Raw genomic sequence first — 288,358 nt, 5'->3', positions numbered from 1 at the left:
GTAAAAAATCTTGGTGTTATTTTTGATCAGGACCTGTCATTTAAATCCCAGATCAAAGAGGTTTCTAGAATTTCCTTCTTTCATCTGAGGAACATTGCAAAAATGAGCAATCTCCTGTCCAGGGGTGATGCTGAGAAACTAGTCCATGCATTTGTTACTTCAAGGCTGGACTATTGTAATTCTTTACTATCAGGAAGTCCACAAACTGTAGTTAAAAGCCTTCAGCTGATCCAAAATGCTGCAGCCAGAGTTCTAATGGAAATTAAAAAGAGAGATCACATCTCTCCTATCCTGGTTTCTCTTCATCGGCTTCCTGTTAAATCCAGAATAGAATTTAAAATCCTCCTTCTCACATATAAAGCCTTAAATGGCCAAGCTCCATCTGATATCAGAGATCTGATTGTTCCTTATGTTCCTAACAGAGCACTTCGCTCTCAATCTGCAGGTTTACTAGTGGTTCCTAGAATTTCTAAAAGTAGAATGGGAGGCAGATCTTTTAGTTCTCAGGCTCCTCTCCTGTGGAACCAACTACCAGTTTTAGTCCGTGAGGCAGACACCCTGTCTACTTTTAAGGCTAGGCTTAAAACTTTCCTTTTTGATAAAGCTTCTAGTTAGAGTGGCTCAGGTTATCCTGAGCTATCTCTATAGTTCTGCTGCTATAGGCTTAGACTGCTGGAGGACATAGGGACCCCTTTTTCATCATTCTATCTCTATTCTCCCACTCTGCAGAATCTGTTAGTTCAATCTCTAACGTTCTGCTCTCTCTGCTCTTTCTCATAGTAGCTTCATCTGGTGATTTCTTGCAAGAAAAGGTTCAAATTTATTTTCCTTCTTTAGATGGAGAGATGAAGCTCTGACTGAGGCAAGTCCAGCACACACATTTATACTGTACAAATCCCAGAACACTCTCCCTTGAGACCATCCCACCACTGCATAAAGAGCTGTCTCACACACAAACACTTGGAGGAAAACAACTTCAGTTCATCAAGGACCTTCCCTGTTAGGTTAATAAATATTTTACTGGCCAGATAAACATTTTATAACTGTTTTCTGTTCACGACCCGAGGGAGCCTTAAGCACCTTAGAGGGCATGTTTGCTATATTTCACCATTGTCCAGAGCGAGGAGCCAACTGCTCTCTGTCATCTCTACTTTAAACATTCCAGCAGAAAACCAAACATCAACATCAAGCTTGAATACATGGGAAGTACATAACAAGACCCAAACGTCTGCCACCATACGCACCTGAGAATAAAGACTGTAGGTGGCCATCAGGGACAAAGGAATATAGATGTAGATGACAATCATTGTTAGGAAATCTCCCTCTTCATGTTGAAGCCAGCAGATCAAGTTTTTATTAACATCCATTAAACTGTCGTTATAACTCATATTACTGCTATCCATCTTCAAAGTGGAACCTGTTTGAGAGATTAAGGGAAGAGCAAACAGATTTTTATTATAGAGAAATGCAGCAGAACGTGCAGCTTTTCTATGCAAATACAATTTGTGGATTTAAAGAAAACACGTAGTAAAAATAGAACTGCAGGTTTTTCTCATTTTCCTAACAGGACAATGCTGATCCACTGATAATCAGCCTGCTTTTGTAAACTCTCACAAAAAATCCAAATTCTTTAATTCTACAATATTTTAATTTACATGCTCATGAGAAAAAAGTAGATGACTGCAATAAATGTTTACATGTATGGATTGTAAAACCATTATATTTGGGCTCCTTTTAACTGTTAAAGTTGGCAAAAATGTCTGATTAATAATTTAGTGTAGTTTTATTTTGTTCATCAGACCAAACTTAAAAAGCTGCATTAGTCTCAATACATTACACTGGATGCCATTTTTAATTATGGACACTGACCAAAAGGGTTGAAGTCGGGCGTACACTGTACGATTTTTTCCCCCAATCACTGGAACATCCCACACAGACTGGATTCAATAAAGGACAACTTTTTCTGGAAACTTCCGCTTCAGCAGTGTTTCAGAGCAGCACTGGACTAATCTCATTATACTAAATAAACCTGTTTAACTTTTCCCTGGTCTCTCTGTTTGGTCTTCTGCATTTGGGTCTGATCTTTAATTAAATCAGGACTCAAGGTTTCTTAAATAAATCCCTCCAAATGTGTCAGATAACAAGATAACATTTTATCTGACCCAAGCAATTTGAAACAAGTCAAACTAAAAGTATTTATACCACTTTAAAGTCGTACAGACTATCAGTTCTGAAGCAGCATCACATTATGTTCCTGTATTTTCTATTATTCTGTGATGAGACCCAAAATCAGCTCCTCCAGCCACGAGACACAGGCAGTGGTTCTACCACACTGATATAAAATGTTTGCTTTAACTTGTTAGCTTCTAAAGTCGGCTAATGCTGATTGTCTCTATGATTGGAAATGAATTCACATTTCTAACTATTACTCTTTATTATTTTACAGAAACTCCATTCAAAATGTTTGAACTTGCTCTTTGAATGTCCATGCATGTACGGATATTTTACGTAAGCCAGGTCATTGTCTTTAGTGTGTTTGGAAATGCAAATATTTGAACAAAAACCTCAGTTTAACAACAACAGAAACCACAAAGAACACAAAAGTCTACATGTTTAATCAATTAACTGAGACATTTATAAAGCAGGTTTTTAAATAAAAATTCTTCGCCCAAATAATCAATGTTCTCTTACATCTACAGAAAGTAATGGAATATTTACCTTTGAAAGCTGTGAGGCCAAATATCTCAGTGTTTCCATCAGCTGTGTGAAAATGTTGGTGCATCAGGTGATAACAGCCTGCAGTTGGACACACCTGCCTCAGGTGAGCCTGTGATGAACCCAATAAGCTCATTTTGGGAGCTATGTAAAACTAAGAAGAAAATAATATTTTTCCTGTGGTAGCACCATTAGAACTGTACTGTTGAGTTACTGGTGATTAAATAGTGAAAAAGAAGCGAAACACCATGGAAATGATTTTGTCAACCAAGGAGAAAAGTAGACAGCTGGAGATAGACACCAGCACCCCTCGCTACCCCGCTCACGATACGCCTGTCAGAGGATGGATGGATGGATACGACAGAGATTCTAGTCATAATAGTTATTCATATTACTATTTACCCCCCCCCCCAAAAAAAAATAAATAAAATACATGTAATAAATATGTATAATATAATATATATTTAAATAAGCCCCCTCCAGTTCAGTCAGTCAGGCCAGCATTCTTTAGAGAATTCCCACCTTTTCACCGCTGACATGCGGCTATAACTTGTGAGAGGTCGGTGTGTGCAAATTTGGACAGCCAGAGGAGCTCATTGCTTGCGTTGGTCAGTCTACTCATCTTGCAACAATACACCGTGCACAAACTAACACTGCTGCAGAACCCAGGTACTGGACAAGTTGCTTACTTTTTCTGGAATCAGGAGTCGTAGTGGCTGTCTGAAGCAGCGCTTAGCTATTAGCTGCAGGGCTCCTCAGTGCAGTGAAGCACAGTGAGGGGGCACGTTGTGTTGATCATGTGACCAGCCACGGTTACCATGGCATCTAAATTATTATTATTTTGTGCATGCACACACACAGGCAAGGATATAGATACAAGCACACAAAAAAAGAAAGGGCAAAAGGACACTTTGGGCACCAAGGGGCAGGTGCTCAAGCACCATCAGCCCCCCCCCCCTCTGCATGTCCCAGGTGAGCATTATGTGTTTGAGCAACGTAATAAACTTTAAAGAAGCTGCATTGGTGGCCAAACGTTTAATTTGGAATGGAAGGAAAGGGCAATTCCCCAATAATGCAATAGCAAGTTAGAAGAAAATAATAATAGCTAAAGATTTCTGTGTAACTTAATTATCAAGCTTATGTGCAATATTACCGTATGTTTTTCTTTAAAAGAATGTTCTTGCTGGATTCAAATTTTAAGACTTAAGATATTACGTAAATATTGAGATTAAATACCTAAGATATGGATATAAATATAACATTTTTATACAGATGTCCTGCAACTTTTAGATGTGTTCCGGTTCCCTGCTCCTCTAAATCAAATGGCTAAAGCGCCTATTTAGCAGCAGTCAGGCTCTGTTAATGAGCTCATAGGGGAGTCAGGTGTGTTGAAACGAGATGCAGCTAAAAGTTCCAGGGCAGCAGCACCTGAGCGCTGAACAGCAATGCTAAAGTGTTGTGTAATGCCCTGGAGCCTTATGAAAGACTGCTCTCTGACACTGAAAAGAAAAAGCAGAAGATCTTTGCATGTTATTTGATAAAAAATGTAAATACTAGGAAAGATGTAGTTCTAATCAGCAGAACCTGTGAGTAAATCTGCATGTTGATGAGATGAACAAACCAGCGGATGCACTGGGAAAAACCCCTAAACATCTTTAGAGACAAACCAGACTGATGATTCAGATCTTGCATGTAGAAGCTCTAAATTCTGCTTTGATATGCAAACAATATATGAAAATCAATGTATATATCTATATATATATATATATATACTAATGTATAGACTGGGATGGCAGGTAATAACATGCTTTAAATAAGATAAGTGTTTGTCGTTTCTCTGAGAAACTTTTCTGCTCCTTTCTGCTCTTCCTGTCTCTGCGGAGAAAGAAATATGTGAGGAGTTTTTTTCTGAATCAAAATTTGCTTAATTATATAAAACTACACCGTGCTGATATAACACACAACATGTAACTACAGTAAAAAACCCAACAAGTGGCTACTTCCTGGACCATCCTTCATGATGATCAACACAAACGAAATATAATCAAATGTCTCAAGTTGAATTTTTCTTGGTATAAGTTTGTTGAAGTGTCTCTTGTAATGTAAATAACATTTATCACAGACATATTCTAAATGTTTGCAATTATGCACTAAAGTCGTCTCTCAACAGACACATAACCCTATTGATTAAACCTTGCAAAGAAGGAGAGAACCCAAAATATTCAGCTACATGACTCAGCAGAAATGGCGTGTCCAAAGTCATAACTTTAACCTGGAGTCGATTTAAGTTGCTTCCTTTCTTCTGTTTTTCCTGTAGAGTATCTTTGTTCTGAGGTGGTTGCATTTCTTGCACTGCAATTGTTGGGGTGTGGTTTAACCCTTCATGAAACAGCGTTTTTGTCCAACATGCCCTTTATCTTTTAAACAATTGCAATTATTTAATCATCATTCAGTACTGGGGCGGCAGTGGATGCAGGAGTTTACCCTGCAACTGAAGGGTTGTGGGTTCAAGCTCAGGCTTTCAGTGTCGTTGTGTCTTTGGGCAAGACACTTCACCTGCATTGTCTACTGATGGTGGTCAGAGGGCCCGGCGGCGCCAGTGTACGGCAGCCCCGCCTCTGTCAGTGAGCCCCAGGGCAGCTGTGGCTACTATGTAGCTCGCCACCATCAGTGTGTGAATGAATGGGTGAATGACTGAATGTAGTGTAAAGTGCTTTGGTCAAGTCTCCTAACCTGAAAAAGCACTATATAAGTACAGGACATTTACCATTTAAAGTTCATTTTTGATTCCATCTCGCAGAGCAACAGGGTTTAACAAGGAAAGTTCCTTCACCCTGGAATACTCATCTAGTTAGTATACTCTAAGATTTGGGGTCCATTTTCTTTATTCACAGCATCACAATCATCACTTTAAGTTAAAGCAAACATTCCTTGCTAAAACAGGTGGACTACTGGTATCAATGACAGTCCAGCATCAGTGTGTTGCTTTAATATTTACACATGCGCCTAGATTTCCCTTTGATGTTGAAGGAATGTCCTCCATAAATGGTAATCATATACTTACATAGTGCCTTGGTCAAGTCAGGAGACTTGACCAAAGCGCTTTACACTACATTCATTCACACACACACTCACACACTGATGGTGGCAAGCTACATGGTAGCCACAGCTGCCCTGGGGCTCACTGACAGAAGCGGGGCTGCCGTACACTGGCGCCACCTGGCCGTCTGACCACCATCAGTAGACAATGCAGGTGAAGTGTCTTGCCCAAAGACACAACGACACTGAAAGTCGGAGCCGGGGCTTGAACCGACAACCCTTCGATTTCAGGGTAAACTCCTACATCCAACGCCGCTGTCGCCCCATAGCCTCTATGAAGGCGTCACATCTGGAATAGGTTTTAGAAGATGCCAACTGGTGTCCTTAGCTAGTGTTGCGCCGATGCCATTTTTTGGCCCCGATACCGATACCTGGCTGTGCAGTATCGGCCGATACCGATACCATAATAATGTAAAATAATTGCCATCATGGCTTCATGTCAAGCTGCTGCCTTCCTTTGTGAAGCAGGAAGAAATCTAATACAAAGTGAATCCAGTAGAACTTTTTATTGCCTACCAGGAGTGGGTGACAATAGTTGAAGAAACTTATGGCTCTCAAAATGGTATCTGTGCCCTATTGGTTGGTACTCGCTGATACCGATACCACCATTTTAGGGCAGTATCGGGGCCCCGTCCGATACTGGTATCGGTGCAACACTATCCTTAGCTACCTGTGGTGGAAACGATTGAGGAGGGAATCAGTCCAGGTCATAAACACCTGAAACCACAGAAAAACAAAACAGGATTTTCAGAGTTTTTCTTACTGCCTGTTAGTTTCTCGAACATATGTAGAAAATATATTAAACTTTTAAAGTAAGTCTGAACATTTCTTCTATTTTTATCACTCCGCCTTTCTCTTATGGTCCAAATAGAGAGATGGAGTATGGGGCAGGTTGTCTCGGCCTCCTGCTCAAATAACACTGCAGAGAGATGCCAGATGGATGCTGAGGAGTTATTCTAGAGGAGAGAAACTTCCACCAAGTAAAAGAACAGGGATCTGACATCAAACAGGGATTTGTTTCAGCAAAGATTTAAGGTTTAAACCCAAAATTTCCATCCCAAACATCTGTGAGATGCATTTCTGAATAGAATTACAAGCAGATCTTTAGTCCTTTGGAGAAAAATCACAAGCTCAGTCTTTTATTCAAGGTTAAATATGAGCTTAAGTACTTATACACAACAAGAAGCAATTGGTGGACTACTTGGAATTGACAGCAGCTCCAAAGTTTTGATTTTGGAAACTAAAAGGGTCCAATGTTCAGTTCAATAAAACTGTGTTTGAAGAATGTTCTTTTAAAATTGGGTTACCAGGTCTGAATCCAGGGAGGATTGTTTCTCAGATAGTTTACACAAAGAAGGAAACATGTTTTAGCATTATCAGTATTTATACCAGTCATGGTTTATAAAATCACTGATCTAAGCAGACATTTCAAAGGAAGATCTCATCTTCTATCTCAGGCCCTTAAACATCTTGACCATTCAGCGGAGGAACCTTCTGCTATAGGCTTAGACTGCTGGAGGACATAGGGACCCCTTTTTCATCATTCTGCTTCATTCTATCTCTATTCTCCCACTCTGCAGAATCTGTTAGTTCAATCTCTAACGTTCTGCTCTCTCTGCTTTTTCTCATAGTAGCTTCATCTGGTCTGTTCCTGTTTGGCTGTGACTCCATCCTGGAGAGAAATATCAGCTGTGCTGCTGCCATCAACACCTTAGATTATAGATGCAACCACCCGTGGTTCTGGGTAGAGAAGGAAATGTCTGACTACTGTTTAATTAATTGTTTAGGTAATTTATTAAAAATCTGATTAACTGTTGAGAAAGAATTAAACAATAAAATAAGTCCATTCAGAAAAGAAGTTTAAAACCTTTTATTAATTGATTAGTTGTGTTGAAAGGATGTAATCACAGCTCCAGGAACCACATGGTTCTGCTTCCCTTCAGGCATCAAAGACATTTCTATCTCCTGCTCTCTACTGGTTGGACAGCAGGGGGAGCCACACGCCACTTTTTTCAAGTACACTAATTATAAAAGGCATAAAAAACTTCAACAAAATAGGAAGAGGTAGAAATGCCAATATAGCAAAGATGTTCTCTCCATCGTTCTTCATTCCATGGTTCTTCCCTCAATAGTTCTTCAGTCCTTCATTGTCTCCTGCAAAAAAGAACCAGGTGTGAGTTTGATCTATCAGGGAGGCCATGACAGAGGAACTGTTCTTCAAACTATTATCTACAGGACTCTGATCAGAACCAGCCTATCAGGACTCTGATCAGAACCAGCCTATCAGGACTCTGATCAGAACCAGCCTATCAGGACTCTGATCAGAACCAGCCTAGAACTCACCTGGTGGAAGAACATCCAGTTGAATGGAGCAGATGGCGGTTGGACCAGAACCTTATATGTTCCATTGTCATCGAATATCACGTTCTTCAGGACCACAGACAGGTCTCCATCCTTCACCTCTATGTTCTGCACCTCCACCCAGTCCTTGTAGGACGGATGCTGACCAACTGGATCAACTTTGTAGTTTTTATAGAGGAGGACATGCTCTTCCTTCAGATCCTCTCTGGTCCACTCCACAGCTGTCACTGATTGGTGATCAGTGACTTTACACGGCAGAATAACGTTCTGTCCAGGTTGTTCTCTGATTGGTCCCTGACCTGCAGCAGAGGAAACACAGCAGAGCACAGAGGTTAAAGGTCAAGCAGCACCAGAGCGATGAGACAGAGACCAAAATACTGAGAATGAGTTACTGGTTAGATTAGATTTTAAAACAAGTAGTTTCAAGGTTTCTGTTCTGGTCGGATCCAGAGTTGATGAACGTTGCTCTACTGCTGGTTTGAGGAGGAAACAGGAAGATGCTGGGTTATAAACAGAGAGATGCAGTCATAATAAACCGGTTCATAGACATCTGTCCTCAGATACATGGAGACGCATCCCTCTGGTGTCCCACAGCATTGGACAGGGTGCATGCACCAGTGATGCAATCACTGGTGCATGCACCCCTGGTGGCGTACCTCTGAATTTTTGTAACTTGGTGCACGCCAGCCCCGTTCTAAATGGGAGGACATAACGTTTCTCTCAATGAACATGTTTGCCTTTACTGACATCAAATGGTGCAGAAGGTTAAAGTGGAACAGTTTGGTTGAATGTCGTTACTGTTTATTCAGTGACTGAACAGCAGCAAGTTTATTGGACAAGCCAAGGACTTTAGTTTCTGTTTCCATCACAGATGATAAAAGTAATGCTTGAAACAGCTACCCATAGTATTCAGTGCACTCAGTTTTCATTTCGTGAAATTTTTTTTTTTTTTATGTTATTTAAAATAAAGAAAGGCCCCTATTGGCTTCATAGGAGAGGGGCTGGTTTCCCCATCGTCACACCTCTCTGTGTGCAGCAGCTAAACACGCCATTTTCTTCCACTGTATATATATTTTTTTATATAGTACAGAGCAACGAAATTCCCTCTCTGCATTTAACTCATCCTCTTGGGGAAGCAGTGGGCTGCTGTTGTGCGGCCACCGGGGAGCAGTGTGGGGTTAAGGGTCTTGCTCAGGGACAGTCGTTCTACCCATGCAGGCCCCTTATGCACCGAGGTAACGGGTCCAGGGTTTGACTTGGACTGGAGGATGTGGAGGTTGGGTTGGTACCCCATGTCTCTTCATCATCTTCATATCTTATGGGGGTCTATCTGCATACCGTTCTCTACACGGCACTATCTTCACACTTCCAGGCGGCAAATTAACCGTCATCTCCTCTCACTTCTAATGCACCCATCTAAAGGTTAAAGGTCATCTCAACCCAGATTTATTTTCATTAATATGTCTACTTTACTGTCGCATGACAAAAAGAGTTAGTAAAGATCGAGATCAGTCATTAAAACCTTAAAAACAATAAAGAATACTTCTTAACATTTTCATCAAATGTTGTTTTTTAGGTGCTGAATGTTATGAGCTGAGTCATGCTGCTAAGCTAGCTTCAGTGTGAGCCACAGATCAGGTTCAGACGAGTCAATCTGAGTCCGTCCAGAACAGAGAATCCAGTCCCAGTGTCAGTACAGCTGCTCTATGCATCACGTTAAAATCATTCCTGCTTGTTTGTTTCCAGTAAATCATCAAGAATAACAAGTTAGATTATAATAGCTCTTTGCAGGGTTTTCCCTGCTTGGGACTAACCAAAAACTCACCTGGAGTGTCGGCCATTTTGACAGAAAGCAACAATAAAAACAAGATCATTACACCGCGGCCCATTTGTTTCATCCTGAAGATCATAAAAATATTATTTTTCTGATGCAGAAAATCCTACAGAAAAATATGTTGGAATAAATTCTGAAAAAGCAGCGGAGAAGTTTTTGGTCAGCCCGCCGTCTTGCCCTAAATCAAAATGGCTGAGTGTAACTTCTGTGGTCTAAGAAACTTCCAGAAAAAGAAAACCCAAAACAGACACCTTCTGGTCCACGTTGCTGTAAATCTGTCCATTAGCTGACTGTTCTCCATCCTGACTGACTGATTAATTCCCAGTTTTTTAATACATAGCAACAGTTCTAGTCAGACTGGTTTTCTTATTTACTGGGAACAAAGGGATGGGCTGAACACTAAACCAACTGAAACTGAAGGTTTGGAAATTCTCCTTAAATAGATTATCCTGAAGTGTCTGCATGCTGCTATTCTATTCCAAATCTGATCATTTTAAGCTGCTGGTTTGATTGAGCAGATTTTATCTGTCAAAGATCAGAGAAAAGATTGAAATCTTTTCTTTCCACTGATATAAAGCAGCAGGTCCGGCTGACTTGTGTTCTGCTGTTTGAGTCAATTCTCCAAATGATCCAGAATGATCAGCAGGAGCTAATGGCTGCATTAGCAGCAGCCTCACCATCTGCTAAGCTAATGCTTTCTAAAGCTCTTAGCTGATTGGTTCCTTCCAGTGTCATGGTAACAGTTCAAACCCGTTCGTCTGGCTGTGGACCAATCACCAACCAGAACACCTTCAGACAGGTGCTGTCCTGCTCAGACGGTTTGGGTAGGAGTCCCATTATTTCCTGATCAGAACATAAGATGATGATGTGTTTGAGCCCAGATGGAAAATTATCCAGAACTTTCTCTCTGGTTTGGTCATGTTCTCTAATCGTCTTCTTCTTCTATTTTCTATTTTACACCATTAAACCAAACAAAGGAAAAGCCAAACATGCAGATAAAGAACAGAAACCCCAAAGCTAAGTGTTGATCTAACAACAAGGAAAGTTTATTTCTACATCCCATTTTAGAAGCTATTGAAATTCAAACTCTACCTACTGAAAAAAACTTGTACATGAAAAACAGAAAATATAAGAGCAAAGGGACGATGGAGAGACAACAACATTTTCTGATTTAAAACAACTGAAGGATTCAGCAGTTTAACAGTTTTCTGGGATCTACCTTCTATAGTTCTAGTGAGGACGCAGGCAGCAGCGTCTGGATCAGCTGTCTGATCTACTTTCTATAGTTCTAGTGAGGACGCAGGCAGCAGCGTCTGGATCAGCTGTCTGATCTACTTTCTATAGTTCTAGTGAGGACCCAGGCAGCAGCGTCTGGATCAGCTGTCTGATCTACTTTCTGTAGTTCTAGTGAGGACGCAGGCAGCAGCGTCTGGATCAGCTGTCTGATCTACTTTCTATAGTTCTAGTGAGGACGCAGGCAGCAGCGTCTGGATCAGCTGTCTGATCTACTTTCTATAGTTCTAGTGAGGACGCAGGCAGCAGCGTCTGGATCAGCTGTCTGATCTACTTTCTATAGTTCTAGTGAGGACGCAGGCAGCAGCGTCTGGATCAGCTGTCTGATCTACTTTCTATAGTTCTAGTGAGGACGCAGGCAGCAGCGTCTGGATCAGCTGTCTGATCTACTTTCTATAGTTCTAGTGAGGACGCAGGCAGCAGCATCTGGATCAGCTGTCTGATCTACTTTCTATAGTTCTAGTGAGGACGCAGGCAGCAGCGTCTGGATCAGCTGTCTGATCTACTTTCTATAGTTCTAGTGAGGACGCAGGCAGTAGCGTCTGGATCAGCTGTCTGATCTACTTTCTATAGTTCTAGTGAGGACGCAGGCAGCAGCGTCCGGATCAGCTGTCTGATCTACTTTCTATAGTTCTAGTGAGGACGCAGGCAGCAGCGTCTGGATCAGCTGTCTGATCTACTTTCTATAGTTCTAGTGAGGACGCAGGCAGCAGCGTCTGGATCAGCCGTCTGATCTACTTTCTATAGTTCTAGTGAGGACGCAGGCAGCAGCGTCTGGATCAGCTGTCTGATCTACTTTCTATAGTTCTAGTCAGGACGCAGGCAGCAGCGTCTGGATCAGCTGTCTGATCTACTTTCTATAGTTCTAGTGAGGACGCAGGCAGCAGCGTCTGGATCAGCTGTCTGATCTACTTTCTATAGTTCTAGTGAGGACGCAGGCAGCAGCGTCTGGATCAGCTGTCTGATCTACTTTCTATAGTTCTAGTGAGGACGCAGGCAGCAGCGTCTGGATCAGCTGTCTGATCTACTTTCTATAGTTCTAGTGAGGACGCAGGCAGCAGCGTCTGGATCAGCTGTCTGATCTACTTTCTATAGTTCTAGTGAGGACGCAGGCAGCAGCGTCTGGATCAGCTGTCTGATCTACTTTCTATAGTTCTAGTGAGGACGCAGGCAACAGCGTCTGGATCAGCTGTCTGATCTACTTTCTATAGTTCTAGTGAGGACGCAGGCAGCGGCGTCTGGATCAGCTGTCTGATCTACTTTCTATAGTTCTAGTCAGGACGCAGGCAGCAGCGTCTGGATCAGCTGTCTGATCTACTTTCTATAGCTCTAGTGAGGACGCAGGCAGCGGCGTCTGGATCAGCTGTCTGATCTACTTTCTATAGTTCTAGTGAGGACGCAGGCAGCGGCGTCTGGATCAGCTGTCTGATCTACTTTCTATAGTTCTAGTCAGGACGCAGGCAGCAGCGTCTGGATCAGCTGTCTGATCTACTTTCTATAGTTCTAGTGAGGACGCAGGCAGCAGCGTCTGGATCAGCTGTCTGATCTACTTTCTATAGTTCTAGTGAGGACGCAGGCAGTAGCGTCTGGATCAGCTGTCTGATCTACTTTCTATAGTTCTAGTGAGGACGCAGGCAGCAGCGTCCGGATCAGCTGTCTGATCTACTTTCTATAGTTCTAGTGAGGACGCAGGCAGCAGCGTCTGGATCAGCTGTCTGATCTACTTTCTATAGTTCTAGTGAGGACGCAGGCAGCAGCGTCTGGATCAGCCGTCTGATCTACTTTCTATAGTTCTAGTGAGGACGCAGGCAGCAGCGTCTGGATCAGCTGTCTGATCTACTTTCTATAGTTCTAGTCAGGACGCAGGCAGCAGCGTCTGGATCAGCTGTCTGATCTACTTTCTATAGTTCTAGTGAGGACGCAGGCAGCAGCGTCTGGATCAGCTGTCTGATCTACTTTCTATAGTTCTAGTGAGGACGCAGGCAGCAGCGTCTGGATCAGCTGTCTGATCTACTTTCTATAGTTCTAGTGAGGACGCAGGCAGCAGCGTCTGGATCAGCTGTCTGATCTACTTTCTATAGTTCTAGTGAGGACGCAGGCAGCAGCGTCTGGATCAGCTGTCTGATCTACTTTCTATAGTTCTAGTGAGGACGCAGGCAGCAGCGTCTGGATCAGCTGTCTGATCTACTTTCTATAGTTCTAGTGAGGACGCAGGCAGCAGCGTCTGGATCAGCTGTCTGATCTACTTTCTATAGTTCTAGTGAGGACGCAGGCAGCAGCGTCTGGATCAGCTGTCTGATCTACTTTCTATAGTTCTAGTGAGGACGCAGGCAAGCAGCGTCTGGATCAGCTGTCTGATCTACTTTCTATAGTTCTAGTGAGGACGCAGGCAGCAGGCGTCTGGATCAGCTGTCTGATCTACTTTCTATAGTTCTAGTGAGGACGCAGGCAGCAGCGTCTGGATCAGCTGTCTGATCTACTTTCTATAGTTCTAGTGAGGACGCAGGCAGCAGCGTCTGGATCAGCTGTCTGATCTACTTTCTATAGTTCTAGTGAGGACGCAGGCAGCAGCGTCTGGATCAGCTGTCTGATCTACTTTCTATAGTTCTAGTGAGGACGCAGGCAGCAGCGTCTGGATCAGCTGTCTGATCTACTTTCTATAGTTCTAGTGAGGACGCAGGCAGCAGCGTCTGGATCAGCTGTCTGATCTACTTTCTATAGTTCTAGTGAGGACGCAGGCAGCAGCGTCTGGATCAGCTGTCTGATCTACTTTCTATAGTTCTAGTGAGGACGCAGGCAGCAGCGTCTGGATCAGCTGTCTGATCTACTTTCTATAGTTCTAGTGAGGACGCAGGCAGCAGCGTCTGGATCAGCTGTCTGATCTACTTTCTATAGTTCTAGTGAGGACGCAGGCAGCGCGTCTGGATCAGCTGTCTGATCTACTTTCTATAGTTCTAGTGAGGACGCAGGCAGCAGCGTCTGGATCAGCTGTCTGATCTACTTTCTATAGTTTCTAGTGAGGACGCAGGCAGCAGCGTCTGGATCAGCTGTCTGATCTACTTTCTATAGTTCTAGTGAGGACGCAGGCAGCAGCTCTGGATCAGCTGTCTGATCTACTTTCTATAGTTCTAGTGAGGACGCAGGCAGCGCGTCTGGATCAGCTGTCTGATCTACTTTCTATAGTTCTAGTGAGGACGCAGGCAGCGCGTCTGGATCAGCTGTCTGATCTGCTTTCTTAGTATCAGGATGTCATCTGCAGTAAGGCTGAGTATTTTTTTTTCATGCTCCCTTCATCTACTCCCAAATCACCATCTGACTAGAACTTTCTTTGTATTAACAAACTGGGAGAAGTCATTCATCAGTGAGAACACCAGCTAATTGGCAAGTTACAGGACGACTGAAGTTCAGTCAGCTCGAATCTAAAAAGGTGAGAATTATTTCTCCTGTTTTCAGTAGAGAAGCTCTATTCTTTACATGTGGCAAAATATGATGATCAAATGTAATATTATTGCTTCTTCGTCCGTGGAAACCAATAGAGTTCACTAATTTTCCTGGTCATCTTCCTTTCACTTCTAAGAGATCCTTCTACAAACCGATGGGTCCCAAGCAAACTGGACTGGTCAACAGACCAAACTAGATACTTTTAATAGTTGTGTATGACGCAGGCAGCCACTGATTAGTTGGATTATTTCCTGATTAGTTTAAATTCTATGTCGAGGACAGTCAAGAGAGGAGCTCTTTGCTGGAAAGAAGGACTGAACCGAAATTACTCTTTATATCTACGTCAGCTTCAACTTCAGCATATTGAGTCACTATCAAGAATTGACCGATAAACTTCGTTTTTGTTTTTTTATTAGTAATACCAGCAATAACGTTGGATTCAGCTGTCTGATCTAACTTTCTATACGTTCTAGTGAAGGACGCATGGCAGCAGCATCTGATCACTGTCTGATCTACTTTCTATAGTTTCTAGTGAGGACGCAGGCAGCGGCGTCTGGATCAGCTGATCTACTTTCTATAGTTCTAGTGAGGACGCAGGCAGCGGCGTCTGGATCAGCTGTCTGATCTACTTTCTATAGTTCTAGTGAGGACGCAGGCAGCGGCGTCTGGATCAGCTGTCTGATCTACTTTCTATAGTTCTAGTGAGGAAGCAGGCAGCAGCGTCTGGATCAGCTGTCTGATCTACTTTCTATAGTTCTAGTGAGGACGCAGGCAACAGCGTCTGGATCAGCTGTCTGATCTACTTTCTATAGTTCTAGTGAGGACGCAGGCAGCGGCGTCTGGATCAGCTGTCTGATCTACTTTCTATAGTTCTAGTCAGGACGCAGGCAGCAGCATCTGGATCAGCTGTCTGATCTACTTTCTATAGTTCTAGTGAGGACGCAGGCAGCAGCGTCTGGATCAGCTGTCTGATCTACTTTCTATAGTTCTAGTGAGGACGCAGGCAGCAGCGTCTGGATCAGCTGTCTGATCTACTTTCTATAGTTCTAGTGAGGACGCAGGCAGCAGCATCTGGATCAGCTGTCTGATCTACTTTCTATAGTTCTAGTGAGGACGCAGGCAGCAGGCGTCTGGATCAGCTGATCTACTTTCTATAGTTCTAGTGAGGACGCAGGCAGCGGCGTCTGGATCAGCTGTCTGATCTACTTTCTATAGTTCTAGTGAGGACGCAGGCAGCGGCGTCTGGATCAGCTGTCTGATCTGCTTTCTTAGTATGCAGGATGTCATCTGCGTAGTTATAGCTGATGTAGTTGTTTTTTTCATGCGTCCCTTCATCTACTCCCAAACCAACCAGTCTGACTAGAACTGTTGCTTTGTATTAACAAACTGGGAGGAAGTCAGTCAGTCAGGATGGAGAACAGCCAGCTAATGGACAGAGTTACAGGACGACTGAAGTTCATCAGCTTCAAATCTAAAAAGGTGAGAATTATTCTCCTGTTTTCAGTAGAGAAGCTCTTTATTCTTTACATGTGCAAAATATGATGATCAAATGTAAATATTATTGCGTTCTTCGTCCGTGGAAACCATATAGAGTTTAATATATTTTCCTGGTGTCATCTCCTTTCCTCTAAAGACGGATCCTTTCTACAAACCGATGGGTCCTCAAGCAAACTGGACTTGGTCCAACAGACCAAACTAGAACATTAAATGTTGTGTATGAAGCAGCAGTCTACATGTATTTAGGTTGGATTATTATCCCTGATTTAGGTTTAAATTCTGTGTTCGACAGTCAGAGAGGAGGAGCTCTTTGCTGGGAAAGAAGGACGTGAACCGGAAATTACGTCTTTATATCTACGTCAGCTTCAACTTTCAGCCATATTGAGTCACTATCAAGAATTAGACCGATAAACTTCGTTTTTCGCTTTTTTAATTAATAATACCAACATATTTAACTGTTGGATTCTCTGAATCAGACCAAGAATCTTTTTATGATCTTCAGGGTGAAACCAATGGACCACAGAGTGATTATTAAGAACTTGATTTTTTTGTGCCTTTGTCTCCACATGGCCGACGCTCCACGTGAGTTTTATTTAACTTGATCAACTGGATGCTTAGCGAAACAAAAAAACAGGAAATATATTTAATGATGCTTAGAGCAGCTGTACTGACACTTGGACCGGATTCTCTGTTCTGGATTCACTCGTTAGGGTCTGAACCTGATCTAACACTGAAGCTAGCTTAGCAGCATGATGCCAAAAAAAAAAACAACTTGGAGAATTAATCTTTACTAAAGCAGGTTGTCATGTGGCATTTTAGTAGACATATTAATAGAAATGAAACTGGGTTCGATTTCAGGGCAAACTCCTACATCCAACGCCACTGTCCCCCCCATAAGGTAGACTCATGTCTGACATGGAGGCATCAAGTGGGAGCAGCAGCCCCCACGTCATAGAGGCCCAGGGAGAGACATGGGGTACCAGCCCAACCTCCAACTCCCCCAGACCAGGTCAAACCCTGGACCTGTTACCTTGGTGGACAGGTGCCTGCATGAGTAGAAGCTCCCAGTACCTGGGACTAAGAACCTCCCCATCATATCTGTGAAGTTTCTCAGTCATCCAGGTCAGGGTCAAGCTGGAAATGTTCAGTTTAGGCTACTGAACGTTAAGTTTTCTAGAAGACGTTTCTCCTCTCATCCAAGGTTTCTTGAGTTCTAACTAGTGGTCGGGAGAACTGAGATGAACACACTGGAGGTGGAACAAATAATTAGGGGGAATAAAGTAGATCTGATCCCTCCTACTGGGTTGGCCATGTAGGTCACCTAAAGGTTTGATGGTCGTCAGGCGTTCTTTCTGATGGGTCGCTACCTCAGTTTTCAGAGTGGTTTCGGTCACATGCCTTATTGCAGTAAAGAGTGCAGAGACAGCTGCAACAGAGCAACTGGTTATTATGGATCCATCTCTGTGTTTATAACCCAGGGTCTTCCTGTTTCCTCCTCAAACCAGCAGTAGAGCAACGTACATCTGGATCCATCCAGAACAGAAACCTTGAAACTACTTGCTTTAAAATCTATTCCACAGAGTACCTGTCTTAGTATTTTGGTCTCTGTCTCATCACTCTGGTGCTGCTTGACCTTTAACCTCTGTGTTCTGCTGTGTTTTCCTTTCCTACAGGTCAGAGAACAATCAAAGCAAAACCTGGACAAGACGTCATTCTGCTGTGTAAAGTCACTGATCACCAACCAGTGACAGGTGTGGAGTGGACCAGAGAGGATCTGAAGGAAGAACATGTCCTCCTCTATAAAAACAACAAAGTTGATCCAGATGGCCAGCATCCGTCCTACAAGGACCGGACGGATCTGCTGGACAGAGAGATGAAGGATGGAGACGTGTCTGTAGTCCTGAAGAACGTGACACGCGATGACAATGGAATATATGAGTGTCGGCTGGAGAGAGAGATATTTAATCCTACCCCCATCTGCTCCATTCAGCTGGTTGTTCTTCCTCCAGGTGAGTTCTAGGCTGGTTCTGAGATAATAGTTTCTCAGTCATGGCCTCCCTGATCGATCAAACTCACACCTGGTTCTGCTCTGCAGGAGACAAGGATGAACGGAAGAACCGTGGAGGGAAGAATGAAGGAAGGAACATCTTTGCTCTTATAGTATTACTAGTTGTTGTAGTTTTTTATGCCTTTTATATTTAGTGTGTTTGAGGGCAGATGGTCTGTGGCTCCCCCTGCTGTCCATCCAGCAGAGCAGCAGGAGATAGAAATGTCTTTATTAACTGAAGAGAAGCAGAACAATGCTTTTCCTGAAAATGTGATTACATCCTTTCAACACAACTAATCAATAATTAAAAGGTTTTAAACTTATTTTCCGAATGGACTTATTTTATTGTTTAATGATTTTCTCAAGAGTTAAATAGATTGTTAATAAATGACCTAATTAGCATTAGTTATCCTACCCAGTAATTTTGGAGAACTAAATGAATTTACCAACTTCTGAGGAATGTAACATTACATCTGTTACCAAATTAGAGTTATAATTATCAACTTAAGAGGCTGTTCATCCTTTCAGTTTTAACAATTATACATCGATCTTGGTTTTACCAGCAGTGTCCAAAATCCATAAAGAACTTGTTACACAAGATTGATTCAAGGTTAAGATTTTAATATTTCATAGGTATTGATATTAGGTAATAACACTCTATTCACAGAGAGGCACTTGTTCATTTTCAACTGAAAATACATAAAAGAAAATATTATAGATATTTTTCTGGATGCTTCTAAAGCTTTTGATATCGATAACCATATCATTCAGTTAAAATAAATAAAACTTTGCCATTATGGCAAGCCAACTGTGGCCCTCTGGACGATAGTTTGTGGCTTTGCCTTGATATATTCCATATCAAATGGCTTTCAAATGTTTGACCCACATGTAGATCACAACTAGGAGGCAGAAAATGTTTTATGATGTTTATTTAGGAATGAATGGAGAACAGGCTGACAGAGACGCAGGAACGGGACCGAGAAGAGCTGATTAGAGGAAGATCAGTTAGATCTGAGAACGATCCGAGGGCAGGATTCTGCAGAGCTCACTTCTATGATGGAACCAGTGACTGAGCGACAGGTGAGCGACAGGTGTGCGACAGGTGAGCGACAGGTGTGCAACAGGTGTGAAACAGGTGAGCGACAGGTGACAGACAGGTGAGCAACAGGTATGCAACAGGTGTACAACAGGTGAGCGACAGGTGTGCGACAGGTGAGCGACAGGTGTGCAACAGGTGTGAAACAGGTGAGCGACAGGTGACAGACAGGTGAGCAACAGGTATGCAACAGGTGTGCAACAGGTGAGCGACAGGTGAGCGGGCAGATGGAGCGAGGCAGTCCGAGCAGCACCATAGCCGAGAGCCGTGAGCTCACTGACCACCTGCTACTGATGTATAACACAACGGTTTAACACTCTGTCGTCTTCCAGCTGACAGAGCCTTGCCTTTATTAATGCCTCAGCACAGAGCCTCCTAACGAGCCACAGGTGCGCCCCACCTGTCAAACTGCAATTACCTGTGAGAGAGGGAGAGAAGAGAGCAGGTACTACTGGCAGAAAACTGCACAGCACTGCCAGCACAATCCTGACACCATGTAGTATTTCTCAGGAATTGTGGGTTGTGCCCGTGGGATACAATAGATGACAACCATCCCTTCTCTGATGTCATCTGTAGTGGTTTACCATTTCTGGCGAACCTGAAGCCCAGGTAGATATAGATATATGGACAAAAATGTTATCAAGCACTTGGGCATGCTTCCACCGCAGACGTCTCAGAAGTTCCTCTTTGGGGTGGACCACCTGCGGCAGCGAACCATCCCGCCGCCCCATAAGTAAGCAGTTGGGTGTCACGGGATCTGGATCTCTTACATCGGATGAGACGTATCCCAGCGGCTTTGATTGAGTATCCCCTCTACTTCTACAAGTACTGTACGGAGAACCTCTTCGGTGATGGGCTGTGTTCCAACTGTAGCATACAACGCTGTCTTCACAGAGCGAATTTCTTGCTCCAACACACCTCCAAAGTGAGGGGCTGCAGGAGGACTGAATTGAGACTGGATCTTGTGTGGAACTAGGAAGTGCTGGAGTTCCAATGTCTTTGCTGCAAACGCTTCCCTCAACTCACCCCCTCTAAAATTTGTGCCCTGGTCCAAATAAAGCTCCGCCGGTTTCCCTCTCCATGAGATAAACCGACGCAAAGACATCAGAAATGATTCTGTGTCGATGGAGGTCAGTCGTTGTGAAATGCATCAACCAAATCAGATCCAGGAGCTTAAAGCATAGAAGGTTCCTTGCTTTTTTAGAGGAAATGGAGTCAGAATATGGGGATGTTCTCTGCTTCACCGAGGTACGTTGGCTCAGCAGAGGAAACATACTGAAGAGATTTTTTTGTGTTGAGAGTAGAAGTGAAAGCCTTCATGGAGAAAGATGGGTTTGCTGTTCCTGAGCTAAGTTATCCTAAATGGTTCATGGAATTAGTTTTTCTTGTTTACATTACACATGAGCTAAATGTACTGAATAAGAAGTTAAAAAGCCAGGGCCAACTTGTCAGTGCCGCCTATGACAACGTGAGAGCATTCACTGCAAAACTTATTTTATGGAAAGCCCTGCATTCTCAGACAAACCTTTGCTTTTTCCCAGCATGCAATGCACTCATGGATGCAGGCACACCATTCAGTGGTGAGAAGTATGTGGTGGAAAAGTAAAGGTGAGTGGAAAAGTAGACAAGCTTGGGCAATTTGTGAGAGAATTGTTCAAGCACATCATATGTCTCTTTGGGAGCACATACTTGTGCGAAAAGCTCTTCTCTACCTTGACCTTCCACAAGTCACAGTACAGGTCCAGACTTACTGATGAGCATCTTCAAGCCCTACTTAGGGTCTCAACTGCCTCCTCCCTTAAGCCAAATGTGGCTCGGCTATGCCGGAGGAAGCGCTGCCAGACCTCTAGCAGTAAGAAGCAGGCAGAGGAATCCATGTTCATAACAGTTAGGGTTCAATGTTCCATCCATGTTCAGAAAGGTAAAGGTTAAAGAACTGTTAACACAGCCATTTGAATCTGAATCATACATTTTACTTTTCTCTAGTCTGCTGTTATTGTTATTATTTTATTACTGATTTTTTTTCTTAATAATTGTTCATTTATTTATTTTTTTAATCTTATTTTGTGTTAAAAAATAATAAAGACATTTGCTAACATTGGAATGTTTTTGTAAGAGCTTTTCTTGTGGGAAACTTGATGCTCACCCAGACTCTACCTCCAGCGGCCCCCGGGTAAATTGAGTTTGAGACCCCTGCATTATGGTATATAAAACAAAACAAACTACTCTGGTTATCTTTCAAGCTGGTATCAAATGGTAAACTATAATGGGATAGAATCTTCTGTCCTTCCTTTTTATCACTGCATACCACAGGGTTCCAACTTGGGTCCCTTTTTATTTCTAATATATGGGCCATTTCTATCAAAATTTGTGCAAACTGCAAAAAACAACAACAAATAGTTTAAAAAACATTTCGGTATGCAAATTTTTAATATTTACTAAGATCCAAAAATGCCTAAAGAAAATCCTGAGGATTAATTAATATATATTTAGTTAATCACAAATCTGTAATCATGGCTGCTGGAATAATTATAAGATACTTAATGTTTGTTCTTATGATGTATAATGTGTGTTAATGTTCCAGAGAGGTGTTGCACAAGCAGTATACTGTAGGTCAACTATCAGGAAGTGTTGCTCAAGCTTAACGAAACCAGGAGGTTCTCAGACCATTGGATTGCAAGACATTGACCTGTTCACTGAGGCTGCAAATTGAATTGTATTTTTTGTTTCCTATTCCTTTAGTGCAACCTCAGCTTGTGTAACTAGGGACCCCCCCTCTGACTTTAATAAAAAGCGTGGAGAAAGCTGAAGACCGGCAGAGTGGGGTGGAGATGTACCTGCACGTCTCTTCCTACTCTCCTCGCGAGTAAAAAGAATTCTGACTCTGTGTCTTTCTTTCCTTGTTTTACAGTGTTTTAGGTGTTAGACCTGACAATGGCTGTATCAATAAATTTTATAAAGTTTTCAAATTTACCACTGTTTGAACAACTATGAACATGTGAACTTTAAGACTACATCGCATACCACTGTAAGGGATATCTTTAGCCTTGATAGTAACTTTGAATACTGTAGGGTACTTGTGGTGATAAAGGAAGGTTGTGATCCAGAGGGAGTATCCCTCCATTTAAATCAGTAAATGGGCCATATATTTAAGCTTACCAGTAAAATCTTCTCGACTCAAATGATCCTAAAACATACTTTTTTAGAACAATGGCAGCAGACAATTGTGTACTGTGAGCCGTTGCTCCCCTGGAAGCTGCTGAAGTGCATGCTGGGAAAGAAAATCTTAGTTTGGACAATGATCAGGGAAGTTTTTGTGGGTTGTAAATGGAATTATTTATTTTTTTGTTTAATTTGAAAACTTTAATACAATGACCTATTACTAGTTATCATTTTTACAGTGTACGATGCGTCTGACCCCTGCCGGTCTACTGGGATGAGGAATCTGAGCTTGACTGTCAGAGTGTGGGTTTCTGTGATTCACAGATGATAAAAAGAACTTGTCCCTTTTAACCGCTCCAGAAAATAAGGAACTCCTCTTCTTGACCAATGGGACCCTTACAGAAAGGAAATAACTATTTGAACACCCTGCTATATAGCAAGTTCTCCCCATTAGAATCGATGGAAGGATTGGAAATTGTCATCGTAGGTGCATGTCCGCTGAGAGACATTATCTAAAAAATAAAAAAATACAGAAATCAAAATGTATGATTTTTAACTATTTATTTGTATGATATAGCTGAAAATATATTAATTCGTTTCCTGTAGTTTTTTACAGACAGACCTGTAGGCAAGAGACCACAGCTGGTTTAATCTGCCTTTTGCCTGAGAGCCAGGCCTCTATATCCACAGTGGTGCTACTGCGCCCTCTGCTGATATGGATGAGAACAGCACCTAACACTAATAGAATACACATTAGTTTTATAATATAAGAAAAATAAATTGGTATTGTTTGTGATAAATTCTTATGATATATCGTTTAAGCTCTTCTTAAAAACCCATTACATATGCATGATTTCAAACCATGACATCTTAGTCTGTTACCAACAGTAACCATGGAAACAGTGGTCCCAGCTGGTCTCAGGTCATTGACCAGCTCCTTCCATGTAGTCCTGTGATGATTTCTCCCCTTTGTAAGGATCATTAAGACCCCACAAAGTGAGACCTTGCATGGAGCCCCAGTCCGAGGGCGACTGGAAGTCATGTCATGGGAGTGTTGGTCTGGTGGGTTAGAGCAGTGCGCATGTGCTCTGAGAAGGTTGCAAGTATCAGGTTCAATCCCCTTTTTCTCAGCCCCTAAGAAAGACCCTTAACCCCCATACAGCTCCCGAACGCCGCACAATGGCAGCCCACACAGGTGCCCAGACAGGTGTCTTTAAGCAGCTAATGACCTCAAACAGGTGCATCAGTGCAGGATAATAAATGGAGTGGAGGTGGACATTTTGAAGGCAGACTAACAGGTCTTTGAGGGTCAGAATTCCAGCTGATAGACAGATGTTCAAATACTTATTTGCAGCTGTATCATATAAATAAATAGTTAAAAAAATCATATACTTAGATGTTTGGATTTTTTTTTTTTAGATTATGTCTCTCATGGTGGGGATGCACCTGAGAATTTTAGACCCTCCATGATTTCTATGTGGGAGAAATTTCAAATTAGCAGGGTGTCCAAATACTTATTTTCCTCACTGTATATTGCCATGTAGGGACTTTGAAGGCCGGGGCTCATTATCCAGGCCTGACAGACCTTATTTGCTCTGCCGGACATTATTTCAGTCAAAACATCAACCCGTTCCTACTTCTTCTCTTCACATATGAAATATCTACACATTTAAAAAACAACAATTTAACAATTATTATAATTTATTAGTTATTATGGTTGTCTCTTGAAAAAAAAAAACCCAGCTCCAATTTAAACCTTAGTTTGCCTCCATCCTGCATAAACCTTAATCAATTGTTCATTCTTAATAAAAAAACACCATGGGTGTGTCTCAAATAGGTTGGTCTGCAGTACGGGGGTCCCACAGGGAACAGTGCTGGCATCATTCCTCTTCAACCTCTACACTGCAGGCTTCTCCATCAGCCCCCCATACTGCCACCTCCAGAAGTTCTCTGACCATTCTGCCGTAGTTGGCCTCATCACAGGTGGGGACGACTCAGAGGACAGACAGTGGACCCAGAACTTGGTGGTCTGGGTCCAGCAGAACCACCTTCTGATTAAGGCAGGGAAAACCAAGGAGCTAATGGTGGACTTTCACAGGAGCAGAACCACCCCACTGACACTGGTGAACATCCAGCGAATGGACAGTGAGACAGTGGACTCTGATAAGTACTGAGAAGTATCCAGATGTTCACCTGAAGAACAAACTGTACTGAACTCCCAGCACTGAGGCTCTGGATCAGAAAGGTCAGAGAAGACTTTTCCTGCTGAGGATACTGAGGGGTGGGGGGGGGGGGGGGGGGGGGATTGGGGGTCCTAAAGACCTTCCCTGTCTCTGCTGTGGCATCAGCCATCTTCTATGGAGCTGTCTGTTGGAGCAGTGGCTGATCTGTAGCTGAGAGGAAGCGGCTGGATCAGCTGATCAGGAAGGCTAGCTGTGATTATGTTATTCTTAGACATTTTTCTAAGGTCCACATTTGTGTGACTATTTTTTCTATAATTTTTTTGCTGCCGTAAACAGCAGAATTTACCCATTGTTGGAAAATAAAGAGATTTTCTATTTCATTCTCTTCTATCCGAAATGCTGCTGATAAAGAAAATCTAAAGTAAATTATTAAAGAAAGCCCTGCATAGCTTAAATATTGTTTGATAATTTGTTTGATCAATGTTTCTCAGATAGTGTACAAAAAAGAAGGAAACATACTTAAGCATTAACAGAATTTATTCTAGTCATTTTTAACAAAATCATTGATATAAGCTGATTTTACAGAAGTACCTCTTCCAAAGTCTCAAGCAGCAGCACCCTGCGTTCTACCTGAGACTACAGCATTACCAAATAAGGAGATGGTCGAGCCTCTCAGGTCATCATAGGTCAAACATTGGAATGGTCCTTTCAATGGTTACATGAGTAGTAACAGAAAATAATAAAGTAAAAAGACATGAATTCAATTAACACCTGAATATGAAAGCTGTGTATCAGTGGTCAGACAACAAAAACCATATTTTTATATTTTTGAGACCTCAAGATTTTTTCAGTTATACATTCACCATAATTGCAAATTGGCATAAGTTACTTTCTGAACAATAGCAGATAACAGGACCTGCAATGCATCCTATTCATTTAAAATTTTAGGAAAGAGTATGCTCACCAGCTTCCTTAAATGTTAAATATACAATGATTAAAGTAAAAAGAATCCAAACTATGAAAAAGCCCATCTAGTTTACCTTGTCAGCAACATGAATTGTTGTGAATTCAAAACTTCCTGATTTTACATTTTGCCAGGAGCCAGCAGATACGTTTGGCTCAATACAGTAAAGTTTGGGATTGATGACATGAATGATGTCAACCAGAAGCGGAAGGCTGAAGCAAAATAAAAATGGCAGCTTTGGCTTCTTTTTTTTTTGAAAAACAATTAAAAGGACTTAATTTTCGCCTTTGTGGGTTGGAAGACGGTTGTGCTTACCAACCAGACTTGGTAAGAGCTTCGTTTATCAGTTAGCTCCTTTAGTTGTGGAACAAATCTGCTGCTCCTACGAATGGCTAAAAACTCCACATGGGAGGCGGCTACCCAATCAGCTCAAAGAATTGTATTTTCTGTCCCGCCCTTTTGTGAACACTTTCAACAGGAGCCTTCACAGATCGATACATGAAGTTCAATTTCATTTGTAATTCTATCAATATTAATCTGTCTTACGCCAGGTTACCATCTATTGACAGCATCTGAAAGTAAACACAAATAATTACTTAGCTGTTTTGAAACTATTGTCTGATGAAATGTTGATATTTACCTGTTAGCAATAAATGACAACTACTTTTAAGGCTAGCCATTATTACATGTATTAAAGAATAATCTGAAGCTTTAAAGAAAACTTGGTCAGTTATAGATTTACTAATGCTAATTTAAACCTATAGAAAGTTTCAGCTCACCTTCAGGTTAGGGTTATACCACACACTGCACTATTCTATTAGTTCTAGTTTCTAGTATTTCTATTAGTAAAATTTACAAAAGTTGAAAGAAGGGTCTTAATGTCTCCCTCTAAGTTTCATGGGTTTTCATTGGCTTTGCCTTTTGAAGTTGAGCTTTCTGTTTCTGTGACCTTCTGCTGGGCTTCATCATTGTTCTTTATGCAACAACACAAAAAAGTTAGAAGTTTGTCTAAGAACCATTTCTTCAAGAAAATGTAAAGAAGTATGTCTGTCAGAGGACTTATCTGAATTAACATGCAAGAAAAGGTAACAGCGTTCCAGGAGAGCAAATAGGTATGAAGGTCAGCTGAAAAAACAAACAGCAATGGACCTAAAACAAAAGGCAAAAATATCACTGAGTAAATTAAAACCACCACAACCAAAACCCCAACAATCCGTCTCTTCTCAGCAGCTGGTACGGCCTGAGCTGTGGACAGAGCTCTCAAGGTCCCAACAAGAGAGAATATCATGAAAGGGAAGGGAAGGAACAGACTGCTTCCAGCTAAATCAAAACTTATAAAGCCTATTATTATAGAAAGTATCCAGGTGATGATAGAAACCGAGACTGAAATCTTTATTGTTTTGCTGAATCTGTACCACAGCGGGTGGGCGATCATCAGATACCTGTCACACACAAAAAATTAAATGTTAACAGAGCAAAGACAACAGTTTTAGTAAAAATTATCTATTTTATTAGATATTGTCCTTTAAAAAAATGAATTACCTTTCCAGGGCAATGAGGGTCATGAAGTAAACACTGGCTACAACAAAACCATAGTAGGTGATGAAGAGGTAAAATGTGTATCTATAGTTCATGGCAGATATCATGTCTCTATAGTTCATGGCAGATATGTGAACAGCCATGCAGGCAATCTGAAGGACGTCTGAGATTAGGAGGTTGATAATGAAGACTGGAACAACTCGTTCACTTCGTATCTAAAAAATAAACAATGTTGTGTAGAAGCAGTTTTATTGTCTTATATATATCCTTAAACGTGGCCCTATACTTACTTAGCAACAAAACAGTACATGTTCAAGTATGAGTCTTAGCAATAATAAAGTCCCTAATGCCTTATTCCTACGCAATTAGATGATGTATGAGGAGGTTTGGCAAAACAGAGAACATCTGTATAAACATTCTTTGAGGGTCGGAGTGACTTTGACGCAGACCAGCCTGCATGAATTCCAGTAAGATGTCGACATGATATTCCTGTGCATGTGCAGTTGCGTAATGCGATGTGGAAAATATAAATGCAGCCTGAAATGGACTGAAGGTGGGGGATAACAGAATTTTGACGATGAAGTGCTGAATGTATGAAGGGTTTTAAGACAGATGTACGAATTCGGTTTTGTAATTAAATGTGTCCCCCCTCTGGATGATAAAATGTTGTGAACCGTGGCCTTCTTTCTGTCATGAGGGAATTCTACCAATGAGCTTCCATAGTTGATTAAAAAGAAATGATCTTAGCATATTCTTAGCAGGGTAAGATTTTAGAAAACTGGGGACAATTTGAGCACAAAGATAAATTAAATCAAAATATATGAAGCTGTAATGAAGAAACAGGAATGATAGTGGTTTTTATTTATTGTTAGAGTTTTTATGCCCATGTCAGAACAGGGGGTGGGGGCGCATTCATTCGTTCATGGTTTCGATCTTCAACATCTTCTTCACTCCGTTTTTTCAGCACTCTTCTAAGCTATTGTGGCTTTACTGTTCAGTCTTCTATAGGTCTTTATACTCTTATTCTTCACTCTCTTTGTCACTCACTTTGATTTTGTTTTCTCACTTAAACTATTTTAACACTCATACATTTCCTTTGCATTTCAAATACCAAAAATGCTATGCTTCAAAAATAACAAAGAACAATCATTATTATTGTTGAAAGAAATGTACATTTAACTGGTTCATTATCTCTTCCTCCTCATATTTCTTAGTTTCTGTAATAATTTTCTTTCTCAGAATTTTGACTCCTTTTTTCTGGAGCAACTTTAATACATCTGTGAAAACAAACACACACACCTAAGTCTGATGGTTTATGTTCACAAATCCCTATAATAAACATTAAAATTGCTCACAGGCAACTCTGAAGATACAAACTACAAATTGTCAGAAACGGGGACTCTCTCAGGTGTTCTGTCAGATGAGCATACCCGGTCAAACCAGCATACCCACAGTCAACACCCGTTTATCCTTTTAGTTTATCCTTTTAGTTTTCTACAAAAAAACTCTTTAATTACTTCTTTAATTTACTTCTTTATTTACTACTTCTTTTTGGGGTTTTTTTTTAAGCGTATGGCCATCTGACCTTAAATAGTTGTTTTTTTTTGTACATGACTAAAGGGATACATGTCTGTTGAGGTAATTTAAAATCTTTCGTACAAAACTAAAGGATATAATATTGACTATTGGTATGCTGGCCTTACAGGGTGTGCTGATCTGACAAAAAAGGAAGAGAATTCCCTCATTGCAAGAACACATGTACAATCACCGGCCACTTTATTAGGTACTGTTAAGGAAGAAAATATTCTAAAATAGTTAACTTTGGAAAAAGGTTGGCTTCTCTCTTCCTTTCCCAGGTTCATCTCGGCGAGCTGCGTGTGGCCCCAAGGAAAACCAGTATTGCGTGTTGACATCACAGAATTACAGCGTTTAATTCAATATAAGACAATGCACAAACTTAGAAATAAGACAATGCATAAACTTACACCAGAAACTGCAGAACAACGGAGACATACATTCAATTACCTGACATAAATGGAGAGAAGGAAAGAAAGCAAAGACGTACAAAGACATCTTTGGAGAGTTGCAAGAGCAAATCTGATTTGTTACTTCTATGTAGAAAGCTTTATCCTCTTGTATTTAATTTATTCAAATAAGGCTGGCTTTTGCTCCTCCAACCAGGAGCTATCTCTGACACTCAGAAAAACGTAGAGCTTCCCCTAATTTACGGCAAACATCTGGCTGAAGAAAACATGAGATAAGACCTCACAGAATAGCTGTTGGAATGCGGGGGCCTCTTTCCTGCCATAAATTCTCAGGAACAAACTTAAATTCAGTCCTTTGGTTCAAGGAAAGGTTATCTTCACAAACTTGTTCAAAATTAAGAAATATGTTCAAAATGAGAGTGCTCAACATACCTTTTACACATGCCATAAGATTAACTGTATTAAAAACTAAAAATAATTTTTCTTCAACAGTCCCTCTTATGAGGTCTGAGACACACAGACCTCACAAATAAATTAAGCCTTCTAATAGAGGAACCAAAAAACTATTTAGCATACTAAAAACTAAAACATTAGCCCAATTATATAACAGTCCCCTTTTTTAAACAGAACCTCCTAGCTCCACTGCCAGGTCATGTGTCTGAAGCTGAACTCCATTATCTGAACTTATCAAATGTATTTTGCGCTCTCCAACAATTTAATACTCACCTGATGAACCACAAAATTTTAACCAGTAAAAACCAAAACTGAAAATACATTTCACTTATCAAATATGAAAAATCATACAACTCAGTTATGTCAATATAAGGAAAAACACAATAGAAATATCAGCCCAATTATAAAATTAGAAAACCAGAGTAAGATATCTCGAAATTACTAAAAAATGCTCAGGAAACTTAAAAGACAATACTCGCCACAAAAATTACAATTTGTCAATACAAAACAATAACATCAAAAAAAGAAAATACATCATAAACACATAAAAATTACAAAAAACCCTTTTTTTTCACAATTCAATAGTAAGAACTTAGAGTTCGTCTCTATGCTCCTTCAATAGTCCTCCAAAAATGAAGATGAATTCGTCAGGAAACGATCCAAAAATACGCGCAAAAAGAAACGAATGTTCTTTAAGAGGTCGCAAAAAACGAAAACACGCAATAAAGAGAAGATAAGTTTATGATGATCTTGTAGCCTGATCCTTCACGTGTTCCTCCTCGGTTGTAAACCTCAGGTTTCCACCTGAGTGTCCGTTGCTCACTGAAAATTGGAGTATTATGCCAATATAACAGTGAGTTTAAGGAGAGGTTGCAATCTCCTTTTCTCAATGGAAGGACACCGGAACAGGATTATTGTGCCTGTCCGGGCCTTTTAAGCCTTGTAATTCAGGAAAATGAAGTGCTCTTGGCAGGAATCCCTGCTACACTTCTGCTGGAACTGCAGATCCTCCTCCGCGTTGGGATGTGCCTGCAGATGGGCCTGCAGGTTGAGACTGTAGATTCTCCTGTACGCCTTGTAGCGTGCGTTGTGGCTCCCCTGCTGCTGTGCACTGACTCCAATGGAACCCGGTGTCTCCTTTTCCTTTGCAGACGGACAGCATGAGATGTCCTCTCCACGACTCGGTATGGTCCGGTGAAGCGAGGTTCAGACCACTTTCTTTTGATGACCTTCAGGCGCACCCAGTCGATTCCCGGAACTGGTCCCAAGCCTGGACGTTCCTGTGTCGTCTGGTATTTTGTAAATTCCGCTGCCAGGACCTGTAAATCATTGAAGAAATCTTTATGAGATAAATGTGCAAGCTTACCTTTCCATCCTGGAATGCGGGTAGCAGGTCCTGGAAACATCCATCCTGTCTGGAGCTCATATGGAGAGAACCCTGTTGATTGGTTAATGATTGATCCAACACTTTATGACAGTTTTGCTGTCTTCCTTTTGTATTATAAATCTGCTTCTTTCGAGCTGTATTTTATCAATCCTTTGACCCTCTTTTTATATAAGGCCTACATGAGAAATAAATGTTTCCTATCATGTTGAACCCAAAACTTAACTGTATTTTAGAAGCAGTTCCATAATTGTTAATTTATAAATCTCCAATTTAGACCAATTTAATTTCAATCATCATATTTTCTATTTTTTTAAAACCTTAAAGAATGATCAGCCTGTTTTACATGAGTAAAGTTAACCTTGTCACTAAATATCAAAAATGACCTACTTTATTCCAATCATAGTTTTAAATCCCAAAAATTTCAACCATTTTTACCTTTGATCCATTTATTCTTTTGAAAACCTATTTATAAAATATTTAATTGAATAATGTATTACCCTTTTTATATTGTTTATCAATTATCAATGCCTTTTCAGTTTTGGAGAGAGATTCGATACAGCTAAATTTATTAAATGATGTAAATCTTTAGTTTAGACCTTCCTGGATGTCTTAGTTAAACAACTTATTTTAAATCATATGAATAGAGATGCAACAATCCAACAATTACCTTCCTTAGTTTAAGAAACACTGTTTTATGTAAAGTTTTGGTAGGCAATATTTAGTTTAGTATATTCAATTTATAAATTTTACTTATTTCATATCCAAATAGTTAGCTCATATTTAATGCTGCTAATACACCGTAAAACATTTAATGTATTTTGATTTAACTTCAATAACCTCTTTTTCCGAAAAGTAAAGAGAGATCCAAACTAAAAATTTGCCTATTAGATCAATTCCATTCATGTCCCCCTGTTTCTATAACAGAACAAATGTTCTGTCATAGAATACAATAAAAATCCTACACAACTCATTGAGATGAAATCCGCTATCACCACTAACTTTAGCCTCATGTACCACAGTTGGATTAAATTCAAACATGGTGTCCCAGATGCTGTTACAATCTGCACACCTCAATCAAAGAATTTAATGTTTGATTAAATTTATGAAATCAACACAGAACTTGGTGTCTTTAGCTCAGTAAACTTTATAGACACCCATCAATCCACTTTAACACCTTAATTTTAAATTCCATTTAAATGTAAATTTAGTTTTACTGAATAGTAGCCACTGTACTATGTAAATAAAATTTAGATCATCTTCCTTAGTAGATGAAGCGTAACACACAATGCAATTCAGCTATGGTTAAGGAAAAAATATGTAATTGCAATAGTTAGTCCCTGCCCAGCCATTAAGGCAGGAAGGGAAAAAGACACATTAGCAGTTTGTGAGACAAACAGAGTGAATCATGGAGGAACTTAATGCATTTCCGAGGAATGCAGTGTCGTAACAATTGGTGCACACCAACCCTCAAACTGCATTGTAAAACCTCTGACCCCAGGAGATGGGGTGTCCTCAACACTTAGCATTACACTGCAGGGGTTCAGGACGTGAAGGACAACAGGGCGCATCAGTGCTATAACTAAAGTAAGAAGAGAACAATGGCATCACGCACTACAAAAATTTAAAAAGAACTTATTCACCACTACCAAGTTTAGTTGGCACCCATTTCGTCTCCAACCTGCAGACTGAAGGGAACCCCAGGAGTGGGCTTTGGCACCCAGGTCACATGATCAGAGGTGAGAATCCAGGATCAAACATGAGAACACACAACAGGACCACCGCTGAGCGACTTGCCATGCCCCATTCTTTATCTGCTGAATCAGAAGGTGTCCAGAGTAGCAGTCATTCCCGCCGTGCAGAAGCATCTGGATACAGTCCCGCTTTGATGAACCTTGGCCAGCCTTTCATGGTTGACAGAGCAGGACGTAGAAACCAGCAGATCAGTCATCCACTGAAACCCCCGTCCGGGTTTGGACAAAAGGCTATGATCTTTGTGGTTCCGACTCACTGCTGATTCCCAGCCATAGAAGACTCCCACAGATAACGCTTGAGTTCCTTTTGTTTTCAGTCAGGCATGAAAAACAATACTCAAAGGAGACATCTGTTGCCAGGTCCTGTGAGCAGCACTTTGCCCTCACGTGACAGCAGGAGAACAATTCGTCTTCGCTGACCTTCGTAATCGTTCAACAGCTTTTGGCTTTCATACAGCAGTCCAGCAGAAGATGGGCACAGTTCAGCATCTTTGTTCAGCAACAACAGCGGCCTGATGCGGTAATCAAGAAGATCCCTTCAAATACATCGTCCCATGATCTCAGAGCTTAAAAGACCCTTTCCCCAAGATTGCCATCAAGTCAGAAGGAAGGAGAACTGCCAGAGAAAAAATAATACAAAGTAATTAAAAAATCAAAACTTATATATGCCACATTTTGTTACTTTCCCTATTATAAATAAAATTTATCTTGTGATGCATCCTCCCGTGTGGCTCTAGATTCGTTGTTGTTATAGCACTAACGGCCAACCGCCACAAATCCTGAACTGCAAAAAGAATAAACATAGAAATGTGTTAAAATAGTCCACGATCAGATGTGCCAGAATTAAGAAAATAATGACACTTACTGTTCAAAATCAATAAACGTCAATACCTCGATGACATTCACTCTGCTTGTGCCAAATATCACTACAAATTTTAAAATCACAACCTCACAAACTCATTAAAGAATTAGAACAAACTCTAGAACGTCCTAGTACTGACACTAATAAAAGTTGTGATGGAATTGCACTTTGTCAAATAATTATAAATCTCATATTATTCTACTAAATACCAAACATCCTTATCATTGTCCCACGCTTCAAGACAAAGTCCTATTTTAAAATTTCAGAAGTTATTTACGTTTATTTGAATTTCAAAGCAGTTTTAACCAAAATTTTCCTCAAAATTAACAATTTACACCCAACTGTATATAATCAAAGTCAGCAGTGATTCAGAAATCTATCAACAATTTTAAATGTAAATAAACATGGCATAGATGTTATTTGAAACCATTCAATTTTAGATGATCAAATCTAATTTAGTAGAAGCTTCTATATCACATATACCATATTTTAGTCAAGCATGAAGGCCATATGACTCTACATTAAAGAAATCCATAATTCACTATTGTTGAATCGAAAAAATCAAAATTATTTATTAACTAATTTACCATTAACCATATCCAAAAATTTACCAGGAATTAGGGTCTACTTCTCCTTCTCCCCCTGTTGATATAATAAAATTATCATTTTGAAAACAATTTGGAATCTATGTCATTGTTATATAATAATTTGCTGAAAAACCAAAATATTATAAGATGTTCCACCATTTCTCCAATCTTCCATCTAGTATTCAAACTAGACTGAGATGATGTAAATTTCAAAGTTCCATCTGTAATATCTCATCTTTATAACATCCCCCTGTGTTTTCTTATTTCCAAAAGAAAAACAATTTAGATGTGGATAACAAAAATAGAAGAACTTTCCCTAATTATGCTAAAATTTCAGCATGTCCAATCAGTTACCCATATAAAATATAAACCAAGTTAATTTAGTTAGAATTTAGGTTAGTTTGTTAGTGTTGTTAGTCAAAGTGGATAACACAGTTTCCTAATAACGACATTTATCTGCTTTAAGCCAAGGCTGAATTCTCGTTTCATATTAATTCCACTGCACAAGCAGATGATTCAGCTTCAACCAGATTGTGACACCAAAAGATGTAATCGTCTTTACCTTAAAATTGTCCGTAAAGCAGTAATAAAAACATATTTATGAAACAAAACCTTTACTGTCCCTAAATAGTTCAAAATAAGAAAAATATCACACAGCTATTCACTAAAGTGACGTCATATTTACATAGCGCTTCCTAAAACCCATCAAAGGCCATCTGCCTACACATTCACTCTCATTCACACTCATCAACACCCCATTGTAAGAAAGATGCAGGATGTTACCCCAGATTTCAAACCAAAATTCGTCCTGTGAAAGTCTGAAACACTATTATTATAACACCATGGTTGAAAAAAAAAATAATTATCCAATAGTTCTAATAATGTTCAGTTTTGAGTGAACCTGTTTTAAAAACTCCATATTATACACACAACCGTATTTCATGATAGCCCACTGTTATTAAATGACTACCTAGACCCCCTGTAGGAAAACCCAAAAACCGTTCATGTGGTCAAGTAATATGCAAAATGGGCTGCACACGAAGATCGTCCTACAAGAAACAAAGTCATTCATTAGTGTTTCAACATGTCCCACATTAACAGTGTAGAAAACACTGTTAAGCAGAAAAACATCCATATGTTCTCGCTTTTGTTCTCTTGTTCCACACAGTGAGGGTGTTCCCTCCTGTGTCAGGAAACCTAGAAATTGAAGTGATTGTCAATGTTACAATATTATAAAAAACAATTGGATCATTCCAGTGCTCTAGCCTGGAACTGATGCCACACATTTCTCCCGCTGAGAAAGTAAAAACTTCTGTAAATCTGTTATTTTGTACTTTTCATTTCAACACAAAACACAGTTCTAAAAGCAATTCACATCAAAATCCAAGAATCCTGAAAGAGTGAGCTGGAAATATCAGCGCTAACAGAACTGAAGCACTCCCAAAATGCAAATGGGGGGGTCAATCAGTCCCCTGCTGTGAAACAAAACTTTTAACCAAAATGGAGAAACCTCTGTCCCACAGAAGCACATTTTAACAGAAAGTTAGTAATACAACATCCAGCAAAAACATTTGAAAATATTTCATACCACAATCTTGAAACACAAATCACTTCTGCACAATCTCAGCACAATTCAGACACAGACAGACAAATAGACAGCAGCGCGTGGTGGAACATATAACGGGGGAAGACAGACACACAGCCATAGATCAACCCGCAGCCAAGCACGCACACAAACACAAAGAAACGTACAAAACACAGAAACACAGACAACGTCGTACTTCAGTCAAGAAAAGACAGAAAAGAAAAGAAAATGTCAGGCGCCGGCTAAAAGAATGTATATATGATGCATCAATCTCGGTCCCTCACTTCAGAGCCGGGTCAAGCTCGAGGCGAAAATAAGCCTCAATTTAGTTTATTCGATCAATCAATCCGCCCAGTGACAAAAGTTTTTTTTTTTTTTAGCAGAGAGAGCGATTGAACCCGTATCAAATTAAATAATTTATCTTAGTCCTTTATACTACTAGCAACTCGATTAAGGGTGCCAAAGAAAGGTGATCCAACCTGCTAGTAATCCTTTATTTTCCACGAGTGATACAACTCGGTCCAATTAACCCAAATAAATAAGTCCACTGGAGATGAGTCGAAATCTCCGGCTGATACAAGCCAAAGCTACCCAATACACAAATTTCCAAAATACTTTTTAGAGGCCCAGGCATTGATCCTCAGGGTAAAGAATATAATAAAAAACCCAGCTTAAAATCAGAGTTAACGTAAAGGCTCTGTTTGAACTAGCCAAAGTTCCCTGTAATGTGTATTCATTCAAATCCTTAAACAACCGACTCTTTTAGGAGGGATTCCATCCACCTCTGCAGCTTCTGAATTCTGTGAGGCCGCACACAGCAAATCAGCCCCGATCCGACCCCACGGCGCTGCAGACAACTAAAAAATAAAAAATAATCAAATACTGTCTTACCACACCGAAGCGTCGGGCTGAAACGGATCAATCAGGACCAAACAGCCGCCCACCGAGATTCCAGAACCGGCACGAGCCCCCAATTGTTAAGGAAGAAAATATTCTAAAATAGTTAACTTTGGAAAAAGGTTGGCTTCTCTCTTCCTTTCCCAGGTTCATCTCGGCGAGCTGCGTGTGGCCACAAGGAAAACCAGTATTGCGTGTTGACATCACAGAATTACAGCGTTTAATTCAATATATGACAATGCACAAACTTAGAAATAAGACAATGCATAAACTTACACCAGAAACTGCAGAACAACGGAGACATACATTCAATTACCTGACATAAATGGAGAGAAGGAAAGAAAGCAAAGACGTACAAAGACATCTTTGGAGAGTTGCAAGAGCAAATCTGATTTGTTACTTCTATGTAGAAAGCTTTATCCTCTTGTATTTAATTTATTCAAGTAAGGCTGGCTTTTGCTCCTCCAACCAGGAGCTATCTCTGACACTCAGAAAAACTTAGAGCTTCCCCTAATTTACGGCAAACATCTGGCTGAAGAAAACATGAGATAAGACCTCACAGAATAGCTGTTGGAATGCGGGGGCCTCTTTCCTACCATAAATTCTCAGGAACAAACTTAAATTCAGTCCTTTGGTTCAAGGAAAGGTTATCTTCACAAACTTGTTCAGAATTAAGAAATATGTTCAAAATGAGAGTGCTCAACATACCTTTTACACATGCCATAAGATTAACTGTATTAAAAACTAAAAATAATTTTTCTTCAACAGTACCCCATGCTAGTAACGGGTTGGACCCCCTTTTGCCTTCAGAACTGCCTCAATTCTTGGTGGCATAGATTCAACAAGGTGCTGGAAGCATTCCTCAGGGAGTTTGGTCTATATTGACATGATGGCATCACACAGTTGCCGCAGATTTGTCGGCTGCACATCCATGATGCGAATCTCCCGTTCCACCACATCCCAAAGATGCTCTATTGGATTGAGATCTGGTGACTGTGGAGGCCATTTGAGTACAGTGAACTCATTGTCATGTTCAAGAAACCAGTCTGAGATGATTCCAGCTTTATGACATGGCGCATTATCCTGCTGAAAGTAGTCATCAGAAGTTGGGTACATTGTGGTCATAAAGGGATGGACATGGTCAGCAACAATACTCAGGTAGGCTGTGGCGTTGCAACGATGCTCAATTGGTACCAAGGGGCCCAAAGAGTGCCAAGAAAATATTCCCCACACCATGACACCACCACCACCAGCCTGAACCGTTGATACAAGGCAGGATGGATCCATGCTTTCATGTTGTAGACGCCAAATTCTGACCCTACCATCCGAATGTCGCAGCAGAAATCCAGACTCATCAGACCAGGCAACGTTTTTCCAATCTTCTATTGTCCAATTTCCATGAGCTTGTGCAAATTGTAGCCTCAGTTTCCTGTTCTTAGCTGAAAGGAGGGGCACCCGGTGTGGTCTTCTGCTGCTGTAGCCCATCTGCCTCAAAGTTCCACGTACTGTGAGTTCAGAGATGCTCTTCTGCCCACCTTGGTTGTAACGGGTGGTTATTTGAGTCACTGTTGCCCTTCTATCAGCTCCAACCAGTCTGGCCATTCTCCTCTGACCTCTGGCATCAACAAGGCATTTCCGCCCACAGAACTGCCGCTCACTGGATGTTTTTTCTTTTTCGGACCATTCTCTGTAAACCCTAGAGATGGTTGTGTGTGAAAATCCCAGTAGATCAGCAGTTTCTGAAATACTCAGACCAGCCCTTCTGGCACCAACAATCATGCCACGTTCAAAGTCACTCAAATCACCTTTCTTCCCCATACTGATGCTCGCTTTGAACTGCAGGAGATTGTCTTGACCATGTCTACATGCCTAAATGCACTGAGTTGCCGCCATGTGATTGGCTGCTTAGAAATTAAGTGTTAACGAGCAGTTGGACAGGTGTACCTAATAAAGTGGCCGGTGAGTGTATGTGAACCAAGACCAGGTAGCTTAGAGACGCTAAAGTGATCATCTAAGAAGCATCTTCTCAGGTAATAATCCAGCCTCAGTTTTTAGGAGACACTAAAACATCAACATCTTCTTTAAATCCAGAACATGTCCAGACCCCAAACCTCCACCATCATACACACCTGGGAGTAAAGACTGTAGATGGTCAACAGGAACAAGGGAATATAGACGTAGATGACGATCTTTGATAATAAATCTCCTTTTTCATCTTGATGCCAGCAGATCAAGTTTTCATTTTGGCCCTGTAGGAAATCCTGAGGGTAATCATAGGTTTCATTGCTATTGTAGCTGTAATTATAGCTTGTCTCCATGGTGGGGCTGTTCTTGTCCATCCTCAAAGTGGAACCTGTGTGAGAGATAAATTTATGGGGGAACATAAATATTAAAACCATTCAGACCTGCAGCAGAATCTGCAGCTTTTATTATGTAAAGAGACATTTGGCAAAGTCAAAGAAAAATCACATAAAACCAAAGCAGGAGATTTTTTTTTCTTGTCTCTCTTGCAATAAGTTTATTTACCTTTAATTGAGCTGGAATTAAGATGACCTTGAATTTGTAGTTTGAGAACTAATCTTACATCAACAGAAAAATAAAATTTTACCTTAGAACGCTGTGAGATGAAATATGTCAGTGTTTCCTCCTCTGGTGTGAAAGCAGCTGTCCTCTGCAATCATCCAGTCATCAGCATATATAGAGACAGACAACAGCCTGCAGGTGGACACACCTACTCAGGTGAGCCTGAAACAGGGATCTGTTAACATGCAGAGAGTTTAAGAGGCTGTTTCTGCCTGAAAATGACTAAAGTAAGTCATGCATAGTGTCCCTGTATTCCGGTCTGAATGCAAACTTCTATGTAAAGTTGAGAGATAAAAGGTTAATATAGTGGAACCACTGGAAACTATTCTGGTCAAATAGAAGAGCTGATTTTCATTATGAGATTCATTTTGGATATGAAATAATTTTTTGTAATAAAATTTATTATCATATGTCCAAAGACACCCTAGATACAAATTTTAAAACTTCAAATAGACACAAAAGCAGCATCAACAGACGTAGAAGATGTCAGAATGTTGCTGGAGAGATGAGACTGTGACCTGCAGTGTTTTCCTGTTTTATGGACATCTAAATGGCATCTTGTGTGTTTAAAGTTCTCTAAAACTGAGACTGTCTTAGAAACATTCAAACCCATTGATGACTTTGTTTCTCCAACTTTTACAGAGGCTGAAAAATGAGCGCTGATGGCAGCTGCTGTCCAAAGAAGAAGATACTTCACCTTAGTCAGACACAGCTTTATAGCTTTGAAAGACTCTGTGACATCGCATACATGTCGTCAACGTGTCTTTTCTGAAATAAAGTCCTTCAAGATCATGCTAAGATAAAATCTATTAAACTTTTTACATTTTTTCAACCAACTGTGAAGCAGGGAAAAAGTGGAGCCATGGTACAAAGTCAATGTTTCATTGTGAGTCTGTGCTCCAACCAATCGGTGCAGTTCCTCGCCTTCATATAAGCCAGTCATGGTTAATGACATCCTCCTAAATAACCTCCTTCCTGTGTTCCTTCATGCATTTCTAGACTAGCCACAGCTCCCCTCATCCTCCATTCTACCATCAGTCTCAGTCTCCACGGTTAAAAACATCTCTAACCTAGATCTGCTTACACAGAGCTGCATTCAGCATAATCTTTTGCTGAGCACAGAAGAAGTATTCATTTCCAAATGTCAATAAAACTTGATAATGGCTGTCTTTTGTCCGTATGAGTCTCTCCAGATTGAAAAATAAATCAGTTGAGATAAATGGAGCCCTTCCTTGGCTGGAATAATTGCAATAACACCTGAGAACAGCTAAATATTTCATTAAACAGAAACACATAACAGCATTGTTAGTGATTGGGTGTCACATGGTGCAACCTGAAATAGTTTCTTGTCCTTTACTGATCAATACAGAGACCCTTAGATCCTAAAACAATGATTTACCTAACAATTAAAGTAACTAGTTTACTTAACAATCCAGTATTTTAACGGTAGGAGGAAGTCAGAGTACCTGGAGAAAACCGAAGCATGGTGAAGACATAAAACCTACGTACATCACGCCGCGCTTCAGACCCAGGAAATGATTGATGCAAATCACCCATTTAGCTCCAATTTCCTTCCAAAGTCATTAATGTCATTTCTACATATCATAGAAAACAATAAAGGATTTACTGCACTGCTCAACTGCTACTTTCTTCTGCCCTCTTTTTATTTAGAGCAGCTGCTGTTATATAAATCATTTAAATATATGCTGGTCATAACATTGGTGACAGGGAGGGTCACTCTGCGGGGGTCTGGACATTCTCGAGCAAAGTGGCCCTCCTTATCACAGTTGTAGCACTTGTTGTGTTTTCTACGTGACCCCTTGTTTTTCCCCTGTGACCACCGGCCCCTCCCTTGAGCCCAATTATGGTCCAAACTTTGCTTCATAGCTGTTTCTATGTTTTAGCTCTCACAATCCACTTATTTAATCCCTCTAATTTTTTTATTCCCTGTAGGTAGCTTTCATGACTAAAATAATTTTCTGGTGGGTTATTAATTTTTACATTTTTTGGTTCAGAACCTAATAGTTTTGGAGACCCTGCAGACGTATTAGGAAGGCTGTGTGCTGGATCAACGCTGCAGTCATTGATCCGCAGACATACTCTCCCGCTACTGCAAATTCAAGCTGTCTCCCTCTAAACTGTGTTTCATTATCTTTTGGACACACAAACAACTTAAAAAACCCACAAACATAACTTTAAAGACAGAAACACATATCATTAAAAGACGAACAAACACAACATTAGATCTATTTATTTATTTTTTAATTATAACATATTTACTTTGCGCATGTATTATATCAACAACTTGCCATTTGGAGCTCATTTATTTATTTATATATTTATTTATCTATGTATTTATTTTTTCCACTAGTGCTTGATTTTAGCCGGCACATAACATTTCTCCATTGATCTACTTCCACACACCATCTATTTCATACTTTTACTTCCACTTCTACAAGTATTTTAAGTTACTTGGATCAATCTGACACAAACTTTTCATCCCTTTTAATTATTTAATCTCCCTTACACTCTTTAGTTATTTTATTCTTAAGGTCTATTATTTATTATTTTGGAATAGAGGCGTCCCTCAAACCCATATTTTTTTTTAAACCATATATTCAAGTGTTTATTTTTTGTTGGATCCTGCACTTCTACAAACTTCTAATCGTAGATTCTAAATTATCTCTAATTTTACTTTAACCTTTACCCATTTTAAAGACTTTAGTCCAGTACAAACACTTAGGGTATTCTACGCACTGGATGTTTATTCAGCAGGACAGTACCCATAAACTGTTGTGGTAATTTCTGCTTCTACCTTTTCAGGTGAGAAGTTCTTGCCTCTGCATCCACAAGAGCTGTACTGTATTAATTCCTGCTGTTTTAATATGAAACAACAGAACCCAACGGTTTGATTGTTTCCTCACACACTCACATACAGTCACATACAGTCACACCTATTTCAAGGCCTATTATATTATTTTTATTTTAACCGACATAGACAAAAAACCCTGTCGTGTACACTTTGGAGTCTCCAACTCCAGGCCCTCGCACGCACCGGATACCCAGATGCCGTATCTGCTACCCCTGCTGCGGCAGCTGCAAACCTTACTATCTCGAGAACAACACCGAGTCTCACACTCTAACGCACAGAATACCCAGTTGCCACATCCGTAAACAAGACTTGGTCACGTCAAATATTCTTGCGACTACAACCAGTTATAGCTTTCACATGGTCCCAGACCAACTTTTGATCAAAAGCTTTAGGCCTACCCTTTGCTGTGTAGAGCAATTCTTCTGGAGTCGTCACTAAGATGCCCAGAGCAGGGCTGGACCAACATATGGGCCCCGTCCAGCGAAGGGAGGACGGCTGTCGACAGTTTCTTGGCCTTGGTCCCGCACGGTCGTGGACAATTGGATCTTGACTCCCGGGTTTCGGCACCAAAAATGTTGGGTTAAATCCAGAGAAATGTGAGCTTATAGAGGAGGAAATGATCAAGCACAGACAGGGATTTGCAACATCAGCCTCTGCAAAGGGGAGAAGAACTGCTGACTCAAAACCAGCACCTTTTCTCACTGCTCCCTTCACAGAAGAGCCTTTTATTAACAGATTACAACATAATAGAGCGGGTCTTAAACAGAAGACCCTGTAACGATTATCTGGCAGGATGCAGGTCATAAAACAGTGTGACTCTGTTTTATGACCTACTGGAGGTAGGTCATAAAGGAAATGACCCTGTAATGACCATCTGGCTGGATGCAGGTCACAAAACAGTGTGACTCTGTTTTATGACCTACTGGCTGGAGGTCATAAAAGTTTATGACCCTGTAAATGCCTTCTGTCACAGGACAGAATGTAGCATATTATTTCTTCAATGTTTCATATGCACACACATTAATTTTATAATTGTAATTCAATAACCCTAACAGTTAAGCTAGTAACGGTGCATCTTATACGGCGCTACTGTCCATTACTGGGCAGACATGGCTGTTGGTGGAATACGTGGGAGGATGGGGTGTGTTTGGTAAAAGGCTAATTAAAAAAAGTTAATGATTATCTCTTAATAGACCTTTTAAGAGAACATAAAACCCTTTAGGAATGTTAGGATATATTACCAACCAAAACGGGATATATTCCCGCCAAAACAAGAACAAAGAAGACCCGGCCCACTCTGGGAGGCGGCCACCTCTAACGGACCAATCAGCCGAATACTCCAACAGGAAGTTCCCCCACATCACTCATGGCACAGACCAATCAGCCGATACTTCCACAGAAGTGCTCCCGTGTCACACATGGTTTAAAAGCCAGCAGCAGACATTTTTCTCTCTCTTTTTCCATTGGTTTGGAGCCCGCCAGGAGAGACTCGTTTCACGTGAAATACCAGAAGAAAGCTGACTGGAAGTAGCTTTCGTTTTCCTGCGTCAAAAGTCACGGATCGCAATGTTCCATCGAGCATAGCGGCTGCACCGACTGGGGAGACAGAAGCCTTTGAAGCTGACCGCGGAGTTTCGTTTTCCCCTTCCTTGGACGAATCGGCTGAGAGGACACTCTCTTGCCGATCACCTCCTAAAATCCCTCCTTTCCAACTCGTGAGCATATCAAGCCCTCTGCTGTAGCACAGAACTGACTGAACTTTCCCGAGGGGCGGACCGGTGGCAGAGAACCCTCTACGCGGCAGAAACCAAGCTGCGGTTGTCGTGGAAACGCCAGCCTCCCTCGGACGAAGACACATCTCACAGTAAAATCAATTTACTTTCCTTTTGATGCATTAGAAGTGATGCGCTCAGGCGAGAGAAAGGCAGATTCAGGGTTTTGAATTAATGCTGATGTTTTTTCTAATCTGTGCTGATTAAGAGTTTGTTCATTTGGTTGAAATAAGTGTGTGTTTCTTCATCCTCTTTCTGGCCTTTCCTGTCCTCTTTGTTGTTTCTGCCTTGAGATAGTCATAAAGTTATCACATTCAGCCACGTGGGGTCCCCGTGGTTGCCGCCATCTTGATTACAGGTTGCCCCCCGTTTCTCTTTGTTCCCCTCACTGCGTGGAGAACAAAGGGGGGTGGTCCCTCATTTAGCTACACCCATTCACACACATCGCTACATTGTCAGGCAAAAAGGGGTTTTGCTAAACGATTTCTGCTGCTATTGTTAATACATGTTTAATAATTTACCAATACTAAGCTGGATGTGTTAATGTTACATGATCAATTGCACTGTTATCATCATACCTGCTGCTTTTGTTAATGCATTAAATCATTTGCTGATTTTAAGTTGGATGTATTAGTTTACATGAGCAATTGCACTATTATCATACCTGCTGCTAGCGGACATTAGTGAATGTATTAATATCTGGCATATTTTGGACAATCTCAGACGCCAGTAAACGGACTCTTATGGTTTTATTTCTTTTTTTCTATCTCGTTTAATTCTTTATTTTCGATTTTCTTTTAAACTAGTCATTTAATCTACCTCGTGTTTATTTTTCTAGTAGCGTGTAGTGTTTGCATAGATGTTATATTTCTGTAATCCTGAATTATTAGAATAAAGACATCATTGGTTAATCTGTAGTGGTTTTGGTCAATCATACAACGGAGGGTTTATCACTCAGGGTGAAACCACCCCCCTTTGGTAATAGTGCGAATAAACAGAGATAGAAGGTTCTTTATTTATAATTTAATAGCTTTGCTGATACTTAACCTGGGCCACTAGACTGGTGGATACCTGGATTTTAACAGCCAGTCCCGGAACCCTCCAGTTGTGAATCAGCAACCGGTAAGTAGATAATTCAAGGCTACAATTATCCACCTAAGAAAGCTAAATTGATTTTGCCTTCGATGTTGAATAGGATAAATAATTAACTATAACTCCAGTTCTAGTTAACTATCTATTCATTATCTGCAGGACATTATTTTTGCACAACAGGAATAATCTAAACCTGAAGAGATCAGCTTGCTCATTTAACCACAGGCAGATTGGGCTGGACTTTTTCAAACAACCTCCACAATAAAGACCAACAACACAGAAGTTTTCCATGTGATTAATAAATGGTTTATAATACAGGCCTACCTTATTAGATGAAAATAAATCCCATCCACCGCTCATTCTTTGTGAAGCGGGTGATGGCAGCATCATACAGTTTGTCCTTTGAAGAAGCCCTTTCTCTATGGACATTGGTGCCAGGCGATCCTGTCCATTACTGTTCCTGACATCTCGATGCACTTCAGGGTAACTTAAAATCAGAGGTGGAAAGAGTACTAAAAAATTGTAATTGAGTAAAAGTATCTTTACTTTGCCTAAATTTTACTCAGAGTAAAACTATAATTACCCATCTCAAAATTGACTCAAGTAAAAGTACAAAATTACTTCAATTAAAATGTAATTTGAGTAAAAGTTACTTAGTTACTTTGAGTTATTTAATGCAAAAAAGGATGAGTCATGAATCGAATTGAGCACAAGGTGTTTTAATCGATTTTAAGGCGTATTTCAGTGGACATCCACACTTGCAAAAGATCAGGATAGGAATAAAGAAATTTAAACTACATTTTAAAGTTTTCAAAATGCACACAAAATTAAATGCCCAAAAGATACCAGAAATCAAACTAAAATGCAACAGGATGCCACTGTTATTAACAAGCTCCTCATTTAATGATTTTAACTGACACTTGTTTTACTTTAATAGTGATTTTTAACTGACACTTGTTTTTACATCAATTGTTTATATGCTTGAATTGTGTAAATAAAGTGCTGTTAAAAGTCAAAAGTCTTCTTCTATTTTTTAATGCCGATTAAGTGTCGGTTCCGTGACACAGCGGTTTAAAGTTCCGGCCGCATTTAATTTTTTCACCATCAGCATTTTTTTTTTTTTACTCAGTAACGTGAGGGGGTTTTAAATGTAGCGAAATAAAACTACTTAGGTTAAAATTTACTCGAGTAAAAGTAAAAATTAAATATTTAAAAAAATTACAAATTACTCATAAAAAGTACTCAATTACAGTAACGTGAGTAAATGTAATTCGTTACTTTCCACCCCTGCTTAAAATACATCTCCACTTTTTTTTTTTTTTTACTTTTTTCAAATCTAATTCTGGAATTGGTAATCCAATTTTATGATAAGTTGAAAGGGCGCCTTGAAAACGATGTTTTTTAGAAAGCTAGCCACAACTTTATTCTTAGCTTTGAACTCGTTTGCTCTCAATTTCTGTTCTTATTGCTCTGCTCAACAATACGATGGCGTTGTTCTGACCTTAGGAAGGTCCCACCAACACAAAATCAAACCGTGATGGTTTAAACACTTGCCTAGATCACAAATTAATGAAATCCTGATGGGTCATTATGGTCATAGAGATTTAGAGGGGCATGGCATGTAACGACATGTAATGACACTTAATGACGTATAGATTATCTATGCAAGCTGCTGCAGTTGGCCCTGACTCTACCCATTGGATCTGCCACTTCCAAGAGGAGTTTCTCTGCATTGAGAAGGATTTGCAACTGGTTGCCCTTAACAACAGGAGCTTCATGGTTTTCATCCCTTGCTGTGCTTCACATCGAGCGCGACATCAGTGCCAGAACTATATGCTGAAAAATATAAATCTCTTTATTGTCCCACAATGGTGAAATTACCTCTCTGCATTTAGCCCCTCCCTTTGGGGAGCAGTGGGCCGCCATTGTGCGGCGCCCCGGGGAGCAGCGTGGGGTTAAGGGTCTTGCTCAGGGACCCAGAGTTGCAGTCTGTGGGGATGGAACCAGTTACTTGCAATCTTCTCTTAGCATAAGCGCACTGCTCTAAGCACTAGGCCAACACACAGCCACACGCTGCGATGTTCTCACCTCCACACCTCACTGTTGGTATGGGGGTTTTTGGGGTGATGTGGAGCGCCCTTTGACCTCCAATGATGAGCATTAAGTGTTTAAATTTGGTCTCATCTGACCAGACTATATTTTTCCAGTATTTTACTGGCTGATCTAAATATTGTGCAGCAAATATTAAACAAGCTTCAACATGCGTTTTTCTTCAGCAGTGGAGTCTTGCGTGGGGAACGTGCATACAGGTGGCTGAGTGCATCACTTATTGCTTTCTTTGAAACATTCCAGGTCTTTCTGATGCTCTCCACTAGCGGTCTTTGGCTCTTGGACAACTGTTCTCATGATTATGAGGAGCACCTGGTCATGGGCCATTTGTGATGAAATTATCTTCTTTCCACTTCCTGATTATGGCCCCAGCAGTGCGAACCAATGGCATCATTAAGGTTGCCAAGGTCTTGAGAAACTATTTCCTTTCACCCATCGTGAGATGTTTCCTTTGTAAAACCTTTTATAGTCCATCATTTCAAACCAGCTGGTACTCATTTGCACTAACGGACACCAGCTGAGACATTTCAGCTGGTGTCTTGGCTTTCCAGGCCTCCTCTCATTCTTCACATCTTCAATACTTTTCCCCTGTTCAATTCCACTTTATTACACATAACTTCATTTCTACACATCTATAGTTCAGTTTCTTTTTATATGTGGGTTGCATGAATTGTTTCCAACATCTGCTGAAAATGTGCTGCAGTCCCATCCGAGTGTAATGGAGATCTCTGCCTTCACTCATCTGTTAGCTCTGCTCTATCTATATAAAGGTGAAACCTACTCCCACGTAATATTAAACAGCAATTTCTGAGGAAACACAAACATATAAATTCAGACTTTCAGTAATAAATAAATATAATACTGTATATATGTATGATATATCCAATTTCAAGTAATTATTACAGCTTTAAAAAATATCTTGACTGTCTTTACTGCAGGTACATCTCTGTGCTGTCTCTTGATAAATATATATGACAGACACACATAACAAAAGCATGTTTCTGTATGTGGTAAGGTCTGCATTAGAGACCCAGGTGGGATTCAATCAGTAGTCCTTTAAGTCAAAGTGGCCGACCGGTCAACCAAAGGAATATTCCCTTGGACAAGTAGTAAGGGTGCATGATCAGTTGAAGGCATAGTCGTGACAGGACCACATTGCCACATGTATTTAGACTATAGATTATTAAAATGTCATGGTGGGGAAAGGAAATGGCCTCCAATCCTGGAATGATGTAAGTACTGTTGGGTCAGGACCAGATAATCAAATCATGTTGTGAGAACACAGTCGGGTATAATATTAACATCTCATTTCGTTTTTTATTTGGTGCCCAACAAATAGTATCTGAGTTTGCTGAACAGGAAAATTAAACACCTGCTTATTGATGGGATGCAAACTCTACAGCTAGAGACAGACAGAGCACAGAGGAGAGCTTTGTCAAAATAACTGACATCCCACTCTATGTATTTGTTTATATGTAAATATGTATATTTATTTTTATATCATTCTTTGCATCTCTAAGCAGCAGTAGCACAACATCTATGTGGGAAATTTCAAAAAACAATGTTTTTTATTTTTATTTTCTTAGTTGCAACTTAGTTTCTACTTTAATAGTTTTCCTCTTAGGAAATTATCCAGATAAAATGCAATAGATTTTTATTTGTACATTTCAGTTTTCCTTAAAGCTACAGTGTGTAATAATTACAGGGATATACAGTCAGAAATGTAATATATTATACATAACTATGTTATTTATCATCATCTACGAGCTCAGCCTCTTAACCTTAATATTTGCGTTGCCTTAGAATTCGTTATTTATAATTACATAGGAGCGGGTCTCGCAGCCATGGAGGCAGACATCTTTGCGCTACGGCAGCGCAGAGCCAACAAACTAGCGATTGCGAGATCGCCAAAACGTCACAACGATGTAGAAAAAATAACGGGTATATTTATTATCTTAAGTCTACATGAAATCTATACCCTACACAGACCAATGAAATACTATCTGTAAAATTATCTATGTAAACAGACCTCATCACTTGAGAAGGTAGGTGATGCGGACGTCGTGGAAGACATTTTGTCCCGTAACGCTCGCCGTACTGTTGGGGGGGAGATGATCATGTTGCTGCAGTCTGCAGTCTGACCGCTAGATGTCGCTAAAAGTTACACACTGCAGCTTTAAGGCTCTGTGGTATTATTCAACACTTTAGCATTAGCACTGTAGGCAAGGCAAGGTACGTTTATTTTCTATAGCACAAAACAGTACAAGGACAATAAAAAGTGCTTTACATCATTTCATTTTCCATTATTTACATTTATTTTACACTGCAATGGATTTCTATTTCTATGTTTCAGCTTCCCATGCCAGTCTTGGCATTACATAACACTCTAGCGTTGGTGCTTTAGCATTAGTCAGGTAAAACTTTAAAGAAATTGTCTCAAATTTCAACCCAACGCTGTTTTTTTATATTGGGCCCTTGATTTTACGGTATTCCATCATGTTCTACTCACCCATATGAGTTTTGTGTCTTACCAGCAGGTGGAGCCATTGCGCGCCGCTCCAAGCTTACACCAAAAGTTCAAAGCCCCACAGCTCTGGAACTGTTATAGCTAGAGGTCTGGCATTTTCTGCATGTGTGGTTGACATGATGTGGAACAAATATAATACAATAAAACCTGCCTTTTTTCAAGAATGTCCTATAATTTCTGAGAATAAAACCCCCCCAACTTTGAGTCATGTTAAAATCATTTTTTAATGTTTACACATGTTGCAGGAGTTTGCATTCAGACTGGATTAGTGGGAAGCTATTTTTGATTTATTTTGGTTCTTTATTTAGGCACAAACAGCCTCTTAAACTGTCTGGATTTAACATGTTAACAGATCCCTGGTTTGAGGCTCAGCTGAGGCTGTCGTCTGTCTCTATATATGCTGATGACTGGATGATTGCAGAGGACAGATACTTTCACACCAGAGGAGGAAACACTGACATATTTGATCTCATATCGTTCTAAGGTAAAGATTTCAACTATTTTCTATTAATACAAGAGAAAACAAGAGAGTTGAATATTTAAACTTTTTATTTGTCATATGGATTATTTACATATCTAAAAACAATTTTGTTGCATATTCAGTGTTATTTTCTGTTAATGATATAAATAAAGTAGATTTTACTGCACCTGTTGACTTCTGTCAAATTATCTAAATCCTCTGCAAACCTCCAGCCTATAGCTGCAGCTATCCTCATAGCTTTTCAATCTAACCATGACAAGGGTTGCCTGTCCAAACTATTTCAAAATCTCACTTCAAGGACTGGTGAAAAGTTGGCAGCCCTGGGACTCAGGTCCACCAGTCCGAAGCCGAAGCAGGCTCAGTGGTTGAGAGGCAGAACAGGTCAGGATCAGGAAATCTTAAAACAGTCTCAGCACTGACTAGAGAGAACAATAATAATCTGGCTCTGATAGCTGGATGCAAGCACCTTAAATAGAGGCAGGAGCAGGTGGATCAGATGAACAGTGATGGGGAACCGGGCAGAGTGAATGGGATGAGTAATTAAGCAAGTCATCAGTTTACTAGGCTAAAGCAACAGATGAAGATATATGTATGAAACAGGAACGTAAAATCGCAGATGATGCCAACCCCCTACTTGAAAATCAATGTGTTTGCAACCATTAAGACAGATATCGGATCCAATTTTTTGCAAATTATTCACAACCTCAGCTATCCCTCGATTCAAGAATAACATCCAGGCTGGATGAATTAGTGGGTGAACCATTCTTCACCTGCCTTAGGCCGGTCCAAACAGCTTGACCTGGTGTTGTTTCGCTTCATCTTTGCATCCATGACAGGGATGTGAGCAGGGAGAGTAATGCTGCTTCATTTTGCACCTCACAAAAATCTGCTGTTTTCACCCAGTGATTAAACTTTGTGGGCCATCCATCCATTTTCCATCACGCTTATCCCTTCTGGGGTCGCGATCATCCAGATCATCCAGTCAGATTGGTCCAAAGTTTTCTATCGAAGGTTATCGAAGGGAAACCTTTGAACAGGAAGAAACCTCCAGCAGAACCAGGCTCAGTGTGAGCGGCCATCTGCTGAGGCCCACTGGGGTTCAAGGAGACAGAACAGACATAGAAAAAGAAGCATAGATACAAAAGGCAACTGTCAACCAGCTCCACAGGCGGCCCCGTCCAGGAAACACACAGCCAGGCAGACGAGCTCCGAGCCAGCTCCCATGTCAGAGGATGAAGAGAGCACATCCAGTTAGTCACAGTCAGAGAAACAGGACTACACTGGAAAACAGGCCAAGCTCCAACATCTAGAAACAAAGGTGTTGATGGCAGCAGCACAGCTGATATTTCTCTCCAGGATGGAGTCACAGCCAAACAGGAACAGACCAGATGAAGCTACTATGAGAAAAAGCAGAGAGAGCAGAACGTTAGAGATTGAACTAACAGATTCTGCAGAGTGGGAGAATAGAGATAGAATGAAGCAGAATGATGAAAAAGGGGTCCCTATGTCCTCCAGCAGTCTAAGCCTATAGCAGCAGAACTATAGAGATAGATCAGGATAACCTGAGCCACTCTAACTATAAGCTTTATCAGAAAGGAAAGTTTTAAGCCTAGCCTTAAAAGTAGTTTGAAGATTTGGGGGAATTTGGCTCTTTTCATAAATGGATTTAAAACCCCTTGCCACTTCGATGCCGTTTTTTGACAAAAACTCTGCAGCTGTCTGATCTACTTTCTATAGTTCTAGTGAGGACGCAGGCAGCAGCATCTGGATCAGCTATCTGATCTACTTTCTATAGTTCTAGTGAGTTTTGGAGATGCCGCTGCAGATGATGTCATGTCTGATTGGTTGCTGCAGTGTAGCTCCGCCTTCTCACTGTTAGGGTGTCTTCATAGGAGCAGGACCATGTCATCATTCTTTTTTCACTTCACCTTTATATGATTACATTTTTATTATTTATATGTTTATTTGTTTATTTGATAGGGAATCATGTCACACACTACAACATATTAGCTAAGGCTAATTCTCAATGTCTGTCCCCAGTTAGGCTTTAACACAAAACACAGTGACTGTACAAAAGGCACAAGAGAACAAATTACACACTAAAACATCACAGAAACAAGATCAGGTCAGTTAGATTATTAATGTTCACATGTCTGACCTCTTATTAAAAAGTCTTTAAGTTTAAAAAGGACCCAGTTTGACTCTCCCTTCAGTTCTGCAGGTAATGTATTCCATGTTTTGGTGCCTTGTATAGTGAAGCTGATTGACCGAAGGAAGTTTTGCGTCTGGGAACTTGACAGTTTCCACTGTGAGCTGAAAACCTCAGGGCCTGATCATCATTTGTAAACCAGTTATTTTATTAACTGCTTCATATTTTTTCCTTTTGGCTTATTTAAAGAGGTGTTCGTTCAGATTCCAACAACGAAAAATAATAACAAAGCAAAGAGAAACATGCATTTTTTCAGGGATCCACTCGAGGGCGCTGTTAGGAAATAAATAAATGATCATTATTTGGCCTGATTGTCACTGACCTGATTACTGATTGAAATGCAGTAAAACTATTTCAGGTTTATTGCTCAAGAGAAAAAGCAGAATATGACCTGAAAACAGAGCAAATGAATCAGATTCAATTCAATAAAACTTTATTAATCCCAAAGGGAAACACAGTTTCTGTACAGGCCGTCTGAGTGACTTCATTCTGATAAAAATGTAAATTAATGCGAAAGACTGAAAAAGAATGTGAAAAAGCTCTAAAAAGGAAAACTGCCAATCTTATTGTCCATCTGCGATGTAACTTTCCTGTTTTTGTTTTGTTGCTTTTTTTCATTTGCATTAAAGCTGAAAAGACTGAAAAGCAAACAGTAATGTCTGATTTGCATTCCTCTAGTTTGCTGTTGCTTAGCAAATCAAATCATGAGTCACGTCTTCAGTCTTTGACGTCCTCAGCCAAGCTAAAACCTGTTTGACTGGAAACAAAAGGTGATCAAACAATAGATCAGGAAAGGCTTTTCTCCTCAGTTAATTTTAATAAAAATAGAGCAGAGAGGCGCAACAGTTTCAGCTCCAAAGAACCAGGTTGTGTTAGTTTAGAGGATCTAACAGCCTGGTTGAGTTTAGCTGAAGCAGGCTGAGGAGAGCCACCATGTCTGCTAGGTCGCTGTTCATCAGCTGGATGCTGCTGCTGGCAGAAACCGTCCTCTGTTGGTCTGAATGTGAGTTCCTTTCACTCTGTTGTTGTTCTAAAGCTTTAATTAAACAACACTGCTTTAAACGAATACAAAAATAATATGATTATGTGTAGTTACATCTCTGTGTGGGGTTTTTATCTCTTCTCCCACTGACTATTCATAAGGTACCATCCTGCCCGCTCATCTCATACCATGATTGGTGGGATTATCTTTGAAGTCCAGAGAAACTTAAAGAATCAGAATCAGAAATACTTTAATAATCCCAGAGAGACGTCTATAGCGGCTTCCTTAAAGATCCTTTAGGCCGCTGAGAGTTCGGGTCGGGTCCTCCTTTCTTTCCCTATTTGTGACGCGCTTAAATGTTTATATTGTTACAGATACGCTGGAATCCAGGATGCTTTTGTTTGTTTATTGTCACCAGCATGACTTAATGACAGCGCAGCAGGGATGATTGTGGCAAACAAAGTTAGATCCGTTAGTTATTATAGGAAACGAATGAATACTGAAACAAAATAATATGAAACTTAGTGAAATTAAGCGGTCAAACAAAATTACGGCAGCCCCACCCTTACTCTTCTCATCAGTGAGACAGGTGAGTGAGCACTTATACCCACTTCCTTGGTGCACACCCACCTCCCTTTGAGTCTCCACCTCCAAGACACAACATACACCACATAACCATTTATGTCTCCTACACACCGGCCCCTAATATTAGGTGTCACAATAATTTACATTTCATAACACAATAGGAGACATAACAAATCATCATAACAATATCAGATGCAAAAGAACATGTAATAAGTTGCTCAAGTCCATAGATAATGATGATTAACAATCCTTTTGGTTATCCATAACCAACTAAGAGAAAGTCCAGTCCAAGAAGAAAAAACAAAGATAATCTGTGGAAAAGTTACAATATCATCTTGCAGACTCCTCTGACTCCAGCAGCAAACAGACCTTAGATATAGGTCTATCCAAGCAACTCGTTTTAGTCTTTATGCGAATTTGCCGAACAAACCCTTTGTGGTCCGGAAAGGTTTCCAGCACACGTCCCATAATCCAAGAATTACGGGGTGCGGTGCTGTCCATAAGCAGTACTATATCTCCAGCAACCAGATTTCTCTGGACTCCAGTCCACTTCTGCCGTTCCTGTAACAGAGGCAAGTACTCCTTTGTCCGTCGTTTCCAGAAAAGATCAGCTATATACTAAACTTGTCTCCATCTCCTCCGTGCATACAGGTCTCCAGCTTGGAACTCTCCAGGTGGCAATGAAGGTTGGTTTTTTAGCAGTAACAGATGGTTTGGCGTCAGTGCTTCCAGGTCATTAGGATCTGTAGAGGCTTTGGTGATGGGCCTGCTGTTAATAATGGCTTGAACTTCACAGAGAACTGTGTGGAGTCCCTCCTCGTCCAGGCGTTGCATTCCAAGGGTGGAATACAGAACTTTCCTCACAGATCTGATCAGCCTCTCCCATACTCCTCCATGATGTGACCCAGCAGGGGGGTTGAATGTCCACTTTATACCCTTTCGGAGCAATACATCATGTATCTGTGCCAGGTTCCACTGTTCAATTGCTTCTTTTAGTTCACGTTCTGCTCCCACGAAGTTTGTCCCGTTATCAGACCGCAGCTCGCGGACTTGTCCTCTTCTGGATATAAAACGCTTCAGAGCATTTATGAAAGAGTCGGTATCTAAAGAAGGTGCTACCTCGATATGAATAGCTCTCAATGTAAGACAGGTGAATATGACACCGTATCTTTTCACGGTACTCCTCCTGCTTCTCACTTCAAAGGGACCAAAGTAGTCTACTCCTACACAAGTGAATGGAGGTTCATCTGGCTTGAGTCGTTCAGGAGGCAAATCTGCCATCTGTTGGGAAACTGGTATAGCATTAAGTCTTCTGCAGATGGTGCACTTAGACAAAACTCTCCTAATGGCAGTGCATGCACCGGTCATCCAGTATCTCTCCCTGAGCTTGGACAACATAAGGTTACGACAATTGTGTCCTACATGTAGATGAATATTTCTCAGCAACAGGGTAGAAATATGAAGATCTTTGGCCAAAATAATGGGGTGCTTAATCTCCTGAGGCAAAGCTGCTTTACTGAGCCGACCTCCCACACGCAGGACTCCATCTTCCAGCCTTGGACACAACTTGTAAAGGTGGCTACTTTTCTTTACATGTTGTCCCTTTTCCAGACATGAAAACTCCTCTGAAAACTTTCTTCTCTGGCAAAACCGGATAATGGCTGTCTCAGCCTTTTCAATGTCCTCCACTGTAAGACATCCTGGGATAGCTGTGCGTTTGAACGTGCATATTTCCTTTTCTATCATTCTCTGCTGCTGCATGCTTACTTCATTCTGATTGGCTGTAAGCTCTTTCCTCTTCTTGGAACAGGACCAAAGCCAGTCCTTGTATTTCAGCCACCATGCCACAGCTTTCTTTAACCGTATCCAAGAGGAATAATGATGGATCAAGTGAGTGGTAGAATCCTCAACTTGTACAGCGTTAACAACAGCACTTTTCTTCACCTCTGGATCATCCTGGGAGATATGGTTTACAGGCTCAGGGTTCACAGGCCATTCTGTTTCAGGTTGGCAAAGAAAAGAAGGTCCTCTTAACCAGAGTTTGTCTTTCAAAAGTGCCTCAACTTTGACCCCTCTAGATGCTACATCTGCTGGATTTGAAGCTGTATCCACGTACCTCCACTGAGTAGGGTCTGATGATTTCAGTATTTCTGAAACACGATTTGCAACAAACACCTTGAATCTTGAGCTCTCATTTTTAATGTATTTTAGTACAGATGCACTATCTGTCCAAAACACAGATTTCTGAACATCCATGTGCAGCTCTTTCCTCCACAGAAAGTCCATTCGGCTTGCCATTGTTGCAGCAATCAGTTCCATCCTTGGAATTGTAATCATCTTCAGTGGGGCAACACGAGCCTTTCCCATTAGAAATGCACAGTGCCGTTGGTGGCGCTCGTTCTGCATCATCAGGTAAGTGACTACACCCTAGCCATCCTCACATGCATCACAGAAATGATGTAATTGTGCATTGACAACATTTCCAAACTCCAGTGGTTTTAGACGTCTATGTAATTCATAATTGTCCAGCAGATGAAGCCCTTGCTTCCACTTAAGCCACTTGTTGGAGACAGTCTCAGGTATGGGGTCATCCCAACCAATTCCTCCTCTGCACAAATCCCTTAAGATCTTTTTTGCTGTCAGAACAAGGGGACAGAGCATACCCAATGGATCGTAAATTGAGGATACAGCAGAAATAATGCCTCTGCGAGTGAATGGTCTTTCCTTCCATATAATGTTGAATTTAAAGGTGTCTGACTTGACACACCACTCCAAACCCAACACTCTTTCAATGGGCATAAACTCACACTCCAGATCCAACTGCTTCATGCCTTTAGCTCCGTGAGGTTCTGGGATGGTCTGAATCACTTCGCTTCTGTTACTGAACCACTTAGTCAAACAGAACCCACCTTTAGCACATAGAGACGTGAGCTCATGACAGAGGGTCAGTGCTTCCTCTTCTGTTGCAACTGACACCAAACAGTCATCAACATAGAAACAGTGCTGCGACTTATCCACTGTCTCCTTTCTGTAGCCGTGTCCAAAATCATCTGCACATTTTTTGAGGGCGAAGTTGGCACAGCTAGGGGAGGAAGTAGCTCCAAAAAGATGCACTTTCATTCTATATTCACATGGTGCTTGGTTCAGGTCTCCTTGTGGCCACCATAGGAATCGTAGCAAGTCGGCATCTTCTGGTGGCACTCGCATCTGATGAAACATTGCTTCTATGTCAGCCATAATGACCACAGGTTCCCTCCTGAACCTTTTCACAACTCCAATTAGTGAGCTGGTTAGATCGGGGCCTTGCAACAACTCCTCATTTAGAGACTGTCCATTGAAACGGGCACCACAATCAAACACGACTCTCAATTTTCTTTTTGTTGGGTGGTAGACACCGTGATGCGGTATGTACCAAACCTTGCCATCACTTCTTTCCAGCTCTGCACCAGGAACTCTTTCAGCATAACCTTTACAAAGGAGATCTTTAACAAAGATGTTATACTCCATGTAGAACATTGGATCCCTTTGAAACCTCCTCTTTAAGTGGTGTAAACGTTGTTCTGCCACTTTCCTGTTATTGGTCATGCTAATGTTTGAATTTTTTAAAGGCAGAGCGATCTGGTAGTGACCATCAATATGTTTGGCTGACTTTCTAACCATATCCATGAACCTCAGGTCTTCTCTTGACAGACCTACTTGTTCCTCAACAACAGACTCTGGAAAATCCATCTTAAATTGCTGTTGCCATAGTTCATCCAAATTCACAATGGACACACGGTTCACAGTTACTGCCTGCTCGCAGTAATTGGCCTCTCCACTATTTCCTGTTAGTGGTCCATTTACGGTCCAGCCCAGCACTGTCCTTACAGCATAGGGTCCATTATGCTCACTGCGGATGACTTCCAGCGGTTCCATGGCTCGTGGGACATTAGAGCCAATCAGCAGCTCGATTCCAGCTTCAATCTGTGGTAAGTAAAGGTGTTTTAAATATATTTGTTCAAAGGCGTGCCTGTTCTTTCCATATTATCCACAGTGGTAGCAAAGCTGGTTCCTTTGATGCTGGAACGAGGCTGAGGTTTGTGTTTTATTTGTTTAGTTGATGAAGTAATGTCCTGAATATTTCCAAAAACTGGGTCTGTTAAGATTTTCACCTGTTTCTCAACAAAGCTGGCTATATCCATAAACCTTGCTCTTCTGTTGTATTTTTCCTGCAGGTCACATGCATGGCATCTCCAGCGGTCTCTGAGTTTGTAGGGCAGTTTTTTGATGATCTCCACCATGTTTGTGGGTGTGTCTAGGTCATTTAAATACTGCACATCTTCCATGGCATTGCAGCATCCACGCAGAAAGAGGCTGTACTCCTGGAGGGCCCTCACATGCTCTTAATAGAGGTCCATGACAGAACTCTCTCCATATATGCTGCAGCCACCTTTTGCTCATTTCCATAATGATCTTTCAACAGAGCCTTTGCTTTAGCATACCCTAGGCCTGACTCCATGAGCTGACAACTCCCCACCAACTCTTTTGCTTGCCCTTTAGTGTACTGTTCAAGGAAATAAAGTCTGTCAGAATTGTTATGGGTGTTTTGCTCAACTGCATTTTCAAAAGCTTTAATAAATGAGTGATATTTGAGTGGATTACCATCAAAAATGGGAATTTCTCTTTTTGGAAGCGCTGAGAGACTTTGTTGTTGCATTAGGAGTGTCGTGATTTCATTTCGTTTCCTCATTATATCCAAAACACTTTCATTTCGTAATCCATCAGTTTGTGCAGCAGTGGCAACAGGGTCTTCAGGAGCCATCAAATAGCGCTCGAGCATGTAAGAGGTACCTGAGGGCTGTTTTTTATTACATAAGAGAGTGACTTTAGGTTTCACAGCTGGCTGTGTGACGTCCGTTGTATGGGGTTTTACTGGTGGTAGTGGCACGAACTCAGAGGCATAACATTAAGTTGTCCTTTTGAATGTGTCTGTTCAAAGTAAGAGTTCATCCCATCAGAAACCATTGACTTTGATTTCCTGCCAACACTGCTTTGTGATTCTATGACACTCAGTTTTGCCATTTCCTCAGCGATTTCACTCTCCAGTAAAAGAAGCTCTCGTCTTTTACGTAACTTTAACTCCTCTTCATCCAATGCATGTTTTTCCTTTAAGGCCTTTTGCTTTGCTGCCAAAATTGCAAGATTTCTTTCTGTTTTTGAACGAGTTTATGAGCGTGTTCTTTTGGTTGCATTTGAGATGCTATCAGAAGGATTAAGTTCATCAGGTAAGTTTTGTACAGTGGGAACAACTTCCAGAGGCGCAGTTAGCAGATCCTTATGCTTTCCAACAGGATTTATTTCTTTTGTTGATTGCTCTGAGATGTTTGTTTCAAATGGCGTTTTATTTGAATTTTCATCTTGATTTTCCTGTATCCATTTTTCCACTTGTTCCTTGAATACACCACTGTAATCCATAATGCTGGAAAACCAGTCGTTTTGAATTTTATCCACATCATCAGGCAATAATGGCAATAATTCATTGTGCAGTTCACTGGCCCTGTTACACAGTATATTCAAATGGTCCAGCTGTGTAAGGATATCAGCAGCGTTTTCTTTTATTTTCATTTTTGCTTTAATTTGCGGAATGAGCCCTTTAATTTTATTAACAGTACTTTTGCGCTCAAGCTGGAGACGTTCAATTTTATTTTCCAACGCTTTGGCAGTCAATTTAATTTCTCTTTTTCCATGCTCCATATTTGAACATTCAAATGCTGAATTTATTCCACTCATTTGGTTATATTTTATTGTGTGGCTCGTCACAATCACATTTCCAGGCAACAAATCCACTCATTTGACATTGCATTTAAATTAATTGGCAGAGCAATTTCGATCCAAGCATTCAAATAAACAATAGGCCTTCAGACAACAGCAACCGCCACATATTTATGCCACCAAGTCCCGTTATCAATTAAATAAAGCACGGAGAACTTGCGCAATCGTCAGTGCGCCAATGTATCCAGCGGAGCATCCATTCAATATATTATTCTCATTTGCCAGAAAGCAATCAAAACGAATTCCATCCACAAACATAAGAAAGGCTCTGGCCTACCTGTTTCCTGGTGAATGAAACGTATGATGTGGCACTTAGCTGTGGCTTCATTGTTCTCCAGTGAGGGATGACTTGGTTTTTGTCACTTGTGCGCGGTGATGATTTCCATTAAAGCCATTTTTGTTTGACAAAAGTATAGCGGCTTCCTTAAAGATCCTTTAGGCCGCTGAGAGTTCGGGTCGGGTCCTCCTTTCTTTCCCTATTTGTGACGCGCTTAAATGTTTATATTGTTACAGATATGCTGGAATCCAGGATGCTTTTGTTTGTTTATTGTCACCAGCATGAGTTAATGACAGCGCAGCAGGGATGATTGTGGCAAACAAAGTTAGATCCGTTAGTTAATATAGGAAACGAATGAATACTGAAACAAAATAATATGAAACTTAGTGAAATTAAGCGGTCAAACAAAATTACGGCAGCCCCACCCTTACTCTTCTCATCAGTGAGACAGGTGAGTGCGCACTTATACCCACTTCCTTGGTGCACACCCACCTCCCTTTGAGTCTCCACCTCCAAGACACAACATACACCACATAACCATTTATGTCTCCTACAACGTCTATTAGGTACATTTCAGTATGTTCTCTGTGTCCACTGCTCTCTGCATCAAAAAAAATACACTGGGAACAAATCACTACGGAGATGTTAAAGAAAGCGAAGCATCAGAAACATCTAATCCAGCGGCCCGAGACTCGCCCTAAAGAGCCCAAGACAGAAAAAGAGGTGAAGTGAGCCCCATTACCAGGAGTCTGACTCCCAAGGAGCCAAACTCCAAAAGGGGGCCAGTCCCTTAAGGGCCCTACCCTAGAGGCGATAGTGCCAGGGGCCCCCAGGGCCTCGGCAGCGAGCCAGTGGGCTCAGCTAGAGGCCAGTTACACCCAAGGTCGATGTAAGAGCCCCGCATCCGAGGTCCCTGGGTGAACCACCCCCAAGTGGGGGCCCAGGCCTGGCCCTGCAACCACCGGGAATAAGGAGGGCTCACTGACGTACCCGACCCCGCACCTAGAAAACCATCAACGGACCAGCAGAGACAGGAAGCGGTCACTGGCAGGGAGCATAAAGAGGGGGAGGAAGCAGGCCACTCAAACTTGGGCCTAGAATGTTCAGTGGTTTAGGCAAAGGAGGCAAACACCCAACCTGACAAATAGATCAAAACAATTTCACCATCATCCTGTCTCTTCCTCACTACCTCACCCTTACACCCATACAGACATAAACCAGCAATCAGCAGAGACACACCCATAGTCAGAACCTAACCATGATCTTACAGTCCTCATATATACGCTATCCTGATGTGTTTTGAGGTCCGATCCCCAGAACCCTTTAGATGGCTTCTGTCTGTCATGAATTTATTCAAAGATCTGACCCACATGCAGAAACCAAACAGAGAGACCAGGGGAAGGTTTAGCAGGTTTATTGAGAACTGGTAGAGATGGGTCCAGTGCTGCTCATAACACTGGTGAACCAATGAAGGGGAAGTTCCTGTGGTTAATTCAGGCTCAGTGGGAAATTTGAGCTTCGATTTACAAAAGGGAGTAAAGGCAAAAGGACTCACTTTTCCAGAAAAGGTGTCTTTCTCTGAATTCAGGCGGTGTGGGTTGTTCCAGTAATTGACTTGCTCGTTGGAGGGCGGACAGGGTTTACCCAGGTTGAGGTGTTTCCTTGAGGAACGGAGGAGCTGACTGCCACTTAGATTTTCACCTGGTGGTGGAGGGAAAAAGAAGCAAAAACACAACCTACAGAGACTGGATTCCTAATACTGTCCAAACTTTATTTATTCATTTTATAGTAAAACCTATTGTAAATAACTGTAAAAACACTCTTTATAGTAATATCCACCTGTATATTATATTCGGTACATATCCAGCTGTAAATTTAGTTCATAACACTAGTGATCTATATATTATATTCATTATTTATAATAGAATTCATCTCTATATTTATTCAGTAGAACCCATGTCCTGTACTTATGGAACCATTATTTATCGTGCACTTGCTCCTATTGCACTTCTGGTTAGACCTAAACTGCATTTCGTTGCCTTGAACCTGTACCTGTGTGATGACAATAAAGTGGAATCTAATCTAAATCTAAACTAATCTTTGTGCGGGAAGTGGGCTGGAAAATAAAATAATAAAAATAAGATAAAATAAAAGAGGGATGGAAACGGGCTTCAACAGAGAGCAACAATGCAGCTCAGGACCCGCCCCAGAAGGGATAACCCCCACCCAACGGCCACAGCCCCTCCATCCGAGCACCGACGCCAGATACCCCCCCAGATTCTCTGCAGCCGTCTGCAGGCACAGGCTGCATGCAGGGTCAGGGCAGGAGGTGCCACACCACAGGCCGAGCTGCATCCGGGGGTGTTGATAGTACTCCACCTGCCATCAGTGTTGGGCACGTTACTTTGAAAAAGTAATTAGTTATAGTTACTAGTTACTTCTCCCAAAAAGTAACTGAGTTACTAACTGAGTTACTCCACAATAAAAGTAACTAGTTACTAGTAAAAGTAACTATTGCGTTACTTTTGCATTTCTCGCCCCCGTAAACCTCACCACCCGGCCCCCACCTTCTCGCCGTGTGTTTCCAAAGCCAGCTGAATAGAGCGGACGACAAAGACAAGAACCTGCAGAGAGTTTAGCATTTATTGCAACTCAACGTAAATGACATCAGGGGGGAACGCCATGTGAAGTTTTATAACAGGACATTCAGATCCGGTGAGTATATGAAATTAATAACTGGGGATGTCTAATTCTGAAATCCTGTGTGTTTGGGTTGTTATAGATACTGCAACATCTATCATCTATCATCTATCTATCTAGATGTATACTCTGTGTGTGACATAAAATATGGATCTCCATCCCTGCCACAAAGGCCATCAAATAATGTTTAAAATAAAAAAAAACAGTAGGTTGAGAAGGCAGAGTATCCATCCATCCATCCATCCATCCATCCATCCATCCATCCATCCATCCATCCATCCATCCATCCATCCATCCATCCATCCATCCATCCATCCATCCAGATTTCTCCCTTTCTCCATACAGGCTATCATTTCTGGCTGTTGTCAGGTTCATTTGATCGTTCACGCTCTCCATAGTTCTCCTGTGGCGCGAGCACAGGGCGACTGTTGCGCGCCTTTAGCGAGCATGCGCGTTTCCTGTCGCTTGCGCGGTGACTCTTGCCGCCTGCGCTGTGTGGAGATGCAGAGGAAACCGTTATGTGATGGGGAAACGCAGCTCTACGTAACACTGGTATTTCCATGTGGAAAACGCTGTTTTGCTGCTGGAGTCATCCTCACTCTCCATCTCTCTGTGTGTGCTGTACGTTAACACCCACCAGCAGAAACACCCACCTATTCAACTGACAGACGGAATCTATTCCTCCCCTCTCTCATGACAAGGCGCGCACCTCTGGATGACCTAAAATAAATCTTTAATATCTCTTAAACAAAAGTAGCACAAACAATATTTTTTTCTGCACAAATCTGCACTAACGTTGCACTAACCATTCAGTCTATTTGCAGAGTTTTTTGACGTGGGTGGGGTGTCAGCTTCACGCAGCTGCGCACGAGTCCTATCATGAAAAAAGGCTCATTGTGCGACCTGAGTAACGCGCAGTAACGGGGTGCCTGCAATGGTAACTGCGTTATAGTTACAGTCAAAGTAATTAGTTAGATTACTCGTTACTAAAACAAAGTAACGGCGTTAGTAACGCCGTTACTTTCAACGCCGTTAGTCCCATCACTGCCTGCCATACAGGCACATATGGGTGGTGCCTGTATGGTGCTGACCTCTGACCTCTCTGCTGACCTCTGACCTCTCTGCTGACCTCTAACCTCTCTGCTGACCTCTGACCTCTCTGCTGACCTCTGACCTCTCTGCTGACCTCTAACCTCTCTGCTATCTTCTCCCTGCAGTTCGTAAAAACATCTCAGCTGAAGCTGGACAGACGGTCACTCTGCCATGTCAACATCCCTTCAACTACACCGTCTTAGTTGTCCAGTGGAGAAGAACCGATCTTGGAGACGAATACGTCCTTCTCTATCGAGACGAGCAGATCGATGAATCCAATCAGAATCCTTCTTACTCTGACCGGGTGAACCTGCAGGACAGTCTCATGGAGGATAGAGATGTGTCTTTGCTTCTGGAGGATGTAAAAACTTACGACATTGGGATATATGAGTGTAGAGTGGTCCACATGGGCTCTGAAGATTTGGAAGATAGTCTCACATGCATCATTGGGTTGGATGTTAGTCCTCCTCCTCTTCCTCCACTCCCTCTTCCAGGTGAGACTGTTTCCCTACTAGGCCTTCCAGTAGCTTCTATGTTATTGATGTAAAAATGAATGAACTTACACCAGATGATTGTTTCTAAAGTTGGTCTGGTTGCAGCAGATGATGATCTACAAGCATCTCCAACCGGACAAATCAGACTAACACCTGCTTCTCTTCTACAGGGGATGGAAACAAAGAGGATGGAGGGAACGACGATGAAGAATACGAAGAGAAAAATGATGAAGGGAACAAGGCTGAAAAGATCCAGATGGAAGAGAATGAGAAAAAAGGAAATGAAGGATCCATTGTTCTGCCAGTTTTCTTTGGGATGCTCCTCTCCATTATAGTTTTTCAGACTATTAGAGGTTATTGTGTCGAAAAACACCGAAAGTTATAACTTTGAAATCTTGAGCTGGCCCAATGTAGGCGGGACTTTGCAATTTTTGGTGCCTCATAAGAACTTGAATGGATCCATGAACATACTGTCACCTGGAAGCAGTGGTGGACGAACTACTCAGATATTGTACTTGAGGAAAAGTAATGACTAGAAATGTAGTGGAGTGCAAGTTATAAGTACCCACTCGAAGAAATACTTGAGTAAAGTAAAGATACTCAAAACCGGTACGTAAGTACAGGATTTAATTAAATGTATTCAGTTACAGTCCACCACTGCCTGCTTAGAAAGCATGTTGACAGAGTTGGTTTGGGTTCACGACAGGCGAGGTGCATCCTGGGAAGGTCGTTTCTACCATTACCTCCAACCTTTGAAGGCCATGGAGGTCTTGCTTGTTCAGCGTTGTGTTAGAGCTGGCAGTGGTAAAATAGACTTTCAAATTCTAGAACCTCTTACCAGACAAATTGGCTCTTACTTTAGAAATGCTTCACTAAATGATATTCCTGCTATTTAATTATATGCGGATTAGATTTTTATGAGTTACCAACTCTGGGCACAGTCCATCTTCACATGCTGATAATTTTATCATGGTCTGGGTGGGGGGAGGAAATCAAGCCTGCGTTGTACCGGTTGTCTCTGACTTTTTAATCTCTGATGTGATTCTTTTCCATGTCTCACTGCCTGCAGTGCATATAGAGAGGTTCCTGCTATGCAGGTGAGCAGATTCCGATCTGTGCTGTTTTTGTTTGTTTGTTTTTTTACCCAGTGCCTCAAAGCAAACCATGTTTGGTGCTTTGAGGCTCACTGATTAAATCTACAGCAGAGCTTTCTATCTTAATACATAGATCAAAGGAACCTGCTCTGCAAGATCAATCAGTGTTGTTGATAACTTGGAGATTTTTTTCATAAAAGCAACACCTCTTCTGTCATGATGAGCTTTGAGTATCTCACCCACATGCAGAGAAACACTCAGAGAACCAAGGGTAGAAGTTTACAGGTTTATTGGGAGGTTGACAAACACAGAGAGAGAGATTATCTTGCAGGGTAAACTCAGTGGGACCTCAGCGGACAGGTGAACCAGAAACTCACGTTTGGGGGGTTCTTGGAGAATAAAAGAGAAAGGCAAACTTCAGTTTGCCTTTCTCTTTTGTTGGTTAGAGTATCCAATACTGGCAAACACTCTGGCGTCGAGGTAGTGACAGCCCGCTGCTCAAATATTCCTCTGGTGATGACCCAACGAGCCGAAGGTGTGAGAGGAGGCCCAAAACGAGGAGAGGGCACCATCTAGTGGTGGAAGGGGAGAACAAAAAGAAAACAAAAAACAACCCACACAAACTGGAACCCTAATATCTTCAAGGGGGTGAATTTCACCTAAGTAGATCATGTGCAAAACATTTGCCTTCCAACATTTTCTTTATTTTCTGATCAAAGTACATGATGTGAGTTAAAAAACTGACATAGTGTGTCCCTGATGATCAATGTAACTCTACTTAGACCACGGAACATGAACAAGCACTGAATTAGGAAGAGATGCAGAAAGCCTAAAGGGTCAACGAGATAATGGCAAGGACTTTACCACTTTCATCAATTCCTTTGAGCAGAGTTACTTCCCCTCAGACACCTTAAGGCACAACCCTAACAAGACACCCAATCGATCTCCTCCTGTCCTCCCACAACCCCTCAACAGCGCCATCTCCACTATTCATCACAGCACTAAAGTGGAATTTGTCCCCTCATTATGAAAACTCCCCCCAAACCCCCTCCTCACCTCCTCCTTGCAGCCAAACATTATGTAAAGGCTGCAGGGCTACAACTCTGTCTCTCAAATTACGTTTCTTTGATATACTTTGGGTTCCAGTGGAGAGCTGGCCTAGTGGTTAGAGCAGAGTGCTTTTGCTCTGAGAAGGTTGCAGTTACCCAGTTCGAATCCCACAGTCTCCACTAGGGGTTCCTGACCCTTAACCCCACACTGCTCCCAGATGCCACATACGGGCAACCCATTGCTCCCCAAGGGGATGGGTTAAAATGCACAGAGCGAACTTTCCCATTGTGGGAAAATAAAGGCCTTTACATTTTTATCAGAATTAATTCTCCCCAGGAAAAGTGGCAGAAGGAACAGAGCTTAAAGGATCAACAGCAGTAAACCATCAAACTTGAAACAATATGAAGCTTAACCAGCTATAGAGATAATATCAACAAGGGTATTTAAAATGTACTTAATATAAAATCTCTGTCTGGAAAATACATTTTTTATCAATGGCTTAATTATTCAGCAAAATCTTGATTTTATGTTTCTAACAGAGACATGATTTGATGAAAATAATGAGATACTGATTTTATTGGAGACCAAACCTCCAAATTATACTTTTCTCCATCAAAAAATACTTTTAAAAATGAGGGACGACTCGTTGTTATAGTTCTCCCCTTTGTGGAATTCTTTAAGTCTTTTTTTGAGTTTTCAGTTATTTATGTCATTCTATTTTGTTGTTTCTTTTTTCCAGTTTGTGTTATAATTGGACTTTGTTGCATATTTTTGAGCTACTCTTTGTTGCCCCCTTGTCCCAGTCTCCTTTCTCCTAGCTCCCTTCTAGTTACCTCTATCCACACCTGCTCCATATCTCTGCCTCCTCATCTCTGCATTTGGGTCTTTAACCAACCTCCTCCCATCCTCGACACTCATTAGTCTGTTTAATAATTCAGTGATGAAAAGTGATCCTGGGTGACTTTGAATCTTTGGACTATCTGGTGGTCGAAGTACAAATCCCAGTTTTAGCCATTTTTATGAGCCTACATTGGACTCCAGAATCCAAAATGAAATGATTTTAATTTTCTTTTTTCTGTTATATGTGTTGGATATGACTTAACAACAACTACCTAATTATTGTGGGGGACTTTAGACGTAGACAATTTTGTTATTTTGTAAACACAGAGTGTATACAAAACAAATATTCTTTGTGTACGGCTTTCAGAACATTTCCATTCCTGTGCAGCAGAGATGAAATGTAAACATTTGATCATGTCAGCATGATCAAATGTTGCCAACATCGATATTAAAGTACATGTTGGCAAACCTCAAGTGATACACTTAAAACTTTTAGTTTAACTCAACATGTTAAACAGCCCACACACAATGGAAGGCATATTTTTCATGAAGCAGGTTTAACAACCTCACATTCTAATCCTGAACGCTGAATTGATCTAGGTCTGAGTTTTCAGTTTCACAACGGCTGCTATGAATTAGTTTAATCAACTCTAAGTAGGTCCACTCAGAGTTTAAAATGTGCTTAACAATTATAAAAATCCATTATCAGTGGAGCAGCGATTCAACGAGTCACCATGACTACAGGCAGCAGGAAGTGCTGTTTCACCCCACTGGAACCGGAGATATTAATGAAGAAATTATATGAAGAAGCGAGAATGCCTTTAAAAGACAGAGCAACAATGCTACACCTGCAAAGGAAAGGAAGATGGAGAGGATTGTTGATTGAATTAAAGCATAAGTTTGTATTTGTTCCATTTGTAGATCACTAAAAAAAGATTCTTCCTGATAAAAAAGGGACACTCCTAGACTGAACTATGAGAATATATTTTCTAAATTCCATTTTAAAAGAAACTGAATTTTGGAAAGTAAAAAAAAAATTAATTATACCGTAAGAATTAAGTTACCTAAAAAAGTTTACACATTTTAAGTGGTTGTTCTGACATTTATCAACTTGACTGAATATATAAATATGATATCTGAAATAGAATGAAATTCTTAATAGTCAAAATAATACAACTGATGACAATCAACCCTGCAAAGTGTAGGGCTGGTCCAGTGATCCACGGTCAGAACCAGAACCACAGGCTCCTCCTGAAGCTGAGATTCAACCATCAGCCAGACTCTCCTCTTCAGGCCTTCAGGGAGCCTGAGAAGGCTGTTCAATGTGCAGACTGTCATCAAGTGGGAAGGCTTATCCATTCCCACTTATTGTCTTTCTCTTTTTATTTTTCTGACTCTAACTAGTCCCGCAGTTTTCAACCGATTTCAACAATTTTGGTATCAAAACGTTCAGCTTGTTCAGGAGAATCCTGCTATGTCTTTTGGTAAATTTAGTGGTACTGAGTGATCCAAATTGGTAACTCACTTTAAAACTGCAAATTTAATGTAAGGTTGCATTAATTCCCTTAAAAGTTACCTTGAAGGCACACAGGACCGCTAAAGATGAGGCTTGAGACAATCTCACCAGATTCAATGATTTTATTACAGTTATTTGAAGCAAAGCAATTTAAAACCACTCACACATTAAAATAACAGTCACAGCTCTACTCCAGGATGGCAGTGTAAATCAGGGTAGTGACCTACAAAAGAACACAGCAAAAAAAAAAAAAAAAAAAGAAAATCGTGCACCAAACCGAAAGGAGTACCACCACCCGGAAAGTCCACCACCAACACCAGGAGCTGGCCGTTTCTGCCAAAATAAAAAGACATTCAAATCACACATTTCATATCAAAACAGTTCAGTACACAAAGACTCAAGCAGCAGTAGTTTCAATAAAGTCAGTTTGAGGATGAACCCCCACGCCGCAGCAGACACTGCCCAAAGATTCACCAGAAGAATCGGTTCACGCCAGTCACAGACCGGCCCGAATCAGTCACACTGGACGAGGGACAGGAAGCAGCTTCGCGCTGACCAGGACGGCGGGCGTGGAGCCGACAGCCAAAGTAACAGGCAGCCGGCGACGGACGCTTACAGGCGGACTGCCGGCCGGGAACAGCAGACAAACAGCCGGCCAAGGACAAACAGCCGGCCAAGGACAAACAGCAGCGTCTAATCAAACATGCATGTCAGGAAAAATAGAAATAGAAGCATGTGAAGAATGAGCCTTTCACTTACCACTGGGCTCTATGTAGTGCCTCTGGCAAGGAGGAGAATCAGGCAGCTTGTATGGGACACCTGCATATATATCAGTAAAGCTGAGCTAAGGCTAGGCTAACAGAATTAGAGTATAAAACAACTTCTTACCACAACAAGGCTTGATCAGTGCTTAGTTTAAAGCGCGTCATTCGAGCGCGCATCCGTATGCAGCTGGCGTGCTGCGCCAGCAAACACCGAGGTCTGAACCGGAAGGACAACATGATGACCAGGTGAGGGCGGGCCCTTTATATACAGACAGCGCCACAACCAATTGGATTCGGCACTTGTGTGGTGCGTTCAAAGCCTGCAGGGCATGCTGCCACATAAAGATATTTTTTGTAGTTTTCGCGATGTTCAGCTTTTTCTGCGTTTTTTTTGTCCCATTGAAATGCATGTAGAATTCTTACATTTCAGCAAAATTCAGCTAAAACTTCATCATCTTTGACCTTTAACTACTTCAGCATACTTTCAGCTAGAAACACCATTCAACTTTTAAAATGTTTCCGTATCTTTCTGCTATTACTCATTAACTCGGCTTTTTGCTAACTTTTATAGTTTTGCTTCAGTGAAGCTTCAAACTCTAAAAGAGATTTTCAGATTTGTAATGGAAGTCTATGGACGGAATTCTTCAACTGCTAGAGTGCATGCTCTAGCTTTTGAGCTGTTCTGGTTTTTCCGAACAAATTCTTCTCACTCCCTCATTTTTCTCTCAATTAAAATAAATTTTACATCAAAACGTAGGGATTTTTGTCAGGATTCAGGAAATGTAACCCGCCTTTGTGTGGCATTTACAGTTTTCCTGCAGTTTGGCCCAGACCACGAAGAAGTGCACACTTCCCCAATAGAAATCCAATGAGAGAGTTTACAAAAATCACAGACAAAATCCAAAACGATACATATTTTCGTATCGCTCCCATTTCTTAACTATTTGATGTACAAACATGAAACTTGGTATAGAACATTTTCAGACCCTTCTAGCACTCACATTGAGGAATTTTTTTCAATATCATTTATGGTTTAGCTGTTTAGCTGACTTGTTCGGGCATACCAAAACGTTGATTCTGAGAAAAATCCTCATACTCAGAAAAAATACATTTTTACATAGTCACCGTGGCCAAATAGTTTTTAGTAGAAACATGAAAGTTGGCACTGTCGAAGCCGAAGGATGGCTGACTCAAACAGTGAAAGAATTTTTTGAATACCTTTTACGGTTTTGGCTCACCGCTCGTTTGTTCGGAGGGGAAGTTTTGCTTTTGAGAGCTCTGCTCTACCATGGAGCTGCATGTTGTTTAATGAGACCAGCAGGAGTGACAAACGTTTTTATTTCTCCTTCCCATTAAGGTTGTGAATGAGCTACATCCATGAAAGTTAAACCAATTGGAGACAAAGGATAGCTGTCGCTTAGACTGAAAGATTTTTTTAGATAACATTTACGGTTTGTCTTCAGCACTCGTTTGTTCGGAGCTGATTTTCCCGTTAAAAAAAAGCCTGAGAGGAAAGGAACGAAAGTGAAGCGCTTTTCTCTCTGTCACTGACAGGCTCGTTAAGCGTTGTCAAGGTAACCAAGCTTCAAAGGGATTTTACCTCTGCCACTTTAAACAGCTCATTTTAATCTAATGGAGGGAGACAACACTGATTTAACATTTGGAAATGGATACTATATAACTACTGGCCATGACCCTTCCCTTCACACGCAACCCTGATAGACTTTCAAAATAAGACTCCGGGGACCCTACAAAATAAAAGCCACAACATTAAACTCATATTTTTTTCCCCAGCATATGGGTGATCATTATCACCCAAACTCAACCACTTTTTTTAAATGAGACTCTAGGGGGGTTTTCTAAACACCCCCCACAGCAAATTTCAAAATAAAATCCTCCCATTGTCACTTCATCTACTGCCCTAATAACAGGGGAAAAGATTGATTTAACGATTGGAAAGTCATCAAGTATCACTGCTGGGTCTGACCCTTTTCTCAACACAAAACCCTGCGAGACTTTCAAAATAAGACTCCAGTGACCCTACACAATAAAAGCCTCTATATTATACTCGCGTATTAATTGATGCAAATGGCTCAGCATTATGACCCAAACTCTACCAGCTTGCTTCTATTAGACTCTAGGGACCTTTTCAAAACACACCCCAGAGCGAATTTCACAATAAAAGTCTCCCATTTACGCTCTAACACAGCATCTATTCACCCAATAACATGGAAAACCAGTTATTTCATATTTAGAAATGGATTCTATATCACTGCTGGGCATGACCCTCCCCATGACACACATCCATGATAGACTTTTGAAAAAAGACTAAAGGGAACCTACAAAATAAAAGCCTCTTCCTTACATACACTCATTCATTGTGCCGTATGGCTTGTAGCTATGACCCAAACTCAACAATTACTTCAAATTACACTACCAAGGCCTGTTGACCACACACCTCAGTGCATATTTCTTAATCAGGTTCTAAGATTTACACTGTAATAAAGCATCTGCTAACCTCGTAACATGCAGCCTAAGCCTGCCAACGGTGCTGTCATCAACACAGCGGCTCGTAACATGCAGGTTAGTTTTTAGATAAATTCAGCTCCTTAAGTGGTATTAGCTCTCTTTCTATAGGTTTCTCTCTCTGTCCTTCCTCTGCTTCTCATGGTCAGTCTTGCACATGGGTTTGTAGATTTTCAATCCTCTAAGGATGACACTGTTTTCTTTATGCTGATCAACCGACACATTTTAAATCATTTCAAATTGTTTTGCCAAGTCTTGACATTTCCACATATGATTTCAAAATTTTGATACTTATTCAATACCATCTTCCTCAACATTTTACTTCCCATCCTTAAGCTGCTCATTTTTTCTTCAACCAGATAAATTTCAAGTTTTTCTTTGTAATTTATTTTCTGATTCAGCTAATTTAATACTTTTCAGCCTATGCTGTGAACTTTGGCTTCATTCTGCTCTCTTTCTGGACAGGAATTAAGCTTTTCTGTTTGCTGCTAATTCATAACACGCCTGACATGTTTCTGGGCAGTAGGAGGCCCCCCTTCAAAATTTCTTTATACATTTTTCTAGAAACTTGGGAGACATTATATTAAGACCCTTCTAGCGCCCACATTCAAGACATTTTTTGATATCATGTATGGTTTGGCTGTGCAGCTTTTAAAATGAGTTTGTTTCTGCTGTTTTACTGCCAAATGATTCTACCCTACAAAATCTTTAGATGATTCAATTGTTTTCTGCAGTTTGAATTTTCTGATGACTTCCTATCTCATTTTCATATGTTCTTCAGGTAATTTCAGCTTTTTTCATTCAGCAAAAGCATTCCCACTTGCTGTTTCTCCGAAACAGCTTTTTCTAGTTTATTTTTCTAAGTATCTGATTATTTGTCAGTATAATCAATTACTGAAACAATCACTCTTTCTGAATTATTACCATTCATGTCCATTTTATGTAAATGAAACAGAGACATGCACGTCATAACATTCAGCAGTCTATAAAAGAGATAGAACATTATGTGAGAAAAGGACCTAATGAAAATCTATAGAAACAAGAACTGTCTGCTTGTTAACAAGTTTGATTTATATAAAAACAAAAACAAAAAAAAAACAGAAAAGTTTCGAAGAAAAACAGAAAAAGGTTTTTATATTATTTATTTATTTATATGAATAATAATGAACAGAATGCATTTGTGAGGGAAACTCTGCAGATGTAAAGTGATGTTAGGCTCTGGAGGCAGGAGCTGGTCATCATTGATGGATTCATGGATTATCTCCCTGAAGAAAAGAGAACATCTGTTCCTGGTCAGACCTCTGAAATCACAAAAACGTTAAAACCTGATTAATCACAGCTGCAGCAAAAACCTGTTTTATTCCAGAGACTGAAGAATCTACTTCAAACAGTCCAGCATGGAGAAGGTGACAGTGTTGCACTGAAACCGATACCAGTATCGCACAGGGCCCCGATACTGCCCTAAAATGGTGGTATCGGTATCGGCGAGTACCAACAAATAGGGCACTGGATTCACTTTGTATTAGATTTTTTCCTGCTTCACAAAGGTAGGCATGCGCTTGACATGAAGCCATGATGGCGATTGTTTTACATTATTATGGTATCGGAATCAGCCGATATGGCACAGCCAGGTATCGGGTATCGGGGCCAAAAAATGGCATCGGCGCAACACTAGAAGGTGATCTGCTGGGAGGAAAAGCAAACTCAGAGCACCAGAACCAAGGAGCTTGAACTGGGTTCAGGGAGGATGGGCTGAGATTCCACCAAGATGACTCTGAGAGTCACCTGGTGAGGTTCTATGGGCCTTTCAGATCTGGACTCATTGGGTGTTTGATTTCAATTCAGTTCAGTTTATTTCTATAGCGCCAATTCACAACACATGTTTATTTAAAGGCACTTTACTATTTAACCAGATCATCCAGTCAGATTGATTCAAAGTTTTCTATCTAAGGAAAACCAGCTGATTGCATCGACTCATTGACTCTTCAGCAATCCCTCACACTAAGCATGCTTGTAGTGACAGTGGAGAGGAAAAACTCCCTTTGAACAGGAAGAAACCTCCAGCAGAACCAGGCTCAGTGTGAGCGGCCATCTGCTGAGGCTGACAACCCGTTGTTTTTCAAACCATGTCTGTCCCTATTGGCCGACGCTCTGACCAATGAGGGCAACTGACTGTGACGTAGTAAGCCTGATATAGAAGGCTGGTTAATAACAGCTGATTGGTCTAAAAACACAAACACTCAACATGAATCTAGTTGAGAAAACATGGATCCTATAATGTTTCAATGGAGGACGTCACTTTCTGAAATAATCTGAGCTCTTTGACTAAAAGTGTCTTTACTGAAATCCTTTTATCGCTAAAACATCAACAGATGGTTTCCTGTTTGTTCCTTCATATTGCTGATATCACTGAGTTACTTCCTGCTTTTGAACATTTTCTGACTTCCTGAAAAGGTTTCTAACATAAAAACTTCTCTGCCTTTATCAAAATGTGTATTTTTTTTAAACTAATTTAGTTCGGATGAATATGAGAGATTGGAAACTATTTTATCTCTGGTTATATAGATTATATTTCCTCTTCTGCCAAACAGGAGCTCAGAAATTAACCTTTTCTAAAAGGTTTATTTCCTGTCATCCACCTCAGTCATTGATTATGGATAAAAAATCCCATAAAACAAAACCAAGAATAAAAACACAGTTTTACCTTCATTTGATTTGTTTTTCTGTTGAAGATTGTTTTCAAACGTTGATATTACTGTAAGTAATATTTTCCCTTCCAACTTCCTGATTTCCTGAAAAATAAAACAGGATTTTGAGATAATTTTCAGTTTGTTGGTGTTAAACTTTGCATCCATAACAAAGGTGGATGAGCAAGGTTCCTCTAACCTTCAGATTTCCTCTGAAAGCATCGTCTCCTCAGCAGAACCAGCAGCAGAACCACAAGAATCATCTTGGAAAGTAACGGGAGAACATAGGAAGGAAAGTGGCCAAGAGATGAAGAAGAAGTTGTAGGAGCAGAAGTTGTAAATGGAGGATAAGTTGTAGGAGTAGAAGTTGTAAATGGAGGATAAGTTGTAGGAGTAGAATTTGTAAATGGAGGATAAGTTGTAGGAGTAGAAGTTGTAAATGGAGGATAAGTTGTAGGAGTAGAATTTGTAAATGGAGGATAAGTTGTAGGAGTAGAATTTTTAAATGGAGGATAAGTTGTAGGAGTAGAATTTGTAAATGGAGGATAAGTTGTAGGAGCAGAAATGGGGGATGGTTCCTCTGAAAACAAACACTTATTAGATAATTATGAACCATTTTCATTCTATAAACTAGACATTCAAACATTGTTTTCATGGTTCTGACCTTCAACAAAGATCCAGCTGGATGGAGACTCTCCATGACCCCTGATGTTACACCTGTAGAGGCCTTCATCAGAGCTGGTCACATGGTGGAGGGTCATGTGACCTTTGGGCTCAGTCCTGATGAGGGAGCCATCTTTATAGAAAGCAGCTGGGAGGTTGGAGGGAGTGGTCTTTGTTAGACAGCTCAGAGTGACGTCATCTCCCTCCATCACAGGGAGGACAGGACTCTGCAGGATCACTGATCCACCTCAACACAGAGACAAACTACAGCATTTCATCCATTTCCACACAGCTTCATCAACACTAACTCCACTGTCTGATCTTACCAGTGACAGTGAGCTGGATGCTGCTGCTGGCTGCTCCCTCTCTGGACGACCAACACCAGTAAACTCCACTGTCTGATGTGGACAACCAGCTGATGTTGCAGGTAGAACCAGCTGGTCTCCCCCATCCATCTCCACACTGAGTCCTGGTTCCTCTGGTTGTGTTCCTCCATACAGTCCATCCAGCAGAGCTGCTGTTCTCCTCACAGCTCAGAGACACAGACTCTCCTCTGAAGAACTGAGATCTGCTGGGACTCACAGTCAGACGAGCTGGAAGGACTGAAATGATCACATCATGGTTTCAGTTTTTAATCAGACTGAAACTCATCATATTCATTAATTCTCCAGATGATTGTTTTTCATTAACCTCTCAGAGGTCAGCTTGAACCCAAAGGGTTTCTTTAAATATCTGGAATCATTTTAATGTGGCAGAAGTTCACCAACCTTGATCTGTTGAGCAGCAGAGCAGGAAGGTCAGAACTGGAGGAAAAAGTGGATCAATTACAAACTAAAGCTGCCAACGTTGAGAACAACATCCTCTGAAATGCTCTAATTCAGACTTCACATCGACTCTAATAACTCTGCTTCTATAGTCTGATGCTGTTATTCATAAAGGTCCAGTCAGGTTCTATAGAGCGCCAACAATCAGAACCTGCTGGTCCTTTATTAGACCATCAGATCAATGGAATCTACAGTAATTCTATGATACTGACAGATTACAGTGAAGTCAAAGTTGTTGGACGTGTAGAGAAGATAGAGAACAATGCTGAACCCAGCAGGACTCGGACTAGAACCTGTCTACTTACAGATCAGACGGTGTGGAGATGTTCCCTCCATTCTTCCTGTCAGTGATCTGACCTGACTGTGTTTTACTGCAGCAGAAAACATCAACTAGAGCCGCCTTCTTCCTCTTTACCCAGACTGTCTTCAACAGAAAAAGGTTCCTTTAATAATAAACATGTTTAACACCTTGGGTATGTTACTCTTCACAGCTCAGTGACAAGGCTCCTTATTAGGAATCTTTAGAGATGAGAACTTGAATGTTTGGCTGTAAAACCAGAAGTAGTAAACCAACACTGTCTGACACTGTGGTCAGAAGAGAAAAGAGAAGAAGAAACAGACGTGTTCTTAAAGTTTCATAAGAGACAGAAACCTCCTGGATCTAAAACTTTTCTTCTGTCAGAAACATTAAAGCCTTGATCTCCAGCTGAAGTTCCAGCATGCAGTCATAGGGAGTTTTTCCTCTCCACTGTCGCTACAAGCATGCTTAGTGTGAGGGATTGCTGAAGAGTCAATGAGTCGATGCAATCAGCTGGTTTTCCTTAGATAGAAAACTTTGAATCAATCTGACTGGATGATCTGGTGAACTGGAAAGTGACCTGAGATGACATGATGTGAATTGGAGCTATAGAAATAAACTGAATAGAATTGAATTACAAAGGGTCCTCTTATACAGCAGTAAACTTTTTTCCAGACTACGTAGGATTCCTGTAGGCATGTAGAGCGCCATTTTCTCTCCAGTTTTTAGTATTTTGCTCTGTGCAGCTCTGCATTAAACCAAGGAGCAAGCTTTCTATTTTTTCAAGTTTTTCATTTTCAAAGGAGCTGCGTTGTCTAAGGCAATACGCAGAGAACTAGCAACCCCATCAACAAAATCATCAACCTGTGAAGGGGAATAAGCTAAGCTTTTGCACTCTGCAGCACTGCTCAGTGACACAGAGGAGAGAGAAAGTGAAGCAGATTCTTTAAAATGTATAACTGCACTATCTGACAAAGATCTACTAAAATGTAACCTTCTTTTGGGGGAGGAGAACTCTGTTAAAGTAATCCTGAAGGTTATTAGAAAGTGGTCAGAGAGGACAGGGTTGTGAGGAAATCCTGTTATTTCTTCACATTCTATGCCGTATGTCAGCACAAGATCCAAAGTATGAAGATGAGAATGTGTGGGACTATTCACATTTTGAACAAAGCCAATAGTGTCTAAGATAGCATTAAAGGCTGCTCTTAAGCTATCGCCTTCAATGTCAGCATGGATGTTAAAATCTCCCACTATGATGACCCTGTCAGTATTTAATACCAAATCAGAAAGGAACTCTGAAAACTCATCTAAAAATTCAGAGTAAGGACCTGGTGGACGATACAAAGTTACAAAAAGAAGAGGTTTTCTTGCCTTGAAATTTGGATGAGGGAAATTAAGGGTTAAATGTTCAAAAGAGTTGCAGGTATTAACTGTTTTGGGAGTAATCAGTAAGTCAGACTGGAAGATTGTTGTTGGGATCCTCAGGCTTGCCCATCAGACGGCGTGCGAGGATCCTCTTCTGCTCTTTGTTGTTTTCTTTTAGGACTGGAGTTACTGTTGGGATCTGGAGATTACCCCCTGTCTCCAGCAGAGTGCGCCATGGGTCTCCTAGGGCTGGAACCTTCCTGCACACCTGATTTCCATCTACTCATTAGGAGACCTTCCCTTTATAAGCTCCTGCCAGACCTTGCTTCCATGCCGCAGTGTTGATCTTAGTTGGTTAGCAACCTGAGCCTCTGTTACTGGAAGAACCTTGGTTATCTCTAGTGTGAGATCAGATTCTAACTCTTCCTTGTTTCTGCCTCACAGGAGTCCTGTCTCTTCGTGAAGCTCTGGATGAGCTTAACCTCCTGTCTCCTCGTGAAGCTCTGGAAGAGCTGCCTCACTGGTAACCTGTCTCTGGCCTGCAGCTCTGGGAGAGCTGCATCACAGGAAACCTGTCTCTGGCCTGCAGCTCTGGAAGAGCTGCATCACAGGAAACCTGTCTCTGGCCTGCAGCTCTGGAAGAGCTGCATCACAGGAAACCTGTCTCTGGCCTGCAGCTCTGGGAGAGCTGCATCACAGGAAACCTGTCTCTGGCCTGCAGCTCTGGAAGAGCTGCATCACAGGAAACCTGTCTCTGGCCTGCAGCTCTGGGAGAGCTGCATCACAGGAAACCTGTCTCTGGCCTGCAGCTCTGGGAGAGCTGCATCACAGGAAACCTGTCTCTGGCCTGCAGCTCTGGAAGAGCTGCATCACAGGAAACCTGTCTCTGGCCTGCAGCTCTGGGAGAGCTGCATCACAGGAAACCTGTCTCTGGCCTGCAGCTCTGGAAGAGCTGCAGGCCAGAGACAGGTTTCCTGTGATGCAGCTCTGGGAGAGCTGCATCACAGGAAACCTGTCTCTGGCCTGCAGCTCTGGAAGAGCTGCATCACAGGAAACCTGTCTCTGGCCTGCAGCTCTGGGAGAGCTGCATCACAGGAAACCTGTCTCTGGCCTGCAGCTCTGGGAGAGCTGCATCACAGGAAACCTGTCTCTGGCCTGCAGCTCTGGAAGAGCTGCATCACAGGAAACCTGTCTCTGGCCTGCAGCTCTGGGAGAGCTGCATCACAGGAAACCTGTCTCTGGCCTGCAGCTCTGGGAGAGCTGCATCACAGGAAACCTGTCTCTGGCCTGCAGCTCTAGGTGAGCTTAACCTGCTATCTGCCCTGGTGAGCCAACCTGAAGATTCCTATGTGAATTTAACCCGAAGACTTCTATGTGGAGTTTACCTGAAGGTTCCTATGTGGAATCAGCCTGAAGAATCCTATGTGGATATTTCCTGTTGTTCTCTGCAGTGAGCTGGAAGCTCAGATCAAGGTCTGCCATGCTAAGCCTGAAGCTAGACGCTTAGCTTCTCATGAACTCTGCTAACCAACAGTTTCCAGTCCCAGTCAATACTTCAGTGAAACATTCTCAGAACTGTTTATTCTCTCGTGTTCAGAACCTTTAATAAACATTTGAACTTTTTCCCTGCCTCCTCCGTGTGTGTTGTGCATCTTGGGCTTGCCTCCGTAACCCATCATGACAATTGTTGCTACTCCTCCTCCTCGCCCAGAACTTCTGGGGATGTGAAAATTTAAATAGCTTGAAGGAGTTGCCTCATTTATGCTCAAATAATCCTCTTGCTGCAGCCAGGTTTCTGTAAGGAATCTCTTCTAATTTATTTGAATTTGGTCATGGGAAAGACACTGGATAGAGTAATGAGTGGGTAACAGTAGAGAAGCTACAGAGAGGTGTGTGGAACTACAACTCTACTTCCTAATCTGCACCCTGAGTGGTTAAGGTGTTGGAGGAGCAGTGGTTACCAATCATTCTACTCCACCTTCATTGTGGATAGACCCCATGTATCGATTAGGTGAAATCGTCATCATCCGGTTCCTATGGAGCCTTCGACAGAGCCAGATGTACCGGAAGGTGATGTTGCTGCAGAAGAAGTTCAACCAAGTTCTAAAGAATCTACAGAGCAGAGCTTTGCTAAACTTTCACCTACTCATACAAGCAGGTTTGGAAGACAGATTGTGAAACCAGATAGACTGAACTTGTAGCTAAAGAAAATGAAATAATTGGTGCAACAATTATGCTTAAAGTTTAAGAATGATTCAGGGTTTTTTTCTAACTCTATGTAGAAATAGACCTTCCAGCTATAGAGGCAGAATAATCCTGTTAGGTCTGTTGAATCAATGGTAGTCCACCCATTGATTCTAGACAGGAGAGATGTGGTGTTATTGTTATGTATGTATAAAACAAATGGCTACCTATGATGACATCATAAAAGAGTGACATGTTCTGGTAGTCCAGGTGACAGGTATTGTTATGGGAAGCACATGCTGGAAGTTTGATGATCCTGGAATAAATGAATAATGATGATACAGTTTGACTCAGTGCGCTCTTTTCAATAACATGACGGCGGTTTCAGGAAACACTGCGTTCAACTTGGTTTGAATCACAGGAAGCATCTAAGATCAACTCCTTCTTATTTGTAGGCAATATAGTCTGACTTGGTACAGCGAGCACAGACCTCTCTGGAGAAATCTACTTCAGCGTAGCCTTCAGCTGTAAGAGCTCACCTAGCCTTATGCGGCCAATTGCATAAAGCAACAGGAAGTCAAACAGGAAGTTGTCCGTTCTAGAAGCTCAGCTGGAGAGATGTGCCTTCAGAGGGGAATAGTTCTGGTTACATCAGCCACATTTGATCCCAGTATGGTCATTTTTTGCTTTTTCATTAGGACAGTTTGCAGTTAAAGCCACCAGGGGTTTATTTTCTAGGTTTGAGCTTTGCTGAAACTGGACCAGCTGTCAGTGTTTGATCTGCTCCTTCTGAGGTTCAGGAGTCCAGAGTCGTTCCTCTGGTTCACTGCATTTCACAGAGAATCCCACCCAGTTCTGCTAAACCTGATACCTAAAACACACAGTGTGGTGATGTGATGCTTTATGCAGAATTTTTACAGATTGTTTCTAGTTGTGTTAGTAATATATGTCAGTGTATGTATGTATATATATCTGCTCTAATTTATCATTAAACTTGCTCTTGGTTAGTGGATTACGGTATATGTAAATGAGTTAATAATACTGAATATTTAATAAAGATGTTACAAATATTTCAGTGTGTTTTAATTCCTCTTGGGTCTGATGCATTATGATCTCTAGCCGTGTTAAAAAAAACTTTCCTGAAAATATAATTGAGGCATACAGTATATTGTCATCATTGGATGATTGGACATTTTTATGTAAATAAATTCATTAAATTCAATAAATTCACTGGTGGTGGAGTGGATATAGATGGAGTTGGTCAGTCTGTAGACTGCTGGTTAGAGAGACGGTCTGCTGAGCTTTATGGGGAGATCCAGTGGACTGTGTGAGCTGATAGTGGAGCTTCACTCAGGGACCTGGAAGATGGAAGTCCAGTTGGATAACACAGGTGGAGAGAACCTGTCCATGATGAGCAAGCATGAAGTGACAGTGGAGAGGAAAAACTCCCCGTTGGGAAGAAACCTCTGGTAGAACCAGGCTCAACATGGCAGTTTTCTGCTGGACCTATTGAGATGAGACAGGGAACGCAGTAAGAGTCCAGGAGGAATGACGCTCTGATGAAGCTTTAGCTACGATGGTGGGGGAGGGGATGGAGGGGGGTTGAAACGCAGTCATCTCAATAAAGTTAAACAGCTCATCCGCCGCCTGCGCACCAGGTAGCAGACAGGTGCGCATCGGAGGCCTTTTAAGATGAGCTTTGGATGCTGATTGGCTTTCATGGAGGCGTGGTTCAAAGCTGATTGGCTGTCGCAGGTGGATGTAGGCGGGCGATGAGTTTCTTTAGTTTGAACTTTAACCGAGGCTCCATCGTTCTTGGCTCAGAATCTTTTTATTATGAGGATGTTTGCGAGAGCTGAATGCCATCATAGTTTTTTCTGTTGTCAGGAAACAGACTGTTTCTTCAGGGTTATCCTGTAAAGCAGAATCCCATATTCTCAGTAATCTCACTGGGTCCTTTCTCTTTCTTTGTTTTGGGAACAAACGGCTCCTTGCATCTGTTGATACTTGACGTAGAGGACATGTTTCTCTGAAGTCTGGGCACAGTTTGGTCTAAAAGATGTTTGTCCTGCCAGGCACCTTTTTAGTTCTGGGCTGGATTGTTTGTCCTTGGCTTTGCTCCAAGAGTTTCCCAAAGAAATCTATAGATCTGATGAATGTCTGTAGAATCAGCTCCTTTTGGTTAGTTGTTGCTGCAATGTGTTTTAACCTCTGCTGGGGTTATCTCATTGTTTTCAGACACCAGCAGAGTCAGGGGTCAAATCATTCTCATAAGGAGGATTTACCTCCACATTCACTTCCTGTCAGTTAAGCTTCATTTCCAAAGCAGCTGTTTTATGGAGAAGTTAGTTTAAGATGTGATGAAGACGATGCTGATGTGATGAAGGGAGGCATTTTGTGCTGAGGTGGACTTGTCCTTCTCCCCAGTTTGATAAAAAAAATCCTTGAAATGTTTTTTTTGTGTCCAATTTTCTGTGGCTTTTGGTGATATAAGAAGGTAAAAATCAAAATATTATAAGAAGCGGGGAATGAAGGAGAGATGGTCTGAGCAGGCAGAGAGGCGGAAGTTATTAAACATTATTACATTTATTATTTTAGAAAATCTTATGCTTTTTTTGTCAGATAACAATCTGACAATAACGTTGATTTAGACCAGGAGTAACCGATTAAAAATCAGCAGAAGATCAGGAAAAAATAAAGAAAATCAACAACCAGTAAAAGTCCAGATACATTTTTAATTGTAATCTGTTACTTTAACAGAATTTAACACTGAAATAAAAATGAGGTGTTTATGCATCCATGTTTTACATTTAGCTTTTAAATAAAAAATAGAAAAAAATAGAAAATCTTTCCATTTTAAAATTTAAAGTGTTTTTGAAGTAGAGAACAACAATCATTCAATTTGGTTTATAGATAATTTCCTGATTCCCACATTTTCTCAAACTGAACTGATGGTTTGTTATTTTCTTTCTTTTTTCTGTCTTAATGTTGGCAGTGGGCTTTAGGCTGCCCTGCAAGGCTTTAAACCTGGGTTTAACCAGAGACTAAGCCATTCTCAAGCACATATCAAGGAGCTCATTTTGAGCCTGGATCCAGATTTATTGTTGATTCTGTTCATGGTGGAGAATCCTGCTTCACAGCAGCAGGTTGAGCCAAACATCCTCTAAATGTGCAGGGTCATCTTTGAGCACGCCATTTCACTTTTCTTTCACCAGTTCACCGCAGTTCTTCCAGCAGTCCACACTTTCTCTGCTCTCTTTTTCTCATGGTCTTCTCCTTCTTTCCCATCGCCCGGCTTGCCACAGGTTTGCCTGCTGTGTCTAAAAGTAGCAGCAGCAGCAACCCAGACTGACAGCTCTTTGGCTCATTTGGATCACGCGCAGCCTGGAGCCGGACGCTCCCCAGGGCTTTACCGTATTAACAGGAGAAGAGGCGCAAGTGAAATTAGACACTGTCGCTGGACAACATGCGGTAATTTATAAATGTTTTAAATCAGGTTGGGTCCAGATTAGCCAGCAGGTGGGTCTAGATCCATAGGCTACGTCAGTCTGCTAATCCATGACCTCTGATTTAGACCTTAGCAAAGTTTTAGCTCAGCCTAGGTTTAGGGTTATGCATGGAAAGTTCTATACATCTTTCTATTCATTAAACTGACAATAGTTTGGTTGTAGCTCTTAACAAATGTCTTTTGTATCCTCCTCTAAATTTCTTGGGTTTTCTTGGTGTTTTCTTTTGGACGAGGAGCTTTCTGTTTCATCCACTATCTGTTGGGCTTCATCGCTATTTTTTATGCAACAACACAAAAATGTTAAAAGCTTGTCTAGGAACCATTTCTTAAACAGAATGTAAAGAAATATGTCTGTCAGAGGGTTTATCTGAATTGCCGTGCAGGAAAAATCAACAAAGTTCCAGGACAGCAAAATGGTATGATAGCGAGTTGAAAAAACAGACAGCAATGGAGCTAAAACAAAAGGCAAGAATGTGACGGTATAAATTAAAAACACCACAACCAAAACCCCAACAATCCGTCGCTTCTCAGCAGCATGGACGGACTGAACAGTGGACAGAGCTTTGAAGGTCCCAACAAGAGAGAATATCATCAAAGGGAAGGGAAGGAGCAGACTGCTTCCAGGGTAGCCAGCGCTAACAAAGCCTGTTAATATAGAGATTATCCAGGTGATGAGAGAGACCCAGACTGAGATCTTTGCTGTTTTGCTGAATCTGTACCGCAGCGGGTGGGCGATCATCAGATATCTGTCGCACACACACAAAAAAACACATGTCAACAGTCTATACAAGGCAAAATGACCAGTTTCTGTTTGATTGGATCAATAGAACTCAACATTTTAGAACAACTATAAAGACGATTACCTTTCCAGGGCAATGAGGGTCATGAAGAAAACACTGGCTATAACAAAACCATAGTAGGTATAAATAAGGTAGAACCTGTCTCTACTGGTCATGTCAGAAACGATGTGAACAGCCATGCAGGCGACCTGAAGGACGTCTGAGATTAGAAGGTTGACGATGAAGACTGGAACAACCCGTTCACTTCGTATCTGGAAAACAAAGGACGGTGATCATCCTGCAAACTGGATGTTTCGGACCTTCTCTCCCTGGAAGGATCATCTGAGCTTCAAACTGAGCTAAGGATTTAAACTGGAGGTTTGAATCTACTTTTCCTAAAGAGATCGTTTGAGCTTCACACTGAGAAAGGGATTCATCTCCACTATGACCCGTTCAAGTACCGCAGGAAATCTGAGTGGCAGTCAGCTTCTCCATTCACCTACAAACATTCGCATTCTGGGTAAACCCTGTCCACCCTCCACCTAATCAGACAAACACTGGAACTACAGCACACAGACTGGAGTCAAAGAGTCAACCACTTTGCAGGAAATGTGAGTCAGCTACCAAATCCTCCTCTTCAAGTCCAAGAATCAAATTTCCTACTGAGCCTGAAGTAACCGCTTTGTCTTCCCCTCACTTTTCAGTTCCGGTTGAACAGTGTTCAGAGCAACACTGGATTCTGCATTATCTCTTCAATAAACCTGTTAAATCTTTCCCCTGGTCTCTCTTCTTCCTTCCATCTTTTTCCCAATACCCTCCTGCTCTTTTCCACCTTTATTCTTCACTCTTCCATCAATTTTTCCATTGTCCTTCAATCGGTTAATTTTTCTTCTCTGACTTCAACTCTTCTGACAGTCTAACTACTTTTCTGCTATTTCCTCTTCTTTCAGTTCTTCTGTGTTTTAGGATAGATATAACATCACAGTCCCATCACATTAGATGGTAGGCCGAGGCCGTACCATAAACTTTCATTTAACAAGTAAATATATTGTTCATTTACAGATTTTCGGTTGAAATGACTGTTTCTAAGGGGAAGAGGATGTGACACCTGTATAATCTTAATATAAATACTTATTTACTTTTATAAACCAGTTTCCTAAGCTAATGTATGAGAATAAATTCCTACCATTATGAGAATAATGTTGTAACATTATAAATGTGTAATATTATGAGAAAAAGTCATAATATTACAAGAATAACATAAATTTACAAGAGTAAAGTCATAAAATTATGAGAAGGAAGTCATCATACTACAACCTGACCAGCACCACAAACCAGCAACCTGAGTCCACTTTGTCTTAGACATACTGGTAAATATATGATGCTAAAAGACTGAAAATTTCTATTAACCGAAGTTCAGAAGATGCTAAAGATTCCTCATTTTAGGGAGGACAGTGTTCTTGTAAGAGTTGTATTAAAATACAACTTTATTCTTTTAATATTCTGACTTTATAATGTTACAACATTATTTTCATAATATGATGACTTTCTTCTTGTATTTAAAAAAAATAAATAAATACAAGAATATATATGTATACATATCTAGCGTGGTCCTATTATTGCATTAATGAAATGCTGCAGATGCCAATTAGAAAAAAAAAACAACCATTGTAAGAAATGCAGATGTGACCAGGTGATTATCTCTCTTGCATAATTTCTCCTTTACTGACTCCTTTTTTTTAGTGCAACTTGAATATGTCCATCTGTGAAAACAAACACCCATGTTTGAAGGTTTATTTTCACATAAGAAATATTAAAACTGCTCACAGACAACTCTGAAAACACAGACTAGAAATGTTTCAAAACTGGGACTCTCCTCTGAAATCAGGGACGATTCCTTTACTGCAAGGAAACGTGTAAGAAAACCAAGACCTTCTGCTTTATATTAATAATAATAATAATAAACCCCAGTTTGCTCTGGATTAAAGGACGCTGCAGTGGACCAAGCAGGGAACCTGCAGCAGTGGGTACCGGGCCCTGCATTAGCACGGCAGAACAGGGAGACCCTGTTAGCCTAGAGAAGCTAAAGCGATAAGCTAACAAGCGGTTTGATCCCCACAGCCTCCATTCTGGGTCCTTGAGCAAGACCCTTAACCCCCATTTGGCCCCCGGGTGCCGCACAATGGCAGCCCACTGCTATCCGAGGGGATGAGTTAAAATGCAGAGAGGGAGTTTCCCCATTGTGAGATCAATACAGTTGAATTATTACTGTAATACTTACCTGAGAAGTTAGACTGTAGATGGCCAACAGGAAGAAGGGAATATAGACGTAGATGACGACCTCTGATAATAAATCTTCTCTTCCATCATTTTGCCAGCAGATCAAGCTTTCATTTTTAGCCAGTGAGGAATCAGTTTGATTGTTGCTGTGATTGTAACTTGTCTCCATGGTGGTTCTGTTCTTATCCATCTTCAAAGTGGAACCTGTTTGAGAGATTTTTTTATTGGGGAACATGAGTATTAAAATAATTAAGAAGTGCAGAAGAATGTAGAGCTTTAAACATCCATCCATTCTGTCACACTTATCACTTAAAATGCTAACTCAATGCAGAAAGACCCTGGGCTGGGAGTCAAACCGAGAACCTTCTTGCTGCAACGCAGCAGTTTTACCCACTGATGCAAAAACAACTCACACAAAGCATCAGCAGTGCAGGAGATTCTTAACTGTTGAGGAAACTGCTAGTTTAATGATAATCAGGCTGCTTTATAAGCGTTTGTGCTGAGAACATCCTAATTCTTTAGTTCGATCATTATTTACTCTACTTCCTCTTCAGAAAAATCAGATAAGGGAAATACTAAGGAATAGCAAAGCCGATAGGCCTCATTTTATTTCAGCTTCATTTGACAGGGACAATGTAATGCTAAAAGTAAGTATATCACTGGAGTGTTGCATTTAATGACTACTGTCCCTGGTTGGGCTTTTCTAAAAAGACTCCCCTTCCTTCAGTTTAAAACATGGAAATATGATCAAACTGCAAAACATGCATCCATTGCATCTCTTGGAGTTTTTGTGCCACATCCATAGTTACCTAATGGTTCTAACCTGATGAACCTGTTCCCTTTAGTAGCGACTTTGACACTGACTTGTACCAGTGTCAAAGTCTCTAAGTCTCTAAGCAATCATTTATAAATTACAAAGGGCCAAGTATACAGCCTTGCGGGAAGCACATGTTGGTGAGAGCATGGTGGTACTTGCGGGACTCATCCGGCCTCGGTCCGAAGGAGCGACATGAGGTCATCCCCTATTGGTCCTATGGACGGGTGCAGATAGGATCGGTCAGAGGTGGAAGCCTTGATGCCCCGAACCAAGAACGCTTCATTTCAGTTGTCTCACCAAAATCTGTTACTTGATAAGGGGTCTAACATTGATACTTCAGACCAGGCTCATACATTACATGATTTAATTATGCCATTTTTTGGTATAATATTGCAAAACAGATGTGAACATGAAGTTGATTTTTTTTCTAAGTCATTTTTATAATAATTTAAGTTTTTAGCTTTTTTACCAGTGATATTATTATGTTTTTTGTAAAATTATGTCCACATCCATCAATAGTGGACGGCTAAAAAAAGGGCTTAGCTTAGCTTAGCTTAGCTTAGGCTTTTATCCAGTGTGGGAAATACCTGTCAATATTTGGGGGGGGTTCCCATCTCCCGATTGTTGAGCAATACAATCTAAATTTTCTCAATATGCAGTAGGCCTATAACATTTCAAATCAAATTCAGCTTTAATGTCAATTCTTCACATTCACCAGACATACAAGGACTGGAGAGGACGTTCGTTTCTCATTCACCAACAGTGAAACCGATAAAGTGCACAGGTGCAACAGATAAGATCAGTTCCTAATACTAAAATTTAAACATTCAATTTCACTATAGAATATAAAATGTACAATAATATAAAATATGCAATACTAGTGCAAAAAGGCAGATGGTAATGGCAGCAGAAAAATTATTATTATTATTATTACAGGATTGGCCGCCTCCACTTGGCAAGAAACAGAACATATTTGTGAATTAATGTTTTGAATTTTAAATACTGGACATTTTGAGCTTAAAAACATTTTATTACCCGATAGTGACAAAAAAAGTTTTTTTTTCATTTTTTTGACACAATTTAAGACCCCCTTTAAATTTTGCTTTTGAGGCTTTCAGGGGGTCTCATGGGTTAATCTGGGGGGTCGAGCCCCCCAGACTCCCCCGTATTTCGCACTCTGCTTTTATCACTAAATTCATCAAAGTTGGATTGTGTGATCTGGGTGACCCTCTTTGAGATTTCAGACGCCATCTTAAAGCCAGAGATGGGAAGTAACAAAGTACAAATACTTTGTTACTGTACTCAAGTAGATTTTTCTGATATTTTTACTTTACTACTTATTTTTATGGCGACTTTTTACTTCTACTCCTTACATTTTTAAAAATTGGCTCGTTACTTTAGTTTTGAATCATTTCAATGGAGTTACCGTTATTATTTTTCACGTCATCAATACCAAATTCAATCTAATTGGATGGGAATCTACGTTGCATTTGACGCACCACTACAAGATGAATCCACAGATTCGGCGGTATTCATTGGCGGCAAATCATCGCAGCTTGGTGGCGGCGGCGTTAGCATAGTAGCATGGACGACGAGATGATTGAAAATGAACACAACGGAGATCTAGTCCTATTGGCAGACATCCATTTAAAATGTAGGCAACGGCATGAAAAAAGTGGTTTCTACTTTTACTTTGATACTTTAAGTAAATTTACAAGCCTGTACTTTGTTACTTTTACTTGAGTAAAGAAGTTTAACCAGTACTTCCACTTTTACCAGAGTATTTTTTAACACAAGTAGGCTATCTGTACTTTTACTCAAGTACGGAAAGTGAGTACTTTTGCCATCTCTGCTTAAAGCCAGAATCCAGTATTTCTGTTCTTCTTCCTGCAGCAGAGTTTGATCTCATTCCCAGCATCTCCAGTTACTATTAATGCTGCTGCTGTAGCAGCTCATCTGTTATGATGCTGCTGGATGTCGTCATATTTCTGTTGTCTGGAAACAGACTGCTCTCCTCAGGCTTATCCTGTAAAGCAGAAAACCTGTTTCTTTTTTTAGCAGAATTCCCATATTCTCAGAAATTCTTTGTTTTAGGAACAAACAGCTTTTTGCACCTGTTGTTTTTTTTTTTTTTTGTCCAGATTTTTCCATCTAGATAAGATGTTTGTCCTTTCAGGCGTCTTTTCATATCTGGGCTGAATTGTTTGTTCTTTGGCTTTACTCCAACAGTTTCCCAGTAAAAGCTACTGGTCTGGTTGCTGTCATTAGAATCATTACATTATTTCTCACTTTTGGTGTTTAGTTATTGATGCAATGTGTTTAAAACCACTGTGCTTTCAGACAGTGTTTGGTAACGGGGATTTGTCCTTCTCTCCAGCGTGATCAAAATAACATCAAATGTTTAAAAAGTATTTGAGCTAGAGAAACCTTGAAAGGTTTAGATTTGTGCAAATTTCTTTAGCTTTGGCAAAGAGATAAAAAGGTAAAAAGTAAGAATATTATAAGCAAAGTTTACGGAGGCAGAGAGGCGGAAGTACCTATTTTCAACAAACCAAGCTAAAAATATTCACATCTTAAAGATGGTCGGCTGTGTATTATTACCACTGATTGTTCCTGGACTTTCCAAAATCACAGCTGTTTGAAGATTATTTTATGAAACCCAAAATCAGTGGAATTACACCCAGCAGCTTTATCACACTGATGTCAGCTTTTTTTCTTTTTAATTGTTATAAACTCCTAAACTCAGATAAAAAGTTGGTGTTTATCTAATTCATTGCTTCAACTGATCTACAAGATAATCAGTATTTTAAACAAGTTTTCTGAGCGATCTCTGATTTTTTTTATAACTTCACAGAACCTCACTTTAACAACTGGGAATTTACTCTTTAAATGTTCATTCATTTATAAGTATCTTTATAGGCAGAGTTTTTTATCTCTGCAATTATTGTTTTTAAATGGTTGGAAAAATAAATATTTTTATCAGAAAGCTTAGCTGCCCTCTGTAGCCCTTAAAGAACTTGACAGAGGTCAACAAGTGCAATAAAATGTAATTAGTTTATATCAATAACAGAAAATAAGACTAAATATGTAATAAATAATAAATATGAAAATAAGACATATGACTAATTAACTGTCCTGTTTTCTCTTGTATCAATGGAAAATATTTAACATCTTTACCTTAGAACGCAGTGTTTCCTCCTCTGGTGTGAAAGCAGCTGTCCTCTGCAATCATCCAGTCATCAGCATATATAGAGACAGACAGGCGACATCCTGCAGGTGGACACGCCTACCTCAGGTGAGCCTGAAACCAGAGATCTGTTAACGTAATAAATCCAGAGAGGTCGTTTCTTATGGAGAGCCGCTTCATTCAGAACTAAATAAATGCTTCTTTTGATAAATTAATAATACATATTCTATTAAATAAATGACATAATGAAGTAAAATAAAAAAACATTGCATTTTATTTTTACTTATTTACATATTCATTTATTTTATAATCACGTTTTATTTCTTTGAAAGACTTTTTACCTTAATTGCTCATTTCATTCACCTGCCTAACTCTGCCCGGTTTCCAATTACCACTCATCTAATCCACCTGCTCCTGCTTCGTTATATACGGCTCAGTCTCAGGTATCAGGGCCAGATCATTGCTCCTGCTGGAGTTCGTGTTCTCATCCTGATGATGAGATCCTGATCATGTTCTGCTTCTTATCCACTGAGCGTATCCTGTTCCTGTCTTGGATCAGGGGAGGGAGCTGTTTTTTCGCAGTATTCCTGATATCTTGCCCTGTTCTGCCTCTCCACCACTGAGCTTGCCTGTTCCTATCTAAACATTCTGCCTGAGCTCTCTCTGGACTCCTGGAACCCTGAACCAGCTTGTTCCTGTTCTGACCCGTTTCCCTGACCTGGCTCGGACTAATGTTTGCCATCCAGGACTGCAGCATCTGGTTCACTCTGGGAGACGCACGCCGCCTCTGATTGGAAGTAGAGACTGACATTTTTTCGGGAATACCACGGGTCACAGGATTCCCGTGGTATTCCAGTGGGATGGGAGTCAGTATTAGTAACGATCACGTGATTGGGACGGTACAGGATTAGACATTAACGGGAGCAGACGGGAGCGGGAGCAAACCAATAGTAACAAAAAAAACTAGGATCGATGCCAAAAAATAAAATAAAATAGAAAGAAAAAAAATCCAGTACTGGCGCCGCCATTTTGTAGTTTTTTTCCTTGAAGCCTACACTATAATGCGAGTCAAAAAAACTACACGACCCAAAAACCAACAGTGCTTCCGCTCTGAGTTTTTCACCCACGCTCAAAAAACAAAAACAAGAATGGGAGTGGTGCAGGAGCGGGAGTCATTCTGAATGGGAGCGGGAGTAATTTCACCAGGAGTGGGACGGGACAGGATTTAGATTTCTACTCTGGCCCGGAATCGGGACGGGACACTATTTTTTTCTGTGGGAGTGGGACGGGAGTGAAAATCCACCCCCGTGTCAGTCTCTAATTGGCAGCCCTCCAGCTGGATCCTACCTCGTTCTATGGAGGTGGACTGAGCTGTCAAACCAGGATAGTGATTCTCATGGATAATAATCTTCCAACAGATTATCGTGGTCACTAACCTGTGTTTTTCTCCACTGCAGTATCCAGTGATGGATGGTGCACAGCCGCTTCAGTTATTGTTTTAATAAACACCTTTGAATTTTCCCGCTGTCCGTCTCGCCTCGAATTCTGGGTCCAACATCCTGTTTAATGACGGAGACAACACAACATCTTGGAAGAGGGAAGGAAGGTGGAGGCTGGCGTGAGGCGTCCATATGTTTATATCCATACATGCTTGTGTTCAAAGTCAGTCCATGAAGCACTGTCCCTGGAGACATTATCCTCCATGGTATAATGTAATATTCACCAACCAGCCAAACATGAAGCAGGATCATAGATCTACACGGGGAGGGGAGGGGGAGAGCATTGTGTTGACATAATATCTGGCAGAGTTGAGTAGATGCAGCCCAAAGGCCACTCACACAGGGAGCCGGATTCTAGATAGAAACTAACTGCTGGGTTTCAGCCTAGAGAGTTTAAAAAACATTAGAAAACTCACTTTAAAAAAAGAAGTTTACCTTCCCTTTGAGTAAAGTGGCATATACACTATATTGCCAAAAGTATTTGCTCACCTGCCTTGACTCACATATGAGCTTAAGTGACATCCCGTTCCTAATCCATAGGGTTCAATATGACGTCGGTCCACCCTTTGCAGCTAGAACAGCTTCAACTCTTCTGGGAAGGCTGTCCACAAGGTTTAGGAGTGTGTTTATGGGAATTTTTGACCATTCTTCCAGAAGCGCATTTGTGAGGTCGCACACTGATGTTGGACGAGAAGGCCTGGCTCTCAGTCTCCGCTCTAATTCATCCCAAAGGTGTTCTATCGGGTTGAGGTCAGGACTCTGTGCAGGCCAGTCAAGTTCATCCACACCAGACTCTGTCATCCATGTCTTTATGGACCTTGCTTTGTGCACTGGTGCACAGTCATGTTGGAAGAGGAAGGGGCCAGCTCCAAACTGTTCCCACAAAGTTGGGAGCATGGAATTGTCCAAAATGTCTTGGTATGCTGAAGCATTCAGAGTTCCTTTCACTGGAACTAAGGGGCCAAGCCCAGCTCCTGAAAAACAACCCCACACCATAATCCCCCCTCCACCAAACTTTACACTTGGCACAATGCAGTCAGACAAGTACCGTTCTCCTGGCAACCGCCAAACCCAGACCCGTCCATCAGATTGCCAGATGGAGAAGCGCGATTCGTCACTCCAGAGAACGCGTCTCCACTGCTCTAGAGTCCAGTGGCGGCGTGCTTTACACCACCGCATCCGACGCTTTGCATTGCACTTGGTGATGTATGGCTTGGATGCAGCTGCTCGACCATGGAAACCCATTCCATGAAGCTCTCTGCGCACTGTTCTTGAGCTAATCTGAAGGCCACATGAAGTTTGGAGGTCTGTAGTGATTGACTCTGCAGAAAGTTGGCGACCTCTTCGCACTATGCGCGTCAGCATCCGCTGACCCCGCTCCGTCAGTTTACGTGGCCTACCTCTTCGTGGCTGAGTTGCTGTCGTTCCCAAACACTTCCATTTTCTTATAATACAGCTGACAGTTGACTGTGGAATATTTAGGAGCGAGGAAATTTCACGACTGGATTTGTTGCACAGGTGGCATCCTATCACAGTTCCACGCTGGAATTCACTGAGCTCCTGAGAGCGACCCATTCTTTCACAAATGTTTGTAAAAACAGTCTGCATGCCTAGGTGCTTGAATTTATACACCTGTGGCCATGGAAGTGATTGGAACACCTGATTCCAATAATTTGGATGGGTGAGCAAATACTTTTGGCAATATAGTGTATGTTGACAAAGCATCTTTAAAAAAAATAAAACACCTTTACTTCAAACATTTTCCAGCTGGACTATTTTAAAACATTTTATGATATTTCAATAATGCCTGAGAGAATCACAATGGCTCCTTTCACCAAACCAGACTTCAACCAGCTTCTCCAGAAATTAGCTGCAGCAAAGAAAATGAACCGCCTGGAAGTAAATGCTGGTTATGGAAACGATGCCACCCTGGGTGCACTGCGAATAAATGTCAATATAAACAAGTCATATTTTCTTAAAATAACTTAAAATAAGAAAAAAAACAATGGCATTCTTATTAAGTGCATATTATCTAATGATCTTATTTTAGGAGTAAAAATACTCCATTACCAAATCATCTTATTTACCTAATGATGATCAGCAGGCAGGTAGCCCTCATTGGGAGCAAACAATTCAACCCAGATCGGTTAAAGACACGACAAACGCCACGCCTAGATGATAAAACCTCCAGACTTCACAGAAACATGTCTTCTACTCCAAGTATCAACAGATGCAAAAAGCTGTTTGTTCCCAAAACAAAGAATAAGGAAGATTACTGCGAATATTAGGATTCTGCTTTACAGAATGACCCAGAAGAGAACAGCCTGTTTCCAGACAACAGAAGAAGTGATGACATTCAGCTCTTCCCCAAACAGCCTCATGACAAACCAGCTGCTACGTCAAGAACGTTGAAACTAACTGATGATGCTGAGAATGAGATTATTTTCCTTTCTTTACTTGTTTGTAAAAAGATGACATCATAGGTGCGGCTCACTGTCATCATTTAGACACTAAATAAAAGCAATTAAAAATGTGAGCTCTCAGATAAACAAAGATATGATTGCTCCCTCTTCGCTGTGTAAGATTTAGCTCCATCTAGTGGTAAACAACATGAACTACAGCAGACTGAATGCTCTGGTTACTGATCTCTATTTATTCACTGACTGCTGATTGCAGGTTGGTAGTACGGGGTGGAATGAAGCCACCAGCCGCCATATTGGTACTCCCTAGTTAGACCGGTCGCAAAGAAGATGTTTTCTTTTTTAGGGGGACTTAAGAATTTTAAAATAAAGATAAATTCACCACTTTGACACACTGGCTGTTTCATAGCATCAGTAGATTAACTTTAACTTTGAATAAGAAAATAGGACCATCACATTGCAGAGTCATTATGACGTCAATGAAGTTTATAAATCATGTAATATAACATAATATACAAATATTATCACAATAAAATTAATGTGTTAATGGAGCAGAATAATACAGATGAGCCAAAGTGCTAAATTGATGATGTACATGACATATACATGTATTGAATTACATTCTTATGGTAATTACATATGACATATAATTTCTAGAATTACCAGTCCATGTCTGTTAATGCTGTAGTATTTCCCTATTAGCAAATTGTGCATGAATGATGCCATATACTTTATGTTGTGTCTGCAAATTAGCCTTTAAAAATGTTTCAGAAGACAGAAGACTTCTATGCAGAATAACAGTGTTGCACATAGATCAGAAATGTGCATCCTTGGCTTTGTGGCTCCTGTATTATCCTAAACACTACTGCTCTAGGTTTTATTGTGTGTGCTATTCTTGTCCCCATATTTAAAAGGCCCCACCCTGGCACCCTGGTAAATTTAATCTTGAACCCCCCCACCCCCCCCCCCCCCCCCCGGTAATCATGGGCACTTCACATCCGTCCTCCTGGACCTGCTGTTCAGGCATCAGTCTCACTCATTGACACTCTACAGCTGTGGCCGACGTTCCCCTGAACTCACCTTAGAAACTCCCACTACCTGCAGCTCACGTCCCCCACAGAGACCCGTTATAAACAGACTGGTAGATGCAGTGGTTGATCTCCTCTGCAGCAGTTTGACCTCTATGACCTCACTTCCTGTATCTTAGTTGCAGTTCCAACATGCAGGTGTTTTGGTGGGGAGGATGGTGTTTTGGTGGGGGGGCCCATGAAATGATGCTTGTGCATCATTTCATGGACATTATGCTGCCGTGCGTTACGCATAAGTTAGGCTGTCGTTGGACATTAGCTCTGGAAACGTTATGAATACTCTATGTATACGCCCAAATATGGAAAATACATAGAAAGTTCATGGTCTGCTGGCGTTTTAGGAGATTCTGGGACGTCACGCATACGTTGGCTAAATCGGCAAGGTGTGACAAGGGCCTCAGGGGTATAGAAACTTTCTAAAGCTTTTATCAAGTCTTGAAGCCACAACCTTTGAATTGGAGGGTAACGTCTTACAACACTGTCTTGTCATCACAAAGCAACACGAAGAAAGTACTAATAATGCAAATCTAATCAGTTGTTTGCTCTAATTTGATCATTATATTGTTTAACCAAAATAGTTTGAGCTAACTAGATTAGAACAACCAATCTGTTCTTAGAATCTATCCAAACTCTATCAGTCTGACAGCGACGCTCCTCCAAACTCCCCATTCTGACTGAATACTGAGGCTCTTTAGCTGGTGGTTGAATTTCCTGGCAATTAGAGGCACTTCCTGAATCGGTCTGTGGTATGGGGGGGTAGAGAAGCATTAGACATCATCAGTTTCATGAGTTGATGACTTTGCCGTCCTAAACCTTCCCTCTGAGGGATTTCTGTATCAGTAACAGAAAGAATCTCCAAACATGTTGGAACCTCAGCAACAAAAAAGCTGAAAGCATCTGTTTACATCATGTTGATCTGTTGCTCCACCTGCTCTGATGTAATCTCTGTGTCATTGATAAAGTATGTGGACCAGATGAGTGCAAACAGACAAAGACAGAATGCAGCTTTAATGCTCTCTGTCAAACAGGGCAGTGGAAGCACCATGTGCCGTTTTAAGGATTACCTTTATGGTCTCATTAGCAACCATTACCTGCAACCACTACATCTCTTTCTGCTCGCTAAGGTCACAGCGGGGACGGAGTCCTGCCCCCACCCCAAACCAGTCCGTCCATCTTATTACCATGAGGAGAGCTGGGAACCACTGAAACCACAGCCAGTCATCCCAGCAGGTTCAATCTGAGGTCAAACTGCTGCGTTCAGAGAAAGCAAACACTGACCCTGCAGTTGACCCTGTTTAACATTTTATTCATTCCTTTAGCTTTTTATGCAGAGATGAAGGATCATCCCAGAGGGAAACAGGTGGTTCCATCCTGGTGCTGATGGTGGGTTTCCTGCAGAGCTGAGACAGGTTGACCTGGACCTCCATGGCAGGGGGTTAAAGGAAGCACCTCTACACCAGAGCAGAACCTTCCTTATCGCTAGGGGTCTAACTCCACTGTTAAAGCGAAACCAGTGAAACCAGAGGCTACGTCTGAGGCTACGGCCCATGGTTTAGAAGCTACTGAACTCTGGATGTAGCCTCACACAGATCCCACTGACATTTATTAAATAAACTGTATGTCCAACTGGACAAAGAATTTATTTCAAATGGGGTAAATGCATGGAGTGCTGTTAGTAAAGTCAAGCAATCAGAAAGTAGGAGCAATATCTATGTTTATTTAGCGTCTTTGAAGAGGAAAATAAGGTTTTTCCTTTTTCCAAGTCATTTTTCACCATGTCAAGATTCAAACTAAATATTAAGATTGTAAGTAAAAAAAAATTAGCTAGCTAAATATTTATTTACTAAGCCAAGTATTTAGTATTTTAATTAAATATTTGTTTTCCAAACTAAATATCTCTTTAACAAACTACAAATTTAGCTAGCACCAAGCTAGCTAAATATTGACCTCTGGTTCTAGCGAAATATTTAGTTTATTTAGCTTGGAGCTAGATAAATATTTTATTTGCAAATCAAATATTTCCTTTGCTAAATAAATATTTAGCTCCAAACTAAATGTCTAACAAAGTAAATATTTTGTTTTTTAATTAAATAATTAGCTCCAAACTAATGATTTATTTAACAAACTAAATATGTGATTTACAAATTAAATATTTAGCTTTAACCAGAGGTCCATATTTAGCTAGGTGCTAGCTAAATATGAAATTTGAAAATCAAATATTTAGTTTGTTAAATATTAAGATTGGAGCTTATTATTTATTTAACAACCAAAATATTTAAATACAAACTAAATCTTTAGCTCCAAACTAAATGTTTATTTTACAAACCAATTATTTAGTTTTGAAGGTAAATATTTAGTTAAAATAATAAATATTTAGCTTGACAAATCTTTTAACGTAAAATCTAAATATTTAGTTCTGAACTTTAAGTGAAAAAATTACTATTTTTTTACATAAAAAATTATAAATAATCATAATTCTTGACTGCTTGACTTTAAACAGCACCTCATACTAGCGCGTCTATCGGCTAAAACTTCCACATTGTTGCTTTAGCTAAAGCAAATAAAAACGGTTTATAACCAGAGTGGAAATAGGCCTCTAATCCAGCTAAACAGTTAAACCATTAAAAAACCTGGATGCAAACATCTCATAACAGCCACGACTTTGGAGAACTGAAGATTTGGTTCCTGCAGGCGCAGTTCGTTTCTTAGTGGAGCATCAAGTCCTCTCTGTACCAATAATGGTCTGCACTGCAAAAACGATCTAGAAATAAGTAAAAATGTGTTAAATTAAGTGTATTTACCCTTAATTTGAGCAGGTAAATAATATAGTTTGCCAATGGAATGAGTAATTTTACTGTTAAAATAAGATAATTAGAAAATATGCACTTGAAATAATTATTATTTTAAGTGTAAATTGTCTTGTTCCATTGGCAAAGTGTCTCTTTTACCTCCTCAATTCAAGAACAAATGCACTTATTTCAAGAAAAAATGACTTATCTAGATTTAGATTTTTTGCAGTGTGGGAACAGCCAGAGCTCGGTCCAAACTGGTTCATCAACAGAACTTTGGTCCCAAACGCAGCAGCAGGAAAAGGAAAAAAGGGATCTGAAGATCTGTGGGATTAAGATGCTGTGGTGGGACCTTCACAGACATGCAGGTCCAAATATCTGCAGACCTTCTTCCCATGAAGCTTTGCTCCAATCAGACCCAAATGATTAACAGGACTTTCTGCTAGTCTCACCAACATGGTGTACTGGTGTGGGACCAGTCAGAACCATTCGGTTGGCCTCATAGCTCCTTTAGATGCAGGTTTGCTCTGGATTTCTCAGTTATTTCTACTGATGAAATAAAGAGCTGATCCGTTACGGAGGTTCTGATTGGATCATCATGACCTGGGATTCAGGTAGCAGAATAGCGTGTTTGAAGCCGGGCCCCGGGGCCTCCTGGATGCAGAGCTGTCAGAGTTCACACCTTTCCCCACGTCAACCAATACTTCACACCTCAAGGCAAAGGCGGCGCCATGAGTCATGGTCCAATTTGTAGCAGTCATTGAGAGAACAAAGCAGCCGACCCCAGGCTGAAATAACTCCCTGCTAGCTGCAGCGCTGCAGGGACTGATACCGAGGTTCATAACCTGCATTCTTCATCAGGTCCCAGGGAGAGGAGATATAGAGAGGAACCAGGATGGAACCAGGATGGAACCAGGATGGGTTCCAGGTGGGTCAGTGGTCCATCGGTGACTGAAGGGTCTAACCTGTGATCTGATGGGAGTTAATCAGACCGAACATCACCGCAGTGGATGGAGGGAAGGTCCGGGTCCCCGCACTGACCTGTGGCTCCGATGAGGAACTTTCCCACATGTCTTCTGGCTCAGTAACATTCCACAGCGCAGGGGAAGATGACCCTCTCAGCCATCACAGATTATAAATCTTGGCTCTCTATAGATTCCAACCCTGCGCCCTGTCACGCACCACACCTGCAGCGGTGGGACCAGTATGAGCCCAGCGTCACGTCCCCAGTTCCTCCTCCTCCTGCATCTCCAGCGAGCATCAATATAAACCCAGGCGGCGGCCCCCCCAGCCCACAGACGGCGACGACCGCTGAGGAGACGCCTGAACGCATCGCAGACACCGGCCTTCCTCATCCTCATCCTCCATCTGAGCTGCAGACGGTGAGACGGGCTCTGTTCCTGCTGGTTTCCATGACAACAGCATTGCTTTCCAAGCTTAGAGTTAATTTCTTTAGATCAGGCGTCCCCAAAGTGGGTCCTGAGGGCTGCTGTCCTGCAGGTTTTAGAGGTTTCTCTGCTTCAGCACAGCTGATTATGATGATTGAAGCTCAGCAAAAGTCTGTTAATCAGCTTTAATTAAAATCAGCTGTTTTAATTGAAAAAGTTAGACCTTTCCTGCAGAGATGTTTGTTCTTGTTCTGATTTATTTTCATATTTTTCCAACATTTGAATCTTTTTTATTCTGAAATCAGGCGTTCAGAGAGACCTAAATTATAAGCTTTCATCAGAGATTATAAATAATCTAAAATGATTCTTATAACAAACGTGAGTGCGACTGACTGCTGGTTCACAGGAAGGCTCAAAATTATTCAAACCATGGTTAGATTACAGATGTTAGCTCCTTATCAGACAGATGCTAAGCTTTTAAAACTTTTCTCTGTTGGAAAGGAATAAAATCCTGCAGTTCGCTGCTAAACTGCAGCTTATTCTGGAACTTTCTAGAAGGTCTGAAGCTACAATACTTTAAAACCTAAATCTGCAGGAGAATGGAAATGATTGTATTTGTTAGATTAGAAAAAGCTTCATCTGCTGATTTTTCCTCATAGTTACACTTTTATTCAATAGATTAACCAAATAGAAATAGTTCTTCATTAACAACAAGCAGCACAGAGTTAACATTCTGCCTCGTTTAGTGTTTTATATTAAAATATTATGAAAACTATTTTTAAGGTGCGCTAACAGCTGAACTAACCCGGCAGGACTGCTTTCCTCACTACATCACAATAAAACACTGAAAAAAATTATGTTTTTGGCATTTAGTTGATCATATTTAGTTACTTTAACACAATTGTTTTATTTCCTACTCTGCTATCAGCAAACAATTGTGTTAAAGTAAATAAATATAAATATTTTTTTGTGTTTTAATATGGAACTAAACAGGTTTTAAGTTGAACTTTAGGCGTCTAAAGAAAATGCCTAAAAATGTTTTTTTTTTTTATGTGAGCAAACAGGCTGTAAACAAACACATTCCTGTAGTATATTATAATTTTTATTGTATCAATGTTGTTAGAGACTCTAAAAATTACATTTTTCTTTTTTTTTTTATTCCAACTAGATTTTTAGGTCCTTATTTATTAATTTTTTTTCTCATTTGCCCGTCAGGGCTTCCATAGGAATGTAAAAAAAATAGAAACATCGGTTTTCAGACCAGTTAGAGAACATTCCTGCATTTTAGCAAATTTTTTTTTTATTTTAAATGTATTTAAAGGATTATCTTGATAATTAATAAGAATAATAAGTAGACAGAGAATATGATTTTTTTCCAGAAACACACTCTGAACAGTGATTTTCTTTATTTTTTTTTTAATTTTTAAAAAGATGCTGCCCTCTGTTATGCTGAGAATGACCTCGCCTGTCACACAATTTAAATATGAACAAAAAGGGAAATTTTAAACATATTCTTCATGTTTTCATATTTCTTATGCATGGATGCCCTAAGATGAGACGTTTATTGGACAGATAAATTCAACAGAATATGATTTTTACCTGTATGGAGACACGTTTTGGTCAATATGCTGCAGTCAGTGTCTGATGATGAATGTATTCTCTGCCACCGTGAAAAAGTATCAGAGGAAACACGACCACTCTGTGCTTCCGTACAGACCTCTGATGTAGAGAATTACTGCTGCTCTAAATGTTCCTGAAGGGTTTTCAAATGGTTTCCATGGACAAATCCTTGTCAATGTTCCTTTGGGCAAGGCACTTGACCTGAAATTGACCCCTTCATGTGGCTATTTCCTTTAGTGTTTGCTGAGTTAGAGAAGCTATAAATTAGTGAGATTCAGCAGGTGATGATGATGATGATGATGATGATGATGATGATGATGATGATGATGATGATGATGATGATGATGATGATGATGATGATGATGATGAAGCAGCCTTGATCAGGTGAAGAACTGATGAAACATTTAGATTTCTGTTAAAATGTCAGATTTGTTCAAAGGGGTAAGGAAAGCTGTAATATCATTTCATTTTGTCCACGAGGAGAAACTTCCTCAGTTTCCTGTTCTGAACAACCCTCCTCTGTTTCTGCTTTCTTTGCCTCCCTAACAGCTGATTGGCCGACTCCATCATGCTCCGCCCCCTGCTCTACCTGGTCGCCCTCATCCCCCTCGGAGGTAAAGTCCCATAGCTGTCCACAGGAGACCCAAAAGCTCATTCAAACAGAATCTGGTGTCCATCCACCAATCAGGAAGCAGCTCTCAGCTCCTTCTCTTTCCTCCGTCTCTTCAGGTGCTAAGCAGACCTTGACGGCCTCCACAGAGTTGGACATCAGCTCCTGTCCCATCACCATATATGGGCAGAGATACGAACAGGCCTTTGTGAGTGGGCTGGACCCAGATCATCTGCAGAACATCTAAAGAACGTTTGCAGCAGTTTTCTTTTCTTCTCTGATTCCAGGTGAACTACACCTCTCAGAACCTGGTTGTCTGCTTCAAGGGCTTTTATGGCTCTGGAACCAAAGATGACTGCATCCTTGGACCTCTTCCTGACTCCAAGAATGCAGAATTCGACCAGTTCCAGAGGATTCCCCTTTTAGAAACCATTGTGCAGTACAACGTCCCGACCATCAAGACCAGAATGGACTGCTACCTTTCTATCTCCTACCAACACAAAGGAGGCTATGTGAGTTCTGCTCCGTCGCTCAGTAACCGGGTCATGTCAGAACCGACCGCAAACAACATTCCTCTTCCTGTGTGTATCTTCTGCTCGCAGACCACCCTGGCGCTGATTAAGTTCGGACCTCTCTCGGTTCTTTATGTGTACACTCCTGTGGAGGGCACCGTGGTGAGTTCATGTTCTGATACGTTCAAGGACAGTGGGAATCAGGCTCAGTCAGTGATGATGGTGGATCCATGTCATGATTCTAGCCTCTACTCACCAGCTAAAACACACATGGCCTAGCAGGCTGTTAAGTGGGTCTTTCTGTATCTATATCTCTCTGATGGTCTGCTGTCCAGGTGGTGGACATTCAGGTGGACGGAACGACAGCAGACCAGGTGACAGTCACTAACACCCCGTCCAGCAGACAGACTCGTGGGTATCTGGACATCAGCGGCTGCAGACACTCAGGTTGGTGGATGTTTCTGTGGAACAGAACCCTCTTTGGACTGGTTGGGTCTGAACAGTCTGGTTCCTGTCCTCAGGTGCTGTGTATAAACCTGCCACAGAGGTGAACTCACCTGAAACCTGCTTCAGCCTCACCTGTGATGAAGATCTGGTCCTCAAAACCTCATCCTGTGGTCCTATGGACCGTTGCCTTGGAAACGGCAGGTAATAACCAACGGGAAGGAAAAATGGAAGGCTTTTAATTTGAAATAGTGGGCAGTGATTGTAAGAATTCCAAAAAGTTAAAGACAAAAAACAATTCAGTGGACTTTGTTTTCCAAGTTTGAAGACGTTTGAATTGAGAAAGGAAGCTTTCTCAATTCAAAACGTCTTCAAATGTCTTCAAACTTGGAAAACAAAGTCCAGTGGATGTTTTTTAACTTTAACTTTTTGGAATGACTATGACCTGGATGACTGAGAATCTCCACCAACATATTGTGAGTATTGAAAAATATAAAAATCCTCATACAGGTATTGACAGATGTGTCCTCTAGCGCCACCTTGAGGTCAGGTTGGCTCAAAGTTAGGTCTTCTAACTCCTGTGCTCCTCTGTGCCTCTATCAGCTGCATCCCAGCGGCCCTGTATGACTCCATATTCAATCCCAAGCTGGACTTGGTGTGCACTGTGACGGGACCCGCCCTCATAGACTTCCACGGCCTCCTGACCCCTGTGAGGGATCGCTGTACCTACTCTCTACTGTCCCTCCCTTCAGCCCCAGACTTCCAGGTTCTGGCCAACTTCCAGGAACGGCGCCGAAAAGACGTGAGCTTCCTGGACAGCGTGATGCTGCGGCTGGATGGACCAGGTGTCCACATCCACCTGAAACAAGGCGGAAGAGTTCAGGTGGGTCCGAGTTTGACCCAGAATCTTAGAGGCGTTTGTGGTTCTGATCCATGTTTCTACTACTGTTTCAGGTGAATGATGCGCCGCTGAGCCTCAGCACCACAGCTCAGATGGTTCATGGGGTGGAGCTTTCCAAGGACCTCACCGGAGTTACTGCCCGGGTCTCTGTGTCCAACTTCACCATCTATGTCTTCTTTGATAGCTACACCATGCAGATCCACCTGCAAGGTTCACATAACCTAACCAGACCAGTTTACTGGGAATCTAACTTCCCCTGCTGATGATGTCAGTTGAATATGTTCTGTCTTTAAACCATCCAGGACCCGTTGGGTCGCCTTTGCACGGTCTCTGTGAAAACTCCAGCAGATCTTTGGCAGACCTCAGGGTGCCTGAGTCAAACCCCGACAGGTAGGGAATTCTCTGTCCCTGCTTCATATCTGCAAACCCAGTCCTGACCTGGCCTTGTGTCGCCCCCTAGCTACCTGATTCAGTACAACGACACAGATGACTCTATGATCAACTGCACCAAAATGACGGAACAGTAAGCAGAATCAACTGCAGACATCAGGCTGTTTGCTCGCTCTGAGGTCCTGCAGAGGATTCATGACTTCTCTTTCCTCAACAGCTGTAACCTCCTGAAAAAGGAGCCCTTTGCTTCCTGTGACATCAACCCAGAGCCGTACATAACAGCCTGCACTACCACTCTGTGCAGCTACCCTGATCGAGATGCCCTCAAGTGTCAATTCCTGGAGGCCTATGCCAGAACCTGCAAACTGCAACGCAATGCCACCCTGGTAGACTGGAGGTCCAAGGCTAAGTGCTGTAAGACCTGGTTCCCCTAACCACCCCAACGTTTAAAGAAACCATCACCGGGTCTAATGGTGTCCATGTTCATCTGCAGTGCACCCTGAAGCCTTCTGTCAGGACAGAACCTGCAGTGACCATGAGTTCTGTGGAGAGAAGTCTGTGGGTGGTGACAATCGCTGCTTTTGTCGAGCCATTTTCGCCTCTAAGTACAGGGATCAAAATGCTTTGGGTATGACATCGGAGACAGCAACCCCATGGGTCAGAAATACTGGAGAAAAACTTCTTACTTAAATCTTTATACCTCTCAGGTGATCCAACAGTCTGCAACCAGACCTCTGGTTCCCTGACTTTGGTCAACTGCCTCCTGGAGGATGAAGGCCTTGACTACATTGCCCTGCACCTCAAAGACCCGACCTGCAGGGGCCACATGGACGAGGAGACCCACCTGGTGACGTTTAGCTTCAGCGATATCAACCGTTGTGGGACGGAGGTCATGGTAGGTTTTGGCCTCCATCTTTAGTGCTCATCTGGGTTGACATCTTTCTTCAAGCTTGGTGTTAGCTCTGAGGCATCCAAACATTTCATCCTGCAGAGCAGCAACAACCAGATAATCTACCAGAACACCATAAGCAACCACAACAGCTCCTCCAGCATCATCACCAGGAAAGACCAGGTCTTCATTGACTTCTCCTGCGTCTACATGAAGGAGGCCATGAAGGCTTTTAAAGTCAGAAGCAGGTGTGTTACGGACTGTGGAACCGATGACGCCAGGTGTGTATCTGCTAAAGAAGAAGATTTACAAACTTTCAGAGTCAAAGATTTTGATTATTGTCTCTGTGTCTGGTCTTCAGCTCTATAATCAAAGTCAGTACCTCAGGGGTTTGGAATTACACTCTGACCATGAAGGCCTACACCGACGCCGCACGCACAAGGCCGGTGGACTCCAACACAGAAGTCCGGCTTGATGAGAAGATCTGGGTGGAGCTGAAGACTGAGGGGTTGGATGGAGACCTGATCTCCGTGGTGACTGAATCCTGCTGGGCAACCAATCAGGAATCAGAGACAGGAAGCCTGAGATATGACCTGATCAAGAACGGGTAAGAACCAATCAGGAGACTGTTTCCCAAAAGACATCAGTCTATTGTTTTCCTTAAGAACCAAAATAGAAAGGATGGTTAAAGTCAACCAGCCGCTGTTTCTATTTGAAGCCTCCAAGAAGGTCAGTTCTATTACTGTAGCAGCTAGTTTACCTATCTGGGGTCAGAGGACTTTGTAACTCGATTGTAGGATGTAGCATCAAGAGACTTGAAGGGTCTTACCACTGGACTTCAGCCATGGGTAGTTTTTGTTTTGTTTTTACAAGTTCTTATGCTTTATAATTAAAAGAATCATGCAACAAGTGTGTTCCAAGTCAACCACGTAACAGTAACAAAATCCCTCTTTTGGTCCCACCATAGTTTTTAAAAGCTTGCGAGTTTGGAGGGACCTAAAACAGTTATATTTTCTCTTTGATGATCAGCTGTGCCAATCCCGCTGACCCGACTGTAACGGTGGAAGGAAACGGAGAAGGAACCTCCAGCTACTTCTCCTTCAACATGTTCCAGTTCTCCGGGAAGTCCGGGAACATCTACCTGCACTGCAAGTTGCAGCTGTGCATCAAACAAGGGAACAGCTGTATCCCGGTGAGGAGGACATTTTGATTATACCTAAAACCAAACAGTCTGCATCTAGGTCTGGCTGAAAGGTGTACCACAGCTCTCCGGAGTCAGATCAACATGTTTCTGTTTTGGTGCATTAAACAGACTTTTATTCTATTAAACTGCAAGGACAGTTTCTTGGGTCAAGAGATGACACCTCCCTGAAAAACCAGACATCATTAAGATGTTTGTTTTTAGGCTAAATCTGGGCTGTCTGTCATAGTCTCGATTTTGCCCACAAATAGTTGTTGAAAATTGGGCGCTTTGGTGGGTCTGATTTTGTCAAACCTTAGCCCCATAACGAACGTTGAAAAGACGTTGCAAACCCAGGTTTCAAAATTTTTTCAACTATCTGAAAGTTACGGTTTTTCACCTTTCACTTTTCAACCAAATGTAGACGTCGTTTGGGCGTCAATCATGCCATCTTTCCAACCAATTTTTACTCAGAGGGAAAACATGGGTGGGGGGCGTGAGGAGCACCACCATTGTCTTTTAAATAAATCTGGATTTGGATCCATCTAAAGTTAAAGCAGCATCGTTCAGTTAAATCTCCAAGTGTTGCTCTCTGAGCCATTTGCATCTAAACGTGGTCCATCACCCGTCATCCTCATCATCATCATCATCATTCTAGGGTGTAAAGACCAGTAGATCACAGAGTGGGAGTGGCAACCTATTGGTTAGGTCATAGGGCTTGGAATCCTGAGGTTTTGAGATTGATACCCACTGGCACTCTGTGCCTCTGAGCAAGACCCTTAACCCCTGATTGCTCCCTGGGCGCCCCACAATGGCAGCCCGCTGCTCCTCTAGGGGATGGGTCAGCAAGTTGCAGAGAGTTAATTTCTCCATTGTGGGATAAAATAAGTTCAATTTATTTATTTTGTAGGTGTCAAATACCAAAGTACAAATACTTCGAGTAATTATCTTTATACAACTTTTTCCTTCTACTCCTTACATTTTTAAAAGTAGTTTTGTTTCATTTACGCTCTTATTTTCGTTATAGCCTTTTGGTTAAAAAAAAAAACTAAATCAAGTATATTAGTTTCATTCAGACAATTAATTTCTTTGTGGTTGGACTTGGTGCTGCCCCAACGTTTTGCTCACCACATACCAAAATGAATGGTTTTCCAAGATGATGCAAAGTTAAATGTGACTCTGATACCATTAGTTAGAAAACAGAAAATGAAGTCTAAGGAAGTTATCATCCAGAATTGTAGAAAAATGTTCCTTTAATAAGGTAACATTTTTACTGCATTACTTTGGCTTTTATACTTTAAGTAGTTTTAAAAATAGTACTTTTACACTTTACTTAAGCCAAAAGCTTAATACTTTAACTTCTACAAAAGCTTTTTAAACAGTGGGATTTATAATTTTACTGGAGGTGTAAACAATAACACTTTTTACACCTGTTTATTATACCTAAATATTACAAAAATACCATCTACAACAAAATCTGTAACACCCATTAACAAAATTAAAGCTCTGTTTTAAATGTCATAGATAAGATCAGATAATGTTCTAAATATATGAACTTTTCTGTATTTGAAAATACGCCTTCAACAAATTACAGCATCCTCTGTTTTCCCAGACTTTGTAACCCCCTCTGTGGACAGAATGGAAAAGGTGGAAGTAATACCACAGTACATGTAATCCCTCCCGCTACCAGTGGGGGCAGCATCTCATGTGGTTTCAGTTGTATTCAGAAACCTTTTCCATAATATGGTGGACTGATAACCTGAAGAGTCCGATGCTATCGTGTCTCTGAAAGGTTCTGCCTAACGAGTCTCGGCTCTGACCCATCGATGGTTCCTTTCATCTCATCTTCTATGTTTAAACTTTTTGTCTCCATCTGTGTTGATTTTTCAGAAGTGTGATGGAGCTCGAACTCGAAGGTCCATCAGGTCCAGATATGAAGCCACCGCTCTCATCAGCATGGTTTGGACCAACTAGGTCAGACGGCGGTTCTGTTACATCAACATCTCCCTGGTTGTTCTGGTGGAGCAGAGAAAGGAAACAGCCTCTCTGGTTGCTTTGTCTCCTCAGGTTGGTTCTCTGTGAGATGAAGCCAGTGGAGGCAGCAGAACTCCAGGATCCTCCCTGGTTCTGATGTTTATAGATGTTTGCCTGCTGAGTCGTCCCCGATAGATGATGAAGAATTCACAGCAACATGGTGGAGGTCATCTCTTTATTTGAACGGATTGGATCGGATCGTATTCTGTGTTCAGCTTTTAAAGTATTTAGAATATCTTAGTTTTATTGGATGGGGAAAACATTAGGGAAAGTTCTACTAATGGGTAATTAAAGGAGACAGGAAACTGTTTTATTGGTGTGGGGCTAAGTTATGAAGGATTCATGGTGTGATGATGGATTTCTGATTAATGCATGTTGAGATGATAATGAAATAAAAAAATGTAAAGATGAATCAGGTGATTTTAGTGTCTTTTCTTACAAGTTCTTTTAAAATTTCTAATTTAATCAAAGCAAAATCCTTTTAAAGTGACTGAAGCTGAGGTAGCATCTTATGAAAAATGTGTTAAGCTTTGAAATCAGGTTAAATAATGAAGATAGATGGTAATTCCCTGCATTTCATTAACTTCCTTTGCAAAGAGAGAATAAGACGATCATAGCAGTGCTTCCAGGCCGACGATCTGATTAGACAACGTTATCTCTCACTAAGTTAAACTCTGCAGAAAGGCTGTGAATGTCTCCACATACGGTTAATCTAAACAATTACAGACAGCAGAAGAAAATAATAAAATGTTATGAATAAACCCTGAGAAAAAGTCTAGCTTGTTATGAGAACAAACACTCTCTAATAGTAAATCAAAAACTCCTCTTGCAGGTGAGAAAGGCTTGAGTAAAAACTTTTATTAAGTGAGTGCATGCAAAATCAGCGCTCAAAAATCAATAAGTGTGAGGGGAAAACATGGCAAACATAGAAAGTAGCAGGTCAAAGTTCATCAATACAGTAGTCCCCATTGATTTAGCTTGTAAAGCGGGGAGAATGGCGCTAGAAGCTGGAAGATTGCTACTAAATTTGAGCTAAAATGGCCGCTCCCAGACTCATTAATCGTGACGAAAAATTTTTATTTATTTTTTAGTAATAAACGCTAAATTCATTAAATCACTGTATTCTTTTAAGGCATAAATAATGATCCATTAATTATTCCTTGCTTACCAGAATTTTCCATGGGAGTCCAGTTTGGAAGGTCAACTGCAATAAAACAACTTTCATCTGATTTTATTTACTCTGTTTTGGAGAATGAAATCACTTCAGCTGTTATTCCTCCAGTGTAACACCAGAGGGAGCAGCTGAGACTGCAGCTGCCTACGAGGACAACAGAGTGGAATACTAGAGGTATAACACAGATCTGAAGAAATGTTTATGTTTTAAAGAGATCATTACTGGACGTCTGCGCTCCAGACCATCAGTGGTCTCTATTGTCCCTTATTGGTCGATGCCATTTATTTCACTGCCTTGTTTAACTTCATCTGCTTCTTTAACACACACACACACAGATAATTCCCAGTAAGCCAATCAAAGCTGCCCTCCCTCTCACTGTTTGTGTTATTAGAGCTGCAGTGCTGACTCAGGCGGATCAGAGGATCTAATCTGACCCTCCTCACTTTTCACTCTCAGGCCGTCCTTTCTTCACATTTTCCTTCCTTTCCAGAGCTTTTCTCTGCCTGTAGGCGACTTTTACTTCTATAATTTAAGATTGTTTCACTTTGAATTACAAAAAAGTCTCCTGGTCCAGTTGGCATCAGAAGGAATGAGTCATGATAAGCCCGAAGAATCACAATGTGACAATTTGGAGAACAACATAGCTGGTTTCAGTGCCTAAGAATGTTCATCCCATCCCAAATGAGTATAGACCCTTTGCCCTGACCTCCCACATTATGAACCCAGAACACCAGACGTCATTCAGACGTTGCTTTGATGCCTAAATCTGGTCAGTCTGTCAGAGTCTAGATTTAGTCCAGAAATACTTGTTGAGAGCTGGACTGTGTTTGGTAGGTCAGATTTTGTCCAATAAACTTGGTTTTCAATGACTTTTCATCGATCTGAAAATCAAGGCTTTTCACCTTTCACTTTTCAACCAAATGTGACCAGCATAAGTGGGCAATTCATGTGAAGTGTCTTGCTCAAGGACATAACGACTGAGACAAACAGAACTGGCAACCCTAGGATTGTGGAACAAACTCCTGTATCCGACATTACTGCCACCCCACCCAGAACCATCAAGCCTGGACAGCTGAAGCAAAATTGGAGAAAATGAATGTCAACATGTCTTCATCACCAGGATCACTGCCTGACAGACCGCAGCTTGTGAAGTTACAGAACAGTGTAATGGCAGAGCTCCACAGGAACCTGTACTATGTGCCTTGTTTTTACCAACACTGTGGACTTAAGGCATTGCTCCAGATATTGTTGTCTTCAAAGGTAATCTCATGACACAGCAATAGTGGGGTCAATGAAGGATATAAAGAGTAGGTGGTAGACAACTTTTTGAGGTGAACCAATGATAGCTAAACATGGAAAAGACCAAGGAAATGGTGGTCAGGTCAACTCCAGTAGAAGATGCCCATCTCAGGGACAGCTGTGGAGCAGGTTACACCAGGAAGAGACCTCACCATAGGACCCAAAACTGCAAGCTGCAGTGGACTACAAAAATAGTGATAAGCAGAATGTACTTTCTCAGCATGTTTAGGGCCTATTGTCTCTGCTGTAGGATGTTTTATTAATCAGGAGTGGCTAGGTCCATCTTCTTTGGAGTGCTTTGGAACTTGAGCTAAGGTAAGGGACTCAAACAGACAGAACAAACTCATAAATATAGAGGGAGGTTGTATTAACCAGGCTGGCTCCATGTGTCAAACTTAAGGTAGCCCACAGAACCATACCTCCATCTAAAGCGGTTTCTGTATGTTTGCAGTATCTTTAAGTGGTTCTGTATTTTTGTTGCTCTGTGTTACAGTGGGACAAATGAACCTCCCCTTTTGAGATTAATAAAGTTTAGATGAGTTCTTCGGCTCTTGTTCAATTTCCCTATGATGACAGTCTGGTAATGTAGTCTGGTTGTGCAGCTTCATTCCCAGGGTCCAGGCTGAGTCCATGGGCCTCCTCAGCGTGTGGGACAGACGTATCATCCCTCCTATAATCCCTTTATCCTTGTCAGGGTGACAGAGGAGAATCCCTGCAGGAAACACTCCTTCTCTCCTTCCTCCCTTCCATCCCTCTTCTTTCCTCCAGTTTACTCCTCTTTTCTCGTCTCTCCAAAGGATTTCCTGAATCCAGTCGTGTTTATGACACTCTGGTTAGGGAGTTAGCCATCGGTTTCCATGGTGATGTGTTTGGACGGCAGTCTGGGGATCTAGGCCAAACGACCGGGGATTATCAGCTGACAGGTAAGCAGATAATGGATCCATTACAGACATATCTATGTCCATGAAATGTATGAAGTTTATACAGACTTTTGCTCACACAGAGAACTCTGAACTAAAGACTTAAAAGTCTCCAGCCTGATTTTACAGGCAGCTATGAATGTAGCATGAAGGACATGTTGGGATCAGTCACTGTGTACAGACCTGCTTTTTTTTTTAGAAGACAGAGGCTCCTAATTGAAACCATCCTATTTTAGAGCAGTCAGATAAATAACCTCCTTTCTATGGGTTTTATGTCACTTTGTCGATATTAAAGTTGGAGTTTAATGTTAAAATCTGAACCTGCAGTCTGATGGAAGAACTGTTTGCTTCAGGTGGGAGCAGAATGAAGCCAATCAATGATGAGCATCCCGGGTTTATCTTCTAGTCTTCCTGAACCCACAGGAGTCTGTTGGTCTAAACAATAAAGCTCATTCATCCAGCTCAAAATGGCAGATTAATACTTTGGCAACAATATGGACCCAAACCATGAAATGATCAAGAGGCACTTTTTGTTGAGTCTGTTTGATGGGTTGATGCATCTAACATCTATGTTTTAGGATTATTGTCTAGACTCAGGTCTGGACTTTGACTAGACCCTCCTAACCCATGAATCTGCTCTGGTCTAACCCATCCATAGTGGCTGGATGTTCAGGGAGGGTCTCCTGCTGGAAGGTCAACCTCACCCCCCACAGTCTCCGCTCCTCTGAAGCTTCCAACAGGTTTTCATTCTGGACTGTCCGTTTTAGCTCCATTCATCTATCATGATGCTGCCACCACTATGTATCACTGTGACGACGGTGGGTCCAGGGTAACAAAGATCTAGAATGAAGACCAAACCATCCAGACATGGTCTATCGTATCTTGGCTCAATGCTTTGTTGCAAACTGTAGAAAGACCTTCTCAGGACTCTCTCCTTCTCACTGATAAATAACTAAATATATCTCATAGCTGTCCTGTGGACATATCCTCTCACTTGAGCAGTCGATCTCTGCAGCTCCTCCAGAGTCACCATGGTCATCTTCTTCTCTGATATGTTCTCCTTGCCCAACCTGTCAGCCCACTAGGTCATCCTTCTTATTTTGGTAGCCCTGCAGGTGGTCCATCCTCCCATGTTAAGATGATGGACTGAACGGACCTCTGAGAGACGTTCAAACCTTGGGAATTGGTCTAGAACCTAACCCCGCCTTAAATTAAACGAAAAAACTTCACCCTTAACCTGTTTGCTGGGTTCCTTTGTCTCCATGATGCTAGTTGTTCTCTTATGTTCTCTACAGAACCAGTCAGATCAGAAACAGAACAGCTGCATTTTTACTGATGTATATTCCCAGTGATCCATGGGTGGGGTGTACGAAGTGCTTTAAAGGACAACACTGAACATCTCCTGTTTCTGGAAAATGTAATACGGCTTTTCAAATTAATTTCTGGGATTTTAGCATGTTTGGTAAATGGCTTGTACTTATATTGAACTTTTTCAAGTAAGTGGTCTTGCCCAAGGACACGGTGACACTGAAAGCCGGATCTTGAACCAACAACCCTCCTGATTCAGGGCAAACTCCTGCATTCAAACGTCACTGTCACACTATGGATGGATCAATGGATGGATGATGGATGGATGATGGATGGATGATGGATGATGGATGGATGATGGATGGATGATGGATGATGGATGGATGATGGATGGATGATGGATGGATGATGGATGGATGATGGATGGATGGATGATGGATGATGGATGGATGATGGATGGATGATGGATGGATGATGGATGGATGATGGATGGATGGATGATGGATGATGGATGGATGATGGATGATGGATGATGGATGGATGATGGATGATGGATGATGGATGGATGATGGATGGATGGATGATGGATGGATGATGGATGATGGATGGATGATGGATGGATGATGGATGGATGGATGGATGATGGATGATGGATGGATGATGGATGATGGATGATGGATGGATGATGGATGGATGGATGGATGGATGGATGGATGGATGGATGGATGATGGATGATGGATGGATGGATGGATGGATGGATGGATGGATGGATGGATTGATGATGGATGGATGATGGATGGATGATGGATGGATGGATGGATGGATGATGGATGGATGATGGATGATGGATGATGGATGATGGATTGATGATGGATGGATGATGGATGGATGATGGATGGATGATGGATGATGGATTGATGATGGATGGATGGATGGATGGATGATGGATGATGGATGGATGGATGGATGGATGGATGGATGGATGGATGATGGATGATGGATGATGGATGGATGGATGGATGGATGATGGATGATGGATGGATGGATGGATGGATGGATGGATGGATGGATTGATGGATGGATTGATGGATGGATGGATGGATGGATGGATGGATGGATTGATGGATGGATTGATGGATGGATGGATTGATGGATGTGATAATATATATCAAACCATGTTTCTGTTATACCATTATAAACTAAAGACTTTTACACAGATTGTTTTCATTGTGGACAGATGTGTTGTAGATCATTGGTAATATTCCATAGTAGCTCCTCAGAACGAACTCTAGCATCATCTGACCTGCAGCTCTAACCACCTGATAAACTTTTCTGGAACAACGGTCTACTTTAACTACTGTAGCTGTTTTACTTCAGAGCCAAATCAAATACAGAGAATGAAATAAGATGCATCAACTAAACAGCTTTGCTGGATCATCGGTTCAACTTTAGATACAAAAGAAATAGGATGATAAGCTGGTGCTGAGCCATGAGGAGCAATGAACCTCTATTGACACACCACAACACAAATGCTTCAAAGATGTGAATAAAAACACGTAGTTCAGAAAACCAACTGGAATTCGTCATGTTTAGACCTGTTTAAGTTAATTTAAGAAAACTCCACCAATCAGATTACTGCTCAGAACATAACCCCAATAAAAAAACTGCAATATCTAGGCTCTTATTTTGCTGAAATACTAATTAAAAGGAAGAACCGTTAGGAAAATTAAAGCTAATGCTGTTCTAACTGGTAAAGTTGGTCCCTCAAACAAACAGGTTGCTTTAAACATATCATGTTAAAGGTAAATATTCAGGGAATTGATCCAGTTTCCTATTGATTGAAAATGCTGCACCCCAGGAGGTAATTGTTACTTTGATCATGCATGTAGATCAGTTATGATAGAATACAACGAACCAGTGTTAAAAACACTGTAAGTCCAGAGGGATCAATATAGCACATTTCAGACAACTCAAAGTTCTGTATGTTAAAACAAGGCAAAGGAAACATGACAGGAAAAGTAATCTGCAGTGGCATTATGGTAACCACATAATTATAGAATACAATATAGACAATGAAAATAGATAATTGAAATAGAAAAAAACATTAATGATATAAATGGTTAAAGGATGAAATGGAAGGAAAGCTGGGCAGCAATCTGAACTTACAGTGTTTAGATAGCACAATCAAAAGTCTCCTAAATGAATAAGTCTTTAATCTGGATTTAAAGCAATCAGTGGTTTTAGGACTTTTACAGATTTATCTGAGGATATTCCAGACTAGTCAAGCATAAGAACCAGAAGCTGCTTCTCCATATTTGGTTCAGATTCTAAGAGTAGATTGTCATGATTTGGTTTGAGGTTTTTGTGAGGACCCAAATGCAGAGGGTGAGAGGCAGGGGTGAGTTCTTTGAAAATTTTATGGGATAACACAGGCAGCAAAAACAGGTATCAAAGAAATCCAGAATAAAAATTAAACACAAACCAGAACCATGGAGACATAAGGGGGAAACAATCACAAGGAGCCAGAGTGAGACAAAGTAAGACGGAGAACCAGCACTGAGGGACTGAACAGGGAGTGTATTTATGACTGACTGAACAAAGGTAGGACTAATGAGCTGATAAGGAGCAGGTGTGACCAGAGCTGATGAGGAAGAGAAAAGAAAACACAATAGGGCGATAAAGGACAAGCAAAGACCTAAGAAACTTAAATAAATCCAGAACATACCAATAAAGCAAGAAAACAAAGAAAAACATGGATAAACGTGAAACTGAAAACTTAGAAAAAACCAACAGAACTGCGATCGTCACAAAGATCTGATCCAGTAGACCTGAGAGGTCTGGCTGTCGATCCACTTCCAACCGGTCTGTAATCAGTGATGGGACTAACGGCGTTGAAAGTAACGGCGTTACTAACGCCGTTACCTTGTTTTAGTAACGAGTAATCTAACTAATTACTTTGACTGTAACTATAACGCAGTTACCATTGCAGGCACCCCGTTACTGCGCGTTACTCAGGTCGCACAATGAGCCTTTTTTCATGATAGGACTCGTGCGCAGCTGCGTGAAGCTGACACCCCACCCACGTCAAAAAACTCTGCAAATAGACTGAATGGTTAGTGCAACGTTAGTGCAGATTTGTGCAGAAAAAAATATTGTTTGTGCTACTTTTGTTTAAGAGATATTAAAGATTTATTTTAGGTCATCAAGAGGTGCGCGCCTTGTCATGAGAGAGGGGAGGAATAGATTCCGTCTGTCAGTTGAATAGGTGGGTGTTTCTGCTGGTGGGTGTTAACGTACAGCACACACAGAGAGATGGAGAGTGAGGATGACTCCAGCAGCAAAACAGCGTTTTCCACATGGAAATACCAGTGTTACGTAGAGCTGCGTTTCCCCATCACATAACGGTTTCCTCTGCATCTCCACACAGCGCAGGCGGCAAGAGTCACCGCGCAAGCGACAGGAAACGCGCATGCTCGCTAAAGGCGCGCAACAGTCGCCCTGTGCTCGCGCCACAGGAGAACTATGGAGAGCGTGAACGATCAAATGATTAACCTGACAACAGCCAGAAATGATAGCCTGTATGGAGAAAGGGAGAAATCTGGATGGATGGATGGATGGATGGATGGATGGATGGATGGATGGATGGATGGATGGATGGATGGATGGATGGATGGATGGATGGATGGATACTCTGCCTTCTCAACCTACTGTTTTTTTTTATTTTAAACATTATTTGATGGCCTTTGTGGCAGGGATGGAGATCCATATTTTATGTCACACACAGAGTATACATCTAGATAGATAGATGGATAGATAGATGTTGCAGTATCTATAACAACCCAAACACACAGGATTTCAGAATTAGACATCCCCAGTTATTAATTTCATATACTCACCGGATCTGAATGTCCTGTTATAAACCTTCACATGGCGGTCCCCCCTGATGTCATTTACGTTGAGTTGCAATAAATGCTAAACTGTCTGCAGGTTCTTGTCTTTGTCTTCCGCTCTATTCAGCTGGCTTTGGAAACACACCACGATAAGGTGGGGGCCGGGTGGTGAGGTTTACGGGGGCGAGAAATGCAAAAGTAACGCAATAGTTACTTTTACTAGTAACTAGTTACTTTTATTGTGGAGTAACTCAGTTAGTAACTCAGTTACTTTTTGGGAGAAGTAACTAGTAACTATAACTAATTACTTTTTCAAAGTAACGTGCCCAACACTGTCTGTAATGCATTTTAGAGTGATTTCTAGACTAACAGAAGGATTTTAAAGTCTATTCTCTGAGCCACAGGGAATCAAAGGAAGGACTTCAAAACCAGGCTGATGTTCTCCAACTTCTCAGTTCTAGTGAGGACACAGGCAGCAGCAGTGTGGATCAACTACAGATGTCTGATCTGCATATTAGGCAGACCTGTAGAGACGCCGCTGCAGGGATCAATTCTACTAAGGATGAACAAAGCTGGAAGTTGTTTTTCAACATTAGTCATTTAATGCTTGAGATGCTCTTCAGATGACAGAAGGTCCACTTTGTTCCTGTCTCTATGAGAATCTGAAGGTTCAGGTCTGAGTCCATCACTACACCCGGATTTAAAGCCTGATTTTTGCTTTCTAAGTTGATGAACTGAAGCTGTGAGCAAAGTTTTTAACTCTCTTCTTTTGGCATTAAACTAGAATGGAGTGATTTATATTATCAAAAAGAGTGTTGATTACCCCACAGGACACCAAGAATATATCTAAAAGACAACTTAACCCTTTTGTTAATGCTGATATTAACCCGGAACAATTTACCTCTTTCCCAGCCAGAGGAACTCCACCATGGCTAAAGTAGCACCACTAATCCCTCACCATGCATCTGGGTTAAATCCTCCCACCATTGTGCTACAAGATATGGAGGAGGAGCCTGGTGACATCACAGACCGGGTCAGGTAAGTCGATACTAAATCTCCTCTCCCTGGAGGTAGGGGCCACCACTGCTGCCATAAAGTAGGTGAAAATACCAGGTTTGGTAGGCCCTCCAGCTCATCCATAGAATACCCAAATACAAACATGTCCAGAAGCTTGAGGTGGACCATGATATCTGCTTGCTTTTTCCAGAAGTACCCAAAGAGCTGGACCAGGAGCCCTGTTCAACGTCAACAACAGCAACAACAACGAGGAAGAGGAGGAGTAAGAGACCCGCCTAAGGCGGCATTTATTCAATATTTACGCTCAGAAAAAGCCTGGCTGTGTTTAGTCTATACACATCATGCTTAAAGTCAAAAATATATCAAATCACTTCTATCCTCCACTTTTCCAGGGAGGGAAAAAAGAGGAAAAAGAAAGAGAAGAAGGAGAAAAAAGAAAAGAGAGAGTGAGTTTTAATTATCTTTTTATCAGGACAGTGATTTGCTGCGACTTGACTGTCCTGGAGTTTGTTCTGAACCTTTCACTGTTCACTCGTCTGTCTTCTCTGTTTATCAGAAAGGAGAAGCAGGAGAAAAAGGAAAGGAAGGAGCAGAGGCAGAAGGAGAAGAAAGAGAAGGAGAAGGAGAAACAGAAAGAAAAGGAAAAACTGGAAAAAGAGAAGAAGGCTAAGGAGGAGGCGTACGTTTACAGGAACATCCAGCTCATTTTCATGGTAAAATCATTTACAATAATTCATACATCTGGCTTTTCTTCCTCCAGGGCACGAGAAATCGCAGTGATTGATCCAGCTGGAAACACTTACTACTATTGGCTCTTCATCGTCACTATACCTGTCATGTACAACTGGACCCTGATTATAGCCAGGTACCACAAAAACACCCTACCATCAGCTTATCCAACATGCAGAGAAGACAACCACCCACCATGTGTATTAGCAAGACGGTTTGTAGGTATTGTTTGGTTCCTACAGCGTCCAAATGAACATAACGCACCATGTCAGGTTAGCCTTCAAAGTCAAGCATACCGATTCCTACATGTCTTGTGACAAATGCCTTAATTTCCCTTATTGCCATAGTGTCATCGCTTGCACCTTGTACCTAGTAAGGCACCTGGCACCACAGCTTTGCTTATACCAGTGTGGCGCAGTGTGCTTCAAGTCGGTGCGGACTCACCCTGGAGTCTGTGTGGACTCACCCTTGAATCTGCACACAATCACCCTTGAGTCTTTGCAGACTCACCCTTGAGTCTCTGCACATTCACCCTTGCGTCTGTGCGTACTCACCCTTGAGTCTGTGCATATTCACCTTTGAGTCTGCACACACTCACCCATGTCTCTGTGTGGACTCACCCTTGACTCTACACACATTCACCCTTTAGTCTTTGCAGACTCACGCTTTAGTCTGTGCAGACTCACCCTTGAGTCTTTGCAGACTCACCCTTGAGTCTATGCACATTCACCCTTGAGTCTGCACACACTCACCCATGTCTCTGTGTGGACTCACCCTTGACTCTACAAACATTCACCCTTTAGTCTTTGCAGACTCACCCTTTAGTCTGTGCAGACTCACCCTTGAGTCTTTGCAGACTCTCCCTTGAGTCTATACACATTCACCCTTGCGTCTGTGCGTACTCACCCTTGAGTCTGTGCATATTCACCCTTGAGTCTGCACACACTCACCCATGTCTCTGTGTGGACTCACCCTTGACTCTACACACATTCACCCTTTAGTCTTTGCAGACTCACCCTTTAGTCTGTGCAGACTCACCCTTGAGTCTTTGCAGACTCACCCTTGAGTCTTTGCAAATTCCACACAGACATTTTTGGACATGCTTAAGACCATGGTCTTCAGCCAGAAAGAGTATTTTAGTTCCTTCAGATCAGGAATAAATTCCTACCCAAGATGATAGAGTTTGCTTTCTACCGGGTCTGATCTTCCAGGTATTGTTAGAGGATAGAGGCCAGCAGACATAGTCCTTAAAGTTAATACCTTGTTATCGAGCTACAGTAGGACTGGTTTCATCATTTTCAATGTAAAACCTGAGGAAGATGCATTAAATCCCAGAAATACATTTAGATAGCAAGTGTATTTTTATCCCTTAACAATAGCAACAGCAGGCAAGGTAGAAAATCCATGAGACATTCAGTCGAGGTTAACCAGTGAACACTTGTATTAATTACCCCAGTGCTGCGTGTTGCCACTCTTTCCTTCAAATCATTGTTTTTCTAGTTGCAAGGCTTAGTGTTAGTCCTAGGTAGTTTTTCCAGTGTAAGTCTGGTTCTCCGATGTTCACTGAACTTGTCTTTAAGAGACAGCCACAGCAGGACTTTCTCTAAGTCTAACAAATACCATATTAAATAAGTCTTATTCTACTAGTTTGATCCATGGTCATAATGCCTGTGTTTGTTTTTTAGGGCATGTTTTGAGGAGCTACAGTCTGACTATCTGATCATGTGGTTCATTGTGGACTTCATCTGTGACGTCGTCTATGTTTTGGACATGGTTTTCAGGAGCAGGACAGGTCTGAATGCACGCAGCCTCCTGTAGCCATGTTAGTGCTTTTTCATGTGTGTACCAATTAAGGTGATGTGTGTCTGCAGGTTACCTGGAGCAGGGTCTGCTGGTGAAAGATAAGCTGAAACTTCAAGAGCGCTACATGAAAACCTTCCAGTTTAAACTGGATATGGTTTCCATGATTCCCACCGACATCCTGTACCTAGTTTTTGGTACCTCCTACCCTGAGATCCGCCTCAATAAGCTGTTACGTTTCAACAGGTACACAGCACTCACCAATCAGCTTTTGATATCTCCCAACGAGTAAAAACCTGCCTATCTTTCCTATATCTTATTCACTTAACCAGGTTATTAGCCTCCAATCTGTGGCAATAGAAATGCAAATGTTTAGAACTACTATCTTTAAATGATTTTTACTTTCTAGACCTGGATTATCCACCTCGAGACTTTTTCAGATGCAAAGAGCAGGAAACTTATTCAGGTCTGGAAAAAATGTGATCACTAGATTGAACAATGGACTTTTTACACCAAGCTTCAGATGAATCATTCTTGAGAGTTCAAGTAGGGGTATGGGGTATTTAGGCTACAATCACACTGGAGGCATTAATGCTCTATTCTATTTTTGTGAAATCGAATTAATTTGTGTGGTCGTTTACATTTCCAAATATATGCAACTTATATGTGATCTCCTGTGTGAACTGCATTCACACAACTTAAATGTCCCGCATGTGCAGTAGAGGACGCAATGACATCAAAAGCCAGCGAGAAAGCTCTGTGTTTACGGAAGTAAACACGGTCGGTTGTGCTGGAGCACATCTAGCGACCTTTCCCAACCTTAGCCAGTACATTAACAGCACAAACTTTTCAAGATGGTTGAAAATAAAGACCAGCTTTTCACATTACCACATCCATAGTTTTGTTTCTCGCCGCTTCTGCATAGCAAGACATAGAGTAGTGACCTTTATCCAGTATTAATGGCGTACAGGTCAGGTGAATGCTACCTAGCTGTTCAGACACAGGTGGCATTTGAAAAGATCAAATACGTATTGGATTCAGGACCATAGAGCCAAGTGGCCTGGGTCGCACCGGAAAGAATCAGATCTGTGTTTTTCAGACTGTCATGAAAAGATCAGATACAGGTCGCATATGGGGAAAGAAATCAGATTTGGGTGTGTCAGGGTCAATAGTCAAATCAGTCCTTCTCACAGTTTTTACCCCATTGGCAAGAGATTTTAACCAGTGTGTCGCTGTCATCTTCTATGGCTACTCTTCAGGATGATGGAATTCTTCCAGCGGACTGAGACCAGAACCAATTACCCCAATGCTCTTCGTATCTCCAACCTTGTCATGTATATCCTCATCATCATCCACTGGAATGCCTGCCTCTACTACTCCTTCTCCAAGGCAATTGGTAAGTCATGTTTAGTAAGTTGGATACTGTGAAATGGGTATGCTGCTTAATGATTAATTTCATTCTCCATATTTTCCTTTCAGGTTTTGGGTCTGACAGGTTTGTGTATCCCAACCCAGCAGACCCGGAGTTTGGTCGCCTGGTGAGGAAGTATGCCTACAGTATGTACTGGTCTACGCTAACACTCACCACCATTGGCGAAACACCTCCCCCTGTGGAGAACTCAGAGTACTTCTTCGTTGTAACAGACTTCCTGGTGGGTTTACCTTTCTACTTCACAGTAACCTATTGGCCAGTGTTCTTAGTCGTGCAACAGTTACAAGTTGGAAAAACAATGGTACATTTTGTACCAAGTGAGAATGCTAATCTCTGTTAGCAATGCAACTTGATAATTCTCCTTATGCAATTTATGCATCAAAAAATGCAGAATCATACTCAGTATTACAAGAACTAACAAGACAGATGTGAGAAAACAGCCACTAAAACTGCAAACGTGTCTTATATGTGGCATCCATTGGGTTTAATGAGCAGCTCCGCAAGTTAAATGTTGATGTCAGAGATTGATGTATGTTAATACCCGATGCCATAAATTTGTCACAGGAATCCTAGAAGCTTATTAATGCTGTGTGAAGTCTAAAGACCTATCGGAGCTGATACCATAAGTGGTCTGTCCCTGTCTCCAGGTGGGTGTGTTGATTTTTGCCACCATCGTTGGTAACGTCGGCTCAATGATCACAAACATGAATGCTGCAAGAGCCGACTTTCAGGCCCGGATTGATGCCATCAAACAATACATGAGCTTCCGAAAGGTCAGATTCCCTCTTCATGCTTTTCCCATCATGTTGTTCTTGAATTAATCCAAAGCTGATATTATCCAAGTCACCTGGGGGAAGTGTAACTTGCATAACTTTTAGCAATCAACAAGCAATAATTTGAACATCAGTGCCCTTGTTGAATAACGAGGTAACTTCTTCTAAGATAGTAGACATTTTCCCAAACACCTGCTCTCTTTGCAGGTAACTAAAGACCTGGAGAAGCGAGTGATTAAGTGGTTTGACTTCCTGTGGACCAACAAGAAAGCTGTTGATGAGAGAGAAGTGCTGAAGTACCTTCCAGACAAGCTGAGAGCTGAGATTGCCATTAATGTGCACCTGGACACCCTGAAGAAGGTCAGTTCTTACTTCTAGTCCTTCCTCTTTAGATTAGATGGGAAGGATACAGACCTACAGTACGGACTTCTGTGTTTGGTTCTGCAGGTCCGTATCTTTGCAGACTGCGAGGCTGGACTGTTGGTGGAGCTGGTGTTGAAGCTGCAGCCTCAGGTCTTCAGTCCAGGAGACTACATCTGCAAGAAGGGTGATATTGGTAGAGAGATGTACATCATCAAGGAGGGAAAGCTGGCTGTGGTTGCTGATGATGGTGTCACGCAGTTTGTTGTTCTCAGTGAAGGAAGTTATTTTGGGGAGATCAGTATCCTGGCCATCAAAGGTGAGATTCCATCACAGGAAGCTGGAGAGTCATGATGCAACTATAGATTCAATGTCCTTCTAATTAGAAGCACATTTTCTTGTTGTCCAATAGGCAGTAAGGCAGGAAACAGAAGGACAGCCAACATCAGGAGCATTGGGTACTCCGATCTCTTCTGTCTTTCCAAAGACGACCTTATGGAGGCACTGACGGAATATCCTGATGCTAAAGCTCTGCTGGAGGAAAAGGGAAGGCAGATTCTAATGAAGGATGGACTTCTGGATCTGGAGGTACAGCCTGGATATTGCTCATTGTACACTGCTAAGGGGTTCTTGAAAGTAGAAACCTACTGACGTTTTTTGTCTCGAAGGTGGCAGCACAGGGCCCAGACCCCAAGGAGATTGAAGAGAAGGTGGACCGGATGACCAGCAACCTTGACACGCTGCAAACCCAGTATGCCAGGCTGCTGGCAGAGCATGAAGCCACTAACAGCAAGCTCAAACACAGAGTCACCCGACTGGAGAAGAAGCTGGCCCCACCAGTGCCACTGGAAGAGGCACCTGGTGACGCCCCACCCCCTCCAACACCTGAGACCACCAAAGGAGAAGAGAAGAAATAATAGTATGGAGGACTAACAATTTGAACTTTAGTTTACACCTGGATAAAAGGACTTCAAGAAGAGGATCAATGAAATCAATTCTCAAACTTGACAAGATTCAAATAAAAGTCTGAAATCCTAAACAAAGATTTTATTTTGGATCCTTAGATTTAAATCTGTCTGAGCTAAAAGCAGTTTTGAAAACCAACTTTTGGAGAGAGTGGTGGGAAATATGGGAAACAATCTAAGGTCCTGCTGGAAAAGAGACTCTGGATTTCAGCAGATAATGAAAGGACAGTTGCAGCTCAGAGGAAAAGGTTTCATCTTCTTGTAGTCTGGTTTTTTTCTTATGTTTGAGTTATAAACTGTTGTATTATTATGTAACATATTTGGAAAAAAGCAAATGTCCTTCCTGCTTTTCTGAACATAGATGAGAATCCTCATTTTGAGACTTGATTACTAGTCAGTCTGTGGTTGTATAAATGTACAGATAAAACCCTTGAGCCCGCTTTGACTGGGTTTGGGCTAAAAGTCAATTTCCTCCAAACATGCTTTCGTTTTCTGGTTACCGGCTGCTTAGACCGGGCATACACTGTACAATCTATTCAATTATTTCTCTCAGCTACATCTCAGACTGTATGACAAGTTCACAGCTCACTATGTCTGTTCTTCCACTGTACGGCCCGACGCCCTGATCCGATCTACCTGCTCACACTGCATGACCAAAAACCACACGTCGGACTCATCACCGAGAGTTGCCGCTGGTTAGACTTGTAAATCTGGAAGAAGAGGAACTCCCTTGTTTGCACATGCGCAGTTAGGTTCCGGTAAATCGGCTCGTAGCTCTTCTTCAACAGCAGGATTTACCCACAAACAACCTATGACGGCCGCCTGAATTTTAAACATTTTTGATTTTCTTCCGATCTTACGATTCCTGATCAGGAGGTGGTCGTGACAGGCTGATCGCCCTTTGTTACGCCCTGTACACTACACGACACAGGACACACAATGAGGCTGGAACTCGGCCTGATCAAATAAATTCTGGCATGTCTGGAGAATTGGCCAAACTAGGGCAAAGACTCGTACAGTGTATGCCTGGCTTTACCAGAACTACTGACAGGGATTGTCCACTTGATGAATGTGGATTCAGAACCAGTTCCTTTGTGCTTTCACTGATGCTTTTCAATAAGGAGCCCCTTTTCTACTGAAAGCCCCAAGCTTTGTATTACCCAGCTAATAGGAAACCCAACCAATTTGTGATTTTCCTTTTCCACTCTCTTAAAGGCCCGCGGACAATCGTGCAAATCAACAGCGTAACGTGGTTGGCAAAAAACATTAACCAACATCACATGTTGGAGCGAGATCGTGAACACACTGTGGGGGTTACACACGCATTTTTCTCTCCTTTTGCTGCACAATATAATGAGAACATGTAAGAACAGGTTACTAACTGCGACTACAGGCCATGTCTGAGAGCTCTTCTTGGCTAACACCCTCCAGCGCCGACTACGCCAAGTCTTTTGTGGCTCTGGTGATGTGTATGCAGGACTGTGTCCCAGGATCTTATCCAGCTAGTCATACCAGTGGTTTGCCCAGCGGCCTGATCCTTGACAATTGTTGAGGTCCTTTAGCTTCGTGTAGTCCTTCATTTTCTTGAGCTTTCCCGTGCCTGCTGTGTGGTGTGCAGAATGTTTATTTGAAACTATACTTTCAGGGATCATTTCTGTATTTTCGGACTTGAGAAATGTGTTTCTATGTTGTATGGTCTCTGGGGAGTGGCGGCCTAGTGGTTAGGGCATTGCGCTTGGATCCCAGAGGTTCTGAGTTCAAGCCCCACCCCCACAGACTGCCACTCTGGGTCCCTGAGCAAGACCCTTAACCCCACACTGCTCCCCGTGTACCACACAATGGCAGCCCACTGCTCCCCAAGGGGAGGGGTTAAACGCAGACAGGGAATTTCGTTGCTTTGTACTGTAATGACAATAAAAGTTCAATTCTAATCTATTTGAGCCAGTCTAGCTGCAGTCATGGCTTAATTATAATCACTGAGCATCGCTGACTCAAACTCCCTCTAAATTTCATCCTTGGCAAAACAACTAAACAAAACGCCGGTTTAAAGATAGGGGGATGGGTGGACTTAACAAAAAAGATGGCAGACAGTTCACCAATCATTGCTACTTGCACCCCTGCTTCCTCCAACAGCCAGACCAAGCAGAGCAAATTACTGCGTAGCTTTAGGGACCAAATCCAGTGACTGGGGATGGAAATTAGTTGGGTAATTCTGTTTGGAAAAGCAAAGAGGAATTTGCTTTGTGCTGCAGTGGAAAAGGGGTTTTGGTCAGCAAACCTTGAAGCTGAAATAAATGTTTTATAAGAAAAAGAAAACCTGGATCTGTATTTTTTATTTCCTGTGAATTAATCTGGATCAATAGAAAGACCACATCTGTCAGGCATCTATCTCCCCACTGATACTCTCTACCTTATTCCCAAACTAAAGTTCACTCCATATTGGTCAGGGGTCCGAAACACAAACCGTTCAAAGCACATTTAGAGGATGTTTGGCTCAACCTGCTGCTGTGAAGCAGGATTCTCCATCAGTGGCGGCTGGTGAAAAATATTTTTGGTGGGGCTGATATAGCCTAGTGTATGTCTCCAACTAATCCGGAATGAGAATTCAAATAAACAATTGGACAATACATACAATTTAACAGTAATGATTTAATTAACTATATAATAACAGTAACAGTGATGATTTTGGTCACTGTGACGGGGTTCTTTGGCCTCCAAGAATCCAGGCTCAGTTGGGTTACGGGTGTTGGTGATTTATTGAGCTCAAAAACTCAAAACAGGGTGCAAAAGAAACTAAACATGTACAAGATCCTCTGGGCCTCAGCCTCCCTCCAGTTACCAGCAATGTAACAAAGAAACAGAAAACAGAAATGGCCGCTCTTCTTCCTACAGCCCTCATTAAAGTTTAAGCCCCTACAGGCTCTCTTATTTCTGATTTCTTCTCATTAATCAGTTTTGTCCACATATTACCTCCACAAACAATTGATGTACAAAAACAAATAATTTTTACAACTTAATTATTTTACACAGATTCATTGACTTATTCAATTGCACCAAACTGGGTTTGAACCCAGCAAAGACGCAGCCAGACTGAAGATGACAAGTCCCCATAGCATAAACACGTACACACACACACCCACCACACCCACCACACACACACACACCCACACCCCCCACATACCACACACACACACGGCTAACCCCACTGAAATATTAAGTGTGCACCCTCAATACGCCAGCAGGTAACCAGGAACAGCTTGTGTGTTTTAAGTTCATGGAGCTACTGGGCTCAGCGCGAGCGGATTGGTCCTCACAAACACAGTATAACAGGAATGTGTGTGTGGCGCGCAAAGTTAGAGGATGTGGATTCGTCACAGTCACAATAACCATGACATGAAATGTTCATATCCTACAACAGGGATGTTCTTCTGGCAAACGGGTAGATAAATAAGGATCTCACCAAATTTGGTGGAAGCTGCATCTCGTTCGTTACATTCGCCATCGTCCCTCTAATTGTCTGCACATGGCTTGGGTGCAGAAGCCTGTTAAAGCGCAGTATTTTCAGCGCCCCAAGACCATAAAGTTCTGAGACGCTGATTGGCCATTAAATTCACCTAGCAATAGTACATGATTGGCAGATTCTCTGCAAATGTGGGTCAGTCTGATCAGAGCCCCCAGAACAGAGACGGTAGGAGTCTGTCTGTGGAAATCCACAAATTAATGACAGTAGATAGGGAAATGTAGTTTATATAATTTGTTTTGCTTATATGTAAACACTCTAGAGAGTAAAACTGACATTTATGAGTTAATTTCTAAAAATATATTTTACGTTTCTCTCTTCTTATCAGGGAGGGCGGTGCCCCAGCGCCCCCTGTGGGCCGGCCGCCACTGTTCTCCACCATGAACAGAATCAACAATAAATCTGGATCCAGGCTCAAAATGAGCTCCTTGATATGTGCTTGAGAATGGCTTAGTCTCCAGGTGTTTTATAAAATATGGGAATCAGGAAACTATCTAGATAACAAACAGATTGTTGTTCTCTACTTCAAAAAACACTTTAGATTTTAAAATGGAAAAATGTTTGTTTTTGTTTTTTTTTATAAAAAATTCAAACACCTGCTTTTTATTTCAGTGTTAAATTCTGTTTAAAGTAACAGTGAGCACGAATGATCCAGGTATGGAGGCCTTAGTCCTCAATGCGGCCAACCCGGGTTCGAATCCGACCTCTGGTCCTTTCCTGCATGTCTCTAATGCTCCCTTTCCTGTAAGCCTACTGTTGGAAAAATTAGCCACTAGTGCTGCAAAAACTAAAAAAAAAACCTTAACTGGTTGATTTTCTTTATTCGTACCCCGCTGATTTTTAATTGGTTACACCTGATCTAGTGGTTTAGGTATTTAATGGTTAAAGGAGAATAAACTGAACTGTACCTGGAGACCACACTAAGGTATTTTCTAACTGATGACATTTTACTCCCTCTAATCGACTCTACGGTGCAGCAATTTCCCAATAAATATTCATGAAATGTCTTCAGAACTGATCTTTTTTCAGTTTTATTTTGAATTAATTTTATGTTTTAAGGACATTAACTGTAAACCTGTCAGGTAGTAATCCTGTGTGAAAATCCCTGTAGGTTCCAAAAATACAACCAGCTAAGTATACATTTAATGTAAATTAAAAGTAATTTCATCATTTCGATTTCGGACGTTTTAGGTAAAAAAGTACAAATACTTTGTTCCCTTAGTTAAGTAGACACTTTGGCTATCTATCCTTCACTGGAGTAATTCATTTTTTTTTTAGTTTTAATGGCAGTAGTAGCTCGTTTTTTCGACAGTAGGCTGATAGAAAAGGTGGTATGAGAGAGGGGGGGAGTCATGCGGGAAAGGCCTAGAGGTTGAATTCGAACCCGGGTCGGCCAGGTGGAGGACTAAGGCCTCCGTTCATGGGTCATGCACCAACTACTGCACCGCCAACATAAAATTTTAAAAATAGACTCATAAGTTTTGTTTCATTTAAAGATATGGTGGAGGACTTTTGAAAAGACCGACTGTCTCCACTTAAAAAAACAGAAAATGCAAATGCGCAACCCTGAGAGGGAACACCTATTAAATGGGTCATTGTACTAGGCCACCTTATCAATTCACTTTATTCTGTCCAATATGCTGCCTGTAGTGTCTTTAAATGTCCAGCAGGTGACAGTATAGTAGACACAGCTAGCCCTGAACTCACACCTTACTCCTAAACCGTTGGTCCCCAGAAGTACATATAAGTCCCTCAATAGTAGCACGTTTCAGGGAAATTGTCCCCATAGGGTGATAAAAAGATGGTCACACACACGCGCGCGCTGACAGTGACACGTCACGTTTTCCGTATCGACGCCTGTTTAGGGGAAATGTGGGAGTTGTAGTTTCTTTACCGTTCAGAATGAACGAGGGGGCACCTGACAAAGAACTACAAGTCCCAGTAGGCAGCGCTCTGCATTGCGCATGCGCAGCGGTGAGCGGCGTCCAGCGGCTCCCTTCTGCTGAGGTGTGTTTACCTTCACTCTGCGGCGGAGTTTGTCTGTTTTCTGGGTTTTTCTGTTGATGGAGCAGCCGAGGCGGCTCCAGCGGACAGCTGTGTGTTTATAGGCGCCATCTTTAACCACATTCTCTCTTCTCTCTGACTGTTTTTACCGCGAATCTCTGCAGATGCTAGCTTGTTTCTGTTAGCCGGTTTGAACCCAACCTGGCCGTTAAAATGACTCAGCTGGCTTAAACCGGTTCTGAGAAAAGAAATATCTTTACATTAAATAAGAAAATATTCAGACATTTATTGTGTGTCATTTTAGGCTGTTTAAACCGATAAAAAGTCGAACTTTGGTCCATTTTTGCTCCAAATCAGGACTTAAACACCTGGCGCATGCGCACTGGTCGTGTCCCGAACCAGATCTGACTGGGTTTGATCCTGGTTCTGGTCACAGGGTGACCCAGAGATGTCTGATGTTCACCTAAAGATTTGATTTTTCTGTCCTCAGAGGTGGTTGCCATGGAGCCGGCCTGGAGGCAGCAGGGCAGGGGGCGGGGCAGAGGTCAGGATGCTGCAGGTGAGAGGCCCCGCCCCCAGCAGAAGGACAGGCCAGGTGTCTCTGCAGGACGAGGAGCAAAGACCAAGACAAACCCGTCTCCTGAACCTGCTAAAGGTGATGAGGATCCCAGGGTGGCGCCGGTCAGCGGGTCAGAACCGGGTCGCGTACCTTACCTGTCCCTCCTCTCTGTTAGCTGTAGGCGAGGCGGTCCAGTCCAAGTTTGAGGAGATTCGGAGGTCCAACCAGGCTGCAGCTAAGCGCCTGGTGGAGAGCCACGTCAGCTCCTCTTCCTCTGATGAAGAAAACGATGATGCTGGAGACAGACAGAGGGGGAAGGTCCTGGAGTCCACCTTCACCACCTACACCAGCCAGACCGGTGAGACGGCCCAGACCACAGCGGTTCTGTTCTGACTGAGCCGGTGATGTTGGACCAATCAGAACCGAGGAGCTTCCTCATGTTCTGTGTCCTCTGGAATGTTTTCTGCCGTTATAAATGAGATCCTCAGGTTTAAAGATGGCCGCTCATGCTGTCCCTCTCTCTGTTCAGGTGGCGACGCCTCGGGTCTGCACAGAACCAATCAGTACCTCAGTGACCTGTTCCAGTCCGGTGCGCTAACGTGTTTGATCTGCATCGCCTCGGTCAGGAGGACGCAGCAGGTCAGACGCAAATACAAATACTAAACCCACGATACAAATACAAAACCCACGACACTAAAACAAAACCCGCGACGCTAAAACAAAACCCACGACACAAATACAAAACCCAAGACACAAATACAAAACCCACGACACTAAAACAAAACCCACGATACAAATACAAAACCCACGACACTAAAACAAAACCCGCGACGCTAAAACAAAACCTACGACACAAATACAAAACCCACAACGCTAAAACAAAACCCACGATACAAATACAAAACCCACGACACTAAAACAAAACCCGCGACGCTAAAACAAAACCCACGACACAAATACAAAACCCACAACACTAAAACAAAACCCGCGACACAAATACAAAACCCACGACACTAAAACAAAACCCACGATACAAATACAAAACCCACGACACTAAAACAAAACCCACGATACAAATACAAAACCCACGACACTAAAACAAAACCTGCGACGCTAAAACAAAACCTACGACACAAATACAAAACCCACAACGCTAAAACAAAACCCACGATACAAATACAAAACCCACGACACTAAAACAAAACCTGCGACGCTAAAACAAAACCCACGACACAAATACAAAACCCACGACACTAAAACAAAACCCACGACACAAATACAAAACCCACGACACTAAAACAAAACCCACGATACAAATACAAAACCCACGACACTAAAACAAAACCCGCGAAACAAGTACAAAACCCACGATACAAATACAAAACCCACGACACTAAAACAAAACCCGCGATACAAATACAAAACCCGCGACACTAAAACAAAACCCGCGATACAAATACAAAACCCAAGACGCTAAAACAAAACCCACTATACAAAAAAAACACAAAAACAAAACCAACAACACTAAAATGTAACCAGTGACACAAAACAAAACCCGCGACACAAAAAAAAACGAAGCCTGCCACACAAAATCAAAAACTGCTGCAAAAAACTAACCTGCGACACAACACAAAAATGCAATATAAAAACAAAACCTGCGACACAACCGAAAGCCAAGACATGACAACAAAAGCTGCGACAGAAACAACAGGGCCTGCAGCTCATCTTGTAATGCGGGATCCAAAGGTCATCATTAGCAGCGTTACTCGCCGTCAGTCCGTCCCACTTAGGTGTGGTCTGGACGTATACATGAATATAACTAATCACTGCAGACCGCCATCGCCAGGTGAGTTGGGGTGCCGCCATCTTGAATGGACGACGGCTCCACTCAGTGTTATTCTAAATGGTTGGATCAAGAAAGTATCAGTGTTTAAATTAGGAAGATGGCGAATATTTGGCATCTGAAAATGATCATTAACTCTGAAACAACATGGCTGAAACTTCTGATGACGCCACCAACATCACATCCAGCTTCAGAGAAAAGGATAGCTAGTAAACTAGCATGCAGTTATCAGAGGTTAGCATGCAGCAGACTGGTTTCACTGAGAGAGACTGACTAAACGGTCAGGTTGCCCGCTCAGGTTAGCGGCACAAACCGCCGTAGAAAACCAAACATCAGCATTCTGAATATGAGAAGAACGCAACACGGAGAAGGAAACCCACAGCAAACATGGCCGCTGCGTCTGTTTGAAAAGGCAGAACAGAAAGATGTCGGTGGGAAATAAATGTTCTGGTAGTTTTGTTTTGATTTAATGAAACATCTTTTAAAAAATAATCAGTTTTGTGGGCGTGCCTTTCCACATCGTTTTAAATGAAAAGACCTGTTCTTATATTTGAGACATTACGGTATTAACTCCATGGCAACAGGCTGAGATGTTTCACTCACCTGTGCTGTGAATCTTATAAATATGGCGAACATAACGTGGTCCACTGTAACTTTTAACACTAGATTATTATGATGGATATGTTAGCGGAACACAGCAGCATTTTTTCCTTTTGCATTTATTAGTATATGTAGAGTAAACATGTATAATAGAAAGATGATCCTGGGGCCGTTCAGAAGCGGCCCCGTTGGACCGGGCCCCTCTGGCTCCAGCAGAGATGTGACCCCTGCCGTCTGCATCTAGGTGTGGAGCTGCTCCGGATGCTTCACCCTCTTCCACCTGCCCTGCATCCAGAAGTGGGCCAGAGACTCCGTCTTCCTCATCTGCTCGGCCACCGATGAAGACTTCGGACAGAAGCAGCATCCCTGGCCCTGGTGAGGAAACACTTCCTCCTCAGAGGATGATGTCACAGATCCAGATGATGATGTCACAGCCGATGACATTCTGTTTCTTCTTCATCTTGTCTTCTCAGCCCAAAGTGCCGCACTGAGTACCCCCCCAGCGCCACCCCCAACAGGTAGGTTCTGCTGCTCCTCATCCCCTAGAACTGGGTCAGAACCATCTGGCTTCCTCCATGTCAGTTAGCTGTGTTCCCCTGCAGGGGGCGCCAGCATCCTGCTGAGACTTTGTTTAATCAGGCTCAGTCTGAGCGGTTCTACTGGGTCAGAACCATCTGGACCAGACCATTGATCCCAGTCAGCAAAGTTCTGCTGAGCCTTCTTAGTCCAAAACCTAGTTTCCCCTCCCTGTAACCAGTGGAGAACCAGACCCTCCCAGTAGAACCGGACCCTCCCAGTAGAACTGCAGCCTCCCAGTAGAACCAGACCCTCCCAGTAGAACCAGATCCTCCCAGAAGAACCGGACCCTTCCAGTAGAACCGAACCCTCCCAGTGGAACCCGACCCTCCCAGTGGAACTGGACCCTCCCAGTGGAACCGGACCCTCCCCGTAGAACTGGACCCTCCCATCAGTGTGCTGTGTTGTGTTCAGGTACCTGTGCTACTGTGGGAAGCTCCAGGACCCTCCAGCCGACCCCTGGCTGGTCCCTCACTCCTGCGGCGCCGTCTGTCAGAAGGAGCTCAGACCCAGCTGTGGCCACGCCTGCCTGCTGCTCTGTCACCCCGGTAACCACACCCCCTGTGGCAGCGGTTCTGACCCGCTCAATTGTTCCGGTTAACCCCCCCCCCCCATCTCTGTCTCTCCAGGTCCGTGTCCTCCATGTCCAAAGATGGTCTCCGTCTCCTGCCTGTGTGGCCAAGCTAAGCCCCTCCCCCGTCGCTGTAGCAACAAGGTAAACAGGTGGAGTGAGGCAGGTAGACGCTGACGGCTTCCTCCTGCTCACCATGACCCCTCTGTGTTTACAGGCCTGGTCCTGCCAGCAGCCCTGTGGGAAGCTGCTGGCCTGTAAGCAGCACACCTGCTCCCAGACCTGCCACTCAGGTAACCAACACCCCCCCCACCCACCTCCCCCCCTCCACCCACAGACAGCCCACAGTAACCTGCTGCCTCTCCCTGTCTGCCAGAGTGCCCCCCCTGCCCCAGAGTCAGCCTGCAGAGGTGTGTGTGCGGGAAGGAGGCGGCGGAGAGGCCGTGCGCCAGCCCCCGCTGGAGCTGTCAACAGGTAGGGAGGAGAACCCGCTGCAGCCAGCAGGGGGAGCCAGACAGCCCGACTCACTGACTGACTGTTCCTCCCCAGGTGTGCGGAGCTCGCCTGTCCTGTGGGAACCACACCTGTGAGGAGGAGTGTCACGCCGGGGCCTGCCCTCCGTGCCCTCGTTCCGTCAGCAGATCCTGCCCCTGTGGGAAAACCAGTAAGAGCATCCCAGTCCAGGCGCTGCGGTCCGGTCCCGGTCCCGCCGTTCCAACCGCTGGTCCTGGTCCCGCCGTTCCAACCGCTGGTCCTGGTCCCGCCGTTCCAACCGCTGGTCCTGTTCCCGCCGTTCCAACCGCAGGTCCTGGTCCCGCCTTTCTAACCGCTGGTCCTGGTCCCGCCGTTCTAACCGCTGGTCCTGGTCCCGCCGTTCCAACCGCAGGTCCTGGTCCCGCCGTTCCAACCGCAGGTCCTGGTCCCGCCGTTCTAAGCGCCGGTCCTGGTCCCGCCGTTCCACCCGCAGGTCCTGGTCCCGCCTTTCCAACCGCTGGTCCTGGTCCCGCCGTTCTAAGCGCCGGTCCTGGTCCCGCCGTTCCAACCGCAGGTCCTGGTCCCGCCGTTCCAACCGCAGGTCCTGGTCCCGCCGTTCCAACCGCAGGTCCTGGTCCCGCCGTTCCAACCGCAGGTCCTGGTCCCGCCGTTCTAACCGCTGGTCCTGGTCCCGCCGTTCTAACTGCCGGTCCTGGTCCCTCCGTTTCGACCACTGGTTCCTGGTCCCGCCGTTCCGACCACTGGTTCCTGGTCCCCGCCGTTCCGACCACTGGTTCCTGGTCCCCGCCGTTCCGACCACTGGTTCCTGGTCCCGCCGTTCCGACCACTGGTTCCTGGTCCCGCCGTTCTAACCCCTGGTCCGGCCGTTCCAACCACTGGTCCTGGTCCCGCCGTTCCAACCGCTGGTCCTGTTCCCGCCGTTCCAACCGCAGGTCCTGGTCCCGCCTTTCTAACCGCTGGTCCTGGTCCCGCCGTTCTAACCGCTGGTCCTGGTCCCGCCGTTCCAACCGCAGGTCCTGGTCCCGCCGTTCCAACCGCAGGTCCTGGTCCCGCCGTTCTAAGCGCCGGTCCTGGTCCCGCCGTTCCACCCGCAGGTCCTGGTCCCGCCTTTCCAACCGCTGGTCCTGGTCCCGCCGTTCCACCCGCAGGTCCTGGTCCCGCCTTTCCAACCGCTGGTCCTGGTCCCGCCGTTCTAACCGCTGGTCCTGGTCCGGCCGTTCTAACCGCTGGTCCTGGTCCGGCCGTTCTAAACGCTGGTCCTGGTCCCGCCGTTCTAACCCCTGGTCCGGCCGTTCCAACCACTGGTCCTGGTCTGGCCGTTCCAACCACTGGTCCTGGGCCGGCCGTTCCAACCACTGATCCTGGTCCGGCCGTTCCGACCGCTGGTCCTGGTCCCGCCGTTCCGACCGCTGGTCCTGGTCCCGCCGTTCCGACCGCTGGTCCTGGTCCCGCCGTTCCGACCGCTGGTCCTGGTCCCGCCGTTCTAACCGCCGGTCCTGGTCCCGCCGTTCTAACCGCCGGTCCTGGTCATGCCGTTCTAACCGCTGGTCCTGGTCCGGCCGTTCTAACCGCCGGTCCTGGTCCCGCCGTTCTAACCGCGGGTCCTGGTCCCGCCGTTCTAACTGCCGGTCCTGGTCATGCCGTTCTAACCGCTGGTCCTGGTCCCGCCGTTCTAACCGCTGTGTCCTTCCAGAGTCGTCCCTGCCGTGCACTGAGGAGGTCCCGCCCTGCGGGGACACCTGCGACCGCCGCCTGTCCTGTCAGAAACACACCTGTTCCATGAGGTGCCACCGGGGGAGCTGTGAGACGTGCAGACAGGTCACAAACACACGAACACGTGTCACACCGCGGCGTGGCACCAGTGCCGCTCTGAGACGCTCTGCTTCCCCTGCAGGAGGTGGAGAAGGAGTGCCGCTGCGGGCGCTACCGCCGCCACATGGCCTGCCATAAGGAGTACCTGTGTGACTCCAAGTGTCCCAGAACCAGGAACTGCCAGCGGCACCAGTGCAGGAGGAAGGTCGGTGGCCATCTTTGTTCGCTCTGCGGCTCCGATCCCATCAGACCCGACTGAATGGTTTCCCATCATGCTTTGTGTCTCAGTGTTGCCCAGGTAACTGCCCCCCCTGCGATCAGATCTGCGGGCGGACGCTGGGCTGCCGGAACCACAAGTGTCCCTCCGTCTGTCACCAAGGTAACCGCTACATGTCCAGCTCAGCGTCTATGTCCTAAAGATCTAAGCTGCTGCAGGGTCTCAGCGGTCTGGTTCTGTTCTGTCGACCCGGTCCGACCCGGTCCTCTATAAATAAAAGGAGGAAGGTCAAAGGTCAAACACGCTGTGACTGCTGCGTGTCGGCAGATGAGGCGCCGGCTGATAAGCGTCTGATTGGCTGCTCTGACCTTTCGGCGCTGCGCCGCGCCGGCGGTGAGATAAGAGCCGCCGCTGCTGGGTCACAGCTCCGCTCTGATTGGAGGAGAACATGGAGGAGGCAGGAGGGAGGCTGAGGCGTTGAAGTGAGCCGAGCAGAACCAGAACCAGCAGGCCCGGTTTATCTGAAGGAGGTGTGAGGTCCGCTCAGCCGCTGGGGGTCAGCCAGTATAGAGCTATAGCTGATAGAAGCAGATCACCCATAAGGTTCTGATCGGTACTTCTAGGTTTAACTTATTTAAATCGTATAGAACGGGCACAGAGAGGGAGGTGAGAAAGAAGGAGGAGATAAGAACTAAGAGGCAGGAAGGAGGGCATCATCATTAACTCTATGTGTGATCTGCTGGAGTCTGAAGCAATGATTGGTTTTAAAACTTTTCCATTTTATCACTGCTTCACTTTAAAAATGGAAATGAACTCAACAAAATGTCTTTTTCTAAACACTCTGTGTACCAAAGAATAATAAAGTCAGTCTAAGTTTAATCTAAGTTTAACACTCGGACTGCTGATCCTACTAGAACTCCCGCTGGCCGTCCGTTTGACGTCAGGTGACATTTTCCCAGAGGAACGATGAGTGGTGATGATGTCATTCAGTGAGATGGTTCTAGTGTACCATATAAACCCATAGTGGATATATAAACCTTAAACCAGGGCTAATATATATTTTTAAAGGCTGCATTGTGTGCTATTATTTAATCTGTTTTACTGCAGAGGCTGGGAGATTAGTAAGGGGGATACAAGTGGTGAAAAAAATAAACTTTCCCAATAAAGGGTTAAAGATGGATGGAGCTTCTGCTTGATGTTCTGGGTCCGTCTGACCCGGTTCTGTCTGACCTCCTGGCCCGGTCTGACCCGGTTCTGTCCCTGTTCTCCTCCAGGAAGCTGCTACCCGTGCCCAGAGACGGTGGAGGTCCCCTGTACCTGCGGCTCCACGGTTCTGGTGGTTCCGTGCGGCCGGGAGAGGAGCACCAAACCCCCCCGCTGCAAGGAGCCCTGCAGGTAGACGGTGGTCCAGTTGGGTCGGTTCCATCCAGGTGGTACCAGAACCATGACGTCCTGTCTCGTCTCCACAGGTCCCCCCCCTCCTGCCACCACCCGACACGGGAGCCCCACCGCTGCCACCCGGGCCCCTGCCCCCCCTGCAAACAGCTCTGCTCGCTGCCTCTTCCAGGCTGCAGCCACAGCTGTCCTCAGCCCTGCCACGACCTGGTTCTGGTCCGGTCCCAGCAGGTCCGTACCCGACCCAGAACCGGTAGAACTCCTCTGGCCGTGAAGGCGGCATTTCCTGTTTCCCACACAGCAGGTTCTGATCCGGCTGTGTTTGTGTTCAGGTCCAGCTGGCCGGTCCGTGGGAGCAGCCATCAGAACCGGCGTTTGTGAAGAAGGCTCTGCCGTGTCCGCCCTGCCAGGTCCCCATCCCCACGTAAGTCCAGCTCCGGTTCTGTCGCCCCGTTCGGGTCTCTGGGGCGGGTTCTGCAGAACCTCGACCCAAACCCCGATCATCAAGGTGGAGCAGAACCTCCTGCTTGGGTCCTTCTGCTCCTTGAAGCTAGTATTGGGTCGGTACCGGTTCTGCTGAGGTTCCTGTTCAGAGCTGACAGGTTTCCGGATGCTGTTACCATAGTTACAGCAGCCCCTTTCATCCCAGAGAAAGTACCGGAATTTCTGAGGGTCCAGAACAGTCAATCATCAGCATAGAGGGAGCTGGTTCTGGTTCAGCTGCTGGGAACCGGGTCCAGAACCAGCAGAACCTGGGCTCATGTGGTGCCGGGAATGGAAGATATGGTCGGTATGTTTCCATGACAGCGACAGCAGCAGATGTGTTCAGATTCCTGTGTGAGGCGTGACCCGCAGGCCGCGGCCAGAAACAGCTGAACCAGCGCCGTAACGGACCGCTCCAGGCCCGACCCGGCCCGAAGAATGCAGAGGTTATTTCTGACAGATCAACGCCTCGATTTAGAACCGCCTGGAGATCCGGTTAGAGACTGGTTCTGAACCCACAGACGCCAGAACAGAGACGGACCGCCTGGTTCTGGACCCACAGAGACCAGAACAGAGACGGACCGCCTGGTTCTGGACCCACAGAGACCAGAACAGAGACGGACCGCCTGGTTCTGAACCCACAGACGCCAGAACAGAGACGGACCGCCTGGTTCTGGACCCACAGAGGCCAGAACAGAGACGGACCGCCTGGTTCTGGACCCACAGAGGCCAGAACAGAGACGGACCGCCTGGTTCTGGACCCACAGAGACCAGAACAGAGACGGACCGCCTGGTTCTGAACCCACAGACGCCAGAACAGAGACGGACCGCCTGGTTCTGGACCCACAGACGCCAGAACAGAGACGGACCGCCTGGTTCTGGACCCACAGAGACCAGAACAGAGACGGACCGCCTGGTTCTGGACCCACAGAGACCAGAACAGAGACGGACCGCCTGGTTCTGGACCCACAGAGCCAGAACAGAGACGGACCGCCTGGTTCTGAACCCACAGACGCCAGAACAGAGACGGACCGCCTGGTTCTGAACCCACAGACGCCAGAACAGAGACGGACCGCCTGGTTCTGGACCCACAGAGGCCAGAACAGAGACGGACCGCCTGGTTCTGGACCCACAGAGGCCAGAACAGAGACGGACCGCCTGGTTCTGGACCCACAGAGACCAGAACAGAGACGGACCGCCTGGTTCTGAACCCACAGACGCCAGAACAGAGACGGACCGCCTGGTTCTGGACCCACAGACGCCAGAACAGAGACGGACCGCCTGGTTCTGGACCCACAGACGCCAGAACAGAGACGGACCGCCTGGTTCTGGACCCACAGAGACCAGAACAGAGACGGACCGCCTGGTTCTGGACCCACAGAGACCAGAACAGAGATGGACCGCCTGGTTCTGAACCCACAGACGCCAGAACAGAGACGGACCGCCTGGTTCTGGACCCACAGAGGCCAGAACAGAGACGGACCGCCTGGTTCTGGACCCACAGAGACCAGAACAGAGACGGACCGCCTGGTTCTGAACCCACAGACGCCAGAACAGAGACGGACCGCCTGGTTCTGGACCCACAGACGCCAGAACAGAGACGGACCGCCTGGTTCTGGACCCACAGAGACCAGAACAGAGACGGACCGCCTGGTTCTGAACCCACAGACGCCAGAACAGAGACGGACCGCCTGGTTCTGGACCCACAGAGGCCAGAACAGAGACGGACCGCCTGGTTCTGGACCCACAGAGGCCAGAACAGAGACGGACCGCCTGGTTCTGGACCCACAGAGGCCAGAACAGAGACGGACCGCCTGGTTCTGAACCCACAGACGCCAGAACAGAGACGGACCGCCTGGTTCTGGACCCACAGAGACCAGAACAGAGACGGACCGCCTGGTTCTGGACCCACAGACGCCAGAACAGAGACGGACCGCCTGGTTCTGGACCCACAGAGCCAGAACAGAGACGGACCGCCTGGTTCTGGACCCACAGACGCCAGAACAGAGACGGACCGCCTGGTTCTGGACCCACAGACGCCAGAACAGAGACGGACCGCCTGGTTCTGGACCCACAGAGACCAGAACAGAGACGGACCGCCTGGTTCTGGACCCACAGAGCCAGAACAGAGACGGACCGCCTGGTTCTGACCCACAGACGCCAGAACAGAGACGGACCGCCTGGTTCTGGACCCACAGAGGCCAGAACAGAGACGGACCGCCTGGTTCTGGACCCACAGAGGCCAGAACAGAGACGGACCGCCTGGTTCTGGACCCACAGACGCCAGAACAGAGACGGACCGCCTGGTTCTGAACCCACAGACGCCAGAACAGAGACGGACCGCCTGGTTCTGGACCCACAGAGGCCAGAACAGAGACGGACCGCCTGGTTCTGGACCCACAGAGACCAGAACAGAGACGGACCGCCTGGTTCTGGACCCACAGAGACCAGAACAGAGACGGACCGCCTGGTTCTGGACCCACAGAGACCAGAACAGAGACGGACCGCCTGGTTCTGGACCCACAGAGACCAGAACAGAGACGGACCGCCTGGTTCTGGACCCACAGAGGCCAGAACAGAGACGGACCGCCTGGTTCTGGACCCACAGACGCCAGAACAGAGACGGACCGCCTGGTTCTGGACCCACAGAGACCAGAACAGAGACGGACCGCCTGGTTCTGGACCCACAGACGCCAGAACAGAGACGGACCGCCTGGTTCTGGACCCACAGACGCCAGAACAGAGACGGACCGCCTGGTTCTGGACCCACAGAGACCAGAACAGAGACGGACCGCCTGGTTCTGGACCCACAGAGACCAGAACAGAGACGGACCGCCTGGTTCTGGACCCACAGACGCCAGAACAGAGACGGACCGCCTGGTTCTGGACCCACAGAGGCCAGAACAGAGACGGACCGCCTGGTTCTGGACCCACAGAGACCAGAACAGAGACGGACCGCCTGGTTCTGAACCCACAGACGCCAGAACAGAGACGGACCGCCTGGTTCTGGACCCACAGAGGCCAGAACAGAGACGGACCGCCTGGTTCTGACCCACAGAGACCAGAACAGAGACGGACCGCCTGGTTCTGAACCCACAGACGCCAGAACAGAGACGGACCGCCTGGTTCTGGACCCACAGACGCCAGAACAGAGACGGACCGCCTGGTTCTGGACCCACAGAGACCAGAACAGAGACGGACCGCCTGGTTCTGGACCCACAGACGACCAGAACAGAGACGGACCGCCTGGTTCTGAACCCACAGACGCCAGAACAGAGACGGACCGCCTGGTTCTGGACCCACAGAGGCCAGAACAGAGACGGACCGCCTGGTTCTGGACCCACAGAGACCAGAACAGAGACGGACCGCCTGGTTCTGAACCCACAGACGCCAGAACAGAGACGGACCGCCTGGTTCTGGACCCACAGAGCCAGAACAGAGACGGACCGCCTGGTTCTGGACCCACAGAGACCAGAACAGAGACGGACCGCCTGGTTCTGGACCCACAGAGACCAGAACAGAGACGGACCGCCTGGTTCTGGACCCACAGAGACCAGAACAGAGACGGACCGCCTGGTTCTGAACCCACAGACGCCAGAACAGAGACGGACCGCCTGGTTCTGGACCCACAGAGGCCAGAACAGAGACGGACCGCCTGGTTCTGGACCCACAGAGGCCAGAACAGAGACGGACCGCCTGGTTCTGGACCCACAGAGGCCAGAACAGAGACGGACCGCCTGGTTCTGAACCCACAGACGCCAGAACAGAGACGGACCGCCTGGTTCTGAACCCACAGACGCCAGAACAGAGACGGACCGCCTGGTTCTGGACCCACAGAGGCCAGAACAGAGACGGACCGCCTGGTTCTGGACCCACAGAGACCAGAACAGAGACGGACCGCCTGGTTCTGAACCCACAGACGCCAGAACAGAGACGGACCGCCTGGTTCTGGACCCACAGAGACCAGAACAGAGACGGACCGCCTGGTTCTGGACCCACAGAGACCAGAACAGAGACGGACCGCCTGGTTTTGGACCCACAGAGACCAGAACAGAGACGGACCGCCTGGTTCTGGACCCACAGACGCCAGAACAGAGACGGACCGCCTGGTTCTGGACCCACAGAGACCAGAACAGAGACGGACCGCCTGGTTCTGGACCCACAGAGACCAGAACAGAGACGGACCGCCTGGTTCTGGACCCACAGAGACCAGAACAGAGACGGACCGCCTGGTTCTGAACCCACAGACGCCAGAACAGAGACGGACCGCCTGGTTCTGGACCCACAGAGGCCAGAACAGAGACGGACCGCCTGGTTCTGGACCCACAGAGACCAGAACAGAGACGGACCGCCTGGTTCTGGACCCACAGAGGCCAGAACAGAGACGGACCGCCTGGTTCTGAACCCACAGACGCCAGAACAGAGACGGACCGCCTGGTTCTGGACCCACAGAGGCCAGAACAGAGACGGACCGCCTGGTTCTGGACCCACAGAGGCCAGAACAGAGACGGACCGCCTGGTTCTGGACCCACAGAGGCCAGAACAGAGACGGACCGCCTGGTTCTGGACCCACAGAGACCAGAACAGAGACGGACCGCCTGGTTCTGAACCCACAGACGCCAGAACAGAGACGGACCGCCTGGTTCTGGACCCACAGAGACCAGAACAGAGACGGACCGCCTGGTTCTGGACCCACAGAGGCCAGAACAGAGACGGACCGCCTGGTTTTGGACCCACAGAGACCAGAACAGAGACGGACCGCCTGGTTCTGGACCCACAGAGACCAGAACAGAGACGGACCGCCTGGTTCTGGACCCACAGAGGCCAGAACAGAGACGGACCGCCTGGTTCTGGACCCACAGAGACCAGAACAGAGACGGACCGCCTGGTTCTGGACCCACAGAGACCAGAACAGAGACGGACCGCCTGGTTCTGGACCCACAGAGACCAGAACAGAGACGGACCGCCTGGTTCTGAACCCACAGAGACCAGAACAGAGACGGACCGCCTGGTTCTGGACCCACAGCCTCCAGAACAGAGATGGCCCGCCTGGTTCTGGACCCACAGACGCCAGAACAGAGACGGACCGCCTGGTTCTGGACCCACAGCCTCCAGAACAGAGATGGCCCGCCTGGTTCTGGACCCCTCCTTCCTGGTTCTGGGAGGAGCCAGCTGGGATCAGAACCAGCAGCCCAGAGAGCAACAACAAGCAGAGGTCCCACTGGGCGGTTCTGACGGGCTGCGGTTCCGTCCCGCGTCATTAGAGCTGAGATGTTAACATCGGGCCGGGCCGTCTGGTTCTGATAACACTGTGTTTCCAGCTGCCTGAGGCGGAACCAGCTGTGGGCTGCAGCTTCCAGCGCCGCTGAACCAAGCCGGTTCTGGTCCATAGAGGCTGGGTTCTGATGGAGGTTCGGTTCTGTTCTGATAGAGGCTGTTCTCTGTTCTCCTCGGCCCAGTAAACATGGTTCTGAGTCCCTGCCAGGTCCGATTGGACCCGGTTCTCTGTGTTTATCCACTCAGCTGGATCTGATGCAGTCTGACGTCAGCAGCCTGAAACCGGACCTTCAGAACCTCTGATCTCAGATAAACATCAGAACACCAGCTCTTTGTTTATCCATGGCTAAAGTTCTGTGACTCAGGTTCTGACCCGACCCAAATCTGATACCTGAGATCCAGACACGTCAGAGAAAGCACAGTATCAGAACCGGGTCAGAGGTTCTGTCCGCTTCAGGGGGACTTATGCTTCTGAACCGGGTCAGAATCAGAATCTCTGGGTCGGGTTCATTAAGACCCAGCTGTTTTTGGTTGCCGTGGTGATCAGGATGTTTAAAAGTGGGCGGAGCTTTGACTCTCTGTTTCTGTTCCAGGTCCTGCTTTGGAGAACATGAGGTAAGAACCAGAACTTTTCTCACAGTTTAACGCTGAAAGCAGTTTGGTGAGTCGGTTGGTTGCTCCCCCCTCCTCCCCCCCCTCCTCTTCCCCCCCTCCTCCTCCCCCTGCTCCCCCCCCCCCCCCCTCCTCCTCCTCCCCCCCCCTCCTCCCCTCCTATCTGTCCATCACTCCCACCGCCTGCTCTTTGTTTTCTTTTCCATTCCCCGCTTCCAAATGTCAGCCATTGTTATGGTGACCTCTGACCTCCTCTATCGGTCCATCTGCTCTGCCCTTCTCGTCTTCGTCTTCTCCGTATGGAGCTGCCAGACGCGCCGTTATCGCTGCTGTCTCCGTGTGTCTGCAGGTGAGCCCGGTGCCGTGTCATCGCCAGGGTCGCTTCTCCTGCAAACGGCCCTGTGGGCGGCCGCTGGCCTGTGAGAACCACAGCTGCAGCAGGGAGTGTCACCTCGTTACTGACGGCAACAAGGTGAGAGCTTCATAAGGATCCTGAGTATGAACCGAACTAAGGTTGTTCCTTAGCCTGTAAAATATCTGTCCCTGCAGTGTGAGGTGTGTGAAGAGGGCTGCTCTAAGACCCGCCCACCTGGATGCCCGCACCACTGCGCCCTCCCGTGTCATCCTGGAGACTGCCCTGCCTGCAGCCAGATGATCCGCCAACGCTGCCACTGCAGGATCAGCACGCTCTACCTGGAGTGCACGTTAGTATACAAGCACATGATGCGTAACCATGGCAACACGCTGACGGTGGCTTCAGGTCCTCCTCAGCGGCGATGGCTTTATGTTTACGTTCAATGGTTGTTGGATCCCAACTGATCTCTGCAGGAAGGTGACATCAGCTGATGAGCAGACCAAGATGAAGATGGGCTCCTGCAACAACCAGTGTCCTAAAGAGGTTAGTACTGAACATACATCAACAATAGCTAGTTAGCACACACCTACAACAGCTAGCTGGCACTAACCTACACCAGCTAGCTGGCACTAACCTACACCAGCTAGCTGGCACACACCTACACCAGCTAGTTGGCACTAACCTACAGAAGCTAGTTAGCACACACCTACACCAGCTAGTTGGCACTAACCTACAGAAGCTAGTTAGCACACACCTACACCAGCTAGTTGGCACTAACCTACAGAAGCTAGTTAGCACACACCTACACCAGCTAGTTGGCACTAACCTACAGAAGCTAGTTGGCACACACCTACACCATTTAGTTGGCACTAACCTACAGAAGCTAGTTAGCACACACCTACACCAGCTAGTTGGCACTAACCTACAGAAGCTAGTTGGCACACACCTACACCAGCTAGTTGGCACTAACCTACAGAAGCTAGTTAGCACACACCTACACCAGCTAGTTGGCACTAACCTACAGAAGCTAGTTGGCACACACCTACACCAGCTAGTTGGCACTAACCTACAGAAGCTAGTTAGCACACACCTACACCAGCTAGTTGGCACTAACCTACAGAAGCTAGTTAGCACACACCTACACCAGCTAGTTGGCACTAACCTACAGAAGCTAGTTAGCACACACCTACACCAGCTAGTTGGCACTAACCTACAGAAGCTAGTTAGCACACAGCAATACAACCTAGTTAGCACACACCAATACAAGCTAGTTAGAAAACGCCTTCACAAGCTAATTAGCACACACCAATACAAGCTATTTAACACACACCTATACCAGCTAGTTAGAAAGCACCAACAATAGCTAGTTAGCATACACCTACACCAGCTAGCTGGCACTAACCTACAGAAGCTAGTTGGCACTAACCTACAGAAGCTAGCTGGCACTAACCTACAGAAGCTAGTTGGCACTAACCTACAGAAGCTAGTTGGCACACAGCTACACCAGCTAGTTGGCACTAACCTACAGAAGCTAGTTAGCACACACCTACACCAGCTAGTTGGCACTAACCTACAGAAGCTAGTTGGCACACACCTACACCAGCTAGTTGGCACTAACCTACAGAAGCTAGTTAGCACACACCTACACCATTTAGTTGGCACTAACCTACAGAAGCTAGTTAGCACACACCTACACCAGCTAGTTGGCACTAACCTACAGAAGCTAGTTAGCACACACCTACACCAGCTAGTTGGCACTAACCTACAGAAGCTAGTTAGCACACAGCAATACAACCTAGTTAGCACACACCAATACAAGCTAGTTAGAAAACGCCTTCACAAGCTAATTAGCACACACCAATACAAGCTATTTAACACACACCTATACCAGCTAGTTAGAAAGCACCAACAATAGCTAGTTAGCATACACCTACACCAGCTAGCTGGCACTAACCTACAGAAGCTAGTTGGCACTAACCTACAGAAGCTAGCTGGCACTAACCTACAGAAGCTAGTTGGCACTAACCTACAGAAGCTAGTTGGCACACAGCTACACCAGCTAGTTGGCACTAACCTACAGAAGCTAGTTAGCACACACCTACACCAGCTAGTTGGCACTAACCTACAGAAGCTAGTTGGCACACACCTACACCAGCTAGTTGGCACTAACCTACAGAAGCTAGTTAGCACACACCTACACCAGCTAGTTGGCACTAACCTACAGAAGCTAGTTAGCACACACCTACACCAGCTAGTTGGCACTAACCTACAGAAGCTAGTTAGCACACAGCAATACAACCTAGTTAGCACACACCAATACAAGCTAGTTAGAAAACGCCTTCACAAGCTAATTAGCACACACCAATACAAGCTATTTAACACACACCTATACCAGCTAGTTAGAAAGCACCAACAATAGCTAGTTAGCATACACCTACACCAGCTAGCTGGCACTAACCTACAGAAGCTAGCTGGCACTAACCTACAGAAGCTAGTTGGCACACAGCAATACAACCTAGTTAGCACACACCAATACAAGCTAGTTAGAAAACGCCTTCACAAGCTAATTAGCACACACCAATACAAGCTATTTAACACACACCTATACCAGCTAGTTAGAAAGCACCAACAATAGCTAGTTAGCATACACCTACACCAGCTAGCTGGCACTAACCTACAGAAGCTAGCTGGCACTAACCTACAGAAGCTAGTTGGCACTAACCTACAGAAGCTAGTTGGCACACAGCAATACAACCTAGTTAGCACACACCAATACAAGCTAGTTAGAAAACGCCTTCACAAGCTAGTTAACACACACCTATACCAGCTAGTTAGAAAGCACCAACACTAGCTAGTTAGCACCATTCCTACACAAGCGCAGACTAGTTAGCACTCACCTGCACAAGCTAGTTAGCACACACCCACACAAGCACCAGGTAGTTACCACACGCTACACAAGCTGGTTACAAAGCACATACACAAGCTAGTTAGCACCTGCCTACACAAGCTAGTTAGAAAACACCTGCACAAGCTAGGTAGCAGACCCCTATACCAGCTAGGTAGCACTCATCTAGACAAGCTATTTAAAAACCATTAGAAAACACCTACACCAGCTAGTTAGCACTAACTAACACAAGCTAGCCTGCATGGAACAGCACAGGCCACTGACCACACATACTTTTAAAACTCCTAGTACCTAACCTAACTAGCATGCACCGACACAATGTTCCTAGCTAGCATACATCATCAGGAACTAGTTAACAAGAACCAAATCAGGGATCCTAGTGAGCACACTAGTCTCTCCTGGTCAGCATGCACTGACAGAAGGTTAGCATGCATTAACAATACTTCTCTAGTGAGTGTACATCTCACTACCCGACCTGTCTGGAAGCACCATCCTTTACATCAGCTCAGATATCGCCCTCAATTTTAAATGTACAAAAAACCTCAATGACATTTTTCCCTCCCTAAAAATAGTAAGCGTACTAAACTAAAATGTGTTAAAGGTTAATAATGTACTTCCTGAGAAAATAAATGTCTTAAAATCCTGTCCTTTACTTCCCTCGTCTGTCTGATCTGCACAGGAAATGGGATCTTAGGCTACTCCCTTTTCCAGCTTCGGTTTTAAACCTAAATCTAGTCTTTTTGGGTTTTATGTTTTCCTTAAGTGTTAACATTATGGTATATAGTGCGTAATCTAAAGAAAGAACCAACTTTAATGCAGGTAAAGATGGTTTAATCAGATTTACTGCTCTGAGCGTGTCCCATGATGGCGTCAGAGATCAGAGAAGCTGTGGAGAAAATGTAAAAAGCATCAGAATTGTCAAGGATAAGTCATAAAACATTTTTTAAAGATATGTATCCGCAATATTTAGAGATTAAAGGATAGCAATAAGTAATTATTTCTAGTAGCATAATTACATTATTTATGGATGTGTATCTGGTTATGCAAATGATCTGATGGTATATATTCAACTATACCACATATAGCTGATTAGATTCAGTAGATAATAAACTATTTCTTGTTTATAAAAGACTAATATAGAGCACTTTTAATGTTTCTGTAATGGGTTTAGTCACTGAAGGAGAGGTAGAAGACTAAAGGATAATGAAACATGGCAGCTGAGAGCAGGATCTATAGAAGTAGTGAGCAGATGAAAGCAGCTGTGGGAGCTGCTCAGCCTGAACCCGGGTCATCCAGGAGAGGAGCTCTGATCAAACGGAGCAGGAGCGTTTATTTTCTCTGCTTCATTCATGTTTCCTTTGAAGAACCGTCAGAGCGTTTGTTCCTCCGCCTCCCTCTGAAGCGCTAACCGTGTCTCTGTGTAGCTGAGCTGCGGCCATCGCTGTAAGCAGGTGTGTCATCCAGGTGTGTGTGAGGAGAAATGTCAGCAGAAGGTGAAGCTGCGCTGTCCCTGCAAGAGAATCAAGAAGGTAAACATCTACTAGCATCTCTGTCAGCAGGACCCAAAGCCCCTGTTCTGTTCTACTAGTCAACAGCTTCCAGATCCTGGAATGTAGAAATATATCTGCTAGATCAGACCATTTTTTATAGGATCCAGGCTTTAATCAGCTCGGTGTCCCTCAGGGCTGTGTTCTCAGTCCTCGTTTTTTCCCAGTTTAATTTATCTACGTGATCAAAGCGATTCGGTCTCTAAATAGAGCCACGCCCCCTAATGTTTCCCCTTGGTCTGTGCAGGAGGTGCTGTGTTCCCTCTCAGCTCAGACTGTCCTCCACTGTGATGACGTCTGCAGAGACCAGCAGAGGAAAGTCAGCCAGGTACAGACGGACACACATCCACACCACACCCTCACACCCAGACTCTGAGCGCCCTGCTTCTGTTTCAGGTGAAGGAGGCGGAGCAGAAGGCGGCTCTGGAGGAGGAGCAGAAGAAGCTCCAGGTGAGTCCTGTTTCCTGAAGTCTGTCCAGATGTGAGCTGGCCTCATTACAGCTGCTGGATGTCTCCCTCAGGAGGAGCTGGAGGCCTTCGAGAAGCGCCAGCAGAGAGGAGGCCGCAGGGGGAAGAGGAGGGGCAGGAAGGAGGAGGTGGACGACGAGCAGGAGAGGGCCAGGAGGTGGTGGAGGAGGTGCACCGCCTTCGTCCTGGTTCCTCTGGGTGGCGCCGTGCTGTCGGCTGCTGCCTACTACCTGCTGAGCCAAAGCTGAAGCTCCGCAGGCTAACTGGGAGCTCTGGTTCTGCTGCTGATTCCTTCATTCGCTTCCTCTGCTCACATCAACTGGTTTCCTGCTCAGATGAACTGGTTTACTGTTTGGACAAACTGGTTTCCCGTTCAGACGAACTGGTTTCCCGTTTAGACGAACTGGTTTCCCGTTCAGACAAACTGGTTTCCCGTTTAGACGAACTAGTTTCCTGTTCACACAAACTGGTTTCCTATTCACACAAACTGGTTTCCTGTTCAGACGAACTGGTTTCCTGTTCACACAAACTGGTTTCCTGTTTAGACGAACTGGTTTCCTGTTTGGACAAACTGGTTTCCTGTTTAGACGAACTGGTTTCCTGTTCAGACGAACTGGTTTCCTGTTTGGACAAACTGGTTTCCTGTTCAGACGAACTGGTTTACTGTTTAGACGAACTGGTTTCCTGTTTAGACGAACTGGTTTCCTGTTTAGACGAACTGGTTTCCTATTCAGACGAACTGGTTTCCTGTTCAGACTAACTGGTTTCCTGTTTAGACTGACTGGTTTCCTGTTTAGTCTAACTGGTTTCCTGTTCACACAAACTGGTTTCCCGTTCAGACGAACTGGTTTCCTGTTTGGACAAACTGGTTTCCTGTTCAGACGAACTGGTTTCCTGTTCAGACGAACTGGTTTCCTGTTTGGACAAACTGGTTTCCTGTTCAGACAAACTGGTTTCCTGTTCAGACGAACTGGTTTACTGTTTAGACGAACTGGTTTCCTGTTTAGACGAACTGGTTTCCTATTCAGACGAACTGGTTTCCTGTTCAGACTAACTGGTTTCCTGTTTAGACTGACTGGTTTCATGTTTAGTCTAACTGGTTTCCTGTTCAGACGAACGCGTTTCCTGTTTAGCTGAACTGGTTTCCTGTTTAGCTGAACTGGTTTCCTGTTTAGTCAAACGGGTTTCCTGTTCAGACAAACTGGTTTCCTGTTCAGACAAACTGGTTTCCCGTTTAGATGCTGTTTAGATAAACTGGATTTCCCGCTTAGATGAACTGGTTTCGTCTGTTTAGATGAACTTCCTTTCTTTAGACGTTTCCTTTGTTTTATTTCCTCGTTTTTTACTCGGCTGAATCTCCTGAGCAGAACATCAGAGGTAAAGCTGATAAATTTTTTTCTGTATGATTTACAATAGTTCTGTTTTTTTCTTTTATTAAAGTGTTAAAGGATGTTCTGAAGATCCAGACCTGGTTAAAAAAATCTGATTTTTGTTTTCAGGAGTAAGTCCACTGGACCAATCAGAACCTGCCGTTTCTTTTACCGAACAAAAAAAAAATGTTTTTGGATGTAAAATCTTTTTCTTTCCTGTTTTTTCAAAGATTTGAGAAATAAATCTTCAAATATTTCCTGCTTGATCTCAGTGGTGTTCTGACCTCCCTCTGACCCGAACATGTGCTTTTTACAACGACCCAATTAAAGTTTCATCACCCAGATGGCCTGCAGCTGCTGGCCTACAGAGGGCGACAGTGAGCAATAGTTACAGACCTGGTTGGCATCAGCTCCATCTTTATAAAGAAGAGTGTCTGTGGTTTGGTTTTAAGAACCTTTGGGGTTCAGAGGGCTCCAGGCAGCGCCCCCTCTGGGGTTCTGTTGGGTCCAGGAACCCCTCTGTGGTTCTGTGGGCTCCACCACCAGCCTCCTGATGATGTGCAGCATTTTGTAAGTAGTTACACAATGTGTTTGATAATGGATGAATTAAACAGAGAGTTCAAAGCCAGTCAGCTCTGCTCTGCTTCAGGTCCACTGGTTCTGAAAGAATTGCTTCCTGTTCACGTTCTATTTCAGTCCTTCAGAGAAGATCTCTGCATGTCAGAACCAGGTAGGACACCTTAAGGGCCAAACCTCCTCCCAGCTGGTTCCTGGTTTTGTGTTTGGGTCACTAGATAAACTGAAACGTGGGTAAAATGAGGAATCCACCCAACGATTTCAGAAAGCAGTACCAGCTACAGAACCGTTTATCCTTTATAGTAATTATTCCCTCAGCGTTTACACCCGAATGCCACCAGAACCTGAGTGGAGGTAGATGGGCAAGAGGCGACTTTGGTACCAGATGGACATCCGAAGCGGGTCAGAAAGGACTGACTGGGAATGTTGGCCCACAATAAGTTCACAAGGATGAAGCCAAAGGTCCAAAGTAAAAAGTAGGGATGTCCTGACCCAATATCAGGCAACATGTTTGACTTACCGATTACTAATCAATGGATCAGTTGTTCTCATTGACTTCTCTTTTTTTTAGTAACTACTTGATCAAACCTTTTCTAACATTCATGATCAGTTACTGAATTCAAGATGTTTCTGATTTATCCTGATATTGTATTGTGTCAATATCGGTACCAGTCATGTATCAAAGGGTCAATATCGGTACCAGTCATGTATCAAAGGGTCAATATCGGTGTCGGTCATGTCTCAAAGGGGCGGTGTTGGTATCGGTCATGTCTCAAAGGGGCGGTGTCGGTATCGGTCATGTCTCACAGGGGCGGTGTCGGTATCGGACATGTCTCAAAGGGGCGGTGTCGGTATAGGTCATGTCTCAAAGGGGCGGTGTCGGTATCGGACATGTCTCAAAGGGGTGGCGTCGGTATCGGTCATGTCTCACAGGGGCGGTGTCGGTATCGGACATGTCTCAAAGGGGCGGTGTCGGTATCGGTCATGTCTCAAAGGGGCGGTGTCGGTATCGGTCATGTCTCACAGGGGTGGTGTCGGTATCGGACATGTCTCAAAGGGGTGGCGTCGGTATCGGACATGTCTCACAGGGGCGGTGTCGGTATCGGACATGTCTCAAAGGGGCGGCGTCGGTATCTGGCATGTCTCACAGGGGCGGCGTCGGTATCGGTCATGTCTCAAAGGGGCGGTGTCGGTATCGGGCATGTCTCACAGGGGCGGTGTCGGTATCGGGCATGTCTCAAAGGGGCGGTGTCGGTATCGGTCATGTCTCACAGGGGCGGTGTCGGTATCGGACATGTCTCAAAGGGGTGGCGTCGGTATCGGTCATGTCTCAAAGGGGCGGTGTCGGTATCGGACATGTCTCAAAGGGGCGGCGTCGGTATCGGTCATGTCTCACAGGGCCGGTGTCGGTATCGGACATGTCTCAAAGGGGTGGCGTCGGTATCGGTCATGTCTCACAGGGGCGGTGTCGGTATCGGACATGTCTCAAAGGGGCGGCGTCGGTATCTGGCATGTCTCACAGGGGCGGCGTCGGTATCGGTCATGTCTCAAAGGGGCGGTGTCGGTATCGGGCATGTCTCACAGGGGCGGTGTCGGTATCGGGCATGTCTCAAAGGGGCGGTGTCGGTATCGGTCATGTCTCACAGGGGCGGTGTCGGTATCGGACATGTCTCAAAGGGGTGGCGTCGGTATCGGTCATGTCTCAAAGGGGCGGTGTCGGTATCGGACATGTCTCAAAGGGGTGGCGTCGGTATCTGGCATGTCTCACAGGGGCGGCGTCGGTATCGGTCATGTCTCAAAGGGGCGGTGTCGGTATCGGACATGTCTCAAAGGGGCGGCGTCGGTATCTGGCATGTCTCACAGGGGCGGCGTCGGTATCGGTCATGTCTCAAAGGGGCGGTGTCGGTATCGGGCATGTCTCACAGGGGCGGTGTCGGTATCGGGCATGTCTCAAAGGGGCGGTGTCGGTATCGGTCATGTCTCACAGGGGCGGTGTCGGTATCGGTCATGTCTCACAGGGGCGGTGTCGGTATCGGACATGTCTCAAAGGGGCGGTGTCGGTATCGGACATGTCTCAAAGGGGCGGTGTCAGTATGGGGCATGTCTCAAAGGGGCGGTGTCGGTATGGGGCATGTCTCAGAGGCGGTGTCGGTATCGGGCATGTCTCAAAGGGGCGGTGTCGATATCGGACATGTCTCAGAGGGGCGGTGTCGTATCGGGCATGTCTCAGAGGCGGTGTCGGTATCGGGCATGTCTCAAAGGGGCGGTGTCGATATCGGACATGTCTCAGTGGGGCGGTGTCGTATCGGGCATGTCTCACAGGGGCGGTGTCGGTATCGGGCATGTCTCAGAGGCGGTGTCGGTATCGGGCATGTCTTAAAGGGGCGGTGTCGATATCGGACATGTCTCAGAGGGGCGGTGTCGTATCGGGCATGTCTCAGAGGCGGTGTCGGTATCGGGCATGTCTCAAAGGGGCGGTGTCGGTATCGGTCATGTCTCAAAGGGGCGGTGTCGGTATCGGTCATGTCTCAAAGGGGCGGTGTTGGTATCGGTCATGTCTCAAAGGGGCGGTGTTGGTATCGGTCATGTCTCAAAGGGGCGGTGTTGGTATCGGTCATGTCTCAAAGGGGCGGTGTTGGTATCGGTCATGTCTCAAAGGAGCGGTGTTGGTATCTGTTGCGAAAGTTGGGTCAACAGGACCCTAACAAGATGGCAGCCACATCCATCCACTGCAGTTAAACGTTTCTTCTTCAAGAATTAAAGCTTATAATCAGATCCTCAAACCAGAGGTTATTCCACACAGTAAACCGAACCTGGATAGACCAGGATTAAGACCGCTTCCAGATTTTATATACCTTAATAGACCGCTGTCCAGAATCAGGATCCAGACCAGTTCCAGATTTTATACCTTAATTGACCGCTCTCCAGAACCAGGTTCCAGACCGGTTCCAGATTTTATACCTTAATGGACCGCTCTCCAGAACCAGGATCCAGACTGGTTCCAGATCTTATACCTCAACAGACCGCTCTCCAGAACCAGGATCCAGACTGGTTCCAGATCTTATACCTTAATAGACTGCTGTCCAGAACCAGGATCCAGACTGGTTCCAGATCTTATACCTCAACAGACCGCTGTCCAGAGCCAGGATCCAGACGGTTCCAGATCTTATACCTTAATAGACCGCTGTCCAGAGCCAGGATCCAGACCTCAGTGTGAATGTGCATCTAGAACTGGTTCCAGATGCAGAAGTCCAGTAGAATCTGGGAGTTCTGGTTCTGTTCGGTAACAGGTCGGGTCATGTGTCTGAGGACAGCGGCGTGCTGGAGGCACGAGGCTTCAGCCCCCGCTGCGCTTTAATCTGCTCACGTGCGGACTACCTGGAGAGAGAGAGAGAGAGAGCTAGGGAGGGAGGGAGGGAAAGGGGGCGGAGCCAGCCTCTCCGGCTGCCTTAGTCCTCCCAGCAGCTCCCAGCCAGAACCAGAGCGATGGTCTCAGGCTCAGCAGCAGGCAGCAGCAGCTCATGTTGTCTGCTCGGAGGGAGACCTTCCTGGGTGTCACCTTCAGCGGAGCGCCGGCTGCAGCGGTGAGTCCCCCCCACCCTCTCTACCTCCTCCTGTCCTCTCAGTCTCCTTGTCTCTGTCCTCTGTCTCTGTCCTCCTCAGCATCACAGTTTTCCACCAGATGTTGATGGGATCAGCCTCTAAATGCCGGTTCTGCTGTGGTTCTGATGTCCTCCTGCTTCTCTGCTCTAAAACATTTTAACTTTAAATAATCTCTCAGTTCATGGAGCCAAATATTTACTTCCTCTGTTTTCCCCTGCGATTTCCCTGCTTCCTGGGTTCTATGCCTGATTCTATGCTGGGTTCTATGGCTGGTTCTATGCCTAGTTCTATGCCTGGTTCTATGTCTGGTTCTACGCTGGGTTCTATGCCTGGTTCTATGCTGGGTTCTATGCCTGGTTCTATGCCTGGTTCTATGCCTGGTTCTGTGCCTGGTTCTATGCTGGGTTCTATGCCTGGTTCTATGTCTGGTTCTATGCCTGGTTCTATGCTGGGTTCCAGGTTCTGTTTCAACCTGGTTCTGGTTTTCCAGAGGGAAGCGTTTCCAGCCCATAATACTTTCCTGGTGATCAGATGTTGATCAGACATTCATGGGTTGATCCGATTGGTTCCAGCGGTTCTGTGGTTCTGTGATAAACGGGTTAATTCCCCTAAATCGGAACCATCTGTCCTCCAGGATCAGAGTTAAACTCTCTGGGTTTGTTTTCATTTCCCTCTGGGGTTTGATAAACTGACAGATTCCCCCTCGGTTCTACAGAACTTTCCTCAGAACCGGACCTCAGCAGCTCCTGCTCTCTAACAGGTGATAATCAGACACCCTGCCTGCAGGTGTTCAGCTGAACCGGGTCCATCAGAACCATCAGCTCCTCCGACGGCTGTAGAACCACAACCAGCCTGGTTCTGAAGCTGGGTTCCAGAACCAGTATAAAGCTGGACTCCTCGGTATCAGACCAGCAGATCTGACTGGTTCCCCTTAAAGACCAACCAGAGGCTGAAGTGGACCGGACCGGTACCTTCAGAACTAACTGGACCCAAATGCAGCTGGAGGGAATCGGTGTGTCAGTAGAGCTGTTATCAGGCGGCCCCCGCCCCATAAATCACAGGGGGGGTGGTGGGTGGTTGTTGTGTGTCTTCTTGTCATATCACTACAAAAATAACTTCAGCGAGTCCAACGGAAACTCTCCCCCCCTCCTCCCCCCCAGGCTGTATAAATAGACAGGGTGTGATGGGGGGGGTGAACATGTCCTGACAGCCCCCTAATCGGGGTTCTTCTGGTCCCCCAGAATCGTCCTGGAGGACCTGAGGCCAGGATGGAGCAGGAGGCGTGTCCTAAGGAGCTGGGCTCCACCAATCACCTGCGGCTGCTGCTCTACATCCTGATTCCCAGCGTCAGCCTGCTGGGGGCGCTGCTGCTGGGCCTGGCCCTCACAGGTACGTCCTCTCCATGACGACCTCTGACCCCACGCCTTCTCCCTACCTCCTTCACCTGGTTCACTTCATCCCTTCTTCATTGTGTCTTTCACTTTTTTCACTTCTTCTTTCATCAATCTTTCCTTCCTTCTTTTCACCCATCATCCATCCATCATCATCCCTCCATCCATCCATCATCATCCCTCCATCCTTCCATCATCATCCCTCCATCCATCAAGCCTCCATCCATTCCTTCATCCCTCCATCCATCAATCCTCCATCCATTCCTCCATCCATCCCTCCATCCATCAATCCTCCATCCATTCCTCCATCCATCCCTCCATCCATCAATCCTCCATCCATTCCTCCATCCATCCCTCCATCCATCAATCCTCCATCCATCATCCATCCATCCATCGCCCGTCCATCCATCATCCATCCATCAATCCTTCATCCATCCCTCCATCCATCATCATCATTCATCCATCCATCATCATCATTCATCCATCCATCCATCCATCAATCCTTCATCCATCCCTCCATCCATCATCATCATCCATCCATCCATCCATCCATCATCATCATTCATCCATCTATCCATCATCATCATCCATCCCTCCATCCATCCATCCATCCATCATCATCATTCATCCATCTATCCATCATCATCATCCATCCCTCCATCCATCCATCCATCCATCTATCCATCCATCCTTCATCCATCCATCCATCCATCAACCCTCCATCCATCAAACCTCCATCCATCAATCCATCCATCCATAAATCCTCCATCCATCAAGCATCCATCCATCCCTCCATCCATCAATCCTCCATCCATCAAACCTCCATCCATCAAACCTCCATCCATCAATCCTCCATCCATCAAACCTACATCCCTCCATCCATCAATCCTCCATCCATCAAACCTCCATCCCTCCATCCATCAATCCTCCATCCATCAAACCTCCATCCCTCCATCCATCAATCCTCCATCCATCAAACCTCCATCCATCAATCCTCCATCCATCAAACCTCCATCCATCAATCCTCCATCCATCAAACCTCCATCCATCAATCCTCCATCCATCAAACTTCCATCCATCAAACCTCCATCCATCAATCCTCCATCCATCAAACTTCCATCCATCAATCCTCCATCCATCAATCCTCCATCCATCAAACCTCCATCCATCAAACCTCCATCCATCAAACCTCCATCCATCAATCCTCCATCCATCAAACCTCCATCCATCAAACCTCCATCCATCAAACCTCCATCCATCAATCCTCCATCCATCAATCCTCCATCCATCAAACTTCCATCCATCAATCCTCCATCCATCAATCCTCCATCCATCAAACCTCCATCCATCAAACCTCCATCCATCAATCCTCCATCCATCAAACCTCCATCCATCAATCCTCCATCCATCAAACTTCCATCCATCAATCCTCCATCCACCAATCCTCCATCCATCAATCCTCCATCCATCAATCCTCCATCCATCAAACTTCCATCCATCAATCCTCCCTCCTCCATCCATCAAACCTCCATCCATCAATCCTCCATCCATCAAACCTCCATCCATCAAACTTCCATCCATCAAACCTCCATCCATCAAACCTCCATCCATCAAACCTCCATCCATCTATCCACCCATCAAACCTCCATCCATCAATCCTCCATCCATCAAACCTCCATCCATCCATCCATCAATCCTCCATCCATCAATCCATCCATCCTCCATCCATCAAACCTCCATCCATCAATCCTCCATCCATCAAACTTCCATCCATCAATCCTCCATCCATCAAACCTCCATCCATCAAACCTCCATCCATCTATCCACCCATCAAACCTCCATCCATCAATCCTCCATCCATCAAACCTACATCCATCCATCCATCCATCCATCAAACCTCCATCCATCAATCCTCCATCCATCAAACCTCCATCCATCAATCCTCCATCCATCAAACCTCCATCCATCAAACCTCCATCCATCAATCCTCCATCCATCAAACTTCCATCCATCAAACCTCCATCCATCAAACCTCCATCCATCCATCAACCCTCCATCCATCCCTGCTGTTTCCACTGTGGTGAATAAAGGAATGAAGAACAGCTTGTAGGAGGGATGATGACACACATGTCGTGTTGATTTAAACCACGCATGCTTCTGTTTCTCTGTGCGTGTGCTTCATGTGGTCGCCATGACAGCGGGGAGTCCCTCAGCCAACCAGAAACGGGCTCAGGCTGCTAGACTGAAAGAATTTCCAAACATTTAGCAGGTAGTAGAAGAGGCGTTTGTTTTTCCTCCTGGTTCCTCGTCTTCTTTTCCTCCTCAGTCTCTCCAGTCCGTCCCTCTGATCTTCCTCCCTCAGCAGCTGCTTTCTCCTGCCTCCTCCTCCTCCTCTCATTACCATCTCTCCATTAAACACTTAATGGTCTGTAACATCCCTCCCGCCTCGCTGTTTCTGTTCGCCGGCGGCCTTCACAGGCGGAGAGAGAAAGAAAGAAAGAAGCTCTTCTTTTAACTGCTGTTGCCATAGATCCTCAGCAGATGTTCCTCTTTGATGGGAGTCAAACTGTTATTTATGCTCCGCAGGGACAAACATCACCGCAAGAAAACCTCAGCATGAGGCCAAGGCAGCGCTGCAGACCCTGCAGCCATTAGGCAGGGGCTGACCTTTCACCTCTGTGGACTCACATTCAGCCAGAGTTTTACAGGAAAAGTTCAGTCAGCAAGGAATTATCATCTCTATAAATATGCTTCCATTTTAATAATCAAACAGAATAAGACGATATATTTGTGAATATATGATGTAATAATAATAATCAGATTGATTTCCAGTCTTCTGTCTTAACTGTGAAAAGCAAAGATAATTTCCTGCTTCCTCAGAAAGTTCGGGGTCAACATTAAGAATTATACAGTTTGTACATGAATGTTACAAAATATTGGGCTCTATTGTTTTAATCCACGGCGTCCTCCAAAGGGAAAAACAATCATTTTCATCATGATGACTGAGTCTGGGAGCGCCCATTTTTGCCCAAATATAGTAATCTAAGCAGTGACGTCACGGTAAGCGTAGCGCCATTCTCCCCGCTTTACAAGCTAAATCAATGGGAACTACTAGACACATCTGCAATCAACAACAATTATTGAAGATTTCCAGAGGACTTCACCATTGAAATTCACCAGAGCTATAGTGAAACTGACAATGCCCACGTGCATGGCAGCTGGATGCTGGAATACATCGGGTAAAAGTGGAAAAAAGAGTAATTCCACCTTTCTGATTCCTGATCCTCCACGGACGGGTTGGTCGTTGGATTGCGCCCGTTGGTTACGTAACTCCACCTCCCTTGCATGGTGCCTGCGCCATGTTAGCAACAGCGGGCTAGTGTGATAGCAAATCCCATAATTCTTTGCGATGACAGCTCTCGACGCAAAGCATTCTGGGATATATCTGCTCATCTAGTGACCATGGATGATCACTACTTTTCAAGGAGCATTGTGGGAAATTTTGAGTCCACTACTTTTTCATCAAGTAGTCGTTCAGACACTCATTTAAAATGGCGTAACTCCCATATAGTTCCCTATATAGGGGTTAGGGCGAACATTCGGACACTCATTTAAAATGGCCTAACTCCCATATAGTGCCCTATATAGGGGTTAGGGCGGACATTCGGACACTCATTTAAAATGGCCTAACTCCCATATAGTGCCCTATATAGGGGTTAGGGCGAACATTCGGACACTCATTTAAAATGGCCTAACTCCCATATAGTGCCCTATATAGGGGTTAGGGCGAACATTCGGACACTCATTTAAAATGGCGTAACTCCCATATAGTGCCCTATATAGGGGTTAGGGCGAACATTCGGACACTCATTTAAAATGGCCTAACTCCCATATAGTGCCCTATATAGGGGTTAGGGCGAACATTCGGACACTCATTTAAAATGGCGTAACTCCAATATAGTGCCCTATATAGGGGTTAGGGCGAACATTCGGACACTCATTTAAAATGGCCTAACTCCCATATAGTGCCTTATATAGTGCCCTATATAGGGGTTAGGGCGGACATTCGGACACTCATTTAAAATGGCCTAACTCCCATATAGTGCCCCATATAGTGCCCTATATAGGGGTTAGGGCAGACATTCGGACACTCATTTAAAATGGCGTAACTCCCATATAGTGCCCTATATAGGGGTTAGAGCGGACATTCGGACACTCATTTAAAATGGCGTAACTCCCATATAGTGCCCTATATAGGGGTCAGGGCGAACATTCGGACACTCATTTAAAATGGCGTAACTCCAATATAGTGCCCTATATAGGGGTTAGGGCGAACATTCGGACACTCATTTAAAATGGCCTAACTCCCATATAGTGCCTTATATAGTGCCCTATATAGGGGTTAGGGCGGACATTCGGACACTCATTTAAAATGGCCTAACTCCCATATAGTGCCCCATATAGTGCCCTATATAGGGGTTAGGGCAGACATTCGGACACTCATTTAAAATGGCGTAACTCCCATATAGTGCCCTATATAGGGGTTAGAGCGGACATTCGGACACTCATTTAAAATGGCCTAACTCCCATATAGTGCCCTATATAGGGCTCAGGGCGAACATTTGGACACATTTAAAATGGCGTAACTCCCATATAGTGCCCTATATAGGGGTTAGGGCAGACATTCGGACACTCATTTAAAATGGAGTAACTCCCATATACTGCCCTATATAGGGGTCAGGGCGGACATTCGGACACTCATTTAAAATGGCGTAACTCCCATATAGTGCCCTATATAGGGGTAAGGGCGAACATTCGGACACTCATTTAAAATGGCCTAACTCCCATATAGTGCCCTATATAGGGGTCAGGGCGGACATTCGGACACTCATTTAAAATGGCCTAACTCCCATATAGTGCCCTATATAGGGGTTAGGGCAGACATTCGGACACTCATTTAAAATGGCGTAACTCCCATATAGTGCCCTATATAGGGGTTAGGGCAGACATTCGGACACTCATTTAAAATGGCGTAACTCCCATATAGTGCCCTATATAGGGGTTAGAGCGGACATTCGGACACTAATTTAAAATGGCGTAACTCCCATATAGTGCCCTATATAGGGGTCAGGGCGAACATTCGGACACTCATTTAAAATGGCCTAACTCCCATATAGTGCCCTATATAGGGGTTAGGGCAGACATTCGGACACTCATTTAAAATGGCCTAACTCCCATATAGTGCCCCATATAGTGCCCTATATAGGGGTTAGGGCAGACATTCGGACACTCATTTAAAATGGCGTAACTCCCATATAGTGCCCTATATAGGGGTTAGGGCGAACATTCGGACACTCATTTAAAATGGCGTAACTCCTATATAGTGCCCTATATAGGGGTTAGGGCGAACATTCGGACACTCATTTAAAATGGCCTAACTCCCATATAGTGCCCTATATAGGGGTTAGGGCGAACATTCGGACACTCATTTAAAATGGCGTAACTCCAATATAGTGCCCTATATAGGGGTTAGGGCGAACATTCGGACACTCATTTAAAATGGCCTAACTCCCATATAGTGCCTTATATAGTGCCCTATATAGGGGTTAGGGCGGACATTCGGACACTCATTTAAAATGGCCTAACTCCCATATAGTGCCCCATATAGTGCCCTATATAGGGGTTAGGGCAGACATTCGGACACTCATTTAAAATGGCGTAACTCCCATATAGTGCCCTATATAGGGGTTAGAGCGGACATTCGGACACTCATTTAAAATGGCGTAACTCCCATATAGTGCCCTATATAGGGGTCAGGGCGAACATTCGGACACTCATTTAAAATGGCGTAACTCCAATATAGTGCCCTATATAGGGGTTAGGGCGAACATTCGGACACTCATTTAAAATGGCCTAACTCCCATATAGTGCCTTATATAGTGCCCTATATAGGGGTTAGGGCGGACATTCGGACACTCATTTAAAATGGCCTAACTCCCATATAGTGCCCCATATAGTGCCCTATATAGGGGTTAGGGCAGACATTCGGACACTCATTTAAAATGGCGTAACTCCCATATAGTGCCCTATATAGGGGTTAGAGCGGACATTCGGACACTCATTTAAAATGGCCTAACTCCCATATAGTGCCCTATATAGGGCTCAGGGCGAACATTTGGACACATTTAAAATGGCGTAACTCCCATATAGTGCCCTATATAGGGGTTAGGGCAGACATTCGGACACTCATTTAAAATGGAGTAACTCCCATATACTGCCCTATATAGGGGTCAGGGCGGACATTCGGACACTCATTTAAAATGGCGTAACTCCCATATAGTGCCCTATATAGGGGTAAGGGCGAACATTCGGACACTCATTTAAAATGGCCTAACTCCCATATAGTGCCCTATATAGGGGTCAGGGCGGACATTCGGACACTCATTTAAAATGGCCTAACTCCCATATAGTGCCCTATATAGGGGTTAGGGCAGACATTCGGACACTCATTTAAAATGGCGTAACTCCCATATAGTGCCCTATATAGGGGTTAGGGCAGACATTCGGACACTCATTTAAAATGGCGTAACTCCCATATAGTGCCCTATATAGGGGTTAGAGCGGACATTCGGACACTAATTTAAAATGGCGTAACTCCCATATAGTGCCCTATATAGGGGTCAGGGCGAACATTCGGACACTCATTTAAAATGGCCTAACTCCCATATAGTGCCCTATATAGGGGTTAGGGCAGACATTCGGACACTCATTTAAAATGGCGTAACTCCCATATAGTGCCCTATATAAGGGTTAGAGCGGACATTCGGACACTCATTTAAAATGGCGTAACTCCCATATAGTGCCCTATATAGGGGTCAGGGCGAACATTCGGACACTCATTTAAAATGGCGTAACTCCCATATAGTGCCCTATATAGGGGTTAGGGCGGACATTCGGACACTCATTTAAAATGGCGTAACTCCCATATAGTTCCCTATATAGGGGTTAGGGCTAACATTCGGACACAGCCTTGTATCATAACAGTAACCTGGCGTAAGCTAGATGGATCCGTTTAGTTCGGTTTTAATTCTACACGGTCTCCATCTGGTAAGACTCCTGTAGAAAGTATCCGCAGAAGGGAGGGACATTTAGTACAACTCTTCAAGCTAATTGGATAAATCAAGTGATCCATGTTGGCCAATCGCAGGTATGAGCTCTGAAGTATCTAATTCTTCATTTCTTTTACTAGTAGCAGAATTAACTGATAAATCAAACTCCTACTAAATCTGGTATGGAAAAACAAGCAAACATCTTTTCCATCCAAAGAGAGCACAGATCACGTCCTTTTGCTAGTTTTCAAAGGACTCAGAGGATATTCCAGCTAAAACTGGAGCAGCCATCTTTGTTTTGCTTCAGCTTTTTGCCTCTGGTTGATGTGTTGACGTCGTACATGTCTCTACATCTCATTGGTCTGACACATTTCTGTATCGAGCCCAACGCATCTGTTGGCGTCAGGTCAGATGTACTTTAGTGAGTTTGTGAATTCACAAATCTCGCAACTATTTATCTTGCTTGAAGGTAACTATTGCAACAGTGTAGTGTGAAAACAAGGTTTACCGCTCAGCTAAACTACAAAGAACGTTCTGGGTTTCCGCAGAACTCAGCACTGGGGTTTCTTTAACTGAGACTCCATAAAGGGACTGAGATGTAGAAGGATCCTGTTATTGAAACGTCACTAATAGCACAGCATCGTCTGCATAGAGGTGAAACACGAACCATTTCAGCTCAATTTAAAAAGCAGGGGACCGAACTGACAGCCCTGAGGCATCGCAGATGTTCACACCAGAGTCTGCTAAATCAGATAAATACACTTTGGTTCTAATTTTACCATCAATCAGTTCAGGACTTGTTGTCTGAAGTTTTAGCTCCCGCAGCAGAAGAGCTTACTGTTAACTGTTTGCTTGTTCTCCTCAGGGATGTTTGGGAGAAACCTCCTTGAATCCAGGCCCTTCCCCTCCACAGAGACTATTGCTGACAACAACTATGGCTACCATAGCAACAGCACCACCAGCCCTCCCATCCCTTTCTACTTGTCAGAGGCTGAAAACGTCACCTCGTCTGTGCGGGTCAAGGCACGCCACGGCCAAAGACCGCTGGCCTACACTCAAGCTCCTACAGCTGCCTCCTCTCAGGCTCCGCCTACACAGCTGTCTACGAAGCTTCCTGATTGGCTTTCCTCTGTGACATCACTGAGCACCGCCTGGCCGATGAGCAGCAGCACCCCAGCATCCGACACAGGTATCCCCAAGTTCTCTGTTTGGAGAAGAACGGTTCCTAGAAAGGCTGACAGCCAGGAGGATGTGTTAGAGCTGTAGGAGGACAAAAACTCCCACAATCCTTCAGTGCTGCAGCCTGTCTGTTTTTGTTGTCCTGTCCTTTCCTGCCACGCCGAATCCCATTAGAGCAGCGCAGCTGATCCAATAAGAGCCGCCGTGACGGACAGAGAGTCTGAGCTGAATTCTGATCCGCTGACACCCTCCCTCTGTGGACCAACACGTGTCTGTGAGGGCCAGGGAATTCACGGGTGGCCCAGGGGGGTCCGAGGCCCGCTTCAGGTGGAACATTTCTGCTAAATCATTTCTGCTTTAAGATTCCCCTCGTCTCCGTCCGTCTCCGCTGCGCTCCTCCGCCGTCCTTCTGTGTCTCTCTCTGTATTAATGGGGTGTTGAGGTGAATGCTGATGAGCCTGGCTCCGTCCTGCGTTCTGATTGGATGGCGCGAGGTCATCAGACTGATTGGAAGTTTAACCTACAGCGTCCTAACAGAAGCAGAGATTCTGGTTTGTTTGAGAACAAACAGAACCTCAACTGATAGAAAAACTCACAGAGGTGCCCGACTGAATGGTTACATCAGAACCAGGAAGTAGAACTGGAGCAGGTAGATTACAGAGTGTTTAGATTGTTTCTGCTTAGTTTAGATCTGGACTGTTTCTCTGCAGTAAAATAATGTTGAGTTCTGGTTCCTGCAGGAAGATGCCAGCTGATGGTGGAGCCTCAGTGCCACATGCTGCCCTACAACCAGACCTGGCTGTCCTCCTCCGTCGCCGTGGTGAAGAGCTCAGAGGTGGACATGTTGCTAAGGTAACCGCCGCTCCATGATGCTGGAACATCTGGAGGGAAAATATGGAGCTAAATTAGGGGCAAAAAGTAAAAAGATTTAAAAGTGAAAAAAATTGATCTTAAGAAAAAAAAATAATGAAACCTGAAAAAGATTTAAACATGGAAAAAAATTACAATAAACATTTTTAAAGAAAAGCATTTATGCCTAAAAGGAATTTGTTAAAACAAAGATTTAAATCTGGAAATAAACTAAAAAAACCTGGGAAGAAAAAAGTTTTTTTAGAAAAAATATTTTCTGAATAAAAACCTTGAAGCCTAAAAAGAATTAGTTAAAAAGGTGTAAACCTGGAAAAAAAAGTTTTTAAAAAGAATAATTTAACCTTAAAACAATTGTTTAAAGGAAAAAATTAAAGCTTAAAAAGCGAATTTGTTAGGAAGCAATTTAAACTTTGAAAAAAAGTTTTTTAGAAAAAAATGAAAACCTAAAAAAAATTGTTTACAGAAAAAAATGAAACCTAAAAGAATTTGTTCAAAAAGAATCTAACCTGGAAAAAGGTTTATTTGAAAAAATAAATAAATGAACCTGAATGTAACGGTAACCTGAGGCCCCGCCCCCTCATGACAAAACACAGCCAGAAGATTGAACCAAAAAAAAAAAAATGGCTGTTGGTAATAAAAATTTAAAAATAAAAAATGACTGAAAAGTAGTTTTCCTTTTGAGAAAAACTATTTTATTTATTTGTATTTTTAACAGCTTCATAGCTCCAGTATAGCTCCATAGACCTCAGCAGATCCTCTGGTTCAGGCGGCGTTCTGACGTCTATCGTCTGCATCCTTCTATGCAGACATGAGAACTTTGGAGCAGAGGAACCAGAGGTTCTGCTGGCTGGGGTCCAGTTTCTCTCTGCTTCAGCCCAGCTTTCATTAAACAGTGTTTGGATCAGAACCGTGGTGCTGTGTGCTGCAGGTTCTTCAGCTACCTCAGCAGACTCTCCTGCTACAGACACATCATGCTGTTCGGCTGCTCGCTGGCGCTGCCCGAGTGTTTGGAGGCCGACGGGACCGACGGCAGGTACGGCAAACCGTGAGGTCCAACCTTTTCCCTGTTAACACCTGCTAATGCCTCCCTAAGCCTTCTGGGATACGTAGTTGTCGCCTGCAGCCATAAAACACTCACTAACAGGCGTGCGTTCCTCCGCATGGAGCTCAGCTGTTCAGACGGTAAATGATACGGCAGCTGGGCGAGCTGGACTAAGAATAACACGCAGAACACAAACACACGCAGCTCCAGTAACCGTAGCTTCAACTCTGCATGACCTCTGACCCCTGCTGGGACGGCTGTGGGAAGCTGAGTCCCTCTGCTGCTCCGCTGATGGGTTTCTAGTAAAGCTGGAAGGTTGGACACGGCGTCCCAGCGGTGTTCTGTCAGACCAGCAGAGTGTATTTAAGGTCAGATGAGCATACGCTTCACAAACGACCCAAAAGTAACACTTAGTGTTTTTTTTGTACATGATTAAAGGTATACACGCCCATAGAGGTAGTTTAAAGTTTATTTTTTAAACTAAACTAAAGGGATAACCGGGTATTGATGGTTATGCTGGTCTGACCGGTCCGGTTAGCGCTTAGGGCGAACTTATCACTGAATGTTCCAGAAGAACGAAGCTGCGGTCCAACATCTAGATCTGAGCGTCTCCGTTGTTTTAAAGTAGATCCTTGTGGAACATGGCGGCTCTGAGGGACCTCCTCCTCCTGAGTTTAACCCGTTTCCCTCCTCCCCAGGAGGGTGGTGCTGCCGTGCGCCTCGTTCTGCGAGGCGGCGAGGGAAGGCTGCGAGCCCGTCCTGCAGATGTTCAACGCCTCCTGGCCGGACTTCCTGCGCTGCTCGCAGTTCAGCAGAAACACCTCGTCTCCAACCACAACGTCGCCGCCCTCCTCCTCGTCGCCCCTGGCGACCACAGGCCCGGCGCCGCCGGCGTGTTTCTCGCCACGTCAGATCAAAGGAAAACCCTGTGAGTATCCACCAGCATTAGGCCCTTCGTTACCATGACATCACTCCTGTAATCCTGCTCTCTGATTGGTGGGCAGCTGTGTGCGGCGGGAAGGACAACTACCTGTGTGCGAAGGGGATCTGCGTCGCTCAGAAACTGGTGTGCAACGGTTACAATGACTGCGACGACTGGAGCGACGAGACGCACTGCGGTGAGCTCACAGTCACAGCATTGCTGTCTGGGTCGTCATGGAAATGATTGATTGGGTGGACCTTCCTGAGTGACATCAGCGTGGTGTCATGGGAACAGGCAGACGGCGGGGCTTCTTGGCCTCGCGCTGACCTCAGCCTTCATGCTGCAGGGATTTATTGGTGGCATCAGAACAAAGAGGAGAAAAGCAAACAGTCTGAAAAGAAGCAGAAAGGTCCGAGGGTCAGGAGCAAAGATCCGGAACGTCTGCGGGTCCAGTCAGGAACGCCAGAGGTGATGATGACGATGATGATGATGGTGAGAGCTCTCTGTCTGTTGCAGAGTGTCCTGAGGAACAGTTTCGGTGTAACACCGGCCGATGTCTGCCTCCTGCGCTGGTCTGTGACGGTTACGACGACTGCGGAGACCTGAGCGACGAACTGAACTGTGGTGAGAGAACAGTAATGCTCTCTGTAACCGCCTGCCTGGTGCATGCTGGGTAACTGCTCTGTGTGTGCCGTGGCAGTGTGTAACGTGTCCAGGGAACATCGCTGCGGGGACGGCCGCTGTGTCTCCAGGGACTGGCTCTGTGACGGAGACCATGACTGCCTGGACAAGAGCGACGAGCTCAACTGCTGTGAGTCTCTATGGGTGGGCGGGGTTAATCAGCGGAGCGACAGGTCTGCAGCCTCACTTAGCCTCGGATCCTGGGTGAAAGCTGTCTGTGTCTGCAGCCTGCAGGAGCCAGGGCCTCCTGGAGTGCAGGAACGGTCAGTGCATCCCGTCGGCCTTCCGCTGCGACGGCGAGGACGACTGCAGGGACGGCAGCGACGAGGAGCACTGCAGCCGAGAGCAGAGTGAGCCGTCTGTCCTCCTCTAACATCTCTGTCTGTGTTTGAGTCAGAGAGGGAGAGTTTTAAAGCAGGCCGTCAGAACCTGACAGATCTGAAGGGAGCAGAAAGCCAAACCACAAAAAGCTCAGTTTCTTCCTAATCCTGGATTAATCTGGATTAGTCCAGCTTTATCAGGTTAGCGTAGAACCCACAACCTGTCAACCACAGTGTTGTTTTATTTCTTTCTTTTTTCAATGACGATAATGAAAACTGATGAGCTAAATATGGATCTTGGATGACGAAAACATAATGAGTCATAGGTTTGAGTTTTCATTGACAAGACTAAATCAAAAGTGTAAAATGCATCATTGTGCTGAACAGGAAGTGGGCTGATCATACAGGAAGTGGGCTGATCAAACAGGAAGTGGGCTGATCATACGGGAAGTGGGCTGATCATACAGGAAGTGGGCTGATCAAACAGGAAGTGGGCTGATCATACGGGAAGTGGGCTGATCATACGGGAAGTGGGCTGATCAAACAGGAAGTGGGCTGATCAAACAGGAAGTGGGCTGATCATACAGGAAGTGGGCTGATCAAACAGGAAGTGGGCTGATCATACAGGAAGTGGGCTGATCAAACAGGAAGTGGGCTGATCATACGGGAAGTGGGCTGATCAAACAGGAAGTGGGCTGATCAAACAGGAAGTGGGCTGATCATACAGGAAGTGGGCTGATCAAACAGGAAGTGGGCTGATCATACGGGAAGTGGGCTGATCATACGGGAAGTGGGCTGATCAAACAGGAAGTGGGCTGATCATACGGGAAGTGGGCTGATCAAACAGGAAGTGGGCTGATCATACAGGAAGTGGGCTGATTATACAGGAAGTGGGCTGATCATACAGGAAGTGGGCTGATCATACAGGAAGTGGGCTGATCATACAGGAAGTGGGCTGATCATACAGGAAGTGGGCTGATCATACAGGAAGCGGGCTGATCAAACAGGAAGCGGGCTGATTATACAGGAAGTGGGCTGATCATACAGGAAGTGGGCTGATCAAACAGGAAGTGGGCTGATCAAACAGGAAGTGGGCTGATCATAGAACAGATCTCTGAGGGCTGGGTTCTCCTCAGGGGAACCGTTGGCCCAACATGGATCCTGAGCCACGAAGGTAAGAAACTCATCCAGAAGGGACAGCTGAATCTCTGCGTCCTTCAGCACAGAGCCGATTAATAGATTAGCCCAGCTAGAAACGATCAGAATCAACCTGGGTGTGGCTCTGTGGTTCAGGCCTTTAATCCTGGTCCATTTGGGACTGGCTCAGTTCTGTCTGACTGGATTTGTAGTAAAGAAAGAAGGATGATTGGACCTGACGAGAACCTCTGATCTTAGGAGTGTTGAAGTTCTAATGTGGTCCAGTTGTTCTGCCTTAAAGACAGATAACGGTACTGTGATCCGACTCAGATACTGAGGAAGGAGTCAGTTCTGACCCAGACTCTGTCTCCTCAGACCAGGGTGTGTGCGGTCCCTCTCAGCCCGGCTGCTCGTCGTCTCCCTGCCCGCCGGCCTGTGGGGGAGGCGGCGCCGCCTGCGACACCAGAACCAACAACTGCTGTGAGTTTTCAGAACCCGTAAACCTGATCTACCAGCTCTAGCTCTGCGCTGCTGAATGTCCCCCCCTGCTGGCCGGACTCCTCTTTGTTCTGACTCTCCTCTCTGTCCTGCAGCGCGCTGTGAGCCCATCACCCTGGAGCTGTGCATGAACCTGCCCTACAACCTGACCAGCTACCCCAACTACCTGGGCCACCTGTCCCAGAGGGAGAGCTCCGTGTCCTGGGAGTCCTCGCTGTTCCCGGCACTGGTCCAGACCGGCTGCTACCAGTACCTCATGTTCTACGCCTGCACGCTGCTGGTTCCAAAGTGCGACCCGCTCAGCCTGCATAGGGTGCCACCCTGCAGGTCGCTGTGCCGCAGCGCTAAGGAGAAGTGCGAGTCGGTGCTCGGCATCGTTGGGCTGCAGTGGCCCGAAGACTCGGACTGCAGCCAGTTCCCAGAGGAAGGAAACTCCACCTGCCTGATGCCAGAGGACGGAGTGGATGGTACGCCGCCTCTGTTCTGTTGTCATGTTGATGCTTTGACCCTGGGTCCTGATGCCTACCTATTTCCTTGGTGACAGAGTGCTCCCCTAGCCACTTCAAGTGCCGGTCTGGTCGCTGTGTCCTGGCCACCAAGCGCTGCGACGGACACCTGGACTGTGACGACCACAGCGACGAAGACCACTGTGGTGGGTCCAGATGTCCTCCTTGTTCCTGACCCTCTGACCTTTGTAAATCTGATTCCTCCTGACCTCTATTAACTCTGACCTTTGTGACTCCCCTGATCTCTCTAACCTCTGTGACCCTATGACCTCTGTGACTCCCCTGTTCTCTCTAACCTCTGTGACCCCTGACTTCTGTGACTCCCATTTTCTCTCTGACCTCTATTACTCCTGACCTGACTCCCCTGTTCTCTCTAACCTCTGACCTCTGTGACTCCCCTGTTCTCTCTGACCTCTGTGACTCCCTGATCTCTCTAACCTCTGTGACCCCTGACTTCTGTGACTCCCCTGTTCTCTGTTACCTCTGTGACTCCCCTGTTCTCTCTAACCTCTGTGACCCCTGACTTCTGTGACTCCCCTGTTCTCTGTTACCTCTGTGACTCCCCTGTTCTCTCTAACCTCTGTGACCCCTGACTTCTGTGACTCCCCTGTTCTCTGTTACCTCTGTGACCCCTGACTTCTGTGACTCCCATTTTCTCTCTGACCTCTATTACTCCTGACCTGACTCCCCTGTTCTCTCTAACCTCTGACCTCTGTGACTCCCCTGTTCTCTCTAACCTCTGACCTCTGTGACTCCCCTGTTCTCTCTAACCTCTGACCTCTGTGACTCCCTGATCTCTCTAACCTCTGTGACCCCTGACTTCTGTGACTCCCCGGTTCTCTCTGACCTCTGTTACTCCTGACCTGACTCCCCTGTTCTCTGTAACCTCTGACCTCTGTGACTCCCCTGTTCTCTCTAACCTCTGACCTCTGTGACTCCCCTGTTCTCTGTAACCTCTGACCTCTGTGACTCCCCTGTTCTCTGTAACCTCTGACCTCTGTGACTCCCCTGTTCTCTCTGACCTCTGTGACTCCCCTGTTCTCTCTAACCTCTGACCTCTGTGACTCCCCTGTTCTCTCTGACCTCTGTGACTCCTCTGATCTCTCTAACCTCTGTGACCCCTGACTTCTGTGACTCCCATGTTCTCTCTGACCTCTGTGACTCCCCTGTTCTCTGTAACCTCTGACCTCTGTGACTCCCCTGTTCTCTGTAACCTCTGACCTCTGTGACTCCCCTGTTCTCTGTAACCTCTGACCTCTGTGACCCCCCTGTTCTCTGTAACCTCTGACCTCTGTGACTCCTCTGTTCTCTGTAACCTCTGACCTCTGTGACTCCCCTGTTCTCTCTAACCTCTGTGACTCCCCTGTTCTCTCTAACCTCTGTGACTCCCCTGTTCTCTCTAACCTCTGTGACCCCCCTGTTCTCTCTAACCTCTGACCTCTGTGACTCCCCTGTTCTCTGTACCCTCTGACCTCTGTGACTCCCCTGATCTCTCTAACCTCTGTGACCCCTGACTTCTGTGACTCCCATGTTCTCTCTGACCTCTGTTACTCCTGACCTGACTCCCCTGTTCTCTGTAACCTCTGACCTCTGTGACTCCTCTGTTCTCTGTAACCTCTGACCTCTGTGACTCCTCTGTTCTCTGTAACCTTTGACCTCTGTGACTCCCCTGTTCTCTCTAACCTCTGACCTCTGTGACTCCCCTGTTCTCTCTAACCTCTGTGACTCCCCTGTTCTCTCTAACCTCTGACCTCTGTGACTCCCCTGTTCTCTGTAACCTCTGACCTCTGTGACTCCCCTGATCTCTCTAACCTCTGTGACCCCTGACCTCTGTGACTCCCCTGTTCTCTCTAACCTCTGTGACTCCCCTGTTCTCTCTAACCTCTGACCTCTGTGACTCCCCTGTTCTCTGTAACCTCTGACCTCTGTGACTCCCCTGTTCTCTCTAACCTCTGTGACTCCCCTGTTCTCTCTAACCTCTGACCTCTGTGACTCCCCTGTTCTCTCTAACCTCTGTGACTCCCCTGTTCTCTCTAACCTCTGACCTCTGTGACTCCCCTGTTCTCTCTAACCTCTGTGACTCCCCTGTTCTCTCTAACCTCTGACCTCTGTGACTCCCCTGTTCTCTGTAACCTCTGACCTCTGTGACTCCCCTGATCTCTCTAACCTCTGTGACCCCTGACTTCTGTGATTCCAATGTTCTCTCTGACCTCTGTTACTCCTGAAGTGGCTCTCCTGTTCTCTCTAACCTCTGACCTCGGTGACTCCCCTGTTCTCTGTAACCTCTGACTTCTGTGACTCCCCTGTTCTCTCTGACCTCTGTGACCCTATGACCTCTGTGACTCCCGTTCTCTCTGACCTCTGTGACTCCCCTGATCTCTCTAACCTCTGTGACCCCTGACCTCTGTGGCAGGCTGCTCTGAGCGCGCTCTGTGGGAGTGTCCCGGCAGCACAGTCTGCATCAAACCCTCGATGATCTGCGACGGGTTCCCAGACTGCCCCCTGCAGGTGGACGAGGCTAACTGCTGTGAGTCTCCTTTATACTCGCTGTGACGCTGCAGCCGGGTTATGAATGTTGTTGCAGCTCTGATCCCGGTTCTGATGATCCTTCTGCAGCCGCCTGCAGGGACAACGAGCTGGCCTGCAGCAACCACCAGTGTGTCCATCGGACGCTGTGGTGTGACGGGAAGAAGCACTGCTCAGACAGCTCCGATGAGTGGAACTGTGGTACAGCCCCAGCCTTGCTCCAGCTCTGTGTTTAAAATGCTTCCTCAGTGTCTGACCGCTTCCCTGTTGATCCCCACAGTCTCTCTGTCCGATCGGTCCGGTTCGGTTCTGACCGTGTTCAAGACTGCAGCAGAGTACCAGGTCTGTGCAGACGAGTGGAACCCCGCCCTGAGCAAGCTGACCTGCAACCAGCTGGGACTAGGGTAAGGTTAGTAACAGCCAGAGCAGAGGTTCCCCCAACAGGAACCAGAGACGTTTCCAACACTTCATACCTACTCCACCTGAAAGCATGGCAGAATGACTGTCATGAGCTTCTCCTCAGGGTTCCCTCCTCTGTTTCCATGGTACCTGACCAGCCTGGAGTCCCCGGCCGTCGCCGTTGGTTACACGTCCATCCAGAGTGGAATCTGAGGAACGGTTCTGCCTTGCAGGCCCGACTGGAGAAGAGAAGGTACCGATTAGAAAGACTCTCAGCGCAGTGTCAGTGGAAAGGATGATTCAAGGTTTGGATAAAGCCATCAAAAGGAGGTCTGGTTACCTTTAAATATGACAGGCGGTGAAAAAAATAACTAGAAAACATAATTTAATTGCTTTTTTTTATAATCCGCCAGTGGAATTAGTATATATGCTCCTAATATAGACCAATATAGACGTGTTATACATCCTTGGAAAGTTTAGATTCTCCACAGTTCACCTGCCAAGTTCATTTTATGGACGCCATGAGCATCAAAGCACAATCAATGAAAATATGGCAGCATGGTCAATTAGAATTTTTGAAATAAAGCTTTGACTTCTTACCTTTGAAGCCATCCTGAGACCGTATTATAAATCTAATCTTAGACTGTTTTGTTGAGTAAAAAATGTTGAGGTTTGTCTGTTCTTACCCTCACAGGCTCCAAACGAAGGTCATGAGAGATAAGAATGAGTCACAGCCTCCTTCATGGCATGAAGGAGAGGATTGCTGTTATTAGGAGATCCATCTGACCAGTGGAAGATAGATTAACCTAACAGGAAATGTCCTTCATGAACTGAAGTTTTTTTCCTCCAAATGTTCGTGTGTGAGGAAGTTTTTGTTTGCATTGTTGGGTTGGTTTCCCTGGGAGATTGTGTATGTATTGGGAGTATAAATGTATGTACTGAGCTTGGCCCAGTCAGAGCGCTATCTCTCCGTCTGAGGACGTAAAATAAATTTTAACTTTCTCTTGGAAGAGTCTCAGTCTCTCCACAACTTCCCAGTTTAAACTCCATTTTTCCATAAGGATCCACAGATAAAAATGAATCCAGCATATTCGTAATAAAAGCATTCCATGATGAGAAAATGACCACCTTCAAGCCTACAAAACAAAAGTGTCCCCCGTCGATTTCTATTGAGAGTTGACACCAGGACAGCGCTCCCGATCTGACGCACTTGCCTTGTTACATTATTTCAATTCAATTTCAATTCAATTCAGTTTATTTATATAGCGCCAAATTCACAACACATGTCATCTCAAGGCACTTTACAGTTCAACCAGATCATACAGTCAAATTGATACAAAGTTTTCTATCTAAGGAAAACCAGTTGATTGCATTGACTCATTGACTCAAATACAATCCCCCACACTAAGCATGCTTGTAGCGACAGTGGAGAGGAAAAACTCCCTTTTAACAGGAAGAAACCTCCAGCAGAACCAGGCTCAGTGTGAGCGGCCATCTGCCGAGGCCGACTGGGGTTCAAGGAGACAGAAGCAGAGACACAAAGAGCAGCTGTAAAAGGCGGCCCCGTCCAGGAAACACACAGCCAGGCAGACGAGCTCCAAGGCAGCTCCCATGCCAGAGGACGAAGAGAGCACATCCAGTTAGTCACGGTCAGAGAAACAGGACCACACTGGAAAACAGGCCGATCTCCAACATCTATTAACAAGGGTGTTGATAGAAGCAGCACAGCTGATGTTTTTTTCCAGGATGACGTCACAGCCAAACAGGAACAGACGAGGCAAAGCTACTCTGAGGAAAAGCAGAGAGAGCAGAACGTTAGAGATTGAACTAACAGATTCTGCAGAATAGGAGAACAGAGAGAGAATGAAGTAGAATGATGAAATGGGGGTCCCTATGTCCTCCAGCAGTCTAAGCCTATAGCAGCATAACTATAGAGATAGCTCAGGATAACCTGAGCCACTCTAACTATAAGCTTTATCAAAAAGGAAAGTTTTAAGCCTAGCCTTAAAAGTAGACAGGGTGTCTGCCTCACGGACTAAAACTGGTAGTTGGTTCCACAGGAGAGGAGCCTGATAACTAAAAGATCTGCCTCCCATTCTACTTTTAGAAATTCTAGGAACCACTAGTAAACCTGCAGATTGAGAGCGAAGTGCTCTGTTAGGAACATAAGGAACAATCAGATCTCTGATATCAGATGGAGCTTGGCCATTTAAGGCTTTATATGTGAGAAGGAGGATTTTAAATTCTATTCTGGATTTAACAGGAAGCCAATGAAGAGAAGCCAGGATAGGCGAGATATGATCTCTCTTTTTAATTTTCATCAGAACCCTGGCTGCAGCATTTTGGATCAGCTGAAGGCTTTTAACTACAGTTTGTGGACTTCCTGATAGTAAAGAATTACAATAGTCCAGCCTTGAAGTAACAAATGCATGGACTAGTTTCTCAGCATCACCCCTGGACAGGAGATTTCTAATTTTTGCAATATTCCTCAGATGAAAGAAGGAAATTCTAGAAACCTCTTTGATGTGGGATTTAAATGACAGGTCCTGATCAAAAATAACACCAAGATTTTTTATTTTATTATCTGAAATCAGTTTAATCCCATCCAAATGAAGTGACTGGCTAATCAGTTTCTTTTTCAGAGACTCTGGTCCAAAGACTATAACTTCTGTTTTGTCTGCATTCAGAAGCAGAAAGTTAAGAGTCATCCAGGTTTTTATGTCTTCAAGACATGCCTGTAATCTATGTAATGGGTTAGCTTCATCTGGATTTATAGACAGATATAGCTGGGTATCATCAGCGTAACAGTGGAAATTAATCCCATGCTGTCTAATAACTCTACCAATTGGGAGCATGTATAAAGTAAAGAGAATTGGTCCTAGCACTGATCCCTGTGGTACTCCACAGGTAACCTTTGAGCGTGTTGAAGATCTATCATTAACATGAACAAACTGAATTCGATCAGATAGATAAGATTTAAACCAGTCTAGTGCTGTTCCTTTAATTCCAACAAAATATTCAAGTCTTTCTAAAAGAATATTATGATCAACTGTATCAAATGCAGCACTAAGATCCAACAGGACGAGCACAGATACAAGTCCATTATCTGAGGCCATGAGAATATCATTAGTGACTTTCACCAGAGCTGTTTCAGTGCTATGATGAGCTCTAAAGCCAGACTGAAACTCTTCAAAAAGTTCATTATGGTGTAAGTGATCGCAAACTTGTTTGGCAACTACTTTCTCAAGAATTTTGGATAAGAAAGGAAGATTGGATATAGGTCTATAATTGACCAAGTCATCTGGGTCAAGAGACGGTTTCTTAAGCAGAGGTTTAATTACAGCAACCTTAAAAGCTTTAGGTACATATCCCTGTAACAGAGATAGATTAATCACATCTAAAATGGAGGAGGAGATCAAAGGGAATACCTCCTTAAATAACCTGGTTGGAACTGGATCTAACATACAAGTTGAAGGCTTAGATGAAGACAATAATTTTGCTAATTCAGAGAGTTCAACTGGATCAAAGCAGTCTAAACCCGGTTCAGATTCCATGACTACCTCAGGTACAATCGCGGATAGAGGAGTGCTTATGATCTTATTTTTAATAAGATCAATCTTATTTATAAAGAATCCCATAAAATCATTGCTGCTAAGAGCAGGTGGAATGGACGGTTCAACAGAGCTATGGCTCTGGGTGAGTTTGGCTACTGTATTAAAAAGAAATCTAGGATTATTCTTATTCTCCTCTATTAATGAGGAGAAGTATGCTGCTCTTGCTTTACAAAGGGTCCTCTTATACTGCAGTAAACCATTTTTCCAGACTAGGAAGGACTCTCGCAGGCCTGTGGAGCGATATTTTCTCTCCAGTTTCCTAGCATTTTGCTTCAAAGTACGCAGCTCTGCATTAAACCAAGGAGCAAGCTTTCTATTTTTAACGGTTTTCATTTTCAAAGGAGCTGCGTTGTCTAAGGCAATACGCAGAGAACTAGCAACCCCATCAACAAAATCATCAACCTGTGAAGGGGAATAAGCTAAGCTTTTGCACTCTGCAGCACTGCTCAGTGACACAGAGGAGAGAGAAAGTGAAGCAGATTCTTTAAAATTTTTAACTGCACTATCTGATAAAGATCTACTAAAATTGAACCTTCTTTTGGGGGAGGAGAACTCTGTTAAAGTAATCCTGAAGGTTATTAGAAAGTGGTCAGAGAGGACAGGGTTGTGAGGAAATACTGTTATTTCTTCACATTCTATGCCGTATGTCAGCACAAGATCCAAAGTATGAAGATGAGAATGCGTGGGACTATTCACATTTTGAACAAAGCCAACAGTGTCTAAGATAGCATTAAAGGCTGCTCTTAAGCTATCGCCTTCAATGTCAGCATGGATGTTAAAATCTCCCACTATGATGACCCTGTCAGTATTTAATACCAAATCAGAAAGGAACTCTGAAAACTCATCTAAAAATTCAGAGTAAGGACCTGGTGGACGATACAAAGTTACAAAAAGAAGAGGTTTTCTTGCCTTGAAATTTGGATCAGGGAAATTAAGGGTTAAATGTTCAAAAGAGTTGTAGGTATTAATTGTTTTGGGAGTAATCAGTAAGTCAGACTGGAAGATTGTTGCTACTCCTCCTCCTCGCCCAGAACTTCTGGGGATGTGAAAATTTAAATAGCTTGAAGGAGTTGCCTCATTTATGCTCACATAATCCTCTTGCTGCAGCCAGGTTTCTGTAAGGCAAAACAAGTCAATGTGATTATCACAAATCAAGTCATTAACTAGTAGACTTTTAGAGGAAAGCGATCTTATGTTAAACAGACCGCATTTAATTGTTTTAACTTTTTCCCCAATTGGAGTTATTTTGATTTTAATTAGATTATCATGATTTACTCCTTTGGGAATCTTTGCTAATTTATTAGATTTTGGTCGTGGGCAAGACACTGTCTGGATGGAGTAAAGAGTGGGTAACAGTAGAGAAGCTGCAGAGATGTGTGTTAAACTACAACTCTGCTTCCTGGTCTGCACCCTGGGTGGTCAGGGTTTTGGAGGACTAATAAATGTGGCCAGATTCCTAGAAAGAAGAGCTGCACCATCCAAAGTGGGATGGATGCCGTCTCTCCGAATCAGACCAGGCTTTCCCCAAAAGGATTGCCAATTATTAATGTAGCCCACGTTGTTTTCAGGGCACCACCTAGACAACCAGCGGTTGAATGACGACATGCGGCTAAACATGTCATCACTGGTCAGATCAGGGAGGGGACCAGAGAAAATTACGGAGTCCGACATTTTTTTGGCAAACTTACACACCGAAGCAACACTAATTTTAGTGACCTCCGATCGGCGTAACCGGGTGTCATTACCACCAGCGTGAATAACAATCTTACTGTATTTAACCTTATCCTTAGCCAGTAGTTTCAGGTAGGATTTGATGTCGCCCGTTCTGGCCCCCGGCAAACATTTGACTATGGTCCCTGGTGTCTCTAATGCCACGTTTCTGACTATGGAGCTGCCAATCACCAGAGTGGGCTTCTCAGTGGGTGTGTCACTGAGTGGGGAAAACCGTTTAGAAACGTGAACGGGTTGGTGGTGACCAGTGGGCAGAGATCCACGACTACGCTTTCTGCGTACAGTTACCCAATCGCCTGGCTGCTCAGGCACTTTTGGAGGACAGCTACGTGGGGGGCCTACTTTAACTCCTGGATGTTCAACAGCCTGAAGCCTGGATTCTAACTCTGACACCCTCGCCTCCAAAGCTACAAAAATACTACACTTATTACACATCCCATTATCACTAAAGGAGGCAGAGGAATAACTGAACATCTGACACAGAGAGCAGGAGAGAGGAGAGGAAGAAGGAAGAGTTGGAAAAGAGTCAAGGGAGGGAGAGAGAGAAGCCATAGCAATGCTAAGCTAGCGCTAGCCTAGGCTAGCTACTCCTTGCTATCAGAAATAAAACCGTGTGAAACTGACAAGTGCTCAGTAGAAAAGTGCAGCAGAAGGTGCTATTATTCACCATAAAGTCCGGCTGCTATTGGTCAAGCCCACCGCAATGTTTGGCTCTACAGCCAATTAAATGACCTTTCAAACAAGGGTAAGCGTGGCTAAATGGAATAATGCAGACCTGATATATTGCCGTTCCTAAACGGAGCACAGGCACCTCAGAACTTGCATCGTTGTACACAGATAATTACATGGAAAGTTAGGAAATGTAAAAATATTTATATATATGTTTAAAAGCAATAAGCACAATTTGGAGAGGTTTGGATGGTGACACCAGAAGTTAGAAGTCCCATTATTCTGACACTTATACATTTTTTGCAGTCAACTATGAATCATGTTTTAACTGCTGCAGTTTAGGCTGTGCCTTAATCACAGTATTTTATTTATATTTTCAGAAACAAGAAGGTCTTGGCTTCCAAATGATGTATCACACATGTAATTTGGGTTTACAGTTCCTTAGTTATTTGCTTTTAAATTTATGTATGCAAAAAGGTGAGGATTATTTCAAATGAGTGGGATGCTAAGAGCTTAAACATAAATATTTTTATTTAATTAACAAGTTGTCTTACCCCCTGTATCTTCTGGACTATTAGCCGCTAATTTTTTCCCACTCTTTGAAACATACACCTTATATGAAGCTGCAGCTTTTCTGTGAATTTTTTCAAACTGCCAGAGGGGGAAGTCAAAGCTGGAAATGAAAGAATAAGGGGCTAATTTTAATTTAGCACAAGCCATGCTAGCAGCAGGCACGATGGAGAACAAACGTCTGAATTCCCACAGTGACATTTATTTGCCACTTTAAAGCTGCTGAATCATTGAAGAGACTGGGCTCAACTCCTGCAGGACTGAAATAAAGAGCAGACGAAGTCCCATCTTTCAGTAGAAGCTCTGACTGCTAAGAGCTAGCAAGCTAACGGGAGCTAGCATCTTCTTTCTCCCTACTCCAGAGGGTATATGTAAAGCTCCCCCTACAGGTTTGGTGGGAGACAGTTCAGTAGATATCAGGCACTTATAGTCCAGTGCGGCTTATAATGTGATTTCTGTGATTTTTTAATTTTATTTGTGGGGTTGACTTATAGTGAGGTGAGCCGTATAGTCCAGAAAATACAGTACATGCTTAAATAAAGGTAAAATACAGTTCAAGAAAAATGTAGTTTGCATCTTTGCAGTGTAATTGTCTATATGCTGCGTTGTGCACAAAAAAAAATGTTCAGTTTGAAACACGTTATTTCATCCATGAAAACAAAACAATTATCCAAGAACTGTTTTCCAGAATATTACCCATTTATATAAGAGATCAAAAATATTGGGGGTTAGTCCGGGATCGATGTATATGAATCTGTTTCTATGTAGATTGATATTATTTTTGCTGTAAGAACAAGAAGAGCAAACATTCATGAAAGCAGATTTGTTTCTTTTTTAACTAGAACTCCACTGTGGGGGTTACAGTTCTATAGAAACAGGATCTCTGATTTCCCTGCTTCTACATAACAGACTGTATCAACTTTTCTAAGTAAAATGATCTGTCAGAGCTCAGATTTTTTTCTCTAATGATCTCCTTCTGTCTCTGTCCTCCAGTCACGCCTGTCATTCCAGACACAGAGTTTCCGTCCAGTGCTCCAGAGAAGGTGAACATCTTCGCTCTTCTGCTCTAACTCGTATCTCTTTGGTTCCTTTCTGTGCTGACGTTTAAACTTCTGTCATCCTCAGAGTGCGGTTTGCGTCCAGCACTGGGTCTTCATCCTCACAGGAGGAAACGGATCCTGGGGGGCCGGGTGTCCCGGCGGGGGGCGTGGCCCTGGCAGTGCTCGCTGCAGAGCGGTCAGAGCGGACACGTCTGCGGCTGCGTGCTAATCGGCCGTCGGTGGGCTCTGACTGTGGCCCACTGCTTCGAGGGGTGAGATTTCTGTTCAATTTATTTCTATAGCTCCAACTCACATCATGTGATCTCAGGTCACTTTATAGAGACAGTTAAACCAGATCATACAGTCAGATAGGTTCAAAGTTTTATATCTAAGAAAAAACAGCTGAATGATGAACAGGGGGTCCCTATGTCCTCCAGCAGTCTAAGCCTATAGCAGCAGAACTATAGAGATAGCTCAGGATAACCTGAGTATTTTGGATGAGATATAAGAAATGTAGAGCCCTTTCTTTAGCTGCAGACCTGGACTGTGACCTGAGCTAACTCTGAACTGGTTTCCAGGAGGGAGAACGCTGAGCTGTGGAAGGTGGTGCTGGGCCTGACTAACCTGGACCATCCCGGATCTCACAGTCAGAGCCGCAGCGTCCGCGCCATCATCGTTCACCCGCGCTACAACAGGGCGGTGGTAGACTACGACATCAGCGTGGTGCAGCTGGACTCTGAGGTCAGAGCGTCACACAGCCGCCATTCTCAGCAGAGGGCGGGCAGCGCTGACGGCTGTGGTCGTTACAGGTGGAGGAGACGGCCCACGTCAGGCCGGTGTGTCTGCCTCAGCCGGGTCAGCTGCCCTCGCCGGACTCCTACTGTTACATCAGCGGCTGGGGTCACATGGGCAACAGGAGTGAGTAGACACTGCAGACGCAGAGACGTGTCATCATGTCTGAGAGCATGACTCATGGTGGGAGGAGAGGAAAACAAAATCACAGCCATCTTTGTTAGGAACACCTGCTGAAGCAGATCAACCAATCACAGAGCAGAAACCGCATCCTTTCAGAATATCTGCTGATATGTTGTTTATTTGGACATTAGTTAAACAGCTTTAGGCTCCAGTTTACAAACAAAGTAATATAAGACAGTTTGGCATCATTGAAACGATATATTTTCATCCATGTTTACAGAAACAAAGAAAATGTCCTTTTGGCAGAACAAGTGTCCATTTATAAAGAGAAAATACAAACTAAAAAGAAAGCAGATGTTCCAGATGTGATGGCTTTACATGTTCAATCATCTACTGAGCTCATATCTGCTAACAACTTTATCGTCTCTATAAAAATGCTTCAATTTCAATGATCAAACATAGAATTAAGGCTAAAATTACATTTGTGAATATAAATATAATAATCACAATGATTTCCAGTCTTCTACTTTCTTACCATGAAAAGCAACGACAATTTCCTGCTTCCGCAGAAAGTTTGGGTTTAACATTAAGAATTATAAAGTTTTTATATGAATATCACTATTTTTTTGTGTTAATATATTTCTTCATGTATCAGTTAGCAGGATAACAGCTTAAAGGAGACGGCTGTTGATCTATATCTTGATCTATCCAGTCTGTCTCCAAAGGGAAACAGGAAGTTTTTCCAAAATAAAAAAAAAAGATCCAGAAACGATATCTTGCTGAAACAATTTAAAAATAATTTTGTTACTCCTAGAAGTAGAACAAAAACAAACATTCCCAGTGATGTCAGATACTTTCAACAAGGACTTATCTTCATTAGAAACATGATTTCTAAAGAGTCCTCCTCATTCCTGGCATCAAACGCTTAAAAACAAATAAAGACACAGATATAAGGGAGGGGCAGCCTAGTGGTGCTAGGAATCTGAGCCCCACTCCCACAGACTGCCACTCTGGGTCCCTGAGCAAGACCCTTAACCCCACACTGCTCCCTGGGCGCCGCACAATGGAAGCCCACTGCTCCCCAAGGGGAGGGGTTTAATGCAGAGAGGGAATTTCATTGCCCTGTGCTCGTGGCAGTGGAATGACAAGAAAACGCTGGAAAAAATATGAAAGTAGATGAAAACTCAACATAGGTAGCCACTAGAGGGCAGCATTGCACCAGAACACGTGTTTAAAACATCAGGATTTCTGCTGAAAAAGGAAAGATCATCCAGTCAGACGGATTCAAAATTTTCTAAGGAAAACCAGCTGATTGCATCGACTCATTAACTCTTCAGCAATCCCTCACACTAAGCATGCTTGTAGCGACAGTGGAGAGGAAAAACTCCCTTTTAACAGGAAGAAACCTCCAGCAGAACCAGACTCAGTAGAAACAAAGGTGTTGATGGCAGCAGCACAGCTGATATTTCTCTCCAGGATGGAGTCACAGCCAAACAGGAACAGACCAGATGAAGCTACTATGAGAAAAAGCAGAGAGAGCAGAACGTTAGAGATTGAACTAACAGATTCTGCAGAGTGGGAGAATAGAGGTAGAATGATGAAAAAAGGGTCCCTATGTCCTCCAGCAGTCTAAGCCTATAGCAGCATGCTAGAGTCAGCTTTCCTGCTGCAGTGGTGATGTTCACATGAAGGTCCTTAATGACGGGGTGACTATTAAAGGACCAACCAGCAGACTCCATCATTCTGTCCTATATATTCAGTATCACACTCCTGAACCTAGAGGAGGACTCCTCCGTTCGTCCCGCTCTGTGTGTGAAAGCTTTTCACTGTCCGGATCAGAACCTGTGTGTCTGTCCTCAGTGCCCTTCAAGCTCCAGGAGGGGGAGGTCCGCATCATCTCCAAGTCTCAGTGCCAGTCCTACTTCGACATGAAGACTATAACTCCCAGGATGCTTTGCGCTGGCTATGAGGCTGGAACGGTGGACTCCTGTATGGTAAGTTCTGCCGCGGTTCTGTTGGGTTTAGGGTTTACTGTGTTCTTACGTTCGCTCTGAACCGTGCCACAGGGCGACAGCGGCGGCCCGCTGGTGTGCGAGGAGCCGGACGGCCTCCACTGGACCTTGTTCGGCCTGACCTCCTGGGGCAGCGTCTGCTTCAGCAAAGTACTGGGGCCTGGAGTCTACAGCAACGTCACCCACTTCACCCCCTGGATCCAGCAGCAGATCTACATCCACACCTACGTGACCGACTGATAGCGGTCGTTCCAGGGGGAAGTGATGTCACTGTTGTTACCAACGCAACCCCAGTTCCTGTGATAAAACTGTAGAGATCCATGTGGCGGTACCGGCTGTGAGCTGGCACTCCTTTATCACCCAACAGGTGCATGGGGCCCCATCAGGGGGCCGCTACTATGGCCCAGTGGGCCCTCCCAGTACAAACAGAACCAATTAGGTTTGTCTCAGTTCAAATGGGGCCAAACATCTTGAACCGCAGGGCCATAATGCTCCCCGGGGCCCCTCTTCAGCCCAATTTTCTGGCCTTATGGGCCCCAGAAGTAAATGTTGGCTGGAAGTAGAGAAAAATGTAATGTCTTCTGTTGTCCAGTTTCAGAGGGATTTTCTAAACTCCGTATGGAAGCTAGTATGAATTATGACCTTATTAATAAATCGTTTTTATTTGTTTAAGTCTTAGAACAGCTGATCCTGAACCTTTGAGATCAGCTCACTGCTTCATAAAGGATCGTAATATAAATCCATAAAAACCCAAATCGCTCTACAGATTAGAACATTTCTTCCAGTTGATGTCGTCCGAACTGTAATCCTCGCTGGTTTTCCTTAAATATAAGCAGGTTATTTTTCTCCTTCAGCCTGTTTGTCTCTAGAAAAAGGAAACATCAGATGGATTTAACTCCAACAGGAACATTATTCTTTTATTAGCAGCTTTATTTCTGTGGAATCTAAATCCTTTTCCACAGAAACATCCAGGGTCGTTTTAAAATATCCCTGAAACAACAAACAACTTCCTGTCTCTCCCTGATGCGTTCCTGTAGTTTTCCATGGGAGCCTCTGTTCGCCATCAACTATATTTAATAACGTTGTTTACTGGTTTTAAAGACATGATGAGGTTTTAAGCTCATTTAAACCTTGCTAAACAGCTGAGGACTCAACGTCCCACAATGCTTCACTCTTTAGTGCCTGAGTTAAGAGTTAAAAAGATATTGAAAACAACAATGTAATGCAGCAGTATTTTCAGAAGAAGTTTCTGTTTGAGACACAAAAACAGGCCAGATATGAAACCAAACCGTCTTTAATCCTGTTGATTAAAAACCCAAATAGTGGGGAGTGTTGGCCTAGTGGTTAGAGCAGTGCATTTGTGCTCTGAGAAGATTGCAGTACCCGGATCGATCCCCACAACCTGCACTCTGGCTCCCTGAGCAAGACCCTTAACCCCACACTGCTTCGCGGGCGCCGCACTATGGCAGCCCACTGCTCCCAAAGGGGATGGGTTAAATGCAGAGAAGGGATTTAAATGAACAAACTACTGTATTTTAATAATTCCACTTTTTCTCATATTGGAGAAATTTACCTCTGCATTTTAACCCATCCCCTTGGGGAGCAGTGGGCTGCCATTGTGGGGTGCCTGGGGAGCAGTGTGGGGTTAAGGGTCTTGCCCAGAGTGGCAGTCTGTGGGAGTGGGGCTTGAAATTAGAACCTCAGGATCCAAGCTCTATGCCCTAACCACTAGTCCACTGCTTCACCGCTATAGGACTATAGAGCGCACCTCACTATAAGCCACACCCACTACATTTTTGGATAGAACTAGAAACAATCAAATATAAGTCACACCACGCTATAAGCCGCTGATATCTATTGAACTGTCTCCCAGCAAGCCTGTAGGGGGAGCTCTACATATAGCCCCTGGAGTAGGGATGAAGAAGAATGCTAGCTCTCATTAGCTTGTTAGCTCACAGCAGTGTCACTGTCACTACCTGATCCGTCCCGGAAACACGATCTGTCCTGCTCATGCGCATCCAGATTCACATCCGGGTCGTCCTCGATTTTATTTTGTTAAAAAGACCTAAATGACGTTTCCCCTCCCCAAAAATAGTAAACGTACTAAAATATAACGTGTTAAAGGTTAATAATAAAGGTTAATTTCCTGAGTGTCAGGTCTAATCACCTAAAACATCATACATACATACAGGTAAACAAAAAGACACAGAGGCAACTAGTTTAGTTATGCTCACAAAGGAGAGTAGGAAGAGACTGCACAGTTTACAAATCTCCACCCCACTCTGCCCGTCTTCAGCTTTCTCCTCGCTATTTATTAAAGTCAGGGGATGTCCCTAATTACACAAGCTGAGGTTGTACTAAAGGAAAGGGAAACAAAATGATCTTCCTTTGAACCTCAGCACATATGTTAAAACAAAGCATGTGGGTGTTTTACAAATAAATTTGTACCAAGAACACATGTTTAGAAGAAACATGTTCAGGCCGCTTTCACAACCCGTGGAACGATCTTTAGCAAGAGCTAATAAGCGATGAATCACACATTATACATCATAATAGTTCATTAGTACACAACCCATGAAACACAAATGGAGTATAAATAAAATATTTCTAACACTGAGAAAATAAATGCCTTAAAATCCTTTCTGTTTTATCACTCGTCTCTGTCCGATCTGCAATGGAAATGGGACTTTGGATTTAAACATAAATCTAGTCCTTTTGACTTTTATGTGTTTGTTTCATTTTAACCTTATGCTAAATAGTGCGTAATCTAAAGAAACAACTAAAATGCAGATAAACTTTGTTTAATCAGATTTAGCGGGACTGCTCTTATCATGTCCCATGATTATGTCAGAGAAGCAGTTTAACCCAGAAAATGTAAAAAGCATCAAAATTGTCTCACAAAAGTCATAAAACATTTTTTAAAGGTGTTAGCATTCTTAGCGGGGTTAAGGATAGAAATAAGTAGTTTTAGTAACATAACTACATTATTTATGGACACCCAGATGTATATCTGTTCGCGCATGCGCAGGACAGATCGTGCTTTCGGGATGGATCGGGTAGGGACAGTCACTACCCGATCCATCCCGGAATTACGATCCCTGCTGCCCATGCGCGAGCAGAATAATAAGATCCGGGTTGCCGAAAACTACGTAGAAACGGTATTTAAAATACTTATTTATATGCTTAGAACATTAAAGAATGCTAAGCTATATTCATATAGAACATATTGAAGACTTTTCTGGAAGAAGTGGATACGTTTTACATTCTCTCCATTGTATTACATGACGTCATCATGGGACATGCTCGGAGCAGTCACAGTAACGTTCTAAAGGCTATTTAGGTGGTTTTTTTTATGTATTCCTTTTTTTGGTTTTTATAATATTCAATATTTATGCAAATAAATAAATTAAAAAATATTCAAAAGGAATCCCCGCCGGAAAAGGACAAAAGAATAAAAAAGTAAGAAAAACTGCATGCACAGGACGCATCGTGCTTCCGGGACGGATCCGGTAGTGACAACCAGCTTTTTCTTTCATTTCCAGCTTTGACTTTCCCCTCTGGTTGTTTGGAAAAATCCACAGAAAAGCTGCAGCTACTTATAAGCCGCGTTGTTCACAGCGTGGGAAAAAAGTAGGGACTTATAGTCCGGAAAATACGGTAAACATAAGATCATCACATAAACACAATGATTGACTAAATCCTATTAAATTGTTTTATTTATTCAGCATGTGTATGTTTTATCACATAATTAAGAGCAAAAATACATTTAATCAGCTTATCTGTAACAGTAGGACTTTGTACATACATGGAACAAAATGTTAACAGGAAATCTCAACTTATCATCTAAATTATATTTTTCTGTATTTCACTTAAAAACATCTTTTATTGAACGATCCTACAGACTTACTAACATGAACAAAACATTGTCAGAATAATGTGAAGCACAAATGTAGCACACTAGCTCTGTTAGCTTTAGCCGTGTTGTTGTAGTTCGTCTAGGAGCAGCGTTGCGTTTTAGCTAAAGTTTAAAGTGTCGGCTAACAGACGTGGATTACTAACCAACTAACAAATCATGTTTCATGACGTCCACCTTTAAATTAAACCGTCAACAGGAGGAGTAACTGTTAGCATGTAATGCTAGCTAGCTTCCAGCTAATGATTTCATTTTTACAAGAAAACATCATCTTTAAATGTTGCTTTAGAAACTTTTTGTCATTTCATAAACCCCTTGAAGGTATAATAACTAAAAACAGCACAATTTAATGTCTTTGTGGCACAATTAACCCTAAATAAGGATATTAATGCGGTTAGCTAGCTGCTAGATATTTTATGCTGCTGCTAAAATGATAGTTCTAGTTTTAGATTTGAGGGTTTAGGCTGTAGTTCATTAACACTACATGCTTTTGTGGTGAATATTGTGGAGTGAAAGAGCTGATCTCTTGAACCTGAACAGTTTGGAGATCAAATTTATAATCAAAGAGCTAAACGTTATTGATGTGCTGCTAAACCATTGGAAGTCCAGTTTTCTCTGTTTTCCCTCCTCTGGTGCATAGATTCCTAAAGAACCAGTGTTTTCTTGAAGCCCTGCTCCCGTTTGGTTTCCTGACTTTGCTAACAGCTGAGTGTTTGATGTTCCTATCGTCGCTGAGGTCTCCAGAACATTCCACCAATCTGCTGCTGCTGTTTGGGTTTCTAAGACTATTTTTCTACAGCTTTTTGTACGTTTTGCTTCTCAGAGGACTATATGTGTTTGTGTGTGTGTGAGGACATGCAGTCACGTGTTCAGGTTTCAGCTTAGTTATGACCAATTTGTTGCCATGGTGATCAGCTACTGAACGATCCTGTGGACTGAAATGCTTTCTGGATTCTAGCCCCTGTTATTTTGCGTACTCTGTGAATATTTTGTATGTATCTTCTGTTGTATGACACCAATAAAGCTGCCCGCACCTCACATTGAGTGGGTCTGACTCACTGTCTACACATTCAAACTGTTTCCACTTCCTCTTCTACAAATAAAGGGAACCTTAAGGTCAGGCTGAGGGATCGTTTCCTCTAACTTCAGAAATACAGACCAACCAACGCTTGCTTTACTAAGGCTCCTTTAATACAGCAGTAAAGTACTTTTCCAGACTAGGTAGGATTCCTGTAGGCATGTGGAGCACAATTTTTCTTCCAGTTTCCTTGTATTTTGCTCTGTGCAGCTCTGTGTTAAACCAAGGAGCCAGCTTTCTATTTTTTAAGTTTTTCTTTTTCAAACGGGCTGCATTGTCTAAGCAGAGAACTTCCAACCCCATCAACAAAATCATCAACCTGTGAGGGGGGATAAACTAAACAGATTCTTTAAAATTTATAAATGCTCTATCTGATAAAGATCTACTAAAATGTAACCTTCTTTTGGGGGAGGGGAACTCTGTTAAAGTAATCCTGAAGGTTATTAGAAAGTGGTCAGAGAGGACAGGGTTGTGAGGAAATACTGTTATTTCTTCACATTCTATGCCGTATGTCAGCACAAGATCCAAAGTATAAAGATGAGAATGCGTGGGACTATTCACATTTTGAACAAAGCCAATAGTGTCTAAGATAGCATTAAAGGCTGCTCTTAAGCTATCGCCTTCAATGTCAGCATGGATGTTAAAATCTCCCACTATGACGACCCTGTCAGTATTTAATACCAAATCAGAAAGGAACTCTGAAAACTCATCTAAAAATTCAGAGTAAGGACCTGGTGGACGATACAAAGTTACAAAAAGAAGAGGTTTTCTTGCCTTGAAATTTGGATGAGGGAAATTAAGGGTTAAATGTTCAAAAGAGTTGTAATTATTAACTGCGTTTGGAGTAATCAGTAAGTCAGACTGGAAGATTGTTGCTACTCCTCCTCCTCGCCCAGAACTTCTGGGTATCATTCATGAAAGTAGGGCTGCAACTGATGATTGCTTTGCAAATTGATTAATCTGTCGATGATTTTTTCGATTAATAGATTAATAATCAGGTAGTCAGCAAGACTTTTTATAAAATTAAACCAGGTGAAACTCAAACTTTTCAATTTGAGGGGTTCCAGATGGAGCAGATTGACAGAAAATTTAATTTTTAATCTTAAATGCAAAATGTTTATATTTTTACAATCTTGGTACAATTGATGCTCTCAGTGGGTCGCTCTGTCAGCTAAAGGCATGTTTTACAATCCATACACTCCAGTTAATGATTTATTGTTTACCAAATGAGTTGATTATTGAAGTAATCCATGGATCCGTCTAATAATAACGGATCTTTCTGGATCCTCGGTCAGTTCTGGACGTTCTAATCTGTTCCTCAGTGTTTTCTGAGGTCCTTCTTGATTCAGAAGCAAATCAAGAAAAAAAACTGACCATCAGATCCACTGATTTATCCTCCATTTCTAGAACACTTCAAACCGGCGTTAAGGTGCCTCCTCTTTGACTTAAGACAACTGTTATTGTCATTTCGTTTCGTACAACTTTCAGACAATAAATGAACATTTCCATTCCTTAAAGTGCAGCAGTGATCAAATGTAAACAGTGTGGGAGAAAAAAAATGGTGCAAAAAACACATTGAAGTTCAGAGCATTAATATATATGGTGCAAATATTGCAGTATTGTTAGTTTGGTGTCATCAGTGTGATGCAGAGTCTGAGATTTAGAGTTTATTCAGCAGTTCATCAGTGTGATGGCGGTGGGGAAGAAGCTGCTGCAGAACCTGCTGGTCCTGCATTGAATGCTGGGAAGCCTCTTCCCAGAGGGCAGCAGGGAGAACAGTCCATGGTGGGGGGGTGAGGGGTCATTGATGATGTCACGGGACACGCAGCGCTGGGATGAAATGTCTTTAATGGAGGGAAGAGGAGCCCCCATGATCCTCTCTGCTGTTCTCACCTTCTTCCAGTCTGAGACGCTGCAGCCTCCACACCACACAGTGAGACAGCTGCTCAGAACGCTCTCTATGGTGCTGCTGGAGAAGGTGGGGAGGATGGGGGGGGCAGAACGCTCTCTATGGTGCTTCTGGAGAAGGTGGGGAGGATGGGGGGGCAGGTGGGCTCTCCTCATCCTCCGCAGGAAGTCCAAGCGCTTCTGGGCCCTTTGGACCAGTGAGGTGGTGTTTCCAGTCCAGGTGAGGGTGTCCGTCTCTTCCTGATCCATCTGAGTGTCAGTGGACCACCCTACCCGGTCTGCTGGGAGCAGAGATGTTCTGCAGAACCTTAAAGTCAGTAGCTTCACCTCTTTTTTCCACTTTCAGCTTTTCTCTGAAGGGAACCAGATGAACCGGTTCTCTTAGGGTCAGAACCTGCGTCCAGCTGCGATGATGTGAGCCCTGTCTGCGTCTGCAGCCTGCCATTAATACTGAGACACTGAGCCTTAATGCCAGGCTGCTGTGCGGTTCTGTTTGACATCTGTCATTAAGCGGAGCGACAAACACAACAGGCTCACACCCTCTGTTATTACCTCACACACACGGCGCTGCTCGCTCTGAATCACTCCTGTTCTCTTTGTCACAGACACAGCAGCAAAGGTAAGAAACTCTCTCTGCCTGCAGCCCAGCGGGGATCAGACTGGATTTAATGGAAACAAACCAGCAGCTTCTACACTAATATTCTCTTTCTTCCATTGAGATCTACTCATTTAAAGAAAAACTACACATAGAAACTCAATTAGCACTGGAAAAAAATCCAGGTTTTCTTCAAATCAGTGCATTCTTTCTTGGATTGAGGAGGTAAAGGAGACTTTTTACCAATGGAACAAGACAATTTACACTTAAAATAAGAGAACACAGGCGCATTGTCTTATTTGAAGTGCATATAATCTTATTATTTTAATTCATCAGTAAAACTAATCTTTGCATTTGCAAACTATTTTATTTCCCTACTCAAATTAAGGGTAAATACACTTATTTTAAGAAATGAAGTGAGGAGATTTAAAGAGAAATCCAAAACACATATTTCAATAGATTACAGAGAATACAGATGAAGAATTAGTTGTAAAAATAACATTTTAGTGTTAAATAATTTCTGATTTTTAAACAACTGGATTCAAACATCAATTAACATAAAGTCTGGTTCGTTTTCAGACTTTAACTCTCTGCTAGTTTGGCGTCGTAGATTCGTATTTTCAGACGTGTCAAATCTTCACTTCTGTTGTGGATTTTATTCCTTTTTTTAAGTGAGTTTTATATTTCAAAGAAATGACGATTGGATCCAGATTTCTAAACTTCTTCCAGGAGGAAATGTATCAGAATAAAGCAATAATCCAGGAGAAACTAAAAGGAGAAGATGAAAAAATAAAGATGGAAGAAACACTGAGGAGAAACATTATTAGAAGAACCAAACATCTGGAACATCTGGTTCTGGATTGCCACGATTGCTACAACTGATCCAGTTTATTAACTTTTATTTGTTTTTATTACATCTTTTCAAAAAACTAGAAATGAAACTTTTAACCTAAATAAATTCTGTCTGAAAAGTGAAATCCAGCCTTTGATTGGCTGTTTAATAATTCCTCCATGTTCGTAACAGAACCAGAACTTTGAGTAAAGACGAGTTCCAGTCAGCCTTCAGAACCTATCTACATAATCTATTTCTAGATTCCCCTGCAGGTGCAGAGGTCGCCGTCTGCCCTCCATCGATGAACATGTCAGGTCCAAACTGTGTTTGTGTTTCAGATGATGGATGAAGAAGCTACCAAACGCTATGTCCGGTCCGCTGATGACGGGCCGCAGCAGAACCTGGCTCAGGTAAAACCGCCTCAGCCATGGAAATGATGGAGATACTAACCTGTGGTTGTCGTGGTAACAGGCCTGTTTGCAGCAGGTGCAGGTGATGTTTGGTGCAGATCTGTCAGATTGATTTAGATCTCATGTATCTAGCAGATTTTATTCTCACATTGAGGAGGTAAGTGAGAAACTTTGTCGATAGAACCAGACAATTAACATTTAAAATAAGAAAAAAACAATTGCATTGTCTTATTTCTGGTGCATATTATCTAAATATTTTATTTTAAGTGATAAAACACTCATTCAATCTGCAGATTATCTTATTTACCTGCTAAAATTAAGGGTAAATACACTTAAGACATTTTTACTTATTTTCAGACCTTTTTTGAAGTGTAGAGTCCCAGTTTGGTTGGAAATCCTCCTGTTAAAGGGAGTTTGCCAACCCACTGTCGCTGCATGCATGCTTGGTGTGAGGGATTAATGAAGAGTCAATGACAAAATGCAGGATCATCCAGGAGGAGCACGTCTTTGAGTCAATGACTGGATGCAATCAGCTGGTTTTTCTAACCAATCTGACCGGATCGTCTCTGTAAAGATGGAGACGACGTGTCTTCAGGGGGTCAGGAAGCATCTAGACCAGCCTGCAGGGTTAGGATTTGTCCGTCAGGTGGCGCCTGTGCACCGCCGTCTGTGTCTCATCTCTCTGACTGACTGAAACATGAGGAGAGATGATCCATACTCTGCAAAAAGGATCTAGAAATAAGTAAAAATATCTTAAATTACGTATATTTACTGTTGATCTGAGCAGATAAATAAGATGATCTGCCAACAGAATCAGCGTTTTTACTCTTAAAATAAGATAATTAGATAATATGCACTCAAAATAAGAAAATGCAATTGTTTATTCTTAATTTACAGGTCTATTTTGTCTTGTTCCATTTGCAAAGTGCCTCACTTACCTTCTCAATTCAAGCAAAAATGACTTCTTTAGGTTTTTATTTTTTGCAGTTTAGTAGCTGCATGTTGGGACTAAATACAGAGCTGGAGAAAAATGAAATGTTTCTGTTGAAGGTCATAAGAAGCAGCTTGGATCTATGGATGTACAGGTAAAAGCCAGTAAATTAGAATATTTTGAAAAACTTGATTTATTTCAGTAATTGCATTCAAAAGGTGTAACTTGTACATTATATTTATTCATTGCACACAGACTGATGCATTCAAATGTTTATTTCATTTAATTTTGATGATTTGAAGTGGCAACAAATGAAAATCCAAAATTCCGTGTGTCACAAAATTAGAATATTGGGTTAAATTTTGAAGACACCCGATGCCACAAACTAATCAGCTGATTAACTCAAACACCTGCAAAGGGCTTTAAATGGTCTCTCAGCCCAGTTCTGAAGCCGACACAAACATGGGGAAGACTTCAGATTTGACAGCTGTCCAAAAGGCGACCATCGACACATTGCACAAGGAGGGAAAGACACAAAAGGTTATTGCTTAAGAGGCTGGCTGTTCTCAGAGCTCTGTGTCCAAACACATTAATAGAGAGGCAAAGGGAAGGAAGAACTGTGGTCAGCGATAGGGATCACCGCGCCCTAGTCAAGATTCACAAGGAGTGGAAAGCTGCTGGAGTCGGTGCTTCAAGATCCACCACCAAGAGACGCCTGAAAGACATGGGTTTCAGCTGCCGCATACCTCGTGTCAAGCCACTGTTGACCAAGAAACAGCGCGAAAAGCGTCTCACCTGGGCTAAGGAAAGAAAGAGCTGGACTGCTGCTGAGTGGTCCAAAGTCATGTTTTCTGACCAAAGCAAATGTTGCATTTCCTTTGGAGATCGAGGTCCCAGAGTCTGGAGGAAGACAGGAGAGGCACAGGATCCACGCTGCCTGAAGTCTAGTGGAAAGTTTCCACCATCAGTGATGGTTTGGGGTGCCATGTCATCTGCTGGTGTCGGTCCACTCTGTTTCCTGAGATCCAGGGTCAACGCAGCCGTCTACCAGCAGGTTTTAGAGCACTTCATGCTTCCTGCTGCTGACCTGCTCTATGGAGATGGAGATTTCAGGTTCCAACAGGACTTGGCGCCTGAACACAGCGCTAAATCTACCCGTGCCTGGTTTACGGACCATGGTGTTTCTGTTCTAAATTGGCCAGCCAACTCCCCTGACCTTAGCCCCATAGAAAATCTGTGGACTATTGTGAAAAGGAAGATGCAGAATGCCAGACCCAAAAACGCAGAAGAGTTGAAGGCCACTATCAGAGCAACCTGGGCTCTCATAACACCTGAGCAGAGCCAGAAACTCATCCACTCCATCCCACGCCGCATTAATGCAGTCATTGAGGCAAAAGGAGCTCCAACCAAGTATTGTACATGCTCATATTTTTCATTTTCATACTTTTCAGTTGGCCAACATTTCTAAAAATCCCTTTTTTGTTTTAGCCTTAAGTAATATTCTAATTTTGTGACACACGAAATTTTGGATTTTCATTTGTTGCCGCTTCAAATCATCAAAATTAAATGAAATAAACATTTGAATGCATCAGTCTGTGTGCAATGAATAAATATAATGTACAAGTTACACCTTTTGAATGCAATTACTGAAATAAATCAAAATATTCTAATTTACTGGCTTTTACCTGTAGATGGTGGATATTGAAACCACGATAATGTCATAACATCAAAGAGGCGTTTTTAGCTTCACCTCAAGGAACTATTAACTGAATGGATCAGTTCAGGTTGATTAGTTCTTCTCTCCGAAGGTTCAGTTCTTTCCTCATTTCTCTATTATTAGACAATCTGGAATCTGATAGCAGGAGACTGGGGGGGGTTAACACTGCAAAAAATGTGGATTTGTTCTCCGATTGAGGAGGTAGGCAGAGGTGTCAAGTAACAAAGTACAAATACTTTGTTACTGTACTTAAGTACACTTTTTAGGTATCTATACTGTACTCCATTACTTATTTTTCTTCCTACTTCTACTCATTACATTTTCACACAGTATCTGTACTTTCTGTTCCTTACATTTTTAAATCAAACGTTTCTAAATCTTTATTTCCCGTCATGTGCTCCATCCAATGCAGATCATTGGCTCCACCCACATCTAGTGAAAACTAGTGTGATTGGATGAGTCATAGAAGGCATTATCTACAGACAGGATTAGAGTTTCCACCATAAACCATGACTTTCTGCAGCTTTTAATCCTCCATCTTCAAGTTAAATAAGTCTTAAATCAGGCAATCATTCACCTGAAGCTCCATAAAACTATTTATAGGCAGAGATCAAGGTGTGACCTTAGCCTCTGCAGCAGACAGATAAGAGGCTCTTATTTATGGGCTGCCTGGTTCATTCTGCTGCAGAGAACCAGAAAACAGGATTTTAGCTCCACTGAGAGAATCTCTGAACATCTGACTTTATAAACAGTGACCCCAGCGCTGGTGAACGCACCGTCACACCCTCTAACCAGTCACTGGATGGTCTCCATCAGGCTTTATTTCTACCTGTAGCCGTTACCTTTCTGTTTTCCTTGCTGGATTTTTCCTGGTGCCTTCCCTAGAGACACGTGACGAGTTAGGCAAAGGGCAGCCGTTCACTGACTGTCTGTGTCTCTCACCCTCCTCCCTCTCTTCACGCGCCGACCGGCTGCCCTGTCCAGAGGAGTAAAGTTCAGGGTCCCCAGGAGGAGAGGGAGATCACGGTTCTGCCCAGCAGGAGGACTGACGGAGCGGAGGACTCAGACAGGGTGATACTGGGACCCCAGGAAGCCGTGGTGAGACGGTTCTAGGTTAGAAAAGCTGCTTCTCATCCAGAGCTGGAGCCTCTAGATCTGACCTCAGACAGCAGGTTGGAGAAAAGGCAGGACCCTGATTGTTTTATATATGAAGGATCACATTATTTTAGTTTTATTTATTAACTGCGTGGAACGATACCTTCACAGTCATTGTTTTACTTTCCTGATGATCATAGCAGGAACAGGATTTCTAGGATGGTTTCACTGCTTTTTACTGCAGCTCTATCATCTGTGTGTGTCTAACCCTCCGTTTGGTCGTCTGCAGTAAAATATAATGTTGGACCAGACTGTTGGACTCATGGTTCCTCTTTATACTATCAGATACCTCCTGGGTTGTGTTGGATCCTCCTTTTCTTCAGTCTCATACAGTCGTTTCTCAGGGCCTGCTTCGGTGGCGCCGTGGTCAGCGCACACGACCCACGTACGGAGGCCTTAGTCCTCAATGTGGCCGACCCGGTTTTGAATCCGACGTGTGGTCCTTTACCGCATGTTTCTCCCCCACTCTCATACCTACCTACCTGTCAGCCTACTGCCCAAAAACGAGCCACTAGTGCCGTAAAAACCTAAAAAAATTATAAAGTTGTTTCACTGTGAAGGGAACTCTCTCAAGAGGTCATCCTCAAAGCTCTGCCTCTTTGCTGTTTTTACTCTTCCTGTTCTCATCCTCGGATGTTTTCTACTGGGTTCTCTTTCATTTCATCCAAATATCAACTTTGCTCACTGGATGTTCCTGATAAAGCTTATAGTTAGAGTGGCTCAGGTTATCCTGATCTATCTCTATAGTTATGCTGCTATAGGCTTAGACTGCTGGAGGACATAGGGACCCCTTTTTCATCATTCTGCTTCATTCTATCTCTATTCTCCCACTCTGCAGAATCTGTTAGTTCAATCTCTAACGTTCTGCTCTCTCTGCTTTTTCTCATAGTAGCTTCATCTGGTCTGTTCCTGTTTGGCTGTGACTCCATCCTGGAGAGAAATATCAGCTGTGCTGCTGCCATCAACACCTTTGTTTCTAGATGTTGGAGCTTGGCCTGTTTTCCAGTGTAGTCCTGTTTCTCTGACTGTGACTAACTGGATGTGCTCTCTTCATCCTCTGACATGGGAGCTGGCTCGGAGCTCGTCTGCCTGGCTGTGTGTTTCCTGGACGGGGCCGCCTGTGGAGCTGGTTGACAGTTGCCTTTTGTATCTATGCTTCTTTTTCTATGTCTGCTTCTCTCTCCTTGAACCCCAGTGGGCCTCAGCAGATGGCCGCTCACACTGAGCCTGGTTCTGCTGGAGGTTTCTTCCTGTTCAAAGGGAGTTTTTCCTCTCCACTGTCGCTACAAGCATGCTTAGTGGGAGGGATTGCTGAAGAGTCAATGAGTCGATGCAATCAGCTGGTTTTCCGTAGATAGAAAACTTTGAATCAATCTGACTGGATGATCTGGTGAACTGGAAAGTGACCTGAGATGACATGATGTGAATTGGAGCTATAGAAATAAATTAAATAGAATTGAATTCTTGCTCTACATTCCTATTTGGGCCTTTTCTAATGACATCCATTGGTAAAGATGTGAATCAAAGCACATTCCTTCCAAAAGCATTCCTCAGTCTCAGTAACCTGGTATAAGGCAGATTGATACCATGTGGAATTTGAATTGAACTACGCCTGTCGATCTGGGAAGGCTCCCGTAGGAAGAGTTTGAAAAAGGGAGGGACGTTCTATCAAATTCTTTGAGCTGATTTGGTATCTGCCTCCCATACTGAGATTTTAGCCAATCACAGCAGCAGTACTAGCTTGATTTGTTTCACAGCAAACAGAGTTAGCTGATAAATCAAACTTACCAAGTCCGGTTAGGGGGAACGCACAACGATCTTCCCACACATCAAGGCAAAAATCCCAAGATGTATTCCAGCTGAAACCGGTGCAGCCATCTGTTGGACACATTGATGGCATTGAGTCAAAACATTTCTGTATCGAGTCAAATGTATCTGCTGGCTTCTGGTTAGATTTATTCTAGGGAGGTTTTTACAATACATCAACAATTCATCTTGCATACAGAATAACAGCCTCAGTCAGGTATTCAAAAAGGATTCAAGATTATTATATCCAGATTTAACCTTCCAGTTTCCTTTCTGGTCTCTGTTCATCTTCAGAAGATGCTGGACTCGTGTTCCTTTGGCTGTGCAACATGTATCGGTCTTAAAGATCGATGTCCTCGACCGAAGGGACTCATCAACCTGCTCTTTACAAAAGGTAACAAACACCAGACCCCAACCGACCCCCTTGTAAGAACCACAGCATGCCCCACTGTGAAAACCCTACCCGTGGGTAGGGGTGTAAATCACGCCCATCATGGCGATTCGATTCAGTATCGATTTCCTGACTCAACGATTCCATTATTTTTGACACCCAACGATAACCCACGATACGATTCTTTTTTTTTTTACCTTACAGGCTAGACAATGTTTCAAATTTGAAATAAATTAATGAAAGCTGTAACATCGTTATGCATTTTATTTGAGAAATAACAGAAGTAGAAAAGTTGTACTCCACCTATTCCTATTAAAACCTAATTCACTGAAAAATAATGATCCCCCTGCGTTATAGATTCTGAAAGGCCTTGCATCAGAAAATCCTGCACATAATCAGTGCAATGAGTGCAATGCAATACCTCGGCCCCAGACTCCGCCCCCTCCACAGACGCTCCGCGGCTCCTCTCCCAAATTGTAGCTGAGCGCAGACAGCGCCGCAGACAGGAGTGTCTCACGTGGGTTTGCTAGAGCTGAGCACAAACGTTATGAAATGCTCTCCTCTACTGTGACATCTAGACTAAGAACAGCACCACGCTCCATTGCTGCGACTGCTACATACCAACCATCCAAAATACTGAGCCTCTGCCATCGTGTTGCTGTTCTGTTGTTCCTGTGACATCAGCTACAGCACTTGCCAAGTCTTAATTTTTAGAGGGAACACATACTTTTTTCTTGGTTTTGGCACCAAAAGAACAACAACGAATTTCCTGGTTCTTGGCGAATATGTAATGCACCTTAGGAATTCCAAAAATGTAAAAAAAAAACAACAATCCAATGGAGTTAACTTTTTTTTTTTGAATGGATATGACTTGGATGACTGAGAATCTTCACCGACATAATGCACCTTACATTCCATTAAACACTCCCCTCCAACCTCTACTGTAAGTCACCCACTAACCCATCTAATAGATTCCCTGTTAGACCAGGACTAACCCCATTGAGAGATTTCCTGTTAGACCAGGACTAACCCCACTGAGAGATTTCCTGTTAGACCAGGACTAACCCCATTGAGAGATTTCCTGTTAGACCAGGACTAACCCCACTGAGAGATTTCCTGTTAGACCACGACTAACCCCACTGAGAGATTTCCTGTTAGACCACGACTAACCCCACTGAGAGATTTCCTGTTAGACCAGGACTAACCCCACTGAGAGATTTCCTGTTAGACCACGACTAACCCCACTGAGAGATTTCCTGTTAGACCAGGACTAACCCCACTGAGAGATTTCCTGTTAGACCAGGACTAACCCCACTGAGAGATTTCCTGTTAGACCAGGACTAACCCCACTGAGAGATTTCCTGTTAGACCAGGACTAACCCCACTGAGAGATTTCCTGTTAGACCAGGACTAACCCCACTGAGAGATTTCCTGTTAGACCAGGACTAACCCCACTGAGAGATTTCCTGTTAGACCAGGACTAACCCCACTGAGAGATTTCCTGTAAGATAACTAACCCCACTGAGAGATTTCCTGTTAGACCAGGACTAACCCCACTGAGAGATTTCCTGTAAGATAACTAACCCCACTGAGAGATTTCCTGTAAGATAACTAACCCCACTGAGAGATTTCCTGTAAGATAACTAACCCCACTGAGAGATTTCCTGTAAGATAACTAACCCCACTGAGAGATTTCCTGTAAGATAACTAACCCCACTGAGAGATTTCCTGTTAGACCAGGACTAACCCCACTGAGAGATTTCCTGTTAGACCAGGACTAACCCCACTGAGAGATTTCCTGTAAGATAACTAACCCCCAGTGTAAACCGGGCCTCACATCTGGTGATTTGATCAATAAGCTAGATGTTGTGAATGCTTGAACACCTGGACCTTTGCCGGCAGCGTGTCTGCTTGCTCTGCTGTTCGGGACGGTCTGGGCCATCACAGGACAGGAATGTTTACCTGGAGGGAATCTGTTTGGGATCGTCATCCTCTTCATCTGCTCTTTTCTGGGTGGGAAGCTGGTGGGAATGATCCAACTGCCGACGCTGCCACCTTTTCCTCCTCTGCTTGGTAAGAACCTTCACTATAATGGATTCCAGTTGATCAGGTCCAGTCGGTCAACAGTGCCAGTCTGTCTCCTTGTTTGCAGGCATGCTGCTGGCAGGCCTCCTGTTGCGTAATATTCCCTACATTACTGATGCCGTCTTCATCGACACCCATTGGTCGGCTGCTCTGAGGAACATCGCCCTCGCTATAATCCTGACCAGAGCCGGGCTTGGCCTCAACCCATCGGTACCAACACTGACAAACCTGCAGTATCTAAACACACCCTGGTTCACCTTCTCATGCTTCAGTGTGTGTCCTGCAGGCACTGCAGCGTCTCAAAGCGGTGTGTATCCGTATCGCGGTGGGTCCCTGCATGGTGGAGGCCTGCATCATCGCTGTGGTTTCTCACTTCCTGCTCAGTCTGCCATGGGTCTGGGGCTTCATTCTGGGGTAAAGCAGGAATACAGCCATACATTTAAAGCTTGGGTTAAACTCTAGAACTGATCTCAGCGTGTGTTTGTGCAGCTTTGTCCTGGGGGCGGTGTCTCCAGCTGTTGTTGTTCCTTCCATGCTGCTTCTACAGAGGGAAGGATATGGAGTGGAGAAGGTATCAACAGTTTGTCTGCAAACACAGTCCCTAAACCAGACTTAACCCGTTTCAGCTTTATAAGATCAACGCTCTGGTTTCAAAAAAGACACAAACCGGCCTTTGTTTGAAGAAAAAGTCTAAATGCGATATTATATCCTACATAAGTCGTACCAACAATTTATGAATGGGTTTGAGTGTATGAACGTGTTTGACACTTGTTTGGCAACTACTTTCTCATGGATTTTAGATTTTTTAAAAAGGAAGAAAGATTAGATATAAGTCAGTTTGCCTGCCTGCGTTATATACCCCTGTATTAGGGATAGATTAATTATATCTAAAATAGGGGTGTGAATGGTTTGCATTGCATCTAAAATGTAAAATTGAAGTTTATATGATGTTAACAGATAACTCAGAAAGCTCAACTACATTACGACAACCCAAATACAAGTCTGTTTTTCCAGTGGCCCCAATGTTGCCTCACTTTCTAGGGATGCATCTCGGAGAATGCCAACAAATTTATATTTCATAGAATCAATCTATTTCATAATAAAAATCTCTATATAGTTGTTTTTGCTGAGAACTGAGAGAATCGATGACTCAATGGCGCTATGACTCTGTACATCTGATAACTCTACTGAACAGAAACCATTTCTTAATATTTTGTATTTATAAAGAAAGGTATGCTGCTTTTATAAAACAGATGACCGGATGAAAGAGGAATCCCTTAGAAGTGTAGTGAGCCATTGTCTTTACAATTTCTGTTAATGATTTTCTTCTTTTTGAGGGGGGCTGCATGTCTAATGTAATACATTATGAGCAAGTAACACCGTCAACAGGAAACTACATTTGTAGAAGGAAAGAACGTTGCTGCCTTCTGTTGTGCTTGTCAGCGATGATGAGGAAAGTAAAAAGCCCTAAAATAAATGCCATATGTAAGCAATAGATCAAGACTATGACTATAACTTGAGTAGCTGTAAGTATATTTTGAGCAAAACAAAATGATTTTAAGATAACATTAAAGGCTAAATATTGGTTTGTCCTTTCATTGTGGGCATGACTGTTACACTAATGCTCAATCAAATTTCTTCAATATTCTGTTGTTAATTGGTTGGAGTCATTTATTTTCATACAGTTCCTTTTTTTTATAAAGCCCTTTTAGATATTTTCTAGTTGATTTCGGCTGTGGGTAAAACACAGTAGGGCAGTGGGTGGGTAACAGTACAAAAGCTGCAGAGAGGTGATGTGATGTCTTGACCAGTCTCCATAGCTGGATCAATCGTGACTAACCTCTAGAATCTATTGACAAATCCTGAAAATAGACCCAGGAACAGCAGGAATTTTCATACATAATTTACTGAAACTGCCTGAAGGTTGGTGGATCATCCAAAGAGATAACTTTTTCTTAACTGTTTTCCTTTCAGGGAATCCCCACGCTGCTGATGGCTGCTGGGAGTTTTGATGATATCCTGGCTATAACCGGATTCTCCACCTGTCTGGGAATCGCCTTTTCCAGTGGTAAGCCATGGGTCATTTAATGTTCCACTAATTTCTACCATTTCTTTCCCACACGTGTTGTTTCTTCTCCAGGTTCTACCTGGATGAACATCCTGAAAGGTCTGATGGAGGTGGTAGGTGGCATCATAGCTGGACTCATCCTCGGCCTGTTCTTGTGCCTCTTCCCAAGCAATGACCAGGTTTGACTACATCAAAGAAATCATCATTTATGACATATAAGTAGTATATGAAGTAGTCTCTGAAGTTTTTTTTTGTCTGTAGGAGGACCTGGTGTTGAGGAGGACCCTCATGTTGTTGGGTCTGTCCATATTTTCGGTCTTCCTCAGTCATGTCATTGGTTTTGCTGGAGCTGGCGGTCTCTGTACTTTGGTACTTTCCTTTATGGCTGCCCTGGGCTGGAAGACTGAAAAGGTAATCCATGCCAAGTTTATTAATAACATGTCCTGATGGTACCCTCTTATAACCCTCCACCTGTCCATGGAGACTCAACATCCGTGAAGTTTAAAGGGCCTGGTCCCATACTACGACTTTACAGGATTCTACGGCCGTAGCTCAGTGTGGTTGCATCCGATTTGGCTTATCATCACATCACAGTGATGTTCAGTCAGAAACCATGGGGATGATCTCCAACTGCAGGACCAAAACTGACTGATGAACCTGCCTGTATCTCCAGGCTCCAGTGGCAGCTATGGTTGGGCAGTCCTGGGATGTTTTTCAGCCTCTCCTGTTTGGTCTGATTGGAGCTGAGATCACCATAACATCGCTTAGCCCCAGCACTGTGGGTAAGAACTGCCAAATTATAACAATTGGACCAAGAACGGATTTTTATGGACTGTTTCCAATCCACCCATCATCTCCTCTATGAATGTCTTTAGTTTCCAACATTCTCAAAATGCTCCTGCACCTAAAACTCTTGCTGTCTCTGCTCAGGTCTGGGCATAGCCTGCATTCTCATTGGTCTGGTGGTCCGTCTGCTCTTCACCTTCCTGGTAGTTCAATCAGGAGGTTTCACCCTGAAGGAGAAAGTCTTCATCGCGGTGGCCTGGCTGCCTAAAGCTACAGTCCAGGTCTGTAAATGCTCATGACATCCAGCTGACTCATGCATGCTGTAGAGCAGATGTTTGACACCTGGAACATTCGATAAGCAGCTAGAACCACTTTTCCACAGGGTGTTTAAATTCAGGATCAAAGCCTGTAACTCACACAGTAATCATGTTCCAGCTGTAATACCATCATATCACTAAAGATACCATCAGGCCATAAAATAATAAAACTCACTGACAGAAATTGTTAATAATTATCTTTTAACAGTGAAAGCGACCCAGCTGATGGGAATCATTTAGAAGTCACTTTGAGATCTGATATCTAAGTGGGAGAAAGTAGCAGAAATAAAAATGAAATCAAAGCCATGTTAGAGGAAAATCCTATAATCAGATCTTCTCAGATCTCCATTAAGGTCCTTAAAAAGTCCCTAACCATAGAAATCTTACAGAAACATTCAATTCTCACCGTTTCTCATTATGGCAACATTAAAGACCACCAGATGGCCCTCATTCCCTTTGGAAGGACTTGGCTAGACCTCATTAGTGGTCCATCAGAACCACTCTGCTCCAAAAGTCCCAAAGTTCTGAGCAGCAGAGGCTGACGCTCTCTTCCAGGACCGTCCTAGTCCCGAGGAGTTTAATCATGTCTCTCTGTCTTTCCACCAGGCAGCTATCGGCTCCAAGGCACTGGACATGGCAAGGGAAGTAGGGGATGAGACCTTGATCAAGTTTGGTCTGGATGTGCTAACATTAGCCGTGTTAGCCATTCTGACCACGGCTCCCGTCGGTGCGCTGGGAATTGGACTGGCTGGACCACGCCTCCTGGCCCGATATGTCAAAGGTTAGTATGAAGGTTGGTTTGGTTGGTTTGACTGAACTTCCTTGAACTATGTAGCCCCTTCAGCAGTCAGGAATGAAAAGAGAAGAAAAATTCCTCTTAACCAAAAAACAGGCAGTTTTTATTCACTTAGCTTTAACTATTGGTTCCTTTTCCACTGAAAGGATCTAAAGTCCCCAGCAAGTTTTATCTGGGTAAAATTAACCGTGGGGAATTCCTTCGCATGCTGTTGAATGGCCCTGTGACATTGACCTAAAGCCGGGCATACACTGTGCAATATATTTAATCGTTGCAAGCAGCTACAGCTTAAACTGTACAATGAAATCGCCGGGTTTAAAAGTTCACAGCTCCCGATGTCTGTTCTCACCCTGTGCGACCTGATGCTCTGATGAAATCTACCTGCTCACACTGTACATCTAAAAACCAGGTGAGACCCAGCCCCGCAGTGAGCTGACGTTACTCGGACTCGTCAATCTGCAAGAAGAATAAGCAGAATTCCCTTGTTTGTAAATGCCCAGTGCTTGAGGTTCCGGTAAATCGGCTCGTAGCTCTGCTTCAACAGCAGGATTTATCCACGACCACCTCACCACGGCTGACTGAATTTCAAACGTATTTGATTTTCTACAGACCTTACAATTCCTGATCGGTATAAGGTCGTGAGAGACTAACCACCCCTCGTTACCCCCCGTATACCACACGATACAGGACGCACGATCAGGAGGAAAGTTGGCCTGATCGGAAAAAGTCTCACACAATTGGAGAATCAGCCCGAAAAGGGCAAAAAAATCTTACAGTCTTTGCCCGGCTTAAGGCAGCATGAAAAATTTGGCACTACACCTTTTTTTCCAGCAGGTGGCAGTAATAGGAATACTGAACTGGTTGTAGCACTAACTCCTAGCCGACCATGTAGTAATAGTCGCTATAGAATAATGCAGTTGATTAATTCCCGTCTTTATTAAAGATGGCAGCTAGTTTACCTCCTCCTGGCCAATAAGTGGTGCATCCCTGCGCACCTGTAGGCCTTCTTAGCCTCCTTGCTTCTAAAATCGTAACCTAAGCTGAAAAGCTCAGCCGATGCTAACATTCAGTTAGCTTCTTTTTCTCAGAGCTGCTAGAGCTGATAATGTCTGAGCTCCATCCCATGTGACTGAAACCTAGCATTCCTATTGGTGCAGAATCCTTTCATGTTCATGTTAACATCATAATCCAAAGTTAACATGTATTTTGGACCCTTCAGAATTTATCAAAAAATTAGTAAAATTAATAACTTAATCTGGATCATTAAACATTCTGTGGCTGTTTTATTATCAAGATTATTTGTTTAGATGAAAAAGTGAAGCTGTTAGTTCACTTTGTTTTTAAAGTTTGAATAATTATTTGACTTTTTTCCCACAAACCTGCATCTCAGCAGAGTTACTGTTTTAAAACTACTGTCTAATATATTTACAATAATTACTAAAATGGAGGTAAGTTAAACTTTATATATCAGATTTAGGTTAGAAAGGACAAATTACTTGACCAAAGTAAATAGATACAACAACAAAAATGTGAGAAAAAGCAGAATTAAAGCGATGAGTTCATTGCTGGCCTTTGGAAAGAAGTCTGCTAATCTGAGAGCGATTATTTTGGGTGTTGAAGAAAACTGAGCAAAATCAACAATGGCCACAGAGGCCTGTGGAGCCTCAAAATAAAGAGGACAGGAATGAGATCTGAAAGTAGATGAAGCCAGGAAGGTTCAAGCTGGAGGACAAATGTTTTAGATCACAACCTGAAATACCATCCCTGAGTGCAACCTAAATGCAATGTTTGCACCTTGAGCATTCAATGAACATGTTGACATGAGGCGAACCGAGGCCAACCAAGGCCAACCGAGGCCAACCAATTTAAACCGAGGCCAACCGAGGCCAAACAAGGCCAACCGAGGCCAACTAAGGCAAACCGAGGCCAACAGAGGCCAACCCGAGGCCAACCAAGGCCAACCGAGGCCAAACCGAGGCCAACCAAGGCCAACCGAGGCCAAACCGAGGCCAACCTAGGCGAACCGAGGCCAACCAAGGCCAACCGAGGCCAACCAATTTAAACCGAGGCCAACCGAGGCCAAACAAGGCCAACCGAGGCCAACTAAGGCCAACTAAGGCCAAACAAGGCCAACCGAGGCCAACTAAGGCAAACCGAAGCCAACAGAGGTGAACCGAGGCCAACCGAGGTGACAGACGCAATAGTGGCAGGACAAAAGGCAAGGTTTTTAAATTTATAGCGAAGCGAGGGCAACGCCACATAATTATAAGACAGAATATCGAATAGGGGGGGGGGGGATAGCGGGGGTCAGCTTTGATATGGAGCTGAAAACCTATGGTTTTATTGCCATAAAACAATAAAGGCTTTTCCATCTACTTCTGTAAAGGCTGTGGATAGAAGGGGAATTTATCAATCAATACATTAGAAATTAGGATGAAAAACAGGAAACTGCTACAATTGTAAAAAAAAGTGACAGGTAATAGTTAACAGTAAATATGTCTGTGCCATTAAATGGAAAGAGAAAGGACTAAATTACCTTTTAAAAGCTTAATAAATGCTTTACTATAAACACTGTTATGTTTGCTTTATTCTGTCAGGGGTCAGGCAGTTGTAAAATAAATAGTCGAATATTTCTCTGTAGGGATTCCTGCCCTGGGACCCCTCTGCAGTGGTATAATCCTCCTCACCTTTATTCCCCCCCACCTGTTTTCACTTTAACTTTCTCACCTGAAAACATCTAGAAACCTCATCTTATTAAATACTTGACTCATAAATATTTGTCGATGGAACAAAGCACTATGGTGGTGAACTGACCCCACCCTCCTACCTGCCTGGAAACCTGAACTCACCCAGGTTACCATGTATGAAGATGCTCCTCCAGGTTTGGAATTTCCCAGGCGTCTCAAACGCCCCGGGCTTTAGAAGGGTCTAATTAAAGCCTGATTGGAAGCAATCAGAAAAACTGTGATTTATCTTCTCTCCGCAGCTAAAACTCTTATCATTTTCTGTCAATCCCAGCAGACGAGTCCGAGAGAGAAGCTCCGCCCACCAGTCCCAATGGACCTGCAGAGGAAAAAACCCATGTGATCTTTGAGACCAAAGTGTGAAGTTCTGAGCGATCCGATGGCTGTTGCCGCTCCAGGTCTCATTGTCAATGTTAGACACAACAGCAGCAGAACCGGAGCAACGGAAAGGATCTGCTTTCCTGGAGTCCCTCCTCCAATTCTGTTTGTTTTATATTGAGATTCGTTATCTTATCAGTAATTGTTTCTAATGACTGATGACATTTGGCTGTTTTTATTGGCTTTCTGACTGTTTCCAGTTTGTTTCTTTTATTTCTCCTTTCAGAATAAAAAGCAAGAATGTTACGCATGACAGGAAGCAGCTGGATGTGTTATTATTGATGTGAAGCAGGCCTGTGGTGCAGCTGTTACCGACGGTGACCTGCAGGTCTCTGCCAGCAGGCTGCCGGTTCCCTCCTTTAAAGCTTAAAGCCTTCATGTAACTGACCTGATGTTGAGCAGGAGAAGGAGGAATCAGAGAAGCTCTGGACTCTTTTCTCCTGCTTTGGTTCTGTTCCTGGTTCAGCTCCAACGGCAGCTCCTTTTCCTGGTTTCAGTCTGAGTCTTTGCTCCGATTCAAAGTCATGCATGTTTGTTAGAAGGAAGCTTCCCGTTGGACGTGCATGACCCGTCCTTTCTGTTCTGTCAGATGAGCATACCTTTAGTTTTTCCCTTTAGTTTTGTACATAAAATACACTTTAACTACTTCAACGGACGTGTAACCCTTTAGCACTAGAACTACTACGGAGGGGTCAATTGTCCTTTTTACCTAAAAGCCCTACAAGAGGGTCATTTGACCTTTGGACCTCCTGCGGACACTCCTTTTGTTGTGGAAATGTGGCTGTTAGCAGCTCATAGCTGTCACAGACTCGCTTGAGCCTGTGTGGGGAAGGGAACCCTAAGGCAAGCTTTTAGTATAGTTTTTAGTGGATTTTTCCGGGTCAATTGACCCCTTAGTTCATTGACCCCCCTAGTTCAATGTACACAGAAAAATCCTGGTAGTTCTAGTGTTAATCAGATACAAAAAACTATTCTATTACTTAGTTTTGGGTTTTAAATTAAATTGTTGGGTTTTTTGTACACGACTAAAAGGCTACAAGCACGTCAAGGTAGCTTAAAATCTATTTTTCTTATAAAACTAAAGGGATAAAAGCAAATCTGATGTCTTGCACGTACGTATTGACTATGGGTATGCTGGTCTGTTGGAAAACCGGTTCTACCCGGTTCTGTCTGTCCTTGTTAGAAACCATAACCCTAATCTCATCTTCCAGCAATAAAAACAGAATTTAATCTGATATCATCCAGTAAACCGTGATTATACATTTTATTAAGTTATGATCCCATTGAAACAATGCTCTGCGTCGCCCTCTAATGGAAGCTCTGCAGCATGTGGCTACAGGTTAAACGTCACATCTGGTGTGCCTGGGGGCAAAGTGAGGTCACCATGCACAGGTGCCACCAAGAGAAGGTGATGGAGGCAGATGAAGCAGAGGCTCAGACTCAGGGAGCTAGATGGGGGGGCAAGGGGGGGGGCATGGCCACCCTTAGCCAATCATTGGCCAACCATTTATCTCCCTCTAATACAGACGGTGCGACAGTAATACTCTCAAATGGAACATTCAAAACATTACATATTTTATATGTTGACAATAACTTGACCACAAAAACAAAGCGGTTAATTATTCTCATCAATATACTAACATTAAAGATAATCAGCACAGAATTCAAGCAGAAACAGATTTGGTGTTTTATGGGTAAAGAGAAAATGATGTTTCTCTGCAAGTCATCTAGGAGCCTTCAGTGAAATCAGAGATAAATAACTATTTTAATAAAAATGTATTAATCAATTTATGTAGATATTAGTACTTGTAAATATGAATTGTACTCAGAATGATTACTGATAAATGTAAGTAATGACAATGGAAAAGATTTTTGCCCAAAACTCAAACCTGAAAGAATTTTATCCACTAAACCTTTTATCTAGAAAGAACAGATGTTTAATATATTCGTCTCTTTGTTAGCAAAGGCTGTAGGATAGGTTGACTTTATTTACAAAGTATGGATGTTTTGCTCATTAATTCTCCTGTTGGAACAGTTTAGATTGACCGGGAGGTTTAGGTGCCTCTCTACGTTTGCCCCCCCTCTGTGTACATTGATTATTGCCTGGCCACCCTTATAACTCACTGACAGACGGCGGGTTGAGTATGAGGACGGCGGGTTGAGTATGAGGACGGCGGTTTGAGCGTGAGGACGGTCAGTTGAGTATGAGGACGGCGGGTTGAGCGTGAGGACGGCGGGTTGAGCGTGAGGACGGCGGGTTGAGCGTGAGGACGGCGGGTTGAGCGTGAGGACGGTCGGTTGAGTATGAGGACGGCGGGTTGAGCGTGAGGACGGTCGGTTGAGTATGAGGACAGCGGTTTGAGCGTGAGGACGGCGGTTTGAGCACGGGGACGGTGGGTTTAATGTTTGTCTGACAGGTTTTGAAAGCGTGCGCTCGATGTTTGAATGCTGAATAATCGTTACACCATAGGAACTCCTCCTCTCTGAGCCACGGTCACCTCTCTACGGTCTTCTCTTTTGGTGTTAAAGTCAACAGCAGCTCTGGAAGGACAAACACTAGCTGAGAATCCAATATGGCCACCGTAAGCTTCTGTGTCTCGTTTATATTGAGCCATTAAAGCTGTTGTGACTGATATTATTCTATGAACACACCCAACCTGCTGTGAGTGAAGGTCATCAGTCAGAGACCTCTACCTCCATCGCTCCACCTCCTGCACAAGCTCAGCCCCCCCCAGAGAGGTGACCTTCCATGTCCCCAGAACCTGTGGTTCCCTGCAACAGACTGGCGCCCTGTGCAGAGTGTACATCCCCATCTGCTGCAGACAGTCGTAGATAGGCACCGACCCCTCCATGACCCTGAGAAGGACTAAGCAGGAGAAAATGTCTGGATGGATGGAATTAATTACAGACCTTGTAATAAATGGAGTCCTGCCATTAGTTTAAACCTGATCATTTTCTTCTGAATATCCTAAACTCAGAGCAGCACCTAAACCTCAGACCACCAGCCTTCATCTTCTAACATACAGCTTCCTGTTTTTCTGGAACAGTTTTTACCTCAGGCTTTCTTCTTCACACCAGCTACCACTCTGAACGTGGTCTGAGAAACCGCAGAGCCGCTCAGAAACGGACAGCTGAAGATCTACAATTACTGACAGCTGCACCAAAAACAAACAAATCCCACATTCTGCCTCTGATCTGCAGCCAAATGTCCTTAAACCACACCCCCAGCTTGGACCACAGCTCAGTCAGAAGGTGGAGGCTCTCCAACCTCACCTGTGTGATCTTTGTATTAGTGGATTTTTTCCAAAATCTGCATTGGGAACCATTGTTTGAGACCAGTTTGAAACTGTGGCTTTAAGGTGAGGCTGTTGAGCTGCAGCTGAACAAAAGGAAATAGATTCTTTTACATCCATTTACCTCTTCAGACTGAGGGGAGGCCTGAATCTCACCCTCTTCATGCAGCTCAGAGTCAATGCTGGATGAAACCAAAGCGGAAACTGAAACCACACCATGTCTGAGCAGCCAGAGATGGAAACCGAGCCCACAGCCTTAATAAACACCAGTTGAACAAAGTGGCACCAAACAAGCATCAGTAGAAGTCTTCCTCTGCTTCTGCTCGGCCTGCTGTGGCAGGAAGAGAAGATGAATTAAACACAACAGCTGCATTTCTAAGACAATCTGATCAATCCAAGAATGACAGAAGAATGAAATAAATCGTACCATCACAAAGACCACTGACTGAAATAAATGCAGGAATAAAAGCTACTGAGGCTGGGACAAAAAGCCGGGGAGATGATGTGTTTTTAAGACAGAATAGATTCAGTAAGAACTTGATTAAAAAAGTCTGATCCAACCTGAGCCTCAGCCTGGGTTTTAGTTCCACAAATAGAAGCTGGTCAGGTTCATGTTTGGTCATCTTCATGCCCACATTCCACAACCGATGGTTCATCTAAAAAAATAGAATAGCATAGAAATACCTTTTATTCTCCAAAGAGGGAGATTAATTAATAAGAATTCAATTAAATTCATTTCAGTTTATTTATATAGCGAGGCCGACTGTGGGGCCGGAGGCGGTGGACATGAGTCTCTGGAGGACAGCCGTGAGGATGACGACGGAGAAGGACCTCTGGAGGACGATGTCTCTTGTTAAATGGGGAAGTTATGTCCCCTAAAAAAGGCCGTTGCGCCTTGGGGCTTCTTCACGATTCTTTTCCTGGGAGCAAGTTATTTACTACTCTTAACTCAAACTAGGTAAAACCATATAAAAAGGACTATAAAAACAGGAGTAAAAAAGTAACAGAGTTTATTCCAGATCAGGTCGTTACAGGACAGAGAAAATGCTTGGAGCTTGCACAGCTGTGGGCAAGAAAAACGTCAGCGAGCGTCCGGCAAAGATTGAGCCCCAAACGAGGTCATCTCCTGCTTCTTATACCTCATGAGTCTATGTGTTGCATCATGTGGATGCTTAGCTGTCCGTATCAGAAACTGACACGCCAGGGACGTGGCTAGACCTATTTTAGGGTGGCTGAAGTCATCCCTTCGTTGGTATTAGCCACCCCATAATTATTTTGCGATTTTTATTGTTATTTTTTTATTTATTGATTTTTTTTTTTCCATATAACCCCAAACAATTGCAGTAAAGCACTGAAAACGAGCCACCAAGAAGGCAAGTTAATCTGAAGATAAGTTCCTGTTAGTTTATTTACAAACACAATTATTTATACAATTATTAATATCGTTAGGATATTCATTTCCTTCATTGGCTCCGCGTCCAGCGTCACGTCACGTGGTACACGGCCATCAACTGGACCATAGCAGCTGTGCAGTGCAGCAACAGCGCGCCCTTTGAATCTCCACACAGTCATCGAGCTTGATTAGGAAAGTTATGGTTGCGTGCAGATACATACGGTGAGTTTGCCATTTGATGTCAGCGGTTTACATTTTCTTCACTTTACCTGGAGTGAGGAAAGAGACAATATAGGCCTAATAGCTTGTCTGATTCAGTAGGAATTACGTTACCATGGTGAACAAAGTCAGTGGTGTGGGAAAACACGATGTTGTTGTAGCCTACTAGCATCATTATAATAGTTTTGTCACAGGAGCAGTGATGGGCAGTAGCGCCGCTACATGTAGCGAAGCTATTAGTTTAACTACATTTTCAAGTAGCTTGACCGTAGCGTCGCTGCTTTATTTATCAAGTAACTTTCCTGTAGCGACGTTATTGTTTTGATCAAGTAGCGACGTAGCGTCCACAAACGCTACAAAATCCAGGGCAAAACTAAGAAATGAAACCAGGTTTTCTATTTCTAAACAACAATCAGCCACAAGACTACTGTAAATAGCAGTTTCAGCTGACGCTTTATAAGTGGCGTAGTAGCACAGGCACACTCCGTAGGGTTAAACAAGCGCACCTTTTCCGAGGCTGTCGTTCTATTGGCTGGAAAGGTTGCTAGGCAACGATCCAACTGCAGTCTGAGAGAGCAAAACAAATCCGCAAGCAGAGCGTAACTGAGACCCGTGCAGAGCGGAGATGGAGGCAAGCGAGAGGAAAAAATATCTGTGATAATATAGAAAATATCTGTTTAAATCTGAGAGAAGAAACAAAGATTTTTGAGAGAAGAGAAAATATTTGAGAGAGAGCGCATGTTTTGAGTGTGAGCATTATAAGTTTTGAGTGCAAGAAGATGAAATTCTTTTCTCTAATTGAAGTTATGTGCTCTTGCATTATGGCAGGATAATTCTCCCATATCTATGTGCCACCAGTCTGATAGGGCGACACTGTGTGATATGGTAGTGCTTCCTTGGGTTGACTATAGTTCTAAGTTGTACGTTTCATATACTGTTGATTTTGTGTTTTCATTAATACATTGTACTTAAAAATACTTCCTTTATTTGCATTAAAACTTTGTCAGACTGATGTGAAAAAGTCTCAAGGATATCCTTCTTTGCAATGATGCTATTGCCTATTGCCTACTGTCCATTTATGCAACTTGTATTTTGTGGTTAAACTTTAGATTAAGCAGAAATCTATCAAAGATAATGCTGCATTTATTGTTAAGTTCCTCACATACACTATATTGCCAAAAGTATTTGCTCACCCATCCAAATTATTGGAATCAGGTGTTCCAATCACTTCCATGGCCACAGGTGTATAAATTCAAGCACCTAGGCATGCAGACTGTTTTTACAAACATTTGTGAAAGAATGGGTCGCTCTCAGGAGCTCAGTGAATTCCAGCGTGGAACTGTGATAGGATGCCACCTGTGCAACAAATCCAGTCGTGAAATTTCCTCGCTCCTAAATATTCCACAGTCAACTGTCAGCTGTATTATAAGAAAATGGAAGTGTTTGGGAACGACAGCAACTCAGCCACGAAGTGGTAGGCCACGTAAACTGACGGAGCGGGGTCAGCGGATGCTGACGCGCATAGTGCGAAGAGGTCGCCAACTTTCTGCAGAGTCAATCACTACAGACCTCCAAACTTCATGTGGCCTTCAGATTAGCTCAAGAACAGTGCGTAGAGAGCTTCATGGAATGGGTTTCCATGGTCGAGCAGCTGCATCCAAGCCATACATCACCAAGTGCAATGCAAAGCGTCGGATGCGGTGGTGTAAAGCACGCCGCCACTGGACTCTAGAGCAGTGGAGACGCGTTCTCTGGAGTGACGAATCGCGCTTCTCCATCTGGCAATCTGATGGACGGGTCTGGGTTTGGCGGTTGCCAGGAGAACGGTACTTGTCTGACTGCATTGTGCCAAGTGTAAAGTTTGGTGGAGGAGGGATTATGGTGTGGGGTTGTTTTTCAGGAGCTGGGCTTGGCCCCTTAGTTCCAGTGAAAGGAACTCTGAATGCTTCAGCATACCAAGACATTTTGGACAATTCCATGCTCCCAACTTTGTGGGAACAGTTTGGAGCTGGCCCCTTCCTCTTCCAACATGACTGTGCACCAGTGCACAAAGCAAGGTCCATAAAGACATGGATGACAGAGTCTGGTGTGGATGAACTTGACTGGCCTGCACAGAGTCCTGACCTCAACCCGATAGAACACCTTTGGGATGAATTAGAGCGGAGACTGAGAGCCAGGCCTTCTCGTCCAACATCAGTGTGCGACCTCACAAATGCGCTTCTGGAAGAATGGTCAAAAATTCCCATAAACACACTCCTAAACCTTGTGGACAGCCTTCCCAGAAGAGTTGAAGCTGTTCTAGCTGCAAAGGGTGGACCGACGTCATATTGAACCCTATGGATTAGGAACGGGATGTCACTTAAGCTCATATGTGAGTCAAGGCAGGTGAGCAAATACTTTTGGCAATATAGTGTATATGTGTTTCTCTCTGTGCCAGGTGTAGAGAAAGACATGCCAAAGTCCAGGTCACACACACACACCAAGCACACACACAGAAACAGGGTTATTGCAAAGCAGACAGGGGTTCCTGACAGGTTGTGGGTGCAGGGGAGATGGGGAAAGATGAATGGCCAGGTTAAGGGTTTATGAAGATGTTGGGAGTCTGTTGGTTAGACAACTGTCTTCTGTAGAAGGTTTCCATTATGATGAGTGGCGAACCACTTGCCTTCTTCCATTTATGCAGTAATGCATGGCACCTACCATTTACTCTTTGTAATTTAGCACATTTTAACTGGTGTAGTTTAGTTGGTGAAGTAGCATTAGTGAGGGAAGTGTTTCCCAGGTATGTTGCTCTTAAAATAATGAATTTATAGACAGCGCCTTAGAAAGTGCACTGAAAAAATTTCGGCGCGCGCTATGCGCGCGCAATATCTTACCTAGGGGCTAAGCCACCCATGTCTCTCAAACCTAGTGACGGCCCTGTGACACGCCATCCATGCCCTGACCTGTATGCGTCTTGCCTCTATGCCCAAGATTACAGATAGCTCTCCTCTATCAGTCCAGCTCAAAGATGTGCCCATATCCTGCGTATCTTTATAAGACAAGAAGGCTGTCCTGATTAGATGACCTACTTACACAGAGTGACATCCACAATGTGAAAAAGGCCATCTACTCGCTCTATCTGGCTAACAAAGTAACAATGCACATGATGTAACACTCAAAGCAGGACTACAGGTTCAGGACCAAGTCATCTGGGTCAAGAGACGGTTTCTTAAGCAGAGGTTTAATTACAGCAACCTTAAAAGCTTTAGGTACATATCCCTGTAACAGAGATAGATTAATCACATCTAAAATGGAGGAGGAGATCAAAGGGAATACCTCCTTAAATAACCTGGTTGGAACTGGATCTAACATCCAATTGAACGCTTAGATGAAGACAATAGTTTTCTAACTCTGAAAGTTCAACTGGATCAAAGCAGTCTAAACCCGGTTCAGAGTCTATGACTACCTCAGATACTGTCCCACCCTCCAGAGACAAACCAATCATAGTTAGAGGATTGCTACTGATCTTATTTTCATCAATTTTATTCATGAAAAATCCTATAAGCAGGTGGAATGGACGGTTCAACAAGTAGGCTCGGTATTTTGGGCAACTGTTTAAAAAGAAATCTGGGATTTTTTAAACCCTCTTTTAAATGGGGAAAGTAGCTGCTTTCTTTACAAAGGGTCCTTTTATACAGCAGTAAACCCAAATTTTTCCAACTAGGAAGGACCCCCCGCAGGCCTGTGGAGCGAAAATTTTCTCCCCAGTTTCCTAGCATTTTGCTTCAAAGACACACCGCATTAAACCAAGGAGAAGCTTTCTATTTTAAAGGGTTTTCTTTTTCAAAGGGCTCTTTTGTCAAAGGCAATACGCAAGAACTAGCAACCCATCAACAAAATCATAAACCCTATTACCAGGATGACATTTTTTAGCCCAAAGTCGTCTTTCAACCGCTGGTTGTTGGGGGCCCGAAAACAAAAGTGGGCTACATTAAAAAATTCAATCCTTTTGGGAAACCGGTTTTCGGGAGACGGCCCCCCCCTTTTAGGTCATTTTTTTGGGTTTTTGGCCACTTTTTTAGCCCCCAAAAAGACCCCCAGGGGCAAAAAAAATTTGTTTAACCATTCCCCCCCACTCTCCTTTCCCATCTTTACTCCACCCCGCAGTTCCCCACCCCCAAAAAAAAAAAATTTCAAAATTTCCAAAAAAATCATGACTCAAAAAAAAACCTCAAATTGGGGGGTTAAAAAAATTAATGCGGTCGTTTAAAAAAAATCCCCCCTCTTTTCCATTAATGCGGGGATAAAAAAACTTGTTTCCACAAAACCGGTAAAAAAGGATTATTTATAAAAAAGGGTCCTTTAAGTATTTAAATTTTTACACCCCCAAAATTTGGGGAAAGGGTGCAAAATCTTCCTCTCTCTGTTCTCCCAAAACAATAAACCTTACCTCTTTGCATTTTACCCCTTAATTTCCCGACCAAAAAAAGAAAACCTCCTTTTGAACTTTTTATTCCCCGGCCCCCTTTTTAATTTTTTGAGATTTTAAATTCCTTTTTTTTGGATTTAAAAACTAAGGGGTGGAGATTTAAAAATGTACTTGAAAAAAGCCGGGCCCTTTTAACCCTTTTTTCCCACCAGGGCAAAAATGAAATACCCCACCCCCCCCAAAAATTTTTTCTTATTTTGGCCCTTCCCAAATCATGAAGTGAAAAATAAAAATATTTTTCCAACCCCCCCCTTTTAATTTTAAAACCTTGGATTATTTAAAGAGTTTTAAAAGAAGTTAATTTTTGTGATCTTTACTTTTGCCGTTATAAATTTTTAAAAATTTAAAATTTTTTTTTTTTTGATTCCGGGGAAAATTTTTTTTTACCCTTGAAAATTTTTTGGGGGCCCCATTCTCTGCTATCCTTAGAAGGGGCTCCCCCTTTTTAAAATGAAAAAAAAAAAGAAAAGTTGCCCTTTTTTGGGTTGGGCCCGAAAAAAAACCCCCGAAAGGGAAAAAAAAAAACAGGCCGGAGGCCTCCTAGTTGAAAAAGGGCGAAAGGGACCCCTTTGGAAAAAAAAAGGGGTATTTTCCCCCAAAAGGGGTGAAAACGATTTTTTTTTAATAAAGTTGAAACTAAAACCCGCTTTTTGGAAAAACCTAAGCTCTTAAAAAAATGCTTTATGGGGTTTTATTTAAATTAAATTTTCATTTTTAAAAAAAATTAAACCCTAGGTTCTTCCCGATGTTACCTATATAATTTAAATGGTGGCTTTTTTCCAGTAACTCCTGAATTGAAAAAGCTTATTAACCCCCAACAAGTTTCCCCCCAAAGGGTTTTTTAAGGGGGTTTTCCCTTTAAATTTTTTTTTAAGATTGTTTTTTTTCTCTGTTTTAAAGGGGTTCCAAATTTAAAATTGCTTAATTCCCCTTAAAAATTTTTGGTGCTTGGGTTTTATGCCTAACCAAACCCCTTTTCCAAAATTTTTGAAAGTGTTGAAAAAATTTTTGTATTACCAAATGAAAATTTTTAAAAGACGCTTTAAGCTTCCAAAACCTCAGTCGGGAAATTAGGGTTTTAAGGCCCGTTGGTTTACGGGGTTTTGTTTCTTAGGAAAATAAGTTACCCTAATATTTTTTAAAAAATTAAATAGGAAATTGGAACGCATAAGTTTTTAAAAATTTCTTTGGAATTTTTTTTTGCTTTAAAAATCTAAAAACCCTCAAAGGTTACCTGGAGTCCCCGGGATCGGCAGGGAAAACTCTTTTTTTCAGTTTAAATTTAAATTAGACAATATTTTTCCCCTGTTCCTTAAACCCCCTCCATAAAAAGAAGAACCCCTTACCCTTTTTTAAATGTTTAAACATCCGGATATCTTTAAAAATTTTTTTGTAAAAAACGAAGAAATTTTAAGGTTTAAAAGAAAAAATTTCCATCCCTTTTTTATTTAAAATGTTTGAAAAAAGGGAAAAAAATTTTTTGGGATTTTTATTGAACCCCTTTTTGGGATTCAAAAGGGGTTTTAAAACTTTTTTCATGGGAAATTGAAAAAATTTAAAAATTTCCAGGGGTATGTTAGAAAAAATTACTTTTTCTCCGGGGGGACTATTGAATTTTTACATAGGGGCCCCAAAATTTAAAAGCCTTACTATTTGGTGAAAGAAAAAATAAAAAGGGTAAATTTTTTTCCCCATCCGGGTTTTTCATTGGTTTTTTGTTTAAAAAAAAAAATTTTTAAACTTTTTCCAAAAAAGCCTAAAAGGGCCCAACCCTCTTATAAGGAAATTTTTTTTAGCAACGGAATTCCCGTCCAATTTTTTTTAATTTCTAAATTTTTAAAAAAAATTTAGGAAACTTTTTTTTCCCCCCCTTTTTGGAACCCTACCTTTTTGTGGGAAAAACCCGTTACTTTTAAAAGGGTCTAAAAAATTTTTTTTTAAAACAATTTTTTGGTGGGTTAAAATTTCAAAAAAAAATTATTCTTGGTTAATTTTTGGGGGCATAGGGGGGGGTTTTTTATTTGCTTTTCTTTCTTTTCCTATTTGAAATCTTTTTTTAATTTTTTCCCCTTTTTTCCCCGGTCCCGGGGGTTTTTTTTTTTTTTCCCGTTTTGGGTGTGCCAAACCTTTAAAAGGGAAAATCCGGGTTCTATAAAATGAAATTTTTAGATCCCTTTTTCCCCTTTGGTTTCTTCCCCTGAAAAAAATTGGTTTTTATCCTTCAAAAGCCTTTCGCGCCCTTTTTTTGGGGGGCCGTTTTAACTTTTTTTACCCTTTTTTTCCCCCCCGCCCCTCGGCCTGGAATTTAAAAAAAACCGTTTTTTTAGGTTTCTTCCGTTAAAAAGGGGCCCCCCCCATGTCCCCTCAAACTGCATTGGGGGGTTTTTTGGGAAGGCCAAAAAAACTTTTTCCCTTGAAAAATTTTATAATTTTCTGTTTTAAAAGTTAACGTAAAGGCCCTTAAAGACTTTTTGGGAATTTGGGCCTTTATAAAAATTAATTTTTGTTGGGGGAAAACAACGAAAAAGGGTGGGGTTTTTAATTTATCTGCACTTTTTGTTTTTTGTGACCCCCATTCGGGGAGGGGAAAACCCGTTAAAAAACCGGGTTTAAAAAAAATTTTTTTTTTTTTCCCCCCCTTTTTTTAAAGGGATGGGTTTTTTTTCCTGCAAAAAGTTTTTTTAACTGTCTCCTGCTTGTGGCCCCGGAAAACCCCCAGCTTTCAAGTGGGGGGGGAAAACCCCGAAAACCCCGTTCCAGGAGCGCCCCCCCCAGATGAGGGGGGGGGGGGCCTTAAAAAAATTTTCCCCCCACACCCTTTGATGTTAAAATTTTTTGGGCTACTTTAGCTCACTTTTCTTGGGTAAAACTTTGATATTGAAGCCGTTCCCCCAGTCCCGGGTTTTGGGGGGGTTTGGTTTAAAAAACGGAAAGTTGGGGAAAAAAACCGGGAGGGAAAGAAATTTAGGGGGGGGATCTAAATTTAAAACCCCCCCAAAGGTTTTTAAGAACTATGCCCGAAACTCGTAATAATCCGAATAGAGAAATTTTCGATTTTTTTTTCTAAAAATGGGGATTGTCCCCTTTTCCCCCCCCCCATAAAAAATTTAAGGTGTTCTACCTTTTTATATTTATGATTTGCGTCTATGTTCTCATTTTATTTTAGCTACTAGAGTTGATCCATCTTTCATACTGACATGCATTTTTTAGTCTGGGTCTGTATACACTATATTGCCAAAAGTATTTGCTCACCCATCCAAATTATTGGAATCAGGTGTTCCAATCACTTCCATGGCCACAGGTGTATAAATTCAAGCACCTAGGCATGCAGACTGTTTTTACAAACATTTGTGAAAGAATGGGTCGCTCTCAGGAGCTCAGTGAATTCCAGCGTGGAACTGTGATAGGATGCCACCTGTGCAACAAATCCAGTCGTGAAATTTCCTCGCTCCTAAATATTCCACAGTCAACTGTCAGCTGTATTATAAGAAAATGGAAGTGTTTGGGAACGACAGCAACTCAGCCACGAAGTGGTAGGCCACGTAAACTGACGGAGCGGGGTCAGCGGATGCTGACGCGCATAGTGCGAAGAGGTCGCCAACTTTCTGCAGAGTCAATCACTACAGACCTCCAAACTTCATGTGGCCTTCAGATTAGCTCAAGAACAGTGCGCAGAGAGCTTCATGGAATGGGTTTCCATGGTCGAGCAGCTGCATCCAAGCCATACATCACCAAGTGCAATGCAAAGCGTCGGATGCGGTGGTGTAAAGCACGCCGCCACTGGACTCTAGAGCAGTGGAGACGCGTTCTCTGGAGTGACGAATCGCGCTTCTCCATCTGGCAATCTGATGGACGGGTCTGGGTTTGGCGGTTGCCAGGAGAACGGTACTTGTCTGACTGCATTGTGCCAAGTGTAAAGTTTGGTGGAGGGGGGATTATGGTGTGGGGTTGTTTTTCAGGAGCTGGGCTTGGCCCCTTAGTTCCAGTGAAAGGAACTCTGAATGCTTCAGCATACCAAGACATTTTGGACAATTCCATGCTCCCAACTTTGTGGGAACAGTTTGGAGCTGGCCCCTTCCTCTTCCAACATGACTGTGCACCAGTGCACAAAGCAAGGTCCATAAAGACATGGATGACAGAGTCTGGTGTGGATGAACTTGACTGGCCTGCACAGAGTCCTGACCTCAACCCGATAGAACACCTTTGTGATGAATTAGAGCGGAGACTGAGAGCCAGGCCTTCTCGTCCAACATCAGTGTGCGACCTCACAAATGCGCTTCTGGAAGAATGGTCAAAAATTCCCATAAACACACTCCTAAACCTTGTGGACAGCCTTCCCAGAAGAGTTGAAGCTGTTCTAGCTGCAAAGGGTGGACCGACGTCATATTGAACCCTATGGATTAGGAACGGGATGTCACTTAAGCTCATATGTGAGTCAAGGCAGGTGAGCAAATACTTTTGGCAATATAGTGTATGTGTTTCCCTGGCTAGGAGTCCGGACAAAATGTCTTCCAATAAAACAAAGACTCCTGATGGATGAAAGGCAGCTCCAGACCTTCTCTCTTCTTCTTTGTTCCGGAGATTGCTGGCCACACAGTTGGAGTAGCAGCAGGGCAATTAGCAAGGGTCGGCATCTGATCCCTGAAGTCAATTTCAAGAAGTAGGTTTAACAAACTCAGACTCAAATGCTCACCTCTGAATTGACATAAATGTAAATCCCTTTACTGATCTCACAATGAGGAAATTTACTCTCTGCGTTTAACCCATCCCCTTTGGGAGCAGTGGGCTGCCATTGTGTGGCGCGTCCGGGGAATAGTGGGGTTAAGGGTCTTGCTCAGCGACCCAGAGCGGAGGCTGAGAGAATTTAACTGGATACTTGCAACCTTCTCAGAGCACAACCAAATTGCTGTAACCACTAGGCCAACACTCCACATCTAGCCTAAGGTTGAAAACTCTAAGTTTTTGGTTTCATAACGGCTCCTGTGAATTCTAAGTTGGTTCACTCAGAGGTGAACACGTGGCTAACAAGTATGAAAAGCCAAGATCAGGGGAGCCCAGATTCGACGAGTCACCATGAAGACAGGCAAGAGGAAGTGCCTCTTTTACATTACAGGAACTATAAATCTTAATCCAAAAATGGAAAAAAAAGGAAAATGTATTTGAAAGACAGAGAAACAGCTGCAGCTGCAAAGGGGAGGAAGATGGAGAAGATTGCTGCTCGAGTTAATGCTTGTTTATATGAAGTTTCTATGGCAGGCTGTTTTAACATTTACTCAAAGCGCTGAAATGCTGTCATGTGACTATACTTTTTCAGCCACCCGTAACTTAACTGTCTCTGTAATTCATGTGGGAAGCAGCTTTTGAAATGAACACCTGCCACCTACCAAACAACCAAAATGTTTTATTTGGCCAGTTATTGGCAGATCACTATTTGCCCAAGGCCAGTAAATGTTTGCACTTCAGTTGCACTATAGACACGTCCTTTCTTCTTTTATTTTGGTAAGTCTCCCATCTGTCCCTTTGTTCCTCACACACCAATAGTTGGGGAGTGATGGTCTAGTGATTAAAGCAGTCCAGCAAATACCCGCTCCGATCCCCACAGCCTCCACTCTGGGTTCCTGAGCAAAACCCTTAACCCCTGATTGTTGCCCGGGGGCCACACAATGGCAGCCCACTGCTCCCTAAGGGGATAAGTTAAATGCAGAGTGAATTTCTCCAATGTGAGATCAATAAAATTAAATTATTATTATTAGACAGATGCGCTTACAGAGAGCACAACCCCGCCACCCCGTCATTTAACAACACTGCCGCTAGGCAATATATAGTTGGAGAAACCAAGCCTTCTAAAAGACATCATGCTGAGGAGTAGAAGAAGAAGAAACTAGGGTCTACAGCCTCCAGGAGGTAGAGACAGTTTATTAATAATGGTGCTTTCAGGAAGACTGTTTCACAAGCGGCTTATTTATAAAGATGCTAAGCTAATGAGCTGCTCAGTATGAAGCAAAAAACCAAAAACAGACCTGAAGTCGTTGTCAGTCTATGAACCTGCAGACCATCGGTGAAATCAGATGCAGCAAATCAGAATCAGAATCAGAAATACTTTAATAGTCCCAGAGGGAAATTACTTTTGTTACACGCTCCAGTTACAGTTTTACATGATATATACACACATCCAAGTATTTTGCACTTTTTTAAATTCAATTCAATTAAATTCTAAATGGCAGCTTTATTTAATGAAACTTTAGCTTAACATAGTTTCCATTTAACATAATACCTCAAATAATATGTTCCTTAAAAATATGAGAGCAAATAGTTTTGTTTTTCTGGCTGGTAGATAATTTTGTCTTCCGGTCCTCTTGGCTGCTGAGTCAAGAAGTTAATTTCAGACCCTGGTGCTAAATATGTTTAGTTAGCTTCTCTTACTATTGTTTTCTACCTGGTTTCAAAATGAAGCTGCCCACAAAGAGGCTTTATTTGAATGAGGCCCACAATCTTGGTTAGATCTCTAAATGTGCCAGCCATTTTTACTCGTGTGTGGGCGTGTTTTAGCAGAGTAAACAGCAGTGGACTGAGCACACAACCTTGAGGGATTCCAGCGCTAAGCTTGATACTGTTGAGAAGGATTTAGATATCTTAACAACAGATTTATCTGCAGAGGTCTGTGTTTTAAACCTGTAGTCAGAATCTTCTTTGGTTTTGTTTTTCAAACTGCAGTTTTTTCCTTTTTTTCAGAGAAAGGATCTAAGTTCTTCTTGTTCGTGCCTTTTGTAGCATATTCGACGTATGTCAGCTGGTTTTTCAGACGATAAAATGCAACTTTAGCGTGACGAGTGGTTAAAAAATTATCAGGTACTCAGCTTGTCGGTCTCACATCCTCCTTCAGCCGGCTGTGGTTTGGCTAAACAGGATGTTATTAAGACACATTTTCTGTGAGACGGACAGAACGGCTTCAGCCTGCTGACGATATGAACACAGCACTGCGTCTGCTCTGTGAGTACACAACGCTTCAACAATAAGTGGCGCCTTTCTTAGAGATCAGTGACTGCACTCATGGTCTGAATCTTTTCTCAGTGTGTTTCAGCTGCTACCAGATGACTTTTTCTTATGGTAAGCCTAATCAGAGGGTAGAGAAACATTTCACTTTTATTTGTGTTTGGTCTTTTGAAGCACATCTGTTTGGTTGCTTGTTGTGAGCTCTCAGTCTGCCATATATATCAATTCAGAGGATTATTTTTTGTGGGGAGATGAGATGAGGATTGAAGTATAACAAAAAACCCTGAAAAGACGAAAAAATAATTTAACTCAAACATACGTGATACTTCTACACAAATATGCTTATATGTATTGCAGCCAAATTATGAAAGTGTACTTTATGACGCTTCTGTAATAAATGCAGAACAAGTTCTCATGTCACTATGATGCCTTCCTTTTGGCTCACCCAGAGTTAGACTTAGTGTCTGGGTTTTCTTTCTGTACCTGTCAGACCCTGGGAGGATGGATGGATGGATGGATGGATGATGGATGGATGGATGGATGGATGGATGAGGATGGATGACGGATGGATGGATGGATGGATGGATGATGGATGGATGGATGACGGAGGGATGGATGGAGGGAAATGGATGGAACGAAAAGGGTTTTGGAAAGGAGGAATGATGGATGGATGGTTTGGTAGGATGGTTGAGGGGTTGGATAAACGATGGAGGGAAATGGTTGGATGGATGGATGATGGATGGGATGGTTTGGGATGATGGAGGGGATGGAGGGGATGAGGGGAGGGTTTGGATGATGGAGGGAGGGGATGAGGGATGGGGGAGGGATGGATGATGGTGGATGGAGGGATAGATGATGGAGGGATGGTTTGATGGATGGATGATGGAGGGGAGGGAGGGAGGATATGGATGGAGGGGGGGGGAGGGAGGGAAAGGGATGATGGATGGATGGATGGATGATGGAGGGGTTTGGATGGTTTGGATGGAACGAAAATGGGGAGGGGATGGAATGGATGATGGAGGGATGGATGGGGGATGGAGGGATGGAGGGGATGGATGGAGATGGAGGGATGGTTTGGTGGGAATGGATAAGGCGAAAAAGGAGGTTGGTTTGGATGGATGGATATGGATGGATGGGGATGGATGGAGGGATGAGGGATGTTTGAGGATGGTTGATGATGGAGGGAGGGGATGGATGGATGTTGGGGGATGGATGAGGAGGTTTCGGATGGTTGGAGGGATGGTTGAGGATGGATGACGGATGGATGATGGATGGTTGGATGGGGGAGGGTTTAGGGGTTGGGTTGCGGTGTTGATGGATGGTGGGGGGGATGTTGGGGGTTGGAGGGGGGGAGGGTTGGGGGGAGGTTGGTTGGATGCGGATGGGGTTGGGAGGATGAGGGGATGGGGGATGGTTGGAGGAGGGTTAAGGGTTGTGATTTTTTGGGGGAGGGGGGGGTTGGGGGCGAGGGATTTTGGATAAATTGAGGGATGATGGGGAGGGATGGTTGGTGGGTTGGTGGATGGTGGGGGGGGGATTTTTTTTTTGGGGGGGTTGGGAGGGGAGGGAGGGACGGGGGGGGTTGATGGGTTGGAGGAGGGTTGATGGGGGTTGGGTTTAAAATGGGGGGATGAGGAGGATGGGGGAGGGTTGGGGTTGGTTTGGGGGGTTGGTTGGGGGGGAGGGATGGTTGGTTGCGGTGAGGGAATGGGGTTTGTGGTTGGATGGATGGGGGAGGACTGATGTTAAATGGGGAATGAGGGGGATGGGGAGGATGGGGGAGGGTTTTTTGGGATGGGGGAGGGGATTTTTTTTTTGGGGGATGATGGTTGAGGGTTGGATGGAGGGTGGGGTTAAAGGTTGGTTGAGGGTTTTTGGATGAGGTTTGGATGGATGATGAGGGTTGGATTTGGTTGGATGGTTGGAGGTTGTTGGATGGAGGGAGGGGGGGGAAAGTGAGGTTGGTTGGAGGTTGGGGGGAGGGATGGGGGATGGAGGGGTTTGGAGGGGTTGGGGGTTGGGATGGTTTTGGATGGGGGGGGGATTTTTGGGTGGGGGATGGGGGGAATGGTGGAGGATGGATGGTTGGGGGTTGGATGGAGGGAGGGATGGAGGGAGGGAGGGTTGAGGATGGATGGAGGGGATGCAGATAAAAATTTAAAAAAGGATGGAAATGGTTTGAGGGATGGAGGGGAAGGAGGGGATTTTGGGATGGGAGGGTTGAGGGATGGAGGATGGTTGGAGGGAAGTTGGAGGGGATGGTTTGGAGGGAAAGGGACGGATGATGAGGGGAGGGATGGATGGATGATAAAAGGAGGTTTTGGATGGAGGATGGATGACGGATGAGGGAGGGATGGATGATGGATGGGGTTTAATTTTTTGGTTTGGTTTGGTTGGAGGGAAAGGGGAGGGTGGATGGAGGGAAGGGAAATGATGGATGGATGGATGGATGGATGGATGGAACAAAGGGTGGATGATGGTTTGGATGGATGGAGGGGAGGCGGAGGATATGGAGGGAATAGATGGTGATGATGGATAAAGGAGGGGTGGTTTGGATGATGGATGACGGATGATGATGGATGGATGGGGAAAGATGAGGGAATGATGAGGGATGATGATGGATGGTGGATGGATGGATGGATGGATGGATGACGGATGGAGGGGATGTTGAGGTGGATGGATGGGATGATGATGGATGGGGAAATGATGAAGGAAGGGATGGATGGTTTGGATGGATGACGGAGGGTTTGAGGGAAGGAGGGATGGATAAAGGATGGTTTAAAGGATGATAAATGGATGGTATGGATGATGAGGGATATGGATGGAGGGATGGATGGATGGGGGATGAAAATGGAGGGATAAAGGATGGATGGAGGGAAGGATGGATGAGGATGATGATGGATGGATAGGGATGATGGAGGGATGGATGAAAAATGAAAAGGATGGATAAAGGATGATGAGGGAAATGGATGATGGCTGATGAGGGGATGGTGGGGGAGGGAAGAGGGAGGGAAAGGGATGGGGTTGGATGGATGGAGGGATGGATGATGGAGGGAATTTGATGGATAAATGATGGATGATGATGGATGGAGATGGAGGGGATGGATGTTGTGGTGGATGGAGGGGATGGATGATGGATGGATGGATGGATGATGGGGGATGGATAAATTGGAGGGGGGAAAGGGAAATGGAGGGAAAGGGATGGAGGGAGGGTTTTGGATGGATGGCTGGTGATGGATGGGGGGAGGGCCAATGATAAAGGGAATGGGATGGAAGACGGATGGATGGAGGGATGCCCGGTGATGATGGAGGGATGGTTTGGGAGGGATGGTTTGGAAAGGGATGAGGGGTTGATGGGAGGGATGGATGGAAAAATGGATGGAAGATGGATGGTTGGATGGATAAGGGGATGATGTTTGGAAATGGATGGATGGATGGATGGATGGATGACGGATGATGATGGATGGATGGATGGAAAAGGGGATGGATGGGGATGAGAGGTTTTATGATGGATGAAATGATGAAGATGTGTGGAGGGGATGGTGGATGGGGGGTTTGGTTGACAGATGATGATGGAGGGTGATGGATGCTTTGGTGACAGATGTTTAGGAATGGATGATGGATGGAGGGAAAGGACGGATGATGATGGGGGAAATATGGATGCATGGATGACAGTTTGATAAATGGATGCTGGAATGACAGATGATGATGGAGGGAAATGATGGTGGATGGATGAGGGTTGTGATGGGAGGGTTTGGGGTTTGCATGGAGGGACAGATGTTTATGGATGGATGGGGGAAATGCATGGTTTACAGGGGAAGATGGATGGATGAGGATGCATGGATAAACAGAGATGAGGAGGGGGGAATGATGGAGGGGTTTGGATAAACGGATAAAGATGGATGGATGATGGATGCATGGATGACAGATGATGATGGTGCAGGGGATACAGATGTTTAGGTGGATTGTGGATGCATGGTGAGGGATAAATTAAAATGGAGGGATGGATGGTTTTGGGAGGGATGGTTTGAGGGGATGATGAGGGAAAGGATGATGGATGATGATGGATGATGGATGGAGGGGATGGATGGATGCGGATGATGTTTGGAGGGGATGTTTGATGGATGGATGGATGGAGGGGTTGGATGACGGATGAGATGGGGGATGAGGGAAATGATGGATGGAGGGAAATGCCCAAATGATAATGGATGGATGATGGATGTTTAGGGAAATGGATAAAGGGATATGGAGGGGATAAAGGGGATGGAAAAAGGATGGATGGATGATGGATGGTGGATGGATGGATGTGGATGGATAAAGGGGATGATAAATGGATGATGAGGGGATGGATGGGGAAATGGATGGATGGAGGATGTTGGATGGATGGTTTGGAAATGGATGATGGATGGAGGGAAATGGATGATGGATGGATGGAGTGGATGGATGGATGGATGGATGGAAGGGATGGATGGAGATGGATGGAGGGATGGATGGATGGAGGGGAGGGAAATGATGGATGGAGGGATGACAGATGTGATGGAGGGATGGAAGAGGGAAATGGATGGGGGATGACGGATGAGATGGATGGATGGATGGAGGGATGGAATGGATGACGGATGATGATGGATGGAGGGATGGATGGAATGGAGGGAAGATGGAGGGGAAGGGAAATGGATGGTGGATGGATGGGATGTGATGGATGGTTGGAGGGATGGATGAGGATGTTTGATGGAGGGGATGGAGGGATGGATGGATGACGGATGATGGGTTTGGATGAGGGATCTTTGTGACAGATGATGATGGATGGATGGTGGATGCATGGATGACAGATGATGATGGATGGATGATGGATGGATGGATGACGGATGATGATGGATGGATGTGGATGAAATGGATGACAAAATGATGTTTTGGAGCATTGAGGGACAATGATGATGGATGGATGATGGATGGATGGATGACGGATGATGATGGATGGATGATGGATGCATGGATGACAGATGATGATGGATGGATGGGGATGCAGGGAAATGACAGATGGGGTTTAGGATGAGGGAAGGGATGGTGAAAGATGATGATGGATGGATGAGGGGAGGGAAATTTGGATGACGGATGTTTGAGGGAGGGAATGGTGGATGCATGGAGACAGATGATGATGGTGGGAGGATGGGATGCATGGATGACAGATAAATAAATGGAGGGATGATGGATGGATGGATGACGGATGATGAGGAGGGATAAAGGGTTTTGCGGATGACAGATGATATGGATCCCAGGGTTGAAGAGAGAGGGATGGTTTGGGGAAATTCCCATGGATGACAGATGATGTTGGATGGATGATATGGTGAAGGGGATGGTTTGGTGGTTTGGAAAGATGAGGGATGACAGATGATATGGATGGAGGGAGGATGAAAAACGCTAACATCTGTTAGAGGCGTCAGAGCTTTATTAGAATGTTAGCATCATGTCTCTCTGAATGAGAGCGTTTCTGAACACCGCCATCTGGTGGTCAATGTGTGTCTCCTCCAGCCTCCATCGTGGTCACTCCCAGCAGGTCTCAGTTTTATGAGTATAACAAAGTCTCCATCAGCTGTGAGCAGTTCAGACCAGGTGTATGGACCGTGTGGGGATACACAGATCAAAGGTCAGTTCTCCTCTGATCATCAGACTGGTTTATTGTTGTCTGTTCATTCATTCCTCACAGCCACAGTTAGATTGATCTTCTTTATAAGTCTAATGAAGCAGCAGCTGTTTGCAGATCTAATGCTTCCTTCTTTCTCCACACCTGAGGCGTCCATGGGTTTAATGACTGATGTGTGTCCAGGCTGCGGGTGTCCGAATGTGGCAACGAGTGGGGGACTCTGAACCGCTCCACCTGCACCTTAAACACCTTGAAGGAGTCCAGCAGTGGAGTGTACTGGTGTGAGTCCAAACACAGGGACAGCAGCAACGTCATCAACATCGCCGTCACAAGTAAGAGTCACCCTGCGTCATGGAGGAACACTTCCTCCTCCTTCCTCTGATCACAAGATGCACATAATACAGGTGCTGGTCATAAAATTAGAATATCATGAAAAAGTAGATTGATTTCAGTAATTCCATTTAAAAAGTGAAACTTGTATATTATATTCATACATTACATACAAACTCATATATTTCAGATGTTTATTTTGTTTAATTTTGATGATTACAAATGACAACAAATGAAAATCTCAAATTCATCATATCAGAAAATTAGAATATTACTGAAGACCAATAAAAACAAAGGATTTATAGAAATGTTGGCCAACTGAAAAGTATGAACATGAAAAGTATGAGCATGTACAGCACTCAGTATTTAGTTGGGCCTCCTTTGGCCTGTATTACTGCAGCAATGCAGGCGTGGCATGGAGTCGATCAGTCTGTGGCACTGCTCAGGTGTTATGATAGCCCAGGTTGCTCTAATAGTGGCTTTTAGCTCTTCTGAATTGTTGGGTCTGGTGTATTGCATCTTCTTCTTCACAATACCCCATAGATTTTCTATGGGGTTAAGGTCAGGAGAGTTTGCTGGCCAATTAAGAACAGGGATACCATGGTCCTTCAACCAGGTACTGGTAGCTTTGGCACTGTGTGCAGGTGCCAAGTCCTGTTGGAAAATGAAATCTGCATCTCCAAAAAGTTGGTCAGCTGCAGGAAGCATGAAGTGCTCTAAAACTTCCTGGTATGTGGCTGCGTTGACCCTGGACCTCAGAAAACACAATGGACCAACACCAGCAGATGACATGGCACCCCAAACCATCACTGACTGTGGAAACTTTACACTGGACTTCAAGCAACGTGGATGAAGTGCCTCTCTTCTTTTCCTCCAGACTCTGGGACCTTGATTTCCAAAGGAAATGCAAAATTTACTTTCATCAGAGAACATGACTTTGGACCACTCACCAGCAGTCCAGTCCTGTTTCTCTTTAGCCCAGGCAAGACGCTTCTGACGCTGTCTGTGGTTCAAGAGTGGCTTGACACAAGGAATGCGACAGCAGAAACCCATGTCTTTCATACGTCTGTGTGTGGTGGTTCTTGAAGCACTCACTCCAGCTGCAGTCCACTCTTTGTGAATCTCCCCCACATTTTTGAATGGGTTTTGTTTCACAATCCTCTCCAGGGTGCGGTTATCTCTCTTGCTTGTACACTTTTTTCGACCACATCTTTTCCTTCCCTTCGCCTCTCTATTAATGTGCTTGGACACTGAGCTCTGTGAACAGCCAGCCTCTTTAGCGATGACCTTTTGTGTCTTGCCCTCCTTGTGCAAGGTGTCGATGGTCGTCTTTTGGACAACTGTCAAGTCAGCAGTCTTCCCCATGATTGTGTAGCCTATAGAACTAGACTGAAAGACCATTTAAAGGCTTTTGCAGGTGGTTTGAGTTAATTAGCTGATTAGAGTGTGGCACCAGGGGCCATCAATTTTGAACCTTTTCACAATATTCTAATTTTCTGATATGATGAATTTGAGATTTTCATTTGTTGTCATTTGTAATCATCAAAATTAAACAAAATAAACATCTGAAATATATGAGTTTGTATGTAATGTATGAATATAATATACAAGTTTCACTTTTTAAATGGAATTACTGAAATCAATCTACTTTTTCATGATATTCTAATTTTATGACCAGCACCTGTATAAAACAGATCTGAGAGCAGCAAAACAGAAACACACATGTTCACATCCCCACAGACACTAAAGGAAACCAATGACACCAAACAAGAGGCAGGACCATCCATCTTTAAACCATCACTAAACTTCAGATCTGCTTTAAAAGACCAAAGGAATAGTTGCACTAGATCACTTACATCATTCAGGAGAATTTTACAAGAGAATTCATTCAACCAGATCCCTTCATTGTTGCTTCTATTCCATATTGAGTTAAATGTCTGACACTTGAACATTTGGAGGGAAAACAACCTGAGTTCATCAAGGCTGTTTCCTGTTAGGTTAATCTATCTTCCACTGCTCAGATGGATCTCCTAATAACAGCATTCCTACCCTTCATGCCATGAAGGAGGCTGTGTGAATCATCCTATATCATGACCTTTGTTTGGATCCTGTGAGGCTAAGAACAGACATACCTGAAAATTTTTACTCACTTCTTACTTTGGCCAATTTCCAGCTGTTAATCTGTGAGCACAACGCACTGGATTCAATTCTATTCAGTTTATTTCTATAGCTCCACTTCACATCATGTCATCTCAGGTCACTTTTCAGTTCACCAGATCATCCAGTCAGATTGATTCAAAGTTTTCTATCTAAGGAAAACCAGCTGATTGCATCGACTCATTGGATGTGAGCGTGAGGCAATGTTTTTTACTGCCTCTGTGATTATAAATGGCCTGTTTTCAGCTGTGATTAAACATTAAATGGCTGTTATTAGCCTTTTTCAGTCCCATAGAATGGCTTCAGACTGCGCCTCCTCTACCTTCTGGTAGGTTTCTTATGGATGATTATATGCAGCTTATCGTTGATAACAGACCATGTCTAAAACCTTAGGTTTCACTTTCTATTTACCTACCTTATACTTTTTATCTACTTTATTTACAGTCCACCTTCTTTAAGAAAACTGTGTTTTAAAGCTTTACTTCCAGTGAATTCCACACTTTTCAGTCAGACAAATTTAATGTAGTGTCGGTTACATATATGAGATTTTTTGGGAGGGGTTGTAAGATATGAGCGACATGCAGATCAACTTTTTTATATTAGTGGAAGAACTTCTAAAATTATGTTCAGATTACACATCAATACATTAATTAATCTAGTGAGTAAAAAAGGAGTTACCTTAGTGCTACGATTAGGATCAATTTGGTTATTACAACCCACTGAGCCTACTGGGAGGTAGGACGCCCAATCTGAAGCCATCCTATGGGACTGATAACCGCTAATAATGGTCATTTAATGGGATGAGACCATCCAAAGTGGCTGAATCGGCTGTGTGAACGTTTTTGGATTACATGTCGGGTCACACTTTATTATTTACGGGTCTGTGTATTCCCAGCCGGGTTTTAAATTGGAATACTTGCGGATAACGGGTCTGTACGGGTGTCTCTACCCATGAAGGACTCTGAGAGACGGTACCCTTGGTCCAAAAGATAAGTAGTGTTTTTACTAAGACATCTATTCCAACAGGAAGTCTTAGATCAGAAATCTCTTATAGGATGTAGACGTCTCAACAAACACTTTCATCAATCTGTCCAGGTCCTTAGTTTAGGATGGGATTTAGAGCAGTCAGTCAATAAGAAAATAAATCCTGGTTTTATCCTTTAACCAAGCAGTGTCCTTCTCTCTGTTGTTGTGTTTAGGAGATTCAGTGATCCTGGACATTCCTGTCCTTCCTGTGATGGAGGGACAGAACGTTACTCTGAGCTGTGAAGACAAGGACAAACATTTAGACATTACAGCGTCTTTCTTCAAAAATGGATCCCTCATCAGCACTGAACCTACAGGTCAACTGACCCTTCATAAAGTCTCCAAGTCCAATGAAGGAGCTTATAGATGTCAGTCAGTCAATGGGAAGACTTCTCCATCCAGCTGGCTGCTCATCGAAGGTAAAGATCAATTCCAGGAATACAGACATAGAAAAATGAGAAAGAAGCAAGAATAATTAGGAACACTAGAGCAGTGGTCTCCAACCCTGGTCATCAAGATCTACTGTCCTACAGATTTTAGATGCATCCCTGCTTCAACACAGCTGAATCAAATGAATGGCTTGAAAAGGTAATCAATCATTTGATTCAGCTGTGTTGAAGCAGGGATGCATCTAAAATCTGTAGGACAGTAGATCTTGAGGACCAGGGTTGGAGACCACTGCACTAGAGGAACCGGTTTGCTTCAGGAGGTAGCTAACTGAAGGTCCATCTCTGTCCTCAGATGGCTCCAAACCAGCGTCTCTGACTGTGAGTCCAGACTCCTCTCAGCTGTTTGAGTACGATTCCTTCTCTCTGAGCTGTGGAAACAACAGCAGGCGTCAGGAATGGACAATCAAAAGAAACCCAAACAATGGAAAACAGATCTCCAGCTGTGGGGACGGCTGGGGCCAACTGGCTTCTTCTGGCTGCAACATTTTAACAGCAAAACCAACTGACAGCGCCATCTACTGGTGTGAGTCTCTGTCTAAGCAGCGCAGCAACTCAGTCCACATCACAGTTGGCATCAGTAAAGGTAGGCACCATGACGCGAACCAGTTTGCATCGGTATACTTACTATCTGTTTAATGCTCCGCCCACAAAGTCAACTGGACTCTGATTGGTCCAGAGCAAAGTAGTAAGACACAGACGGAGGCCAACCCCGTCCAAATATGGGTAACAAAGAGATATTATTAGATGCAGGAACTATGCATCCATCTTCTATCGCATGTTCAGGTTCCTGGGCCTGGTCCCTATCTAGAGCAATCTGTGTGAAAGCGGGTTACAACCTGGACAGGTCGGCAACTATCAACGGCAACACAGAGACACTACTGTACACACAGACACACACAGCAACACTTAACCAGCAGTGTTGAACTGTAAGAGGAATCTGGAGAAGCCGCAGAGATGCACACAAAAAACATGCAAATTCCATTTACCTACTAGCTTAAAGGCAACAATAGAAGGAACCATGCAGCCCCACACAGGAACTAAAGGATTAAAATTCAACATTTATCACAGCTTCAAGTGAAGAAATAGAGTACATAGTGTGGAGTAAAAAAATGTTGAGCTATGTCTGTTCTTAGCCTCCCAGGCTCCAAACGAAGGTCATGATATAGGATGAGTCACAGCCTCCTTCATGGCATGAAGGAGAGGACTGCTGTTATTAGGAGATCCATCTGACCAGTGAAAGATAGATTAACCTAACAGAGAACGATATGTGAGAAAGTTCTTTATGTAGGGGGTGGGTTGGTTCCCCAGGGTGGAGTGTGTGTGTTGTAAGGTCTAAATGTACTGAGGTTGCCTCAGTCAGAGTCCTATCTCTCCGTCTGAGGACATTAAAAAAATTGAATCTTTTTTCTTGCAAGAAATGCCTCTGTCCACAACAGTTATTAGAATACTGATTTTAATTCATTCTTACAGACATTTTTCAGTACGACATGGTACTACAGTGCAATATGTTTTGTGTTTAGCACCATTGCCTCGTCCTTTGTAAGAAATAAATCCCTTTTTTTATTCTCTTAGATGTGATCCTAAAGAGTCCTGCCCTGCCTGTAAATTCTGGAGATACTGTCACTATGAGCTGTCAAACAAAGACCACTCCCTCCAACCTCTCAGCTGATTTCTATAAAGATGGCTCCCTCATCAGGACTGAACCCACAGGTCATGTGACGCTCCTCCATGTGACCACGTCTGATGAAGGCCAATACAAGTGTAACATCGGTGGACGTGGAGAGTCTCCATCCAGCTGGCTGTTTGTCCGAGGTTAGTTTTCCACCCTGGAACATCTCAGACGTAAAGAATAAGAGACCTGTGTTTCCTTTTGGTCCATTTTATTGGACCTTCGTTTGCAGAACTACAACTATGACCAATTAGAACCAGAAGTGTTACCTCATGGAAGCAGAACTACACTATTATAGAACAGAACCATGTACAGTAGAACCAGACCAACAGCCATGAGAACTATGATCATAAAAAACCAGAATTATGACCATATAGAAGCAACTATGACCATGTAGAACTAGATCTATGAACTTGGAGAAGTGGAACAACTACCATGTTAAACCAGAACTGTAACCATATTCACAAAAAACTAGGAATTATATGCTATGATGCAAAAACCCAGAACTATGACCCTGAAGAACTAGAACTATGAATGAATAACCCCAGAACTACAAACATGCAAAACCAGAAATGTGACCACAATGACCTAGACCTATGAGGACATAAATCTAGAACTATAACAGCGGCAGTGTAAAATCAAAACTATAAAATTCTGTGTTATTGATAGGGTTAAATGTGGTGAGGTGGACAGTACCACCGTTAAACCCACTGATGTTAAATGATGAATATTCTAGAATTCGGATGGTGACCAGCAGGGGGTGCCAAGCTAAAAACAGGCCGACAGAGAAGGCAGCTGCCTCTGGGTGCCAAAAAGGAACCAAACCATTGAAGTTAATGTTTACACTTACAACCACCCTGGTGTGGTGCGTTGGTGGTTGTCAAGGCTAAATGGACCAATAAAATCTCGCATTTCCCCATCGAGGTCAATTTCACACACCACACAAGAAAAAACAGGTGCCTAACAGAATAAATTCCCAATGAATTTCAGAATAGAATTAAATCACCAACACTGGACCAGTAAAAACAATAAAGCCAAACAGAAACAGAGGGGCTATAAAAAGGCATACTTAGGTGCACTGATAACAAGTTTTGCCCGACAACTTCTCGGAATGTATCAGCTATTAAAACCCTGTGGCTTTGTTCCATTTGTTCCGTTTGTATCTAGAAAATAGACTAGAAACAGGAGTGGAGGCAGTTGATTTTTTTGCAGCGGAATTTTTACCAGATAAAAATTAAATGTAAGGAATTCAATGTGCCAAATAAATTCAGTGTTTAGAATTCAGAGTACAGAAAAAGGTAGATTCCAATGAGATGTTTTCCTTCCATAAAGACTCTCCATGATGATAAAGGTCAGTCTACTGTGGCCTTTGCATGGAAGTTCTCCGATTGGGAATACCCCCCAAACGGTCGATGAGGTGATGGGCAAATACAGTCATATAAATCTGTGCTTTGGAGCGTAGAGCCCACTCCTAAACGCCAACAAGCAAGGCGTGAAATCTCAACAAAATCTCATGTATCCAGCCCAAATACTTATCATGTGTTTTATTAACAGCTGCTGAACACTCTGATTCCCACTCATCTTCTGCTGTGACTCCACTGTGGACAATCAGCCATGTTGCAGCGTTGATCTCCTTTATCTACCCAACATACTTCATCATTTGCTGTTGCAGACACAGAAACAAAGGTACCAGAACATTCTGATCCAATGAAGGAAACTGTTGTGATGTTTGCTGAATCATAAAACCTGACCTCTACTCTCTGCAGGAAGGAGTCCACCACTTCCTGCCAGAACATCAGCATCCAGAGCAGCAGAGGAAGATGAAGCTGACTATGATGACGCCATGGGGCAGGTCACCACTGAGCATCAATTCTGAAATCCTTCTTTTTTAAATACTTTTACTGTTTAAAGTGTTATAACTCTCAGCGTTATGTGTTGTAGATTTTTTTGTACTTTGGACATGAAGTAAGAAATAAATATTTTTATTTTTTAAATGAGTTCTTTAGCTTTGTTGGAACGAGATGATGCTCTATCCCTTCCCATCAAAAGGGTCACCTTCTGCGACTGACAGAACATCCGGCGGTGGGACCAAAATGATCCTGAAGAAAGTTCTCTGAAGGAGAACAGAAGTCCTGATCCAGGTGGACTGGGTCCTCCCTGAGGAATGGATCATGCAGTTTAGCCTTCCAGCTTTTCAGTTTGGAAGTTCTGAGAACATGGAAACTACTCAAGACTTAAGAGCTCCTAAAGTGAAGAAATGTTAGTAGCAGTGAGGATTATTTAACAATCATACAGTCGTTAAAGCAGGAAGATGAGATAAACATTTTCATCCGTAGTTCAGCTAAATGAGGTAAAGGTTAACCTCTACAAACATAATTCCACTGAAGTAAATAATAGAAAAATTAGAAATAATCATAAATGAAAAGTGGAAAAATGTCTTATAGAGAAATTCAATATTGTTTGCAGCCTACAAAACACTTCAATGATCAACATTTTAAAAATAATTTAGAAGAGCTGTAGGAAAACATTCATAGATAAAAATCATTGAGAAAGTCAAATATATTAATATATAGTCCATTGAAATATGTTAAAGATGTAAGAAACTTTGTCTTCCTTTGCTTATGATGATGGCAGCATCCATAACTTAAATTGAAATGTGCTTCTGTGATGCCATCTCGTCTCAGGGTTTTGATCACTCTACTGAACTTGTACTCGGTAAAAACAGAGAGAAAACCCCAGAAAGTCCATCTCTTTGCACCCTGATCCAGGGACAATTTCTTTGTCAACATTTCTGGATGTATGAGTGCAGAAATGTGTTTGGTGTTGTTATGGATATTTTTTAAGTGTGAAGTTGCGAAGCTGAGGTAGAGGCATTTCTTGCAAGAAAAAGGTTCAAATTTAACTAACGTCCTCAGACAGAGAGATAGAGCTCTGACTGAGGCAACCTCAGTACATTTGTACCTTATAAAATCACACACACACACTCCCCCCAGGAGAACCAACCCACCCCCTGCATAAAGAACTTTCTCACACTTGGACATTTGAAGTAAAAACAGCTTGAGTTAATGAAGGCCGTTCCCTGTTAGGTTAATCTATCTTTCACTGGTCAGATGGATCTCCTAATAAAAGCAGTCAGTGTTAATTTTGACAGAAAATTCTGATTTAGTCTTAGTCTTACTCTTTTGCATAACACACCATTAAGTTTTAGTCATATTTTAGTCATCTGAAAATGTTTAGTCTTAGTCTAGTCTTAAGTCTTTTAGTCTTAGTTTAGTCTCAGTCTAGATTTGAATTAGACTTGAATTTCCCCTTGGAGATCAATAAAGTATCTATCTAGATTTAGACACAGATCGAACAGTTACAGATACAAAACATGTATTTTATTTTGAATTTCAAAAAGATAAACTGTGGCTTTGCTCCCTGAAAAAGTGCATTCTCCCTGAATGATATGCAAGTCATATAACATTTTCAAGCTGTTTTTATTGAAAAAACAGTGAAACCACTCAAAAAACATTAAGAAAAATAAAGTGAAATTCTCAAAAAAAAAAAAAAATTATTGGTTGTAATGCCATTGCACACAAGGTATCTAAATGCAGAAAATTCACTACTGTTAACATTACATACGTTCACATACCTCAAGAGAAGTTAAATAACTGCTAGGCTGGAATGCCTTACAAAATCAACAAGGTTTGAACAGATTAGTGCAATTCTTAAATGTAGAATAAAATATTGGCTGTAATGCCATTGCACACATTACCAAAAAAATACTCCTCAATGTTCAAGTAACTGAAAAAACCCTGCTCTCCTGGCATTGCGAATACAGGTAAAGATCACATGAAACTGAAAAGCAGACTGCTTTTCTTAATCAATTACTCTGATTTTGCACACAATGCACAAAGATTTGAAATGAAAAAAAAAAATATTTAAATGAAATGCTAAGCTATAAGGCCATTATTGCATTAATTGCACAAAAACATCTCTGCTCTCATATTAACCAAAAAACAAAACAAATACCAGACCAGTAACTCTCTAAGCTGTGCACATACTGCTACAGGAATGCTGTAAATAGCAGTGAATACAATGGTTCTATTTGTTTCTGTTCATTTTAAGGAAAGCACTTCGCTCCAATCTGACCCTTCCTCTGTTGCGCCGTCCTCTGGTGAGATCACCTGTGATAATGAATACCCTTTCTGCGAAAGCTTGAGAAGCTGGCATAGCCAACAAGTCTAATGCAAAAGGTTTCAAACTGTGATAAAAAATGTCACTCTTTTCCAGCCAGAAGTCTGTGCCTGTGTCCTCAGTGATGGGATGTGAAAGTTCCTCCTTGTACTTAATGATCTGCTGCCTGACGCTGGTTGTGGAGGTTTTCTGTTTAGGCCTTGTGGTACGGCATCTTGAAAGAAATCTAAACACCGGCTGCTTTGAGGATGGTGCTGCTTCTGGTTCCTCAACAACTTCATCATCTTCAGACTCCTGAAGTCCTGAGTCCTCCTGTCTTGTGTGTGGGGAAGTGCATTTGACCACATAGTCTTCTGCCTGTTTCAGCAGTTCCTGGATATTTCCATCAGCTACATCAATATTTACAAGTATTTCACAGACAGTCGGGTTGACAAAGCAGGCAGCTGCTGCAAGTGGTGAGAACTTCTCATCGTTTGAATCCAAAAGGCAAGCAAAACGTAGGTTCAGATTTGATCTCATTTTCTCTGCAAGAGTGGCGAGGTCTCTGTCCCGAGTGTTCTCTGCAAAGTCAGCTAGGTGGCTCAGCAGATCAAAGAGGGCAGGAACCACTAGGGACATAGATGCAGTGTCACTCTGTAGGGTTTTAGTGTGTTCCGCAAAAGGCAGCAGTATGTCATGCAATGATGAAAGCTTTTGCCACTCACTAGTAAACAAACTGTCCCATCCCATGTCATTTGAGATTTGACAGACTGCATCTTTGTGTGTGAGGAGTCGTGTGACCATGTTGAATGTGCTTGACCAGCGTGTGGGGCAGTCATTTACAACAATAACACCACACTGGTCCAGTAACCTCTGTGTTGCTACTGAGGACTTGCGAAAGAGCCTCACCACGGACCTTGCTTTATCGAGGACTCTTTTGACCGTTGTTTCTTTCTGCGTCATGTGGACCAATAGTTGTATGGTATGCACCCGCACGGTGTCCGGGCCATTTCCATGTCGACATGATGGTACCTAACAAGAAAAGACAACCAAATAAGTCCAAACCTAATATAGTGTCTGGTGTGTGTGTGTATGTAGTGTGTGGCAGAGGGGAAATCATTCATGTGATAATTGATCATGTAAAAAAAGTAAACATGGCTCACCGCTGGTCATAAATTTCAGAGTCACTTTCCATCGAGGACCCAGGGGAGTCATCTTCAGAGCTGGTTTCTCCTGCTGTGGTGTTTTTAAAGGCTGCCACCATGTTACTCCCATTGTCAGGATCTTCTCCTTTGGTATGGCCCACTCTTGCATACATTTGTCCACACATGCCTTAATAGACTGAGCAGTGTGTGGGTGAGCTACTTGTTCAAGGGCCAACAATATGTGCACAGGTTTACTTTGTTCAACACAATGGTAGCATGCGCTTATAGCAAGGAATGAGGCAGTCAGTCCTTTTTTTGTCCACATGTCAAGGCCTATGCTGACCCTCCTGGCAGCAGCCAGTCTTTTTTTGAATTTGTCTCTTTCATGTTCATATTCAGTTTTAACTAAATTGCTAATTGTTAATTTCTTTGGAATTGTTAGTTTCTTTTCAATTATCTCCATCATTTGTATAAAGTCCTCGTCCTCGCATGTTGTTAGCGGTAATCCTTGCAGTAGTGATGGTCTGCTGGGTAACACTAGCACTAGCTTTATCTCCACCATGGTCATTTTTATCATCAGACGTCTTCTGTATCTGTGTGAGATAGAGAAAAAAAAACTCAACTTGATTTCCCCTTTATTCATTGTTGCCCAATCTCCTCAGATCTTGCCCTCTCTCTCTGGAAGCAGGCTTTGCAACAATGGAATCAACTAAACAAGCGAACTGTCCATGCTATCGCTTTCGTAGGGCCAAAGAAAGTTGTGCAACAAGTCGCCTTCTTTTTAAACAAACCGCGATTTCCTTTGCGAGCTAAGAAGGCATGGCTAATTGCCAACGGCCTTCGAGGAGTCCTGTCCCTTAATGTTACATACACCAGAACATATAGCCTAGTAGCCTACACATTTGATTCAATTTGAGAACATTGAATAGTTATACTCATATCACTCAACGAGACAATCGTCTAATACAGTTCAGAGGGGGTTTCCTTTAGCGTCTATGTTATTCCAAGTTTAGCGCAAACACGGCGGTTAATCAAATAAAAAATAACCTTATATGCTTAGCGTGTATGCTTACCTTCGCATGTATCTCTGGATGAGTCGTCTGCAAATGCCGTTTCAAGTTGGTGGTGTTTTTTCCGGATATTTTGGCTCCACACGGTTTGCAGGCTGTCTTGTTGTCCTTAGTGTCATACGTGAAGTGTGCCCAGATATCAACTCTTCTTTTTCGCCCTAGCTGTTGTAACATGTCTATTATTCATTTGATTTTTGAAAGGCTACTACTGCTATGAAAATGCTGCTTCTATGCTTCAACCATATGCGCTCTCTTCTTCTTCTCCTTCTTCGCACAGCTTTATGGCGCGTTACCGCCACCTGGATTTCTTTCTATGGCGGTTGGCAGCTAACTTTTGATTGGATTTCTTCCCAAATTGTACCACAAAAAAAGTAATTCTGATAGGATCACCATTCGTCCCTCCCTAATAGTTTAGTCTCGTTTTTATTCGTTGACTAAAGTGTCAGTTATTTTTGTAGTCATCATATCTCACTTTTTATTTAGTTTTTATTTAGTTTAAGTCCGTGAAAAAGGTTCGTTGACGAGTATTTTTCGTCATAGTCTTCGTCAACAAAGTTAACACTGACAGCAGTCCTCCCCTTCATGCCATGAAGGAGGCTGTGACTCATTCTTGTCTCTGATGACCTTCGTTTGGAGCCTGGAGGGTTAATAACAGACATACCTCAACATTTTTTACTTCACATAAGCAAAGAGTAAGACGTTGTTTTAACAAAAAGAACTGATAGATCTTGTCTTTCTACATTTAGCATTTGAAGGCAGACGTTCCAAGGATAACTTAAAATTTAGCAAAAGCTGAAACTTTACAGACTTTAATAAAGTTTGGAGCAAACACACTTTAGAACAGGGTGAGAAAACAGATCTTAAAACTGTACCCAACACCCAATGGAAGAGAGCACTTTGATCAGGAAACAAAATAAACCCCAACCTTTGGGGGATATGGGTAAAAACCACTGACATCATGTATCTTCAACAACAACAAGGAACAAGATAAAGTGTTTACAAGAAATCAGGATAATAAAATCTTCATCTTCTTCAGGCTAAGTTAGAAAAATATAAAGTAATCCACAAACAGTGTCTACTCACACGTTTTCTCTTTGAGTGTGCGGAATGGTGTGAATGAGACTGGATGCCAGTGAATGTGTTTTTCTTTTCTTGCATCATCAGCAGCATTAACTTAGTCACCTACATCGTCAAACATCTTGCTTCCTTCCTCTCTCCTTTGGTCAGCAACACACCACATCACATTGCTAACTTACAGGACACGGATGAGACCATGGTCTCCTATGTTGTCACATCTATTTTTACTTGCGTCCCCACCAACGAAGCAGTCTCCCCAGTAAGGATGTGTTTACCTCAGGACCACACTGTCCAGTCAGGACCAATCTGACCACAGACCACATCTGTTCCTTCTTGGACTTGCATCACCACCACATACTTCCAGTTCAACCAAGATTTCTACAGGTAGATTCATGGATGGCCAATGGGCCCCCCTGAACCTCTCTTAGTGGCAAACTGATAAGTGGAAGAACTGGAAGGCAGAACTCTACACTCATTCATGGGAACAAAGCCCAGTCACTGATTGAGATACGTGGATGACACGCGGGTCAAAATAAAGACCAAGGATATAAACACATTCACAGACCACATCAAGGCAATTAACAGAAACATCAATGTCACCCGGGAAGATGGGAAAGATGACAGCCTTGCCCTCCTGGACTGCGTGGTTCACGTCATGGTAACCAGACAACTCAACATAGAAGTCTAGAGGAAACCCACACACTGACCAATACCTCCGTTTGACTCATACCACCCATTGGAACACAAACTAGGCATCAACAGAACCCTCCCCCACCAACAGAGAGGACGAGAGAACAGGGACACATCAGGATATCCCTGAGGAACTGTAGTTATCCCAGATGGGCTGTTCTCAAAACCAACAAGAAAAGCTCTGCTGAAAGGGAAGACAAGAGAAGAAGAAACATTGTCATTCCCTATACTGCTGGAGTCGCTGAACAACTCAGGAGGATTTTCAACCAGCACTGGATCCATGCAAACCTAGGAACACCCTGAAAGAAAAACTGGTTCTGCCCAAAGAAAAGACACCCAGAAAGAAGGAGAACAACCTGGTTTACGCCGCTCACAGTAGTGTTGTGATTCTATAGGTAAATTCTATTCCCAGCCCGCTGGGAATTTATGTTTCTGATACTTTAAGATGTTTATTGCCCTCCCCTGTAGGGGTGGTGAAATATCTTATTTAATCAGATATTATTTCAGCTGTTATATACTGTTTATGACACACAGTCCTACTAACTGTGTGTTAGAACAATAGATGAAAGAGTGATTCGAGCACTAATCATGGTCAAACAGTTATTTCTGCACATACATGGAATAAATTCACCACAACTTCTTTTCAAAATATAAGATTTTAATAGTAAAAATCATTCAGCTCCAAGTCAAACGTATTTCAGTTTAACACTCTCAACTAAGACTAGTAAAACTCAACTAAACTAAACTAACTACTATGTACAAAGAGAAAGGGGAAAACGGTTGAAAAACATATTACAGTTTAAGATGGATTCTGTGTTTGAAACCAAAGTTTATCTGGAAGAATTTGGGATCTGATCAAATTAGCTTTTCACTAATTTTAAAGAAATTGGAATGTTTTCAGACCAATTCACAATGCAAATCCATGAGGTGAATAAAACATTATTTGGCCAAATAATGTTCTATTGAATGATTTGCTTAATCAAGAACCAATAACCTTTAGTTAAATGATTCTTTACCCTCTTTGAAATAGCTAGCAGCGAATAGACATCAGGATTCCACTAAATTACTCTTGGTCAGACTTGGTAATGGAAATGTAATGAGCATCTGAGGAACACATGAACACTAATGTTATATCAGTGTTTAAATCCTTAGTGAATAAAGCTTGTCTAAGCTTTAGCAACAGCTCAACACATATTCCAGTAGCATAGCGTAGCACGCAGTCAATTCTTTAGCATCAATTAGCGTTGTCTTTACTCAGCAGTAAACACACAATATGATTAGCATCATCAAAAGACACATTGCTTGTTCTGTCCCTAATCATGCCAGACCTGCAAACCTTTTTCCATGTCCATTTGGAAAGCTTGAGTTTCATCCAGTTTTGCAGCTCTGCAGCCAGGGACTCATTGTCTCAGTCTCACAGCAGGGGTCCTCTCAGTCTCAAACCCAGGGCATGCTTCTCATCCAGTTTGGCTCTGTAAGTTCTGAAACTCAAGAGAAATGTATTGCAAAAGTTCTGTTTGCAGCAGTTTGGTTCTGAAGGGTTCGACTTATCCTCGATGGTTCTGGGGATCTGGTTCCCCTGGGGCCTGCATGTCCACTGTGGTCCACAGTGGGCCCCAGCTTTGAGCGCAGGAGCAGAAGGGAGCAAAAGAGAGAAAGAGGCAGAATCCTGTGTGCTCTGTGGTTTTCTCTGTCCTCACAGGGAGGGGGGTAGGTTTTCACACCTCTGTGACTTCCATGTGACTGCTTTGGCTGAAAAAGGGGGGCTGCAGAAGTCCCCCAGCTGTTATTCACCAAAGCTGCGTTTTCTTCTCTGGTCATCCTATCAGGATGAAATATTGACACTGCTTACCAATGTCCAAAAAGTAAGATCATGGCATATGGCACAACAGTCCCCCCTTTGATCTGGAAATAAAAGATGCAGTTCTTTGTTTTCAGATCACAAATAGGTCCATAAAGCCATGATATCTGGAGCGGTGATGACTCAGGTTCCTGTTGGCAGGAAGAAAGTTCATTTAGGGTTCATATCTTCTCCAGTGTTTGTCCCTGGATGATTTGTTGCAGGTCTGGCAGAAGCTGACCCTATCTTATCATAAAACAGTTCATTTTCTCCAGAGGTTTTGCGTCTGGTTGAAGCAGGTCTGGCAGGAAAGTCTGACCCTGATACACAAATATATACATTCCAAACAAAATTTCCTAACACCTTCATGATGCTGTTGTTCAACCTTTATCATTTCTCAAGTTGTGAAACAAAAGAAAGAAAGAAAGAAAGGATAAAACAGGTTAAAGTATGTTAGAAATTATCAGGAACTATCATATTCTTGGATATGATAAGTTTTACCATTAGCTTGGAATTGTAGTGCTTTGTGATTGGTCAGAGAAGCCAGTAGCTCTGTAAGAACTGTTTTGCAGATCTGTTCTAAGTTTTCTTTCGTGGTTGTTTCTGTAGCTTGTTGATGTCCCCCTTTACCAGTGTAAACCTTTGGTTTTGCATTGTGATGTGAAGGCTTATGACCTTTATTTGGGGGTTCTGGTTTTCGTTCTCTCAAGTCATTAATTCCTTCATCTTGGTGAACCACTGGGGAACTGAATCTGTGTCTGTTTCTGGTCCTGTTCTTTGTTTGAAGGTTAAAGACTCTAAGCTTGCTTTGAAATCTATCTGATTTGAGACGTATTTCCCAAACAATCTGAGCATATCTGCGAGTTTCCTGCATAGAAAGGTTCTCTATCCTGCAATGCATTTCTACATCATATCGTACACTTTCATGAAGATTTTGGATGAACAATGCTTTAAATGTGGGATCTTCTTCATCAATATCTGGAGAACTGCAGCCCTCAAAATAAACCTGTCTCAAGCGAAAGTAATATTCTCTGGGTGTTTCATGTTCTCCTTGGAGAACTAAAGATGCCTCAAGCGTTGCTAACGCCGGATCTCTGTAACCAGAATATTCTTCTCTTAAGGTTTGACAAAGAGCTGAATAACTTTCTCTGAGTTTTGGAGGAAGAGATTTTATGTAAACATGGACGCTTCTAGCTGTTGTTTTCCAAATCAGCTTCAATTTCTTAGGAGAAGAAGGAAATGGCAAGTCTTTTAGACAGTGCTCGACTTCTTGCAGATAATCAGCTATGTTTGAGTGTTGACTTTCTGGGTCAAAAATATCAATGTCTTTGGCCAAGGATTCAATTTGTTGAATTCTATGGTCACTCGGTGGACCTGGCCCGTCAGGAAGCTGGTTCTGCTCATTAAGTGGTGGGGGGTTTTGAGCTAACCTGTGATGACACAAGGGAGACTGGTTCTCCTTGGAGTTTTTCAAGGTGTAAACTTTGGCACTTGGTGCTCGGTCAGCGGAGTGTGAGACAGAGATTGGTTTGCATGGCTGTCCTTTGCAAAATTTTAAACCGCTTGAGTTTACCAAGTGATCTACTTGTTTCTCTCTGTCTGCGACACTACTTTGACTTTGAACATCTTCAGATCTATTTAGTGTTAACTCAGAGTTTAGAGACTTTGTATCTGCCTCAGGAACTGTTCTCCTTTTGACTGGGGTGACCTCCTGCTGATTCAAGGTCTGCTTGCTTTGTTTATTGCATAGCTCCTCCAAGAGGGGGGTCACCTTTTGTTCTGAGGCATGGTCAGTCTGGCCACATGGGTCTTTGATCTTGTCAGCTCCTGACAATAAAATGTTTGCAGCACTTACTCTGTGGCAGATCATCTGATATTTGGCTTCTAACTCAGAGTACTGTTTAGCTTTTATTTGGGATTTAAGCTGATAAAGTAGTGTGAGCTCACAGAGTACATCTGTTATCAGAAAGTTTCCATTTGGGTTTTGAATTAAGTTAATTAATTCTTTAATCTTTTCTTCACATAGGCTGAGGTTAAAATTGTTTACGTTATCCTGCTTTTCTGGAGATAAGTGGATAAGCTTTGCAACAATTTGTTTCTGTTTCTCTATGCCTATGGAGTCAATGATGTGCCCAGAATTGAGGATGCTTGGATCCATTTTCAGCTGATGGCACAAAAACACAAGTTATGAAGAAATTTCAAAAGAACACAATCCAGTCAGTACCCACTATGCCTGTATATTTACATATACATATTGTAAGGACTTATTTTTATGTGTGTAGAAACGGGTCACGGGTTATCTTTAAACCTGTGATATCAAAGAAACACTTTTCTTTCAGTGTTAGAAATGCTACACCTTGTTTTAGGATTTACCAGCTATTTTAGCGCATGTTTTACCTGTCTCTGAGGATTTATAAGCAGTTTGGCGCAACGCTTAACCTTTAAGGACTTACAAGCAATTTTGCTTATGCTTCACCCTTTTCTGTGATATCAAAGAAACACTTTTCTTTCAGTGTTAAAAATGCTATACCTTGTTTTAGGATTTATTAGCTATTTTAGCGCATGCTTTACCTGTCTTGGAGGATTTACAAGCAGTTTGGCGCAAAGCTTAACCATTAAGGATTTACTAGCAAATTAGCTTATGATTCACCTTTCTTTAAGGGATTTTAAGCAATTTAATTTGAATCCACCCCCTTTCGGTTGGGTATGATCACAGATTAACTTACATTAAATCTGGCAACAAATCTTGTTCTACACAATATAAAATAAGTGTTTAGGAGTCTTATCAAACTAATAGACAAAGGGATTTAGGTTAAATTTTGAGGCATTTAACCTATTTTGGACTGGAAGTGACTTTGAAATAGCATAACTTGGGAGTTTTCATTTTTGGGATGTGGTTACAGAAACCACAAATGGCAGCATCTAGGTATAAATGTGCATAAGTTTTGGTCGAACAATAAGACTAACTTGGGAGTTAAATCTTTTAGTTTTAGTTGGACCAAAGTGATCAGATTGATTTGAATCATCTGAGTTTTGCTTTGAAGTAAAGTTGGTTATCACTAGCTGAAGAGATATTTTGGAGTTATTAGACGTTGTTAAATTTCTATATTTTGATTCTCCAAGAATGTCAAAGGTTATATTTTCTTCTCATATAAGCTAAGACATTTAGTATTGGATTTTTAAGTTGTGAGTTTAAGATTTCATTATTGAGTGGTGAGAGCTGATGTTAATGCTTTCACACGGTTTTCAATAATGGCTCTAAGTTTATTCTCATATATGTGCAGAATGACCGTTATATTCGATGACCACCAAACTGAGACACCAATTAAATGTTACATTCAATGAGTCCAGCAGCATGGGACACTAACTAAATGCTACAATTAATGGGCCCAGCAATCAGGGATGCCATATTTATGTTGTGATTCTATAGTTAAATTCTATTCCCAGCCCGCTGGGAATTTATGTTCCTGATACTTTAAGATGTTTATTGCCCTCCCCTGTAGGGGTGGTGAAATATCTTATTTAATCAGATATTATTTCAGCTGTTATATACTGTTTATGACACACAGTCCTACTAACTGTGTGTTAGAACAATAGATGAAAGAGTGATTCGAGCACTAATCATGGTCAAACAGTTATTTCTGCACATACATGGAATAAATTCACCACAACTTCTTTTCAAAATATAAGATTTTAATAGTAAAAATCATTCAGCTCCAAGTCAAACGTATTTCAGTTTAACACTCTCAACTAAGACTAGTAAAACTCAACTAAACTAAACTAACTACTATGTACAAAGAGAAAGGGGAAAACGGTTGAAAAACATATTACAGTTTAAGATGGATTCTGTGTTTGAAACCAAAGTTTATCTGGAAGAATTTGGGATCTGATCAAATTAGCTTTTCACTAATTTTAAAGAAATTGGAATGTTTTCAGACCAATTCACAATGCAAATCCATGAGGTGAATAAAACATTATTTGGCCAAATAATGTTCTATTGAATGATTTGCTTAATCAAGAACCAATAACCTTTAGTTAAATGATTCTTTACCCTCTTTGAAATAGCTAGCAGCGAATAGACATCAGGATTCCACTAAATGACTCTTGGTCAGACTTGGTAATGGAAATGTAATGAGCATCTGAGGAACACATGAACACTAATGTTATATCAGTGTTTAAATCCTTAGTGAATAAAGCTTGTCTAAGCTTTAGCAACAGCTCAACACATATTCCAGTAGCATAGCGTAGCATGCAGTCAATTCTTTAGCATTAATTAGCGTTGTCTTTACTCAGCAGTAAACACACAATATGATTAGCATCATCAAAAGACATATTGCTTGTTCTGTCCCTAATCATGCCAGACCTGCAAACCTTTTTCCATGTCCATTTGGAAAGCTTGAGTTTCATCCAGTTTTGCAGCTCTGCAGCCAGGGACTCATTGTCTCAGTCTCGCAGCAGGGGTCCTCTCAGTCTCAAACCCAGGGCATGCTTCTCGTCCAGTTTGGCTCTGTAAGTTCTGAAACTCAAGAGAAATGTATTGCAAAAGTTCTGTTTGCAGCAGTTTGGTTCTGAAGGGTTCGACTTATCCTCGATGGTTCTGGGGATCTGGTTCCCCTGGGGCCTGCATGTCCACTGTGGTCCACAGTGGGCCCCAGCTTTGAGCGCAGGAGCAGAAGGGAGCAAAAGAGAGAAAGAGGCAGAATCCTGTGTGCTCTGTGGTTTTCTCTGTCCTCACAGGGAGGGGGGTAGGTTTTCACACCTCTGTGACTTCCATGTGACTGCTTTGGCTGAAAAAGGGGGGCTGCAGAAGTCCCCCAGCTGTTATTCACCAAAGCTGCGTTTTCTTCTCTGGTCATCCTATCAGGATGAAATATGGACACTGCTTCCCAATGTCCAAAAAGTATGATCATGGCATATGGCACAACAGTAGTGAAGAGTGCACAGACCTGTACATTGGAGAGACCAAGCAACTGCAACACAGGTGCTTGGCTCAACACAGGAGAACCATCTCATCAGAACCGGACTCAGCTGTTCACCTGAAGGCTAAAGGACACTCGTTTGAGGACAACAACATCCATAAAGGGGTGTGGTTATGTATAGTAGTGAGCGTCCACATTTCTCACACCCAAGACTGGGGTTAGATTCCCCTGGTGGGGAGATACACATGTATATATTCTACTTTGTAAGTCACTTTGTTTCTGGTAAATGCAGAAACATATTCTGGCCAAGGAAGACGGATGGTTTAAGGAAGCCATCTTTGTTAACCTGGAAAAACCATCTCAACAGAGGAGGTGGTCTTAGACGAAAGTTTTCACATACTTACAAAGCACTTTTAGGAACAGTACCCAGAAGATACCTGCCTCACCTGCCCTCAACTGACTCACTCTTCAATGGGGCATGTGACCCAGGGAGTGAACAACCCATCAGAAGCCCTTAAAGGCCATTAACACGTTGCTTGATCTTCATGGCTAATCCAGTTGGAGGGATCAGAGCCGCCTTTTGTTCCCCCTAATTCTTTGTTCCACCTACACTGAACATTCCATGCGTGTCGAGTTAGGTGTCCCCCCCCCCGCCGTCCACTGAATCACCATAGACCCCAAACATTTGCAGGATTGTTTCCTCTCCTCGTTATACTTCCTGCCGGTGACTGTACCTCTGTCCGCTGGTGCAATGGCAGTTCTCTGTGTGCGGAGCTGAGTGCTTTGGTTGGTAGAGATTCATTCTGGGCAACTGCTGGGCTGGGCCCTCTGGCCATTTTGGGTCTTTGCGTTTAGATGCCTCCCTGGGCCTCAGGTTTCCGGGCCCACAATCTCGAGCATTACTGGATGCCAGCAGAGCCCATGGGCTCATTGGTGCAGCTCATTGGGACTTCAGTGTGATAACCTCTGGGTTCCTGCACCGGGGCTCTCATCTACCCATCTTGGGAGGGTGTCACTGTCTCTGTGTATGCCCTCCCTATGTCCCTCTACCCTGGGATGCCTCAGGACGTCTGAGGCTCTGGCCTTCCTCGTTTTCCCTGGTCTCTTTGGGGAAGGTCTGGGACTCTTAACACCTGCTGTTGAGGATATATTTCTGTTAAAGGAGCCTCCTATACGTTATATACACTGGATCTCTCATGGCTGTACGACCCGGGGCATTTGGACTTGATCGATTCACAGTTGTGAGTAATTCTATGCTGCAGAATAGCACTTTCTAACCCTATCTTTTGTTGAAGTCGGTATGTTGTGAGTAGCGTTTTTAGTTTTTTTATTCCCTCTCATCTCTTGCAGGAAGCAGACTTCCAGAAGTTATTCCGTCATTTCAGGGGTTTTTTTCTCTCCTCTTACCAAAGTGGAACCTACTGGCTAAAGCTATGATGGTCAACTTATGAATGCAGAACTGTTGGGCTATTATCCAGCACCAGTACAATTAATTCTTAGTGCTGTACTGACATACAGGAAACATAAAACGAAACTAAAAAGAGAACAGAGAAGTGTTGATATGTATATATATCAACACTTCTCTCTCTGTTCTCCTTTATAATCTGTGTGGTTAATCATAATTATTGGTCAACATGTCTTCAGTTTTTAAACGTATTTTTTTCTTTCTTGTATCAACAAGTCGCAGCTCTTTGCTTGGAAGACAGCATCACACCTGCCCACCTTCTAACTCGGATGTCTGGTCTGACTCACAGCTAGGACTGTTTGGCGGGAAGGATTTGGCTAAGATGGGAGCTCTCTGACAGACTCTGAGAATCTTTGGGAATACGGATCCAGACCTTTAGCATGGGTGGTGTGGTGAGGAGAGATAAGCTGAATTATTGCATCAACTAATCTCCATATAAATATAAACTCATGAAATATAAAACACTGAAAACCACATCCTGGCTTCCATGTTCCATCAATCACTCTGAATTAGCTTTCTGAGTCATTTATGACAAGATTTAAGGCACTTCATGTTTAAACACAGCTCTATAAATCTATTACTGATAGCAAACATGAAACCTGTTACGCTCTGAGAGATAAGATCACAGCCATTCCAGCTGGTTTGGATTTCTGAGCCAGATTTCAGTCCTCTATGGATCTGCCTGGGTTGATGATTCGGTTCAATGACTGACGAAATGTTTTAAAGTCTGATATTCTTTATTTTAGTCAGCAGTAAAACTGATTGACTGTAATGACAGCAGTTTACCATCAGGACCAAATTTAACCAACAAACACTGGGAATCCATTATCAAACAAGAGATCGTTCAAACATGTCTTTTATGTATGACATATGCTGCCATCTAGTGGCACAGGTTAGTTACTGCAGTTCTAAGGGAAAACAGAGGAAGAGAAGAAACTGATAAACAAGTTAATGGAGATGAAGAAATTTGAAACATTTATTTTAGTTCTGATCAGAAAGACCAGCTGAGTCGTACTAACAGGATCTGGTTCAGCAATTATAACATCAAAGTCCTCAAATGCAGGTTTTCTTTGAAAGAAACTGATATAGCTCCCCTGATCAAACACCTCCTGATGTTATAGATCCTCAGAAAGCAGATTCTCAATATGGTCTCTAAACATATATTATTTTACACTCTGATAAATCCAACAACAGCCTCTATTATTACCTTATTAAAGCTAAACGTTTATGTAATTATATGTAAATTTTATTGTTTTAGAAGGAAATCAACCCAGAATTCTGGTTATATTATAAAGAAATGTATAGAAGGAATAAAACAATCCTGTTTTAGTCATAAACATTTATTAATGAATGACAGAGGAAGATTTAGACGGTTTGACAGAAATAGTCCATGTTTCCTCTGCACCTAGGAGTTGTTTCCAAGAGGCAGGAAAGGTAGGTGGCTAATATATGAAAGTGAAGAATATGTTTGTCTCGTCTCCTGATCGTCCACTGTTCCTCCCCTGCAGAGTCCTCTGGGTTTTTGGCTCATTATGGGGGGAGGTTCAGTTTTTATCTAAGTAAGCCTGGCTTCAGGGAGGAGACCTGTTTAAAGTCCTGCTTCAAGTTCTGGTTCCACGTCCTGTCTCGGCTACCCTCTTCCACTGAGCCTGTCTGTCTGCACCTGATCCTGCCGGCTCCTGTGCGTGACCACCTGGCCATGCTTCTGGTCCCAGTCAGACTCTGAACCCTCCTGGGAGCCTGTGGATGCCTGGAAGTCTGGATCCTGCCTCCTGTTTCTGTTCCTGCCTGATCTGGATTCTTTTCCTGTCTGTTCTGGATCCCTGACCAGGAACGGCTTCCATCATGTCCTCTGGGACTGCAGCACTGGGGACATTCTTGGTCTGGACTGTTAAACCAGAGCGTCTGTGATTGAGCAATGCCCCGCCCCCCCACCTGGAGTGTCCGCGAGCCACAGCTCCACTTTTGTTTTGTTTTTTTAATAAACGTTGCTTTCCTACTGACTGTCTCTCCTTGAATACTGGGTCCTTCTGTCCTCGCTTCATGACAGTTCCAGTTTGTCCTCTAACTGTGGCCATATCGCTCCATTCCCTCTGAGACTCTTTAGTCTTCTTCACTTCAGCAGATTTCTTTTATCTTCTGCCTCTTTTCCAAACAAATTGAATCTATTTCCCACATTTGACCGGACAGATTCTGAAATGTTAAAAAGAAATGAATAAAAACCTCAGATTGGATGCTAAATTAGGTTCAGCATGTTCAGGGTTTCAGGCCATGTGGGTTTGTGGTTCTTAGTTTAAACATAATCTAATAATCTTTTTCTTCTAAATGTCATTATTTGAAAACAGGACAGCAGCAAAACCCAGTTTCCTGTTTCTCTATAACCGCTTTCAACCCAGCCCTTTTTTCTTCACTCTGAAGGTGTGAAGAGAAACAGAGTCACTCTGATGTGGTAGAAGGACAAAAACAATCCAGGACCTGTTTGTATGTTTGTCTTTTCTGCAGCCAAATATCCTGAACTGAGCCAGTTTGGATCTCAGCTTCAGCTTCTCTGCTTTTTTATCTCATTTTCTGCAGATCTATTTGTTCTAAACTAGCTGACTTCTTTTACTAACACTTTAGTCTGACATGATGTGTGAAACCCGCCCACTTTATATAGTTCAGAGCAGGTCAATGGTAACAAAGGCGAATCACACCAGCATGTGAGGATGTAGTTGCATCAGCCTCTGCTCGGCACTGCAGGACGTAGAAGCTGTAGTGACTGTTTCTCTAAAACGGGTTTCCTGGCAGAGACGCCACATCAAGTGAAACTTTAGACGGCCGTCTTTTTGTTTTTCACCGTCTTTATAGCAACATCTTTGCATCCAAATCAATTTATCCATAATGATTAAAAGCCAATTAAAGGGCTTCACAGTAACAGCCTGCAACAAGGTCTGAGTAATAATAGGAATAAATGAAAAAACAATAAAAGCACAGGTAAAGGTTGAGTGAAACAACTCAAATAAACCAACTGAAGCTGGGTCAAAAATCGACTCAATAAATTGTATTTTTAAAAATATGACGTGTCCCCCAGCTTTTTATTGTCATTACAATTTACCAAATAAAGCAACCAAATTCCCTCTGCATTTAACCCGTCCACCGGGGGAGCAGTGGGCTGCCATTGTGCAGCACATGGGGAGCAGTTTGGACTAAAGGGTCTTGCTCAGAGACCCAGAGTTTGTGGTATTGGAGCTTGAAGTCAGGATCTCTGGATTCCTCTGTAACCACTAGGCCACCACTTCCCCCCACAACTGCAAAAAGGAAAAACTAAATGTTCTATCTCTCTCTATCAACCTTTCCTCTGTGTTCCTTGTACTTCATGATGCTGTTTGCTGTTTCCCAGTCTTCCCATTACCTCTGAGGCGTCACAGAGCAGCTGGATCAGTTGGACCATAGTCAGTCATTAGCAACCATCAGGCAGCTTCTGAAGGAAGCTGGTTTCTCTCAGAGAAAAGGGGCTGAATACTTTTGCACACAACACCTAAAAACGGCCGTGAATTCCTGGATGGTCAGTTTCCCGCAGCTTTTAGGTGTCTCTCTGCGGCATTCAGGTGTGTAGAACCAAGGACACGTAAAAGTAGAACGACACCATTGCTCCAGGATTAAAGTTTAAGGCCAATAGAACAATCTGCATATTAGCCAGTCATCATCATGGGCCGTGGGTTTAGTGATCTCTGAAAATGCATTTCCTCCTAATTCTCCCATTTTCATGATCTCCCAGCTGTGCCAATGCATCATCCCACAGCGTTAAGCAGTGTTGGGATGTCTGGCCGGCTAATAGGTGGGCATGTGCAGCACAGCAGCAACAGGACTGTGAGGACCTAAAAAACACAGCTGTTTAGAAGCCTCTTCGTGCCATCCAAGAGCAATGGTCTTTTCTTCAAGAGTTTTTGACTAACTGTTTAAATTTAAACCACCGAATGTCTCTGAGTATTTTTAAGAAGTTGCTTTCGAATACACTTAATAACACATATGTGACGACTGGTTCTCTGCTCGCCTGTCTCACTTCCCCCTTCAGCCGACTGTTGAGCGGCTAAACAAGATATTTTAGACACATTTGCAATGAGACGGCGGAACAACTGGTGACAAAAATGAACACATTGCTGCTGCTGCTTTGTAAGTACAAACATGTTCAACGACTTAAAGCGGAGAAGGGAGACTGAAGGTTAAACCTAACCAGATGTTTAATCATGGTCTTACTGTTTTCTCAGTGTGGTTCAGCTGCATCCGGTTGTCTTCATCTCACGGTAAATTTCACCTTTTGGTAACGAAATGTTTAATGTTTGTCTGTGTTTATTATTTTAAAAGCTAATTTGTCTGTTTAAGTTTATAATTAAAATCTGTCTCAGAAGATTTAAAAGACTCTGCCCACCTCTTACTGCCTGTCTGCACTCTGATTCTGAGAGATTCAAACTCTTTTCTACAGAAGAATGTACTTTATTTACTCAGAAAGAAGAGTTCTGTCTGTCCTATAAAGCCCGTCAAATAGCGTTCCCTCTGCTTATCATGGAGGAACGACTATCTGATGCGGTGCAAATATCATCAGGCTGCATCACCTCTACTAATGGCTGGGAAGTTTTTAACAGGGCGTTCAGATCTGGTGAGTTTATGAAATTAATAACTGGGGATGTTTGATTCTGAAATCCTGTGTGTTTGGGTTGTTATAGATACTGAAACATCCACCATCCATCCATCCATCCATCATCCATCATCCATCATCCATCATCCATCATCATCCATCCATCATCCATCCATCATCCATCCATCATCCATCATCCATCCATCATCCATCCATCATCCATCCATCATCCATCCATCCATCCATCATCCATCATCCATCATCCATCATCCATCATCCATCATCCATCATCATCCATCATCCATCATCCATCATCCATCATCCATCATCCATCATCATCCATCATCCATCATCCATCATCCATCATCCATCATCCATCATCCATCATCCATCCATCCATCCATCATCCATCATCCATCATCCATCATCCATCCATCATCCATCCATCATCCATCCATCATCCATCATCCATCCATCATCCATCCATCATCCATCCATCATCCATCATCCATCATCCATCATCCATCATCCATCCATCATCCATCCATCATCCATCCATCATCCATCCATCATCCATCCATCATCCATCGATCCATCAATCCATCAATCCATCCATCCATCCATCCATCCATCCATCCATCCATCATCCATCCATCCATCCATCCATCCATCCATCATCCATCCATCCATCAATCCATCCATTGATCCATCCATCCATCCATCAATCCATCCATCCATCCATCCATCCATCATCCATCCATCCATCATCCATCATCCATCATCCATCAATCCATCCATCCATCCATCATCCATCCATCCATCCATCCATCCATCATCCATCCATCCATCCATCCATCCATCCATCCATCATCCATCCATCCATCCATCCATCCATCATCCATCCATCCATCCATCCATCCATCCATCCATCCATCCATCATCCATCCATCCATCCATCCATCCATCCATCATCCATCCATCCATCCATCCATCCATCCATCCATCCATCCATCCATCCATCCATCCATCCATCCATCCATCCATCATCCATCCATCCATCATCCATCCATCAATCCATCCATCCATCCATCCATCCATCCATCCATCCATCCATCATCCATCCATCCATCCATCCATCATCCATCCATCCATCCATCCATCCATCCATCCATCCATCCATCCATCATCCATCCATCCATCCATCCATCGATCCATCGATCCATCCATCCATCCATCCATCCATCCATCCATCCATCCATCCATCCATCCATCCATCCATCCATCATCCATCCATCCATCCATCCATCATCCATCCATCCATCCATCCATCCATCCATCCATCATCCATCCATCCATCATCCATCCATCAATCCATCCATCCATCCATCCATCCATCCATCATCCATCCATCCATCCATCCATCCATCATCCATCCATCCATCCATCCATCCATCCATCATCCATCCATCCATCCATCCATCCATCCATCCATCATCCATCCATCCATCCATCCATCCATCCATCCATCCATCCATCATCCATCATCCATCCATCCATCCATCCATCCATCCATCCATCCCCTTTCTCCATATAGGCTATCATTTCTGGCTGTTATCAGGTTAATAATTTGATCGTTCACGCTCTCCATAGTTCTCCTGTGGTGCGAGCACAGGGCGACTGTTGCGCACCTTTAGTGAGCATGCGCGTTTCCTGTCGCTTGCACGGTGAATTGTGCCGCCTGCGCAGAGATGCACGGGAAACCGTATGTGATGGGGAAACGCAGCTCGACGTAACACCGGTATTTCCATGTGGAAAACGCTGTTTTGCTGCTGGAGTCCTCCTCACTCTCCATCTATCCTATGATGAAAAAAAAAGGTTTTGTCAAGATTTTACTAAAGTTCAGACCCAAATGCAGAAGACCAAACAGGGAGACCAGGGGGAAAGGTTTAACAGGTTTTATTGAAGAGATAATGCAGAGAGAAGTGTTGCTCTGAACACTGCTCAACCGGAACTGAAAAGTGAGGGGAAGACACAACGGTTAGTTCAGGCTCAGCGGGAAAATAGATTTGTGAACTTAGAGAAGAGGATTTGCTTGCTGACTCACGTTTCCAGAGAAGTTGTTGAATCTTTGACTCCAGTCTGTATGCTGTAGTTCCAGTGTGGCAAACACTCTGGCGTCGGAGTAGTGGCAGTCAGCGGCTTAAGAACACTCTGTTAACGAGGTAACCAACAGCAGGTGCGTGAGGAGGCGGACCAGAACCAGGCGCCTCCTGGTGGAGGAAGGGAGACGAACACAGAAACACAAACACACAGACAGGAGTCCTGACAGGTTCATTGTGCGACCTGAGTAACGTGTTTTCAATGGTAACTGTGTTATATTTACAGTCAAAGTAATTAGTTACTCATTAATAAAAAAGGTAACGGCGTTAGTAACACAGTTACTTTCAACGCGGTTACTCCCATCACTGTAGATCGTCAGGTCGCACAGTCTGAGAGCATACAGTTATGCAGTTAGCGCGGTCCAGATGTGTCTAGCTCGGTTCAGTTCAGTTTGCTTTCCATTTACACACCATAAGTTATCTCAGTTACTGAGCTCAGACCGGTCTCGGCACGGTTTTTCAAGGGTAGGGTAAATGTGGTACTTTGCTCTGTCATGGCTTCCAGTTGTTTTCCTTTCCTCCGCTCTCACTCATTAAGTCCCTTCCACACTTCCCTCATGCTTGTCCTCCAGATTCTCTATTGTCGGTGTTCTTTGATGTCCCTAAGTGTCTCTAAGTTCATGCCACACTCTCTTCAGCCAGTCTCTGTATCCAAACCTGAAAGCTCTTTTCTTACCGTTGAGAAGTGCTTTCAGGCCAGCGGTTATCCAGTAGTTACTGTTAAGGAAGTTGCGTTCAGGCCACGCTCGCATGATGGTGTCCTAACAGAATCTGATGTAACCTGTGATGCAGTCACTCATTAATGTCTTCCCCTTGTGGATGACAAAAGACACCCCGGTGTGTTTCCTCATGTGTCCACCTCCTCACCATCCTGCTGTGCACCAACTGCCTTTTCACCTGAGGAACATAGTCGGGAGTTAATTTAACTAAGCGGTGATCTGATCTGCCCACTGGGGAGAAGAGCTATGGCATCGTATGCATCTGTGACGTTAGCATACAGCAGAACCAGTGTTTTATTGTCTTCAGTGGGACAGTCCATGTACTGATGAAAGTATTTAAAGTTTTATCCCATGAGGCCTGGTTACGATTACCCCAAACTACCATAAAGCATCTGGCTGTTTTGTCCTGACGGTCATTTTTTAAACCTTAATGTGATTGCAGACACAATTTTTGCATCTATATGTGGACCTACTTTTTAAAGTCAAATGCAAACACATGTAAAGCTTTCTGTGATCAATGTTTAATGACAGAGGGGGTCTCTGTGAACGGTAACATATCTGAACTGTCAGAAAATCTCTATGTGCCCGAAAAGCATAATGCATAAGGTATCAAATCAATGTTTACGCGGTTAAACCAAATTGAAAAAACATCATGACTGAGCATAAATATTAAGGTATCTTTATAACAAAACTAAACACTAACAGCCACCGGAGGAAACGATCATAGATTTAAACTTGTGTTAAAAGGTTTCCCTAAATTATCCCTTAGAAGTGCCATATAGAGCACTATTATAGATACATAAAGCCAGCCTTTTATTGCTTTATACTGGGGCAGGCAGCTGTTAAGAGGAGTTGTAGGAGGTAACTCCAGCATTTTAGAGTGAAATCTACTGCAAATTCAATTCTATTCAGTTTATTTCTATAGCCCAAATTCACAACACGTCATCTCAAGGCACTTTCCAGTTCACCACAACTTCTCTATCTAAAGGTCTGGTTATCCTCCTGCAGCAGTGTGTCTCAGAGAGACATATGCTAAATATTGAGGCGTGGTCTGCGCTGTTATTCCACGACACATCGCAAGAGGGCCAATCAGGAACTAGCTGTGGGTCTAGATATTGCCCCTGATATCTAGGGGCAAGTTTGTGCGACAACGGAGGGACATGAGGGCCAAAAAGAGCGGGGATCCAGGTGGAAAAAGGGTCCTAGCGTTCTTGCGCACCTCGCTCTTCTAGCTGGTCCATCTTCCCCAGTTGTTTTCCACAATGGCGGATACATGGCGGCTACACAAACAAAACTAGCCAGTAAGGTACCAAACAGGAAATACGCATTCACTACGACACACATGCACACAACCTTGTTTCTGAGTATAAATAAGCCTTAAGGAAAACCAGCTGATTGCATCGACTCATTGACTCTTCAGCAATCCCTCACACTAAGCATGCTTGTAGCGACAGTGGAGAGGAAAAACTCCCTTTGAACAGGAAGAAACCTCCAGCAGAACCAGGCTCAGTGTGAGCGGCCATCTGCCGAGGCCCACTGGGGTTCAAGGAGAGATCTGACTGCAGTTCCATCTCTGTCAGAGAGGGGGGGTTGAGTGGATGTTTTTCAGGTTTTACCGTAAATGTTGTGTCTTTCTGAAACAGAAGGGTTCTGAAAACTACCATGTTGTGGTTAATGTGTGTCTCATCCAGCCTCCATCGTGGTCACTCCCAGCAGGTCTCAGTTTCGTGAGTATACTCCAGTCTCCATCAGCTGTGAGCAGTTCAGACCAGGTGTATGGACCGTGTGGGGATACACAGATCAAGGGTCAGTTCTCCTCTGATCATCAGACTGGTTTATTGTTCTCTGTTCATTCATTCCTCACAGTAACAGTTTTATAACTCTGATGAAGAAGAAGCCGTTTGTAGATCTAATGTATCCTTCTGTCTCCACACCTGAGGCGTCCCTGGGTTTAATGACTGATGTGTCTCCAGGCAACGGGTGTCCGAATGCGGCTCTGATTGGGGGACTCTGAACCGCTCCACCTGCACCTTAAACACCTTGAAGAAGGCACTCATTGGAGTGTACTGGTGTGAGTCCAAACACAGGGACAGCAGCCACGTCATCAACATCAACGTCACAAGTAAGAGTCACCCTGCGTCATGGACGAACACTTCCTCTTCTTTGCTGAGAAAGACCAGACCATCAACCTTTAAACCATCACTAGAAATCAGTTAGAGCTGCTTGAATAGCCCAAACGGCCAATAGCACAGATCATTTACATCATCCAGGAAGAGTCTGCAGAGATTTATCATGCAGACGTTCTGGACTGTACCAGGACAGAGTTCATGCTGCTTATAAACCCTAAATGTAACCGAAGCAAAGACATGTGTGTCTGATTGTTTGTGAATATTTTGTGTGTTTGCATCATGCTGCCCAGCTTTTTCTCCTTAACCCTCTCAGTTGTAGTCTCTCAGGTTAGTCACACACAACTTCTCCATCAGTTTTGGTTTGAACTCTCAGGCTGCCGCCTAAACAAAAACTCACTATATCGCCACAGACTAAGAAGTTCTGGACTGTCCTTTCTGTTAAATCAGGCTTAATGTACCTCTATCCTGGTGATTAAAGGGATATTTCTCCTATTTCTGGGATTATCCGATATCTTCAAGTGATTGTGTAAACAAACAAATCTAATAAGTAAAATCAGAGAAAAGCTGTTTTGCAGTTTTCTGACATTGCATAGTCACAGTATGATTTCTGCCCAGTACTTTATGTGTGGTTCTCTCCTGGAAAGCTGCCTCCTCAATCAAGGGTGGTTTAAAATCATCTTAAAGGAATAGTACACCCAAAACATGATTAGCCTTCATTTTCTACTCACCCCCATGCTGAACAACACTCTGGAGTACTTTTTTGATATCTCAAATGCATCTGGAGATCTGGGAGGCTTCTTGCTGTCTGCTGACATTCAAATAATGGAGGTCTATGGCGCCCGAGGCAGAAAGGTCCATAAAAGTCCACAAAAAACGTGTCAATATTCCTCCATACTGCTCGTCCAATGTATTCCAAGTGTACTGAGTGGGTAGCGTCCAGAATTTACTCGAAACGAAGTCATTTAGAATGTTTTTAGAGCATAAACAGTAGTGTATAGGATTTCCTGAAAGCGCGTTCACGAGTCTACGGAAACCGCGGCAGACCAAACCAGATGAAAGTGCGCATTCAGCTCGGCAAAGAACTCATGCTCTTCCTCAACACTGAAGTCCTCAGACATTTTTCTTTCGTTGTTTCTTTCTTTGCACAGGTAAACAGCACATTTCTTCTTCTACGCTTGCATTATCGGCAGAGCAGACGCTGAATGCGCACTTTCGTCTGGTTTGGTCTGCCGGCTTCCGTAGACTCGTGAACGCGCTTTTAGGAAATCCTATACACTACTGTTTATGCTCTAAAAACATTCTAAATGACTTCGTTTCGAGTAAATTCTGGATGCTACCCACTCAGGACACTTGGAATACATTGGACGAGCAGTATGGAGGAATATTGACACGTTTTTTGTGGACTTTTATGGACCTTTCTGCCTCGGGCGCCATAGACCTCCATTATTTGAATGTCAGCAGACAGCAAGAAGCCTCCCAGATCTCCAGATGCATTTGAGATATCAAAAAAGTACTCCAGAGTGTTGTTCAGCATGGGGGTGAGTAGAAAATGAAGGCTAATCATGTTTTGGGTGTACTATTCCTTTAACTAAATTCTATTCATTTCTATAGCACCAATTTAGGAGAAGGAGTAGCAACAATCTTTCAATCTGACTTACTGATTACTCCAAAGGCAGCTAATAATTACAACTCTTTTGAACATTTAACCCGTAGTTTCCCTCATCCAAATTGCAAAGCCAGAAAACCTCTTCTTTTTCTAACTTTGTATCGTCCACCAGGTCCTTACTCTGAATTTTTAGATGAGTTTTCTTATTTCCATCTGATTTAGTGTTGAGTACGGACAGGGTCATCATAGTGGGAGATTTTAATATCCAGCTCAATGCTATCTTAGACACCATTGGCTTTGTTAAAAATGTGAATAGTCCCACACATTCTCATCTTCATACTTTGGATCTTGTTCTGACATACGGCATAGAATGTGAAGAAATAACAGGATTTTCTGACAACCCTGTTATAAAAGTAGTTGCCAAACAAGTCTGCGATCACTTCCACCATAATGAACTTTTTGAAGAGTTTCAGTCTGGCTTTAGAGCTCATCATAGCACTGAAACAGCTCTGGTGAAAGTCACTAATGATATTCTCATGGCCTCAGATAATGGACTTGTATCTGTGCTCGTCCTGTTGGATCTCAGTGCTGCATTTGATACAGTTGACCATAATATTCTTTTAGAAAGACGTGAATATTTTGTTGGAATTAAAGGAACAGCACTAGACTGGTTTAAATCTGATCTATCTGATCGAATTCAGTTTGTTCATGTTAATGATAGATCTTCAACACGCTCAAAGGTTACCTGTGGAGTACCACAGGGATCAGTGCTAGGACCAATTCTCTTTACTTTATACATGCTCCCAATTGGTAGAGTTATTAGACAGCATGGGATTAATTTCCACTGTTATGCTGATGATACCCAGCTATATCTGTCTATAATCCAGATGAAGCTAACCCATTACATAGATTACAGGCATGTCTGAAGACATAAAAACCTGGATGACTCTTAACTTTCTGCTTCTGAATGAGGACAAAACAGAAGTTATAGTCTTTGGACCAGAGCCTAAACACAGTGCGGTTTGATTCAGTGGTTTTATCCTTTAATCAAGCAGTGTCCTTCTCTCTGTCGTTGTGTTTAGCTGATTCAGTGATCCTGGACATTCCTGTCCTTCCTGTGATGGAGGGACAGAACGTTACTCTGAGCTGTGAAGACAAGGGCAGACCTTCAGACACAACAGCGTCTTTCTTCAAAGATGGATCCCTCATCAGCACTGAACCTACAGGTCAACTGACCCTTCATAAAGTCACCAAGTCCAATGAAGGAGCTTATAAATGTCAGCCACTCAATGGGAAGACTTCTCCATCCAGCTGGCTGTTCATCGAAGGTAAAGATCAATTCCAGAAATACAGACATAGAAACCTTTTGGTTTCCCGGTTTGCTTAAATCAAACAGAACAAAGTTTTACATATTACGGACAGAATGAATCCACTACAAGGTTTCAACGGAATCACACGTTAACAACTCCAGAAATCATTTTAAACATTATTTCCATGTTTTGGTTGAAATCTATTGAAGCAACCTGAAACCTGTAATATTGATGAGAAAGAAGCAATAATAATCAGGAACACTAGAGGAACCGTTTTCCTTCAGGAAGTAGCTCCACTGACTGAAGGTCCATCTCTGTCCTCAGATGGCTCCAAACCAGCGTCTCTGACGGTGAGTCCAGACTCCTCTCAGCTGTTTGAGTATAAACCCTTCTCTCTGAGCTGTGGAAACAACGGCGGGTCTCAGGGATGGACAATCAAAAGAAGCCCCAAAAACGGGAAAAAGATATCCAGCTGTGGGGACGGCTGGGGCCAACTGGCTTCTTCTGGCTGCAAATTTTCAACAGCAAAACCAACTGACAGCGCCATCTACTGGTGTGAGTCTCCGTCTAAGCAGCGCAGCAACTCAGTCCACTTCACAGTTCATGGTAGGCACCATAATTGGATCCAGTTTGCGTCTGTATGCTTACTGGCTCGGTATGGAATCGTCTGATACGTGAGAAGCAAAAGCAGAAGTACACTGAAAAAAGTATATCGTTGCTGAAATTTAAAAAATGATGTCCAGATATCACAGCTAAAATATTTGACTTTACAAATACAAACATGAATAAAATCATTTATTATGACCTGATTACTTTATGTAGATGTAAATCATAATACTGCGCTTGACCCAACTTTAAATCTTTGTTCTGTTAGAAATTATTTTCTGAAACTGATATATTTTTTAATTGAACCAACCTAATATCACAGGCGTAACTGTCTGAAGGACTGGTTTGGACATGTCTTCACCAACTTTGACCTGGTTTGGACATGTCCCCACCAACTTTGACCTGGTGTGAACATGTCCCCACCACCTTTGACCTGGTGTGGACATGTCCCCACCAACTTTCACCTGGTGTGGACATGTCCCCACCAATTTTGACCTGGTGTGGACAGTCCTCACCAACTTTGTCCTGGTGTGGACATGTCCCCACCAACTTCCCCACCAACTTTGACCTGGTGTGGACATGTCCCCACCAACTTTGACCTGGTGTGGACATGTCCCCACCAACTTTGTCCTGGTGTGGACATGTCCCCACCAACTTTGACCTGGTGTGGACAGTTCCCACCAACTTTTACCTGGTGTGGACATGTCCCCACCAACTTTGACCTGGTTTGGACATGTCCCCACCAACTTTGACCTGGTTTGGACATGTCCCCACCAACTTTGACCTGGTGTGGACAGTTCCCACCAACTTTTACCTGGTGTGGACATGTCCCCACCAACTTTGACCTGGTTTGAACATGTCCCCACCAACTTTGACCTGGTTTGAACATGTCCCCACCAACTTTGACCTGGTGTGGACATGGGCCCACCAACTTTGACCTGGTTTGAACATGTCCCCACCAACTTTGACCTGGTGTGGACAGTTCCCACCAACTTTTACCTGGTGTGGACATGTCCCCACCAACTTTGACCTGGTTTGGACATGTCCCCACCAACTTTGACCTGGTGTGGACATGGGCCCACCAACTTTGACCTGGTTTGAACATGTCCCCACCAACTTTGACCTGGTGTGGACATGTCCCCACCAACTTTGACCTGGTGTGGACATGTCCCCACCAACTTTGACCTGGTTTGAACATGTCCCCACCAACTTTGACCTGGTTTGAACATGTCCCCACCAACTTTGACCGGGTGTGGACATGTCCACACCAACTTTGTCCTGGTTTGAACATGTCCCCACCACCTTTGACCTGGTGTGGACATGTCCCCACCAACTTTGACCTGGTTTGAACATGTCCCCACCAACTTTGACCTGGTGTGGACAGTAACCACCAACCTTGACCTGGTGTGGACATGTCCCCACCAACTTTGACCTGGTGTGGACAGTCACCACCAACTTTGACCTGGTGTGGACATGTCCCCACCAACTTTGACCTGGTGTGGACATGTCCCCACCAACTTTGACCTGGTGTGGACAGTCACCACCAACTTTGACCTGGTGTGGACAGGTCCCCACCAACTTTGACCTGGTGTGGACAGTCACCACCAACTTTGACCTGGTGTGGACATGTCCCCACCAACTTTGACCTGATTTGGACATGTCCCCACCAACTTTGACCTGGTGTGGACAGTCACCACCAACTTTGACCTGGTGTGGACATGTCCCCACCAACTTTGACCTGATTTGGACATGTCCCCACCAACTTTGACCTGGTGTGGACATGTCCCCACCAACTTTGACCTGATTTGGACATGTCCCCACCAACTTTGACCTGATTTGGACATGTCCCCACCAACTTTGACCTGGTGTGGACATGTCCCCACCAACTTTGACCTGATTTGGACATGTCCCCACCAACTTTGACCTGGTGTGGACAGTCACCACCAACTTTGACCTGGTGTGGACATGTCCCCACCAACTTTGACCTGATTTGGACATGTTCCCACCAACTTTGACCTGGTGTGGACATGTCCCCACCAACTTTGACCTGGTGTGGACAGTCCCAGAAATAGTGTCGGAGCATTGTCGTTCTAGTAATGAAATTGTTTTTTATCATAATAGATGAAATTACAGTAAATTAGGAGGTAAATAAACTACATGGTAACATTTTTCCTTCATCCTTAATAAAATCTCTGCTTCTTCTCTTTCTTTAGATAAAGACGTGATCCTGCATAGTCCTGCACTGCCTGTAGATTCTGGAACTGATGTCACGCTGAGTTGTCTCCTTAGGACCGCCTCCAACGTCTCAGCCGTCTTTTATAAAGATAACAGCAGGATCAACAGAACTGAGCTCACAGGTCATATGACCCTCCACCATGTGACCACGGCTGATGAAGGCCTCTACAAGTGTAACATCCGTGGTCATGGAGAGTCTCCATCCAGCTGGCTGTTTGTCAGAGGTTAGTTTTTCCACCCTGGAACGTCTCAGATGCAAACCAGCTTCTACGTGAGAGTTTTTTATCCTCCAGGGCCATTTTGTTTATTTATTAAGTCACACAGAGAAAGCTTAAATTAGAAAATTTTATTGACGTTAACAAAAAACGTTAGAGTCTTCTGCTCAGGCTGAAGACTTTGAAGCTGTGACTCAACATTAGCTTGGATGAGAAACCTAGGAATAGGATTAGAGTAGTCTGACCTCTGGGGCGGACACTGGTGGTGGAATGATCCACGGGGTGATTGTTACTGAAAATAGTCTGAGAGCGAGGAAGGAGATGGACAGAGGAGGGGGAAAGCTGGCTGAGATGTTAGAGGAGGACAAGGCCAGGAGGTAAATGAAGGAGACCAATTCAGCCAACCTGAAGGCCACTGCCAGGATGCTGGAGAGGAGAGTCCGACCATTTGGAGAACCTCGGTTTCAGTAGGAGCGGTGTGATTCTGGCCCACTGGACCAGCTCTACACTCTCTGCACTGGAGTTTGCCCAACCAGTTCACATGTGGAACTGGGGAAGGCATTCAACAGAGTCCCTCATAGCCCCCCAATGGGGGCGCTCCAGGAGTCAGGGGCCCTTTACTAGGGGCCATCTGGTCTCTGTATAATCGGAGCAGGACTCTGGTCCACATTGCCGTCATTAAGTCAGACAGGTACCCAGTGCATGTAGGACTCTGTCACCAATCCTTTTCAGAGCCTGTATAGAGACGATTTTTGCGATGTTTTTTGCAGATGATGTGGTTCTATACATAGATGGGTGCGGCTGCTGCTATAATGCAAATGCTGCACCGTCTGCTGTGGTTCAGAGAGAGCTGAGAGAAAAGGCAAGGCTCTGGTTTAGCGTTCGGTCTACCGCTAGCATAGCCAGAAAGAAGACATTGGGTGTGCTTCAAATACTGGGAGTGCCAAATTTATTTTAAACATTACACCTCCACAGACATTCTAAAGAATAACGCACACAAACAAAGGTGGTCATTGAAAATAACATAGTGAAATATAAAAAGCCCACGGATCTACAAATACTGTCATAGAGCCATAATGTAACCTCAATAAAATAAATTATATTCTAGAGCTTACCCATGCGGACTGCACAGCTCCAAGTCTCAAGGGCAAGACAACAGTGCTAACACTTTCCATTGGGTGACTTGCCCAAACAAAGTCAGTTCAGCGCCCTTCAGACCAAGTCCAAGGTGTCTGCTCAATGTGTACAACTGGCCAAAAACATCTGATTCAGGCAGCAAGGTGGCAGGAGCCCTCAATACCCCATCAGTCACTAAAAAAAGGTTGTTCAGTTCCACAAGTCGTCGGTCAAGAAACATAATCTACAAAGACGATGAGAGGTCAGCTCAGTAGGTTACCAGGTGTGCCTTAGCTGCCTCTGTGGGTGGCACTGGCCAGACATGGGCAATATGCAGATCCTGGACCCCGCGCTCTGAGGTGTTCCAGGTGGGTCCCACCAGGAGGCAGCTCAGGGGACGGCCAAAGGGACGACCCCGGACCCCATGAAGGGACTAGGTCTCTATTCTGGCTCAGCAAGTCAATTTAAGATGACTTACTGAGCTGTTCATGTTGTTCTGATGAATAATCACGGTAAAAAAAACGCATAGAAAATAAAACAGAGTTTTAACCAGATGTGGTTAAACAGTTTAGATAGAACTGAAGAGAATCCAGATGTTTTTAAAGTTAATATTTTCTGGTGTGTTTTATTTTTCAGCTCCTAGGCCCTCCAATCCCAGCTATTTCTCTCCTGAGATCCTGTTTCTAAAGCTGAGAATCATCCCCGTTATAACGTTGGCTTTATTTATCTACCTAACGTACCAGAATTGCAGACTCAGAGGTACCAGAACACTTTGATCTAGTTATAGAAGCTCAACATCTCCTGCTGATATAAACCTGATCTCTACTCTCTGCAGGAAGGAGGCCACCACTTCCTGTCAGAACATCAGCATCCAGAGCAGCAGACCAAGCTGACTATGATGACGCCGTGGGTCAGGTCACCACTGAGCATCAGTTCTGAAATATTTTCTGTATATCTATACTGTCCGTTTCAAGTGTAATGTGTCAGCTGGACTGTCAGCATTATAGGTTATAGATCTTGTGTTCCTTGAAGTAAGAAATAAAAAATTTTCTTTTATGTTTTAAATGAGTGCTTTAACTTTGTTGGAATTAGATGATGCTCTATGCCTTTCCAATCAAACACTTTCTGCCACTGTAGACACAACATCAGGCGGTGGGACCAATGTGATCCTGAAGGAGAACAGAAGTCCTGATCCAGGTGGACTGGATCATTCCTGAGGAATGGATCATCTACAGGTCCTTCTATAAATATTAGCATAATGTGATCATGGTTTATCATGAGCTGTCTGCCAAAATTATCCATTTTAAGACAATAAAAGAGCTGAAATATTTCAGTTAGTGTGCAATGAATCTAAAATACACGAATGCTCGAGTTTTATCAGTACATTATGGAAAATAATGAACTTTATCACATTATGCTAATATTTTGAGAAGGACCTGCAGATTTTCCTTGTTCTAGAGAGCAGGAAGGACTTCATGATGCAGACATGAGCAGAGCTCAGAAATCCTGAAACCCTCCAAATGTCCCTGAACATGTCCAGATAGTGGATTACCGTGGGCCTCTGTGGGCTCTGGAAGTGAGGGTGACCCTCCAGTAAAAATAAACACAGTAAGTCCATCATGTCCTGAAGCTGACATCTAGTGGCACAGCTTCATTAATGCAGCTCTAAAAAAATGAGAAAGGTGAGAATATTAGAATAAAATTCAACTTTATTTTCATTACACTGACCCAAATACAAAGCAACAAACTGTGGTTTGCATCTATCCAGATGTGCTATACAGGATATAAATATTTATCAACATGTGTTCAGAGACTATATGAACTACAATGGTATAAATCAGGGAGAACCAATTAAAAATCAGCGGGTCCCAATTAAGATAATCAGCAACCAGTAAAGGTCTGGAAACATTTTAAATATAATCTGTTACTTTAAACAGAATTTAACGTTTCTCAGTTCTTGTGAACTGAGAAACGGCAAGAACGGTAGCCCTGGCCGCTGCAGACGGGCTAACGGTAGCCCTGGCCGCTGCAGACGGGCTAACGTTAGCCCTGGCTGGTGCAGACGGGCTAACGGTAGCCCTGGCCGCTGCAGACGGGCTAACGGTAGCCCTGGCTGGTGCAGACGGGCTAACGTTCGCCCTGGCCGCTGCAGACGGGCTAACGTTAGCCCTGGCTGGTGCAGACGGGCTAACGGTAGCCCTGGCCGCTGCAGACGGGCTAACGGTAGCCCTGGCTGGTGCAGACGGGCTAACGTTCGCCCTGGCCGCTGCAGACGGGCTAACGTTAGCCCTGGCTGGTGCAGACGGGCTAACGGTAGCCCTGGCCGCTGCAGACGGGCTAACGGTAGCCCTGGCTGGTGCAGACGGGCTAACGTTCGCCCTGGCCGCTGCAGACGGGCTAACGTTAGCCCTGGCTGGTGCAGACGGGCTAACGGTAGCCCTGGCCGCTGCAGACGGGCTAACGGTAGCCCTGGCTGGTGCAGACGGGCTAACGTTCGCCCTGGCCGCTGCAGACGGGCTAACGTTAGCCCTGGCTGGTGCAGACGGGCTAACGGTAGCCCTGGCCGCTGCAGACGGGCTAACGGTAGCCCTGGCTGGTGCAGACGGGCTAACGTTCGCCCTGGCCGCTGCAGACGGGCTAACGTTAGCCCTGGCTGGTGCAGACGGGCTAACGGTAGCCCTGGCCGCTGCAGACGGGCTAACGGTAGCCCTGGCTGGTGCAGACGGGCTAACGTTCGCCCTGGCCGCTGCAGACGGGCTAACGTTCGCCCTGGCCGCTGCAGACGGGCTAACGTTAGCCCTGGCTGGTGCAGACGGGCTAACGGTAGCCCTGGCCGCTGCAGACAGGCTAACGGTAGCCCTGGCTGGTGCAGACGGGCTAACGTTCGCCCTGGCCGCTGCAGACGGGCTAACGTTAGCCCTGGCTGGTGCAGACGGGCTAACGGTAGCCCTGGCCGCTGCAGACAGGCTAACGGTAGCCCTGGCTGGTGCAGACGGGCTAACGTTCGCCCTGGCCGCTGCAGACGGGCTAACAGTAGCCCTGGCCGCTGCAGACGGGCTAACGTTCGCCCTGGCCCCTGCAGACGGGCTAATGTTAGCCCTGGCTGGTGCAGACGGGCTAACGGTAGCCCTGGCCGCTGCAGACGGGCTAACGTTAGCCCTGGCTGCGGTTACCCTCTGAGCTCCGCTGGTTGCAGTCATCAACCACGACATAGAACTTTTTTTTATTAACTATTAAATCTGTAAATGTTACATATAGTAAAGCTTAATTGCCTCGCCTCAAATGATCTTAAAACATACTTTTATTGAACAACAGCAACAGAAATGAGAACTTTTAACTTACGAAACTAAACTGGGAATAATCCAAAAATAAATAAATAAATATAAAGTATATTCTGAGATGAGAGTCCCTCTGATGCTGTTTAAGTGTCTGAATCTATCAGCAGATTCGCCACATTCAACATGGCGGACGCTCTGACTCTTCTTCTTCTTCTTCTTCTCGAGTTTTATGGCGGTTGGCAACAAACTGTTAGTAGCATTACCGCCACTTACTGGTATGGAGTGTGGTTCGTGATGGTTTAAATATTGATCCTGATACATTCTACCCTAACTCCTTCTAAACATACATTCACACATTCACACTTAAAAATATAAACAAATTTGTGCACAGCTTTGTATATCATTCCTTCACTCACAAACACACTTACTATAATTAAATTCTATGGAATAATTTAGTTTTCTTTAGAAATCGAATAATTATTTGTATGTGTTTACTCCCTAAATTTTTCCTCAGTATATCTAATAAATTAACCTTCTCCTTAATGTCTTCAAACTCTCTTCTCATATATCTTCTCTCTTTTTCATATTTATGACATTCTAATATAACATGTTCTATGGTTTCATATTTATCACAGAAATCACATTTGCCCGTTTTATGTTTTTGTATTTTAAAAAGTGTATAATTAAGTCCTGTATGACCAAATCTTAACCTTGTTATCACTCTTTCCTCCTTTCTATTTCTTCTTCCATTTCTTCTTTCTCCTACCATCTTCTGAATTTAAAACCATCTTCCTGTTTTATCTTCATCCCACCTTTTTTGCCAAATTTCCATAAGTTTCTCTTTAATAATACTCTTTCCTTCTGATTTACTTATTTTAACTATAAAACTAATAGAATGTTTAATTGCCCTTTTTGCCATTTTATCTGCCCTCTCGTTTCCTTCTACCCCAATATGTGCTGGAACCCACACAAATGTAACTATCAGCCCCATATTTCGTATTCTGAACAGTGTATGATTTATTTCTAATAAAATGTCCATCCTACTATCTGTTTGGTTATTTTTTAAACTTAACAATGCAGAGCTTGAATCTGAACATATTATTGTTTTTAATGGTTTTATGTCTTCTACCCATTGTAACGCTAATAATATTGCCAACATTTCTCCTGTGTATACTGATAATCCATCTGTAATCCGTTTTCCTATTTTTATATTGAATTCTGGTACTACAAATGCTATTCCTAGTTTCTCAGTTATTTTTGATGCATCGGTATAAATTTGAATATATTGATAATAACTGTCTAAATGTAACTGTACTAAATTGATATCTACCGTGTACGATTTATCTTGTTTCTTTTCCATTAGTGACATATCTACTGTTGCTTCTGGTAGAATCCAGGGAGGTATAATTGATATTGGTGTTGTTTGACTCATTTCTAAACTATTCATTTTACGGTAAATGTTTTTATTTTATTTTCAATTGTCCATCCAAAACTCCTCATTTCTTTCTTTTCTTTTTCCCAGCATGGATTTAAAATGTCCAAAGTTGGGTGATGCACATTATTTCCTTGTAAATTTAACCAGTAATTAATTTCTAATTTTGTTCTTCTTAAATCTAACGGCATTTCTCCCATTTCTATTTCTAATGCTGCTGTTGGTGTGGTTTTAAATGCTCCAGTACATAATCTTAGTGCCTGATGTTGGATAATGTCTAATTTAACCAAATGTGTTTTAGCTGCTGAACCGTAAACTAAACAACCAAAGTCTATGTTGGATCTTATCATTCCTGAGTAAATCTGTTTTAGTGATTTCCTATCTGCTCCCCAGTCACTGCCAGCCAAACATCTCAAAATATTCAAGATTTTCTTACATTTATCAACAACTTTTTGTATATGTATATGCCATTTTAATTTTTCATCAAACCATAATCGTAAAAATTTTATACACTTTACCTGCTCTAACTCTTGTTTATATAATTTTAATTTTATTTCCTTGTTTATTTTTTTCTGAGTAAATAACATTACTTTGGTTTTATCAACTGAGAATTTAAATCCCCATTGCAACGCCCATTTCTCTATTTCAATAATAACCTTTTGTCATTTTTTAACAATAAAATCAAAATTTTTCCCTCGTTTCCAAACAGCTCCATCATCTGCAAGTAGTGAACACCCCATGTCTTTTTCAATATCTTTAAATACATCATTTATCATAATTGAGAACAATAGTGGACTTATAATACTCCCCTGTGGAGTTCCATTTTCTACTTTATATTTTCCTGAGGTAGTTTCTCCTATTCTAACTTGTATTTTCCTACCTGTTAAAAAGTCTTTAATCCATTTAAATATTCTCCCTTTAATACCAAACTTGTATAATTTAATTAATAATCCATCCACCCACATCATGTCATATGCCTTTTCTATATCAAAGAATATAGCCACTACACTTTCTTTATTTACTTGTGCTCTTCTAATTTCGTGCTCTAAACAGAGCGTTGGATCGTTAGTGCTCCTCCCTTTTCGAAAACCACTTTGATATTTTGATATATATCCTTTACTATTTAGATAATATACTAGTCTATTATTAACCATTTTTTCCATTATTTTACATAAATTAGATGTTAAGGCTATTGGTCTGTAGTTTTCTGGGTTTGAATGATCTTTTCCAGGTTTGGCTATCGGTATTATAATTGATTCCTTCCAGTTCAACGGTAATTTTCCCTCCTCCCAAATTTTATTATATAGTTGTAATATTATATCTTTAGATTTTTCACTAAGTTGCCCTATCATTCTATACCAGATTTGGTCTTTACCTGGTGCTGTGTTTTTTGTCTTTTTAAGTGCATTGTTCAATTCCGTTTTTGTAAACTCAACATTTAACAAATTATTTGTTTCTTCAACGCTCTGTATAAAATCTTTATATTTAATTTTTGTATTTTCTCTACCTTTTCTTCCATTTTCACTAATATTATTTGAACTATGAATTTTACTAAATGTTCTTGCCAATATTTCAACTTTATCTTCATCTCTTATTATGTTTGTATCATCTATTTTTAGAACAGGATAGTCAAACTCTCTTTTTATACCATTCATTATTTTGATTACCTTCCAAATTTCTTCAATTTTTGTTTCTTTCCCTATCGTATTACAGAATTTTTTCCAATATTCTCTTTTTGCATTCTTTATAGTTGTCCTTACTATTGCTTGTTTTCTTTTATTATCAATTAAATTTTTATAAACCGGATTATGTTTGAGTGTCTTAAATGCTTTATTTCTTAACTTTATTGCTTCTTTACACTCATTTGTCCACCATGGAACCATTTTCTTATCATTTTTACTCCCTGATTTCTTTATAGAATTATCTGCTGCTTCCATTATTATTTTACCAATTATTAAATTTAAATCATTTATATCCATACTCATGTCTACTTTTTCTAAGTTTATTTGACTCAAATATCTAAATTTAGTCCAGTCAGCCTTATTAAAATTATACTTTTTCCCAATTTTAATATTCCTATTATTTAAATTTAGCCCTACTTTTACTGTTATGGGGAAATGATCGCTACCTATTGTAGATTTTTTATCAATAAACCAATCACAAATACCAGCTAAAACATTTGAGACAATTGTTAAATCAATAACTGATTCCATCCCCGTTCTTATATTGATTCTTGTTCCCTTTCCATCATTAATACATACTAGGTTTTTCATTTCCATTATTTCTTCTATAACTTGTCCGTTTTTGTCATTACATTTACCCCACACTGTACTATTTGCATTAAAATCTCCACACCAAATTACCTTCCCTTCCAAATATTCAGTTAACTCCTCCATTATTTCAATCGATAATGTTTTACATGGATTATAAAAATGTATTATTTCTAATTTACCTTCTTTTTCCCATATCTCAATTACTACATATTCTAGTTCTTTCCCTTTCCCCAATATCTGATATTGTATTCCTTTTTTGATAAATATTGCACATCCTCCTCCACTTCCCTCTGGTCGATCTCTTCTTACACTATCATATCCTTTAATCACAAAATCTAATGTTGTTTTTAACCATGTTTCCTGAACACAAACAATTTCCGGTTGTTCTTCCAGCTCATTAATATAACCTTTAAGTTCCTGTCCATTAGCGATTAAACTTCTAGCGTTCCATTGTAGTATTAATATGAACCGTTTTCACCCGAAGGTCCTGGTCTCCCCTCTTCCTCCAACTCTTTATTTATGTTCTCCCATGATCCCTCTTTAAATCCCAAAAACTTTTCAGCTCCTCTCACTATTATTTTAATCTTCTCAGTTTTGTGTTTGGCTTGGTCAGTGCAGTTGATAACATAAGCTATGAATAATATTAGTTTTTCCACTGGAATTGTGGCTCTTTCTTCTGTCTGTACTTTGCTTTGTTGTGTAGTTTGTCTCACTGTTTGTTTAATCTCTCTTGTTTCCTGTTCCTTCACATTCTTAACTGCTTCTGCATAGCTTATGTTTTTAGTTGTTTTAATCTGTACGATTTCTTTTGCCCTTTTCCTTACTTCACATCCTCCAAACGTGACTCTATGGCTCCCTCCACAGTTACAACATTTTTCTTGTTCTTCTTTACACTCTTCTAATTTGTGATTTTCTCCACATTTTGGGCATCTTTGCCTCCCTTTGCAGACTGCTGCTATGTGTCCATATCTTTGGCATTTGAAACACCGAAGTGGTGGAGGTACATACGGTCTGACCTGAAAATTGAGGTATCCTATTTTGATGTTTTTTGGCAGCTCTTCATCTTCAAATTCAATAAGGATTGACAAGCTTCCTACTCTTTCTCCATTCACTGTTTTTGACAATCTTTTCAAGTTGTTCACCTTTGCACCCACAACACTTCTCTTGATTTTATCAAGATCTTCATCAAGACGGATCCCATAAATCACTCCTCTAATTTTTTTATTTCCTCCCATGATTTTTTTCTCCAGAACAGTTCTTTTGCAGATACTCTTCACATTTAAAGCCTTATTCTTTTGTTCTATATCTTTACATATTACCAATAGGTTTCCGTCTCTCAAAATCTTTACCATTTCAACATCTCCAATTTTCTTTTTTATTTCTCTTGATACCACAATGGGACTGATTTTATCCTTTTCTTCCTCATTTTTTAGTTTTAATATTACTTTAAATTCCTCCCTCACAACTTTCCTCCTGACCACCCTTTCTTCTTCTGAGCTACTTCCTTCCAACTCCCGTTTATTACCTTGACTGTCACCTTTTCCCCTTCCTTCATCAGTTTTATTTCTTCCACGACCTCTCCCTCTTCCCGCAGGCGTCCACCCTTCAAAATCCTCGTCTTCCTCATTTCCTATCTCCATTTCCATCCGAACCATTCACATACCAGTTTATGCCAATCCGCCTTCTCACAAGTGATGTTTTGAATATTTCCGCGTCCAACACAAACGTTCACCACACGTGCTCAACCGCTCGCGAGACTCCCGTCCTGGTCACACCCACCTTGGTCGACGCTCTGACTCATCCCAGCACAGGCATTAAAAAAGAATAGAATTTATGGAGAGGTGAGGCCGGAGCGCGCTCAGGTGGTGAGTGCGCATGCTCAGTAGCTGCAGCCTTTGAAAAGGGCGCAGAGCCTCGCGGAGAGCAGAAGCAGCAGCAACATGGACAGCACTGAGGAGCAGAACCAGGAGCAGAACCAGGAGCAGGGAGTCTCCTCCTCAGCTCCCAGTCAGCAGCAGGTCAGTCTGAAGATCCGCTCCGGTTCTGGACCAGAACCTTTGGGATCCATCCGAACCGGATCAGCTCTGATGAGCAGTTAGAGACTGATCCCAAAGTTCTGATCCGTTCAGCTTCTACTGCACTTCTCCCACAACCCCCCACCCACCTGACTGCTGGCTGGGGGGGCTTTATGGCAGGCCGTTTGAACATTTATTACCACCGCTGTCCTCTATTGTTCCAACTATTGATCTCTAAAATAAGATTCTACCTGCTTCATTCCTGCTAGTTAGAGCTATACATCCTAGATTTAATTTTTACCTGCAGAAAATACTTTCCAGGATGCAATAAATAGAACTGAACTAGTAAAGATAAACTTTCTGTTACCTAGAAATTCATTTTCAGACATTCAGAATGTTTATTTATCTTATTTTAGATAGTAGTGACGTCATTTCAGATATCTGAAAGTAACGGCCCAATACACATGAATGGGGAAAAGTGACGTCATTTCTCCTGCTAAGGATAACATTTCAGATCTCTGAAAGTTGATTTAGAGCAGGAAGAAATGCATTTAAGAAATCTGGATTAAATATTCAGTCACGCTAATAAAGGTCACTTTAAATGTTAAGATTTCCAGCTTTCTGAAAGTTTATTCTGACTAGTTCAGTTCTATTTATTGCATCCTGAAATTAGATTTCTGCTGTCATACAATGCTTTAGCGCTATCTATAATAGAAATGTGGATAGGTAGAATGCTTTAGTTCTATCTATAATAGAAATGTGGATAGGTAGAATGCTTTAGTGCTATCTATAATAGAAATTAGACTAGTCAGTCTCCCTATTTTATGTTCAAACTGAGCCTCATTCTTTTGCAAGCACCTCAAACTGCATGTTTGGCATTATTATTATTATAAAGTTGAGATATCTGGAATTCCAATGTAACTAGTCATATCTATAATTATATTTCTACCAGCAGAAATATAGTTTTGATGTCAATAATTGGATTTCTGGACATCTGTAACATTATATTCATTTTTTATATCTGAAACAGTAACTCTATTATAGAGATATGAAATTAGAGATCAACCTCATCAGAATTCATTTTAGATAGGAAGAATGTTTATTCTAGATATCTGGACGTTGAAGCCAACTGTGTTTTGCACTGGAAACAATTACATGTTAGATATCTGACATGTTTATTTAGACTAGAATGAAATGCATCTGAGGAATGTGGATTATATATTCAGTCAAGCTAATAAATGTCTAAATGGCCTGCCATACTGGTCCCAGTCAATAAGTCTCCACACTTAAAGCCCCCCCTCCCCCTCCAGGAAGCAGAGAATGACCCAAACAAAGACCCCTGATGTTCCTTTGATCTCTGCAGGACCCCCCTCCTCCCTAATCACATGGTCTCGTCCCCCCCACCCCGGGGTCCAATCCTCTGAGCCGTCTCCAATGAATTCCCTTTTAAATCAGGCAAATCAGGCAGCTCGTCTCCAGTCTGCTGGGAGTTTGTTCTAGATCCAGGGAGCATAGATGCTGCTGGGAGTTTGTTCCAGATCCAGGGAGCATAGATGCTGCTGGGAGTCTGTTCCAGATCCAGGGAGCATAGATGCTGCTGGGAGTCTGTTCCAGATCCAGGGAGCATAGATGCTGCTGGGAGTCTGTTCCAGATCCAGGGAGCATAGATGCTGCTGGGAGTCTGTTCCAGATCCAGGGAGCATAGATGCAGCTGGGAGTTTGTTCCAGATCCAGGGAGCATAGATGCTGCTGGGAGTCTGTTCCAGATCCAGGGAGCATAGATGCTGCTGGGAGTCTGTTCCAGATCCAGGGAGCATAGATGCTGCTGGGAGTCTGTTCCAGATCCAGGGAGCATAGATGCTGCTGGGAGTCTGTTCCAGATCCAGGGAGCATAGATGCTGCTGGGAGTCTGTTCCAGATCCAGGGAGCATAGATGCTGCTGGGAGTTTGTTCCAGATCCAGGGAGCATAGATGCTGCTGGGAGTCTGTTCCAGATCCAGGGAGCATAGATGCTGCTGGGAGTCTGTTCCAGATCCAGGGAGCATAGATGCAGCTGGGAGTTTGTTCCAGATCCAGGGAGCATAGATGCTGCTGGGAGTCTGTTCCAGATCCAGGGAGCATAGATGCAGCTGGGAGTTTGTTCCAGATCCAGGGAGCATAGATGCTGCTGGGAGTCTGTTCCAGATCCAGGGAGCATAGATGCTGCTGGGAGTTTGTTCCAGATCCAGGGAGCATAGATGCTGCTGGGAGTCTGTTCCAGATCCAGGGAGCATAGATGCTGCTGGGAGTCTGTTCCAGATCCAGGAAGCATAGATGCAGCTGGGAGTTTGTTCCAGATCAAGGAAGCATAGATGCTGCTGGGAGTCTGTTCCAGATCCAGGAAGCATAGATGCTGCTGGGAGTTTGTTCCAGATCAAGGAAGCATAGATGCTGCTGGGAGTCTGTTCCAGATCCAGGGAGCATAGATGCAGCTGGGAGTTTGTTCCAGATCCAGGGAGCATAGATGCTGCTGGGAGTTTGTTCCAGATCCAGGGAGCATAGATGCAGCTGGGAGTTTGTTCCAGATCCAGGGAGCATAGATGCTGTTTCTCCAGGTTTGGTTCTAGTTCTTGCTGGAACTAGAAGACCTGAGTGGTCTGGGAGGTAGATCCATGGACAGCAGATCTGTTATGGATTGAGGTGCTGATCTATTCAGTGATTTCTAGACTAACAGAAGGATTTTAAAGTCTATTCTCTGAGCTACAGGGAGCCAGAGGAAGGACTTCAGAACCAGGCTGTTGTGATCTATTTTCTATAGTTCTAGTGAGGACGCAGGCAGCAGTATCTGGATCAGCTGCAGTTGTCCGATCTACTTTCTATATTTTATTTCTACAGCTCCAATTCACATCATGTCATCTCAAGGCACCTTACAGTTCAACCAGATCATCCAGTCAGATTGATTCAAAGTTTTCTATCTAAGGAAAACCAGCTGATTGCATCGACTCATTGACTCTCAGCAATCCCTCACACTAAGCATGCTTGTAGCGATATATATGTATATACACTATATTGCCAAAAGTATTTGCTCACCTGCCTTGACTCACATATGAGCTTAAGTGACATCCCGTTCCTAATCCATAGGGTTCAATATGACGTCGGTCCACCCTTTGCAGCTAGAACAGCTTCAACTCTTCTGGGAAGGCTGTCCACAAGGTTTAGGAGTGTGTTTATGGGAATTTTTGACCATTCTTCCAGAAGCGCATTTGTGAGGTCGCACACTGATGTTGGACGAGAAGGCCTGGCTCTCAGTCTCCGCTCTAATTCATCCCAAAGGTGTTCTATCGGGTTGAGGTCAGGACTCTGTGCAGGCCAGTCAAGTTCATCCACACCAGACTCTGTCATCCATGTCTTTATGGACCTTGCTTTGTGCACTGGTGCACAGTCATGTTGGAAGAGGAAGGGGCCAGCTCCAAACTGTTCCCACAAAGTTGGGAGCATGGAATTGTCCAAAATGTCTTGGTATGCTGAAGCATTCAGAGTTCCTTTCACTGGAACTAAGGGGCCAAGCCCAGCTCCTGAAAAACAACCCCACACCATAATCCCCCCTCCACCAAACTTTACACTTGGCACAATGCAGTCAGACAAGTACCGTTCTCCTGGCAACCGCCAAACCCAGACCCGTCCATCAGATTGCCAGATGGAGAAGCGCGATTCGTCACTCCAGAGAACGCGTCTCCACTGCTCTAGAGTCCAGTGGCGGCGTGCTTTACACCACCGCATCCGACGCTTTGCATTGCACTTGGTGATGTATGGCTTGGATGCAGCTGCTCGACCATGGAAACCCATTCCATGAAGCTCTCTGCGCACTGTTCTTGAGCTAATCTGAAGGCCACATGAAGTTTGGAGGTCTGTAGTGATTGACTCTGCAGAAAGTTGGCGACCTCTTCGCACTATGCGCGTCAGCATCCGCTGACCCCGCTCCGTCAGTTTACGTGGCCTACCACTTCGTGGCTGAGTTGCTGTCGTTCCCAAACACTTCCATTTTCTTATAATACAGCTGACAGTTGACTGTGGAATATTTAGGAGCGAGGAAATTTCACGACTGGATTTGTTGCACAGGTGGCATCCTATCACAGTTCCACGCTGGAATTCACTGAGCTCCTGAGAGCGACCCATTCTTTCACAAATGTTTGTAAAAACAGTCTGCATGCCTAGGTGCTTGAATTTATACACCTGTGGCCATGGAAGTGATTGGAACACCTGATTCCAATAATTTGGATGGGTGAGCAAATACTTTTGGCAATATAGTGTATATATATATACACACACAAATACATATATATATATATATATGTATTTGTATATATATGTGTGTGTGTGTATATATATATATATATATATATATATATATATATATATATATATACACATACACACACATATATATACACTATATTGCCAAAAGTATTTGCTCACCCATCCAAATTATTGGATGGGTGAGCTCCGCGTTAATAACGCGATAATTTTGACAGCACTAATATATATATATATATATATTAGTGCTGTCAAAATTATCGCGTTATTATCGCGTTAACGCGAGGCCATTTTAACGGCGATAATTTTTTTAACGTGAGATTAACGCTATGTGGTTTTATGGTACAATTTTTCCAAGTACATCCCGCTGCAGCCTGCGGGAAGGCGGGGCTATTTTCCCCCAGTCTATGCATTTCTCATAGGCTTCGAGAGCGGAGCTCCTCAAGGAAAAAAGACGCTCATACACTGGGTGGCGCTAGTGCCTTTTCTTTAAGCCCCACCACCAACAAACAAGTTGAGTGTCTGGTAACTAGTAGCAACCTGAAATACGCTGAGAAAACTGATTACTGAGGTGAAATGGAATCTGCTACGGCACTCTTGCTGTCACAGGTCGGTATCGTGTGTGTGTGTGTGGGTGGGTGTGTCTGTGTTCTCATTTTCGTTTAGAGTCTGAAAAGTAACTTTCATAGACTACCTCCATCTAGTGATGTCGGTCTATTGATTTTGATGTATTGATTGAAAATTGTTCATTATTATCTTGGTTAATTAACATCTAATGTTAACTGTACTACATTTTATAGCAGTAGGGTAAAATGCTTGTCTTTGTTCAAAAGACTGTATTAACTGTAAAGACTGTCTTTTACATCAGCCTGTTTTCAGGGCCTTTTTTTTGGCTACATATTTGTTATTTTTTGCTACATGCCTCCCCATCTTCTTGCCATATGTTTCTATGGCATAAATCAGTGTCTGTGACCTGTTTTCATTTAAAAAAAAGAACATTGGCACAAACCTAGCCTGTATGTATTTTTTGTATGTCATCGAGAGTATTTAAATGATTTTCAATCAGAAAAAAAATTTGCGATTAAAATGCGATTAATCGCGAGTTAACTCAGGCATTGATGCGATTAATCGCGATTAAAAAAATTTAATCGATTGACAGCACTAATATATATATATATATATATATATATACACACACACATACATATATATGTATATGTGTGTGTGTGTGTATATATATATATACATATATATACATATATACAAATACATATATATATGTATTTGTATATATATGTGTGTGTGTGTGTGTGTGTGTATGTATGTATATGTATATGTATATATATATATATATATATATATATATATATGTGCAGATCTAAAAAAAAGGACTGAGCAAAAGAGTAAAAGGATGAATAAACGTCACATTTGTCGATAATTTGATTCTGAATTATGAAGGGGGGGGGCTGTATGACTTTCTGAGGGAGGCGTAGAGATTGATGGAGGCAGGAAGGATTTCCTGTGGAGCATCTGGGTAAAAGGAGTCTCCTGCTGAAGGAGCTCCTGTGGTGGGCATGGAATCGTCGCTCCACTGATTATTGCTTTTCATACTTATTGATTGAACTAATTCATAGCAGCCGTTGTGAAACCAAACAATGCGTTCCTGATTTTAGGCTAGATCAATTTAATCAGAGTTTTTAAACCTGTCTTGTGGATTATATTCTGAGCAGAGAAACCAAGATTGTGATCAGTGTTGAAGACATGGAGTCATGTTTGGAGCTGGTCTCATATCTTCTCTTTCTTTGGATTCAGTGTGTTTGTTAAATACTGGATTGAGACAATTAGCTCCACTTATTTCTCTTTTTTTCTCTATTTAACAGAAACGTAAAAAGAAAAGTGGAGCAACGCCCCATTGCTGTAAACTCTGTGGTAAAGCCTTCCAATCAGCCCAGAGGCTGAAGGCCCACCAGGTTGTTCACAGCGAGGAGAAACCCTACACCTGCACTGACTGTGGCTCCTCATTCAAACAGCTGATGGGGCTAAAAATCCACCAGCGTATTCACACCGGAGAGAAACCGTACAGCTGTGATGAGTGTGGAGTTTCATTCCCATACCTAAACTCTCTGCAGAGTCACAAGAGGATCCACACAGGAGAAAAACCTTACAAGTGTGACGATTGTGGGAAATCTTTTAGAGTCTCGAGTGCCCTGACCACCCATAGACGGATACACACTGGGGAGAAGCCATACGCCTGTGACCTGTGTGGGAAAAGTTATTCCATTTTATTGGGTCTGCAACAACACCGGCGCAGTCACACCGGAGAGAAACCCTACGCCTGTTCCAAGTGCGACAAAACGTTCATGGGTAGCCCGGGTCTGAAGATGCATATGTATAGCCACCTGGATGTGAAACCGTTCCAATGTGAGCAGTGTGATGCAGCCTTTAGTAATCCAAAGTCTCTGAAACTCCACCAGCGTGATCACTCTGGGTACCAGTGCGACAAGTGCGGAGCCTTGTTTCCCACGGCGCTGATCCGATCCAATCATAGACGCAGTCACAAATGGATTGATAGTCTGCAGAGCAGCAGTCATTTCATGAAGATGAAGATGTCGATGGCAGCCATGTTTCCAGTGAAGAGTGAAGCAGCAGCAGCTGGAGCGAGTCGTCCTGCTGGGATCCTTGATCAGCGCGGCTCTGCTGGGTCCACTGCTTCCCCTTTGCTCCAGCTGGAGATTAAACCTGAAGTTAAACTGGAGAAAGACGCCATTGGAGGACATCAGTGACGTCATCTCTTCATTACAATGATGCTGTTTTCATTTTCATCATTAATGTGTCTTTTGTTCTTCCTCCATGGATTAAATAAATGTTAATGCATTTAAAGCTGGAATCCATCTGATTATTGTGACTAAAGTTGGTTCTTTTGTTTGTCTTTAATGCATCCAGAGAACATTTGATGGAACCGTGTGAATAAACACGCCTGTTTTCCATCTTTCCAGACATTAAACCATCTTTAGGTTTGCCATATAAAATAACGAGTTCTTCCATCGCAGATAATCTGCAGAGATGAGCAACAATCAGGTGTATTGGTGATGTAACGAGAGGAGGCGGGGCTTCCAGGCATTTGTCCAGTACTGGAGGGGGCGTGTCCACGAGGCTTGCTTCATTTGGGGGAGGAGCCAAAATAGATGAGGTGTTTCAGACCGCCGGGAACTTTGGCAGGCATTTAAACAGCCTCTGTGTTCAGTCAAGATGTGGGAGTTTACATAGATTCTAAGGATAGATTGGTTGGAAAAACAACCAATCTATCTGTTAAAACTAGTTTGGTCAGATTAAAGAATGTAACGATCAAAATCAGAGCAAGCCACTGGTTACAGATGTAATGGGTTTAAGGTTTAATGGTTTTAACATGAATTTTCTTTATTAGTGCGTCAGCTGGAAGAGATGGACTCCCACTCCTGAGGTTGTTGGTTCAACACCTTCATCAGGCTTTTGAAAGTTGCAATAAAACAAATATTTTGGCTAAACTGACTCATTTTTATTGGTTTTCCTTCCAAATATAGATTGGGTAAAAACACATTAGATTGGTTGAACACATAAACTAAAAACTGTAGAGAAACTATGATGTTTAAATAAAATGACTAACACCATTCATTTTGCTCATCATTGCCCAATTTTCACCCTTTCACCGTCTGCTGGAGCTTATTTCACTAAAATGGTAGAAAAACTGAAACTTGAAGGATTTTGAAATGAAAACATTTTACACACAACAAAACTTTAAAATTTATTATAAACACTGATTATTAATAATTTCAAAGTAGCTTAAATGGGGAAAAAACGATAAAAAAAAAAAAAATCCCAGGTTGAACTGTGGGGATCATTGAAGCAGTTTGTCCAAACATCTCAGCATCACTAAGGTTTATAAACGGCCCTTTTTCCTGAAGCTTTTCATCATTTCTTCTGAAGCAGTGTGAGGGACCGAGAGGAAAAGCATGAGGAGTCACAGGAATTAATACTAAAATAGGTTTTTTTATTTTTAACCCAAGAAACAGAAACTTACAAAAAAAACATGGGTTCAAGTCATAAAAGAGGCCAAACAAAAAGAAAATTTAACTCAAGCAAACTGAGCCTAAACTAACTGGCTGCATAAACAAACATAACTGACCTGACAAAGAAATGACACACAAGGGTATATATATATATATATATATATATATATATATATATATATATATATATACGGATCAGACCATTAACACAATAGGGGGAATTCAAACTAAACAACCACAAATTACAAACATTGGCAGCACAGTTAGGTTTGGCAAAAAACTAATCTATATCTTAGAAAAATGAAAACACACCAACCGCAAACAAATCCTAAGTGAAAAATGCCAAAAATTAGAAAAGGAAAATTCAAATTCCCCCCTTTAAGCTGCAGCTGATGGAACAGTCCAATTTCCCCCACCTGCATTCAGCAGATCTGAACCCCGGCTGCCATCTTTGTCTGGCCAAACTCCTAGGCATAACAAACATTAGTGACAAAAACAGAAAGAAATATGAATGAGTGCAAACACATACAGTGAACTAAATGTGTGTGCTTACAAATAGAACACACGCATTTGAACTAAGAATAAAGTTTTATTGCAAACTAAAGTGTATGGATTAAATAAATAAAGATGCATGTATAGTCCAGATTAAGGTGTGGCCATGGGTTTGGCCATCACAGGAATCTACGGACTGAAGAAGTTTCTTAAAGCAGCCAATGTGCTGATCATCAGCTTCAGTTAAAATATATTTTTTTGGTTTTGTTCAAACCAGAGAGCCACAGATGAGCTCTCATGCAGGATACTTTTAAGACCGGTCCAAGCTCAGATCAGTTAACCAGGCACATCACGCTATCTTGGTTCCTCGCCTCCTAGTGACGATCTGCGGTATTACTGCCTGTATTGAAGGAGGACATGAAGCAGCTGGTGGCTGTAATGCACCAAAAGTTGTTTGCCAACCGCCATAAAACACAAGAAGAAGAAGACGAAGAAGGAGGGAATCAAGCAAATCAAAATGGCCCAAATTGCAATAACAGCCTCGGTCTCGGCGCCATCCCAGGTCGCACCACGCTCTTTAGAAGCCATTATTTAAAATGTTGCGTGGAGAAGATTTCGATTGTCGTTTATAGTTGTTCTTCTTCTTCTGTTTTGTGTTGGTTGGCAAGCAACTTCCAAAGGGGCATTACCGTATGGAAGTAAATCTGTGTCGCTGGGATTTGAATTAAAAATGCCACTGAAATTTAAATGTTGTATGTTTGTTTCAAAACTCAAGATGGCGGCGCCCCTGGCGGCAGCGGCTGGCATACAGCTCCGACCAACTTGCGGAGATTTTCATAAAAATATACCGCCAAACCCGCTGCAAACTGCTTATCTATCTAGCAGATCATCACTTGACCGCCAGCGCCTGCTGGAGTTACGGTCATGCAGTGTATTTGGACTTGTAACCACCACTACGCTCGACTGTTTACGTGACTCCGGAGTGCTCCGGGATCAAGCCCCGGAGGCCTGCGATGCAGCGGACCCGTCGAGCAGCTCACGCTGGAGGAGAGCCAAGCAAAAGCGGTGCAGCCGGCCCAGGAAACGCGGCTGTCGCGGAGGTTTAACAGCCAAGCTAAAGGCTAACCCCTACAGACCATCGCTTCCATCCATCCTGCTCTCCAACGTACGTTCACTGGACAACAAAACTGACCATCTTCAACTCGAGCTCTCAGCAAAGAGGGAGTTTAGAGACTGCTGCGCTCTCATTCTGACAGAGACGTGGCTCACATCATCAATCCCGGACAACGCCATTAGCCTGGAGGGGCTAGCTACTTTCCGCGCCGACAGAAACAAAGAACTCAGCGGTAAGAGCCGAGGAGGCGGACTCTGTGTTTACATCAATAACAACTGGTGTAAAAATGCTAGAATAGTCACAAGTTTTTGCTCTCCGGACATAGAGCTTCTGACTGTTAGCTGCAGACCCTTTTACCTGCCCAGAGAGTTCACTGTTGTTACCATCACAGCGGTGTATGTCCCCCCCAGCGCTGATACAAAGGAGGCCATGAGTGTTCTCTATCGGACTGTCTCTGAGCTGCAATCTACACACACAGAGGGCGTTTTCATCATTGCGGGAGATTTTAATCAGGCGAATATGAAAACTGTTCTCCCTCATTTTTATCAACACGTGGATTTTGCTACTCGTGGAGAGAACACTCTGGACTTAGTTTATACAAACATAAAAGACGCATTCAGAGCAGCCCCCCGCCCCCACATCGGCTCCTCAGACCACCTTTCTGTGATGCTAATTCCTGCATACAGACCCCTGCTGATCAGAGCAAAACCTACAGTGAAGCAGGTGAGGGTCT

General features: G+C 43.4%; 10 protein-coding genes and 1 long non-coding RNA gene across 15 annotated transcripts; 8 read left to right on the top strand and 3 right to left on the bottom strand.

The window, feature by feature from the left end:
* Positions 1-57,863: 57,863 nt before the first annotated feature.
* LOC119774670 (aggrecan core protein-like) lies at positions 57,864-64,853 on the top strand. The gene is made up of 3 exons (XM_038272309.1): positions 57,864-57,918; positions 63,956-64,324; positions 64,495-64,853. Exons 1-3 carry the CDS (start codon positions 57,864-57,866, stop codon positions 64,707-64,709), a joined length of 639 nt encoding a protein of 212 aa, XP_038128237.1. The 3' UTR covers positions 64,710-64,853.
* An 8,505-nt stretch (positions 64,854-73,358) lies between these two features.
* Positions 73,359-76,734, bottom strand: LOC119774680 (Fc receptor-like protein 4). Its single transcript, XM_038272323.1, has 7 exons — positions 76,594-76,734; positions 76,232-76,267; positions 75,791-76,066; positions 75,466-75,711; positions 75,001-75,064; positions 74,819-74,906; positions 73,359-73,415 (listed from the first exon to the last, which is right to left on the bottom strand). The coding sequence occupies exons 1-5, from the start codon at positions 76,673-76,675 to the stop codon at positions 75,003-75,005; spliced, it is 702 nt and encodes a 233-aa protein (XP_038128251.1). The 5' UTR covers positions 76,676-76,734; the 3' UTR covers positions 73,359-73,415; positions 74,819-74,906; positions 75,001-75,002.
* Positions 76,735-83,543: 6,809 nt separating this feature from the next.
* Positions 83,544-86,923, bottom strand: LOC119774678 (free fatty acid receptor 2-like). Its single transcript, XM_038272320.1, has 3 exons — positions 86,704-86,923; positions 84,507-84,694; positions 83,544-84,389 (listed from the first exon to the last, which is right to left on the bottom strand). The coding sequence occupies exons 1-3, from the start codon at positions 86,890-86,892 to the stop codon at positions 83,810-83,812; spliced, it is 957 nt and encodes a 318-aa protein (XP_038128248.1). The 5' UTR covers positions 86,893-86,923; the 3' UTR covers positions 83,544-83,809.
* A 2,460-nt stretch (positions 86,924-89,383) lies between these two features.
* Positions 89,384-92,451, bottom strand: LOC119774655. The gene is made up of 3 exons (XR_005279558.1): positions 92,143-92,451; positions 90,697-90,820; positions 89,384-89,545 (listed from the first exon to the last, which is right to left on the bottom strand). It is a non-coding gene; the product is annotated as an uncharacterized LOC119774655 (long non-coding RNA).
* A 7,337-nt stretch (positions 92,452-99,788) lies between these two features.
* Positions 99,789-108,882, top strand: LOC119774664 (alpha-tectorin-like). The gene is made up of 19 exons (XM_038272301.1): positions 99,789-99,884; positions 102,060-102,124; positions 102,240-102,328; positions 102,408-102,632; positions 102,723-102,794; positions 102,968-103,079; positions 103,154-103,280; positions 103,680-103,959; positions 104,031-104,187; positions 104,280-104,367; positions 104,438-104,500; positions 104,585-104,781; positions 104,861-104,995; positions 105,075-105,262; positions 105,359-105,537; positions 105,618-105,863; positions 106,286-106,448; positions 108,327-108,410; positions 108,504-108,882. The coding sequence occupies exons 2-18, from the start codon at positions 102,079-102,081 to the stop codon at positions 108,408-108,410; spliced, it is 2,451 nt and encodes an 816-aa protein (XP_038128229.1). The 5' UTR covers positions 99,789-99,884; positions 102,060-102,078; the 3' UTR covers positions 108,504-108,882.
* Positions 108,883-111,628: 2,746 nt separating this feature from the next.
* Positions 111,629-125,461, top strand: cnga1b (cyclic nucleotide gated channel subunit alpha 1b). Its single transcript, XM_038272300.1, has 15 exons — positions 111,629-111,866; positions 117,975-118,100; positions 118,270-118,341; positions 118,472-118,525; positions 118,636-118,758; positions 118,840-118,944; positions 120,494-120,600; positions 120,680-120,854; positions 121,868-122,004; positions 122,088-122,260; positions 122,688-122,813; positions 123,021-123,173; positions 123,261-123,492; positions 123,586-123,761; positions 123,842-125,461. Exons 2-15 carry the CDS (start codon positions 117,991-117,993, stop codon positions 124,088-124,090), a joined length of 1,992 nt encoding a protein of 663 aa, XP_038128228.1. The 5' UTR covers positions 111,629-111,866; positions 117,975-117,990; the 3' UTR covers positions 124,091-125,461.
* Positions 125,462-129,581: 4,120 nt separating this feature from the next.
* On the top strand, positions 129,582-151,008 carry nfxl1 (nuclear transcription factor, X-box binding-like 1). 3 transcript variants are annotated; one of them, XM_038272313.1, is made up of 26 exons: positions 129,582-129,665; positions 130,153-130,317; positions 130,400-130,579; positions 130,751-130,860; positions 132,909-133,039; positions 133,138-133,182; positions 133,655-133,788; positions 133,870-133,955; positions 134,029-134,104; positions 134,188-134,285; positions 134,361-134,475; positions 136,000-136,124; positions 136,201-136,323; positions 136,407-136,497; positions 137,610-137,730; positions 137,805-137,961; positions 138,063-138,154; positions 144,084-144,105; positions 144,452-144,574; positions 144,652-144,806; positions 144,931-145,000; positions 148,787-148,891; positions 149,157-149,237; positions 149,306-149,359; positions 149,431-149,699; positions 149,931-151,008. In XM_038272313.1, the coding sequence occupies exons 2-25, from the start codon at positions 130,164-130,166 to the stop codon at positions 149,623-149,625; spliced, it is 2,643 nt and encodes an 880-aa protein (XP_038128241.1). In that variant the 5' UTR covers positions 129,582-129,665; positions 130,153-130,163; the 3' UTR covers positions 149,626-149,699; positions 149,931-151,008. The 3 variants fall into 3 exon arrangements, with proteins under 3 accessions (XP_038128241.1, XP_038128239.1, XP_038128240.1); XM_038272311.1 differs by having other exon boundaries at positions 130,397-130,579; XM_038272312.1 differs by having other exon boundaries at positions 129,647-129,754; positions 130,397-130,579.
* A 3,746-nt stretch (positions 151,009-154,754) lies between these two features.
* corin (corin, serine peptidase) lies at positions 154,755-184,300 on the top strand. The gene is made up of 23 exons (XM_038272325.1): positions 154,755-154,907; positions 156,168-156,315; positions 164,292-164,615; positions 165,346-165,457; positions 166,404-166,508; positions 167,216-167,445; positions 167,522-167,635; positions 167,956-168,063; positions 168,140-168,250; positions 168,348-168,470; positions 169,953-170,057; positions 170,171-170,542; positions 170,620-170,727; positions 172,995-173,108; positions 173,198-173,308; positions 173,388-173,511; positions 173,631-173,759; positions 181,084-181,133; positions 181,216-181,402; positions 181,709-181,871; positions 181,940-182,048; positions 183,906-184,039; positions 184,112-184,300. Exons 1-23 carry the CDS (start codon positions 154,845-154,847, stop codon positions 184,295-184,297), a joined length of 3,330 nt encoding a protein of 1,109 aa, XP_038128253.1. The 5' UTR covers positions 154,755-154,844; the 3' UTR covers positions 184,298-184,300.
* Positions 184,301-198,678: 14,378 nt separating this feature from the next.
* LOC119774675 (sodium/hydrogen exchanger 9B2) lies at positions 198,679-208,222 on the top strand. 2 transcript variants are annotated; one of them, XM_038272316.1, is made up of 12 exons: positions 198,679-198,796; positions 200,696-200,866; positions 200,946-201,088; positions 201,165-201,292; positions 201,368-201,449; positions 202,853-202,946; positions 203,019-203,125; positions 203,208-203,357; positions 203,620-203,728; positions 203,877-204,013; positions 204,656-204,830; positions 207,867-208,222. In XM_038272316.1, the coding sequence occupies exons 1-12, from the start codon at positions 198,700-198,702 to the stop codon at positions 207,950-207,952; spliced, it is 1,479 nt and encodes a 492-aa protein (XP_038128244.1). In that variant the 5' UTR covers positions 198,679-198,699; the 3' UTR covers positions 207,953-208,222. The 2 variants fall into 2 exon arrangements, with proteins under 2 accessions (XP_038128244.1, XP_038128243.1); XM_038272315.1 differs by having other exon boundaries at positions 207,864-208,222.
* A 15,869-nt stretch (positions 208,223-224,091) lies between these two features.
* LOC119774668 (sialoadhesin-like) lies at positions 224,092-269,711 on the top strand. 2 transcript variants are annotated; one of them, XM_038272306.1, is made up of 9 exons: positions 224,092-224,333; positions 224,415-224,450; positions 229,866-229,980; positions 230,161-230,309; positions 264,283-264,528; positions 264,835-265,116; positions 267,330-267,575; positions 269,319-269,441; positions 269,518-269,711. In XM_038272306.1, exons 1-9 carry the CDS (start codon positions 224,309-224,311, stop codon positions 269,619-269,621), a joined length of 1,326 nt encoding a protein of 441 aa, XP_038128234.1. In that variant the 5' UTR covers positions 224,092-224,308; the 3' UTR covers positions 269,622-269,711. The 2 variants fall into 2 exon arrangements, with proteins under 2 accessions (XP_038128234.1, XP_038128233.1); XM_038272305.1 differs by lacking the exons at positions 264,283-264,528; positions 264,835-265,116; positions 267,330-267,575; positions 269,319-269,441; positions 269,518-269,711 and adding exons at positions 233,664-233,909; positions 234,232-234,522; positions 235,512-235,751; positions 237,163-237,294; positions 237,372-237,602 and having other exon boundaries at positions 224,106-224,333.
* A 7,873-nt stretch (positions 269,712-277,584) lies between these two features.
* On the top strand, positions 277,585-284,853 carry LOC119774673 (zinc finger protein 239-like). The gene is made up of 2 exons (XM_038272314.1): positions 277,585-277,683; positions 283,854-284,853. Exons 1-2 carry the CDS (start codon positions 277,606-277,608, stop codon positions 284,754-284,756), a joined length of 981 nt encoding a protein of 326 aa, XP_038128242.1. The 5' UTR covers positions 277,585-277,605; the 3' UTR covers positions 284,757-284,853.
* Positions 284,854-288,358: the final 3,505 nt, after the last annotated feature.

The sequence above is a fragment of the Cyprinodon tularosa genome, unplaced genomic scaffold (assembly GCF_016077235.1).
Source record: "Cyprinodon tularosa strain WSP-4 unplaced genomic scaffold, ASM1607723v1 ctg822, whole genome shotgun sequence".
Lineage (NCBI taxonomy): Eukaryota > Metazoa > Chordata > Actinopteri > Cyprinodontiformes > Cyprinodontidae > Cyprinodon > Cyprinodon tularosa.
Note: the sequence above shows the minus strand (reverse complement) of the source record. Positions and strands in the feature narration are given on the sequence as shown.

Excerpts from the sequence above, each read along its gene's own strand:
- LOC119774670 (XM_038272309.1), top strand. The coding sequence starts at position 57,864 with ATGGCTCGTGGGACATTAGAGCCAATCAGCAGCTCGATTCCAGCTTCA. Across the intron at positions 57,919-63,955 it reads GATTCCAGCTTCAATCTGTG|TTCGTAAAAACATCTCAGCT; the intron begins GTAAGTAAAGGT and ends TTCTCCCTGCAG. Across the intron at positions 64,325-64,494 it reads TCCTCCACTCCCTCTTCCAG|GGGATGGAAACAAAGAGGAT; the intron begins GTGAGACTGTTT and ends TCTCTTCTACAG.
- LOC119774680 (XM_038272323.1), bottom strand. The coding sequence starts at position 76,675 with ATGTTTTCTGCTGCAGTAAAACACAGTCAGGTCAGATCACTGACAGGA. Across the intron at positions 76,067-76,231 it reads CTGCTGCTCAACAGATCAAG|TCCTTCCAGCTCGTCTGACT; the intron begins GTTGGTGAACTT and ends TGATCATTTCAG. Across the intron at positions 75,712-75,790 it reads CATCCAGCTCACTGTCACTG|GTGGATCAGTGATCCTGCAG; the intron begins GTAAGATCAGAC and ends CTCTGTGTTGAG.
- LOC119774678 (XM_038272320.1), bottom strand. The coding sequence starts at position 86,892 with ATGGATAAGAACAGAACCACCATGGAGACAAGTTACAATCACAGCAAC. Across the intron at positions 84,695-86,703 it reads TCTACAGTCTAACTTCTCAG|ATACGAAGTGAACGGGTTGT; the intron begins GTAAGTATTACA and ends TTTGTTTTCCAG. Across the intron at positions 84,390-84,506 it reads ACCCTCATTGCCCTGGAAAG|ATATCTGATGATCGCCCACC; the intron begins GTAATCGTCTTT and ends TGTGTGCGACAG.
- LOC119774664 (XM_038272301.1), top strand. The coding sequence starts at position 102,079 with ATGCTCCGCCCCCTGCTCTACCTGGTCGCCCTCATCCCCCTCGGAG. Across the intron at positions 104,368-104,437 it reads CCTGAGTCAAACCCCGACAG|CTACCTGATTCAGTACAACG; the intron begins GTAGGGAATTCT and ends GTCGCCCCCTAG. Across the intron at positions 104,501-104,584 it reads TGCACCAAAATGACGGAACA|CTGTAACCTCCTGAAAAAGG; the intron begins GTAAGCAGAATC and ends TTTCCTCAACAG.
- cnga1b (XM_038272300.1), top strand. The coding sequence starts at position 117,991 with ATGGCTAAAGTAGCACCACTAATCCCTCACCATGCATCTGGGTTAAAT. Across the intron at positions 118,101-118,269 it reads GACATCACAGACCGGGTCAG|AAGTACCCAAAGAGCTGGAC; the intron begins GTAAGTCGATAC and ends TGCTTTTTCCAG. Across the intron at positions 122,005-122,087 it reads CTCCTTCTCCAAGGCAATTG|GTTTTGGGTCTGACAGGTTT; the intron begins GTAAGTCATGTT and ends TTTTCCTTTCAG.
- nfxl1 (XM_038272311.1), top strand. The coding sequence starts at position 130,164 with ATGGAGCCGGCCTGGAGGCAGCAGGGCAGGGGGCGGGGCAGAGGTCAG. Across the intron at positions 138,155-144,083 it reads TGCCAGGTCCCCATCCCCAC|GTCCTGCTTTGGAGAACATG; the intron begins GTAAGTCCAGCT and ends TTTCTGTTCCAG. Across the intron at positions 144,106-144,451 it reads CCTGCTTTGGAGAACATGAG|GTGAGCCCGGTGCCGTGTCA; the intron begins GTAAGAACCAGA and ends GTGTGTCTGCAG.
- corin (XM_038272325.1), top strand. The coding sequence starts at position 154,845 with ATGTTGTCTGCTCGGAGGGAGACCTTCCTGGGTGTCACCTTCAGCGGA. Across the intron at positions 167,636-167,955 it reads GAGCGACGAGACGCACTGCG|AGTGTCCTGAGGAACAGTTT; the intron begins GTGAGCTCACAG and ends TGTCTGTTGCAG. Across the intron at positions 173,109-173,197 it reads GGTGGACGAGGCTAACTGCT|CCGCCTGCAGGGACAACGAG; the intron begins GTGAGTCTCCTT and ends ATCCTTCTGCAG.
- LOC119774675 (XM_038272315.1), top strand. The coding sequence starts at position 198,700 with ATGCTGGACTCGTGTTCCTTTGGCTGTGCAACATGTATCGGTCTTAAA. Across the intron at positions 201,089-201,164 it reads GGCTTGGCCTCAACCCATCG|GCACTGCAGCGTCTCAAAGC; the intron begins GTACCAACACTG and ends TGTGTCCTGCAG. Across the intron at positions 204,014-204,655 it reads TGCCTAAAGCTACAGTCCAG|GCAGCTATCGGCTCCAAGGC; the intron begins GTCTGTAAATGC and ends TCTTTCCACCAG.
- LOC119774668 (XM_038272305.1), top strand. The coding sequence starts at position 224,309 with ATGAACACAGCACTGCGTCTGCTCT. Across the intron at positions 230,310-233,663 it reads CATCAACATCGCCGTCACAA|GAGATTCAGTGATCCTGGAC; the intron begins GTAAGAGTCACC and ends TGTTGTGTTTAG. Across the intron at positions 234,523-235,511 it reads CACAGTTGGCATCAGTAAAG|ATGTGATCCTAAAGAGTCCT; the intron begins GTAGGCACCATG and ends TTATTCTCTTAG.
- LOC119774673 (XM_038272314.1), top strand. The coding sequence starts at position 277,606 with ATGGACAGCACTGAGGAGCAGAACCAGGAGCAGAACCAGGAGCAGGGA. Across the intron at positions 277,684-283,853 it reads CAGCTCCCAGTCAGCAGCAG|AAACGTAAAAAGAAAAGTGG; the intron begins GTCAGTCTGAAG and ends TCTATTTAACAG.